Raw genomic sequence first — 237167 nt, forward strand, 5'->3', positions numbered from 1 at the left:
CTATTCCATGGGATACTTGTTAATTATTCTCTCCTTGGAGGTCTTTGGAAAAGTAATGATAACCAGTTCTGTGACCCATCTCTAAAGCTCATCATTTTTGATGCTTCTGTCAATTTATTATTTTATATGTCTGTCAACATGGAGATTAAATGTAGGAGAATGTGGACGTATATTGCTTTCAGAACTTTATGAGGATAAGGACATTTAGACAATGGAATGTGTTGTAAAGATTTTTTTTATTTTCCAAGAGGCTGAGCTGTCATTTGCCTGGAATGGTTTAGGACAGTTCTGCCTGGAGGCAGGACTATGGACTCATTAACCTCCTAGCCCTGCAACTCTGTCAATCTCAATTCTCACCACGCTTTCAATCAGATACAGCTGCCTCTAGTTTCATTCTGGTTGGTTTCAGTGTGGCTGTGTGCTCTTGCAATTTTCTGGGTTGCGGGAGAAAAAACATCTTCAATATGTGTTTATTGCGGTGCATGAGGCAGTGTGCATGGTTTCTTTACCAAAAGTCTCAACATAAAATGTATCCATAGACGAATGCACTGGTATATTGAAAAGTGTCCAAATACAGAGGATTCTTATTATTTCTCTTTGCATATAGATGAACACACAGCTGCGGTATTCTCAGGGGGCCTAGAAGTTGACTTCATCCAAAGGAATGACTGTGCTATTTTCGCACTTTCCCTCACATTATTTCTCAAGGCTTGAGGGAATTTAAATGTGACTTACTTGGCAATGACAAGTTTCTGTCCCCTCGGTGCCTCCCGAATGAGATCATTTACACAAGTCACTTCTTCATAGAGAGACAGTAGCACTTAAATGGAATCCAGATTTGGAGAAAGGGCAGGGTACCCCTCCTCCCAAATGGCTACTTAAAAAAAAAAAAGTCACTATTAAATTTACAGTCCTCATGTAATGATTCATTTAAATATGTTTTCTGAAAAAGATAAGGGTCTTTTAAAAGAATGTTAGTATTACAAATGAAGGACTTGAGGATCTGCAAAGTTAATGATTTGGATATAGTCTCCTGGCAAGTTGATGGCATTACCACAATTAGCACCCAGATCTCTGGTGTCTTAATCAAGAATGCAGCCCATCCCCCCTATACTATGTGTTAGGCCAGATCGTACACATTGCTGAAGGGATCAGATACTAGCCATAAAATATCTTAAATAAATACTACTGAATTTTTATCATGAAATATAATTTTGAAACAAGCAAACATATTTATAAAGTACTGGTAACTAATATCTGTTATTTCTTATGATCCATATAAGAGTTTTATTATTAATGAAATAGCAAAATTGGCCTGTTCCCTTGTGGAAATCTATTAGAATGGAAACAAGTAATAATCAAGCCAAGCTAAAAATACATAATGAATACAAATTCAGAGACTATTGGCAGAGTTATTTGCCCTCATAGAAATATCAATGAGGGCCTGAAAGAAAGGTCAGGATTGGTTGGAAGCCTACTACTTTACACAGTGAGCAACTAATGAATATTTTAAAAATTGATTAATAAACTCATAGTTAGGAATTTCTCATTTTGTAAGCTACTTTTACAAGTATTATAAAAGAGTTTATGCTTTTTAATCTATTTGTATGTATTTACGGAAGACTGACTATATTTTAAAGGAAATCTTGACAACTGTGGACAAATTAAATCTAAGTAACCCAAAATCCCTAACGTTTATTTAAAACTTAATGGAGTTCTACAATAATTATGTTAAGATTGAAGCTAGGCCATTGTCATACTATTATTCTATGAATACTAATTGGCTACCCCTATTTTCTTACAATATTCGCAGGAAGTTGGGTCAGTATTTCTAATGAGAATGCAGGAGAAAATTAAAATCTATTTCTCATTTAGCAAAATTATAATCTTACAAAAATTATAACCTCCTGTCTCACTCCTGTAATCTTTCAACAAACATTTATTGTGTGACTCCAATGGCAGGCAGAGCCAAAGTACCCAGATGTGTGTTCTGGTTTTCTGTTTCCTAATTAAGTGGTCTTGGGTCACGTGTTTCTGTTTCTTAATTGTAACATGGAAGTAATAATGAAACCTATTTTTATTATATATTAAATGATTAACTTCAATAAACCCCTTAGAAGAGCATATGGTAAGGGGAAAAAACCACTCGTTGTTATTATCACATATTATGGATACGAGGTGGAGGATAAATAAGACAGGTCTCTACCCCCCCTGGAAAATGAAGGTTATGGGAAAGTAGTCTTTAAATAAATACCTATATAAACAACTTTTAAACTAAAACTATGTTGAATGCTAAGTTAAGCACAGTATAAATAATACAGCTCAGATCTAACATCACTCTCAATGTTCACATGTAGTTTTCTTCTGCTATTGCAACCAAGGAAAGCTGCACTGCACTTCACTTCTCCACATCCTGGTGAGTCTTGAAATCTTCCATGTTTCTATAACAAATCACACACTTTCAAGTGAATAAAAATTGAAAATTTCTATCAGGAACATTATGTTGGGCAGACATTCTCTTGGAACAATTTCTTCTTCTGTTTCTCTTCTCATTTTCTGTGACCACTTAAAGTTTCAAGAAACAATCCTAATTTCATTTTGCTACATTCCTTAAGGCACAAATCTCTGGGATGCTCCAGGGACCTTTCTCTGGATAATGAGTACTTCTGGGAAGAAATGAAAAGACCAACTGCCAGTGTGTGTTGAAGATGGGTTCAGTTGTTCTTCACATTATGCAACAGATGGCATTGACAGACTGATGAGTAGGAAGGAGGAAACCTACATACCATCTACTCAGCCACTGTTACCTCACTCTACAACAGCACATCAGAACTCACACATTCATTCTTTTTCTAAACCTTCTTAGTCTTCTAGAACTGAGCTGATTTGGACTATCTGCAAAATACTAAGCAGACATAGGGAAAACTTGTATTGCACTTTGCTTTATTGTGCTCTGAAGATAATACTCTTTTTTTTTTTAAACCAAATTGACCAATTTGTGTAAACCTGTTTATTGGTGCCTTTTTCCCAACAGTTTATATGATAGTATTTTTTGTAATAAAGCATTTTTAATTAAGACATGCATTGTGTTTTAAAGACATAAAGTTATTGCATAGTTAACAGACCCAATATAAACATAACTTTTATATGCACTGGGAAACCAAACATTTCGTGACTTGCTTTATTACAACATTCGCTTTATTGCAGTCGTCTGGACTGAACCTGCTATATCTCTGAGGTTTGCCTGTACTCCTAAATACACTTGGTATTTTGGCCCCAACTCAGATATCAAAGATGTTGGAAGCACAGATTTTCAATTCATATTTAAATGAACGTAGGCTTGTTCTGCAGACAGCTCATCTAGACAAGGATATAAAAGAAAGCTGTCAAAGAATCTTCAAGAAGTCATTTCTCTTTTTTAAAAAAGAAAATAAAACAAAATGATTTTAAGATTCCTCAAATCAAAACTGGACAAAGAGGGAACCAAAAGTTCCAGGGTTACTAAAAATGATGTACTTTGCCTTTGGTACTTGTATTAAATGTCTTCTTATTTTTGGATAAGGTTTTGGAGGTCTCTTTAAATACAGAGTAATAAAAATATTGTGTTGCTTTTTTTTACTTCTTGCTTAATGTATGTCCTTTAGGATAGATGAATAGGAAACTTGGGAGTCCCTCCTGGAGTTGGAGGACACTACCTGCAGCCAGGCAAGGTGATATCCAGCACTCTTGTGGTTCTATAGTCAAGTATTAAAGCATTTCCACCATTTGGTACTTGAGTGCACTGAAAATAGGCAACCCTGAACTATATGCAGTTGAAGGACAAGATAAAAATAGGAAATAAACTTTAAAAATAATTGTATAAATAGAGTGCTGGGATTAACAACTCAACCCACAGGATTGGATTCACTAATAAGATTGGTTGTTTTTATTGAATGCAGGGAATAGGATACCATTTAAATATTCAAGAGAGAAATGTTGGCGATAGAAGTATATTCTGAAACGAAAAATGTTTATATTCAAGCAGTGATGGTTTATACTATAATTTAATTTAGAATAGAGTTTCTGCAATATTTTCAGCTGGGATGACCCTTTATTTTTATTTTTTTTTTATTTTTATTTTTTTTGTAGTGCTGGGGATCAAACCCATGGCCTCATGAACACTAGGCTAGGGCTCTACCATGAGCTACATCCCCATATCCCCTTTATATTGATTAATGGTACTCCTTCCACACATACACACACATATATATATATATATATATATATATATATATATATATATATATATATATATACACACACACACACACACACACACACACACACACACCAAAAAAACTTAAATAATAATGTTTATTAGCTATAACACATAAAATTTATTTTGTAGATGTAGCTAAAATCCATTATTTGGTTGTCACAGCTTTGGTCTTGTATTTAAGAACATGTCGTTAGCTCTATCCAGAGGCCAAGAAATGGAAGCATTCCATATTGTTTAACATAAATTTAGCCACTTTAGAGGTGGTATTGAATATTCAAAATCCTTCATATCTTCTTAATATACTATATTTACAATGCTGGTTTAAGAAATTCTGAGATGGAAATCTCTTCTTTATTAACTCTGGCCTTGTATTTTGGTCATCTCTTTGATTTTTACCTTCTGTTTTCATACCAAGAATACTATGAATTCTTAACTCTGCTACTCTTTCCTTCTCTTTCTCTTAAAATACCACTGTCATAACCTTAGGGCCAGAACCTCATCTATTCACACTTGGAGTCTGGCAAAAGCTGCTTCTGAATATCTACTTTTATCCAATTCTAGTGGATAATTTCAATACATCATTGTTACCTTTTTGCTCACAAACTTCAGAGGACTAGTGGGTGAATTTTAAATTCTTAGCCTGGAATTCTAGACTCTCTCAATCTGTTTCATTTTTAACTGTAATAGTTAATTATGCATTTGTTTTTATTTAATTTATATCATAATGAATATCCCTGAATCTACAAATTCATGTAACAGAATAATAACACATCACCAATAACTCACCTATGTCCTTGTGTATCTTAAATCAATTCCCCTTCTTCTCTCTCAGTGGTAACCACTCTTCTTGAAATGGGTTTTTACCATGCATCACATTTTAAAAATACTTAGCATGTTTTTGTACATGTAAATAGGCCATTTTACTTCACAAAAGTTTATTGTATTACACTTTGCCGGTTGTGGCTTGCTTTAAAATGTTTTCCTTGACATTTGATCACTAATACTCATCTGTTTTTGCATGTGGATATAGTTGATTAGTTTTCTTTTCATATAGTGTCACATTTAGCAAATATACCACAATATCCAAATATGCATTTACTTGACAATTGATACTTGATTTTTTTAATTTCTCCTGCATTATTACTACTATTATTTTGCTATTACCAAAGTGTCTGATGTCTTGTCTACTGCAAACTTTCATGAACATGACTCCTGGAGAACACTTGCTGTGGTTTCTCTTGAATATAGGCATTGTGTAAAACTGTTCAGTTTTAAGTTGTACCAACAATGATCCTGGTAGGAGCAAGATCAAGTTGTGGAATGGGTAAAAGTTTAATAAAAGAACTATTATGAGACAATTAAGCATGTGAGGAATAGCAAGAGCAAGGAAACAAAACTATTCCTAGCTCGAGGAAGCAAAGGGAAGGAGTCTATACAAGGAATCTCAAGTGAGTAGATGCAGCTATAGGAGAGGATTACTGAACAGAGATCTAGCTATCAGTAGAAGAGAGGTAACAACAGCTGGGTGAAAAAAAGGAGCTGATCTCACTAAGGACCCTGACCTGACTCTCTACCTTTCTGGTCTTTCCAAGGTCTCTCACTGGCTGAACCCAGCTGGAAGCCAGGACCCAGGTTACCCACTTTTGGAGCCTATAAAGCTCAGCTTCCAAGAACACAAAACAGGTTCAGACTACGATCAGAGAGGTAAATGGGTATGTGCAAAATTTATATATTATACAATTCTATCTTGTTTTCCAAAGTGTTTGTACCAATTTATACTTTCACCAGCAGTGTGCAAGAGATTAGACTGATCCACATCCACGTCCATATTTGGCATCATTAGACTTGTGAATTCTGACAATAGCTGCAAATGGTACCTCCTGTGGTCTTCCTTTGCATCTCTTCAATTAAAGGGTAAAGCTATTCGTCATGTTTACTAAACAGACACATTAACAAAGGTCCCAGTCACATATTATAGAACTTAAGTTTATTCTAAAACTTATATGGAAGAGCAAATAGCCAAGATATTTCTGAAGGAGAAGGAAAAGGAGTGACTTTCTTTTAAGATATAAAGGTTTATTATAAGGCTATAATAATATCTTGACCAAAGAACTAGAAAAAAATAGCCCCCCAAACAAACTTACACATGTAGGTATTTATATAAAAATTATGGAGATAATGGGCCAGGTCACTAAGGAAAGGCACAGATATCTACATAACAAGCTGAAAAGAATGACTATTCATCTATAAATAAAAAGGAAAGCATATGGCTATTTCACACCATACAAAAAAAAAAAAAAAACAAACAAACTCTTCAGATGATTTAAGACCTTGAATTTGAGAAACAAAATCTTAGAATGGTGAATAAAATATCCATGAATACCCATTCTGGCCTCAGGGTTTCTTAAATATGATACAAAAAATCTTAACCATGAAAGACTACACTGATGTGTTCAATGACTTTAATAAGACTTTTTCACTTAAAGAACAGGAAACAATTAACAAGGCCCTAAGCAACTTAGTGAAACCCTGTCTCAAAATAAAAACTAAAAAAGGGCTGGGGATGTGGCTCAGTGGTTAAGTGCCTCTGTCTTCAATGTAAGAAATAACAGGGTAGTATCAAGAAAATATGAAAATCTTTCAAAAAAAAAACCTAATGGGAAAATGGACAGCTTACATTTCTAGTATACTTTTATGACCTCATTTCATGAATTATCACCAGCTCATAATTCTTGGAGGACGAGAATTATGTCTTAGTCATCTTTGATTCCTTATCACCCAGCATACTGCCTGGTAGAAAAAAAAAAAAAAAACGTTCATTGTATGTTTTAGTAAACTTTTTCACTGCTGTGACCAAAAGACTTGACAAGAACAATTTTAGAGGAAGAAAAGTTTGTTTTAGAGCTCATGGTTTCAGAGATCTCAGTCTATAGATGGCTGATTCCATTGCTCTGGGCCCCATATGAGGCAGAATATCAGGGCGAAAGGGCATGGTAGAGGAAAGCAGTTCAGGACATTAGAGAGTAAACTAAACTCTCAAAATATAACCTCGAAGACACATCCCTAGTGACCAGCCATACCCTGTCTGCCTACATTCACCACCCAGTTAATCCCTATCAGGGATTAGGTAAAGGCTCTTCATAACCCAATTATTTTCTTTAGGCTTTCTTGCATTATCTCACACATGTGATGTAGAGGGACACCTCATATCTAAACCATAGCAGTTTATGTTTATCAAATCAACAAGCTAATTGCCATTCCAGAGTAATGTGTGCTCTGTTAACAGAACTCACTATATACATACCTCCCTCAGCGTCTCTTTGCTAATATTTCAACTTAAACACTTCACCTCTTATATTCATATTACTAACTTCTACCCACCCATCCTTGGAAGTCCTGCTTACTCTTTTCCCTTACACCTTAAAAGTCTTTGCAACCCCTCACATTTATCAGCTATTTCTTTGGAACAATCAAATTATATTACTCTATATTTCTACATCCTTTTCCTGATTCTTAGCTCTTTGAGAGCATGGCCATACTACTTTAAACTACCTGGTAAAACTTTATGAGATGCTGAACCAATATTGAGGATTTGGCTTAATATGTGGTATAAATTTCCAGTATTCATCATGTTTAAAAATTGCAGAATGATCTGAGAAATATTGGTGTCCTAGTCCATTTATAGCAGATAGCGCAGGCTGGTCAATTTATAAATAGAAGTTTTTATGGTTCATGGTTCTAGAGATTGAGAAGTTCAATAGCATGGCACTGGAATTTGAAGAGGGCCTTCATCCTGTGTCATTCCTTCGTGGAATGCAGAAGTCAAGCAAACATATGAGAAAGGAAGGGGGTCAAACTAACCCTTTTCGTGGGGACTCACTCTTGATAATGGCATTAAGCCATTCATGAGAGTGGAGCCCCATGATAGAATCACCAAAGTTCCCACCTTTTTTTTTTTTTTTTTTTAAAGAGAGGTGAGAGAGAAAGAGAATTTTTAATATTTATTTTTTAGTTTTCGGCGGACACAACATCTTTGTTGGTATGTGGTGCTGAGGATCGAACCCGGGCCGCACGCATGCGAGGCGAGTGCGCTACCGCTTGAGCCACATCCCCAGCCCTCCCACCTTTTAATACTGTTTCAATGGCAATTATATTTCAACATGAGCATTAGAGGGAACATTCAAACCATAGCAATTGGTCACTACATTATGATCTTTCCTAGGTTAGGCAACTGAGTTGAGGTTGAAAAGATTAGGAATGTACTCTGTAAGATATAGTCATTGCACAGAAGGAAAAATAGTTTTGAAGACTAACTGTTCAAGAACACACTCGATACCTGGAACAAGGCAGCAGACTTTGGGGCCATGGTATCAAATATGTCTTCAAACCCAGCACCACCCTGAGTGAGTTACTTAGCTACTCTAAGTCTCTTGCCTCAGATGGAAGATAAAACTTAACTAAATGGTCACATACAGAGTAAAGGGTGCATAGGTCGTACTTGAATTTTTTTTTTTTTTTTACTTCTCCACCCAGCTGAAAAATGATGCTATGATAGGTAGATCTAGGAGAGTGTGTTTTGAAGATGGAACCATAACACCCTTCAATAAACACCCTAAACTTTGAGATGCTTTTGCCAAATTGTTACTTGTTTCACATCATCCATACTGATTTGAATAACATTCTTAGTTGGTGGAAGAGAAACAAATGGACACAAATTAAATCTGCTACCATTCACTTGAATAGTGTAAAAAGTGGCTCGATAATTTATTGGCTTTATTATGAATAATATCAAACATGAAGAGTTAAAAATCATGTACCCACAACCTAGATTTAGCAACTTTTATAATTATCATGATAATACTGAGGTTAATGAGGACATCAATAGAATTTATGAATATAATTTTGTGAAGGCTTGAAGGTATACGAAAACCACCAAGGGAATTCACCAAGAGTTTCTTCTCTGAACTCTCAATGAACATTGTATTGGATTGCTCTGATGGTGAACTATCAGAGAGCACAAAGATTGAGCCACTCTTCTGCATAATGCCACCTCTCAGTTTGACACAGCTGGGCCTGGGCTTGCTCTCTTTTCTTATGTGACAGATGCTACTTCTTGCTTCCTTTTATTCTTTCCAGATTTTCAATGACATAGTAGTGTTGCCAGATTTAGCAAAGTAAAATATAGCATGTCCAGTTAAAATTGAATTTCAGATAAACAATTTTTAATATAAATGTATCCCAAGTATTGCACAGGGCATACTTATACTAATGAATAATTCACTGATTATCTGAAATTCAAATTAACTAGGCATCTTGTATTTTATCTGGCAACCTTATGAAATAGACAAGTCAAAAACTTCTGAGGAGGCTGTAGATAACTTTGGGGCTCTCAAGTTTCCAGGTCTGAAGGCAAAATGAAAAAGTAGGATAAAGAGAAAGAAAATATTTCTTTACCACAAATAAGAATATTTAGGATTACTTTTAACTTGTTGGAAGCTAGACATGAGTGTCTGTGATGTATTTGTGTTGGATTTAGTAAGTACTCTGGGGACTCTAGGGGAGACAGGGTATGTGAAGTTGAATAGGTTGAAGGCATTTTTTGATTAGGGTTGTGTGTTTAACAGGGAATACTGTACCTATTGCCACATTAATGCTCTATACCAACCAATGATGAAATCTCAGTGTTGTAGGAAGGTGTGGGCCTGTGGCTAAGTTGATCTTGGATGGTCTGGCTCCTAACTGGGGGTTTGGCTACTGAATGACCTAAGTTGGCTTCAGTTGCGAGTCCTGCTTCCTGTTGAACCACTCAACTACCCCAGAGATGTCTTTCTCAGTGCAACATTTCATGTATGTTGAAAACAAGCAGAAACATGCAAACCGTTGAGACCTAATCTCAGAACCTGTACAGTGTCATTTTCATCTTATTCTAAAACCGGCTTCTCTATGTGTGAAGAAATAAGAATTACCTCTTTTAAGAGAGAAATGCTAAGTCCCAGGGCAAAGTGTGTGGATGGATGAATAAGAAAGAATTTGGCATATCACTTAATCTATCACAAGGGGTATGCAGGAATGTAAGTATAAATTGGGGTGTAATTGCTTGTTTTGTAAATTTTTTTGCACATGGAATACCTTTTCTTCTCTATGTACTGGATTTTAAAAAGAATTTTTCTAGTTTGTGCAGTAGCAATACCAACATTCCTATAAAAATTAACACAATGTTCTACAATTCCTAAAATGCTATCAGAAAAGTTCCTTTGAGTGAGTGCATGGTGGCACTTTTTCTTGCATTAAGCAAAATATATCCAAATTAGATAATAAGATAACAAATAACCCAATCAACAAATGGGCCAAGGACTTGAACAGACACTTCTCAGAGGAGGACATACAATCAATCAACAAGTACATGAAAAAATGCTCAACATCGCTAGCAGTCAGAGAAATGCAAATCAAAACCACCCTAAGATACCATCTCACTCCAGTAAGATTGGCAGCCATTAAGAAGTCCAACAACAACAAGTGCTGGCGAGGATGCGGGGAAATGGGTACACTTGTTCATTGTTGGTGGGACTGCAAAATGGTGCAGCCAATTTGGAAAGCAGTATGGAGATTTCTTGGAAAGCTGGGAATGGAACCACCATTTGACCCAGCTATTCCCCTTCTCGGTCTATTCCCTAAAGACCTAATAAGAGCATGCTACAGGGACACTGCTACATCGATGTTCATAGCAGCACAATTCACGATAGCAAGATTGTGGAACCAACCTAGAAGCCCTTCAATAGATGAATGGATTAAAAAATGTGGCATTTATACACAATGGAGTATTACTCTGCATTAAGAAATGACAAAATCATAGAATTTGGAGGGAAATGGATGGCATTAGAGCAGATTATGCTAAGTGAAGCTAGCCAATCCTTAAAAAACAAATGCCAAATGTCTTCTTTGATATAAGGGGAGTAACCAAGGACAGGGTAGAGACGAAGAGCTGGAGAAGAAGATTAACATTTAACAGGGATGATAGGCGGGAGGGAAAGGGAGAGTTAAGGGAAATTGCATGGAATTGGAAGGTGAGCCTCAGGGTTATACACAATTACATATAAGAGGAAAGGAGGAGTAGGAGAGAAATTATATAAGTGTAAGAAATGATTTACAGTAGAGCGGGTGGAGAGAGAGAAGGGGAGGGGAGGGGAGGGGAGGGGAGGGGGGATAGTGGAGAATGGGATAGACAGCAGAATACATCAGTCACTAGAAAGGCAATTTGTAATCAATGGAAATGTAACTGATGTGACACAGCAATCTGTATACGGGGTAAAGGTGGGAGTTCATAACCCACTTGAATCATTCTGTGAAATATGGTATATTAAGAACTATGTAATGTTTTGAACAACCAACAATAAAATAATAAAAAAAAGCAAAATATATCCAAATGAAGAGTCTGTGATATTAAGGATGGAGATTTGCAGAAGAGCTGGTAGCACTGAGAGAAAAGGAAGATTGAAGATCCAGAACAAGCAGGTTACTGTTTTGGTGTCCTTTGAAATCTAGCACCATTTTCTTCACCAACATTTGCTAAGTTTAGTCATTAGAAAGAGCAAACTGGAAATCAGACGTGGGATTCTGAGACTTGCCTGGTTGTGTAGCCTTTTTAAACCCACATTATCTTTGGGCAATTTTTTTGTTCCAAATGTGGATTGAATAAAAATCCTGTGTAAACTCTAAAACGCTAAATAAATGAGTAACTTTTACACCAAAGATAATCTCGAAGAAACCATTTTAACTATGGATCATCATTGTGTCCTCTACTTGTAAGTTCCCTTTTATTGAAATTAATAGTAAAAAGATGGGTTTGGTTCTTAGGCCTATTTATCCTACCAATTGTGGGTAGAAAATGAACCGGCATTAGACAATTTTATGAGTTAGGACTCTTCGTTTCAGATACGATCAACTTTAAGACTCAGGAAAAAGACTGGTCTCATTTTGGGGACTTGGATTGAGGAGCAGAGTGAGGCTTCTCCTGCCAATGCCTGGTGGCCCAGTCCTGATCTGGCAGTACACCTTAGGTGAAATGGGAGGGAAGATCACTCCTCAGAACAATTCCTGTTCACTAATAGTATTAAAAACAAGTACATTTTAAAAGGGAATTGCATGTGAAACAATTTCTTGCAACCACCCCTATAACATAGGTATGTTAACTCAATTTTGCAGAGAAAATAATTTGCCCAAGAATCCCAGGATTTATAAGTGACAGACCAGAGATTTAAACTCAAGATCTTGACTTCAGCAAGTATTGTGTAGTGCTGTAAGAAAAATAACAGGAGGATTGCTAACTAAAATATGACAGATCTGTGGGTGCAAAATCTTTCAGAACCTTGTTGGAATAAAAGGCAAATTGCTAGAATATCAGTACATGACTCTATGTCAAGAAAACATACAAATGCAAATGTTTGTCCCAAACAAACCTGTGGACATATATTGGATGTAAATGCATCTAGGGATTCGTATCAAAATATTAACAGCCATAATCATCAGAGAGGGATGCGAGTTGCTGGGGACAAAAGGGGTGTTTCATACTTTACTACATATAAAATATAAACTGTAATTTTAAACTGTTCTAAATAATCTCATTGAGGGAAGGAAGGCAAAAAACAATGTCTAGATGCCAAAAATTAAATATGAAACTCAAAAGTTTGATTCTGGACCATTCCTGTTTCTCACTTTTACTGTGATGTGAGGAAATGATAGGTGAAAACTGTTCTCAAACTTCTCAAATGAGATGGTAACATCTTCTAAAATGGTGTAGACAGGGAAACTTTTTAGATCATGTGTGTATTAATGACTCATATCCTCCCAAGTCCCACGTGACCTTTAAAACATTAACTGCTTCTAGAATATATAGAACCTAGAGTTGAAACACTTGTTTTCACAGTTTATAAAATAAAATACAATTGATACCTCATGTAAGTCTCAATTTCATCTTCCTTTGTTGGTTCCTAAAGTAACCACTAGCAAGTAAATGTGTGCATATTTTATTTTTTTCTATCTACACAGCCACAATATATGCCATTTGGCGTATTTTATGCTTTATATAATTGGTATCATAAAACATACCTTTTCTCAGTTACTTTTAACTGTCTTTGCTGATCCATGGCTCTAGCTTGTTTGCTGTTGCACAGAAGCCTCTCATGTGAGTGTTCCCAGTGTTGAACACTCATTATGATCACCTTCCGTTGTATATAGGCTGCCATGAGTGTTTTTGCAGACGTGTCCTTACACACACACTCACAAGCACTTTTCTGAGGTGACAAGGGAACTTAGTTTACTAGATACTGTAAACTGATTATTGTGCCAGTGTCTCTCTCCACCAACAGTAAGAGTTCCCACTGCTTCATGTACTTAACACTTGATATTTTGAAACTTGCATTTTTTTTATTTTTGGTAATTTGATGTAGTAACTTGTGTTTTAGTTTCTATTTCTCCAACATCAATGAAGTATATTTTTTTGTATTGGTTTATCAGCCTTTTAGATTTTCTCTGCATTTTTGTTTCATAAAATAACCCTTTATTTTGAAAATATCTTTTGGCTTTTTGACTTTTTAGTACTTAGTGTACAATTTCACATTTTAATGGATTTAAATTTATCGTTTTTTAAAATATCTTTATTTTTATGTGGTGCTGAGAATCGAACCCAGTGCCTCACTCATGCCAGATGAGCGCGCTACCACTTCAGCCACATCCCCTGCCCCTTGGGTATTTCTTTAATGGCTATGCCTTTTCATTTTATCTCAACGTTTTTCTTCACATGCTCAGGTCGAGTGAATATGTTCTTTTTAAGTTTTAAAATATGACTTTTAAACGATAAATCTTTAACTCAAACATGATTATCTGAAGTAGGGATCCAAATTTTTTTCCCCAAGCAAATAACCAATTAAACACAATTTTTCAAAAATTAACTCATTTATCAGGAGTGATGCTTAAGCATTTTATGTGCTCAGTCCCCGGTTTTATAGTAAGAATGTCAGGGCTTAAATGTATACTCAGGAGCCCCAATAAATGGTAGACCATATAGTAATTGTTTGTTTATTGGCCAACAGAGATGTGTTTCATCAGGTGAGGCACACAAATATGCTGACTGGCACAAATTACATTTTTAACAAAAGGCACCCCCAATATATAACTTGCTTTTATTAAATAGGAAAAAAAAATCAATACATCTTAGAGTCACATATCCCAACAGCTTTTGTGAAAACCAACAAAATGTCAGCTTGTTTGAACAAAGCTTTTAGAATGAGCAATTCTTCAAGCAGGGAACAGACACCAATAGGCTCTAGTCCCCAGGCTCTGTTTTGCTTTACCATTTTAGTATTCATGTAAATATATATTATTATTTAGAATATTAGCATCTGAACTAAATAATGACCCATTTTAATTAAAACCAGGATGTTTGGAACTTCCAAATAGTCTGAAGTTTTCCAATATGGACATAAACTAGCTCCTATTCCTCTTTCTATATTAAATGTGTCACAATATAACATTTTCACAGGAAGATGTTTAAGGCTCTGGCACATAAAATATGTAATTTGTGTGATAAATTATATACAGAAAATATTTAAAATTCTCCTGTGCAACTTGAGCTCTAAACATTCAAAAACCAAAAGTGTTCCATGTTAATAAAATTTTAAAATATATTTCCTCTAAATTTGACACTGATTTGTAATTACATAAAATACATATGTCTTGCATAATGTGATTCCTCAAGTGAAAATAATTGAACAGAATATATTTGATACCACTAGTTTTCTAGATCATCCTTTCTGCACAAAATAGTCTTTCATATAACTTATAAATGTTTCCAATTCAACTAACACTGACACAGTAAATATCAGATCTGTTTTCCTATTCATGTGTCACACAAATATGTCTATAAATCTTAATTTATATTTGTCTCAGTAGACAAAAGCAATAAAGAATGTGTCAGTAAGAGATATCAATAAAGGGTGCTTATTTCTCATTTGAAAAAAAAATGAAAGTCATTTACACCTTGTTTGAAAGTTCTAAAGCAGCATATTTAGCTCTTAAGACAAAAAAAGAGAGACAGAAACAATAATTATAAATTATAAATTCTAATAATTCTTCTTTTGGCATGAAAAGCCAGAGCACAAATTCTTATACTTTAATAGGTAATATATTAGTGTACATCTGAATATACATTTGCCAACGTTCTCCGTTGGTAGGAAGCTGGTCTGTGAAGCGGAAGCAGTGAAGTTCACTGTGGCAGGGCCACACTTAATGGCCATCCTGGGCATCAGAGGACATGGAATGGCTGAGTCCTGACCTCCCATTCACAGATATCGTATTTGGTGAAACAGTAACCTAAGAGGAAGAAACACACTTTGCATGCATCAATTTAAAATGGGACAGCTGTCAAATTTTCAACAATTAGCACATTTTAACTTCTTTTTAACTGAAAGTGTTAACATTCAGCATTTATTATTTCAATAAATTACAAATAATCAAGGATAAATGTTGACTCTACCATGAAATGAAAAACCAGAGAGTTGTTATTTCCACAACAAACAAGTTAAATAATCCATTAACACATCTTTGGCTTTATAAAATCACCAAATCAACATAAAGGACAAGAGCACAAACAGACTGCAGGCCAAGCTGTTAAAGAGCATTTTTAGCTAGATTAATTCTGGCTCCCCAAGAGTGCTTTGGAAAATGCAACCAAGTAAAGTAAATTTCACAAAGGAATGATTTTACAATTTTTATATTGATAACATGTATTATCTTGATGTTTCATTCTCAGTGACCTCTTATTTATTAAAAACAACAATAAATGGCTTTAAAAAGAACTTTTTCATCTGTAGGGCTAAGAAAGGTCAAATCTATGACTCTTATGCCACAACAATTGTGGAGGTTTTGGGATTTCTTTTTAGTAAATAAACTCCTAAGTTTTGAAATACTTTTGAAAGTCTATTTGCAAACTGTTAGTGAATAAAAACACTAAAGAATTTTCTAAATAGCTCAAAATTACAACTTAAAAGAATGTAAGGAAAAAATCATGTGGATGCTGAATAGTGGAACTTGACTATTTTGAACATAAAATGAAAATGTTTTTAAAAACCAGTTTATGTAGACTATAATTTGGCTAATTTGGCTTCATAAACAAATGCTATCATTTCCTCATAAGACAAGAACTGAAGTAACAATGCCTGCAGATTCGACCAACAAAGTAAGCTGGTAAAAAGGAAAAGGAAATTTGTAAATTTAGTTTGGATTTGGTTTCCTTGTATTTCATTTCTTCCCTTTACTAAACAAAGATTTAGTAACTTTAAGTAATGAAATTTCTTGTCAACCTTGTAAATCTAAGATGGAGCCGAGTGGTTGATACTACCTGCCTGGGGTGGGGAGGAGTGGGGGGAGAAGAAGAAATGCTGCTGCCAGGGGAGGGAACTCATCTGCACCCTCTTCAGTGTTCATATGGGATTCCTCTCCAAGTACAGACAACAGACAGGTAATGACATTTTACTGTGTAACCTTGGCCCCAAAGTCTCCATGTGTAGAATTAGTTTTTGTAATTCATGCCAAAATTAGAGTCCTCATAGTTCTTTGTAAGGAAAAAAAAATTGTTTCATGTACTTAAAAAGACATACTGATGGAGCTAAATGCTTAGAAGTAAAACACGCTCACTGCAGCACCATGTATAAATCCAATTTAATTGTTATCAATAAGTATCAAATAGGTTATATTATATTCATAAAGGTTAATACTATGTAGGCTTGAAAAACAATAGGATAGATCTATATGTAATAAGATGGGAAGCTTCAAAAAGATCGTCTTATGAAATATTCCATTTTGGTAAGCTAAATATGTTTATATATTATAGAAGTGGCCTGGAAGGTTAGCAATCTATCAAGAGTAGTTACTGTGAAAGAAAAGAGCCATTTGCTTTGATATTTAAAATTTTGTTTACTAAACTTTTAAATATGAGAGAACATCCTTAAAGAACTATTCTATAAATTCTAGGAGGCAAAGGTCTTATCTATTTGGTTACCATATTATATCAATTTTTCAAGCGCCTGGCACAGTGTAGGACTTAGTAAGTATTTCTTACTGTAGACAGAGCTATCAACCTGAAATCTTTTGTTCAAATCAAACCAAGGAAACATAAACAACAGGCCAGTTAAATAAACAAAACATGCCAGTCAGATTCTGGATGACTTCCCCAGTTTTTTACCACCCCACCCCCACCCCAGGCCTCTACCTACCCAAAGTTAAAATTTTCAATCTGAGGAAATATTTATTATCAAGGGTAAAACATTATTCATCAGTTTATTTTCAGACTTTATTTTTACAAAGCTATATTCTCTTTGTATCAGTGTAACGACCTGCTTTTTAGTCAATTAGGCACCCTACAGTATAAAAAGCATCCAAAGAAGTTCTTGTGTCAATACAGGCCAACATTAATCTTATTCTCTGTAAATAACTTTATAGTTCATATATAAATCTCAACATGAAACCCAATTTGTGAAATACTGAACTAGATTAATGCTTTGTATGAAAACAGGACTGATCTCTGTGATTACATAGTTGAATGGAGGCAAGGTGTGGAAAAACCCTCCAAAATGTGAAAAAAACATGGCATGTTAACAACCCCATTTACACTACAGCAATCAACTAACTAATTGTTCTAATGTGAACCAACCATTCACAGGTTAATTATTCAGGTAAGAAAGAGAGCCATAAAGCAGGTTGATACCTGGAGTTAAATTGAACATTTGGGTGCCAAAATAGAGGCAAGCACAGAGCCAACTTTCTGATGAGCCATCTAAACCTACTGTCAAAAATCACTGGAGATTTTATTTGGCAATATCATTGTTGTTATAATTTTAAATGTCAGAATTTAAAAGAAACTAGGAGAAATCTTCATTACATGACAAAAACATGGAACTAAAGCAAGTATTACAAGAAATGAAGAGCCTGTGTCCATTTTCACTACCTTTTGCAATTTTTTGAAATATAAGTCAGAAAAGTGCAGTGAATGTAGACATACAGTCCAATGAAGGCATACGAGAACAACTTACCACACAGGTCAAAAGAAAGAACACTGCCAGCTCCCTACTGACCTGACTTTAAAAATAGGAAATCTTATCATGTATTTTTGCATTAATTTGCATTTCATATATATTGCATCAAGTAGTATTTATCTTGATAGTTTTTAGGTTCCCTATTATATTGAATGCCTATTTTATAAGCCCTCAACAACTCCTCCTCTTTTCCTCTTGAGGGAACCATAGCCATGATTTTTATAATTACTACCTTGCTTTAATTTTTTAAAATTACTTATTTATTTTTGGTGCTGCCGATTGAATGTAGGGTCTTGCTCATGGCAAGCATGTTCTCTACCACCGAGATACATCCCAAGCCCCACTTCATTTCTAAAGAGGACCACACCTATGCATGCATCACCAATTTACAAGTTTTGAATACTGCTAAATATCTCATGGATAAATTTGTGTGTGTGCTCCTCTTATAATGTCATGTTTGGCTCTGTTTCATTCATTGTATTGCTATATGATCATATATGCTTTGAATGCACTGTTATATTTTCTATTATCCTTGGATATTAGAGTTATAGTTATTTAGAGCTACTTCATATGACACTACATGAACACTCTTATATGTAAGTCCTGGCACACAAAAACACAATTTTCAGAAGTATATGACTAAAAATAAAAATGCTGGTCCTCAATTTTGGATATTGAAAACAGTATTAGATCTTATGACCATTTTTTTGTGAAATAAAATGGGTTAATGTATGAAATATTCACTAAAAAATATTTAGGAGATCCCACTCTACAGACAGAGCTATCAATAACCGCCTAGTCCAAGAGATGAAATTTTAAACTCAATAGAATCTGAAGTAATGAGTTTTAAATAGGATAAAATTATAGGATCATCATTTCAGCCTCCTTTCTGTGTTGATCCACATCCAGCTCATTCTGGAAGTAATGAGAGTTTTCTGTGCGAAAGCACTGCCAACTCAGGGCCAGTAACACACCAAATACACAGCTGCCTGCTGTACGATTCTGTTGGCTTAAAAGGCATTTCCAACTTAATGCACAGTATTTGCAATTAGTTCATTGGAATTGATTAATGTGTTCACCAACTAAGTGCAGTGGCACTGCAGTCAATTTCTGTGTGGTTACTGGTTCTCCTGGGGGCTGATATGACACTGTTTTTCAGGCCTAGGCTGTGAACGTGCAGAAGATAGAGGCTTCATTTTACTCATTTTTGCATTCCCAGTATCTAGTAAAATATTTGATATTTGGAACTTACATGCTTGAAATTTCTTGTCAGATTTATTGAATTGAGAAAACTATAGCTGCACAGTGACTGGTTTGAAACTCATCTTTAATTTACCAGATGAGAAATAGAAAATTTTTCAAAAATAAGACTGTACAGTTTATTAACATGAGCATATTTCCCCCTTTAAATGTAAATTTGTCATGATCTGTGAAATGCCAATTTCAATATTTAAAGCTATACCAAATTTTTATGCTGCTTGGCACCTAAATGTAGCTCCCCCAACCCCCGACCAAAAAAAAAAAAAAACACCTATAAAATTCAACACTAATCCCCCCGAATTATTTGTTTCCTTCACTCTTGAAAGCACTGTTTCCATGTTTGCCCAGATCTGAGCACCGTGTCTTCTGGGAGAAGAACATCTGTCAATCAAACACATGGAGAAAACTGGCTAGAGCAGCTGAGTATGGCAAGTGCTGAAGTCCCTGAGACACCCAAGTTGCCTTTCCTTTTTTTTTTTTTTCTATTTTTGCAGCATTCCTGCTCCTTTGCAGATTTAATTTCTGTTGAGCTCAATGTTTTGCTCAACAAGTCTCTTAACTCTTCTCTAAATAGTTTCTAAAATGTTTAGAAAAGGAATACACAAAATCAAATACCTAGGGAGTCAGTGGAATCCCAAAGACTTTCCTTCCATCTTCAGTGTTGAGGTATTTCTAATAGGATGACTACTGGGGAAACAAGCAGTAGGAATGCAGAGATGATTGACTCTGGGAAGTCTTAGTGCAGCTTCTGCTCAAAGTTCACCATGTACTCTTTCAGGACATGAAGGGTATAGAGTGAAGAAACTCATCCGCAAAAATTTCCTTGGGACACTCATTTAGCATTTGCCCTGAAGAAAGACACACCCTCCTTTCTCCTGATTTCTACACCTCCATGAAGAAGAGCTAGACAACTATGGTAGGACATTATGAAGACTGTGGTTTCTGTATTAGTTCTCATCTACATTCTCTAGATTTTTTTTTTTTTTTTTGGTGGTGGTGGTACTGGGGCGACCTACCACTGAATCACATCTCCAGGCCTTTTTTAAATTTTGAGACAGGGTCTCACTAAGTTGCCCAGACTCAAACTTGAATTGCTCCTGCCTCAGCCTCCCAAGTAGCTGGGATCATGGGTATGTGCCAGCACACCCCAATTCTCTTATTTATTTGGTGGGGGTAGGGGGAAACCAGGGATTGAACTCAAGGGCACTCAACCACTGAACTGCATCCCTAATCCTATTTTCTATTTTATTTAGAGACAGGGTCTCACTGAGTTGCTTAGCACCTCGCTATTGCTGAGGCTGGCTTTGAACTCACAATCCTCCCGCCTCAGCCTCCCAAAGCTATTGAGATTTCAGGCATGTGCCACCATGCCGGGCTCTCTATTCTTTTGATTAAAGCTATATAACTCTTCTAACTGCACCTAGGACAGTTATTTTGGAGAAGCTATGTCTGGAAACTTGGCGGATCCCATCACTGGAAGTCCACCTTTTCTGGAATAGAGAGCAATCTTCTAAAGAATCTTAATGTGCTAACATAATTTCTTAAATAAGACATCAGAGCACTGTCAACTATATATAATTATATATAATTATACAATAATGAACCAAAAGTCATGTTCTGCACCTGGCACATGTTGTGGAAAATAGACCCAACATTTTAAACTATTTATAAGACTCTGGACTCTTTCAGTTTATAATTCAAAAATGACCCCTAACATAAAAGAGTAAACTTCTGGCATCCTCTCAATTAGGATTTAAATGCTAGAAAAAAGTTTCCCTCAAGTATTAGTTTGACAATGTTGAAAATAAACCCACTGTCACCCATCTGATAAAGAAAACTTACCCTTTTCAATTTGGCAGCAGCCTCTCCAGAACGGATGGCAGTCAGTAAACTCTGTCGGATCTGTTCTGGGTCAGGGCTTTGGAATGTTAAAGAACTTTGTCTCTTAAGGGTGAATGATGGGCAGTCAACTGGAGTTGGTGTTGGAGAATTTTGTTCATTATGTGCAGAGTTATTTTGCTATAAAAATAAATGTACGATATTTATATGAATTCCAAGGGAAGAATAGTTCAATTTTGTAAAACATTTTCATCACCAATAGTTCTTTAAGAATCACCATTTGCCCAATGGGTGATTTAGATATGGCTGTTTCTTCACCCAATAAATTCTCTTTGCTGCCAGAGCTGAAGTAGAAGACAACGGCATTACTTTACCTTCCCTTCCCTTGAACAGAGGAGGATAAGGAAGAAAATGGTCTCTCTCTTTCATGGATACAGTTTACTGATATTTCCAATACATGGAGTTGACTAGAAGAGCCAAACTAGTAATCAAAAAATTCTACAAAATTAAAAATAATCCATGTTCATGGTTTCAATATACAGGTTGGAAAATGATTTTTTTTTGAAAGCACAGTCAAATATTGACAATTTTATAGTCGTTAAATCTAATGTATTTTTTAATGAAGGAATATTAATTACTACATGTAAATATTTATTTTGTGTTTCAGGAAGTCATGGGGACTTTGTGTTGGCTGTTTTATTTTTCCCATGAGGATAAAAATAAACATTAGTAACTTTCAAATTGAAGAATAAAAATCTTAAACTTCTTAGGAAGGAATATTCAGTATCAGAATTAACTGGCAAATCAAGTAATCTTAAAGATGTCTTTTTCCAAGTGCCATAAAAAAATGAGTTAAACATGGTTTGGACAATGACTCAAAAAATTCATTATATAAATCAAAGTTCCATTGTTTAGGAATGGTATTCCAGTTTAAGGAAAAAATGCAGGTTTTATTCCCAACTCAAGAATTAAAGTCTATATCATGCATCACTTCCTGATGCTTTAATAAAGTAATAAATGTAAATATTTTCCACTGTAAATATTGCTTTAAAATTACTGAAAAATATGCACTTGGCAGTATGGTTAATGTTCTCCTACTCTAAGAATGTTTGAAAAAGTAGTGTAAAATACTTCTGGAACTGTCACACAAATATGAAAGTATTCTTTAAACACCATCAGAGTAAATGTACACAAAACATTTCTTAAAACTCACGTGCAGATTATCATGAGTCACACTGTGAATTTCATACCCTCATTGCCTATACAGTCTGAACCTGGCAAAATACACCATTTAGTTGACTAAGCATCAACTCAATGACACACTTTTTGGTAAGTTGTTAAGGCTAGACAGTAGTTAGATGATGTTTTAGTCAACACATGTATAACTGGAAAAGGTGACCTTAACAAAATGGGGAATTAAGAAAGTTACACTTTAGAACTGATTTCAATTTGAATTAGTTACATGCAAAAATGTATGGTCAGCTGTGAGGTTGAATGTATATAATAGAAAAGGCACAGCCCAGGTGTTCGGTTACTTTATCTAGTCTTTGATACTGCTGTTTCATATAACCAACACTGTTTATATTGCATTATATAGTACTATAAAACCTGAAGAGAAAATGAAGTAAGCCAGGACATCCAGAAAAATTAAAAACGAATTAGCCAAGAAAATAGTTCAAACTCTAAACTAGTAAATTAACAAGGCCTATGAATGAAGAAAATTTAATATCAATACTAATAATACAATTATATAATGACAACCTTATAGTAATATCTAATCAAGTTATGTGAATTATACACAGTAAATAATGATATTATATGTATTACTTTCTTCCCTATAATAGCATGATATCCTATTAATAAGAATTCAGAGTTCAGTAATGCACAAACACACCAACATGCTTGTTATCCACTATTTTAACCAGGTTCCATAATAATCCTAATACTTATTTTTTAAAAGGTAACATTTACCTTATCCATCATATCAATTTGTGGGATGTCTGCACACCTGTGTACACAGCAAGTCTTCCCATCCTCTGTGTGAGCTGGAGGTTGGGTGGATGCACCCACACTGGGTGACTCTGGCCGTGCTTTACTGAAAGACTGTGACCTCTTCACAACAGCAAGGGCAAATGGCGAAGGAGCAGAACTTGAGTATGGTCTTGGGGCACCAAAAGTTTTCAAAGTCTTCAGGTTTACTGCTGCTACCTGACTAGTGGGAAGAGGCATAGGCTTGGGAGCTACAGGAGGAGGAGAGGTTTCAGCAGGTTTCTGGTTGATGATGTCATCCTCCATCTTTTTAATTTGGGGCTGTGCAGCTGGGTGAGTAGTTTTACTTAAGGGAGGAAGTGTCTGTTCTGAATGAGGCAGTGTGTCCCTTTCCATCTCTTTTTTCGTTAGTTCCTTGGGGGCAGTATTAGGGACAGTATGGACATTCTTGGCAGCTGCAGATGTCACATACTGACCCAATACTCTCTTCTGCATCTGCAAGAAAAAAGAACTTGGTTTGGCCTGGGGATTTGAAATCCGAGATTTAAATTTCGATTCCAAAATATTGTTTATTTCTTCCAAATTTGGCGCAAAAGGAGCTGTGCCAGTGTCTCTTGTCATTCTGGGAGGTTTCAGAGGATTAGTCACAGCACCATCGGGTGAGCTCACAGCCCTGTGCAACTGTTGCTCCGTTCTCAAGTTAGGCTTTGGTTTAGGGTCTAGCTGTAGCTTCCCTGGGCCTTCAGAAGTAACAAGGTCTTGTGTTTGCAGGGCAACCTCCTTCACATTCTCTGAAGCATGAATCTTTTGATCATCTTTATACCCTATGGTTTCTGATTCCCAGTCTTTCAGTATATCCAGGGATTTGGGAGGTACTATTTTATAAGTAGTCATTCCAATTTTGGGTATATACTCTCTTGTAATTTCATTGGAAGGTTTTGGCTTGGGATTATAGTCTTGTCTATAAAGTGGCAGATTCTTTAGGTAAGAAGCAGATGAATATTTATCAATTCCATCTACAGGAGACAAAAGATCATCATTGTCTTGTGCACAAGCTGGATCTTTTATGGCAAGTCTGTCTTCTGAATATATGACTGGGGTGCTCTGAATCCTCAATTCTCTTGAGGTAGTTACAGAATTTTGTAGATTTAAAGATAGGTGTTGAGTTGGTTTGTTATTTGAAGTTTGCACACTTTCATCAACTTTGAAAGCAGGCAAATTATGATCTTGGTGATTCCCCTCAGAACTGTTGCTGGAAGGGATTGTCTGAATTGCTGCATCTTGCATTTTCATCTTTTCTGCACCAAGCTGATTCAGTTTGTGGTCTGGTACTGATGCTGCTGCTAGATGATTTTCCTTGGAAGTTACAACATTAACAGTTTTATGTGCTTGATAGCTTGACTGTCTGTCAACTTCCGTGACTGCATCCTTATTTTTTGCTTCCCCTTCTACAATGATTTCTGTTCGCCTCACTCTATCTTTCATAGTATCTTCTGTATTTGTTGTAAGGACAATGATTTCATTCTGAACTATTGAGAGCAAAAAAACAGAAAAACTCAAGTTTACAATGTTTGCCTCATCCAACCTATAATCCGTTGGTTTGAATGCTACAGATAATCTTTATATCACTAATTATACAAATTCAGGCAATGGCATACAGAGAAAGCAGTAAGGGCTGTACACTCAAAAGAACCTGAGTTTGGAACCTCTTTAACGTGGCCACATGTTAAATTATAATAACATCTATTTTGCTGACACGTAAAGAGGTGAAAATATGTCAGTTTGTTTTACAGTACTGTGGACTGAACCCAAGGTCTCAAGCTTGCAGGTAAGTGCTCTACCACTGAGTCCATCCCCAGCCCTTTGTTAAATTTTTAAATTTTGAGAATGCCTTAGTAAATTGTTGAGGCTGCCCTCAAACTTGTGATCCTGAGTGGCTTGGATTATAGGTGTGAAAATAAGTATTCTAAATTATAGATATAATTGTATGTAAATTATACAGATACATATGCACACACATATCCATATATGTACACATTTATCACTTAGGTAATATTTTAAGATAGAATATTGTCTAGAATAGGCAATACAGAGAAGGCAGCTATGTTCTTTTTATAAGTAGAGACTTCATTTTTCCATCATTGTAAATGAAGAAAGAAATTGATAAATTCAAAAATTGTATTTTTTCCCTCCATTTAGAATCTTTTTTCCATAGTCCCTCATGTACACTTATATTTCATACCTAGTACTAAAATAATCTCAGTAAATATCATTTTTAATTAAGGCAAACAACAGAAAACATTACCTTTAAGAAAGTAAAGAATTGGAGTTATAGCTCAATGGTAGAGCACTTGCCAAGCATGTGCTAAGGCCTTGCTTGGGTTCAATCCCCAGCATCACCAAAAAAAAAAAAAAAAAAAGAAAGAAAATTGAAGTAAAAACAAAAAACAGTCTATGTTGATTGTCATGTTCATTGGGTGTCCTTACTAAAGTCTTTTGGAGGAATTTGTTTTTAGTCATAACATGGTTGATTTCAACCTTATAAAAACAAAAATGTTAGTTTTGATTTTTCTCTGTGGGGAAAAAAGTATCCTTATTCTTCTAGAGTTGTAGCCCAAGAGATCTGTGACAGTCTCCCTCTCAGATCCTGTTGACTTTTCCTCTAATTCTAGTTCATATGACCTGAAAATGCAAATTGCCTGCCAATCCCTGGGTTAGTAGCAACAGCTTCTACTCCACAGGATGGAAGAGAACTGGAACAGCATCTGGAAGTGTGTAGGCATTATGAACATGCATTCATACCTAGTAAGGTCCTGTTCCTCTCTATTCAAATGCTCTGAGGCATCGTTTCTCCTGCATGATGACCAGTAACCTCCCTTTTGAGATATGGGAATGGCTTGCATAGCACTAATAAGTGGCAGGCCTCAAAAGTCAACTCATGAAAGATGTCAAGTATTTCTCTAAAGTTTTATCATCACCCACTTTTACCTAAAAGAGGATGAGATTAAATACAAGCCCTAAAGTTGGAGGAGCTACAGTAAATAGTTTCTCTGAAAACAACAAACAAAACCATACAAGCTTTACCTAAACAAAATAAGTCATGACGTCAGGTAAAATTTTATGTAATTTTTTAAAAAATTCACATTTTTAAACATTGCTTAAATATACTATTATTTGGTCATGGCAGCTAATATTTGTGTTACCAGATTCCTATATGAAGTATGTCATTTTAAAATAGAATTTATTTTTATTTTTCCCAAATAAAATTCAACTGATTATCACATTATGTTCACTATTTGTGTGACTTCTTTTCTCAATGACCAAGAACTGAAAACTTTTGGGATTTAAAAATTAAGAATATGTAAGATAAGGAAGCAAAGAAGAGGCACATTTCTGCTTCTGCTCTTAATTAACTTGGTTAAGTATTTAATGTTTATATGGAAAGCACTATTCTGAACACTATTATGAGCACAAAAGAATGTAAGACATATTTTTGGCAACAGAAAATGAGCCTAAATGCAATTATCAAGAATACAAGTAACAATGATTGTTTGAGAGATTGTGGGGGAAAGTGTATACTCATACATTGTTCAAGGAACCACAAATTAGTACAACCACTCTAGAAAGCAGAATGGAGATTCCTCAGAAAACTTGGAAAGGAACCACTATTTGACCCAGCTGTCCCACTCCTTAGTATATACCCAAAAGATCTAAAATCAGCATACTACAACGACACAGCCGTATCAATGTTTATAGCAGCTCAATTCACAATAGCTAAGATACGGAACCAACCTAGATGTTCATCAACAATTGAATGGATAAAGAAATTATGGTGGGTAGGTGTAGGGGTGTGTGTGTGTGTATACAATGGATATATTATATATATGTGTGTGTGTGTGTGTGTGTGTGTGTGTGTGTGTGTATATATAATGGATATATTATGATATACACACACAAAATGGATTATCACTCAGCCATAGAGAATGGTTTTATGACATTTGCCAGTAAATAAATGAATCTGGAGACTATCAAGCTAAGTGAAATAAGCCAATCCCAAAAACCAAAGGTCAAATGTCCTCTCTTATATGTGGATGCTAACCCACAAAGAGGGGAGGGGAGGGGAGCAATAGAAGTTCATTGGATTAGATAAATGGGAATGAAGGGCAGGGAAGATAGTTAGGAATAGGAAAGACAGTAGAATGAATCTGACATAACTTTCCTATGTACATATATGAATACATCACAGTCAATCTCAACATTGTTTATGTCCATAAGACTGGGATACTAATTAGAATAAGGTATATTCCATGCTTATAAAAATATACAGAAATAGATTCTACTTCTATGTATAACTAAAAAGAATAAAAATTTTAAAAAAGTAAATGAGCCTAAAAATATTTTCTTCTTTCTTGCTTTTTCTTATTTTCCACTGAATATATTTTGAAACTGGATATTATCCAGTTTCAAAAATAGAAATATTTTCCAAGAGGAAGTAAAACAATGTAAAAATATAAATTAAATTAAATCCTCCTTAACAAACACTAATTTATTAGTTTTATATTCCAAATTTGTTTTTTATATTTTCAGTGGGTTAGACCTACTGAATCATTGAATTTAGCTCTAAATTTTTCATCAACATTTCACAATTATTCCCAGTGATTTTCAGACCTGGAAGCTTAGAATCACCACTGAATTTATTAGCTAATTCCTCCTCATACATATCTGACAAGAGTCTTACTTGGTCTGTGAATGGTCAAGTTATTTTCCAAGGGTGGCCAGTAGAAGGAGAACGTAGCTTCTGTAATGTCCTTTCTCTACTCAAAATTAATATAAACATCTACAATATGACCAAAGGATGGTTTAAATAAGTGTATACTGTAGGTGGAAAGAGAATAGAACCACTTTAGGGATAATAAATTATTTATTTTTAAAATCACCTAAAGTTGACAAAAGGTCATTGCAAAGTGTGTACAAATCAAAATAAATATTACGTAAATGTACTGTGACCCCAGCACTAACTTGATGTCAAAATCTTTGAAAATAATATACTAAATCATTTTTGCTAAGAAAGAAGTAGCTTTTAAATCATGATTTATCAATAGGAATGCTACTGCCATCACAGTATATGAAGGGAAAAAATAATCAAGATATAAAGAATAGGAAATGATTTACACATGGAGAAATGACATTCTCCATGTGTCTCAGAATGGGACTGAACATTTGAAGTAAAGTCAATCAGCAGCATACACATTCAGGTTTACATATACATACCATAATCTGCTTGAATCAAATGTATGAAATATGATATGTCAAGAGCTTTGTAATGTTTTGAACAACCAATAATAAAAAAGGAGAAAAAATGAAACTGACATAGATATATAGATATCATTGGGACTATGACTTCTTATTCAAATATGAATATTATAGTCTTATGTTTTTTATGAATCTTAACTGGGTTTTGTATGTTAATATGGGTTGGGCTATCAGCCTTCATAAATCACTTTCTTCTTATTCCCTTGAAATATATCATTGTGCAAGATCAATTTCTCTGATACAAGATGATCCAATTCAATTGAAGAGTCAGGAATACAGAACTGCATGGTTTCTAGGAATCATGTAACAAAATTAACAAAGTGGTAGGATTTAGATGGAAAATTGTTTTCTCTGCAAAAATGGGATGAGCATAGACCAAATGATAGAATGGGGGGAACTACATCATAGGAAAAAGAAGAAACTGTCTTGAGATGGGAATGAGAATTGGGCAAAATGTAAATATGATTACATAATTAGATGGTTTGAGCCTTGAAAATCAGGCAGATGAGTTTCATCCAAAATATAGCAACTTGAGTATGACGTAAAATAGGATTGTGCTACAGAATTAGGAGGAAAACAGAAAAACAGAACAGAAATAGATGCCTAGAGGACATTGCTTTTAAGATCTAAGGTTGAAGTTCAACAATCCCTAAGACTTAACATCATCATCAAATGTAACGCAATGGATAGCTAAGAGCACACTTTGGAGTAATATGGACTGAGTTAAATTCTAGGTCCATCACTTACTAGTTGTGGGAATTAATATCTTTGTGATTCAATCTTCAGTAAAATGGGACTAAAAATAATAGTACCCATAATAGCCTGTAAATGAGGTGGGTATTAAATGAGTCAATATATAAGATTAAATGAGTTGATATGTGTTAAGGATAGTCCTTGGCACATCATTGTCTACCAATGTGTAAGCTGTCAGTGTTTATAAAACTCACCATTCTCTTCGCTTGGGCCCAAATCGGACTTCAAATTTCTTACAGTGCGGGCTATCATATCTTCATTGCTTGTATCATACACAGTACTGTGTGACCCTCTGGAATATATGATATTGTATATGTGTATAGTATTCAAACTCATACAATAAGAAAACAGGCAATAATTTCCAAAGACAGATGGACTGAAATAATCATCTCTTTCTGCCAAATACTGAAAATTTAAAAGCAAAGAAAAAATTACAACTGAGAGGAAATGTTTCTGTGAAACCTAAGTTTTCTTTTTTTTTTTTTCATATAGTGGTCCTATTACACAGAAAGATATAAAAAGCTTGGGAAAATGGACTCATTACCAAAATAGTGTCTTTATTTTGATATTTTTGGTTATTTGTCTTTTAAAGAAAAAGGAAATTTAATGAAACATTTTTGTCTTGCATCTAGCAAAGTCAATTACAGAAATCGTACTTGAATTGACCTCACTGATTTTTTTTCTAGTGACAGAATGGTTTAATCTGGAAACAATCCCATGCAAATTATGTTGAACCTCTGATGAAGATGATTTATTTTACTTGGTTGATTTCATCTTTATTCATGGTGTTGCATCTCAAACATAATATATGTGAATTCACTATAGCTTTAGATACCTAGGATAATATGGAAAATGCCTTTCTGCATCATAAAGTTGACTGTAAAAATAATACTGGGGATTTGAACTTATACTCTATTACAGAGAATTGTTTTCATATGCCAGTGAGCATTTGATAAAAATTAAAAATTAAATGTTTCATTTAAGTCAAATAAGTAATAGGTAAAATACACAAAAACTTGAATTTTTGGGTCATGCAAATTATGTTATGGCTTATATGACACAGGGATATTGAACTAGTAAATTTGATAGACTTTGAACACAATTACATGCAAATATATATGCTACTAATAAACATTTTTATGATGATGATGGTAAGAGTGGTAGAATATAAATAAAAGGAACTGACTCTATTTGTATTTAAAATAATCCGATCTACATTTTAGAAGAATAGTACTAACTAAACAAATTGCCAGCAACACTCTGGCATTCAGACTACTTACGGTCCATCTGTGTTTCTAGTTTCTTGGTTTTCTTCCTTGGAGTTTTGAGAGGCCTCTCTGCTATTGATGCCAAGGGCTGAGTCAGAATCATTTTTCAGTGTATTTGTTATATCAGTAGATGCAAAAGGAATGTCTGGTGACTTCAGAGAAATATTTTCCACCTCATCTTTAGGCCCTTCACTCAGTTCTTCCTTTTCTTCTATTTCTTCCAGGCTATAATCAGAGCTTATTCCAGCTACAAAGAAATGCATATATAATCCTGAATATTAATTTGTTTCATTTACCCTATGTAATACTAGCAAGGAAGGAATATTTAATAATTAGCTGAAGTCTTTAAATCAGGTTCAAAATTAGTGAAATGTTTTTCTCATGTGAATAATCATGTTAATATATAACAAGATTGTCTCACATGCACATAATCCTAAATACAATTTGCTATCACTCTAGGTTTTATTCATAGAAGATTATTTAGTATCATAAATGTCAAGTTAAATATTTCATTTAAGAGTACATTTTTAAAAATGATTTTAAATCCATGCTGTAAATCAATGTAACTTAAATACAAGTTTATTTTAATGCAAATTAAACAAGCATGAGATTTTTGCACATAGAGTTTGACTCAGTAGTTATTAGCACTAACTACACCTGAAAATTATCAGAACCCCTTTTGAAAATACTCAAGCTCATACCCTACTCCTCAGCTATTAAATAAAAATCTCAAAAGGGTTGGGCCAAGAATGTTTAAGGTTCCTCCAGTGATTCTACTGTGCAACCAGGGTTAAATGATCTAAATGCTTACTATGTTTTTAACCTGGAAACAAGTATTAAGCACTAATAATTTTTACTACCACCCAGTTTGATTCTCAGAGGCAACTTCCTCCAACACATTTTTCCTGTATATTGTCAGAAAGCATAATATGCACACATAAGCAGATATCCATATTCACATTTCCTTTTTTGTTGGTTTATTTAATATAAGTATATTATACCCAATGTTTCAACCTAGCTTTGGATCTACTTATATCTTAAATATCATATACTAATATGTGTAGTTATCATTTTTCAACAGTTGTGGCTAATTTTTCATTGTATAAAAATGCGTTTTATCATTACTTCTTAGTATTGACAACCAGTGGTACTATGATAAAGTTGGAGACATCCTTAGCAGTTGATGTCCATAGTTAGTGGTCAAGATGAGCTGTGAAAATAAATTTAAACCAAACACTAAGGTCCTAGAATTTTCTTAAATAAAATTAAACATCCAAGTAAAGTTTTACTTCAAAAGGAGGGAAATATGTTATGGCATTGGATTATAGTGATCAGCACATTCACAAAATTTAATAAAAATTTTAAGATATTTGAAGCTTATACGTAAAAATATAATTTTATTTCTTAATGTGGAGACAGAAAAGTATGTTCATTGTGCTTCTTAAGGAACAGGCATTGAGCCTGGAGATACAGTTTAGTTAAAAGCTTGCCTAGCATGCTTGAGGCCCTGGGTTCCATCCCCAGCCTCAGGCAGTATTACATGACTGTAGTCCTAGCACCTCAGGAGGCTGAGGCAGGAGGACTGTACGAGTCTAGGACTTCAAGGTCAATCTGGGTGACACAGCAAGACCCTGTATCAAAAAGAAACAAATATGGGGTACTTTAAATTAATAAAAAATGCCCCCATTAAATTAGAGTACTAAGAAGTATTTAAAAATTTAAGTGAATTTTTATATGTACATATTTTGGCAAATGTTGCTTTATCATGACACGTGCAATAGCCATTATGATGCCTTGTGCAATATTATATGTCTATATCATCATACCATAGTAAGAGTATATTTATATAAGTTGAAAACTGTGTACTGAGAAAAATAAAAGCCCATGATGGTTCAGATGTAGAAGTGTTTTATACATGACTCTTCAGTATGTATTCAGCTCTTTTGAAAATTATATTAACTGATGTGATGTTTAGCAAATTACCCATCATTATCCCTGTATTTCTCATGCTGTCACAAGTATTTCAGATACATAACTTTTTTCCAAGTATGAGGTCCTCACTGAGAAACTGGTCTCAATTAAGGTATAAGGCATGAGTAAGATGTTTCAAAAATGTTTTCGAATTTTTCTGGGATGATTTGATGGTTGTAAACATCATACCAGCTTGCTTAAATATATATTTTTATCCACTTGAAAGCATTCCTATTATTAAAAGTCTTAGAAAAGGCAATAATTATTTTTAACCCGTGCATGATAATTATTCATAATGGTAGGATTCATTATGTCATGTTCCTACACATTATGCACATAATTTAATCAGTCTCATTCCCTACTACCTGCCCTTTCCCTCCACTCCTCCCTCTCCTTGATTGGCTTCTCTAATGATCTGCCTTCCATTACTATTATTTTAATTAGTACACTATAATTATATATAAAGGCAGGATTTATTGTGGTATGTTCATTCGTGGACATAGCATACTTTGATTGATTTCATCCACTAATACTTTCCATGCCCTCAGCTCCTCCCTCCCTTTCCATCCCCTTCTTCTACTCCCTTTCATTTGCATGAGATCCCTTTTCCCCTCTAACTTCCATATGTGAGAGAAAATATACAACCCTTGTCAGAATATCTGAGTCTGACCTATTTCATTTAGAATGATATTAAGAATTTCTAATCGCCCAAGAGAATTTTCAGTCTGTTTGATTAGCACAGGTAAGCTCACACTTTGAAAAAAAAATCAAGTTTATTTAGTATGTGCCAAATTCTAGCACTAAAATAAAAAAAGAAACAGGGAATGGGCTGTGAACAATGAATAAGTTTCACAAGTGTTCTATCAGAACTATTTTATTTCAGGTTTAAAAGTTTTAAAGGCAGCGTATTCACTTTCAAAGAACATGGTGTTCTAAATCTTAAAGTACTGTTAAGAATTCTCAGGAATAAACATGGAAAGAAATTATTTAAATTGTTTAAATATCATTTGAAAGTATAATGACTGAAGTTTCTTTTATTTTAGATAATTTGAATGTTTTTTTCAGTCCCTTTAAAAATAGCAAATACTGACTGAAAAGAATATTTTTTTAATTATTTAAGATTAAAAAATAATTAACATACGGAAAAGAAATGTAGTTAACTTCCAAAAGATATTTTTGTTAGTCTGTAGCATTTTACTTGTGAAGTTATTAAAGTTTAAAATTTAACTAGGACTTTTAAGATATCTAATATATTTTTCCTGGGGATCATCAAAATGGCAAAATAGCCTGTCAAATACTATTCCTTTGCAAAAATATAATTGTGTTAAATTAATCCTATTCAAATACAATCCCTTTTATATGTTATTCATTCATTCAAATATGCTGTGTCACAGCATTGTTTATGCTACTAGAATTGTTCGTCTTTCATCCTTGGAAAATAATTTCCATTCAGTAAAATTCACACGATTCTTTGGATTTTGATGGACTGATATAGTTGTATAAATACAATTACCACCACAATTAAGACATAGAAAATTCTGTTAGTTACCTAAACTTCTTCACACTTCCTAATCTCTGGCAACCATTATCCCTACAGTTTTGCCTTTGCAAAAGTGTCACATGAATAAGAATATAACATCTAGGCATTTACATCTGGGCTTCCTGACTTAACATAATGTTTTAGATTCAGCCATATTGTGAGGATTCATTGTTGTTCCTTTTTATGGTAAAGTAGAAGTACTGTATTCTAATACATGGATGAACTACAATTTGCCCATTCTTCAGAATGGGGACATTTGAATTCCTTCTCATTTTTGGCAATTCTGAATCTAAACTATATTATATATAGTGAATTTATTGAAAATAGTAAGGTTTAAAAGTTCCCTCAAAAAAAGCAGGAAGTCAAATAGAAGGTAAAATTCTACAGAATTCCTAAGTTTATTAATCTTACATTGCATCATATTCATTTATATAGTTTACTATTGTAAACTCTAACCATGGAAAAAATTTCAAGTGAAAAGAAATTCCAATTTCTTTATGAAACATTCTTACAGAAAGGCTTCACAAGTAATCAAGTCTATAATGGATGATGTCTTAATCTGCATAAAACAAAGCCACAATCAAGAAAGGCCTGACACCTACATGTCAATGATGCTATGGCTGCCTCAGGCGTTCCAGGACCCTCAGAGAGAGAGGCTTCATCTGTCAGTTTAGGAACCGTGCTCTGTTCATGACTGAGGAGCCCAGGGCCCAGGTAGGCTTCTGCCAAAGAAGCAGATTCTGTAGAAATGGCACTTAGACAACAAAGTTAAGGCAAGCAGAGACCAGAAAGCATTTTCGAAGAAATCAGATTTCTGAGCTCACAATTATCCATGCATTAAACAAGAGGACAAAAAGAGAACAAAGGGAGAGAAACAGATACCCAGCAGAGTTTGAATAGCATGCACATCTTTTTCCAGTACTTCAAAATCTTCTAATTTCACTATACATTTGTTAATGTTATTCATTACATTTCCTTTGTAGAATAAGATGATATCATTGATATTATTCTGAAAAAAATCATTATTAGTCATATAATAGTAATATTTTAAATCACAAACACAGGAGTAAAGAATTCTTATATATATTAATTTCCAAATTCCTATATCATAAAGATTAAAGATTCAGATTAAAATTTAGGTGCTCCTGGACTTTTCCAAATTTGTGAAAACAAACACTAAAAATTAGGTATTCATAATAAGTATTTTTCTTACTTACCAAATTATTCCCATGCTAAGGTTCTAGCATATAATATTCTGTTTCTGTATCACATTTCCAATCTGTTCTATTCATTTATGTCTAATAAACGCTAAAGGTGAGAAATTTTATTATACATCTTTTTATAAGGGCCACTAAGTAGCTATTACTGAAAATATTGGAAGTGGTATTAGATTGAATCATTCTATTTTTACTGGAATTTTACTTATTTGAGGAGAACTGATAATGCAAGTTATATAATAGAAAGTATTTTCAGGGTAACAAATTTTTACCATGACAGTAGGATACCTGGTCATTGAATTCATACCTAGAAGCATTGCTTAAAGAAACTATGCTTATATTTTAATGTAAATTTTTCTCCCAAACATACCAAACAAACATACCAAACGTTTCTAACTATGATGTTGTCAGTACTCTTGGGAAGAGGTTAACAAATGTCGACCTGACACTGAATAAGGAAAAACAAGAGATCAAAACAGGGAAAGTCCTCCAGGTATAATTCCAGAACTGAAATGTTGATTTTGTGCCAGTTTCAGACTCTAATCTCTACTCCTGGGGGGAGTAAAGGAAGGAGAATTCATTTCACGAAATAAAATTGGGAAATGAGGTCAAAGAATCTGATCTCTTTCATATAGAGCATTCTAATTAAATCCATTCCTCAATTGTCATGGAAATTCTTTTTTCAGTACTGACACAGAGTGGAGTCAAGGTGTCATACCTGGGCTGGATGGCCCCTCAGGGGAGCTTGTTTCCAAAGCACTGTCTGGAGGAATCCCATCTACTAACTGCAGGGCTGAAAGGAACAACACAACTTATAAACAAGCCTCATACATAAAACACCTTTACAGCTTCACTGTAGCTTTTTTTTTTATACAATCCAGAAAGAATTGAGCCCTGACCTTGCTAAAAGTTATTTTACTACCCAACTGTGAAATGACAAAATTCCACTTAGATTCATTCCTCTTACTATATAAGTCAATCCTGGAGTGGCAATGTTTTCTAAATAAGTTTACAAATTACAATCTGCTCATTTTAGGATAATGAAGCCATATAATTTTGTCATTTTATTTTGTGTTGCAGATTCATAGAAAGCAGTCAAGTGAGAATAATCAGGGACTATTTATAAATCCTAAATGTCATTATTTAATAAAAAGACAAACATATATCATTTCTGTTTGTGTTAAGCAGAACATAATACAAATGATAGTGTTATTGGGAAAAGTAACATTACCAGTCACTGGGCCATTTCCATCACTTGAACGCTGGGCTGCTTTGGAGGGTGGGGAAGGTGCTTTTCGCTTTGTTCTCCTCAAAGATGAAGTCCCGATAGAGGAGCTACTGAGCTGCAGTGAGCCTGTTCTCACCATGCCTGCTTCACAGGGACTCTGTAAAAAACAAAACCACCAAACACAATCTTATATTTAGAAATTAATTGCAAACCTTATGAAGACACAGATCTTTATAACAAATCCATCATCTACCAAAATGAAGCACAATAGTAATTTATTCAAAAAAATAGTTATGGAACAAAAGAAAATATGTGCAGAACTAAGGTAAAATGTAAGGAAAAATAAAATATGGCCCTCCTCAACTAACTTAGACTAGGACAGGGGACAAATATGAAAATAACAAGTTGAAATGTAGAAGGCTTTTGAGAAATACAGTTAAAAACTAACTTTTACAGAAGAATCAGAGAAATTATTGAATGTAAAGTAAGGGTTCAAAAGGGGAAGAGTACTGGTACACTAATAGCTGGCTTGGTTAATCTATCTCTTATTAGCACCAGTGTATCAGTGGAAAATGTTTCAAGAATTTATATTTACCCAAGATAAGGTCCTTGAGGTCATAGACTACAAATGGCTACTGCTCACATTCCTGGCAGGTGAATGTCTGCAGACCCTAGGACTATCCTGCCTCCTCAGGCAGATTGATGCCTCCTGGCCAACTGCCACGCCATCTTTGCTCTTTCACTTATAACAAAACTTAAAGTTGTTCATAGTTTATTTCCACAATTTCTCTTTTCCCATTTGAGTTTCCCAATTAAACTTTTACCAACCCTTGACCCATTAACACTTTTCCTATCAAAATCACCAATGACCTTGACCACAAATAAATCAGTGGTCATTTCTCAGAACTCATTTTTTTTTTTCTGGACCTGTTAGCAGCAATAAACACACATGACCTTCCTTCTGTAGTGCTTTTTCTTACCCAGAACACCACATTTCTCACTCTCAACAGATCCATACTCTGGCTGCTCTGCTTTCTTGGTTCATTACTTTTCATCTTCTGACCAACATTGGTGTCACCAGAACTCTGGCCATATTCTTGTTAATATCTATACTCACACTCTCTTGATGATTTGTTACCTTTAAGTTTTATATACATGCTGATGATTGTAAACCCATGTCTACTCCATCCGATGACCTGTTTTGGTCTCCACATCAAGGCCGCTTCAACTTAGCACATCTAAAACTGAAATTGGCAGTCATTCCTTCTCTTCCTTCTACCCCAATCTCTATACTTCTCATGGTCTTTATCTCAGCAAAAAACAAGTCATCCTTCTGTTTGCTGTCATCTCCTCTCTCATCATCCATAACAAGTCTACCCTGTTGGCTCCTCACTTAAAAGACACCCAGCATCAGCTCGATTTCTACCAGAGTCTGAATCATTGACAACACTCTAACAGGGCTCTAATTCTAAGTCCTTTTAATTGATGACCTGGTTCGTAGATGTCTCTGACCATCTGCAAGGACAGAACAGCTCACTCCAGTCACACTGGCCTTTTTGCTGCCTCTCATGTATGCCTGGAGAGTTCCTGGGGTGGCTACCCTGGCTGTTCCTGTACCTAGAATGTTCTTCCTTCTGATAGCTTAATGTCTTCCTCCCTCATTTCCTTCTGGTTATTTCTCACATGTCACCTTACAATGCCTTCCTCCCTGACTCCAAAAGTTTCTATCTCATTTCCAAACTTTATTTTCTACTATCAGCCTTTAACAGCTTTTGGCTTATTTATGATTTATTATCTGCTTCCACTGGAATTGGCTGTAAGGGCAGGAACTTCTTTTTCTATTTTGCTCATTGCTATAATTCTAGAACAATTGTTTGGCACACAGAAGTTTCTCAATAAATATTTAAGTGAGTGGAAAATGAATTCTATATTCTCTTCTTCATGGGTAAGAAGTTTTGATAAACTTGGACTAGATTTTTGTGTACATTTGGGTCATTCCAATCTTACAGGACCATGTAAGTACATCCAAGCAAAATAATCCAATACATAAGAAGTTTTCTGTCTTTGTGCTTTGCTACACATCCAGAAAAAATTGACAAATTTGCTATTTCATAACTTTCTAATACTTCTGCCAGAGGGGGGAAAAAAAAAACCTGTCCCAAAAGAAAAAAAAATGATTTAAAAGCCATCATCACTGCCAACTGTGTGAGATACTGAAGACAGCGATGGATCACTACAGGGATAGAAACACAAGCCCACATGGCAGATGCTATACTATACAAACCCCTCATTCATCATTCCTCTTAAGGAAGGAGAGACAAGGTGGCTGGTGATCTCACCATCCCACAAAATATTAAACTTCTACCATATTAGTTGGTATAGTTACAGCTAGCCCTTGCCATCATACTGTGCTGTTCCTTCTTCAGAACTCAGACCTTCAATAATCTAGCAAGAAAAGAAAATCTGCCACTCAAATTCAGATTTTGATTCTGAGTCACTAAAGTCAATTATGATTAACTATAGTGATCATTCCCCCCACCCCAGGAGGTCATGGGATGGATCCCCAACAGACCTCAGAAATAATTCAAGAGAAGGATGCTCAGTAATAAACAGCTGATAAAGAAACATAGTGAGGAATTAGCAGTAAATATTGATTTGAGTAGATTATAATGCCTCTGTGGTCTGAAACTTTTACTTGATCTCTCATAATATTAGCAAATTCAGAGAAACTCAAGGAGATGGTTAAATGCTAAAAGAACATTTTAAAATATTTGTCTAAAAATCAAAAGTTGTTATTTCTTGAGAAACTGACTTCAGTAATAGCCTTATTCAAGCATCACTCTCACTGCAGACCTGGTTTATTAGTAACAATGCGGTAAGAGCACAACCAAGTAATGACATCTTTGATTTTCCTCCTTAGTTTCATGTTTCTCATGTTTAAACTGATTGCTTTCATGAGGTATATAATAAAAATACTTCCATCTTAGTCCATATTCTCAATTACAGTCACTTATGGATCTCACCTATTACATGCTAAAAGCAGTCATGATATGAACTTCACAGACAATAGTGTGTAAGAGCTAAAGACTTTCATAATACAGTAAAGCAGACAGCATAGAAATTTTAAAAAGAGGAATTTTTATATTCACAAATTCATGTGAACCCATCCATAACTCAGAGACAGAATACCCACATATTCATATATTTATCAGTCTGGAGATCCTAAAATAAGCTAGCATTTTTGTACAGAATATGTATATTTCTATTAACAAGGAATTTAAAACTTGTCAAAATAAGTAAATGGCATTTATGAAGACAATTGAGGGAATGCAAAGCCCTGGATACCTTGGGAAGCATATATAATACAATCATTCTACAAAACACTGATGTAAATGGGTGTACATTTCTAGAGTTGCAGTTTGAACCACAGACCCTCAGAACAAGGATATTAGGAGATACATGATTCTTACTAATTGATATGAGGTAGAACTTGTGCCTGTCATAACTAGATTCCATCCTATAATTAATAGTGAAAACTTGCTAAGTAAAGAGACAATATATAAATGTAACAATTGGTATAAGATGATCCAAAAGCAGGAGTTCTGAATTAATAAGAATTGTGAGTTTAGATAATCAACACAAGATTAATAAGAGAAATGTAAATTTTGAGATGTAATACCAGTAATGGCATTTAAGAAATAGCTTTATATTTTCAGTCATCCTATGGGATACAAAAGAGGTTAGTTGTTTTTATAAAGAGACTCTCAGAAAAGAGCTTCAGTCAGCTAAGATAACAGCCAAAAAAAAGTTACTAAAAGTCAAATTTGAAGTTTTTTGGGATTGACTAAAATATCACTACTAAGACGACCTGGAGTAGTACTTGGTCTTTGAGGAAAAGATGTTCTGTATCTACTAAACATATCCTTCTCTTGGGTGAAAGTCTGCAGAAAAAGATGGAGTATTTACATTAGAACACTTAAGTATTTCTTGGTTAGACTGTAGCCAAGAAAGCTGGTGTGTACTCAGATATGTATACTGTATATATATCCTAATACAAAAGATTGGAAAGGCTCCAAACACAGGAATACTTACAGCTAGAAAGTAGACTTCCTAAATTACCACAGTTATTTAAGTAATACACAAGTTTCCATTTAGAATGTATTCTCCTGTGTCCTTCGGGATGTGCTCCCAATAGTCTCCGAGTAACCCTACTTTTGCACTGATCAGAATTCAATCACCTAGTGTGCTGAATGTGAATCTGTTTAAATCAGAGGGAGGTTCATAGAAGTTTTTCATGTTGGAAGATAGCCCACCATAATGGTGATGGCCAAAATGAGCTATGGGGTCAACACTAGGGGCAGAACCAGGAAACTTGCCATTTACTGTCTCTGTGACCTTCAGTCTCCTCATCTATAGAAAGTAACCATATCTATGTTAAAAGGTGCTGTGATCCTTAAATGATCCACAGCATATATAAAATGGTGCCTAGTACACAGTACATGTTCCATATATGTCAGCTGTTATTACATGACATCTCTCTGTTTTAAAGCATGTGAATGTATTCCATAAACAAAATAAAAACATGATAGTTATTAAGGTTAAAGTGAAAAGCATGGATATAAAAAAAAGGAGGTACTTAAGACTGGCTTTCTTTTTGGTGACAGTGGCAGTGGAAGTCCTATTGGAATCAATCTCAGTTATGATCAACCTTAAAACCCAACAGTGTTCAATGTTCAGGAACCTGTGCTTAGTCCACTGCATAAGCCAAATTCACTGTTCTAAAATTCGCCAACTTTAATCACTTCAAGTTATTTCATCATACCATGAAGGACTTTAATAAAAGTTAAATATTTAACACTAATTTGTTAAATGCTGGTGATGAGTACGTGAATATGCATTAGAGTATATAAATTTGAACAATCTAACAGGCGAAGTTTACATGAAGAATTAAATAAAGAATTGCTTATAAATGTTTACCTTTTACAACCACGATACATTTCCTTTGGTCAAATTATATATATATATATATATATATTTTAACAGTGGTTGAGATTTAATTATTTTAAGTCTAAAGGGTTTACAATATGAGAAAACGGGTTTCTATTTACCAGGAGAAACTGCTATGGTTAATCATTAGAGATATTCAATTATTTACTTTAGTTAAAGCTACTGATAAGTCTGTCTGCCATTAGTGACCACTGCACCTGTAATAGAAACACACATCACCAAACTTTGTGCTCTGTGAAAAGGGAAACATTACAAGGAAAAACAGCATCCTCTAGCAAAAAGGGCAACGTCAGGTTGAAAACCAGGCCAGATAGTTAGTGTCCCATAATTCTCATCCAAATCAAAATTCACTGGTTCACATGAAACTAAATAAAAGCTGAAAACAGAATTAAATAGTCTTCAAAAGACTGATGACTAGCTCTGAGGACTAGCTTTGCACTAGTTACTAGGTCACTTATTAATCATTAGGTGAATCATAAGATGTGGGTCACTGGAATCAATGCATTCTAGATAAGAGTTAAAGAACACAAAAAGAAAAAACTGAATTAAGGGATATAAACAGTAACCTAATTTTAATAATGTTATTTAATATATCTATTAGGAGTTTTTTTATTATCTGTTTACAATATTATTTTCACATGTGGGGAGGAGTGGGGTAAATAGAGAGAACCTAAGAAATCCTGTAAAATTATCATAAATTATATATATATATTTATTTATATATATATTTATTTATATATATATATATATTTATTTATATATATATTTATTTATATATATATATATATTTATTTATATATATATATTTATTTATATATTTATTTATTTATTTATTTATTTATATATGTATTTTAAGGGACAGATCAACATTATTCTTCTCCAGCTTATATATTCCTAGTAAATACTATGAGATAGTATGAAATATTTTAGCGAGTTAATGAACTTGAATATCTTAGCAACTTCATTAACTTGAACACATCTTCATGAAACTAAGTCTTTGAGCACTTTTTAGTGATACCCATGTGCTCCTTCAGGAGTCCAGGGAGAAAGATGTCCATTATTCAATGTCTTACGTTGCTTCTGTAGTTTAGGCTTCATAAATCCTCACAGAGTTGAAGTAGGCATCACCATCCCATTACCACTGATCAAAGCTTCCCACAACAAAGCCCTTTCGTCCAATTTTAAAAGACAATAAAATGATTAAAATAATTTTACAATACTAGAGCTCAAAGACACTTTGATGAACATAGTTACAAAACCTTATTCTACAGAGGAGAAAACCAAGCCACAGAGAAGTTCAATGAAGATGATGATGATGGAAAAAAATAATGACAAGGACAAAAAAAAAAAAATCATAGGCCCAAGAATAGAATGTAACCATTCTCTAAACCACGTCAATTCCTGTTCTGCCACAATATACTTCTTTTTCCAGCCCTTCTCTATGAAAACAAGAAAAAATTTACAAATTTTACAACTTGTGTTATGACCTGAAAATGTTTTTATACTTCTCTTGAAGCAACATGCATTTTCATTTCATAAGCCCTACAATTTTCTGAGATAGCATACAACCAATTCTTGTTATTGAGAATCCTTTGCTTATAACATTTTGTTAAAGCCCAAAGATGAGGGCCTCTCTCAATAGTATATCTTGTGGGGAAAAGACAGGATGAACCAGAAAAGCGCAGAGCCCATGATTAAGCTTAAAGATAGGGAATGATGGTAACTCTAGTCCTCTGTTATCATCTTAGCAGAAATGTTTCTAGGGGCAGGGCAGGGGAATGAAAAACCTACAGTTAAACAAACTGGGGCCAATTCAGTCGATTCCAAAAAATGCACCAAAGATGTATAGCTGGCTTCATTCCAGACGGTGCCCCACCTCTATAAGCTTATCACCATGGTTCTAGGAAAGACACCCGCTTCTCTCTGCCCTGGGTTCTGTTAACACAAACCGATTACCACTGAAAGGTGAATCTCTCCACGAGGTACAAAATACACCATGGCAGACAGGCTAAGCAAACTTCCAACCACAGGGACTGGTCAAGAAAGCCTCCTAACACTGATGATTTTCAATATGGTTTTATGAATATCTTGTGCAATTTTAGAGAGATACAACTTTTTTGCATATTAATAGATAAGGAAGAAAATCCACATTAATCCCACAACCCATTGTTCTTTGAATAATATTTTCATTTAAAATTTAACTTTATAATGAGCACAGTTTTTTACTTTTTGGTCAGAAGTAAAATGGGCAGAAAAAAAAAACGTAGTGATACAGAGGGTTATTGTGGAGATTAACTGGGTAATATTCTTTAAACTTGATCTGGAATATTAATAGTCAATATATAAGCATTCACCACTGCTTTTGTTATTGTGATCCTTGAAATGAACCTTGAAATGAACCTTATGAAAAGCACAATGACAAAATATGCTTTAAATTGTGCCAGTGCATTTCTCTACTGAAACCAGTCATATTTTTGGAAGTACAGACAGCTGTATTCCATGTATCAAACTACAAACACCATGGTAACCACTGTTCCTAGGCAATTGTAGAATGATGTGTGTGGTCCACTTACTGTATGACAAGAGGAGAGTGGAGGGGAAAATAAAATGTTACCCGATGATCTGGATTAAAAAAAAAACGGTATATTTCTTAAAGATTACAAATACAAACTTTACATATAGAAGAGTACAGCCTTAATTACTCTACTGAAAAGAAGTAGGATTAAAATCAACTAAGTAAAATTAAAACAAACATATACCTACTCACACAAGCAGATACATCATCTGCTTGTAAGCCATTGATATAAAAGTGAGTAAAAGATGAAGACAGCACATATTTAAAAAAATTAAGTCATGATTCCAACATGGTGGCGGGCGCGGAGAGATCAAGTCTCTGACCTCTTCAGCTGTGCGGGCATAGGGAGTTGTAAACAGTCTAAATGCTGTTTGCTCAGTATCACTAGGCAATGCTGAGCTGACGTGGATATGGGGCGAACAGTATGGGCCTCTCAGAACACACACTGAGCCCAGATCGGCTGAATTCAAGCTCCCGTTCACCTGCTTCCCGCAGACAAACAGCTGTGACTCAGCACTAATCCATCCGGCTGAAACATCTGGTCAGCCCTTCTGATCCTACAGAGGTAAATGCCAACTGAGCCTTCATAGGTAGTGGCCACAGGTTTGAAATGGGGCGTGGGAGAGACGGTAAGGACCCACCCGTTGCATTGGTCACCCGGAAAAGGGAAACGAACTGTCGCCATTTGCAAGAGATACCACCATGGCAGAGAACTGACGTCACCAGACTGCGGCGGAGGAGATAACTTCATTGAAACCTGCGGCTACAGGTGTGTAATCCCCTAGCCTTCCCTCGCCAAACATCGGGGAAAACTTAAGGGCCCCTCCCAGCTCTCCTGTGAGCGCGATAGCCAGACCGAGGGAATCAGAAGTGGCGCGGGACCCGCGGCGCAGAACACCCGGCTACTGCTCCCACCAGTGCTGACAACTGAGGTCTCTTGCACCAGCTACGGGGGGTGGGGGGGTGTGTGGCTACAGGAGGGCAAGTAAAATTTGCTGAGGATTCTCAGCCCCAAGCTCTACAAACTTAGGGTCTGAGGGAATGGCAAACAGGGAGAGTGTGCCAGGTCGTTCATGAAAACAGGGCTCCCGGGAACAGCAGACCTGGAGTGTAGCCAGTATTGTGGTGAGCGTCACCGGTGAGAGGGGCCTGGCTAGAGGAAAAGTGGGAAGTGACTAGACACAAGAGGAGGCCCTAGGCACTCAGGATTGGAGACTCGCCCAGTCTGGGAGGAGGAGCTGCTGCACAGTGATTGGTTCCCGCATATTGACAGGAGAAGCTTGGCCTGGTGGGCACAGCTTCACCTACTGGAAGAGTAGTTAATCAAACTCTAAGACTGCACTTATTAGTTTTTTTTTTTGTTTTGTTTTGTTTTTTCATTTTCATTTTTCTTTCTTGTTTTTTAAATTTTTTTTAATTTTTCTTTTTAATTTTTTTCTTCTAATTTTAATTTTTCTTTTTTTATTATTATTGTTTTTTTAAAAAAATTTTTTCCTTTTTTATTACCTATTTTTTTCTTCTTTTGTCTTTTCATTTCTTTTCAATTTTCTTATTTCCCCTTCCTTGAATTCTACCTGCTTACTCTCATTCTCTTTAGTGACTTCTTCCCTTCCCTTCTAATACCTTTCCTCCCAAGCATCAAATAAATTTATAGGAGTAAACAGTAACTCAGCAGTCAAACAGAACAAGAAGTAACATGAGAAGCTTCAAAAAGCAAGGAAGAAAAGGAGTACAAACAATGCAGGACAGCCTAAATATTCAGGAGGACCTAGAGTCATCAGAAAAATGGTCATATAAAGAACTCAAGGAACAACTTAGACAGATGGAGTGGAACCTTAAAGAGGATATGAGACAGCAAATTCAAGCAGTGAAAGAACACATTGAAAACGAATTACATAAACAGATAAAAGAAGAAGTTAAGCATCTTTATCAGGAGATAGAGATTATTTTAAAAAATCAAACAATAATTCTAGAAATGAAGGAAACTATAAACCAAATTAAAAACTCAATTGAGAGTATCACTAACAGAGTGGAGCAAGTAGGAGCCAGAACGTCAGATAATGAAGACAAAATATATATCATCTTGAAAAGAGTCTAGCCAACTTAGATAGGCAGGTAAAAAATCACGAGAAAAACATACAAGAGATATGGGATAACATAAAAAAACCAAACTTACGAGTCATCGAGATAGAGGAAGGTACGGAGATTCAAACCAAGGGAATAAGTAACCTGCTGAATGAAATAATTACAGAAAACTTTCCAGAAATAAAAAAGGAAATGGATATACAAATTGTAGATGCATACAGGACACCGAGCACACAAAATCACAATAGACCAACGCCAAGACACATTGTTATGAATATATCCAATATACAGAACAAAGAGAAAATATTAAAAGCTACAAGAGAAAGGAGACAGATTACATTCAGGGGCAAGACAAGAAGGTTAACAACGGAATTTCCATCACAGACGCTGAAAGCAAGAAGGTCCTGGAACAATGTATTTCAAACACTGAAAAACAATGGATGCCAACCAAGAATTCTGTATCCAGCAAAATTAAGCTTCAGGTATGACAACAAAATAAAAATCTTTCATGATAAACAAAAGTTAAAAGAATCTGCAGTCAGAAAACCAGCATTGCAAAGCATCTTGAGCAAAACACTACACGAGGAAGAAATGAAAAACAATAACCAAAACCATCAGTGGGAAGTGCCTCGGTAAAGAGAGAGGGCGGGGGAAAAGATAATCATGGAGAAACTAAATTAAAAAAAAAGGATAAATAATCAAACATGGCTGGAAGTACAAACCATATATCAATAGTAACTCTAAATGTTAATGGCTTAAACTCTCCAATAAAGCGACATAGACAGGTATCATGGATTAAAAAAACAAATCCAACAATATGCTGCCTCCCGGAGACACATCTGATTGGAAAAGACATACACAGACTGAAGGTGAAAGGATGGGAAAAAATATACCACGCACACGGTCCTCGTAAGCAAGCAGGGGTGGCCATCCTAATATTGAATAAAATCGACTTCAAGACTAAGTTAATCAAAAGGGATAAAGAAGGACATTATATACTGTTAAAAGGAACCATTCACCAACAAGACATAACAATTATCAATATTTATGCACTAAATAATGGTGCTGCGACATTCATAAAACAAATTCTCCTCAAGTTCAAGAATCAAATAGACCACAACACAATAATTATGGGTGACTTCAACACACCTCTCTCACCATTGGACAGATCCTCCAAACAAAAGTTGAATAAAGAAACTATAGAACTCAATACCACAATCAATAACCTAGACTTAACTGACATATATAGAATATATCAACCATCATCAAATGGATATACTTTTTTCTCAGCAGCACATGGATCCTTCTCAAAAATAGACCATATATTATGCCATAGGGAAACCCTCAGTAAATATAAAGGGGTGGAGATAATACCATGCATTTTATCTGATCATAATGGAATGAAACTGGAAATCAATGATAAAAGAAGGAAAAATCCTACATCACATGGAAAATGAACAATATGTTACTGAATGATCAATGGGTTACAGAAGACATAAAGGAGGAAATCAAAAAATTCTTAGAGATAAATGAAAATACAGACACAACATATCGGAATCTATGGGACACAATGAAAGCAGTTTTAAGAGGAAAATTCATCGCCTGGTGGTCATTCCTCAGAAAAAGAAAAAACCAACAAATAAATGAGCTCACACTTTATCTCAAAGCCCTAGAAAAGGAAGAGCAAAACAACAGCAAATGTAGCAGAAGGCAAGAAATAATTAAAATCAGAGCGGAAATCAATGAAATTGAAACAAAAGAAACTATTGAAAAAATTAACAAAACTAAAAGTTGGTTCTTCGAAAAAATAAATAAGATTGACAGACCTTTAGCCATGCTAACGAAGAGAAGAAGAGAGAGAACTCAAATTACTAACATACAGGATGAAAAAGGCAATATCACAACAGATGCTACAGAAATACAGAAGACAATTAGAAATTATTTTGAAAACCTATATTCCAATAAAATAGAAGATAGTGAAGACATCGATAAATTTCTTAAGTCATATAATTTGCCCAGACTGAGTCAGGAGGATACACACAATTTGAACAGACCAATATCAATGGATGAAATTGAAGAAGCCATCAAAAGACTACCAACCAAGAAAAGCCCAGGACCGGATGGGTATACAGCGGAGTTTTACAAAACCTTTAAAGAAGAATTAATACCAACACTTTTCAAGTTATTTCAGGAAATAGAAAAAGAGGGAGCTCTTCCAAATTCATTCTATGAGGCCAACATCACCCTGATTCCGAAACCAGACAAAGACACCTCAAAGAAAGAAAACTATAGACCAATATCTCTAATGAACCTAGATGCAAAAATCCTCAATAAAATTCTGGCGAATCAAATACAAAAACACATCAAAAAAATTGTGCACCATGATCAAGTAGGATTCATCCCTGGGATGCAAGGATGGTTCAATATACGGAAATCAATAAATGTTATTCACCACATCAATAGACTTAAAGAACCATATGATCATCTCAACAGACGCAGAGAAAGCATTCGACAAAGTACAGCATCCCTTTATGTTCAAAATATTAGAAAAACTAGGGATAACAGGAACTTACCTTGACATTGTAAAAGCTATCTATGCTAAGCCTCAGGCTAGCATCATTCTGAATGGAGAAAAATTGAAGGCATTCCCTCTAAAATCTGGAACAAGACAGGGATGCCCCCTATCACCACTTCTATTCAATATAGTTCTCGAAACACTGGCCAGAGCAATTAGACAGAGAAAAGAAATTAAAGGAATAAAAATAGGAAAAGAAGAACTTAAGTTATCACTATTTGCAGATGACATGATTCTATACCTAGAAGACCCAAAAGGGTCTACAAAGAAACTACTAGAACTAATAAATGAATTCAGCAAAGTGGCAGGATATAAAATCAACACGCATAAATCAAAGGCATTTCTGTATATCAGCATCAAAACTTCTGAAACGGAAATGAGGAAAAATACTCCATTCACAATATCCTCAAAAAAAAATAAAATACTTGGGAATCAACCTAACAAAAGAGGTGAAAGATTTATACAATGAAAACTACAGAACCCTAAAGAGAGAAGTAGAAGAAGATCTTAGAAGATGGAAAAATATACCCTGTTCATGGATAGGCAGAACTAACATCATCAAAATGGAGATATTACCAAAAGTTCTCTATAGGTTTAATGCAATGCCAATCAAAATCCCAATGGCATTTCTTGTAGAAATAGATAAAGCAATCATGAAATTCATATGGAAAAATAAAAGACCCAGAATAGCAAAAGCAATTCTAAGCAGGAAGTGTGAATCAGGCGGTATAGCGATACCAGATTTCAAACTATATTACAGAGCAATAGTGACAAAAACAGCATGGTACTGGTACCAAAACAGGCAGGTGGACCAATGGTATAGAATAGAGGACACAGAGACTGATCCACAAAGTTACAACTATCTTATATTTGATAAAGGGGCTAAAAGCTTGCAATGGAGGAAGGATAACATCTTCAACAAATGGTGTTGGGAAAACTGGAAATCCATGTGCAACAAAATGAAACGGAATCCCTTTCTCTCGCCATGCACAAAAGTTAACTCAAAATGGATCAAGGAGCTTGATATCAAACCAGAGACAAGGCATCTGATAGAAGAAAAAGTTGGCTCTGATCTACATATTGTGGGGTCGGGCTCCAAATTCCTTAATAGGACACCCATAGCACAAGAGTTAATAACAAGAATCAACAAATGGGACTTACTTAAACTAAAAAGTTTTTTCTCAGCAAGAGAAACAATAAGAGAGATAAATAGGGAGCCTACATCATGGGAACAAATTTTTACTCCTCACACTTCAGATAGAGCCCTAATATCCAGAGTATACAAAGAACTCAAAAAACTAGACAATAAGATAACAAATAACCCAATCAACAAATGGGCCAAGGACCTGAACAGACACTTCTCAGAGAAGGATATACAATCAATCAACAAGTACATGAAAAAATGCTCTCCATCTCTAGCAGTCAGAGAAATGCAAATCAAAACCACCCCAAGATACCATCTCACTCCAGTAAGATTGGCAGCCACTCTGAAGTCAAACAACAACAAGTGCTGGCAAGGATGTGGAGAAAAGGGTACACTTGTACATTGCTGGTGGGACTGCAAATTGGTGCGGCCAATTTGGAAAGCAATATGGAGATTTCTGGGAAAGCTGGGAATGGAACCACCATTTGACCCAGCTATTGCTCTTCTCGAACTATTTCCTGAAGACCTTAAAAGAGCATGCTACAGGGATACTGCCACATCAATGTTCATAGCAGCACAATTCACAATAGCTAGACTATGGAACCAACCCAGATGCCCTTCAATAGTTGAATGGATAAAAAAAAATGTGGCATTTATACACCATGGAATATTACGCAACACTAAAAAATTACAAAATCATGGAATTTGCAGGGAAATGGATGGCAGTAGAGCAGATTATGCTTAGTGAAGCTAACCAATCCCTAAAAAACAAATACCAAATGTCTTCTTTGATATAATGAGAGCAACTATGAACAGAGCAGGGAGGAAGAGCAGGAAGTAAAGATTAACATTAAACAGAGACATGAGATGGGAGGGAAAGGGAGAGAAAAGGGAAATTGCATGGAAATGAAGGGAGACCCTCATTGCTATACAAAATTACATATAAGAGGTTGTGAGGAGAATGGGAAAATAAACAAGGAGAGAAATGAATTACAGTAGATGGGGTAGAGAGAGAAGATGGGAGGGAAGGGGAGGGGGAATAGTAGGGGATAGGAAAGGTAGCAGAATACAACAGTTACTAATAGGGCATTATGTAAAATTGTGGATGTGTAACCAACGTGATTCTGCAATCTGCATTTGGGGTAATAATTGGGAGTTCATAACCCACTTCAATCTAATGTATGAAATATGATATGTCAAGAGCTTTGTAATGTTGTGAAGAACCAATAAAAAAAATAAAAAAAAATTAAGTCACTTATTAAAAATGAATACTCTAGGTATTAAATTTCACTTGCATAATACTAGATGGCAAAAAGTCTCAATTGCTCAATCTTTTGAGTGTTTGTGGCAGAATGCAAAAGGAGACAAAATGAAATATCCACTAGAGATTATTTCGACTGTGTTTTCAGCCACAGCTCAATATCCCAAGAAAATGGCATGTCATGTTAGTGGTCGGTGGAAAAGCTGGTGGCTGTTGTATACACATAGCTCCAAGCAGCAAAGACACACCAAATATGTCAAATGAAAATTCTCCAAAAGTTTCTATGAATTCTGCGTCAAGATTATCCACAAATTCAACTCTTTTACCTCTTCTTCTAATGTAATAAATCTAGTTTCTGCACATACTGTGCAGAAACTAGATTTCTGAACTTAGTTCCAGAATTATAAGTCACTTTAAATTTAAGTCAAGTCACTGTATTTCTGACTTCCTGTTTCACACATGTTGGTCTTACTATATATAACTGTATACATTTTCTATACTAATGCATTGGATATGGTTTGCATAAATAACAGAATGAGTCAAATATTTTATATTTTGTCACAGAAATGACATTTTGAATCATTAGAACCACAAAATGCTCCAAAAGTTCCATTAAAAACTGCCAGAAAAATTCTAATTGGAAAGTTTTTCTTTTCAAATGAACATTTTTGTAGATAGGAATATATCCACCTTTATAGGGAAAATGACATGAAGCCTGAAATAATGAGAGAAAAACTACAGAAAAATTTAAGAACATGAAATTGACAGTAAAATATGTATTCTATAAAATATATTCTTAAATGGGGAAAATTTTAGGTACAGAACTATTCCAAGAAAAATTTAGACTTGAATCCTCTTTGGAAACTGCACAATCATTTGTCAAAATCAGCTCAGAAAATCAACAGCCTGTAATGTGAATAATTTCAGTATAAGTTCCAAAAACACAATCCAAATATCCTAATTTGCCAATATTGAGAAATGTCTTAGAGGAATTAGGCAAATTATTAAATACGGGCAGCCAAAGAAAATATAAAAGAGATGTGTTTGACAATTTTTTTCAAGATACAGATGAACTAACTTATTGGTAAGCCTTGACTGTGGCAAACATAGTATTAGTGACTTTAAAAGAACACTAAAATGAACTCAAAGCTCAAAATGGATAAAACTACTAATTATAAATCACTGTCAGGCATTACTGATATTTATCTCTCTTACTCTATTTTCTGTCACTTTACTCATACAAAGTAAGCATTTGTATTTCTAATATAACGTAAATATTTCCAATATTTTCTTTCTGCTTTAGTATAGATTGGAAGAAAAAAAAATGGAAAAGATTACAACACTGTACTTCTGTTAAGCAGCGCACCCTTGTGGTTTATTTTGCATCACAGACATTGAAAATCATAGGATATAAGTGTATCTAAAATTCTTTGCATACTTAAGAACAGATTTGTACAAAAACTTTTTTCTTCCACTTACATTTTCCCCAACATGCCTATACTTTCAATCACATAAAATAGTGACTTGTTAAAATTCAAAGTTCAGCCAGGAGTGGTGGCATCTGTAATCCCAGTAACTCAGGAGGCTGAGGCAGGAGGATTGCAAATTCAAGACCAGCCTCAGCAAGTAATCAATAATCTAAGTAATTGATATGCTGCTGAATTTTCTGAATGTTTGTATATAAGTAATGTTTGTATACAAGTAATGTAATCCAATGGTTAATTATATTTGTATGCACAGTGTAATATATAATATGTTTTAGCTGTTCATTCTTGATTTTTAAATATAAGGTTGTCAAAATTCTGGATTTTCTATAAAAGCTTAAGAAAACATTGCTAAAAGCCATATGGTCCAATTACTATAAAACTAAATATAAGCAACCTATGTTATCCAAGTGTTTCAGAAAATTCACCAAATACAAAAATGAAAAATACTAAAATTTTGTGATATGACAAATTCTCATTGTATATAATATACTTGGATATGTGGAAGCTCTACTTATTAATGTTTATCAATTCTCTGTACTATACCACCAATTCTCTTGAATACCTACAGTGTTATAGGATTTTGCTGCACAATACAATTCCTGCCCTATAGCTGGGAGAGGACAAAAGGAAAATTTAACAGAGCTTTAAGCTTTAAACAATAACAATTTAACCCTAATATTTATCTCTAGATGACAGGGTAAGTAAATCCTGTTATATCCAATTCAATCTTTAAACAAGGGAAGCCCTTTATGTTCTAATAAGGATATCCAAAATGAATCATTAAGTACCAAAAGTGAGGAATAACATGGTATAGGTAGCACATGACCGTGGGAAAAGAACAATAGGTAGTATGAGTATTGACTTGAATGTGCATACATTATCTCTTGAAAGGGACTTGAACTGTCAATATTGGTTGCCCTTGGGCATAAGAATTTAGTTGAGGACAAAGCAGAAAAGGATGATTTTCACTGTATTCCCCTTTTTATCTTTAGCATTATGTAATATATGAATATACTACCTAAACATATACATAAAATATAAAAAGGCACAAGGGAGACATGTTAAGTAAAAAGTATTCTATACTAAAATCTGAAAAAAAAATTCTTCATTCAGTTAAAAAAAAAACAGGATCCACTGAATGGGATAGTAGGAATGAATGTAAGGAAAAGGCACTGAGATGCCTAGGCAACCAAGAATTCACGTACGTCCATACATGCACTTTTGTAAGTGCAATAGGGCCATTCAATTATGAAAGGAAAGGAAGCAGGATTTCACATGAGACAATAAGTCAAATCTTGTGGTCAGAGTTAAAAGCATCCTGGAAATGATGAGGATTAAAAGTTTAAAAGTTATGATCAGTCTGTAAAGAAACTTGAGACCCAGAAAATCAATCACAGCAAACTGAGGTTTCTGAACTGGGAAGTGATAATTAACAAATAGAAATGTGGCAGCGTGCTCCATAGAGCATCCCTGAGGACAAGTTCAATGCTATTTCTCACCTTAGTCTGCCTAGATTTTCCTAGGAATGACTTCAGCAAAGGAAATGGAAGGCATTATGAAGGGTGACTATGTGAAGAATTGGTTTCTAAGTAGATGTGAAAGAATAAGGAAAAAAGTCAAAGATGATCTTTAGCTTTTCAGTCGAGGAGGGAAAAAATGATTTTGGTTTTAAATATGCTGGTTTACAGGTATAATGAGTCACTAAGTAACAGTGAGTTCAAGGTACAACCAGAATACCAGGATTGGAGTTACAATTGGAGTTACTGATAGATTGGTTTCCTAGAACTGCTATAACAAATTACCATGACTGAGTAGCTTAGATCAACCCAAAGTTGTTCTTTCATGGTTTGGAAGGCCAGAAATCCGAAATCAAGGTGTTGGAAAGGCTATGATCCCGTGGCTTCTGCTGGCTGCTGGTGCTCCTTAGCTGCATGCAGCAGCATGACACCACCTCTACCTCGTCCTCACCTTAAGTGCCTTCTCTCTGGACTCATCATTGGCATACTCAAGTGGACTTGGGTCTAACTTAAAATCAAGATGCTCACATCCCTACACCCATAAGTACATCCACAAAACACTAGTTTTAAATATGACTTCATTTATTTAGGACCTGGACATAGGGGGACACTATTAAAATCACAGAGTGAAAATTATCAGCCCATGGATTTAACAAAAGAACAGATGTGCTGCCTCTTAAAAAGTAGAGTGAACATAGTGAACCATGAATTCAGGTATCTCCAATTCAGACAATGGGTGAAAGAGTGACAGCAAGGAAAATAAAAACAGAATGGGATTAAAGTATAAGAAGTTGGTTCCTAGCAGGGTACCATGGTATACACCTGTAATCCCAGGGACTCAGGCAGGAAGATTGCAAGCCCAAAGCCAGCCTCAACAACTTAGCGAGACTCTGTCTCAAAATTAAGAATAAAAGGGCTTTTGATGTTGCTCAGTGATAAAGCATCATTGGTTCAATCCCCATTTAAAAAACAAAACAAAACAAAACAAAACAAAAAACTAACTCCTCCTGGATCTGTGCAAGGTATTAAGGTACACAGTGAGATGCAGCAGAAGATAGAAAAATCAGGACCAAAGGGTGGCTATTCACATCAAATATGGCCAGGAATGTAAGGAAAAGGCACTAAGATGCCTAGGCAACCAAGAGTCATGTGTTTGCATACATGCACTTTTGTAATGAATAAATAAAAAATGGTTCTTCAACTTCTCTAGGGAAAAACAAATAATTCTGGGTTCTGCTGAACAATACATCAAAGAACTATCCAGATGTCCAGATCAAAAGAAAAAATAATTAGAAAATTATATAAAGATGTGTAGTTTGCCAAAGGCAACATACTAAAAAAAGATTACTTAACACAGGGCACCAAGTGGTCATAGAGCATAGGGCGAGAATCAAAAGAAATAACTTTCAGTGAGGTCACTGGTAGCACAGTCCAGAATTTTAAGAAACAACCTAGACCTCCTAGGGATCCAAGTACAAAGGAAGTTCACTGGAATGGATTGAATGAGGACATCCAGAAGAAAGATTTATAAGCAGGGGCTATGATGATTTCTATGTACAGAAAAAGATGCTTTGGTAACTACTTGAGAGTATAATAATTTACACACTTAGGATGTAATTTTAGGGTAAATACAAGTATAAAAAAATCCTCAAAATGCTTTTTGCTATGAAGAAATGCAAAGGAGATACAAGCACAAAATGAAGTCTTTGACCCTGACTTGGTTCTAGATTTCCTTGCTGGTTCAATCTGTTCCTTGCACACACCCAGGCAAGCCATTGTATTCAGGATACGAATCTCTGGACAGGGTCCTCAACCTGACTGATGGGCTCCCACACTCATTTTAAGACTAAACTCAACGATCACCTCTTTTGCAAAGCTTCACTCAACTACCAAGCTATAACCCTGGAAAACTTTGTCAGAAAAATGACTCCATCATAGGAAAAAAATCCTGATTTATGAGATTTTATGCCACAAACATTAAATTAGACAAGTCTTAATAGAAATAAGAGAGTTGATTTTCTAAGTAACAACTTCATTAAGCATTTCTTTAAAGATGTGTTTCTATTCAAATTCCTATGTTCTAAAGACACACATGATAGTTTATAAAAAACTATAACCAAGTTGCCGGGGTTTTTTTAATTAAGAAAGTACCCAAATGCATATTAGGTGCATGGGAAGAGTTCATTTCTTGAGGCTAGAATTTACTAAACTTCTGAGGAGGAAATAAAATCCTTCAACCAGATATGAGAAGACCACCTGTTGTCTTGAATACTTCAAAATAAAAATTGCTCTCAAAGTCATTTAAATCATTGTGTGATTACAAGCAACATAATACATCATCTTGTTCAATCACATTTACTTGAAAATTCGCCTACAGAATGTACAGATTGCTTAGTTATAAAATGTTATTTGCTAATAGATTCCCAAATTGAGGATTAAAGGGAACCAATAATAATAGGGGAATAAAAATAAGGCAATAAAAAGGAATAATAAAAAAAAAAGCTTAAAGGAAAAGGTATACACAGAACAATGCTTTGAACATAAGAACACATAAAGGTAATCACAATATGTTCTATTAAAAGGCTCATTTTGAAAAATAGAGTATTGATTTTAGGTAGACACCAGTATTTCCTCTGCAGAGTCTCAAAATTAGGTCAAGAAGATATACAAATTAGAAGCCCATGAATTAGCACAAAGACTGTTGTTTAAAAACATTTTCATTTGAAAATAAGCATTTTCATCTGTAATATACGCATTAAGACTTAATGTTTATAGACCAGCTATTTGCTTGAAAAAAAAAAAGCTCCTTAAAATAGCAACTTATTCTTCATTGCATCAAACTACATATAATCTTTTCCCAGTACCAATTTTAGTTAAGTACTTATTCATGTTATTACATATTAATAACTGTTACTAACTTTCTTGGGGATCTATGTGAAAAAAAGACAAGTTAGGTAACCTTGTCTCATCCTGTAAAAGAAAACAGACCTACTCACCTTATCAGTCTCCTCCACACTTGTGGATTTCACCACACAAGAAGCTGGCCTCTCCTGGATGTTTGTAAGGTCCTGAGGGGCACTCTGAGATGCTGGCATTGGAGGCAATGGAGCACGCCTCTTCTTGGGTGCATCCGATGGCAGGGTGTTTGAAACATATGGTTTGGAAATAGTATTGGACCTTGTAAAAGTTGGGCGGTGCTTATTTACTAGAGGGGTTGCAGGAGCACTTGCAGTCTAATAAGAAAAAGACAATGTCTATATGCAATTTCAAGATAAAACCACTTATTTTATACAAGATTTGAAGACTCTTCTAAGATATTGCATAAGAAAATACTTACTTGCTCCCGCTTTTTCTTACTACGTTGAAAAAAACTAAAAAATCCTTTATTTTCTTTTTCCTTCATATTGTCCAGGTTTTGTGATAATTGGCAGGACTCTAAAAAAGAAGAAAGTCATCTTACTTTGGTACAGAGAGTTGAATGCTCACTTCCAAGTTTTTCTTTTCTTACTTTTCCTCTAAAACCTTATCTAATATGCTAGGCATGGAGGTATATGCCTAGAATCCCAGCAACTCAGGAGGCTGAGATAAAAGGATCACAAGTTTAAGGCCACTTTCAGCAACTAAGCAAAATCATCTCAAAAATTAAAAAAAGGGGGGTGGTAATTGGGAAGGTAACTCAGTGGTAAAGCACTCCTAGGTTCAATCCCCAGTACCAAAAAACTTTAAAAATAAATAAAAACAAAAAGTTAAGTAGTAATAAAAGTTGTCATTATAATCTGAAATGAATCACTCAGGACTACTTTTATCAAATTCTCAAAGAACCAAATATTCCTGTTTCACAACATAGGAAACTTAAACTAAGATATACTCAGGATCAATAATCACAACTAAGACATACATTCAATTCTATATGACTCAGCCAGGATGGCATAATTACCAACATTTCAGAAGTATAATGAAAGCAGTACTAAGATGTAATTTTATAACTATGAGTACATACATTAAAAAAATCACCATAGCAACCACAAATAATCTAATGATATTTCTCAGGGCATTAGAAAAACAGGAGCAAACCAAATCCAAAATCAGTAGCAGGAAATAAATCATAAATATCATAACAGGAAATAAATGAATAAATATAATGAATAAATATATAAATAAATGAAATAGAGACTAAAAACAATAGAAAGGATCAATGAAACTAAAAGTTGGTTCTTTGAAAAGATAAACAAAACTGATAAAAACTTAGCTAAACCAAAAGAAAGAAAACCCAAACAAATAAATAGATGAAAAAAGGATAATATGACACATAGCACTGAAATTCATAGGATCATTAGGAATATTGAGTAAAACTACACACCAATACACTGGAAAATCTAGAAGAAATGAACAAATTTCTGGGCCCAGATGACCCACCACAATCAAACCAATAGGACATAAAAAATCTAAGTAGATCAATAATAAGCAATGAGATTGAAGCAGTAATAAAGAGTTTCCCAACAAAACAGTAAAAGAACCAGACAGATTCATTGATGAATTTTTACCAGATTTTTAAATCACTACCACCAATGCTCCTCAAACTATTCCATGAATTAAAAGGGAAAGAAACCCTTTCAAACTCATTCTACAATGTATCACCCTGTTTCCAAAACTTGATGAGAATACAACAAAAAAAGAAAACTATAGACCAATGTCCCTGATGAACATAGATGATATATATCCTCAATAAAATACTTTCCAATGGAATTCAACAGCACATTAAAAAGAGTATATATCATGATCAAGTTGGTTTCATTCCCAGGATGCAATGATGGCTCAACATATATGAATCAATAAATGTAATACAGCACATAAATAGAATCAAGAATATCACATGATCATCTCAATAGATGCAGAAAAAGTCCTTGGTAAAACTCAACAGTCCTTGATGATAAAGTTCTGAATAATTAGATATAGAAAGAAGATAACTTATTATAATAAAAGCTATATATGATAAACCTATATCCATCATCATTCTGAATGGGGAAAAACTAAAAGCATTTCCTCTAAAATCAGGAAAAAGAGTATCTATTCTCAACCCTTTCATTCAGTATATTGCTTGAAATTTTAGCCAGAGTAATTAGGTAAGAAAAATATATAAAGTGATATAAATATGAGAGGAGGATGTTGAATTATCCCTATTTGCATATAATACAATTCTATTCTGAGAAAATCCTAAAGATTCCACCAAAGGACTCAAACTAATAAATTCAGCAAAGTAGTAGGGATACAATATAAATATACAAAATCAATAGCTTTTCTATATATCAGTAATGAATGGACTGAGAAAGAAATCAGTGTTTCTTGTACAAGGAGGTGAAAGATTGCTACAGTGAAAATTGGAAAGTAGTGAAGAAAGAGATTAGAGAATAGAAGATGTAAAGATCTTCCATGTTCATGGATTGGAAGAATTAATATTGTTAAGACAGCCATAGTACTGAAAGTGATCTACAAATTTAATGCAATCACAATCAAAATACCAATGACATTCTTCAGAGTTTTTCACAGAAATAGAAAAAAAAAATCCTAAAATTCATCTGGAATGAACAAAGACCACAAGTAGTCAAAATCATTCTGAGCAAAAGGACCAAGGATGTAGGCATTGTAATCCTTTATTTTAAAATATACTATAAAGGCCCTCATCATTATACAAAATGCATGTATGAAGATGTGAATTTGGTGTCAACATACCTTATATACAATCAGAGATATGATAAGTTATGGTATAAAGGTGAATTAAGAATTGTAATGCAAAAATAAATCAATAAATGACTAAACAAATAAATAAATAAAGTATACTACAGAGCTATTTTAATTTAAAAAAAACCTGGTATAGGCATAAAAACAGATATATATGGATACAACAAAAAAGAATAGAAAGGGGCTGGAGTTATGGTTTAGTGGCAGAGCACTCGCCTAGCACATGTGAGGCCCTGGGTTCAACCCTCACTACCACATTAAAATAAATGTATTGTGTCCAACTACAACTAAAAAAGTAAATATTTAAAAAAGAGAACATATATAAGATATATCTCCCCATTTACATATAATACAATTATCAGTACAATTACAAGATAGATAGATAGATAGATAGATAGATAGATAGATAGATAGATCGGAATTGAGGACCCAGAAATAAACCCATGTATCTACAGTCAGCTGATCTCAATAAAAGTGCCAAAAATTATACACTGGAGAAAAGCCTTTTCAACAAATGGTACTAAGACAACCGGATATCCACATGCAAATGATTGAAACTAGATTTCTCTCACTCTGAAGAAAAATCAACTCAAAATAGATCAAAATCTTAATGTAAGACATGAAACTTTGAAACTACTGGAAGAAAACATACAGGAAACACTTCAAAATACTGGAACAGGCAATGATTTCCTGAATAGTACTCTATTATCTCAGGAAACGAAAGCAACAATTGACAAATAGGATTACCATAAATCAAAACTCTGCTGCACAGTAAAGGAAACCACACCGAGATTGAAGAGATAATCTATAGAATGGGAGAAAATCTTTGCCAGCTATTCATCTGACAGAGGATTAATCTTCAGAAAGAACAAATATTCCAATCAGTAATTGGACCAATGATCTGAACAGACATTTCTCAAAAGAATACAAGTAAAAGACAATAAATATATGTAAAAATAATATCTTTAGCCTTAATAAATCACAACAAACTACATGGAGATGCCTGTCAACATATTCAGAATGGCTCTTATCATATAAATAAACAAACAAAAACAAAAACAAAAAATAACAAATGCTAGTTGAAATGTGGAAAAAATATGAACCTGTATAAACTGTTGATGAAATGTAAATTAGTATAGCTGGTATGGAAAACAGTTTACAGATTCTTCAAAAAACTAAAAATGGATTTACCATAAAATCCAACTAGAGCTGGGCATAGTGGTGCATACCTGTAATCCCAGCAGTTTGGGAAGCTGAAGTAGGAGCATCAAAAGTTCAAGGCCAGCCTCAGCAACTAAGCAAGGCCCTAGCAACTTTGTGAGACCCTGTCTCAAAATAAAAATAAATAGACAAGGGATGTGGCTCAATAGTTAAGCACCCCTGGCTTCAATCCCTAGTTCCCTCCTCCCCACCACCACCACCAAAAAAAAAAAAAAAAAAAAAAAAAATCCAAATAGACCATTCCTTAGTGTTTATCCAAAGGGTAAAAAGTGGGAAGGCGATGAATTGAAGTGGAAAAGGAATTATTGGGAAGGGGGAAGGATACTGGGAGGTGGGCAAAGAGCAAGAGAAAGTAGAATGGAGGGTAGACATGATCAAAATATGATACATGTATATATGGAAATGTCACAGTAAAACCCATTACTTTGTATGATATATATTGATAATAATAATAGTAATAAAAAATGCACAAGATGATCTTGAAACAATTAAGAAAACTATGAAAAATCTATTGGAGTTCATGTTAGAGGGACTTAGGATGGTTTCTAACGGCAAAAATCAGAAAAAATTTGGTGTCATGATTCCATAAATTGAAACAAATCACATGTGTTTCATTCTGTGCTTTCATAATTACACTAAGAAAATAACTTTTCATCATGTTTATGCTAGAGAACAGGTCCATTATTTTAAAAAAATTCAGTGAAGAGAAAGAAATTATCACACTTTCATATGACCTTTTCTGACTGAATTTGATCTAGGGAGTCAAATTGCTGATATGAGAGAGTTTGTTTTGTAGAAATATCTCAACAGTTAAAAGTAATGTTTATATACACTATTGTCCTCTACCAATTACTGTTTAAGATGCAGACAATAATTGTTGTTGGCTAACATCAGAAAAGATGATAGCATGTTACTGTCTGTTAATGGTAACACAAAAATAATACCTACAAAGTTTTCTTTCTTTTTTCTCTATTTTTTGGAGGCAGGGTCTCCCTATGTTGTACAGGCTGACTCCTGGGCTCAACCAATCCTTGTCCCTCAGCCTCCAGCGTAGTTGAAACTACAGGCGAGTGCCACCATGTCTGGCTACTATATTCTTGCCAGAGATGTGTCACTAAAACCTGATTAAGGCTCTAGATTTAATAGTCAAATTTCAGGAAATAGAGGGGACAAAGAAACATGTGACAAGGATACATCACCAAAATTCCAAGTAAGACAAACTATAAAACAAATGACCTGGTTTTGTCAACAAACAAATTGCAAATAAAAAAAAAAATTAGGACAGGAATAAATTTCAAAAGCATTATTTTACAAAAAACAAGGGTTTGTAGAAAATCACAATAACATTGAAAACAAAGCACTGTGTGTCAAAATTTGATATAGCTAAAGCAGAGCATAGTAAATATACATTCTTAAATGTTTATTTAAAATAAATGTTCAATAAATAAAATAAATCATGATAATGTAGGGACTTCTCTAGGAAGGCAAAGATAGTACCAATAAATATTAATGTAATATGTCTGGATAACATTAAAGAAAAACTATATTCCACAAATTAAAACTCATATCTGATAATCCAAATATTAATTAAGTAGCATGCATTCTGCATGAAAAGCCTAACAATAGTAACAATTAATAATGATGAACAGGTGAATAGGACTTTATGTTTAAAGAATTTTTCATAGACCCATTTTACTTCTTAGAACATCTTTTTGAGGGCGTTATCATTAGTTATAATTCTGAGCCCTTCTTATTTGAGGAATGCCAGCATTTACCCTATAGATATAAAGAAATATAAGCAATGTTATCACTCGAATTCATATCTAAGGAGCCAGGTGATCAGAGATTTGAATAACTTGCACAAAGATACACAGGTTTTACATGGTAAAACTGAAACCAATATCTATTTAAAGATTTTGTAATACTTGTGGTTTTTCTTTTTTATGCCACTATTTCATTTTAAGATAGAATCCCCTACTAAATGAGTATATATACACACACAATTAAGATTAGTTAGAAGAACAGGTGGAAAATTCATATGGTGGCACAATACAATAAATATAACCAGAGTGCCAAGCATGGTGGCACATGCATGCAATCCTAACTATGGAGGAGACTGAGGCAGGAGGATCACAAGTTCAAGGCCAACCTGGGCAATGTAGCGAGACCATACCTCAAAATAAAGCAATTCTAACAAGGGCTGGGGATGTAGCTCAGTGAAGAGCACCCTTGAGTTCAATCCCCAATACTGGGAGAATATTTATTTATTTACCTCGAGGGTATTTCAAATGTTGATTTTTCCAGACATCTTGTCATCCTCTGCACTAGTTAACCCATCTTCCCTAAAGTTATAAGTAGGGATCACTACAAGTCAAAGTGAAACACTAAGACAAGGGAAAATTTTAGACTATTTTAAAAAACAACTGAAATACTATAGTTTGCAATGATACCAAACAACCTAAGAGCTGAGGACACTTACAGCACTTTGGATTAACCTGTAGACACTGTAAAAGAAGCTTTCTTAATCTTATTCAGAGCATTCAGTCATCTGTAAAATCACATACTTCCATTGCTGGAAGGGATAGTAGAAATCTATATATTCAACACTTTCAAAACGAGGTACAAAGGATTATGGAATTTGCTTAGGGTTAAATACATACAGAGTGGCAAAGTTAGAGCAGAAGCCAAGTGCAAGTAAAAGTGCCGTTTCTGGAAGGAACAGAAACCATTTTTTTTTCAATTTTTGTTTTATTAAATTATTATAGAAGTGGAAGGTAAGTCCAGATATGTAAGGCTGTTCCCATCAGCTTGCATAATTGGACTGATAGCCAATGTATGTCAGAATTAAAATGCCTGCTTTCTAATTCTTAGCATATAATTTAAGTCATAAGAATTTTCATCTCCTTTGATTAGGCTAGCCTTCATGATGGCCATTGATAATAAATATTTACTAATGTGGGCTTAATTCTTGGAATTGAAAGTAACAGTATTGGTGTGCTTTAAAGGAAATTTGGAAATAGTCAACAAAAATTATTCAAATAATACAATAAGAGAATGTGTAGCTATTAAGTTTTTTAAAAGTAGTTTGGTAATTATTAGAGTAATCAATTACCTGAGCCTATTCTTTTTAATGGGAGAAAACAACTTCCAGAGTCTATTATTAGACAATTCTTAATAAAGTTTTTTCTCTATGAAAATTACATGTTCATTATAAAATCCTATAGCATAAAGTACTATGAAAAGTCAACCACAGTCCAACTACCCAAAGGTAAACACTATTAAAAAATTTTATCTATTTCCTTTCAGAAATTTCATTTGTTTTTTTTTTCATATTATATTAAACACATTTATATGCTTAAAAGCTAATTTTAGCATAAGCACTTTCCATGTTATTATAAAATGTTCACAAATGATTTTAATGACTACAAAAAAGTCCTATTATGAATATACCATTATTTTTCTGAATAGCTGTTCAACAGAAAAAAATCTTAGATCCTTCTATAATATCATTGAAGTACTACCACTAGTACTCAATAAAGATCCAAACAAAATCACTTTTTCTTATATAAGAGTAAGAATTATGTTTTCTCCTACTTTTAGGATGATATAATTTTAAGTATTTGTTGAAATGAAATTATCATAATTAAATTCAGAGATCAAAACAGGGAACATATAACTTACTTTTTTAGGAAATAAAAGCAAAGTCCAAGTTAAAAATCTCTTACAGAATATGTGTTAGTAATGTTAAGAAAATGGGAAAAAATAGAAGTTTATTTTCAACATACCCAATTTCATGTTATAATTTATAGTTTCTACTGATTTTTGTGTCTTACCTTGTAGAGATGACTTATTGAAGGCAGTAACAGAAGTGGCTACAGGAGGGGGCAAAAGAGGGTAAATCGACTGTAAAGATGCTGATTATTCAAGTAAAAAACATTACTGAGTTGAGAAAGTAGTCTCTGAATTACATAATGCTAAAACACCAGCATGTTTGAAGGTCTCTGTGCAGAGTACGTAATTGTCTGCTTCACTAAAGTTTTATTTATCCTAGTAAGACATATTCATGTTTGATAAATACGTTTGCCTGGGTGTGTAAGATATCAGACAAACCAGCATCACCTAAGATCTCCAAAAATTTTAATACAAAACATTATTTCTATAGATTAAAACTGCAAGATGTTTGGAAAAATTTTGAAATTAAATTGATTCATTTTATAAGCCAGTTTATTGTGGATGTTGACCTTAGAGGGGGAAAAATAGGCAAGACATTTCCAAACTTGTATAATTAAAACCTTATACAAATTCTACAGTAACTCACACTTGATTAAAAAACAATGAGTTCTCAGGTAAATTTTTGTTTTCTGTTTAAATCTAAAACCACAAAGAATTAAGTTGAATTTTGAAAAAATAAATGTGGATAATAGCTACAAAGTTTTTATTCCTATTTTAGTAACTGAAATCAATTTGTTTTTTATTTAAATTGATTTGTTTTATTTCCAAGAGTTTGTTTTTATTTAGTGTTTTCTTCTTATTCCCAACATGAATTTACTTCCCTCTCATCATTATGAACCTGAGAACACCTGTACATAAACACAGCACACACATACATGTATGCACATTTTGTTCAATGAGTAAAACGAAAGGCCTAACTCACCTCTGCTGATATCCATGGCGTATAACTCCCGCAGTCCCAGGTCATTGAGAGATTTTGTCAAGTCGAGGGGCTCCTGGGACTGGTAGTCTTTCATCAGCAGTGTGTGCAGTGGGTCAAACTCACACTTGCTACATATGATAGGAGCCAGTTCCTGAAGGGGTGCATGTGGACTGACTCTCACTATGGCCTTCTGTGTTTTCTTGAAATTGATGACTACTCTCACAGTTTTCTGAAACATGGATTAAAGCTAGAGTTACACCATGATTTATTAAAATAAGCTTTCTATAAGGTCTAAAATAATGAGTTTATTTACAATTATATATTTATAAACAGTTCTTTCTTATTCTCTTTTTCATTAATGTTATTTCCTATATCTAAAGCAAATTGTAAGAAACAAATATTAGTTTGCATATCAAACAATCTAAATTGGCCAGGTTTGTGGTGCTCCCTTATAATCTCAGTTACTCAGGTGGGTGAGGCAAGAGGATCACAAGTTCAAGGCCAGCCTTGACAACTTGGTGAGATCCTGCCTCAAAATAAAAATAAAAAGAACTGGGGATGTAGCTCCATTGCAGAGAGTCCTGCATTCAGTCCCCAGTACTGCAAAAGAAATAAATGATTACATAATTCACATTAAATAATCCACAACCCTTGTATAATAAATTAAGCAGATTTAAACCAAAGAAGAGAAAACCTCATTGCAGTGTTGTTTTTACATTGTTTACTTTAAAATTAACAACATACATAATAATGAGACCACCCATGTTTTATACTATTCTTTAAGGAATATTTATATTTTGAATCATTTGTCAGTTAGTTGCCTCAACTAAAAGAGGAATCTTTTGAAAAACCACTAGAATATTTATGTCTCTCTATTCAAAACATAATAAATTAGAAAAATCATATAAGGAGTTTAGCACAGTGTGTGCCACAGAGGAAATTATGAAAGTATACTTTCTCTTGTGATTAGTTTTTGTTGTTACTATTATTATAGTTTGGTTATTTTTAATATAGTAAAGATTATTAAAGTATTCCTATTTATATATCTATGCTAATAATTCAAAATTATTGAAAATCTTTAACAATCTCCTAACTTTGATGTAACTAAATTAAATCCTATGTAAAAGGAACTTAGCAACTAAATATAATCTAGTTCGTAGATATCAAAGACATTTATTCATAAAGACACCACATATAATTGAGGGGCTCCTTTATATAATGTGCATGCTACAGCATAAATAAAACTACTTCCATAGTAGTTTAAACAGCAGGTTAACAGCTGAATAAACAGCAAGTAAATCCAGTAAACATACACCTAGACAGAAGAATTTTGTCCAATATTTTAATATTCAGTATTACATACAAAAGAAAATGTTTTGTTATAAAAAATCCTGTTGACTTTGTAAAAACTTCATAATATGAAGAAATGTGACAATTAATGTGTTCAAGTCACATGTAAATGAACTATCCACTTAAGACATAAAATTTTATATTTTATGAAGTAAAAGTTGTGAATATTCATAATAAAAGATTATTCATGAAAACCATAAACTTATAACCCCACTGTTTATACAAACAGAATAATTTTATAAAGTATAATTGATTAAGGACTAAGGATCTGCTCAGGGGCTGAGTTTGTCTAGCATGCAAAAGCCTCCTTGAGTTCCATCCCAATCAATCAATCTCTCTCTCTCTCTCTCTCTCACACACACACACACACACACACACACACACACCAAAAATCTAATAACTAATTATTTTAGAATCCTTATAGTTTAAACTTCTTTGTTAAAATTCATATATTAAGGAAAACTGAGTCACTGTGCAGCATAAATAACAATATTATTAAATGATAACTGCCACTTACTAAATAGAGAAACCAAAATATAATAAATTCTTAAATGAATTTTCATTAAAAGATTCTAAAATCTACCATTAAACAAAGAATTTTTTAAAAGCATAGTTTAAAATCCAGCATGTACATAATTGCCAGGCTCTGATACAGCCTATCAATCACTTTATAAACATTCAATATGTAAAGTATTCCTCCAATTCTAGTTGATATAGGATCAATAACCAACTGGAATCTAAACATTGTGGCCCAAGAAAACATAATAACCATTTTCAAGTTGACTAAAAAGCCAATTTCTATTTCCTTTGGAATGAGCTAATAACTGAAAGATTAACTTAATACATTGGCTATGAGACATCAAAATCAAAAATGCAATCCTTACCTCTGGTATTATTGGTGTAGGTTTTTTCTTGTCCAGAATTTTTGGCTTTAAAATTACCTTCTCTACCTCCAACATTCCTATTGGTGTGTTTGGCTTAAATTTAATGTGATTCTTTTCAGCAGACAGCAGATCAATGGTGTAGCTTGATGGATTTAAATGATACTGGGCACAGAGAAATATCAGCAAGTCCATCATTGGTTTGCTGTAAAACAAGAGTAATGCTGATCATAGGATCCACAAAACCACCTCATTAACTGTTAGCTATTGTTTTGAGAATTATTCACACACACAGGCAGGTGCCTTCAATAGATAAAGTAATGCTACAAAATAGTACTTGTAAAATCGGCTTAAAATTCTGTTTTATCAAATAAAATTATAATAGTTAAAATATTGTAGGTAGCATTTAAGAGAACTTAGATCCTAATGTTGCTTTAGCAATTGCCTATATGCTTTCGTCAAAATTTTTTGCATTATAAATTTCAGGAGGAGATGAATACTCATTAAGTCAATTAAGACTAGTCAATTTAGTAGGCACTTCTTTAGAAATTTATTTGGCTTTGCAAAACAGATAGTAAGTATCTACAAGGAAGCATGCAAAATCCTAAAGAGTACATATTTCTTAAATCATTCAAAAATATTTGTTTAACATTTCCTAGGATTTGCATCCCAATACAAATATTATGGTGCACCTGTCCTCATAGATCTAACTCTACTACTACGTGAACTAGACCAACTACAACATGCAGGTCAACTACACCCACAGTCTGTTTTTATAAAAGAAGTTTTACTGGAACATAGCCACACCTGTTTGTTTATATAATGACTCAACCTGCTTTTGTGTTACACTGTGCAGATTAAAGTAGGAGTCTAATATTTTTACTATCTGGCTCTTGACAGAAAAAAGTTTATGGTGTCTGTGTTAGAGAATAAAAAAGAAATCAAGTAAATGCATGAGATCATTTGAAATAGTGATTAAGTATAAAATACTAATGGTAATATAGGATCTATTTCTGTAGGCACTTTCATACCCAACTTGAGATCTAGGGACACTTCTCAATATTTGGCTTCCCTTTCAACAGATGTTACAGACTTGTGTTTTCACTAATACCATCCACAGAACAATGTGGTCTCTGGGCCTTTCTTAATTGTCAGCCCTAAGGAAAAAAACTAAAAAAAATCTTTTGTATCATGTGTTTTCCTCTAATGCCTGGCAATCTTTAACTGTTAGTTCACACTTAATAATAAGGCACTACAACACTGTGTAAAAGTCCTGTTTTTATGGAAGGAGTTATGGGTTCATGTGCTTCACACTTCAGAGTAATCTGGTTGCCATCCATTCCCCACCACTGGAAAACATAAATGTCAGCAAAACTAGAGATAAAAACCTAGCTACTGGTGTTCAGAAATTTGATAGGAAAATGAGGCTAGGAATCTCAGCATTCAGTATGCCATATAAAACTTAGTAAATCTGTTTTCACATAGCATCTCACCCCACTCCCCCAAGAGCAGTTCCCAATTTGTAGTCTCTAAAACTTAGTGTTTTCAAGAAAAGGAGTCTCCTGCAGAGGTGGGGAAGAGTCGGTTGTTTAGCCATGTGGGATCTTGAGGTCACACAACACTTTATATAAATTTTCAAACAGTCCCCTGTGTTCACTCCCTCATCACACCCCCCTTTCTGTGGTTGTCACAAGTTCCTAGGCCATGCCAGTCTCCGTGCCAGAAAGAGGTGCATTTCTTAATGGTGCCTCACTTTCCTCCTCCTCCCCCACATTCAGTACCATCCCACTGGTACACACACAAGAAGAATAAATAAAAGACTAATCTTAACACTCTTAACCCAAAGGATTCTCTGGAATGTTTCAGTCCTCAGAATATATCCGATATATCTTGATTTGATGCTTGTGCAGTAATACTTCGGAGTTTTGTGTCCTTCTCAGAGTTATACTATGGAATTTGTCTCTGACTACCCAGATTGTATTTTGGATAGTGTACTTTAAAATTCATCCAGAGAGAGACAAGTACACTGACCTTATAAAAATTTGTTTTTTTGGTAATACAATACTTTGAGATCAATTGATGCCACATACTGATTCTCAAAAAATGCAAAAAAAAAAAGAATGTAAAAAAATGTGCTTTCACTGATAATAAAGTTAAGATGGATTAGCTAATATCTAAGTAAACAACTATAAATAGTTATACTGAAGGAGAATTTTCATTGTGAATCAAATGTACAGTGGTCTGCTATCTGTAAATGGTGATGTATGCATATTATATTTGTTTTCTCTTTATACAAATGTGTCAAGTAATAAATGAAAAAACACTAAAGCTTGCAACTCAAATACCTTTCACTTTCTATATAGTTGTTTAGAATCTCTGCCAGAAATATAAACTAAGTTAACAGGGCAAAAATACTAATTACAATTTTTTAAATCCCTATTTTATAATGCTATTTTTCATCCTTTGGTAGCACATGCTGACATAAGACTTTATCATAATATTTGAACTCAACACTGCCGAAATAAAAATGCCTCTTTGAAAGACAAATGAAAACCACAGAATCTCTTTTTGAGTGTATTCTCTTATTCTGTAATTCCAGGTTCAATTCTTTTTGATAATTCCAGAAGCCAATTTTGTCCTGAAAATATTCCTATTCTCAAATAAATACAACATACCAGAAAATTCCACCATAGGTACAAATCCATATACGAATTTAATAATACACGATAGTGGTATTTTAGATTTCTGGAGACACTAACTAGTCATCTAAAATTTGTGTTTCTACCTTATTTCTTAAACCAAGTAAGTTCCAGGTTGACTTTATATATAAACATGAGGAATGTGCTCTAGGGGAAAGAGAAAAATAAAAGCAGAAAAGAAATCCACCTTTATGTAGTTTATATTCTACAGCAATGTGTCAAATAGAACTTTCTGCAGTTATGGAAATGTTCTAATATTTGCAATCCAATAAGTGACCATACAGCTGGTGGACTAACAAATTGAATTTCAAATTTCATTTAACTTAAATTCAATTTATAAGACACGTGTAGCGAGTGGCTACCATTTTGGACAGAGTAGTTCTACTACATTGGTTCTCAAAATGTGACCCATGGACCAGTGCATTTCTATGTGCTCAAAACGTGTAATTAATGTAGGTACTCAAGCCCCAGCCTGAATCAGAGCCTGTGGTGAGGCACAGCAGCCTGTGCTTTGACCAGCACCTCAGCCCCTTCTGAGGCAAGCTGCCATTTACAAAACACCAATCCAGACAGAAGAGAATAAAAATGTACAATCTATGGGACATCATATAGTGATTAACACCAAGATGAAAAGTAAAAGGTCAGGGAATGTCCAAACTGAAAAAAAAAAAATGGCTTTAGAATAGAGGCCTGGAGGGAGTGGGATATCTGGAAGAACTGCATTTCCCAACTCTGCCTGGATTACTGAGACCCTGAGGCAGGACTGTGCTGTATGGGATTAAAATAAAAAACAAAAACCAGTGGGCTAAGGTGAAAGCAGTAGGAATAAAATCAGGGTGCTAATTTTATGCTTAAAGGCCTTTCACAGAAAGATCTGAGATCTTATGATGTGAACTAAAAAGCCTGAGAGAGTTCTGAGGAGTGATGTGATCTGCTTTATGTTTAAAAAGATTATATTCTGAATGTTATATTCAGAATAGCCTGGAGAAGCAGTTACATACAACAGTATTGCCAAAATTTAGGTGGGAGATGGTAGTGGCTCAGACAAGTCAGAGTCCACATATATTTTGTAGTGAGCTAGTGGGATTAAAGCCAAAGTAGGAAGAGGACACCGAATTAGAAAGAGGACTGAGCCAGTGCAGAGGTCGGATTGCAGGGACATCAAAAAGTGGCAACGTTGCTGCAAGAGCCCAATAGGATCCCTGAAACACAAATGTGCAGAGCTTGCTATGTGATAATCTTACTAACCTTTCCTTTTGATGACCACACACCATCGCTAAGGTCATCATGACTTCAGGAGGGGTGAAGTCAAGAAGAGAAAGGAGACCAAAAGATAAGAATCTATGTAGGCATAATACAAAATAAGTCAGAGCCAGCGGTGACCCTAAACTTACAATAAGATCACAAAGGGGACTGGACTTTCCACGGCAAGTGGGATAAGGGTCCAGGCCAATCTTATCCAGACCTTCAGGACACAGTGAGCTCAAGATGCTATCTGGGGGCTGGGGATGTGGCTCAAGCGGTAGCGCGCTCGCCTGGCATGCGTGCGGCCCGGGTTCGATCCTCAGCACCACATACAAAGATGTTGTGTCCGCCGAGAACTAAAAAATAAATATTAAAAATTCTCTCTCTCTCTCTCCTCTCTCTCTTAAAAAAAAAAAAAAATGGATCCCAGATAGCATCTTTTGTACCTAGATAGGAATTCCTCTATAACAGGACCACATCTCAGCAAATCCTTACTCCCAGCACCTAATATGAGGCATTCAGTAGGTCCAGGCTGTTGTAGGAGGGGTTTACAGGCATCTGTGATTATTTTCTCATAACGTAAGTCTGTTTGAACCTCAGTGTTCAAGACACAGAGCAAACAATGTACAACTGGCGTCTCTACGGCACCTGACACATGAAAAAACACAGCAGTTGAAAGGAGATTCACAGGAACACATACAAAAACTAGAACACTTTGGTTTCTATTTATTAACAAATTTGAGTAACAGAAGCTATGCCCTCTTCGCACAAAGGTAGGACAGCAACATTGAGTAGGCCAAGACCTTTCTAAACATAGTCTCAAACCAATTTGAAAGCGAGATATTTTTATCTAGAGCTCCAGTATTGGGCACTAAAATGAAACAGTTGACCCTGACCAGAAGATTTTGAGGATGGAAATTTCTCACTGTCCAGCTCTACTATCAAAATACAACATTTTCTAAAGCAGGTCTGGCGTTCAATGGCTGTTGGAGTCAACTATTCACAAATTGCACCCACAGAAAATGAAATCATCTCTTGAATGGAGTTGTTCAGAATTTTCTACCTGTATGCCAAACTACTTCTGCCTAAGACAATATCTTAGATCATGATGATAAGTACCCGACAGCAGCTGGCTAAGAGATCTACCATGGATCACCACAGGGAAGATGCCTGTCCTCCTATTCCCTGAGATAGGAGTGCACCCCAGCATTCCAATTAGAAAGCTGAGGCAAATTATTAAAAGTGGGGTGTATGAACTTGATCATCACTTCCTCAACTATGTCTCAGTCTTTCCCTTGTTCTTATTACCATACTGCTTTGAATTGTAGTTCAATGTATTATTTAACAGGTTTGTGTGGTATTAACTTCTGTTTACCTCTTGCAAAATTATGATATTCTGGAAGGCTATTTATTTTCAGATTTCTTCTTTGAAATGAAGAAATCCCTATGAGATTTCCCACTCCCTTTAGAAATAAATAGCAGTCCTTTGTATTAGAGATTCATATCTATTATCTCATTTGAGCCCACAACCCCCATGAAAACTTCTCACTTTATGAATGGAGCAACTAAGATTTGAGAGGTTACATGACCAGCCTACATACAGAGTTCAGAGCACAGATAGGATTAGAATTTCCTTACTCCCCAATGCAGTATTCCTTCAGCTACATTTTAATCCTATGGTACCTAAAGTATTGCCCATCAGCACAGCATAGACGGTTTGGAATAGGATATCTGCTATAAATTTTACTTTACAGATTAATGACTTCACTGCATTACCCCTAATCCCTCTATGACCCTTTACGCATTCATGACACATGGTGGTGGAAATCTTGCCCTAGTTTTGTTACCTAAGGTTAGGATAAGTCTTCCATTTCTGTGTTTAAAAGATCTAACTCTGAATCAAAAAATACAGATCATGATTCAATAAAGAGCTTTGAGAACAACAAGGTACAGCAAAAAACTACTTCAGTGAATTTAAAAACACGGCAAGTACTTAAACAAGGTCATTTACCAGTAGGATAGCTCCGCAACTTATCCTCACTGGGACACCCGGGAGCAAAAGGGGGCACCATTGGTAATGCCCAGGGGATACCAGGTGCCAATGGGGACTATTCGAGGAACATGGGAATGCATAATGATAAGGACTTATTGCAAAGAGATGGATTCACGCATCTGATAATTATCTTTAAATAACAATTCTTTTTTACTATGATTCTTTAACTCTTTCCCAGTATCTAGCAATATATTTTACACATTTTCATTAAATCCTCAAAACCGAGTTGAGTCCAAATCCCTTATAAATGCAGACTAAAAACCCAATCAGACTTACAAACAATAGTTTGGACATTATTAAACGTTCCTGAGGTTGAGCCATGTCTTCTTATCCCTCCTAGTTCAGGATGAAGTAGTTGTCCCCGACTCTCCATGTGTACAAGAAATGAAGTGGAACCAACAAAAACACACACCTAATCCCAAAGTTGATAATGCTTATTTAAACTATGCTACAAGGAATATTTTAAAGAAAGTAACACAAAGAATTAAAATTTGAAGCTCACAAATAAGACCATAACTAAACTGATAAAAAATTCTTATATCTATTAGTAAACACAGAATATTACTAAAACTTGAAAAAAAATCTTCAAACATCACTCTACCTGGACTCTACCTGGTCATTTATCTTGAATTTGATATTTAGAAATAATTATAAATAGTTACCTTCATAAATACTTTAAGAACTTATCTGCATACACACCCTTATGAAAACAAAAATACTACAAATACATCTCATGGCAATAGGGGCAATTTGAATACAAAGGATGAAATGTTATTGACATGGAAGTTGTGAGTCATTAACTGAACAAAAGCAGGTCACAAAATAGATTGCACAATATAATGCCATATTGGCGTAAAAAAAATCTGCAGTGTATATACAGGTGTATGTACGTACATGTGTATGTGAATTAAAAAATAGAGTTAATAGTTGTAATCTGCCTAGTCAATAATTGCATCATATTTTTAATTTGGGGATTTACTTGTATTTCCCAACTTCCTAAAATGTCCAACTATCACATTTTTATCATAAAAAAATTGAAAGCTAAAATTAAGAAGACTCATTGTTACAAGGCGTTACAAGGCGTACATGCCAGGAAAGGGAAGAGGGTAGCCCTTCTGGGAAGAGCATTCCGAGGACATATGTGATCTGTCTGCCACCTCATTCTCAAGCCAGCAGAGCCCTCAACCAACAGAGGCTTGGGGGCTGTAGGGCATAGCAGGGCAGTAATAGAGACTAATTACAGCATTTTTCAGTCCCACCAATTAAAAATGCCAACAGTGCTCTTACACTTAAATACTTTAATAGTTAAAATTCCAAATTTTCTTTTCAGCAGCAATGACTGCATAAGACTCTAACCCCAGATTTAAGTATTCTTGTAGCTATGAACATGAATATAGATTTATATATATATTTTTAGTAGTGTTTTTAAAAATTAACCTGTTATAGACATGTATTTGCCACATATCTGTTATCACTTGGCACTTTTCAATAAATGATTGAACTTTTTCAATTCTTCTAAGTTCCTTGTATTACTGCTTTGTCCTGTTTTAACAAAAAGGCCCTTCAAATGATGCAGTAGTTATTATCTTGTCATTTTTAAGTCTACTTGTTGCCAATAGGTGGCGATGTACTCCATATAAAATGCTCCTGAGTTCCATAGCTGACCTACCCAGTGCCAGTCAAAACTGCTGGTGGTACTGAACCTGTAAATCAGGGTACCTACCAACCATGTACAATATGTCTCTGGGTCATTTTAAAGGAAGAGCTCAGAGAAGTGAGGTGACTTGTTTGAAATCACACAGAAAGTCATGAAGGAACCTGTAATTTCTAGTTGGAACTTGAAGCTTCAAGTTCTACATTTTCTTGTGTTTTCATATATGATATCCTCAATTTTGCTTAAACCAAAATAAATTTCTATTTATGAAAAAAGAGAAAAATATCCTTCTCTTTTATATACGGTGTTTTTTTTTCCTTTCCCCTATTGTATGCTAGTTTAGCCATGAATGTTCTCCCTATAGGCTAAAAAAGATTAAATGTCAAATTTTATCAAATTTTCCAAACTCAACATTTTGCTTCAAAAATACATCCCATAGGGAAAATGAACTAAGGCTTATTCAGTGAGTAATAATTACATACCAAGCAGAAACATAACCATGAGGATCTAGAATAATATAAACGTACCCACATATTCCCTTATTTTCTGTAGTGTTTATATTAGTTTAGGCTGTAAACTACATTTTTCTAAAAATTAACTTTTTCCAAGTACTAGCAGAAATTTCTGAGGGAGAAAGCCTCTAGGCAATTTGTCTATAACAGCCATATTTTTTAACATTCACTTTTAAATAAATTAAGAACTGCTTTGGTGAAAAAGGTAATTTACCAGTATGTAGACAGACACACACACACACACACACACACACACACACACACACACACACACACACCTTTCTATACTACAGTGAAGTTAAATATAAATAAAATTCTTTAATTCCTCCTTCCTTCAGTCATCCATGAGATCATCAGACAGCAATGTTCAAGCATTTGCAACCCAGCACTGCAGTGGACATCAATGTGAGAGCAGGATCACCAAAACAAGATGGCAGAGAGCATGACTTCTAGCCTCTTGTTGCAAATGTTGTTGAACTAGCAGAAGGCTACCAACCTAATTAGGGATAATATGCTTTTAGTTTCCCTTGAGCGTTATCTATTACTACCTCCAACCTTATTGTGTTCCCAAATCTGAGTAAACTTCTGGTGAAAATCAAGATAAAAGCAAGGGCATTCTTCTGAAGATAATGCTGTGTACTTGCATTTCCTTGAATGGAACGTTCTGGAGGGCCCTCTGTATGAAACACACAAGAAATCGTGGGAAAGTTCTAAAATTCTCCCTTAAGAATTAATTTTTGGAGAAAAAAATTCTGAAAAGTGATCAAAATATATATTTGAAGGATTCTAACTACATATTTCAATGTAATATTAATACTATTTTCACAGCAAGTACATAATCAATATCATCAAAATAAACATATAAGGAACATTTAGATAAATTCGGAAAAGTTGGTCTCAAAAATTTATATTAGAGGGCTGGGGATGTGGCTCAAGCAGTAGCGCGCTTGCCTGGCATGTGCAGGGCGCTGGATTCGATCCTCAGCACCACATAAAATGAAGATGATGTGTATACCGAAAACTAAAAGATAAATATTAAAAAATTCTCTCTCTCTCTTAGAAAAAATTATATTAGAGGCCCTTCAGAGTCTCTGATCTAAAAAGCTCTCATGCATTTAAACTTGTTTAAAATTAGCTTCCCCTAGTCGTCCACCAAATTCTTTTCTCATTCTGTAGATATTTTTCCTATTTCTTTTATAGTAAAAAGTCATAAGAAATTTATCTTTGTCATTATCAGTCTTCACATTAATTAGCTAATATTTTTCAGCAATAGAATATCTGTCTCTGTCTGAACATTTCTTCTTGTTCTTTTAAGCACTTCTTTAAACAACAGATCAGCAGTAGCTGTGACTTTCAAGGCAGCCTTAATCATGCTCTTAAAATCTCCCAAATCGCATCTCTAATCCAGCAAATTACACTCTTGGAATATCCCAAATTGTACTTTATAACATCTAGACTCACATTCCTAAAGATATCTCAGAATCATACTCCTGAGATAATCAGAATCACACATGAACACTTAATATAGAAAATTACTCATGGAATCTTCCTAGGTGATAAAACTATTAGAAACCAAGCTGCTAAGTCAAACCTTATGGTAAATACACTGATATCGACTGAATTCTAACCCCAGAAAAATTTCTCAGTCCTAAACAAAAATTTTAAAATGGAAAAAAAAAATCAGACATTCCAATTCCGGGCACGCCTACTTCATTCTCTACCTGGAGAATATATCTTTCCTTAAAAGATTTTGGAAAAGCAACTACATGTAAGGATTTATTTATTTATTTATTTATTTATTTATTTATTTATTCTAATGAATTTATTAAGTGCCTCATACATTGTAAGAAACTGTTAAGCATTTTGAAGAAAAGGAATGACATCCTCTCACGGCCCATATGGTTTACTCAAAAAGAAAATGCATACACAGGACAGTATATGAAAACCCCAGTATCAAGTCAGAAGATTCTGGAAGCCAGAGCTAACAAGTGATTCTGGAGACATCAGGGAGCCTTTATCTAAAAAGTGGCATTTGAGCTACATAAGCTGACTGGAGAAAATGAGGATGGTAAGTTCTATGGGGGTGGAGCAGATGTTCATAAAGGTATAGAGATGAAAACGGTAAAGCACCATAGAAGAACAAAGAATCATGTGGTGAAGCTTAAGCTACACAAAGGACAGTAGTGAAGCAAAAGCCTACATAATGTCAGAGGAGAAGAAAATCACATGAACCAATCTCCACACTTGGTAGATTGGACTTCCTTATTATGGTATCAAATTGCCGCCCCTTGCAGTCTTTTATCAAAGGTAGTCTCACAAACTGAGAGGTGCTTTGGTCAGATTAATCTGTGGGTTTAGGTAAATGGAATGATCCCAGTATGAAGAAAAGCAACTCCCAATAGAAAATGGAGGAAAAAGCAGGCTGATGATGTAGGTCAGTGGTAGAGCACATGTTTGCCTAGCATGCATGAGGCCCTGGGTTTGATCCCCAGCCATAGGCAAAACACACAAACACACAGGGAAATCAACATGTGCCAAGCACTGATAGTATTACATTTAATCCTATCAATATATGATGTCTTTTTTAATCCTAACAATTCAGGCATAATACATGTGTGCAGATAAGAAAACTGCAGCAATTCAACAATTGGTGGCCCAGAAATACAAAGCTGATTGATGGAAAATTACTCAAGTTTGAGGAGTTAGGACCATGTTGCAAGGGCAAGAAAAGGGTGAGAAGAGTCTAGGGTCCTGGTGAGTACAAATGCAGGACAAATGCCTGTTGCAGAACCTGTCTGTTAGACAAAGAAAATCTGGATATGAAGAAAAAGCAGCAACATTTAAAAAGGACATAAATTTGACTTGAAAGTGAGGCGCAAACAAGAAGCAGACAAGCTACATGTTAAAACATTGAGGAAGGAACCTAACATCTTAGTAATGGGACAGTTTTAAAAAGTGATACAATGCCACCATCCCCTGGTGCAGGGCAAGTCGACCATGGATGGAGGTTCCCAGAGTTAAAGGCAGTGTAAAGAAAGTCTAAGATAACTGTTATGGGCAGCAGGACCCAGGGGAAAACCATGATTGTGATATTGAAGTCACTAAGCTTAAGAATAAAATCTAAAGATCTCAGAAACTGATTGATAGACATTAGAAAAGACAGCAACATATAGAGATAACGGGTACACCCAAGGACAAATACGGAGGCTGTAAGTGGCAGTGAAGAACTAGAAAAAATGTTTTTCTTTCTTTCTTTTTTTTTTTTAACTTACTTTGAATTCATGGAAAAATAAGAGGAATTGTCTTTATTATGCTTAGTAATATCCATTCTTATTACTGCTTTAAAACTAGAGTAACAATAATATTTTAGATGATGGCCATTGTCTCCAATTTCCAAGATGCTTTCCTTACCAAGAAGCCAAAATGCAGGTGCAGGCAAGATCCCACCATGGATATTCACAGGTCTTGCAACCTTGCAAATAGGGTTTCATGTATGAGCTGTAGACCTACTTTCACTACATACAATGGTAAAAATGCAACTTACTCAGATTTAATTAATACTATGTTTAATTTGCTAAAGCTGAACTATTATATTTCATCTATTTTAAATAATTTGTAAAGTTATATATGACTTTAATAAATCTTAAGGTTATTTTGAATGAGTTTTCTGGACAAAACTGGAAATAAGAATGCAATACTCAAAAAAATACTCTTTTGTTTTCCATATATTTGTAGATTCCTAGATATATACACACTCACTTGTACTAAGGTGAATACAGTTTTCATTCTAAAAAGTACTCCTGAATACAATGGGCAGCTAAAGGTAAAAGGTTGGAACAAGATCAAGGATACAGTTCATTTATGTAAGTTTCCACTTCATAATGAAATGGAAAATTACACTTGGCTTTGTTCCATTTTTCCAACATTTATGCAGGTATTCAAAGCTACCAGCCTCATAAATCACCTTCTCACTTCTCGCTGGCTTAAAATTTGACTTTACATTTCTATTTAACTCATATTTTTTAGCTAATTAAATCAAATCAATGAAAATGTTTAAAAATCTTAATTTTACAGATAGATTGGCCTATTTCAATAAATAATTACATTTTAAAATAATGGAAACATCTGCAAAAATCAAAGCAGCAGCTTAAAGTGGGAAGAACAATATAGGGAAGGAGAAGACAGGTTTTCTTTCAGATCACTGGCTTTATCAGCTTAACTTACAAAATCAGTATAAGTGATTTCTCTAGGAAAGAATTATTTTTAAAAACTTATTGAATAACAAGTTAAAATTCCAAATTCTAAAAGTCACTCCACTGAGCTGGAATTCATAGCATTGATATTAAAATATTGGCAGAAAAATTTTATTACCCTGTTAGCATTTACTTTGTTAAAGAAAAATGCTCTAACATTTTTCCTTCATTCAGTTATGAAGGAAATGTTTAAAGACAAAAACATCAAGATACGTGTCACAACACGAGGTACGGTGGCATATGCCCATAATCCCAGCTACTAAAGAGGCTGAAGCAGGAGGATCGAAAGTTCAAGGGCAGTGTCAGCAATATATCAAGACCCTCAGAAACTTAGCAAGATTCAGAAACATATAATAATAATTAATAATAATAAGGGCTCAGGATGTGGCTCAGTGATAGAGGGCCCCTGGTTCAATCCCCAGAATCACAATTAAAAATAAATAAATAAAAAGGAAGTCCTAGTACTTTATTTTCTGCAGCATACCTGCCATGAACAGTAGTAGATTTGATAATATCCCCAGGTAGAACCACGGAGAGTTCAATGTCTTTATCTATCATGTTTTCTTTCTGCTCCATGATGAATGCAGCAGATTCCACTGAATTCTCAACTGAAGAGGCATCCATGTATTTGATCTCTGCTGGAGGAAGCGGTGCCTTGGCTTTTGGTTTCCTCCTAAAATATAAATAAAAATAGAAAATATGATCTTTATTAAAAAGTAACTTTCTAGCATGATTTGATTTTATAAAAAACAAAATGTATACAAAGATTTTTCACATAAAGAAACACACCAAAATGTTAACCATTAGTTTACTAGGGATTGGCAAAGGAAAAGAAATTGCTTTTCCCCAAAAACATATTTTATATTTGCCTCTATTCCATTCAATAAATATGTTCATCACCGCATACCAAGAATGTAATTTATTTCCTTGAAGAAGATTAAGTTATAAAGATCTTTGATGGATTGACAGACATATATAAAATTACCATTAAGTTTGGTGACTGATTTACAATAGGTATGCAGATGGACAACTGAAAGTCATGAGAAGAGATCTCGATTTTCCTAAGAATTCATAAATGTTTTACAGATGGGAAACAAACTGGATTTGGGGGAATGAATTGAAACACACAGTAAGATTAGAAATAATGGACATTTCAAGAAGAGGAAAGCAAGTGGAGCATAAGAAAAACAGTACTGGGCTGGGGTTGTGGCTCAGTGATAGAGTGCTCACCTAGCATGCATGAAGCACTGCGTTTGATCCTCAGCACCACATAAAAATGAAATAAAGATATTGTGTGTCCAGCTACAACTAAAAAATAAATATTAAAAAACTCCAGTACTTCTTTAGAATTCAAGAGTTGGATAAAATGCCACAGAGAAGTCAAAGGAGAATGAGAAATCAGTGAATTCCACTGGAATTCCGCTCAGAATCCCACTGGTACCCCACTACGGTTATTGGTCTTTTATCATTCCACAATTCATGTTGATTGTTATGTTTAAATTTGAACAATCAACCTAGATTTTTTATTTTCCCTATACCTTTGGCTTGGTATAGGGAAAATAAAATTCAATTTTGTTATTGTTTCGAAGCATCTAATCTAAACACTAGAAGGGAGGCATTTAAAATTTTTTCTGTACTCCATAATAAGTAATAGTCTTTTAAAAAGCATATTTATTTATTAGTTGTAGATGAATACACAATATCTTTAGTTCATTTTTATGTGGTGCCGAGGATCAAACCCAGTGCCTAACGCATGGTAGGTGAGCACTATACCACTGAGCCACAACCCCAACCCCTAAGTAATTGTCTTTCATGTCCATGTAGCCATAAGAAAAGCTAACCAGAAAGAATGATGAAAGAAAAATTCCTTTAATAATAGCAACAAAAATAAATTTTAAAAGACTTACCAAGTCTCCCCACCTAGTCAATCAAATTTCTTTCAGTTTCCTGGTATCCAATATCCCCTTTGTCACAAAATACATCCAATCCCTAAAAATTCTGTCATCTCTGTAATATAAACCCAAGATCCTCCACAACCATCTCCCCATTTTGCTCTTCCTGGTCTTCACTTGGAAAGTCCTCCTCATCCTCTTCACCTTTACATAATTATCAGGGATTGAGTCAAATTCCTGGAGCAGTCCGCCCCCTCTACTGCGCATGCAGTGAACTCTGACTCACAGTGCTGACGTTCTGTGTGTGTTGCTATCTCACGTCCTAAAGTACTTGGAGTGTGTGAAAAGAAAACCCATCTCTAATCACTAATGATAAGACTATTACAAAAAAAGGAGAACAAAGCACTGGTTGAAATATCATTTACATCAGACTTCTATTAAGAACACTAATTTTACCTATTATGACCTTAATTAATAAAGCATTTGTCACTCCTTTGGTACTGAAAAGTGGAAAGTACCTGAGAATGAGGTGGAGATCCTGTCATAATGAATTAGCAATCCAGTAGGAAACATGCAAAAGGAGCAAAGCAAAAGACAAAGGTTCTGAAAGGGATGGGTGACTGAAGATCCAGAGCAGAGAAAGTCAGCTCAAACTCTCCCTATAGTGTGGGAGGCAGGAGTCCAGGTGTGCTTTAAGGGAGAGACTCAGCTCTTAAAAGAAGAATTTGGATACGCAGAACCTATAGGATCAACCATAGACTCTCAATGGTGACTCATTCACATCAAAATTAGGAAAGAGTCTACCTCATTTGCTTCCTCCATAGTCTAATCTAATGAAAAGAATACAAGGCTGAGGCCAGGATTTGCCCTGAATCCTAAGAAGCGTTAAGCTTCTAACTAAAGTGGCCATTTATTCACCAGCAAAATCTTTTAAATACGTTTCTCATGTCTCCCAGTATTCCTAATGTTTTAGTTAGATGCTTTGATACAATAACAAAATTAAATTAAATGCCACTATTAGGATTGGGTAGCTAGTCACCTCATGAATGGGTGAGCTGGAAAAAGATGAGAAGGGAAGAAGGGCAATTGAAAACCATAGGAAATCTTATCTAACAGATAAGCACCTGAAAGATGGGGGCCTTGTATGTTAAAACCTCCCACTGGGTGGAGTGCCATGCACCCCTGTAATGCCAGCAATTTGGGAGATGGAGGCAGGAGGATGGAAAGTTTGAAGTCAGCCTCAACAACTTACGCAGTCCCTAAGCAATTTACCAAGACCCCACGACCCCACGCCAAATAAAAACCAGAAAGGACTGAGAATATAGCTTAGTGGTAAAGTACCCCTGGGTTTAATCCCCACTGCCAGAAAAACAAACAACTCGCCTCCTTACATCTCCTAAGATAAACTATTGTTTCAGGATCATGTCACATCCTACCAGGTGGGCTAGACTCTCCAGCATCCCAGGAAACCATCACTGGCAACTAAAATATCAAGACCCTGTTCATAGTAATGAACAGGTTAAGGAGGCAGGAAATTGAGGCAAAACCTGGAAGATTAAATTTCCTTAAGATCCCCAACTCTGGTTGAGCATGGTGGCACACCCCTGAAATCCTAGCAGTTTAGGAGGCTGTGACAGCCTCAGCAAAAGCGAGGTGCTGAGCAATTCAGTGAGACCCTGTCTGTAAATAAAATACAAAATAGGGCCGGGGATGTGGCTCAATGGTCCAATACCCCCGAGTTCAATCCCTGGTAACGAGAGAGAGAGAGAGAGAGAGAGAGAGAGAGAGGGGGGGGGGAGGGGGGGGGGAGGGAGGGAGAAGGAGGGAGGGGGGGAGGGAGGGAGAGGGAGGGAGGAGGGGGAGGGAGAGGGAGGGAGGAGGGGGAGGGAGGGAGGGAGGAGGGGGAGGGGGAGGGGGAGAGGGGGAGAGGGGGAGAGAGGAGAGGAGAGAAAGAATCTCCAACTCTGAGCACCACACCATCCTCTCTTGGTGGTAATTCATGCAATTCTCATGTGGTCAGCCAGAAGTCATGAGATGGACCTGGGCAGCACTCTCTGGAAACTGGAGGGCAGGAGGGGCTCCTTATCCCTCTTTCCCCTTTCTTATTCCTTCTAATAAACTTATGATTATTCTGCACAGCATGTCCGAAATCTTTCTGGCATAATTACAAGAATTGGGTTTGAAGAAGGGGTCTTCAGGGTTGTCTCAGTTTTTCTGCAGGTCCCTGCTCTCTAACATTCTATTTTAAATGTCCTAAAACATTTTAAAAATACCAAAACCTTATTTAACTCAGAATTCCACTGGTACCCCATTACTGTTATTGGTCTTTTATCATTTTGATTTACACAGTACTTCAAAATCCAGTGTACACTGAGATCATCACATCATTACAGATCCTTAAAATGGAGGAAACAAAAGAAGTTCAACAACACAGAATTATAATCAAATCTCTTCTGGGTTTAAAATGAAAACAAACAACAAAAAAGAATAAAACATTACCCGAGACACAGTATGTCAGTATGTCCTTAATTGGAAACTGGATGAGACTCAATTGTACCTCACTGTTCCTATATTTAACAGATTTTTATAGGATTCTTAAATTCACTTAGAAATAGTATACAAAATGCAGCTTCAGTATAAAAGACAAAAACATAAAAATCAAATTATGTCTTAAAATAGCTTTGTTTTCATCACCCGGGCAGAACCCAAGGGTGCTCTAAAACAGAGTTACATCCTGATCCTTTTCAGTTTTTCAGATAGGGTCTTGCGGAGTTGCTTAGGGCCTCACTAAGTTGCTGGGCTGGCCAGGAACTTTTGATCCTCCTGCCTCATCCTCCTGAGTTGCTGAGATTATAGGCATGCACTATCTTAGTCTGGGCTGCCAAAACAGTAACCTTTTAAGTATTATGGTCTCTGAACCAAAAAGAAAGTCAACAGCCACCCTCTATCAAACAAGATTCACTGTGGTCAGCATTGATAAGGCAGTCCTTCAAAGTAACTGGTAATGTTTCACAGGCCCTAAACTATATATTTCAACTGTCAGATGGAGACCAATTTCTCGAAATTTCTATGTCTCTATCTGGGTATAATGAAACGAGGGAAGATTTAGTTAAAGTTCGCTCCTAGGTGGGCCTAACACTATGCTCTTAAGGGAGTCCAATTAAGAACTACAAAGCTCCCTTTTCTTGGCGAGTCACTTTTCAAATCTGCGTCATGTTATGTGACTCAACCAATGTTTCTCTTGTTAAGGTCACTATGACCTAGGTGGCTCCAAAAATCACAAAACTGTCTTTGTCATCTCAGTCACATGGAACACCATTTCACAACTGCCCAAGCCCTCTACTGGGGATTCTTTCCTGGGCTCTTCATGTGACAGCACAATCTGTCTTCATTCCTCACTAGCATTCCTTGTCCTCCACACTACCTTGTCTCTCTGCATGGCTGCTCAAGGTTGGAGCACCCTGGGGTCCCTTTTGGGCTATTTTCTTTTTCCACACTCCTCCAGGTGATTTCATCAAGCCAGATGGCTTCAGATATCATCTATGTTTATGGATGGCTCTCTCTCCAGTTCCCACATCCAACTCTGACTTGTTTACTGAGCTCCGACACATTTGCCCAAAATTCTCATGGTCATCTCCATTTGGAGGTCCCACAGGTATCTCAAAATTTATATAACCAAAACCCTCAACTCTTCTCTCCACCTCCAAACCTCATTCTTACATACACATCCTTCATTAATTCCCTCTCTCTGCACCACCAATCACCCACATAGCTCAGGTAAAACTCCTGGGCATATATTGAATTCTTAGTTCCCCATTTCCTACTTGTAATCCATTACCAAATCTCTTGGGCTCTTACGTCTAAGACATATCCTGAACCTGTATTCTTTTCTTTGGATTTTCTGCGACCACCCTGGCAATTAAGCCACCATCTCTTGCCTGGACTGTTCCAATCATTTACTTCTGTCTCTTGAAATTCATTCCTCGGCCGTAGAGTGATTTTCTAATATGTAAATCAAATCACATCATCTCTCTTATTTTTCACCAGCCTTCCAATCCACTGATAATACATCCAAAATGTATGGGTTTAGGAGATCCCAAATGACCTGTCCATGTGGTTTCAGTGTACCAGTAACAGTTCCTGTAACCTTAGAAATGCAAATTCTCAGCCCTTACCCCAGACCCACACAATCAAAAGCACAGGGGCAGGGCCTCTGCCATATTTGACAACTCTCCAAATGATTTTAGATACATGCTAAAATCTGAGAACCACTGAGCTTCCTCTGCCAACCTCTGAACTTTCCACTCATTACTCCCAGTTTTAATTCCATGTGTTAATTCACATTGGCATTCTTTCCCCTGTCTGAAGCAGACCTGGTATCTTCACATTTGAGGGCCTTGCATAGCTCTTTCCAGTCCCCAATTTTTTTTTTTTTGTTGTTGTTGTTTTGTTTTGTTTTTGGTACCCAAATACTTTTAACCATAGAACTTCAAACTGTCTGCATCTTGAGCTCAAACTTTAGATAAACCATTTCCTCCTCAACCACACATTCCCACCCATCTTGGCCCACCCTTGGCACCATTTAGTTTCCTCCACATTTATCAGGATCTGAATTCATCTTATTCCTTCTTTCCTGTTAGAATGAAAATTCCATGAGGGCTGGGACCTGGCCTGTCTCATTCTCTGCTAGCACCAAAAAAATTTAACTGACACAAGATGGGATACCCCTTAAGTATTTGTTGATTTAAATGAGGGAAGATTGGGGGAAAAGGGTTACATTCCTTCCATGACTTTACTGGAGAATAACACTTGGTGGGTTGCTGAGAGTCAGCGTATTCTGTAATATACTGTGAGCAGCTAAGAAGTATAAGTAGTCATTCAAGTCCCAAACAGACACAGATAGGTAAAAGTTCTCAGTCCTCAAGAATATATCCTCTGCCTCTTTAAGGAAAAAAAGGATAGGGGATTAAATCAGGAATGACAGAATTCCAGAGTAGAAAGTAACTTTCCCTCATTCTGCCTAGGTTTTCAACAACTTATATGAGGTCACATAACCCACCTGTGGGTTAGGATACAAATGTTCTTGCTTTCACCTCCCATGACAAAAAAGGAGCACAACTGATAAAGAAAGAATAACCTAATTTTGTGTTAACCTTTCACGTTTGAAAACAGAACTCATCTTTCAGTTACCTATGGCATAATGTACCAAATAGTGTGTATTTCACATCAAAGCAAATGTTTATCCAGTGCCAGTGCCTTTAAGCCCCCAAAATAACTTCCTATAAGAATTGGGGGAAGAGTAGATTTAGCAAATATCATCAACAGTTAACCCTTGGATGTTGACTCTGTTAGAAACTGTACTAGCCAGGAATACTAGCATGTATCTGTAGTTCCAGCTGCTCAGGAGACTGAGGCAGGAGAATCAATAGAACCCACAAGTTTGGACCAACCTGGGCAGCAGAGTCAACTTCCTGAGAAGGAAGGAAGGAAAGTATTTTCACATGCACTAACTCATGCTTACATCAATAAAGGAGGTTAATACTATCATCTTCATGTTCCAAGTAAAGGATCTGGTGTATAGAGAAGCCAGATATTTGGCCTAATATCATATACCTAGTAAGTGACGGAGCTCAGACTTAAACCCAAGTTGTCTGCCTCTAAACCTGCTGCTGCTCTTAGCAATGATATCATATCATTCCTTTGGGAACTCAAACCTTCACATTATATATATATTATATATATATTATATATAAAAAGAGCAAAAACCAAGTTGTAGAAGAGAAAAAAAATGTAGTTATTGAATATCTATTGCTAAGACCTGTGCAGATGTTTTTTAATTGAATCTCATGAGGCAGTTGTCACTGCCCTGTAACTGTGGTTACAGACCTTAAAAAAAATGTCCAAATGAATACAGAATATGGCACAACCACAAATGCAAACCCACCAAATCCCTCCTCTGAATAATGTTAACAAGGGCAGTGTGAAGGAGCCGTGACACATATGTAGGAATGCAGGTGCCAGACGTGCACACACAGCAGTCACGCCAACACAGGCTGCTATTTTCCCAGGTGGAGTTAATGAAGCATTGTGTCTACTGTAGTGTATAGGGAAAGCCCTGGTAGTCTTCCACATGTGCTGCCATAAGTAAATCACTAATTTCTTTGATCCTACATTTTCTCCTTTCCAAAATATAGGTATTAGACTCCATGGTCCCTGGTCCCTTCACCTTTAATACACAGATTTGGGTATAGTTTTGTTTAGACATTGAAAATGGAAACAAGATTATTAGAACTGGGTGGATTATTAGGGCATGGTGGCTGAGCTGACTTACACACAGTTCATGGAAACAGCCACATGGACAGGATGCCCAGTCCCTCCAAGTCCTTCCTACCCAGAGACCTTTCTAGTATTGGTCAGGAAAGGATCTCCTCTGGGGCTCACAGGAAACGAAAGCCTTTAAAAAGGGTTCCATTTCCATGGGCCTCTCGCCCCCTTAGCATACACACTAGGAAAAAATGATGAACAGAATGACCAACTAAAAACAGAATGTTAGAAAAGCTCTGGTTAGTTTCCCATACTTGATTATTTTACATTTCAACACCAGGAATACCAAATTTCTGCCTCAACCATTCATCATCATTATTATTATTATTATTATTATTATTATTATTATTATTATTATTTTGCTGGTCACCCTTCCACTCAAGCCTGACCAATAATCGAAAGTCAGCAATTGTTACAGTGGTCCTTCATGATCCATGGGAATTGTGGATCCCCTAAAGATTTCTAAACCTACAGGTCTTCATGTCCCTTATATGAAATGGCATGTATTTGCACATAATCTATAGGTATCCTCCCTCATACCTAATATCTAGGTTATTATAATACCTACTATAATGTAAATGCTGTGCAATTATTATACTGCATTATTTAGGGGATAATAAGAAGTCTGTAGTGTTTTGTGCAAATGTAATTATTTTTGCTGAATGAACCTGTGGCTGAGGAGCCCATGGGTATGGAGGATACATTATACCCATGTTTCTTTCAATGTAAATCTTTTTCCCCAGAATGCACATTTGAAAATGCACAGATTTTTATTATCTTATTTTCTATTTCCCTGATTATTCCAAGTAATTTTTTCTTTTCTTCTTCTTTTTTTTTTTTTTTTTTTTTTTTTTTTTTTGGTACTGGAGAATGAACCCAGGGCACTTTACCCACTCTATATCCCCAGTCCTTTTGAGTTTTTATTTTGAGACAGGGTCTCACTGAGTTGCTGAGGCTAGCCTTTTACTTGTGATACTCCTGCCTCAGCCACCAGGCCAGCTCCCTCCTTCCTTTTGCATACAAATTTCTAGGATTTTGCTGTCCAATATGGTAGCCGTGTGGCTATTCAGCAATTAAAATGGAAGTACTGTAACTGAGGGACTACATTTTTGGCTTATTTTAATTTGTATTTAAAAACAAGTATTTTTCAATAACTAAAACTCTTAAGTATATTTGGCACTTAAGTATATGAATGTATTTTTCAACCATAAAATGTACGATTCTAGTCAAGTTCTTTCAGTGAAAATACAGCATCTGAATTTAGATTAGCTATAATACTATATTTCACAGACTTGGTATAATAATTAAATATCTATTAGTTCTTTTGTATATTACATATAAAATAATATTTTTGGTAAACTGAGTTAAATGAAATATTACTGTAGCGGGCCAACAGTCACTCCAGTGAGCTTGGAAGCAGATTCACCCCTATGGAGTCTTGAGTCCCATCCCAAGCCTCACCCTGCAAGCTAGAGAACCACCTTTCTGCAGTTTGACCTGAAGGTAATATGACATACTTACTATGCTCTAAAGCATCTACTGCTCCAGGCATGAGCTACTTATATAGGATAACTTCTCTTCAACAGTGAAAATCTTGCCTCTTCTTACACTTCAACCTTAAGAATCCTTGTTTTACACACAGAAATCCAAGTACTAGGTACAGTGGCACACACCTATAATCCCAGAGACCTAAGGAAGGAGAATTCAAGTTTGAGGCCAGCCTGGGCAATGTAGCAAGACCCTAAGCTACTTAGTGAGACCTTATCTCAAAATAAAAAAATAAAAAGGACTCGGGATATAAGTCAAAGGTAAAGTGCCCCTGGGTTCAATCCCTAGTACCAAAAGAAAGGACCAAAGAGGAAATGAATTCCACTACTTTAAATTCTCTTATTTTTTTTATATTTAAATAGTTAACTCTAACACTCATCAATGTGTAAATGAAGTTGGGCAAATCCACACACAGACACATTTATATTATGGTAGAAAAAGTAAAGAAGCAACCAAGTAACTAACGCAGAACACAAATGAAGCCCCTCAAGTAGCAAAGTTTCCAATATACATCATCTTCTCTGCCAGAAATTTTTTTAAACAAACCATGAAAAAAATTTTTTGCACTTTTAATTAGTACATTATCTTTATCAGAGTATGCTCAATTATTTCTTCAAAAACGATTCTCTAAAATACAGTTTTCATTAAGTTTATTCATTTTGTTATATTACATTCACCTCAAACTCTTCCCTCATACTACTTTCAGGAACATAGTAATTATGTAAAGTGGGGTACAGGAACACAATAGAATCTCTTCGTATCACCAGGCCTTCAAGGATAAGTTCTGCATGAGTAGTGGGAGTTTTTGTTGTAATTCAGTTGTCATATCCAGAAAGCATAACCTGCTCTGTATTCTAATTCATGCAGCAAAAGGGTCAAGTAGGTAATAACAGAATTCTTTTAACTTTATTTAGATTTCACCTGAAAAGCTGGTATTGCTTAATTCAAATTAGATAGTTTAGTGTCTCTAAAATGTCTTCTTAAACCATGTTAAACAAATGGACAATATTAATTATTTTGCTATACTTTTGATGTATACAAGAAAAATCACTATGTGGTGCAAAGGTAGTATAATTCCTAATATATCTTACAAGTTGTTCTAACTCATACTTAATTATAATTTCATATCCTAAATATACACAAGACTAGCTTCTGATCACCTTACCCTAAATATATGTATGCACATATCTGTGTATTTGAGTATATATACATTTATATACATGGAAACTAATAAACTAATGTACATGTACACACGTGCAGAATGAACTAGTGACAACACAACAAGCACCCAGATTTCTTTGGCTTTCACTGGTGGTATATTCCAAATTAACTTGCCATGTAACTTTTTACGAAGCAACTTTTATTCTTCTGTTTTTAAACACACATATTCCAGTAAAAGAAATAAAGACTTCCTAAAAATAATTCTGGTGAGTAAAAGCTTAATATTCCCTATGGTAGTATTCTGTTCAAGTGCTAAATAACACGATTTCTCCATTCTCTTGCCTCTCATCAACAAGTAATTTCTTTGGAAATTGCTTCAACATCCCAGTCACTTACTAATAACATTTCCAATACCTAAACCCTGGTTTTCATTCATCATTCTGCTTATATATTTGGAATAGCTTTTAAAAATTGCATAATATGTCATATTTATATAAGAAGAAAGGCTAATAGTTATCCCTCAGTATCTGCAAGGAGTGGTTCCAGGATGGATGATCAAATCCCTTATATAGGGACTTTGTCCACCCATCCTTCTACTTTATGTCAGCTCTAAATACCTAATGCAATGTAAATGCTATGTAAATATTTCTTATATTATTTAGGAAATAAGAATAGACATCTATACATGTTTTATACAGATTTTCCCTCAAATATTTCAATTTTAGGTTGACTGAATCCACAAATGTAGAGCCCATGGATATGGGAAGCATTTCTAATGTGGAAAACTATTATTCTAATATCTATTATCTTTGAATCCTTGCTTTAGATTATATTCATGTGTGTGTGTGTGTGTATATATATGTGTATGTGTGTGTATATATATGTATGTATAATTTCATGCTTTTTTGATGGGGATATGTGGGTGGTATGCCAGGGGAAAACAAAAGTACCGAGTTCACTAAATACATACATTATAATTTCCCAGTGACAGTCTTACAGCATTCCACAAAGGCATAGGAATAGGGTAACATAGATACACATCTTCAGTTAAAAAGAAAATATCTACATCAAGAGTTATTGACAGGACTCAAGATCCTGAGAGATCTTGGTTGATGCCTGGGTTGCATGATTTGGTAACCAAGTCATTTAATCTTGCCAGAACTTCAGTTGCAAAATTGGACAATACATCCCGAATCACCAGGTCACTAGGAATTCAATGGGTAAAGTAGCTCATTATCTATCACAGTGGTTCTTATACCTGGCTGCACATGGAATTGCCTGGGGAGTTTAAGAAACTAGATAACTAGGTCTATCCTATTCCCACAAATTGATTTGTCTTGTGGGGATTTTAAAAATCTATGCCAAGTGATTTTAAAATGCAGCTGAGATTGAGAACCATTGGTCTAGAATAGTGCTTTACCTATAGTATTCTATTAGAGTTAAAGATCTACCTTCTTGGGGACTTTGTGAGTTCGTATATACTTCCTGATAGTTGCTACTTAAGTGAATCAAATTCAGGTAAATTCAAGATCTCAGGACTAGTGGATGCAACAAACCTTGAAAAATCTCTAAAAGTTTAGCAATAACTTTTCTAAATTTATATACTTTTGCTTTCTTTTATCAAAGCAGGAATTTCCTTATGAAAGGGAAGAAAATGTGTTCTTCCTTATGCTTTTTTTTTTAACTGAGAAATGTACTTATTCAGAAAATGGACTACTATGTTTACACAAACCTCCTTCCTCTGCCCTTACCACTCCACAGAACCAACAACAGACCAAGACATGAATTGTTCCTGTAAATTAACAATTAATTTTTTTATATCTGTACCATATACAGATAAGGTCTCATATGTGTACCATCAGTTTGCCTTTGGGTTCTCCTAAATACCTTCATGGGGAATGTTTACTTTATGCACAGTTAAGAAAGTTAACTGTCAAGAAGAAGAAAGGAGAGTCTCTTTAAAAAGAATATACCAAGAGAAGTGACATAAAATTAACAAATGAGCAAATAAAAAAAATCAGCTTGAAAAGAATACATACAGTGAGGCACAAGAGTACATAGTGACTGGGCACCCAGTGAATGCTCAATACTCCATAAAGAAACACTGTGTAATGAAATACCAGATGAGGTTCTCAAGTGCCAAGAAAATTTTTTAAAAAAAGCATTCAGTTGATTTAGCCTTACCTAGGTAAGGAACTGCAATGATGTTTTATGTATGTCATCCCTAACAAATGCTATTCTTTTTGAATAAGACACCACAATAATGCATAAGTGTTTATAGAAATTACAAAATAATTTTTTCTAAATAACAAATCAAAACCCTGAAATCATATCCCAATGCTCATTTGACTCCATGCACTCTAGGCAAAACTTTCTGCCCCGTAAGTCACAAATCTCAGCAGCAACTACACTCAACATCTATTGAAAGCTTCTTTTATACATTATTTGTTGTCTTGTATCAAGATACATGGAAGGGCCATTGTAGTACAGGAAAATTAATCTTATAAGGTAATAAAAAGTGATGAGATTAACACATTTTTAAATTAAAACACACACACACACACACACACACACACACACACACACACGGGTGAGATAACCATAAACAACTTGGATCCTTTTCTTTTTGCAACACTACGGGTAGAATCCAGAGCCTCAAGCAACTGATCTACATCCCCATTTTCTTTTTAAATTGATTTTGAGACAGTGTCTTGCTAAGTTGCATGGGCTGGTCCAAAGTTTCTGATCCTCCTGCCTCAGCTTCCTGAGTAGCTGGAATGAATGTGTCACCATGCTCTGCTTGGATTTTTTTTTTTTTTTGTATATAAGTATTAAATAAAAATAAGCTTTATCATAAAGGCTTTTGTATATGACTACTTTTTCAAAAAGGTTAATAATTATTCCTAAAAATGCATGGAAAAAGTTACTAAATTAAGACAAAAAAATTATCCAATATTTTATTTTAGTACATTCTCTGATGCAATAATCTAATAAATATAAAGAAAGAAGCTTTCACCCTTAAGAGTTTAAAAGTTCTTAGTTGATTTTTTGATTTTGAAAAACATGGTTGGTAATGAAGTAAAAAAAAGCTAAACATGAGAATTGATTATTAAAATATATGTACACACACACATTAAGTCCTAGGAATGCAGCATCAGCCAAGCAAGCACACTTTTAGATCAGCAAACCACAGGATGAAAGCAAGAGCTGCTTCAAGTCACAATCTCAGTAACCAAATACAAAAGCTGTTAATCATTAAACATCATTAAGTCTTCACCCTGTTAAGTGTTAAATCTGTGCTGGGGAGTGGTGTGCATTGGGATAAGCTGCACTCAAGCATAATAGTCACAACATAATGAAAAAGAAAACTCCTTGAAATGAACTTTGTTAAATAATTTTCTTGTTGCAAGTTATGACAAACACAAGCTAGAAGAATGACTTGGACATGGTATTAGTTTAGAAATATTAAAATCTAAAAGAGCTCCTAAACTTATGACTTAAACAAATGTAAAAAGATTTAGATGAATAGAGGAGAAAAAAATCTTTGAGGCCAAGGGTGAGGCAACAAGTGACACCAAAAGCACAATTTATCAAAGAGGGAGAAAATACGTGTGTGTGGTGGGGGGGGGGGGGGCGCGCGCGCACGCGCTCTGTCTATGTGTGTGTATAGTATATGTATCTTGATAAATTGCTGTCATCAAAAATTCAGTTGAAGCCCCTGTTAAGAGGATGAAAAGACAAGCCACAGACAGGAAGAAAATATTTATAAGTCACAAGTCACATATCCAACAAAAAGGCATATCCAGAATAGACCAAGAACAGTTTAAAAAAAAAAAAAACATTGATTAAAGAAATGGGGAAAAGTTTTGAACACTTTCTCGAGGAGGATTTACAATTGGCTAACAAACATACAAAAAAGATGGTCAAAATCATTATGTTAGGAAAATGCAAATTAAAGCTGAGATTCTACTTCATGTCTGAATTAAACTGATCTCCCCAATAAAGGTTACTTCTGCCTTTCCATCTATAAAATGAGGGGCTATCAGAAGACCTCTGATGATCCTTCTATGCTAACATTTCTTATAAAGTGATATACGTAGGCCAAGATCATTTTTTATAATATGTTTTTTCCAAACCTAACCCATCCAGCCCCAGGCAACCACTAATATGCTTTCTCTATATATTTGTTTTGGACATTTCATATAAATAAGATCATACAATATATGTTTTTGTATCTATTTGGCTTCTTCCAGTGAACACAATGCTTTTAAGTTTCATCCATGTTGTAGTATATAGTCATACTTTGTTACTTTTTATTAATTAATAATATGCCATTGTATGAACCTGTTAGATTTTACTTTATTCATTTCCCAAATGAAGGACACTTGAATTATTTCCACTTTTTGACTACTGTGAATAATGCTGGTGGGAACATCATGTGCTAGCCTTTGCACACATCCTTTGCAACTTGAGTACAAATTCCTTGGTAGTTAAAATGTCCCTTAATTCTTCTAGTTGTCTCACATGAAATTCAATAGTACATTTTGGATTAGCTTATCAGAGATTATTTTTGATGCATTTAACTTTGTTTTTATACAACTCTCTCGTGAAGTTTTCAAATTGGATGTTTTAATATTGAGTAAAATCTATGTTATTAAAATAATTTACTGTAAACACGGGCCTTAACTGGTTAAGAAGTGGTCATGATAGCATTTTGATAAAATATGGCAGGCAAAAATAAGCAAACTAGAAAGTAGCCTATGGTCTTTGGGGGTTCACTGTGCAGAGGGTGTAATGAAGCATCTAGGACACTTATTGGAACAAAGAAGATGCTCAGTAAAATATTGTCGAATGAATGATCTTCCACATACAAGTACACTCTGAGGTGTTCAGATACTTGCTAAATAAAAATAATTTTAAAAAACTAATTACTTAAAAACATGCTAGGAAAGGATTTTTGGTGTATTTAATGTGAAATGAGTTTCCTCTCACCATTGGACCCTGATTATACAACAATCTGGTTGTCTTTAAGCAATACAGAAAATAGACAACAGGATTCCTAATATTTGTAGCACATTAAAACAGTTTTCACTTCTTCTCATTTACTGTAAAGTTATTTACCAATTACTAATACCTTAACACGGTTAGTTTGACCCCATTGCCGCAGAGAATATTTTGTACATATTTTCTCCAAATCATCAGCAATTAAGAATATATTTTATCTTGCTATTTGTGAAGGACAATTTATATATTAATTGAAATTACCTCATTTAGAAGTAACTATATGACCATACAGGTAACTGTACATGGGAAAGAACTCAAGGAGGCGAAGAAACTCAAGTTTTGCCACACATCCATAACACAAGCATTTATTAAGCACTTATACTAGCTTTAGAATGGATAAGCACACTTCCAGCATTCAAAGAAACACCAATTATTTTACAATGTCAATCAATTTTAAAAGTCCTGAAAGTTAGTCTGGTGTGATGGTGCATGCATATAATCCCAGTCACTTGGAAGACTGAAGCATGAGGATTGCAAATTAGAAGCCAGCCTTAACAACATACACAGACCCTGTCTCAAAATAATAAAGAAGGACTGGGGGATGTAACTCAGTGGGAGAAAAACCCTGGGTTCAATATCCTGTACCACACACATACACACACACACACCAAAAATATCCCCAAAGTTACTTTGTTCCTCCCTTTTCTTTATGTGTCTTTAGTTTGGTCAATAAGTACTACTGAAATACTCAAAAGATATAAATAGTTAATTATTAATCTAAAATGGGCAGGAGATTATGCATGTATTGAAATGATTATGGCAACAACTCTGAGGAGTTGCTGTTTCTATTTCACAGAAGGAACGAATACTGAAGAGCAAAGCTTTGTCCTCAGTCATAGTGAAGTGCATTTCTGGATTTTAAACCAAGGTAATTTATTTTCAAAGGTCCATTTGTTGTCTCCTGTGACATTCTGTATATGTAACCCCTAATGTGCATACCCAGCACTAGCAAAAACACCAACCCAAGATCATGAAATTGTGGAGTGGCAGACTGAAAACAAAAACACCACATTATGTGAACCTAAGATGTACCATTAATTGTTTTCTCTGAAAAGACATCTAAAAGAAGCACTAGACAGAAGAAGACCATTAGACAGGCACACAGTAAAGACTATTCATTAGAACCAAGCTTTCATGACCTGTGAAACTGTGATGAATATTCAGAAACAATGGAAAATACTTCATTGTAAAAGTAAAAAATACTTCATTGTAAAAGTTTTTATCTTCCCAGTTTAAACACGCTAAACTATTAGCCCAGGCCCTCCCAACTACCATTATATTTCAGTTCCCTAGAAAGGTAGCTATTATAAATATTGTAAAAAAAATCCATTGCAATAATTCTTTCCTGAAAACCAGAAAAGGAAGTGACAAAGAAGTATTTAGTAGTCTCATTTATACAAAACTTCCCTGAAGAAATTGGCAGATCTAGGAACAAAGACATATGCTTGCCAAGTAGCTGTGGTGGTCAATACAGCTCCAAGTCTTATAAAAGATTTTGTCCAAAAACTGATCTTCTATATTGAGGAGAAACTTAGAAGCACAAAAAAATGCTAACACATTGATTTTTTTATCCTAAAATAAAAAATCAGAATTATTATAATTTTTGAGGTACTGGAAGTTGGACCCAGGGTCTTGCACATGGTAAGCAAATACTCTATTCCTGAGCTACATCCCCTGCCAATTATAATAATCTGATGAAAAGATCACAACTTTCTTTTAGCTCAAAATTTCTTAAGTACCATTCACATGTTACTCCTACTATATTTTAAAATTCTACCACTTTTCTTATAGAAAAAAAAACTATAATTAAAAACTTATCTCTGAAGTAAAAACTAATCCTTTATTCTATTTCTAATTGCTTATTTTCATGAATTTGGTCAGATACCATAATTTACATCCACTTCAAGAAAATACAGCTCATTGACAACTTCTTTAAAACTCAGTATGAAAACTGGAAATTCACCTTTAGTAATTCTAAAAACAAGACTCAATAAACAAATGCAATGGGTCATCATTTTGTATTTAATCAAATTATTTTTCTTTAAAGAACAGGGTAGAGGCACATGCCTGTAATCCCAGGAACTTGGGAGGATGAGGCAGGAGGATCAGAAGTTCAATGACAGCCTCAGCAACTTAGCGAGGCCCTAAGCAAATCAGTGAGACCCTGTCTCTAAATAAAATACAAAAAAGGGTTGAGGATATGGCTCATTGGTTAAGTATCCCTGAGTTCAATCCCCAGTACCCCCCCGCCCCACAAAAAAAGAAAGATACAGTAATGCTGTTTTCTATAGTTTCTCCTTAGCAGGAAAACTCTACTTTGTTTCAATTCAGGCACCTACAGAAGTACATGATTACAGTATTCCTAAGAGTCAAAGTATAAGTTTGAATCTAAGTACATTTTTGCAAAAGGTGAAAACCCTTAACAAGTTGCCAGTGATGAGGATGGTAGTTCAGTGTCAACGCATCTGCCTAGAATGCATGAGGATCTAGGATCTGCCGCAAAAACAAGCTATTTTAACACACAGGATATCACAATCCACATGGTTGAGATTCTATGACATAACTGACAATAGACTGAAGCAAAAAACCAAAAATGAGTATCAGGCACAGGGTTGTGTCAAAACTGACACAGTTTAGGAAAAATGAGTTTCCAATTGTACATCTCTGTATGTATGATTGACAGACCAACCATCCATTGTATCTTTGAATTACAATCCACTTTACTTTGAAAGAGTTAAATGGTGATAAGACAGCATCTAAATATTTCATTGAAAGTTACATAGCCATATAACTTTTTCTACTATAAAGTCACCCAAATTTAATTCTGATGATTAATGTGCAATTGTTTCAAACATGAAATGAAATATAATTATACTCTTTAATATTGAATATATAATGTATTGGTGTTAAACAATTCTATTGATCACCTTTATTCCATATGGTTTAGTAATTTGATTTTTAAAGAACATATGCTTAGTGGGAATAAACAAGATACCAAGAGGTACATTCTCCTCTTCCTTACTAGTGACATCATTAAATCTATTTATATAATTCATTGTCTAACCTCATGGCCTACATGAAAAAATGGATCTGTTTAGTTGCTAATCTGTTATTTCTCAGTGTATTCTTAGCCGAAATTAACCAGCAACAGCTAGTAATTTGGTATTATTTTTATCTCTATTATTTTTAAATTTTATCTGTATTATTTTTAAAAAATATTTATTTTTTAGTTGGACACAATATCTTTATTTATTTTTATGTGGTGCTGAGGATCAAACCCAGGGCCTCGCATGTGCTAGGCAAGCACTCTACCATTGAGCCACAACCACAGCCCCAATCTGTATTATTTTTAAAATAAGGTGAATTTTTTGATGTTGTTGTATTGACTTACATGAGCCTTAAATGTGATGTTTTCTTTATGAGTAAAATTTTAAAAGTATAAATTTCATGTATTCATTTTTATCAGATATTTCAATTGCATAAATCATATTTCTATAAGGTATTTAGAAATACAACCCTTGTTTACAAAATAAAACAACCATTTTGACTCTATTGCCTAATTCTTTTCCAGATTTTACGTATACTTTATTTATAGTGATTTTACAATTGAAGATTTAGGCTCTCTCCTAAGTATAAACAAATACTTCCTCCCTTCTCCCTCATTATATAAGGATTTCATAAACTTCCTTTTTCCAGTTCTGGGGACTAAACTCAAGGTTTTCCACCCATGAACTACATCCCTAGCCCTTTTTTATTTTTTTGAAAAAAGTACTAGTTAACTTGCTGAGGTGGGCCTTGGATTTGTAATCCTTTTGCCTCAGCCTTAAACTTAATCACTTCTTAGTAAGAGTTTTTAAAATAATAACCAGCTATGTTTTAAGATATAAGAACACAAGACAATATTAGCTCACTTTTTCTTTATCTTATTTAAGTACTCAGCACTTTATCAAAAACCATTTGCAATTTCAATTAAAGGGAGCATTTTGAATATTCATAGATATTTTATACCAAAAATTTACGCACAAAAAATACATTTTCACATTCACCTACTATTACATAATACCACACATCTATTTTGAGGAATGACTAGTTCTAGTGTTTAATAAGAGAATTAAGTTTTAGCATACAAGAGGCTGGGGATGTTACTCAGAGATAGAGCACTTGCTTAGCATATGCAAGACCCTTGGGTTTGATCCTCAGCACTACCAAAAGGTTTTTGCACATACATTAGTGCAGAAGTATAGTTCTATAAGCAAAGAGATGAATCAAGTTGCATTTTTTAGTGAGTTTAGCAAATTTGTATATAAATTATGCATCAGACCAGAGAAAATTTCCACAGGCAACCAACCCTCTCATACAAAGCACAGGCTAGTAGTTAATATTCCATTCAAGGTCTGCTTTAGCAGTTATGTATTCAGGCCATCTTAAAAAAAAAAAAAAAAAAAAAAAAAAAACTAGCCAGACACAGTGGAGCACACCTATAATCCCAGGGCCTCCGGAGGCTTAGGAGGATCTCTAGTTCAAAGCCAGCCTCCTCAAAAGCAAGGCGCTAAGCAACTCAGTGAGACCCTTTCTCTAAGTAAAATAAAAAATAGGGATTGGGATGTGGCTCAGTTATTGAGTACCCCTGAGTTCAACCCCCAGTAACCTCCCCCGCCCCAAATTAATACAGGTAAATTTAACTAAATGCAATTTTATGCATTATCTAGAGGACTGTTATAGACAGTCCCATGTCAAGATATTACAGGGCAAAAAATGTCCATGTAGGAATCAAAAGGCTTAATTCTAGTTTGAATTTGTTTTGTAACAATATCTCTGAATCTCCCTTTAGCTATTTACTGATGTTATTTAAATGAAGAAAATATTCAAAGTCTGTATAGGGGTTTTGTATTTTAAAAGACTGATTATACTTCATAAAAGTTAAAACTCTAGATAAATGTAATTTATCATATTGTTTTTTGAAATGCTCACCATAATTTGAACTTTATCACGTCTTAAAGCTTAAAAGTGTTTCAAGTAACAGCATAAAGAACAGCAATAATTCTAAATACACAGAATTTAATGGATTAAATGTAACAATTTTTCTCCAACAAGCATAAATTACATCATTATATACATATACGTATGTTTAATGTGTCAAGAAAAATAAATTATGTGATATCAATTCACAAAACTATAACCACTTCAGCTTTTTCTACAAAACACAGAAAAAAAGGAGTTCTTACACATACTAAAATGTTTAAAAGAATTAATACTTCAAAGGAAAATATCAGACATTTTAAAAAGCATCTGATTAGAAGATGTTAAAGTATTTTAAAACTGTTTTAATTCATATCTACTTACAACTCCTCCAGAAGGTCTCTGTGAAACAGCACTATTCTGGCTGCTGACTTTTAGAGAATGCTAAACCAACAGTCCTGTTACCAACTTTACTGTTTATCATGTGTGTAAGCACCAGGCACTTCTTACCTCTGGCAAGTAAATAAAAGAAGGAATTTATGAGTCTTACAAAATCCGGGAATGATCACGTAATATTTTCACAAGCCCTTTTTCTGAAGAAAAATGTGTTTCACAAGGTAATTTTCAAAAGTAGGTCATTTTCAAACAATTTGAAAATTGGAAAATTCAATATTTTTGTTTGTTTTACAAAGTTATAAATGCTTGCAAATTCTTGACATACACAAAATATTTAATTTAAAAAAATCTCATTAAATCATCTAAATTAATCATTGATTTTAGTATTAAAAAGCACATCTATATAATATTAAAGAAAACACCCAAAATTATTTGTAGGGTGATATGTATGAAGAGAGCTGGGTATAAGAATTCGGAGAAAGGATCACAGGCATTTAATATTATAAGGAGAAGGAAAGAGGTAGAGTTCCTGGCAGCCACACTAGGATGTCTCCCCATTGGTTCAAGATGATTTTCTCGTTCAAGCATCATTTTCTACCATGTAAACCTCAATGCAGTCAATGGAAGTTGATACTCGAGTTTCATGACTTCACCTGCACTTATAGGTAATGAATGAAGTGAAATCAGCAAGACTAGATTTCAGTCAGTCCTACTATAAACAAAATACATCTTTTCAACACTTCATATTTTTTCCAGGATATTTAAAATCTGACTATTCAAATATGAGTAACAGAAACTCTGATGTTTAAAATTACATGTCTCATTACTTCCACTAAGGAAAGTATTATTTCTTCTTCTACATGTGTAATACTGACTGATAGAGCTATAGCCTAAAGTAAAATAGAAACTCCCACTGGGACTTCCTTTCCAGCCTTGATGAAATTGAAGGATTCTCTTATACAGCCCTATTTTGTATCTGTAGTTTTCTCCACAAATAAATAAACCCTCTTTTAAAAGGTGTGCATACAAATAATGCAAGGCATTAAGACTACTGTAATACTGTACTGTACACTGAAAATTATTGTGAATATATTTCAGGTGCTCCTATCATAAAAGAGAAAAAAGGATAACTATGCAATGAGATAGATGTGTTAATTTCTTGGCTGAAGTAATCAATTCACTATGTATATTTTATAACATGTTGTATGCCTTAAGTATATGAAATACATTTTAAAAACAGATCCTATTTCTACTTTTCTACCTCCTTACTTTATATCCTTTCATCAGCCCACTTCATTTGGCTGCTACCTCTAACTCCATGGAGACTGTCCTATATCTTCTTTATCATCAGTGATTCTCATGTTGCTGTGGATATTGAAGAACAGGACTCTGTTCTTATCTTACTTCTTAGCAGCACTCTAAATATTTTGATGTTGCCAATCTTGAAATCTCTGTCTGGAACTAGACTTATGTGTGTCCTACATTCCACTTTGCCAGAAATAGTCCCAATTTGCTTCTGTTGTCCCTTTAGTAGTATTTACAGCCTTAGCATCCCTGTTCCCCTTTACTTTCATGGGTATCTCAGGTTGAATAATCAATTACAGGGATCACCCTACTGGACTATTACTAATTTTTTAATATCTCCTCTTGGCTATCCAATTAGGCATCTCAATCTTGAATACCAATACTTCTTCTCTCCTTACTCTTATCATCTACTTTTATGGACAGTGAGTGGATAAGAGTTGCCAATAATAGTCACACAAATATAATTCTGAGGCTTCTGATAGGATATCTCCAATAGGAATATCCTGATATATGGAGAAAGTCGACAGACCAATCATGGTAAAGTTATTAAGCATTGAGCCCTTACCAAGTGGGAGATTGTTAGACCCTGAAGGAACAAAATGGCAGCTCAGAGGATGAGGAAACTGATCCATTTCCTTCCTGGATGTGTCCTAAAAAGGATGTTGTTGCTAATGCAAGAGGAGGAAGGAAAAAAAAATACTAAAAAAGTCTTAGGACTGTAAAGAAAGGGACTTTCCAAGGAAACTTGTATAGGCCACGATGAGGAATTTCAACTATCTTATAGGTTATTTATAGTCAATAAAATAGGGTAATAATATAACATTTGCACACAAAATATCATTATAATGAAAAAGGAAGGTCCTGAATGAAGAGGCAATATCAGAGACAAGCAGACCAATTAAACTGTCAACTATCCTGGACCTGATTACTGATATGGCCATTAGCTGTATGTGTGCTTAGGTTAAGTTATTTACCCTCTTAGATCCTCATCTACAAAATGAAGTAGTAATAATACTTCAAGGGATTGTCATTAAAATGTAATTGAATTCCTCAATCTGGTGCCTGCACCATACACATAGCTAACACTGAAAGTTTTGATGCCCCAAAAGAGAACATAGGATTTTGTAACAGACATTTTTAAAAATAAAATTATTTCCATGAAATTCTCCCTTAAAAAAAGTTCAAATCTACAAAATTAACTGATCGACTTAATATGTGTTCATTTTTTTAAAGCTTCTGAGTCAATCACATGAAAAACTTTTGAGATTTTTCATGAATGCTTTTTTTATTTTTTTGTTCCTTGCTTCAGTTCTATAAATTTATTTTAAAACTTACAGATTTGCATCATTATTATAGAGTTCCCATATATCCACAGACAGTTTTTCCTATTATGAACATTTTATGTTAGTCCCTACTATATTTTTACATGCTTTCCTTCTGGCTGATATGTCTTTTTAATAAAAAGAAAAAAGAAATATGTTAATTTATTTATATATGGCAGCGGAATGCATTACAATTCTTATTACACATATAGAGCACAATTTTTCATATCTCTGGATGTACACAAAGTATATTATGAATGCTTTTTTCTATATCACCTTGTATTTTTCCCCTTCAAAAATAATGAATAATTAAACATTAACTGAAGACCTAATTATTATTTTCCTTGGTTCTCAGGTTACTGGACTATGAGTTCTACAAAGACTTAGACATTATCATTACCACAAAGTATAGACAAGAGCTGTAGCACTCCTATTTATTCAGTAACCACTCCAGTTCTGTGCCTTATTTAGAAACCAAATGATGTTTGCCCTGGGTGGTACTTCCACCAATGTATTTGACAGGCAAAGTGAAAATCCAAAAGGCAAAGAAAGAAACAGGCAGAGTGGAGATGCTGTGTTTTCTGGGAGACAAGCTGTCACCCTGTGAGGTCTCTGAGCAAGGAGTAAATATTATCCTCAGTTGGTAATTTGCTCTTGCACTTAGTCAAACCTTAGAACAGACACCCTCTAATACCTTGCCTGTGTGGTGCATATTTTCCCTTGGGCGTGTCCTTACTCTTTGGAGAATTTTAAATACACACACATCCCTCCAGAATTTCGCCAGCAATGAGTAATGTGTTTTCCCTAATATTCTAAATTTTAAAATGTTACATCTTAACTATAAAAGTGTTTTTCAATACTTTAAAATGAAAAGAACAAAAATAGTGCTATTTACATCACAACAAACCCCCAGAGAAAACAAGCATTATCTATATTGATATGTTATTAGACCTTTGTAAAACTATATATAATAAAAAGGCTTTTATTTTATTTTATTTTTTTTAGGTACCTTGTATTTGTCTGATAAAAGCAGCACAAAATGGCCCAGGCTCAAAGAAAAATGCACTTATGGAAAGAAGTTGGAACAGTTCTGTGAAGGGTTGCTAAAAATAAAATTGCTACTAACAAGTTGTAGAAGTGTTGGACAAACACTGAATTTTTAGATAAAAGATTGCTTAGGTGTCATTGCTGTGGTAGCAGCAGCTGATGTTATTGCATGCGTGCTCTAGACCAGGCACCCTGTACAGCACTTCTCAAGGCTTCAGGTTTCCCACCACAGGCTCTCTGAGAACTTACTTCCAGTGAGCTAAGCCTGAGAACTCTGGAGCTGAGTGGCAGGATTTGAACCCAAGCAGCGTGCCTGTCAAGCCTACACTCTTTTTCACTAAAAAAAACAATTTCATTCCAAATATGCTCCAAATTACAACATCCGCCCTGATTGTTTCCAAGGCCTTATCTGTGAAAGTGCTCAAAACAAAACACAAGGAAACCATGTAAGAAAACAATAAAGTAGATTTATGTTCAACAACCTCAGAGGCACAGGCAGGTATATAAACTGTACTACTGCTTTAGAGAAACTGTAAACATGCTTCCCTAAATAAAATTATCAACATTTAATCTTGAAGACTGATCAAAGATGTGGACTGTCTCTTAATGGTTTTGTTTTTTTGTTTGACCTTAGATTATACAGTAGTGAAATAAAAAGGGAACTTTCATCCTGGTAACTTAGGATAGTTTTTATTTGGACAACACCTTTAATTCTCAGTTATTTTGAATTGCCTTTTATACTTTGCAATTTTATATTTCCATAGATTACAAAAGTGTAAAATCTTGACAGCTAGCTTGATTCTTACAGTTAATTCTCAATGTTAGGAAAGTTTAAGAAAATGCCTTTTAGTTATTACTACTTACAGTTTTATGAGTTTCATTAATTCCATTAATTACCAATGTTTTGCTAGGCAAGGAGGCATACATCTGTAATCCCAGCAGCTGGGGAGGCTAAGACAGGAGTATCCTGAATTCAAAGCCAGCCTCAGCAACTTAGGGAGTCCCTAAGTAACTTAGTGAAACCCTGTCTCAAACAATAAACAAAAAGGGGCTGGGGATGTAGCTCAGTGGTAAAGTGTCCCTGGGTTATATCCCTGTTAACCGAAATAAATAAATAAAAATTTGAAATGTTTTAATATTAAGTAAGATTTTCTGGAATTATCCACTCCTAAAATAAACTCTATAATGTTTTTTTAAAAAAGAAAAAAAAATCTCCTTACTAGAAAACTAGTAACAAATTGAATAGAAGAACATTATAAATAAATGAATAAAGTTTAATTTTATAGATAAGAATATACCAGGTTATTGCCACTATTTTGCAAGCTATGACATCAAAGAATTCACACACAAAAAACAAAAAACAGCAGATTAGTAGTTACCATGGTTTGGGGCAGGATGGAACAGGGAGAGGCTGCTTCATGAACACAGGTTTCCTTTTGGGTTGGTGAAAACCTTCTGGAATTGCGTCATGGTGGAGTTGTGCAACACTGCACATGCACTAAATGCTACTGTACTGCACATATTAAAGAGGCTAAAATGGTAAAATTATGTTACATATATTTTACCAGAATTTAAAAATTTAGATATTTATGACAGATATTTAAGACCGCTCTTAATAAAACAAGTAGATTTCTAGTCAAAAACTTATTCTTTGGGGCTGGGATATAGCTCAGTTGATAGAGTGCTTGCCTCGCATGCATAAGGCCCTTGGTTCAATCCCCAACACCACAAAAAAAAAAAAAAAAAAAAAAAAAAAAAAAAAAAAAACCTTATACTTCATCATAGTGAATAGTATAAAAAATCCTATTAAATTATCATGCATTAGATATTTGAGACAAGCTTATTTGAAACATTAAAATACTCATTACAAGTACTATTTTATCTCCTAAAAAAACTAGAGCATCTCCAAGATATATTAAAATGGCTATATTTAAAATGTCACAAAACTTTGGAAATATTAGAAAGTATACATAATTTTCATACATACACGTTTGTATATGTACATGCATACATTGGAACATATGCATAACTTTCATGTATACGTATACACACACACACACACACACACACACACACACACACTTGTTTTCTGGTACTGAGTATTGAACCCAATGGCACTTTACCACTGAGCCATGTCACCAGCCCATTTAATTTTTTTGAGAAGGGCCTGACTCAGTTGCCCAGGCTGGCCCTTTACTCACAATCCTTCTGCCTTAGCCTCCTAAATTGCTGGATTACAGTCGTGTGCCCCTGTCCTCTGCTCCAATATTTTGTCATAAATTTCAAAGAGATCATGCTTTCACTAAGTGATTATGATGACTACACATTTTTTTTTAATTCCACAGTCATAATTTAGGAATTACTGCCCAAATTCCACTGGTCTTTCAGAAAGGCAGGACATATGCCCCTCAAGTCAGTCTATGGCACTGTCAAAAACAATCCAGGGAATCAGTGTTGTCAGTAGCGCATGTCCTGGCTGGGTTTTCCAGAACCAAACATTAAAAACTCACCTTCCATTCCAGATATTCAATCCTCTAGATTTAGTGGTAATTATGTCAGACATTTTAATGTTTGCAAACAAGAAACAAAAATGAAGTTTAAACTACCAGACACTACTGATAGGAGTGGGTACTGTCATATTCTTTCAGAAGTTATTAATTCAAGCCACAAAGAGGTAATGGCATGACTTAAATCCAGCCAAAGAAGCAACAGGTCCAAGTGGACCAAAATCTTAGACTTCCTTTCTCTATTCACCTCATGATAATTTCTCTCATATCGGGGTATTTACAACACTTAGATGTAATTTCACTCCCATTAATTTTATAAACTACCTAAAATGCTAAGTTTCCTTTTATACATATTTTATATTCTCAGAATTTTATAAGGTCCTTGATGAGAGTCCAACCATCACAGTGTGCAGCACACATTCAATAAGCCCTTGCTATGTATGTAATTCTAATATCACTTCTGGAACAGCCTTTCTAAGGCTAATTCCTCTGAGAAGATATCCCTAGCTCCCCTCCCATTTACATGCTGTCCTCTGCTCTGATTACTAAGTGCTTAGAGGAAGCCATTCACAGGGAGTTGGAGTGTGAAGAAAATGTGCTGTTCTCACTTTTTTATTCCATTGGTATTTGAATGACTGATTTTAAAAATGATGAATCTGGACATAAAATGAAAGTGCTATGGCTCAAGTGTATCCTCCCAAAATTCATATGCTAGAAACTTACTCTTCAATGCAACAGTGTTCGGAGGTAGGCTTAATGGGAGGTGTTTATGGTAATGTCACTATAAAAAGAGCTTGAGATCACAGATGCATGCTCTTGACTCCACCTTCCACCATTTGAGGATGAAGCAAGAAACCCTCACCAGATGCTGGCACCTTGATCTTGGACTTCCCAGCCTCCTGAACTGTGAGAAAATAAATTTCTGTTATTTATAAATTACCAGTCTGTGTTATTCTGTTATAGCACCAAAAACAAACTAAGAAAGGTACTCTAGACATTCATAAGAACCTTCTAGAGAACTCTAAGAATGAATAGAAGTAGTCAAATATCTAAAGAGTTGGATTTGGTTCTCTCTCCTTTTAAAGAAAAACAATAGACAAAGCCCTTCATGAGGAAGCAGGACCATAACTTTCAGCAGGGGGTTAATACAGGAAGTGAGACTAAACAATTTCATATGAGCGAGGAGGTCCAAAAGTGAGAGACAATGTACCTACTGATAGTCACTATGGTAACGCAAATAAACCTTAAACAGATATTCTAGTCACCATTTAACTGTTCTAATTGCTGGGGGTTTTGGAGGTGGTTGAGACCGTAAAAGGAAAAAAAGAAAAAGAAAATTTTTTAAAAACTGAGGCTTTCCCAGGAAGAGAATAGGAAATGGACTTAGGGACATGGGCTACAGCTGATGTCTCCTTTGATATGAAATAAAAAGCTAAAGGAAATTTCTTCCCCCAAAAAAAGAGGATTTTTATAGCAGATAGATATAAAACAGGTAGCTGAAGGTGGTAAAGGAATTGAAATGAAGCAGTAACCGTAAAAAAAAAAAAGGGGGGGGGAATAAATCTACTTCTTAAGATAAGTATGTCTTAAGCTCAATTTACAATTTTAACTATAGAATATTTCCACTAACAAAGTAGAAGTGCCACACAGAGAAATTAACCAAGAATATTTCAGTGCATGGATCAAAACTCCTCAAATCTAAGGGGCTCTTCCTATGCTATGTTTGAAGCCATTTTTGACTGCCTATACTGTACAAGGTATCTTTATTCACATAAAATGCAAGGGACCTTACTAGATAGCCCAGGCACTGTACTGTATTATGCAGTCCTGTCACAAATAAAAAATAACAGATACAAAGCATCTTAAAAGTTATGTCAAATAAAAGAAAGGGATGAAGACCTATACCCCTGGAGATGAAGGGTGGCATGGGCTTAAAGAATATGAACTTCAGATGTTGAGAGGAATGGGACATTTCTTGAAGACTGGATATATGGATAAAGGCAGGCAAAATAGGGCATGATTGGAGAAGCAGCAGCAGCTCAGTTTTGGGGTGGTCCAAGACAGAAGTAGTTCACATGAGGTTTAGTGATAACACTAAACAAAAATAAACCTTGAATCACACCATAACAAACCTAGATATAGGAGTCTTCCTATTAACTCCATCTTGCTCAGGTTTAAGACTCCATCTCTGCCCAGAGTGGCTTCAGTGTCACTTTCCCAGGTTCCTTTTTACACCCCTTTCTAAAGATTTCCATTGTACTTCTTGGACCATTATCAAGTTCCCAGAAGACTACGTACACCATTCTTCACATCCTCCATAGGCTCCTCTCCCTGCTTTCTTGCCTTATTGCATCTGACCTTTCTTCTGTCATGCACCTCCAGCATACACTTCTCAGAGTATGCTTAGTCTCCCCGAGCAGCTCTGGGAACACAGCCTGCATTTTCCTCAACCCATGCTGCTACTTCCACATCATGTATGATGCTAGTTCATTAATCAGCATTCCTCCTCCTCTGAGGGTCTCACCATCCAGATATTCTGCCTCTTTATCCACTAAATTCCTAGTTGGCTTCTACAAATATTAAGGAATTTGACATGTATCACATATCAAATTTATCCATCCTTATTGCTGCCATTACTCTGTGCCACAGTATGAAAATGAGGTTGCTTAGCACCTTGCTAAATTGCTGAGGCTGGCTTTGAACTCATGATCCTCCTGCCTCAGACTTCCCAGCTGCTGGGATTACAGGCATGTGCTACTGCACCTGGCTGGGGATTCCATTTTATTCTTGATTCTTCACATGCACATACTCGCTCTCCAATTTCTGGCTGCCATGAACTAAGCAGCTTTTCTCTCTCACACCCTTCCATGATAGTCTGCCTTCCCTCATGCCCAGAGCAATGAACTCAATTTTGAGTGAAACCTCTGAAAACCTGAGCTCAAAATAAATTTTCCTCCTCTCAATTGTTCTTGTCGGGTATTTTGGCCAGTGTTGAAAAGCTGACTAATACACTCTGTAAATGCTAGTGCACATATTGATGGTTCATTGAACATCATAACTATCTCCTGCACTAGCTTCTTCATTACCACAAGGATAGTATCATTGCCTGAAACATCTGCACATCAGAAATACCAAAATTATAAAATATAATGGTGTGAGCTGGGTGTGATGGTGCATGCCTGTAACCCCAGCAACTTGGGAATCTGAGACAGGAGAATCACAAGTTCAAAACCGCTTCAGCAACTTAGCAAGGTCCTGTTTCAATAAAAAAAAAAAAAAAAGAAAGAAAGAAAAAGAAAACCAAAAAGGGCTGGGGATGTGGCTGATTGGCTAATTAAGCACCTTCAATCCAATACCCACTACACAAAATATATACGTTATAAAATGGTATGACTTGCCAAATATAAGTTCTGGAGAACTAATGTATAGATGATGATTACAATTAATATTGTGCTGAATACACAATATTTGCTAGGGGAGTACATGTTAAATGTTCTCATCACATACATACAAATGGTAACTATACAAGATAATAGATGTTAGACTTAACTTGATAGTGGGAATATAGGTTCTCTATCAGTCAAAATGCTTAGGATCAGAAGAGTTTCACATTTTGGAACTTTTTAGATTTTGGAATATTTACATAGACCTTACAACTTAAGATATCTAATCCAAATATCTGAAATCTAAAATGCTCAAAAATTGGAAACTTTTTAAATGTCTTATAAGGCACTCAGAAAGGTTTTGTATCATTTCAGATAATGGATTTTCAGATTAAGGATCATCAAACTATAATTTCACAATGTAAACATATGTCAAAACATCATGTTCCAGGCACGGTGCACCCTTGTATACTCAGCAGGAGGATCACAAGTTTGAGGCCAAATTCCCTCAGCAATTTAGTGAGATACTCAGCATCTTAGCTGAGATCTTTTGTCAAAAAACTGGGGCTGTAGCTCATGGTAAAGAACCCTTTGGTTCAATCCCAAGTACCTCCAAAGAAGTGATATACTTTTAATACATACAATTGCATCTTAGTTAAGTTAGACTCAGTGTTACAGTTGGTGACATGTTGGACAAAATTTTGCTTGGGGGAAAGAAAAGCCTGAAATTGCTCAAGTGATCAAACTTACTCATCTTCTGAATATAACTATATATGCATTTTCTACACCTGCATCCCCTGTTCTGGGATGTTTGGTCACCACATTCCATGTATCACAGACTATTTGATGAATCACCAGAGTTACCCTATCACCTCCAACCTCAATTACCGTGTTACTCAGCTTTCCTGTCAGTGTGACAAAATGCTGAGAAAATCAGCTTATGGGGGAGGAAAGGTTTATTCTGGCTATGCTTTCAGTTGTTTGGGGCCTACAGGGACAGAGTAAATCATGGTGGGAGCCTGTGGTGTAGGCCTGTTCAACTTGTGGTAATCAGGAAGTAGAGAAAGAGAGAGCAATGGAAAAGGTCTGTGGTCCCAATATCCCCTTCAAGGGTATGCCCCCAATGACCTAAGGACCTCCACTAGACCCCATGTCCTAAAGGTTCTACCACCTCCCAGTAGCATCACAGGAGACCAAATCTTCAATACATGGCCTAAACCTTCAAATGGTAGCACTGGGCATCCTCCATATGCAGCTTATCTGGCTACTAAAACCCCAGCTTGGAATTATTATAACAATCTCTCTTCCATTTCCACGAGGCTTCTGAGTATTGCAAAATTTTTCCATTATTGATTTCATACTGTCTTCTGACTTGAATTCATACTGAATTTCTATAACCGAACCTGGAATAAACTACTAGAATTTGAAAATATGAGGCAGGTTTTTTTATTGCACAAAAATTGCTTCCATAACATCAATTTCATACTTCTTGCACAGGCTGGCAGACCTGGTGATTGATTCAAAGAAGCTACGCATATAAGCAAGTTCTGATAGGCCTAAACCCACTAGCAAGACCTTATGATCTTACTACCATGATTGGCTGCAACACAATCCAAAACCAAATAGAGTTTGGCATTAATGTGGCCGTTTATCGCAATTACTTTGGGGACTAGATTAAAACTGGTCCATAGTAAGCCAAGAACTCCTGCTTGATAATCAGGGGAGTAAAGACTTTGATGTGCAGATGTGAAATTTGGAACTGTTACATCCATTGTATACTATGCATCAGGAAACAGTTTCAAAACCTACTTTTTACATTTTTTATTTGAGGGAGTAGAAGTATGCTAGGAACCAAGCCCAAGACCTTGCACATGCTGGTAAGTGTTCTATCCTGGTGCTACAACTTTTTTTTTGTTTGTTTGTTTGTTTTTGTTTTTGTTTAATCTAGATAGTGGTGATTTAAAAAAAAGACTCCTTTCATGGAAGCTGTGCAAATATTACATGAGGTAGATGCAGGTCTGCCTCTACATTGTCCAGATCCACTTTCTTCCTCCAATAACCCCAATCAGCAGGAAAACAGAAATAGGACATATTATAATTTAGGCTGACTCAGTGTTATAGTTGGTGACATGTTGGGCAAAATTTTGCTTAGGGGGAAAGAAAAGCCTGAAATTGAGCTAGATAGTAAAATGACTGATGCTGGTATTTAATCAGAACAGAGGGAAAACATGCATAAAAAGACAGACAACAATTTGTTTAAATGTTCAAGAGATACACAGGGGAACAGGAAAAATTTAGCAGAAAAGGTAGGAAAATAAGAACTTTTAAAGCTATTAAACTTACTGAGTTTATTGTTTCACAGGTATGACAATTCTAGTTAGTAGCAAAAGAGATGATTTAGGGGAGTTTAAGAGTTTAGAAATTTAAAATGAGCACATGCACATTAGGATAGGGCATTAGTTTAGTCCTATATCCCATTTTAACAAAGATCCTGAGGATAGAATATTATAGGGGGCCAAGAAAACAGTGGGAAAAGATGATCAGGTTAGTAACTGCTACATAGGAGCGTGGCCGAGGGTGTTTGCTCAGAATTAATTAATTAATTAATTAATTAATTAATCTAGTCAGAATTTTGGGTTGGGTCTAGCCTGTCTTAAAACAATGATGGGCTATAAAGCAAAGATGGAACACGGAGGAAGCCAGTATTTCCTCTGTGCTAAGGAGATGAGTATCTTCCAAAGGAAATGCAATCGCACGAGACAGCAGAAGTATCTGTCAGAGGGTTCAGAGGGTTAGCTAAACTAATGGTTTTTGAAAGTCCATAGTTTTAGCATTTGTATTATTTCTATTCAGATTTTCAAATAGGTGAGAATAAAGACTTAATTATTACTTAACTATCTGAAAACCTGCAATCAGCAAACATTTCTCAAATCAAAACCTACATTGTAATTGCATATATCCTTCCTACAATTACCCCTTCTGTAAGACACTCTTCAAAAATAATAATTAGGTGCAACTGGGTAATTCTCAATTAAGGCTACTACTTATTTTTCTGCCCTTAAATTGATAGAAGTTTTACACATATTGCTCTGATTACATATCTGTGAATGCTTCCAAAACAGCCAGCTGTTTTTTCAGCTTACCATTTTTTTCCTTCCTACATTCAGATGCACTGAAAGGAAACAGATGAAGGAGATAAAAATATAAATTAAGAAAATAATTGAAATACAATTACTCTTTGTAATTAAACAGGAACAAAAAGCCTTGTTCAATTGTTTCCCTTAAGTTATGCACTGGTATCTGATATGTGCCCAACATACAAAAAGTTTTTAACAAGGAAGGAAAAAAAATGGAAAGACTACACAAGGAACTCCAATAATAAAAACTTGGTTTATACAAGACATCGTCAATCACAAAGGGAAAATGCCTTGGAGGACTACCTCCACATGAGCCAATTAAACCTTTGATAGTTTTAGTCACTTGACCTAAAAACAGTGCCAAAGGATACAACCCTGCCTTAGAAATAACTTCCTTCCTTTTGCACACTTCTGCATACCTTGAAATATCAGATTGTAATGTGCTCCTCAAAGGATAACACCTATCAGAAATCTCCAGCCAAAGGACATCTAATTTTTTTTTCCATTCAGATAAATTACGTAAATACATACACATGACTATGTATTCTACACACAGACTTCATTCTGTGCAGTCTATTGTTAAAGTATTCCACCAGATATTCTCCCAGAAATACAATGCACTCAGAACACTCTCCTAGAGTTACATATCTGCTTTTTTTCCCTGGCATTATCTGTGGTATACTTTGCTCTACTTGCTGTAATAGCCAACTCCTCCAGCACACACATACAAAACTTAACTCCATATATTCTAATTAGTCATTTAATAAATTATTTAGTTTAATAATTTAAACCGAGTATGAGAAAGTAATAACGTGAATAAAAAGGAAAAAAAAAAACAACTCGTCACATATCTAACATACTTAGATCACTGAAAATCAAAAGTTGAAAATCTTCCCCATGACAGGACAAGACCAAGGGTGACATTTAATGAGGGCTGGAGTGAGGTAGGTCAGGAAATGTAGGAAATGTAACCATGGAAACAAAGCAAGGTCTTGCCTCATTGCTCTGATTTTTTTTTTTTTAAGTGGTATGTTTAACCTCCATACCAGTTTCCTTCCTGTGTGCCTTCCTGAATGGCAGAGGCCAAAACCCTAAACACTCATCTTCCCAAGCTGCCTGGTACCTGGGGGGGGGGGGGTCTGTTAATGAGATATGCAGGCACAAGATCAGAAAGGAAGAAGTGAACTCCCCAGGGCCTTTGCTGCAGCAGTACTCCATTGTATAGACACTAATCTCAAGGTTATAAACAAGCAAAGCATGGGATACGTTTTTTTTGGGGGGGAGGGGTACCAAGATGCAACCAACATGCATAGAGTGGCTTCCAAGACACCATTTGTGACTCCTGGATCACAGCTATGTTCTAGGCGTGATTTCTCTACCTTACTGATGGTAGCAGAGGCAGCAGGTCTCCAGTTGGCCAGACAAAAAATGGCATCACAGACCTGAAGGTCCTGTTGCCTCCAATTACCAGTCTCTTATATTATTTTGTTTAAAACAGCTAACTTTCTCTCTCATTTTCTGAAACTAAAAATGGATGATTCACACTTAATGATATCAAAACATAAGTACTCAATTTCCCACATGTGTATGGTACGGTGGGGTCAAACTCGGGGATTCAAGCATGCTAACCTCTCTACCACTAAGCTATATTCCCATCCTCCTTATTTTGTAGCAAATATTTTTTTATTATGTAATTTTGAAGCCTAGAATATGGCTTATACCAAAGGCCCAACAAATTAGTTCAACTCCAAAGTAAAAAGATTTTCTTTGCAATTTGAATGAACCCAAGGAACAGACTTTATCTGGTAAGGAAAGTCTATTCAGGTGTGGTTGCATTCTTCAGTCTTCTCTGGAGATAGTGAGATTCCAGGGAGGGGATGGAAGGCAGTTCTGTTCTCTTAAGCAGGTCTGGTTTCAATGCAGATAAGAATACAACAGAGTAAATCCGCCCGCACCATCTTTCATGGGCTTTTAATTCAGAATAGTGAGCATATCATGGTACCCATATTTAGGGGTAAAATTTCCTGGGCTCCTTCACTATGTTGGGCTCTGCAGTTAGACCTCTGGGATTCAATAATCCACAGCCTCTTGATGAACACACAACAAATGCTGCTGTAAATAAGGAGTAGATAGATGTGCTACCAGAACCAATCCCTACTGGCTCCCAAAGGAACCAAGCTGGGGCTTTGGCTACTACATAATTAGAAATCACTAGCTTTTCATAATAGGGTCATGACTAAGAAACCATCAAAGTTGAAAAGACTCCAGTACCATGTTACCTTGAACAAACTACTTAATTTCCAAGCCTCAATTTCTCAACTTTCAAATTGAGCAGTACCAATCACCTAGAATTTTTGAGATAACTTATAAAAAGCGCCTGAAGCATTTGAAGTCATAAAGGAAAGAAAAAATGATTTTCCTTTTTCAAGTCACCTAAAGGTTTGTTCGTTCAATAAAATTTCTAGCGTTAAATATTTATAACATCAATTTTACTTACTCTTTGCATTTAGAGAACACCCTGAGCACGTGTTCTCCCCCTACAGACACTGGTCCTCCAACAGGCCTGACTTAAAATAAATATTTGAGAAGATTAAGTGACCCACTCTGCTCCACCCAGGATTAATTCCCCTTCTCTGGCCCACTACATCCTGGAACCTCTCCTTGGAATGAACATTCCATTGGAATACACACCCCACAGTTCCCTCTCATCAACATTCCTACCCCAAAATTCCATTCTACTTCCAGAGATTACTACCCAACTGGAGAAAAAAGAAAAAACCGTATCCTGCTTTCTACTTTCAAAAGCTATCTTGAGGTAATCAATTCCTAGAATCCTACCAAGAGACAGAAACTCTTAAATTTATTCTATGGACCAGACTCCCACCAAAATATGATTCAGACCTTTGAGATATCCAATCTACTCCTACTGGGGTGATTTTTAGATTGTTTAAGTTGTACAAATAAATGGAACTTTTTTTTAAGCTGGAACAAAACTCTACTACATAGTAGTGGTTTATAAACCATTTTAAAGGAAAGTTTTCAGACTTTTAAGAAATTATTTATTTATTTAATTGGTACCAGAGATTGAACCCAGGGGCATAGAGCCACATCCCCAGCCCTTGTTTTATTTTCACTTTTTGAGAGGGGGTCTTGCTAAATTGCTTAGGGCCTAAATTGAGAGGCTGGATTTGAACTTGCGATCCTCCTGCCTCAGCCTCCAAAGCTGCTGGGATTACAGGTGTGTGCCACCATACCTGCCTTAAGAATTTTTTTTTTTTTTAAAGAACCGAGTACCATCTATATTTCCAGTATTATCAAAACTGAACTTTTGGGCTCAGTGGTAGAGAGTTTGCCTATGGCATGTGAGGTACCAAGTTTAATCCTTAGCACCTCTTACAAATACATAAAGGTATTGTGTCCATTTACAACTAAAAAAAAAAATTACAAAAAAACCTTGAACCTTTTACAAATCTGGTGATTTTAGTTTAATAAAACTTCAAATGTTACCTTGACCTACATTTTATTTTGTAAGAAGCGAGACTTTTATGATATTGTTTTACAATAATTCACCTATTATATTGCCATCTTCAAAAAGCTAAATGTTTAAAATTGCTAGTGATCTGAAATCATGTTATATTTTGAGAGACTTTTGTTATAATTTCCATGTTAAGTTCTCTGTGAAATTCCTTTCAAATATTAACAAGTCTAACATGGGATAAGGAATGAAATACCTTCTATTTTTTTTTTAAGAAAAGTAAATCTCAATGACCCATGAAGGATGGCAGGGATGATGGTGTTCTAAAATCTAGACTATGAAGTTTTGCCTGGTGGTTAAAACTGCTTTTACATAAATTATTTAATCCTGATTGGGATTCACTCCCACCAATCATGGTTTTCTGTTTATAAGCACAAGGCCATACACACTTAGAAAAGGCAGATGAATTTAAATGAAGTCACAGCAGAGCTTTCTTTATCAAGCAAAAGAATCATCTGACTTTTAATGTACCAATCCCTTTGAAAGGAAAATTCAAAATTTCAAAACTGAAAGCCTAGAAGGTGAGCATGGCCTTTTCTTCTGTACGCTGGTTACAGTAGTACCTATTCTTACATTATTATTATTAATAATTACATTATTATTAAATTATGTGTACCATAAATCACTCCATAGATATAAGGAAAAAAAAATCTACCTCTAGAAGCTCTGTATGAAGTGTAAAAACAATGTCTTAGAGAGTTTTCTTAAACCTATAAAAGGTCCTGAAGTTCAGAAACATATAAGTAAAAGTTCATTTCATATTATTGCAATAGCATGGGACTGTGGGATGGTATGAGGCTAGGGAAGAAGAAAATAAAATCAGGTGAGAGAAAATGTGGACAGCGCCCCTGAAGAATTACTGTTTAATCCTCTATTTAAAATTCTGACATTTCAGTGAACCTTTTTTAGGCACAGCGATGCCCAGGAAACTTCACACCATTTGACACATTCCACTGTTCAGTCAGGTGCATGCTCCTGAGCTATGCATAAAGAGGAGAGGAAGGAGGCATAAACTGGGGTCTGTTCAATTCCTCCAGTTCTTCCCTCACTGGACCTCTAGATGCCCTGGTGTTTCCCTACTGAATCAACACCCTTTATACCTAAGAGAAAAGACATTGTTAAACTCACAAATCCTTTCCCCACCCAACAAACACAGTGTTCAAGATTTAGTATTGTTAAGAAAAGAATATGAATTTTAAAACCCTTTAAATCATTGCCAACAGCAGGAGCCAATGAAAACAAAAGCGAAGTGTGAGAAACACTTATCACAGTTACCAGTCTTCAGTAAGCCCACTTCCTCCTAGAGCTCTTCTCATCTTGTCTCTAGGGAAAGTTAGTTCCACATATCAAGTAATCAAATATGTTTATTTTGAAAAGGAAACTACCCTAAAAGTCTCTTTTAAAGTTACTCCTTTATAATAACATTCTAAAAGGGGAGGGCTTTAAAATTATATTTAAAAAACAAACAAACATAGTATTTTGAAGCACTCAAAACGTTAAACTGAACAAAATTCAACAGAAGAAAATTTGTATAAGCAGAGATATCTTACATGGCAAAATAATTTTTAATCTTTGATAAAAATATTCAATCTCCCTAAAGTTTGGTAAATTAAAATCAATTAAATGTCATTTAAAATTTTCCATAGCATTACTATCCATTTCCATTTGTTCATTATATTTCATTAAACTGATTGTAAATATCTTCCAATCGCTTTTTACCCCTGGAGTAGCTAAACTGACCAATGACCAACCCTACCTAATTAAATGAATTATCTCCAGAATTTTAAGCAATACCTTCATCTCAGCCTCATACAGACTTTAAATGTCCTTTAATAAAAATAAAAAAATAAATTTAAAAAACCACACAGAGAACATACAACTTCAGTATCTAAAGTATTTTACTATTTTCTTGAGATCAAAGAACCCATATTAATAAGTTAAAAATAACATATCTAGACTTAGAGAAAGCACAGAAAAGCAAAGAGTGAAAGGACAACTTTAAATTGTAGATTTTCCTTTAAAATTCAGTTATTTCAAAGTTACTTGTAAAACCAGCTTTTACAGAAAATGTGTAAGCTTTTTGTCAGGCTGAAAAAAATCACATTTTTTTAATATGTAGTGATGTAAAATACAATAAATGCAAGTTTGGATGACTTGGAAAGAAGCACTAATTGCTCTTGTGAGTATGCCACATGATGGTGGCCCTTCTGGACACTGTGCCTCCTAATGGGTCATACTGTGCTGTGACATGGATAACACCATCTACATGTTCCAGTCAAGTCCTATTTAAATTAAACCTTGTTTATCCATCTTTTCCGAACTCAAGGATTTAACAACATGCTATCATCATCACAAGGAAGCAAATGGAAAAATCCAGAAGGTCCAAAATTTTGTAGGAGAATTAATTGATCTGGTCTATTCAAAGAGTCAGAGCTGGAATTCATCAACAGAAGCAGAAGCTATTGACAGAGAAGCAGCAGTCCAAGACTTAGTCTCCTGTGAGACTAAGAACCAAAGAAGGAAAATGGCCTCTCAAAAGTCACAGAATAATTGGAAGGGTTGGACAAGAATCCAAGCCTATAACCTCAGAGACCAGGGATCTTCCTTTTACACTCTTGGGAAGCGGATCCTTGGATCTTTGCCAATTATCTTGTGGGAAGAAAATGCCTAACATCAAGAGAGGCCAGAAAGCTCCCCTAGATGGCTGGGAGTTGACCGAGCCAACACTGCAGGAATTAGGTCAAAAGAGGAGAAAAACTAAAATAGAACTTCACTAGGCAAAGAGGAAAGTGAAATATCCATGGCCCATCTTCAGGATCCACACCAGAAAACCCATTGTATCTTTTTATAAACTGAAAGCCACAAGCGGAGAACTCTGTGAATATTAAAGAAAGCTACGCAGAGAAAAGCCTGATCATAAAAGGGAAAAGTGGGGTTATGAGAACATATGCTACATGCAGTATATTCAGACTGGGGACACAAATGGAGGTGAATTGCATCATCACTGAGTATACACACTGCAGCAACAGAGGCTGCTCGGGCTGAGGCCCTTGGGCCCAGAGTGAGTCCCTCCTCCAGCCGAGCTTTGGCCTTCACAGATACTGTGCACCCCTTTTCCTGGGAGCAGCTATTTCACAGAGCAGAACTAGACCGGCGTAGGATCATGGACTTTGCAGGTCCAGGCTTTGTTGTTCATCAGCTGTGATTTGTAAAAGAAGTTTAAAATTAAAATTAAAAAAAAAAAAAAGTCATGATGGAGACTACTTGGAGTTTGTAGGACATGACCAGATGAAAAGAAATGTCCCCAATTAGATCCTAATGAGGATGAAGTACCTATATATGTTTTGGGATCAATTAATTCAACGTGTGAATGAACTGCATATGTAAGCATGGACTTACATAAGATGAAAATAAGTTGACATAGAAAAGTGAAGAGCATTTTTTTTTTTTTTTTTTTTTTTTTTTTTTTTTTTAGTACAGAGGATTTATCCTTGGGTGCTTAACCACTGAGGAACATCCCTATCTCTTTTTATTTTGAGACAGGGTCTAAGTTAGGTCTAAGTTGCTAATTGTTGAAACTGGCCTCTAACTTGCAATCCTTCTGCCTGGCCTCCCCAGGAGCTAGGATTACAGGCACCCAGCAACAATTCATTTTTAAAAACACAAATTACACAGAAATAAATCAGTCTAGAATTCTACAGATTGAGATGCAAGTAGAAATAATCTCTGGATAGAAAAATGTTACTTTTATCTAGATAATATCTTCTTAATATCTTTCCACAATATATGTACTATTTATGATAAATTATAATAAATTTGTATTAATACTTTATTTTAAAAACCTTTCAAGGCAACCAATATATTACAAAATTTGACAAATGGAGATAGAGTTGCAAGCCCCAAAACTGCAGAAAAGGGTTTGGCAAATAAAACTGTCTAGTATTGCCTAAAACTTCTAAGTCAGTGCTATTTATAAAGCTAGAAGAAAATGAAGCATTCCAGGAAACTTGCTGAGGTCATCAGTCATGGGTAAAATGTCAGTGTAATTGAAAGTTCCCTGATGGGCAGGCAATACCATAGTAGACAAGGTTGGGCTTCCCTGCTGGCTCAAATATGCCATGCAAGGTGAGAGAGGAGGTGGTAAGTTAGAGAGGTAAGCTTGCAGAGTCTCCTCTAAGTCACAACCCCAAACACCATCTGTCACCAAGACAACCATCAATAACTTGGAACCAGCTGCTGCAAACCCAAAGTGCTTCTAGCATATTTAAGGGATATTATGATCAAAGTTTAGCAAGCCTTTGTGTATCATCAGCATCATTTAAATTCCCTTAAGTTTTATGAATCACTCTTTCAGAAGACAGAGCTGCATGCAATGCAAAATGAGAATCAAGTTCACATCTTGTATAGTTTCTAGATTCAATATACTGGCATAACTATTTTTTTTCAAAAAGGAATATGCTATGTGTATTATTAATTCACTACCTCTCAGCTCCAAATAGACCCTTCAATGTATATACTATGTGATAAAACAACTGATTTCCTATAAACATTGCTCCTTCAAAGGAGGAATGATGTTAAGCTTTCCCTACAGAGGGAACTAGAAAGAACTATAGAGGAAGGGACTTTCTGGAATTTCTAACCTGGCCTGAGGTAGGGGTGGGGAGTAGAGATGTAGGTGTAAAGACATCCAGCAGAGCCTGCCCTAGCAGTGGACACAGAAGGCAGTCCCCTATGATCTTCCAGCATCTATCTGGAAATAGCCTTTCTGCCTTACCCTTGACACAGATACAAGAGCCCTCACACAGACAGAATGCTCTGAAGGCCTTCTGCCTATGGAATTTGGACTCCCTTGTTAGGGCCCTTTAAGACCTGCACACAGCTGCCTTGGCTCAAGAAGGCTGTACAGAGCAGTGAGTGTTTCCTTCTACCCCCTCCTCCTCTGGTCTCTGCCACCCATACGGCCCTATCCCCACCATCCAGCAACGGAAAGGATTTCTGCCCGCTTCTGGTGCTAATAGTTCCAACACATATCCATGCTACTGGTTACTGATTGCCTGCTCCCTACCTGCATTCTGGAGGGTGGCCTATTTGCCCAACTCCAAAACAACTTCCACACTGGCTATACAAGCAAGTTCCCAGAGGGCTGGTACCACAGTATCTTTTTTTTTTTCTCTACTTTTTTTTTATTGGTGCATTATAGTTGTACATAATGGTGGAATTTTTGTTACATATTATATTAGTACATGCACACAATATACATTGTGTATGCAATTGCATACAAATTGGCCAATATCCCTTCCCAACAAAGTCTGAACCCTTTGCAAGTTTATCCTTCTTGGCAACTTGGCCTCAGGCCCAGTTACCAAGAGCCATATAATGCCTCTTTATGTATTATACTCTTTTATCATAGTTAATTCTTTGTGGCATTTTTTTAATTATTATTTTTGTATTAATTAGTTACACATGACAGTACAATGATCTTGACATATACATTTGAATCAGATAGAAAAATGAGAAATTTTATCCCAAGTGTACAGGTTGCAGAATTACATTGGTCATGCAGCTACGTATATACCCATAGCAATAATAATGTCTATTTTATTCTGCTGTCCTTCCATTCCCCCCTTCCCCTCCCCCACAGTTAATAATTCTTATATAAACTTTCTATTTAGCCTACTGTGTGGTTTCTCTTTTTTGCATCCATACTGCTACGGATGCCAAATAATATGGTCTGTTTTCTCAGGCATGAACACTGAGAAATTCTTGTAATCACCACATAGCTTATTACTATTTATTCTTCTTTTTTGGAGTAGGGATTACTAGTGATTGAACCCAGAAGCATATTTTCATTCAGCCACATTTCAAGCCCTTTTTATTTTTTTTATTTGAGTCAGGGTACAAGTTGCTGAGGCTGGCTTTGAACTTGTGATCCTCCTGCTTCAGTCTCACGGGTGTGCCACCATGCCCAGCTTCTTCCACTTCTCTTATCAATCCAATACCTTCACATGCTTACCCTAGACACTAGAATATCCAAATAAATACACTATGAGTCTCTAATGACACTCATGATGGGTCCTAAAACATTTGTATCATTCTGAGATGGCATTCACATAAAGAGGAGAAGTTAAAGTAAAATTTTAAACAGAACCTGCTAAACCATAGATGCAAAAATACTGCTCTGAAAAAAAAAATTACCCTAAACCCATTACTACTTGTTATCTCAGCTTTAAGAACAGGAAAGCAAACTTGGGTCCTCTGGCCCAAAACATTGTACCATATTAATTAAGCTAATCATTTTTCTTGTTACCCATCACAGCTGAACATCAGCAAGTGATCTTTCATAAAACCGAGCTATTAAACTAATCTTTCACTCTCACTAGTGTACAATGAAAGCACTATTTCTTAATGATTATGTAACTATGTGGCAAGCATAGTTTTGGGACCCTTTACAAACATTATAGTTGAAGTCAATCAAATAAGCCCCTGAATTAAATAAATCAACCATACCTAGAAATCAGAATAGAGTTATTGAGCAATGAAACCATCATGTTAGTGACAGAGCTTAGACTCAAAACCACATTTTTCTGAATTCAAGATTTGTGTTCTTTCATTTCATTGTGACTGTGCACCTCCTTCCTAGCCTTCAAAGTGAAGTATAACTAAAAAAAAAAAAATTAGTAGCTAGTCTTTTGAAGAAGTTCTGGTTATATATCTTGGGGCTATGGTATACTTTCCTTCCAAGAAGAGAATATAGAGCACTTCCTATCTTTATCACAAACACAAAATTAATCTTTTCTTTGCTTTCTTCTCCCCCACATAAGAACATGGAATACCAAATACAGAGGTATCTAAATATTCTCAGATTGGAACTGAAATTATGTAACTCCTACATTTTATGTTGGGCTACAACATAGTTAAAACTTACATTGAAAGGATCGATTATTATGGGATAGTCAACCAGAAATCCATGGTTATACTAGCATCTGCTTGGCCTACCCAAAATAAACCTGAAACACAAAAGTGGCTAATGAATCAGAAAGAAAATATGTTTGTTCCAATTTCAACACAAAAGCTTTCAATGCTCTCACTACAGAATTTCTAGATAAATTAGCCAGGCATGGTGGCACACACCTGTAATCCCATTGGCTAAGAAATCTGAGGCAGGAGGATTGCAAGTTCAAAGCCAGCCTCAGCAAATTAGTGAGACCCTGAGCAATTTAGTGAAACCCTGTCTCAAAAAAAAAAAAAAAAAAGAAAGAAAGAAAGAAAGAAAGAAAAGAAAGAAAGAAAGAAAAAGAAAAAATAAAACGGACTCGGAGTGTGGCTCAGTGGTTAAGCATCCCTGAATTCAATTTCCGGTACAAAAAATAAATTAATAAAAACAAAAGAAACATTTTTTAAAGCAGTGAATAACATATACACACATATGCATATATGCACACATGTGCATGTACACATATATTTAAGTTAGGCAATTTACTACTTCTTTAAAATATCTGCCTTTAGCAGGGGGAGGTGGCAACTTCAGGGAATAGAGAGGCTAAAGCAAGAGAATCAGTTTCAAGGCCATCCTCAAACTTATCAAGACCCTTCTGTAAGGAAAATGTAAAAAAGGTCTGTAGATGTAGCTCAGAGGTTCAATCCTCAGTACTTCACTCTCCACAACCCAACAAAAATACCTTCCTTTAAACATATTTAAAAGTTATACAAAATTCTTTAATTGTATAATAAATTTCTTACACACATTAAAAAAAATGTTTAAATGTCAATTTTCCTCTTCTCTCTAAAGACTGCCACAGCTCCAGAAGAATCAGTCTTAAATAACTCAAACCTAGTTGTTCAAATATAATACCACTACATCTCCTCCATAAGAGAAATTATCACAAAAGTATGACTCTGACATTACATATTCAATTAAACTACTCAAGTACTCAAGGCCAAAATGTTATTTTTTTCCTTATAAAGGCTTTAATAAGACTGTAAATAAGAACTGGGTAATCAGAACTGGGCAAATGTTGCATTGTAATTTTCCTGACAGGAAGTAGACAAGAGAAGGTGCTACACACCTGGATGAATAGATAGACTGACTGCTCACAGCCAATAAGATTGTAGATGTTTTTAAAATTAAAGTGATGCAAAAAAGACCAGTTTTGGTTCCAATTTCAGGTAAGATAAGGTAAGCAACTCTATGCTGTTGCTCCAACAGAATGCAGCTATTAAAATCCAGACCAAATATAGGAAGCAACAATTTGTGACATCTGAAAAACAAATTGGAGTAACTGAATTAGAGAAGCTGAGTTAATCATTTTTTTTTCTTTCCACTTATCCCACTCTTCAAAATTGCCTGAAACCAGAAGCAATAAAGAATTAAAATATGAGTACAAGGGGGAAGCGCTATAGCTCAAGGTCAAGGATCAGGGAAGGGGTCTAATGGACAGAAAGAAGATGTCCTCTTGTTTTCTTGAGCAAAATTCAAAGGTATGTCTACATAATAACAGAGAACGACTTCATAATAGCATGAAAATGAAGTCTTTGATTATTACTCCATCAAAAATCTATATAAGATCTGCATTCTGAAAACAAGAATTAAAGACATCAAAGATAACTAAAAAGAGGTACACCATATTTGTGGATTAGAAAACTCACAGTAAAGATATCAATGTTGATCTAAACACTTAACAGAAATCCTGCCAAATCCTCATAAAATTTTTTAGATATAAACAAGCTGGTTCTAAAATACATAGTAAAGCAAAGGAATTAGAATTTTTTTAAAAAGTTCTGAAAAAGAAGAACAAACTGTAGCAGTTTTACTATTCAATTTCAAGATTCACTATTAAGTTATGGTCATCAAGACAGTATAGTATTGACAAATAAACATATACCTAGATCAATGGAACAAAACAGTCTAGAAAGAGAGCCACACTAATATTTTATTTTTTAATAAAATTTCAAAGGTAATTCAATAGAGAAAGAACAGTCATTTCAATGAGTGATCTTGAAATAACTGAGCATCTGTAAAAGGAAGGTAGACTGTAAGCTTATGTCTTAAAATTAAGTCTAAATCAATAATGGATTAAAAACAAAATGAAAAACTAAAACTATCTTAAAAGTAGAAGAATATCTTTATGGTCTGAGTTTAAACAGTGAGTTCTTAGGACACTAAAGTATAAATAATCATAAAAAAACCTCAGCAAACAATTTTATCAAAGTTAAAAACTTTTGCCTTATATAATATAGTATTAAGAGAATAAAAACACAAGCCTCAGTTTAGCAGAAAATATTTGCAAATCATGTCTCAAAGAACTAGAATATGTATAAAACTCTGAATATTCTGATGTGAGAAAACAACCAACCCAGTTTAAAAATCAGCAAATAAATTCTCTAAAGGGGATATGCAAATGGCAAATAAGCACATGAAAAATATCAAGTACCATTAGGGAAAATGTAGGTTAAGAACAAAATGAGATATCATATTAGAATGGCTAAAACAAGCATGAAAAATACCAAGTTTTGATGGTGAGAAAAAACTTTCACGTACTGTTGGAGAAATGTAAAATGGCTAAACCACACTGAAAAAATGACCTGCAGGTTTCCTATAAAATTAGACATTCACTTGTCATGATTCAGCAATCCCTCTCCTAGAAAGTTATACAAGATAAATGAAAATATAGCATTCACTCAAAAACCTGGACATAGCTGTTCTACTCACAATGACCCCCCACAATGGCAAACAATCCAAAGAGCATCCATGGAGTAAATGGAGAGCTATGGAATACTACACTAAGCAACAGAAAGAAACAACTGATACAAAAGTTGAATGAATCTCAACATCATCATGCAGAGTGCAAAAAAAAAGGGTCTTCCAAGGCTGCATGTTTATGATTATGTTTCTAAGACAGTCTAAAGTTAAACTATAGTGACAAAATAGATCTCCAGTCACCAGGTTTAATTGCTGGGTAAGGGTCCAACTACAAAGAAACAGCAAGATTTCTGGAGAGATGGAACTCTTCTGCATCCTAATAGTGGTGGAGTTTTCATGAACCTGTGCATGGGTTAAAATTCCCAGAACTGTGTATCAAATGAAAGTCCACTTCACTGTGTTAACTTAATTTTTAAAACTGTAATAGCCTTTATTGATATCCAGATTATCACATAATTTCTTACTTCTTCCTGTCCCATTCTATTTTAAAGTAAAAATACCCATAAAGAGAAGGAAATTGCATGATAACATTTATCTGTATTATCTGCATATGCTGTATATTTCTAGCAAAAGGGTGGCTCGATCTAGTACCAACTCCCACAGACTGTCATTGGAATCACATGTCTTATTTCTTAGGCATTCTAAAGAAAGGAAGAAATTACATAATACTGTATTTTTCTGCCTCTTTGTAGCTACACTTGAAGTAAATATAAAATGCCATTTTAGCTTTTTATTTCAGAATCTAGAAATAGAGTTTAGCAACTAAACCAAAGTTTATGCAAAAAAAAAAAAGTTGTAAAACACTTAATGTCACTTGTATTTGTTAAGTAAAATCAATTCTCAATGCTATCATAGACAGGAAATTGATTCTATAAATGAATGCTAGTAACAAGGAAAGTATATTTCTGGGGAAATTAAAATTAAGAAACCTCAAAAAAAATAGATGACTTTCAGTTTTGTAAATGTCACAAAATTTGGCATAGTACCTTGCCTATGGTTAAGTATAATTTATAAGGTATCATCTAATAACAGCTTTTAATAGAAACATCTAACATAAGCCACATCTAAACACATACCTCTATAATGTAGGTGTAGATTTCAAAACTCATACACATGAATGTGTGCACACACCTGACAGTAATAAATCTGGGGAGAAGGATAGATGGAATGTGGAAATGCTGACTTCTCTTGGGCCAGTGCAGCAGGAAAAAACGCAAGGACTATGGAGTGGGCTCACAGCTTTCTCTTGACTCAGAGAAAGTCTCGACTCTGAGTCAAGAGAAAGCTGTGAGCCTACTCCGTAGTCCACCACATCATTCACAGAGGCTGTGGATCTCCCCAAGTGAGGCCCATTGTGATATGGTGACAGAAGTCAAGAAAAATATGCTCAGGGATGTAGATAATAGGAAGCCTACAGCAGTGTTGAATTCTGGGACAGTTTAACACCGAGAGATTTTAGTATTTGAAGTACCAGTATTTTGGTACAAAACTATTTTTTTTAAAAAAGAGTATACATTCCCTGAGAAACATTCATTTGAAGGTTGATAAGATTTTTCTTAAAAAAAAAAAAAAAACCTTATCTAAAATCTGCACAATCTCCTGGATGGTATACTGTGTCAAAAGAGCAAGCAATAAAATGTTTGGAGCAAGTTAGAAAGCAACTTTTACATTAGCTTCGTTAAGTAAGTTTATGCGTATATTTTTCACTTTCATTAAGTGTACTAACAACAATTTAAGATGCTTTAAAGTTTTTAAGAAACAAAGTTTGGCAGACAAACCTAGCACCCCTTTTAATCATCATCTAATACAATAGGCTAGTAATATATCTTTTGTCCACTAATACCATACAGGTTCTTTGCCCATATCATTTTCCTTCTAAAATAAGGTTTCAAAGAATTTTTCTAATCATATATAATACACAAGGACAGTCAAGGTGTGCTAGATATACTTGAACTCTGTCTCAATGAACACAAGTAAACCCTGATAGTGGGCTGTATAACTGCACCCATGTTAGGGGCCAAAAAAATCTTCTGCAAGGAAGTGACAATTTAATATACCCAAATAATGAGAAAGACATAACCTAATGAAGGGAGGAAGAAAGTTTTCCAAATACCAGTGAGAAAGATCCTCTAGGGTAATAGGTGATAAGGCTAGAAGAAGGCAGGACCCCTATCAGGGTGTCTCACAGTGCTAAGATTCATCAAAGCAGGTGACAGGAAGGCTTCTGGAACTGGCAAGGACCAAGTCTGCACAGAAAGCTCAGAAGCCCCTAAATGAATATTACCCCTAATACTTGCACCCCAGTCTTAATCAGTGGTGGAAGAATGGTCTCAGAACTGTTTATCACAACTGGCTGTTTAATAGTAAAACACTGGTTAATGATAACAATGCATCGTAAAAACCTTCAGAAGGAAAGGAGAATGTTTTGCGGACCATTTGTTTTCCTTGTGTGGCAGTTTTAAGTTATTCATTTTTAAAATCAGTACTTTTTAATGGAAAAAAAAAACTTGACCAAAAATCTGTCACAGAATTTTGAGACCCATTAAAACAAATGTGTAATGAGCAAAAAATGAACATTAAAAAAATAAGAAAGTTACAATCAGAGATGCATTTTAGAGTGCTCTCCTTGGCTGCAATATGAAAAATGGTCTGGAGGAAACCAAGAGCAGAGGCAGGAAAATCAATCTGGAAAACTTTTAGAACAATTCAGATCAGCAACCTATAAACATATTATTGATTATACAACTCTATAAGAAAGAAGCTGACTCAGCAACTCATTATCCATACATGTTCTGCTGTATTCATAAGCACATTAAAAATGAGATTAAAAAATAAAAGTTAAATGTTTAATGTTTTATTAATGATATATTAGAAGGGAATATAAATATTTCAAGTGGTCTAACTTTGTTTTCTAGGGTTCAATTCTTGTCAGATCTGATTGTTTCTTACAATGCGGCTGGCAAAAGTTTACACATGCATTAACTGTTGATTCTGCTTTTTTCTTATTGTTCACTTGCACTTGTGTTTTCATTATATTCAATGGGTGATGATTTTGCAGACACGTACAACTTCCCACTACAAAGATTAGTTTACATGCAATGTGATATATTTAAAAACTGGATATATGTAATATGCAATATGCTGAACAACGATGAGCTGGTGACGCTGGCAAGGTGGCTGGCTGCCTCACAGGTCAATCACCTTGGCCTCTCACTGCCAGACTCCAGCACCACTCATGGACTCCACTGCATACAACGAGCGACTTCTGAGGGCTTACCTACACTTTAAATGCACAACTTGGCTTCTACTTTTAATATTACATAGAATTTCTGATACTTTCTTTCTCTTGTCACTCAGTCATCTTATATTGCATTCCCCTCCTTTGTAGACCTGATTGCTCTGAAAGACAGATGAGGACCTAATGTGGCTAAGGGGAAAAAAGGCAGATTTTTCCACATTAATTTTTTCAACTGGTAGACTATTTTGGAGCACTTTTAGATTTACAGAAAAACTGATCAGAATGTATAGAATTCCCACAAACTCCTTGCCTCCATCCCCAACACATAGTGTACCTACTATATACATGTGGTGTTAGTGGTATACTTTTTATAATCAATGAACCAAAATTGATACATTAACTGAAGTCCATAGTTTGCATTAGGGATCACTCTATAATGTACATTTTTACAGCTTTTGAAAACTGTGCCTGTGTCATAACTGTATCATACATAAGTTTCACTGCCCTAAAGATCCATGACTCACTTATTTGTATCCTTCCTCACCCAAAACCCCTAGCAATTGATCTTTTTGTTATCTCCCAAGTTTTTTCTTTTCAAGAATGTTATTAGTTGGAATCATACAGTATGGAACCTTTTTAGACTGGCTTCTTTGACTTAATAATATGCATTTAAGGTTCCTTCATGCCCATTGCTCAAAGATGAGCTTAGCCCGGTGTGGTGATGCATACCTATAATCCCAGGGGCTTGGGAAGCTGAAGCAGGAGGATCACAAATTCTCAGCCAGCCTCAGCAACTCAGCAAGACCTAAGCAACTTAGTGAGATCCTGTCTCAAAATATAAAATGGCTGGGGATGTGGCTCAGTAGTTAAGCACTCCTGGGTTGAATCCCCTAGTACAGAATAAGGAAGAGGAGGAGAGGAGGAGGAGGAGGAAGAGCCGCAGTAGCAGCAGCCAGGAAAAGAAGGGGAGAGAGAAAGCAAACTCAACAGGTCACTTTCTCTTTCCATAAATAATTCATTGCATGGGAATCTCACATTTTGTGTATCCACCTATTAAGGAACATCTTGGTTGCTTCCAAGTTTTGGCAACTGAAGTGCTATAAACATCTCTGTGTAGACATAAATTTTTAAATTCATTTGTGTCAATACAATATGATCCAGAATCCATGCTCTGCAAGAGTATGGTTAGTTTTGAAAGACACTGAAATTGTCTTCCACAGTGGATTCCCACCAGCACTGAGTAAGAGTATTGCTATCGCTCCTATTGCTCCATGTCCTCCCTGGCATTTATTGTTTTTGTTATTCCAACCATTATGTACTTTTTAATTTTACACCCAAACAACTTCCTAAACTGTTTCATTTGTCTTAAAAGTTTTTAAAATGATTTCCCTCGATTCTCTATTTATTTATTAAATAGATATACAACAACTAAGAATAGAGGAAGAGAAAGAGGAAAAAAGGGGATTAATGAAAAACTAATGGCCCTAACTTTCAGGGAAAAGGCAAAATAGTAATGATAGGCATTTTTGACACAAACCTAATTTCAATGATAATGATGAAATATTAAATATTAGCACCTTTAAGTATTATGTTTGCTGTTGGCTATGTGTGTGTGTATATATATATATTTTTTCCAATCATTTATTCAATATCCTTCTGCTACTATGTTTTTTTTTAGAGAGAATTTTTTTAATTTTTTTTTTTTTTTTTTTTTTTTTTTTTTTTTTTTTTTTTTTAGTTATCAGCGGACACAGTATCATTGTTTGTACGTGGTGCTGAGGATCGAACCTGGGCCGCATGCATGCCAGGCGATCGCGCTACCACTTGAGCCACATCCCCAGCCCTGTCTTTGTTTTTAATTTTCCATCATCTTCTGAGAAGAGTCATTCAGTGACTGAAGAACCAGACTTCACTTTGTCTCATTGGAGGAGAAAATTTATATAACTATAAAACTCATAACTACATACAGAAGAGAAGTTTTGACAACACACACTTCAGCTCTGTGAAGAATGTCATTATTTGAGCTGTTCTAAGTACACCATATGCTCTTTCCCAGTTTTTATTTCCTTTCATGGGTTTCACCATATTAATGTTCTATTATTTTCTTATGTTTTAATCACTTTCTTTGTTGCAGTAACAAACTGATGAATTGATCAATATTATTTTTAATGTATTAGAATAAAAATGGTCATTAATAGGGAAATATATGTGTGTTTGTGTATATATATATGTGTGTGTGTATATATTTTAATTGCAGTTGATTACAGTTTTAAGGAATACTAAAAAAAACAGGAAATGTTACAGACAAGAACCCTCTCTTTTTTTTTGAGAGAGAGAGAATTTTTTAATATTTATTTTTTAGTTCTCGGCGGACACAACATCTTTATTGGTATGTGGTGCTGAGGATCGAACCCGGGCTGCACGCATGCGAGGCGAGCGCGCTACCGCTTGAGCCACATCCCCAGCCCCCCAAGAACCCTCTCTTATTGACTCTTTCCTTCCCAGACACTAGTATTGGATTGATCCTGAGCAGTTACTTAGTACTAATGGACAATCCCATAGTCATGTTCCTGGATTGTCTCGTCCACCGTGCGGCCTGCGCAATGGTTTCATTAATGAGGTTCTAGGCATAAAGTTAGTTAGATGAGATCGAAATAAAACACACAGACTCAGTTACCTTATTTATATTGCCAGGTCCGAGAGGGCTCGCCTCTCTGGTTCCCTCCTCTAACCACCCAGCAGGGCAGCAAGGATTACTCAGGGCTAGCAGGAGAGAGAGAGAGTGAACATGCCTGGGAGTAGCCTTTTATTGGGGAACAAGAGATTCAGGGGAGAATTCCATCCAATGAAGGTTGAGGGGGGACCGCACTCCAAGGTCAGGGTCAGTGATTGGGTCCCCGGGGTCAGTGGTCAGGCACACCCCCACACGGATGGGCTCTCTCATCAGGAAAGGGCCGGGAAAGCTCCCACACAGCCAGAGCGCCTCAGACCCTTAACGGGAGCCACCCAATCACATGTCAGAAATGGCTTCCCACAGTCTCGGAAGTTTTCATGCCCCTTACCTTGGAGTCATTTCAGTATGTGAGATGAACAGTCAATGTAACTAAGAGAAACAGCAAGGCAGGTAAATTTCAGTGACTTCTAGGATAAGTGTTTTAATATGAATTGGGAATCACCACTTTCCATAGATGACTAGGGACTGACTGTACCACAAAATTTGAGTTTAAAATGCCATAACTATGGAAAACCCTGAGTATGATGTTCCTTTTATTAATATATGTGAATACTTTTCAACTTACTAAACAATTCTTGAAAACCTGCAGTAATCTTACTTATTGTTATTTAGGATTTTGACAGCTATAGTCATAGAATGGTTTCTTTTTCACTTTTGTGCAAAATTATTTTAAATGCTAGTAGAAATGTGTTCACCATATAAAATAAACTCAAACTTTCTAGCTTCTTCTATGTGCCATAAGGCTGTAAGAATATGCAGGCAGGTGTGGTAATGTACATCTGTAATCCCAGCAACACAGGAGGTTGAAGCAGAAGGATCACTAAGTTCAAGGCCAGCCTGGGCAACTTTACAAGGCTTTCTCAAAAAATAAAAAGGACTGGGGATGTAGCTCAATGATAAAGCACCCCTAGGTTTAATACCTAGTTCCCCTGGTTCAAAAAAGAATGTGTAGGGGCTGGAGTTGTGGCTCAGCGGTAGAGCGCTGGCCCAGCACGTGTGAGGCCCTGGGTTCCATCCACAGCACCACATAAAAAATAAAGATATTTTAAAAAGAATGTATTACTTAGAAGACTGAATAATGCACTGTGCTGATCCCAGAGTCATTTTCTAAAGAAAGGAGTTTGATAGCTTCACAATTTTCTATGACTGATTCAATGTTTCTAATATTTTGATCCAATTTTTAATTTAGATTCTTTCTTGAAAGTCATCCATTTAATCTATAATTTATAATATAATACCATAAGTTACATCTGGAATTTTTGTAACCACCAGCACAGTGGAACATGTCCCAATCCTAGCGACTTGAGAGACTGAGGCAGGAAGATTTCAAGTTGGAGACCAGCCTCAGCAACTCAGTAAGACGGTGTCTTAAAATGAAAAATAATAAAGGCTGGGGATGTTTTTCTGATGAAGTGACCCCGAGTTCAATTCCAATCAACCCCCCCCCCAAAAAAAAAAAAATAGAATTCTTATAACTTAAGAAGTCTTGGAATCCATTATAATATCTTTGTTCCCTTTTCATTAAATTTTCAAAAGGCCTATCAACTTTCCTCCCCCCCCATGAAGTTTTTCAATTCTATTTTTGTTAATAATTAATTCCTACTTATATTTGTATTATTTCCTTCCCTTCAGTTCCTTATATTTTATATTAGTATTGTAAGTTGAGATATCTCATTTTTCATTTTAAAAATCAAAATCATACATGTTTAATTGCTTCTAAAGTATAGTCTATTACTAATATTAGAAATATCATAAAATTTCTATTTTAATGTGTTCTTTGTTATTCTAAGCATGTAGGAGAATTTATTATTTCCAAGTAATTGAGTTTATTTTTGTTTGAATTTTATTTTAAATAATACCTTTGGATCAAAGAATGTCTATGTATTATTCATATTTGTGGAAATGACCTAGGTTTTCCTTCTAACCCAGTCTATAATTAGTTTTTACAAGCTTGTGAAGTACGCTAAGCACATTTTACTTTAATTTGATACGTTATGATCTCTCATAACCTGGTGAATATCATTTTTCATGTTGTGCTCTTGCAGGAATACACAGCTATTTAGAGAAGTACTGGTAAGTACAGGTCCTCGTGGCTGGGTTTGTGCAGTTTTTGAGTCCAGTTCTAGCATTTTCTCTGCCTTCTTTCTTTTAGTCATCACTGCCTGCTGTCAGCAGTCCACCTCCACTATTCCAAATCACTACTCCTAGCATATGCCTTTGGTTTTGAAACCAAACAGCTACATTTTAGGATTAAATGTTAAATAAAATTAATAAGGTTTAAGCAAGAAATGTGTTAGTGCCCTCAGGGGGGGGAAAAATGCTTGAACTTTGTGATACCTCCTTTAACTGCTCTGAACTTATTTATTTACATTCTTGTTTTCCATTCAATTTTCAAGGAAAGTGTAATTTCAACTACATTTTAAAAGTACTTACATACACTGACAAAAAAAGAACTATCATTTTTCAAAAAGAAAAAAAAATGCTTAAAAAAATTGTCTCCGTAACACAGAAGTCCACAGTGTTTATAAAACTTTTATAAATCACTACATTTGAAAGAAAGATCATCATGAAGTAAAATTGTTTAAACCAGAAATATCTGGTTTTGTGCCCCACTCACATAGTCTTAAAAAGAAGGAACAATGTTTCTTTTTATAGACAAACAATGTGGTACTTTCTACTACATTCACTAAATAGTTTCAATGTACGTTAGAAAGCAGCTAGACTAACACTTGAAAATTTTAAATCATAATCCTCAAAAAAAATAACAATATATGAAGTAGCTGAAATATTGCTGTTCTTGTCTACAATTGCATTTTGTTGACTTGGGAATAAAGTCTTTCATTTATATAAGGTATGAATAATATTTATAATTGAATTTTAAGAAAATTAAACTCCAACTATCTGTTTCTCCACATTTCTGTAAAAATCAGAGTTGAAAGATACATGCAGTTTATATATTTTAATGTTCTAGTGGGCACTGTTAGGTAGTAGCTAGCAATGAGCAGTGAAATATATGGTAAGGTCATAAAGTATTCTTTAAATTACTTCAGGGTCCTTCTTTATGATAAGGTCATAAAGTGTTCTTTAAATTGGGGCTCTTCTTTAAACTTGAGTTTGAATGCCATAACTATGGAAAAACCCGAGTATGATGTTCCTTTTATTAATTAATATATGTTAAGAAGCCAAATGGTGGCAGTTAATCTACAGAAAACAAAAGCAAGGGAGCTATTTGTAAAACATATCAAGAGAAAAAGATTAATGAGATTCAAGAGAAAAAGATTAATGAGACTAACTCTTGACAGGATCCACTGAGGTTGATGTAAAGCTAGGAATTATGGCTATAGTGTCTATTCGCCTATAGGGAAGAAAGAGTCCTTTAGTAGCACAGGCCTGCTAACTTTGGCCAGTTATTGACATGGGATTGACTTACAGATGAAGTCCCCCCTACATAGGATGGCCACCATGACAATCCTGGAGAGGACCAACTAGGGTCAAAACTCCTTCACTGCATTATCTCCTTTGTTGTTCTCTGCTTGGAGACAGCCCACTCAGAGAGAAAGTGCTTTCCACTTAAGCCTCACTTTGCTTTTATTTTACTTTCACCTATAATAAAGTTCTCTTGCATGACTTCTGGTGTCCGACTTTAAATTTTCTTTCATCAGAACACAAGAACCAAGGTTTGGAGTTTCAGCTCCCTGCTTTCCTTTGACAGGTATGTTTAAATTTAAGCCATTTAAAAAATATGCAACTACAAAGGAAATAAATATTCATTAAGTATCAAAAAGAATGACTTATTACTGCATTATGTAATAAAAAATATCCCAAATAGTGAGACCCCTGTTTCTAATGTCATTTTGGGAGTCACTGTTTCATCTGTAAAATCAGGAGATTAAAACAAAATCTGTGGTCTAAAATTTTATAGGATTAGTTACTTAAACTACATAAAAACTCAAATACAGAAGTGATTTTCAAAGAATTGTCAAGTTTCACAGGATTAAGACAATCCAAACACAAAAATTACAGGAAGGTATTATCTGCTAAGTAGCTGACAAATCATTTAGTGTATGTTAGATTTTGGTTTTAAAGAATATAGATTGTTCCAGGCATGGTGGTACATGCCAGTAATTCTAGAGGCTCAGGAGGCTGAGGCAGAAAGATGTCAAATTCCAAGCCAGCCAGGATAACTAATTAAACTCTGTCTCAAAACAAAACATTAAAAAAAATGCTAAAGATGTAGATCAGTTCAATCCCCAGCACCAGTACCACAAAAATAAATTAAGTTGTGACAAAATAAACTTGTAGTTCTTTAACACAGAATTCTATTGATGCACCTGCTATAGGAGAAGACACAGCATATTCTTGGACCACTATATAATCGTACTTTGTTATATTTTTGAAAATTTAAATATATAAATAAATCATCACATTTAAGGGACTATAATAATCAGTTTCATTAGACATGCCACAAAATCTGTGATTCTCCAAATCATCAAAGATCTAAATTCTTAATGCTTAATTTTATTCAAATTCCCTACAGGAAATCCAGCTATCAAATTTGGTTTACAGTGGGAATTTTACAAAGAAAATTCCATTTGAACAAAAGTGATTTAGAAGAAACATAAAGGAATGAGGAACTATGAAAAGCAAGTGCCTTGCTTCAACCAGTTTGTCAGAAAGTTCTCCTGACTCTAAATAGAGACTGCTAAACTTGCTGTGACATGTCCCTGAGTGACATGTCTACTCCTTGAGGAGTAGACAAAATCTAGAATTAGTCAAATCATAAAATGGCAACCCAAACTTGAATAGACATAGTCTACCTGAACAAAAATCCCCAGGGGCAACCATAGAGCACTGCTGATTCCAGAAGTATTGGATCTCACCGTGCATTTATTTGTACATTCCTTTTTAATGCTTGCACAAGAATGATATGATAATGACAAATTAAAACTCCTTTCGTTTTCAGTAAATGTAACATCAAACCTAAGTGGTAGTGTACTGGAATCTATATCTCAGCTGTGATGATAATATTATTACTGCATGTATTTGTGAAAACTTGGCTGAACTACATGTTAACTGAGGTGTTTACCTAATTTACATTATGCATTTATGAGATTTTTTAAATACTGTATTAGTTCAATTGGCACTGCTTTTTTAAATTTCCTTTTTGTAGTTTATAAAATGGTTCCTCTGAACATTTGATTGCCTTGGCCTAGACTTGATGAAATATATCTTGTCTAAAGATTGACATTAGAGGGCTGAAATTCTTTTGTGTCTGACCAGTATTCTATGTTGGATTTATTTCCCATAACTAAACATAAACATACTCACCGATTTTTCACAATTTTCTTGGTTCTAAAACTACTGACTTACAAAAACGTATTCTGACTCCCAGAAAACATCAGTTATATGTTTTAAAATTTTCTACCTGAAAGATATTAAGGATGGAATCAACAAGAGATAAATGAAAAAATGGCACACCCAAAAAGTACATCCAGGTTACTGTCATCAAGTTAAGACCAGGAATAAATCAAGAACCTGAGCAACCATCGGCAAAAGTTCAGAGGGAGAAAATGTTTTCATTTATATTCTCTAAGTTAAACTCTAAAGCATCTAGATAGATCAATCTAAATTCATAACTTTTTTCCTGAGGTTCAGTAGTTCTTATAGACCTGAGAATATAAAACACATTTGGTTTCATTCTACAATGAATATACCTGCAGCATGCTCTTGATTTCTCACAGCCCCTCCCTTTCTTGGTCAGATGCAAATTTGTGATTGCCATGATAACCCATTTCAAACTGAGGCTTTGAAATTTTCCTCTGACATCACAAGTAGCTAAAGGTATTTTGAGACATATCTCACCAACAGCAAGCACCAGATATAAGAGAACTAAATCATTTTATTTCTGACACATGTTTTACTTAAGAAAGTAGGTCAGCCAAGAATATTTGAATGCCTTTCAATTTCAAATGCCTGCTTTACAGAAAAACTGAAATTGTTAACATATATGATTTTTTTCAGTGTCACCGTTCTATAAAGATTTGAGTCAACTTACAAAAATGAATTAACTGCCTAAGTGGTACTAGATATTTTGATTTATGTATTGATGTAGGTAAGGCATATATTTTCAGAAGATTTTGTCATCTATTTAATTTACATCTGTTATTTACCAATTCATATCCTGGAATAAGACATTAAAGATAACTTGTGGCTGGGTGTGTACCTCAATGGTAGGCATCTGCCTAGCATGCTTGAGGCACTGAGTTTAATTCTCAGCACCATTAAAATGAGGGGGTTGGGAAAAGATTCAGATTTTATTTATACAGAAAATTTTTTCCATTAAAAGGTAAACAAATAATACCTGGCACTATAGAGACAATGAGGCTAGAGGTTAAGTGAATCACAATGGTTTCAGACTGGTTTCCCACTACCTTACATACCTATATAACTCTGGCAAGATCTCACTTTTCTCTACCTCGATGTTGCCAGTTGTAATGCAAGCATTTTGGCACCAGTCTCTGAGCTGTAGGGTCTGGCAGTACACTGCTATAATCCCACCTACTCAGGAGGCTGAGACAATCGGATTGCAAACTCAAGGCCAGCCTCAACAATTTAGCAAGACTCTGTCTTCAAAATAAAAAGGGTGGAAAATGCATCTCAGTGGTAAAGCACCCCTGGATTCAATCCCCAGTACCAAAATAAATACATAAAATTAAGAACATGTTAAGCTCTTGGTAAATGCCTGGAAAACAGTAAGCTCTTGATAATAGTTGGCTAACTTTTATCATAAAATAATTAGAGCCCCAATCACTTTTCATATGGAATGGACCTTGTTTTTTGCATTGCTATGCAGTTGTACCCACTGTACAGCAGAAAAATTTAACTTTTTATATCCCTATTAGTATGGCATAGACAATTAAAGTTCATTTAAGCATACTCAAATATATTAGGCTTAATTATTAGGCTTAATTATTTACTTCAAAGATTTCACTTATTCCTTTAATGTCTTTTGGTATATGAGATTTAAAAAATGAAATTTCCAATTTGAAAAAACCTGAATTTTAAACTTTTCTAAAATTTGACTTTAAAAGGTTATATATACTTCTAATCATAATTCTAATAGGCAGATTGTGAAACATTGATATCTGTGGAAATGTTGAAGCTGCCACGTTGTTACAAGTCTTTAGTGTATTCAATTGTTACTTTAAAATGATTTTTTTTAGAAGCACAGCTAAACAGAATATGCTTTAAAAAAAAACCCCACACTGTCATAAAAGACCTTTGTTTAATCAACAATGAAGATTTCATAATGATGTGCTGACCAACTATTAGAGAAACAACAATGTACGGTACAAAAGACCTCATGGGAATAACCAAAAGGTACAAAGTTATAAAGTGAAACTTATGGGTGAGAAAGGATTTTATCTCAAGTCACGGTTACTTAAGAGTTAGAACCAACATTATTCTCTTATGTAACCAGCTCCCATCATCTAAATAGAACATCAAGGGTGTTGGTTATTTCTCTTTGCCTCACTGCAGAGCTAGGAGCCCTTTTAGGCACCAAGGGTTGTGGCTCAGAGGTAGAGTGCTCACCTAGCACATGTGAGGCGCTGGATTTGAGCCTCAGCACCACATAAAAATGAAATAAAGATATTGTGTGTCCACCTACAACTAAAAAAATATTTTAAAAAAAACTGATGAGCCAATTATTAAGTGAAAGCCTCTTCATCTCTCTTAAGAAATGGACCACAAAGTAACAAAGAAACATGTCTTCGAATGTAAATTGTTTACTACTCAACATTACAAATGAATTTATTGGGCTGCTGGAACTCCTCCTACAGTTTCAAAAAAAAAAAAAATCCGAAAATCTAAGTAATTTTCTTTTATTGATCACATGATTGAGTCATTTTATAAAAGAGGAAAAGGAATGGGAAAATCAGATTTTAGGATTCTATGCCCTTTTTACACAGTTTTTTTTTTTGTTGTTGTTGTTGTTGTATTTTTTTTTTTGAGAGATTTTTTTTAATATTTATTTTTTAGTTTTCGGTGGATGCAACATCTTTATTTTTATGTAGTGCCGAGGATTGAACCCAGCGTCCTGCACATGTGTTACTGCTTGAGCCACATCCCCAGCCCCCCACACAGTGTTTTAACCCTCATTTTACAGGCAAGGGAACAGAGTTTCTGAGAATTTAAGTAACTTGTCCAAGGTCATTGAGTAAGAAAACAGCATATCCTTGCTTCAGACTTTCATCTGTGTGACAGTCTAAACAAGTAGGTGGAACACTGCTTCATAATCTCTAAAGGATGCCTTCCACATGGTACACACTAAAATAATATATAATTTGAAGAGGTGGATGAAGTAGTAAGGTACCAAGTAGGAATTACCATGAAGAAGTTGCTTCATTTCTCATTGTCTCAGAATGTATTTTTCATCTGATAAGTAGGGACAAATAGAGTAGCAGCACTCATAAAAGGTTGTCATAGGACAAAAGCTATAATATATTAACATAATTAACATTAAGACTTAGCATCTAGGGCTGGGGATGTGGCTCAAGCGGTAGTGCGCTCGCCTGACATGCGTGTGGCCTGGGTTCGATCCCCAGCACCACATACAAACAAAGATGTTGTGTCCACCAAAAACTGAAAAATAAATATTAAAAAAAATTCTCTTTCTTAAAAAAAAAAAAAGACTTAGCATCTAAGAAGGTCTTAATAAATATTGGTCATTTTTTGTATTATTACTTTTGCCATATATAAAATCAAACTCTTTACTCTGGAATGGATCATCAATTGAGCATTGTGTGTCTCTTACCTGCTGTCCTGACAGAGTCTGGTACATAACAAATGTTCAACAAATATTCATCAAATAAATAAATCGTATAATAATTCCCCATTCTCACTTATCTCAATGTATACATATCAATGGAGAGTAAAAAAAAATGAGGCATAATAAAGATTATGATATGTTTTCAAGCAATTTTCAAACAGAGCATTACTACTATTCTAACTGGTTAAAGATCCAAGGATCTTTAACCAATTAGAATAGTTTCTCACCAAACCATTCCTTTTCACACAGCCTCAAATATATACCTATATTCCTCTATCCAACATGTGCAAAAGGGAGAAAAGAGAAAAGGGGGTTAGAAAAAACAGGTAACTATTTGAGAAACAAAATTTTCCACTGTACCTTTGTAAACCATCAAAATTAAAGGCAAAGCAATTATCAAAAAGCCATCAAAAAACAATGAGAAAGTGCTATTGTACAACCCCCCCCCCAAAAAAAAAAGAAAAGAAAATCAAAAAAATCAAAAATCTTGCTCTTAAGAACTCCACAATTTCACGGAGGGGAAAACATAGCTTATAAACAATAGACAAATAGAAGACAGAGCTAATACAAGCTCCAAGAGTTAGAAGCAAAGTACTGTGAAAGCAAAAGTTTAGAAGAATTCAACTCATAGTTCCGCCAAAAGAAAAAAAAGCAAAAAGTTAGAAGAAATATATCTAGCTTAAGGATCTGGGAGAGCTTCAAGAAGGTGGAATTTGGAACTGGGCCTTGAAAAATGTGCGATTCCTTCAAGCAGTGAGTTGGGCCAGTAGAATTCCACACTGAGGAAGCACTGGGCAAAGGCAAGGAGGAGTGAAACTCTGGAATCCCCAGCAGCTGCACTTAGCTTCCCATCTCTGAGAAGAGGGTGGGTAGAGACAGTGGGAAATGAAGCCAGGAAGGAAAGGTGGGACCAAGCATCCATGTGCTCTTGATGCTTACTACAGAATCACGCCTTCATTGTATAGGCTGCAAAGACACTTTGGGGGAAGGGCAGAAAAGCTGGTAATGAATTTACCCATGGTTTATAAAATATCCTTGTACTGGATTAACTATTAAAAATTAAGTAAATAAAAACCAGGAGCAAGAAGAGGTCATCAAATAGCCTAGTCCTAACCTAGAACATTAAGAAATAAATATTGAAAAGAATATCATATTGTAAGAAACTACAGAACTTAGCAATTTAGCAATATAGGGTAAAAGAGCAAAAATCAAAGCAGATTAAGTGAGGTTAGGACAAGAGTTTCACCAACATGTGTGACCAACAGTCAACCTGAGTTGCTAAATGCAGGTTCAATATGATAAGGGGTAATTATATTAAAATAAGAGAGGTATCTGGTAACAGCAGCCATTGTCTCAAGATCCTTGCCATGTGTGGAAGTCAGGTTGGGGACCCAAAGTTCTGGGGTCTCTGATTCACACATGGGTCATGGTCAGTTATGGAAACCACAGAAATAAAGATCCAGGTTAAAAGGGAACAGTTAGTGAAAGTTAGGGACACTTGACAGTGCTCAGCTCAATGGACTGTGGTTCAGGGCAGAATGCCAGTGAGGCCTGAGTAAGACTCCAGGGACTCTGAGGGAAGGCCATAGCCTCATGATGCTTAGAACAGTCAATGACAGAGCTTCAGTGGCCAGAACAACCCCAGTCCCCACCCCACCCCCACCCTACTGGTGGAAGAGGATATGTCTAGATTAATTCATCAACTTGCCATGCCATAGCTAAACATCTTCAACACTGAGAACAGCTGAATAGAACCCATACTAAAATTATGATGTATAAATGTGTGAATATGTAACCACAAATGCTGTTCGAATCCATAACCTAAATCCCTTTATATGAGTGTAATGGTATGTGTCACAAAACAAACAAGGACAGCACACAGATGAAAATGCTGTTTCTCCAAAAACAAGACAAATGTTAAACAAAACAAAGTCTTTCTGTCCATCATCATCTTTGGAGAGCTTATGTAACTGAGTCCAGTTTCACCTACCCCGGCCCAGTCCATGGGTTCTATTCACATTAAACACTCCACATTCCCTACCACTTAGGACACTATAGTGTGTTAATGCCTCCATCTGGAATCTGTTCCTTTTTTGGCTTGACAATTTCCATATATCCTTCACCTTCATGGTAAGACCCGTGGTGCCCTCAGGCAGAACTAACCACTGAAAGGGTTCCTATGGAATCTTCTACAATACTTCTCTATTGTCCCTCAAGATCAGCTCAAGACTTAACTCTTCTAGGATGACTCGGGCCCCCAAAGCCACCATTGTCTGCTTTTTTACTGGCCTTGCTATAGATAGTATCATATCATTTGGTTATCTCTACTCCCCATTTTTGAACTTCTCATGAGTTACATTTAAATCTGTCATGTTATGCCCACTACTTAGCTTAGATTCCAGCATAAAATAATTTATCAAAATACTGAATAATTAGCATTTTATCAATTGATATGTTGTCATATGTATACTTTCATGTATTTTTAACCATTTGAATGGGGGCATTAATCCTTATTTCATGTGCATGGTCTAGTTATGTACAATGGTAGATTCTTTTACAACTATAAAAATATAGCAGAAGTATTTTATTTCCTTCAATGTAAAGGTGGAATTCTAATGAGCTAATCCTCCACATATGCTTAAGATGGAAATCAGGGGTTTCAATTATATTACACTATTTGTGCTTACCTGCTTAAAAGATACCAATTCTGAACAAGACTGAAGTGTTTATCCTCAGCACCCAATATGAAGAATTTTTATGACCTTCTTGACATCAACAATTATGTAGACTATCAAAACCTACAACACCCTTTGTGTTCCAGAACTTTCCCTCCATTCCCAAGCACCATCACTTTAATGCTCATTGTTCATTACTTCATCTCTGACTTATGAAAAAACACTCTGATAATAGTAGCTACTAAGTATCTGCTTATGATACAGATAATTCTTTCAATAGCCCACATTACAGATGTAGATTATTTCTAACCCCAAGCTCTATCCACTTCACCAGTGGCTTTCAATGTCTCCCATGATCAGACTCACCTAGAGGGCTTATTAGAATGGATGACTGGGATCCATCCTCAGACTTTGTGATTAAGTAGATTTGGAGTGGGCCAGAAAAACTACATTTTTATTTAGTTCACAGTTGATACTAACACTGTGATATACCAAAAAAAAAAAAAAGCTTCAATTTGCTTCTGGCAAATATTTAATCATAATTTTAAGATAATGGAATTTTTAAGCCTATAGTATAAGCATTTCTAAGCAAGGCAAAGGAAAATAAATGGGGTTAGCTCTAATATAATGAAACCAGAATGCTAAAACTGTTTCCAAAGTGCTTTGAGAACTACTTCACAAGCCCATACTAATAGAGCTACATTGTTGAAGAGGCAATTCAGTAGCCATCAAGATGATTTGCTCTTAACAAAGGGCACCCATGAAGGGATACCCATCTCACAGTAAAACCTGGTGAGCTGTGACAGAGAATGAGACAGCAAAGGAAGAATGTGGGGTTAGGACATGCTCTGGAGTGAGAAATTCCAGTACAGTAGGAATAACAACTCCCTAAAAATTTATATGGAACCTGAATTCAACTAATCAATTCTCATTTATAATTCTAAATTTACTTGAAAAAGCAAGTGCCTGAAAACAGCCAAGAGAATTTAAAAATGAAATTTTAAAAGAATATTGATCAGTATGACTTACCTTACCAGACAGACCTTTAAAACATACTGTAAGACACCTCAAGTGAAATATTTTGGACTGAGAGAAAAGATCAATCAGTAGAGCTAAATTAAAAGCCTAATATATGAATAAAATGAAGTTTAAGGGTGTGTTTTGAATCAGTGCAAAAATATCAATTGTTTATGAGATAATACTAAGGCAGTTGTTTTTTGGTTTTTTGTTTTTTTTGTTTTTTTTTTTTTTTAATTTAGACCCTATCTCATACCAAGAAAAAGAATGTTTCAGTTTATTTCTGGAAAGTACTTAATCTATCATAATTTTAATATAAGGTAATATTTTAAGCCTTATGAAGGACAAGCATTTCTAGCCAGGCATGTTGGCACACACCTATAATCCCAGTGGTTCAGGAGGTTGAGGCAGAAGGATGCAATTTGAAGGCCAGCTTCCTCAACTTAGCAAGTCTCTAAAGCAACTTATCGAGACCTTGTCTCAAAAAATATAAAAAGTATAAGCATTTCTAGGAAGATAAAATAAATGGAATTACTTCTAAATGAAACCAGATGTTAAAACTGCTTCCATAAACAAACCTACATGATAAATGTTAAAACTGGGAAAATTTTTAGAACACAAGAAAAAGTACCAATAATTTTTATATACTAAGCTTTTGTAACATCAACAAGAGAAAGATGACTACATGAATGTAAAAGAGACTGTGTAAAATTTGTACATGAAAAAACAAATTAATGTTAAACATTTTAAGAATTTCTCAAACATAAATAGTCTAATATAAATTTAAATAAAAACATATTAAATTAGAAACCATCGAGGTTTGACATGTAGAGAGTGCCTTTTTTCTTCCCCTCAAACAAAAAAAAAAAATGGAAAAATGCAATTTTAGCTCCACCACATCAGGAAGCGTGCCCAAGTGTCAAAGTGAATGTGAAGTAGAAAAGGAAATAATTGTTCAGAAAGTGGATGTTTCTAGTGTTCATAATCCTTAGACCAGAATTTTACTAACTTTGATTTAAAGGGCATCCTGGACTTAAAAGCCAGGGAGATTTTTAAAGGTTTTCATTTAGTTATGTCAGGGGAAGGGGGGGGGGGAAGGAACACATTGCCAGGTATGTTGGCACATGCCTGTAATCCCAGCAGTTTGGGAGGCTGAGACAGAAGAATTGTGAGTTCGAATCCAGCCTCAGCAACTGTGAGACACTAAGTAACTCAGTGAGACCCTGTCTCTAAATAAAATACAAAATAAGACTAGGGATGTGGCTCAGTGGTCAAGTACCCCTGAGTCCAATTCTCAGTACCAAAAAAAAAAAAAAAAAAAAAAAAAAGGAAACATCTACTTTTCCCCTTGAATTTTTTAAATCTCAAAAACAAACAAACAAACAAAAAAAACCTCTTTCTATTCAGAACTGTTTGGTACAAAGAGCAAAGGGCTATTGTTTTAAAACACATACCATCAGAAAACTGGGTGTTCGGCAAACCTTTAAAATTACACAGTTCTCCAAAATCACAAAAACGGTGTGACATGCTTTTAGATTATTTAAATAACAGTAAGTTTCACTGGATATGCCTGCATTTAGTAGAAAACACACCTGTTAAAAGGTGACCACACTCCAGTGGGCTGTCCCCTTGCCTAATCATGGTTTCTTTCTTCATGGCTTTGAGAGATTTCCCCTAGTTTTCAGTTTATGACCAGTAATACCCCAGCTGGATGCCTTAAATAAGAAAAAGTACAGCCATCTGCTCTATGATCAAAATCATCGCCTATCTTCCTTCAGAAACAGCACTGACAAGTTTTAATTAAACAACTCATGTGGAAATGAATCTGGACTGACTTGAAGACAGCACCAGGGAGCTCAAGGAGAAGGAGCACCTTCATGAAGATGTCATCCCCCTCTACACCCAAGAGAACTGGCACTGTCAAGAAAGCGAAACTCATCAAGAATTTAGAAAGGAAATGCATAACCCATTCAAACAGGATCACCTTCATTTCAAGACACGCATTACTAACAGTACAGGTTCTACAGTGTTTGTAGTCTAGAGGGATTATTTCTAGTTTACAGATGTAAAAATTGTGTGACAAATGGAAGACTATCCAATGATTATTTCCAGCATGTACAAAGAATGGAACCTGAATCAGGGATATAAAGGCATAAAATGAAATCTATCTTTTTATATAACAGGGGAGGACTTAGAAATAAAGGTCTTTTCATTAGGAACCATTGCTAATAATAAAGTCAAGTGAAGAACATATTTGGTTAGTTGTTTATTTTCTTTCCCAGAGGAAAAGGTAATATAGTTTTATAATATACTCATTCTGTGCTTACTATTTCCACATCTTACCTAGTACAGCCTTTTCTAATGATTGCTATGGGCTGGAATACCTGCTCTATAGAGAATCACATTCCAGGAATTAATGAGTTACAAAACAGCCTTATTTGTATTTGGAAAACAATGATCCTCAGCCAAGTATCAACTACTAACTTACTGAATAGAAACTAAGAATGGGCAGCTCAAAACAATCTTGAGAACTTTTCATGTGGCTGATGTTCAAAAACATGAATAACTTAGCTACAGACATTTAATTGTTAAACAAAAATCTTGTTCAATAAGTTATTACTTTGTCAGTATTTCAAGACTTTATATAGAAATAATTTCAATTAGTCCCAAACATGAGCCTAGGAAATAGATAACTCGTCCTCATTTTCAGATGGAAAAACATAAAAACTATAACACAGACACAAAGCGGTTCGGTAATTTGCCCAGTATTGTAACTATTCCTCAGGCCACTCTTGATTGTCACAAGTTTGAGGCACCAACAGGGTGTTGTTGCTAGGGTCTGGTCAGATGAAGAAAACGCTCCACTGTCGTCTTATGTCAGACTGACACTGAGCCAGAGGCCCTGAGGGCTGCAGGCATGGAAGGAATGGGCCAAAGCTAACAACCTGTGACTGCCTCAGCCACAGCGGTGTTCCTCAAGCCTCCTGTGTTACAGAATATTCCCCTTCCGGAATTTTCCCTTCCGCACCTCAAGGGCCCTTGCAGTCCACTCCTGCTGGTAAGGAAGCACTCTTCAGACTTGACATAAAAATCTCAGGCTGTGAAAGGCAGTTTTGATACTTATTTCTAGTCAACAGAAATCAATATAACTTCCCAGAGTCTGATTTCAAGGACAACTAATTTCAAGGACAATTTTGATGGGGGTAGGAGGAGGCATATACACATTCACATGTTCTCTTATCATGTAAACTTTCTGCAAAGATTAAGACATCCTAGGAATCAGACATAATATCTATCATCCAAGATGCAGAAAAAAAAAAGTATTTGAAACTGCATAGTAATTGGCATTTCAGAGATCTGGACTTTCCTTATTTAAAACAGAGAGTATTGTTTATACTCCCTTGGAGGTTATTCAAAGATGTGTATTTTTAATAAGATTGAATGTTTTCATTCCAGCCAAGTGATTTTATTCCATGAATATAATTTCCATGTACTGTACAGTAATATTTTCAATACAATTAGCAGCTAATGCCCAGACCGATGTCTAGAATACAGTTGGCTTTCAATAAGTATTTGTTAATTAAAAAAAATCAGTGAACTATTGATTGGAACAGGAAGATTTCTTGTTCTTACAATGGATTACTCATTAAATAGCTTCAAACCTATTCCTCTCCAACTAATCCAAGTTTATGCCTCCCTCTCAAATCCATCCCTGTCCACTGGCCCAGATTCTTCACCCTTTAAGGGAGCCTGAAAACTCCCAAACTTTCTACCAAGACCACAGCAAAAATAAATTGGAACACATGGAGTGTCCAAGCTTTCCCAGACCCCAAGTCTGGCCTGAGCATAAAGAAAGGCACACCTCTGCCCCAAGAAGGCAGATACACCCAGACACCTCACTTGAGCTCATTCCAACAGTTGACCACTCCTATTTCCCTAAGACTGTCCTTTCTTTGGTATTTTATCACCGATGACAAGTCACAGGATGAACACCCAGATTTCTCTGAAACTTATAATGGCATTCACAGTTTCTACCTGTGAGATAAACTCTTGGGTTGGTTTCCTCATTCCTGGCAGGTTCTAGAATGACTTTCTATCTGACCTATAATTCATGTCCTTTCAGTATTTAGTTGAAAACAGCCCAAATGCTCAGTTGATGAAAGGTTAAAAAGAGTAGCATAAACACAGAGATATACATATGGTTTGATGTGTAACCATTTAAAAAACATTTTTTAAAAACTTCAAATAATCGAAACGAACTCCAATATAAACCTCAATAATAATAAATATGGTTAAAAATCTATATGCTCACTAAAAAGTCAAGATGAATGCATATTATCTATAGAATTACCTATGCTATATCTTAAAAAACAAGTATTGCAATATATAAACCAGTCTTATTTTGGTAAATAAATTTGAGAAATGTTATATATGTTGTTTCAATTTTTGAAACATGTTATGCATATTAAAACCTCTCCAAAACCCTTTAGAGAAGAAAGCAGTTTAACTCAAACTTTCCCCAAATTATTCAAGCATTGCATTTTTTTAAACATAAAATGTGCCAACTAGGATCTTAATCAGAATACACTTTGGAAAACAGTAAAATGTGAGTCATTTGCATAATTATCTCTAGCTGGCATGGATAATGATTAACATTATTTCTTTCAAATATTCTAAAATAAGGATATTGATTTTATAATCAAAAAAGAGAAAAAGGGGGGGGAGTAGTTAGTCTCATCAACGTCCACTCTTGCTATTGTTTATCATATTTCCAGGTGGAATGCAAAGTGATCAAGATGCAAATGGTTTTCAAATAACATCTACATTGCAGTCTCAGGAGTGTACACTGGACAAGTTACACTTTAAGCTTCAGTTTCCTCGTTTGTACAATCTGGATAACTAACTATATTTATTGAATAAATGGAGTGGTACATGTCATCCATTTGTCATAGTGCCTGGTGTCCTTCAATAAATTCTCATTGCTTTTATGACCAGCATAACATAAGTTACCACCACTGTCTTTAAGTTCTGTTTCCTTAATTCTTTTAATTACTGGCAATCTGAGTGAATTTACAAATATTCATTCAATCTCTAAGCAATTAAGATTCTGAACTGTTCTACATACCACCTTATGAAATACATTAATTTAAAAATAGATTTATCAGGAGTGCCCTAATGCTTTAAAACTTTCCAAGTGCTGCCCTTAGAAAGACTAAATTATGTCCATGCCTATGTCCATTATATTTACCAAGAAAAAGTAGATTTTAATTATGTCAAGAAATCTTAACTGAGAATTTGTTTGATATCACATTTTACTTAGAGGAAATGCAAAATATTTATTACAATAATGATAGATCCAGAAAAATCCAAATCAATGAACCTCTTCAACTGTGCTTGCTCTAATAAAAGCTCTTAGTCACAGGCATGTAGGGTTAATTTTCAGGCTACATAATCATGCTGCCACCAGAGCTGAGAGTCATCACTTAAACAACCTGAGGCAAAAAGGCCTCCCACTCTTCCCTCTGGTACCAAAGGACATGGTCACTGTTATCCTGAAAGAAAAAGAGAGCTACAGATTCTTCTTGTTCTCATCAATAACTGAAGTCAACATCTAGATTGTCAATTATACAGTATTATGGTATAGTACAAATGCCTCAATTTCTTGTTTATAGGAGGAAGATGATCAAATTTTAAAAAGAAAATTCTCTTCCAATAATGATAACCTATGATTAGAATGGTGTTAAGTTCCCACTTTTTTTGATTAATCAAATTTTTTATTGTTCTAATTAGTTATACATGACAGTAGACTGCATTTTGACATACCATACATATTTGGAGGATAACTTCTTTTGGTTGTACATAATGGAGAGTTACACAGGTTGTGTAATCATATAATAAGTACATAGGGTAATAATATCCGATTCATTCTACTTTCCTTATCCACACAACACCTCCCCTCCCCTCCCTTCACTTCCCTCTGTCTAATCCAAAGTACCTCTATTCTTCCCTAGCACCCCCTTATTGTGAATTAACGTCTGCATATCAGAGAAAACATTTGGCCTTTAGTTCTTTGGGATTGACTTATTTTGCTTAGCATGATATTATCCAGTTTCATCCATTTACTGGCAAATGCCATAATTTCATTCTTCTTTAAGGCTCAATAATATTTCTTTATCCATTCATGTGTTGAAGGGCACTTAGGCTGGTTCCATAGTTTAGCTACTGTGAATTGAGCTGCCATAAATATTGATGTGGCTGTGTCACTGTAGTGTGATTTTAAGTACTCTGGGTATAAAACTAGGAGTGCAACAACTGGATCAAATGGTGGTTCCATTCCAGGTTTGGGGAGGAATCTCCATGCTCCTTTCCATAGTGGTTGTGCCAATTTTTCAATCCCACCAGTAATGTATGAGTGTACCTTTTCCCCTACATCCTCCCCAATGTTTATTGTTGCTTGTATTCTTGATAATTGCCATTATAACAGGAGTGAGATGGAATCTCAGTGTTTTGATTTGCCTTTGTCTAATTGCTAGTGGTGAAGATTTTTTCATATATTTTTTGATTGATTTGTATTTCTTCTGTGAAGTATCTGTTTAGTTCCTTAGCCCATTTATTGATTGGGTTATTTGCTTTGGGGTGTTAATTTTTTGGCCCACTCGTTTTTTAATAATGAAGCTCTTATGTATGACTTTAAAATAGAAAATTTTCCTAGGAGGCTGAAGCAGAAGGATCACAGGTTTGAAGCCAGTCTAAGCAACTTACAAAGGCTGTAAGCAACCTAGTGAGAACCTGTCTCAAAAAACAAAACAAAAAACCAAAAAACATGTTTTTTAAAGAGCTGGGGATGTTGCTTAGTGATTAACCACCCTCTACTTTAATCCCTATTATAAAAAATGAATATTTTCAGTCACTGCCTATCAGTCTTACCAAAATTAAAGAGATGCAGTTAGAGACACTCTCATCCTACATAGTAGAAAAAGTGTAATTGTAAAAGGAAAGGCAATTCCCACAATAGTGAAGTGAGGAGACAAATGGAATTATATTTCCCTTGATAACATGTTCCTAATCTAAGAAACCTTCTTCTCCCTGTCAAAATGAAGGTGATTTTCCTTAAGATTAGTACATATTTTGGATTCAGTGGACCCAATATAAGTTCCCTGCACCTGGTAGGGGGACTTTCATAGTAGACTTAGGAACCTTTTAGCCTACATCATCCTCTACTTTTAGGGAGAAGCAAATCAAACAGGGCATTCCTGTTCCTCCTTGGTGTTGAATGAGTGCAATGACTATAGCATTCCAATGGGCTGCTTTCTAACAATGTGGATAATATGATGTAAAACTTAACACCAAATGCCTCATATCGGCTGCTATTGGTGCCACATTTTCATTCTGTATTAGTATCCTCTTCCATCATGGAGGAAATTAAGTCTCAGGGGAAAAAAAGAATAGAAATTGAGTCTCAGGAAAGGGGAAACAAAGTGCATGAGCCAGTGAGTGTCAGAGCAGAGATTCAGGTCCAGATCTTTCTCCAAGCTCACTATGCAACAGCTGCCTGCCAAGCACTATCTGCCTTCCGGCTGCACCAGTTTTATTCAAAACCAAAGCAAGGCTGTGAAATGCCAGAGAGCCAGTGCACTAGTCTGCTGCATCAGAAGATCATGATGTAGGCTGCAAAGTTAAAGGAAAAGCAAGCAGTAAGCTCAAAATGCTTTGTGGAAAATTATCACCTATCCATGTTATCATTTCTTGACATTTTTCTTATTTATTTTAAAGATGAATTCTAGCTTAGAATTTCTTATTTCAGGACAACATAAAAATATCAATTTATTCCAAAAGTATTCTTTGGGGAAAAAAAATGGACAAACCTGTTTTATTCTGTACATGTTTTGTACCAATTTTGAAAAAACTAGGAAGTAAGAGACTCACACAGTTTGAAAACTCTAGGGAGACAGAAAATTCATACCAGCTTTTCTTTTCTAGGTGCCTATTTGGCAATTTATCTTCCTACATTCATGATATGTCTAAATTCTCAGTCTTTCTTTATTGAGTTGGAACACCTTTTATTATTTGATTTTATTCTTTGACTTATTATTGTTCACCTCAATAATCTAATTTCCTTCACTAACAGAAGTCCTGAATCTTCGTAACAAGGCTGTTTATTTAGACTTCAGGGTGTTGACCCAAATGAGTGAAAATTCTTATGTCCTAATTAATAACATAATTAATGACTAATTACTTCATTTTCAAAATCTATATACCTATTTAAAAAATCAAAAGTTGCTCTGCTACATTATTCAAAATAGTAATATTTAGGATCAAAATAAGAAAATAGTCCATATATCCCACTAAATTACACTGCCTGCGAAGGTCGAACGTTTGTTTTCTCTAAGATAGAAACATTACTCAGAATTTTACTTATAATACTAAGGAAATGCTTATTTTTCATAAATCACACTGCAGGGAATGTTAAAAGAATATCAAACCATGAATATTAAAATAGAGTGCTTAGATAAACAAAACTATTTTAACACTGCAACATTTAATGTTATTTTGGCAATAATCCATTGGTTATAGGCTACAAAAATGAGTATTCTATACTTAGCTCAATGCTTAGCATAACTGAGCTTCTACTATTTCAATGGACACATAATTCTCTTCCTTCCATCTCCCAACACTGACTTTAGTTCATATAAGTTCCAATAATACTATCCAGTAACTGACCTTTGTGTGTCTAGGTATGTTATAACTATACCTGTTTTTAATAATAACTAAGCCTTGTTATTTACCCAAAAGAAGCAGTCAAGAATACCACAGACTACTCCACATTTTATGATTTTACAATTGTAAACTGCCTAAGGGGTGGGGTTGTGTGCTGGGGATAAGGACTATTTATACAAATCACAGTTCATTCCTACAAAAATATAGTATACAGTAAGAAAAAAATAAAGTCCTTTATGTAAAGAAATAACTGCTGAGCTGTTGAAAGCAAAGTACAAAGCAGTATTAGTATTAGAAAACAATATAGACCCATTTGCTCACTATGAGGAGATGCAACTTTCCCACAAACTTTTCTGTATAGTTTATTATTTAAATTGTTTCTAATGTGCATATTAGTAATTTTTAAACAGCTATTAGAGCATATATTGTCAGGATTCCAAAGAAATGGCAACCCTGATTATCTCTGGGTAAAAAACTGTGTGAAAAAGCTGAAGGGCTGGAAGGAGCTTCTTCCTCATCTTCCTCACTGCTTCCTCATCTTTCTTTTGAATTCTGTGCTATTTGAATATACTCCCTACTAGAACAACAACTGATGTGGTCTGTCAACATCACTGAACAATTACTGTCATTGCCACAATCCTCAATTTAATTTTGGATGAAATCTCTTCCCCCAATTTCATATATGGTACTTCTGAAAGGGTTATATGTGGTCGTGGGCAGAAATCATCCCCTAAGATCACAGATCTGTTTCATGATCAGTTTCAGAGTTACAAAAAGAACATAAAAGATCGAAGCCTTCAAACTCAAACTGCTTTTTTAGTGGCAGCAATCTAGCATTAGCTAAGTGGCTTCTCCTTTCGCCTCCCGTAACCATCTTCATTTTTCCATTAACTGAACATATTTCCCATGCTACTTTGTTCCTTTATCTATATCCCCAAGTACGAATGTTATTATCCTTACATTTCAAATGAGCAAAATAAATACCTACTTAGCTAACTAAAGAAGGAAAAAGAAAATTCTCCCCTTGGTGATCCCATGAAGTAGTGTAAAAGTATAAGTAGACCACAAAGAGCTCAGAGAAAGGGAGGAAATGAGAACTATGCATAACTCAAATATACTCGATGTATTAGATATAAAATAAAAAGAATCGAATTTATATGAATGGGGTTATTATCCAAAACTCCAATTTTTTTCCACTTTATTTTGAAAATACATTTTTCCCCCTTTGGAGAGCCAATTTTAGAACTTTAAATGCACATGTAAGTGAAGACAATTTCTCATTAGCAATTTTAAACATAAACAGCTACTTGATTCTCTAAGATTAAGGGAGAGGGAAAGAGCCTCTATCATCAACTCCCTAGTACTCCCTTTCCTCCCTCTCTGTGCACGTCCATGAGGATATCTGGCATAGATCCATATTGCTGTTTATCATTCTGAGGAAAGAATCTTAGGGCCACAGAATCCACGATGGCTCAGCACCTGAGGGGTGACTGAATTGGAACAGGTTCTTCACATATTGCCCAAATTGTGCTACAGAATGAACAATAGTTCTATGAAGAGAAGGCTTTGCCTGATGCAAAAGAACAACATTTCTCAGATACCCTTTAACTATGGAAGAGAAATGGCTAAGTGCCTGAAATTGTTTAAAATTGCTTCTTTATAGGAAATCATTCAAAATACCCAGTGAAGACTGAGAGATAGTAAAAGATGTCAAGGAAGAAATACTTTTCACTGCACTTTTTACTTCTTGCCTCCTGATCTATGTACACCTTCAAAGCAGTACATCATCTCTTAATGCCCCAAAGCTATTCCTTTGATGCCTTTTCATATTGTATTCAATTAAAAAAAATTTCAGTATTGGGAATTGAACCCAGGGACAGTTTACTACTAAGCTATAGCCTCAGTTCTTTTTACTCTGAAGACAGTGTTTTACTAAGCTGCCTTGAACTTGCAGTCCTCCTGCCAAAATCTCCCAAATTGCTGGGATTATAGATGTGCTCCATGATACCTAGCAATGCCACCAATATTTGTGGTACCTTCATGTCCAAACCATTCAAAATATCTGTGGGATTCCAGAAAATTGGTCTCTACCTTGGGTTTTATGTAATAAAAGAAAACTATGAATACTCAAAATCTTACTTTCAAATCCCCTACTGCTGCCAATTTTAACTTTTGATGTGCTCAATATCTGGAGGAATAATTTTTAAAAAGGATTTGAGTTACAAAAAATTACTACAAATATTCAATGTTTCTTAATAACTTTTAGCATTGCCATAAAGTCAAGTTTACATAGTCTGTTTAGTGCTTAAAAGTGACATGCAAAAAATATAAATCCAAAAATATCGCACCTTAAATATGTACATAAAATTTTGAATGTGATGAACAAGTTCTAAAAGTTCCCTTAACTTAAAGGTATATTATTAATAACCAAAAACTGCTAGAAACATGTTCCTAGATTTGCAGACAAGCAACAGACTACAGGACTGTATTTTTTTTTTTTTTTTGCATCACCTAAAGGTCAGTTTCCTATATATGGATACATAAGATCATAAATAGAAAATGGCAATTATTATTGAAAATTACCCCTTTTAGAACAGACCATTTCTAAGATGACCTGTGGTAAATTAGAATAGACTAGAAGTGGAAATGGGTTCTAGATATAAAATTTGTCCCAATTAAAATGTTGGGAATGAGAGGAAGAATACATTTCACTTTTTAGACCACTACTGTTAAGTATTTTTCATTCAAATGAAGGCACTTTTCACTCTTAAATGGGAAAATTAAAAGTTCATAGATAATAAATTCTCACAATAAACCTATTCTAAGAAAAAATTGAAGATAAAGAACTGATAAGATCAAAACAAAATTTTTTAAAAATAGTTCTTTTTCACCTGCTGACATTCTTCTCTGCCAATTTCAGTTTTGTTCTCTTGAAGCCTGGCAAAAATGAAAACATCTAGCTGCTCTTGGGAACAGAGAACAACATATCTTCTGTAGAAGCAAGAGACAGGAAGAATCCACAAGCAAAGTCTGATAAGACAGTAGTTTCCGCAGCCAATAACTAGATCACTGTCACTTTAGAATGAGAGCAGCTACAGACCAAGAAACACAGATGCTATCCTGTCAGACAGCAGCCCCCTCTTTCCTAATTCTGTGAAAGCAGTGATATAGCAAATGACAATCAGGTGTAAAAGAACAAAAGAAAAAACGGGTCACCCCTATCTCTGATGTTCCACTTTATTATAATTCACATCCACTTTAGCACAAATGAGAAAGGAAATTCAAAGGCTCCTATAATTATCTCGACTACTGACGACTCCATTGGTCTAGAAATATGGCACGTCCATCAGGCCTGGAAATGGTAAGGGGGTAGTCATGTTCACATTTAGCAGCTCAGTTTCCTGTTTTTCCAGCACATCTGAACTGACACACAACTGTAACAGCTATAAAACTTTGGCTCCTACCACCACTGTTCCCCTTGGGCTCTTTTTTGCTACTTCTGTTTCTCCAGAAATAATACAATTGTGTGCACGTGCACAAAGACAGATTAGAAATGGAAATTCTCAAAGATTAGCAATAAATGTCTCACATAGAAGTATCTTAAGTCCACTACCTTAGAAATGTATCATTATAAGTGGTGAGAGGCACTGAGTGGGGGCGGAATGCTGGGGAGTGATATTGACCAAATTATACTGTTATTTCATGCGCACTTATGAATATGTAACAACAAATCCCAACTATATGTACAACTACAATGCACCAATAAAAATGTGAGAAAGGGCTGGGGTTGTGGCTCAGTGGTAGAGCACTTTCCTGGCATGTGTGGGGCACTGGGTTTGATTCTCAGCACCACATACAAATAAATAAAAATAAAGGTTCATTGACAACTTAAAAAAAATGTGTGTGTGTGGGGGGGGAATTTATCATTGTTAATACAGAAGCTGTGATGTTAGGCCATGAAGTGAAATGGTATATTTAAATTTAATAAATGCACCAGAAGACATAGAAAATTATTTTGTATTAATCGCTCAAATCAGTATGAATGTACTTTTTCCATTGATGGTATCAATATATTACATATTCTGATGCCTTTGGCTTTTAATCCTACAACCTACCTACGTATTATACAAAAATTATAAAAATCATTATTTTATAGGTACAACTAATTCTGAACCCAAGTTGTTATAACTCAGATTCTTATTCATTTCAGAGGCTCACGTTTGGCTATTTTCCAAAAATCAAATCCCACCCCAAATGGCATTCTTACTCTTTTAAATACATCAATAATTTTTTTTTACAATTCTGAGGGAATTGCAAAGAAAGATCAGGCCTATTCACTCATACTTAAAAAAAAAAAAACTATTTACATTATCCCCCTACCTCTGGTTTTGATTAGGGAATTCAATAGAAAGCAGAGGTAATTAGAGGAAATTAAAGTGAGGGATCCAGAAGATCATTCTTATTCTTCTCTGTAACCACTTCCCTTTTTTTTTTTTTTTTTTTTTTTTTTTTTTGGTACCAGAGATTGAACCCAGGGGGTATATAACCACTGAACTACACCTCCAGTCCTTTTTAATAATTTATTTAGAGACAGAGTCGGCTGAGTTACTTAGTCCTCATATAAATGAAGGCTGGCTTTGAACTTTCAATACTCTTGCCTCAGCCACAGGTGCCACTGGGCTTATGAAGTGAGTGCCACCATGCCCGACTCCATTCTTATTGCCTCATAGCCACAAACATGAAAGCCTTCATGGGGCTTCATCTTTTTTCCAGATAGTAGGCAAAGCTGACCCAATTCTGTAGTATGCTATATTTTTCCTCAACTTTCTGATAGTCTGCCTGAGGAACATGTGTCAACATGGAAAGGCAGAGAAGAGATCAAGATATTGCCTAACACAGGGCACCACAATAAGGACCCAAAAAGCTTAGTTTATTTATTGCCTATGAAATTGGGTAATTTTGACTTTTGTAAAAAGCTACATAACAACTATTAAACATATATTAAAAGCTACAAATAGAACTAAGTTTTCCACTTCCTAAGGGTTGGGCTGTTTCTCCTGCCTTTACATTCTTTTCTTACTACTGAAATAACCACCCCAATTACTTTGGTAAAATACTCTAAAATTTAGTTCCACAGCTTTTTTATGTTTCAGGTGTACAAAGAGTTCAAAAATATTTAAATTTATAAATAGCATTGTGAACTCAAAATCTAGGAAAAAAATAAAGCTAATAACCCAAGCTTACTGACATTTCTCAAAGACAAGCCAGTCCTTCAGAGCCTTTTCCAACGGATTCATTCCTTAGACATGAATGCAAAACTGAAGACATTTGGCCCTTTATAAATAGTCATGGGAAACTTCATTCTCCCATACTTTTAGTTTGTTTTTACTATAACAGATGGGGAAAACATTTAGCAAAGTCATAAAAAATTCTCATAGCTATCATACTAATATTAGAACACTAAAAGCTTAAGAATATGAAATATCCTAATAACCACCACCAAAACACAACCAGAAATTATAAGGACATCTTGACATAACTCATAAAATAGGTACAGACTCAAAACTCTGGATAGGAACTCCTTCCACCTCTGGCCCATTTCTTCCTAGGCCCATTTGTGTCTATACAACCATATCAGTAATTTTTTTAATGGAAATTTCTCCAGCACAGAGATCCTGACATCTTTTCAAAATATATTCCAATGTCTTATAAGTGTTAAAATTCTGAAATTTTAACAACAACAACAAAAAAGATGGGGAGTGGGTGGGTACCAGGGATTGAACTCAGGGGCACTGGACCACTGAGCCACATCCCCAGCCCCATTTTATATTTTCTTTAGAGAGTCTCACCAAGTTGCTTAGCACTTTGTTTTTGTAAGGGTGGCTTTGAACTCAAGATCCTCTTGCCTCAGACTCCAGAGCCAGTGAGATTACAGGCTTGCACCATGGCGCCCAGCTTAACAAAATTTTAACAAATTTTGCTAAGGGGCCAAACCTTGTCTTAACTTAAGAAATCAATCACCAACATTCTGCAAAATTCCGTATTATGAGATACATTTTATTTCATGCAAAGAGAATATAAATCATCTTGTTCCAAATGACATTAAAGTTTAATACTTAGAAGTCTCCTGTAGTAAATGAAATTTTAATTTGATAATCATTTCTTCATTTTTTTTTATAAGTTAGTACTGATGGTCAGCAAACTTTTTCCAGATAGAATCAGAGGGAAAATATTTTTATTTTTTAAGGCCACATGGTTTTTTCCTAGACTACTTAATTATAATGGGAAAACAGGTAGACAGTAGGCAATTATATAGGTGTGACTATTTACCTCTTAAACTCCTTACAAACACAGATGTTAAAAAAGTATCTGGAAAGGCTAAAACTTAATTTAAAAGATACACATTTTTCCAAAGAAGATATGTAAATGGCCAAATGAAGACATATGAATAAAAATGTGCATAAATTCACCAATCATTAAGGAAATACAAATCAAACTCAGGGTGAGATACCACTTCACACCCATTAGGATGATTACCATACTGGGAGGAGGTGGTGCCTAAAAACTAACAGTTGGTGAGGATGTGGAGAAAGTAGAAGTCTTATCACCATTGACTGTGGAAAACGCTATGGCAGTTCCTCAGTAAATTAAAAATAGATTGACTTTACTAAATGATCTACCAATTCACTTCTAACACTGTACCAAAAAAATTGAAAGCAGGGTCTCCAAAAGATACTGGTAATCACATTCATAGTTAAACTACTCACAACAACTAAAATGTGGAGGTAAGCCAAGTATCCACTGATGAATGGATAAACAAAATGTGGCCTTTATATACAATGTAATATTATTCTGCTCAAACAGGAATAAAGTACTGATACATGCTACAACATGGAGGGATACTGATGACATTGTGCTATGTGAAATAAGCCACTCAAGGAAGACTTCATTACTACAGTGATACAGCCACATCAACATTTATAGCAGTGCAACTCACAATAGCCAAGTTATAGAACCAACCCAGGAGCCCTTAAATAGATGAACAACTCAAGAAAATGTGGTATATATATACACAATGGAGTTTTACTCAGTCATAAAAAAAGAAATTACTACATTTGCTGGTAAATATATGGAACCAGAGAATATCATGCTAAGTGAAATAAGCCAGATTCAGAAAATCAAGAGTTGAATGTTTTCTCTCATATGTGGAAGTTAGAGCAAAATAAGGAGGAAAAAAGTGGCAGGAGTTATATATCATAAAGAGGGAAAATCAATGGAGCAAGAGGAAGAGATTGAAGGGAAGGCAGGCAGGGGCAGGAAAAGGGAGATAATGCAGAATGAATGACAAAATTACACTATGTGTATGTATAAAACACCATAATGAATTCCACCTTTATGTATATCTATAAAGCACCAATTAAAACTAAATAAATAAGTGGAAAGACCTACCAGTAGAGGAAGGGAAATAGAAGGGGTAGGGAAGGAAAGGGGACACTGGAGACTGAAATGGAGTAAATTAAACTGTGCATGTATGATTATGTCAAAATGAACTCAACTTATAATGCTCTAATAAAAGCATTAAAAATTGAAGTGGTTGTAAATGTAAAAAAAAAAAAAATTACATGGGGTGAGGGGAGACTGCATGCTTCCTCTTATAACCCAGGGTGGTCAGAATCAGAAAAGTAGAATGATGGTTGCTGGAGGGGGTTTGGGAGATGGAAAGTTCCTGTCTCATGGCATGGAGCTTCAGCTTTGTCATATGAAAAGAAGTTTTAGGTTTCACATAAAAGAAGAGTTCATGAGTTTTTGACTATTAAATGAAGTTTTAGTAACATGAAGCATGACATTACTATATAAATATGCCTAGCATATCAATAAGATAAGGTCATAAAACTGTTACTTAGAGGGCACTAAGTCCTTCAGAGGAAATTGAGACTTTGAAAGAGAGGTCTAACATTGCTCTGCTAAAAATTTCATTTTTCTTATTTTAAAATTTTGCTGTAAATTTTATAGCTACCTAATAGCAAAAATAAAAACACTTTGCTACATGCCAAAAGAAGGCTGCTACTTTACATGAGTTAAAGTAAATCACCAAATACATAAAAATGTTAAATATGACTTTGAAGACAAGATATAACATAGATTTTTAAAAATTTATTTGAATTGGTATTTTTAAAAATTTAAGGTAGAAATAGTTTTAAAAGGAAGTATAATACACATATAAGACCATTTTAATTTTTTTTTTTATTTTTAGACATTTAGTATAATCTGTCATAGCAAACACTGGGTGACTATAGGACTACTGATGAAGCATAGGGGTTGGGGGCCGGAATTTTTCTAACACTCCTCCATCATTCAGAGTTGTAACCTTGAATATGTTAATTAAGCCCTCTGAGACTCAGTTGTAGCAGCTGTAAAATAGTTAACATACCTTCTCAAAAAGCAGTGACAATTTAAAAATCGTAATAATGTAAGAAACATAACTGAAATCTTTAAAAAGGCAAAATAAAGCCGAGTTCCATAAAAATCATTAATAGCCTTCATCCCATTTAAGGTGCATTCCTTTTTCAGTTGAGAGCTAGTTAGTCAGTGATTCTCAGAATCACCTGAGAGGTGTTATAATTCTAGCCCTGTCCCAACCCCAAATTAAAACTGGAATGGGCCAGGAGTGCATACCTGTAATCCCAATGGCTGGCCCGGGGAGATGGGGGAAGTTGAGGCAGAAGGATCACAAGTTCAAAGCCAGCCTCAGCAACTTATTGAGCCCATATCTCAAAGAATTTTAAAAAAGGGCTGGAGATATAGCTCCTTGGTTAAGTGCCCCTGCCCTCAATTCCTGGTACCCCACCCCTGCCCCAAAGAAAATCAGAATGGGTAGGGTTAAGAGCACGGATATTTCAGAGTTCCCCAGGTGATTCCCATGTTGATATTAATGCATTCAAAAAACAGCTGCTAACAAGGACTCAGTGAATTAGATGAGTAAAACTTTAGAACCAATAATGCACCCAAATAACAGCTTAAGAAAGCAGCTACTAAATCATTTAATAACTTCAACTAAACAGATCCAAAGTTATAGAATTGCAAGAGAGTGTGTTTATCCCCACTATTCATTCCAGATTTTAGAATCAAAACATTTCATCCTCACAGCAATGTCAACTAAGCCTTTGACATTTAAATTTCAAAAAGCCAAAACAAAACAAAAAAGCATACGTAGAAGTAGATACTAGTGTTCTTACCTATGTGCCCAATTCAGCAATTGTGTTGCTTTTCCTAAGTGGGTGATGTCACATTACTAAGTATGTTATTTACATAAAATTTGGGCAACTCCATGTTTTAGTCAGCCTTTTCACTGCTGTGACTAAGAGGACCCAACCAAAACAATTGTAGAGAAGGAAAAGTTTATTTGAAGGCTCACAGTTTCAGAGGTCTTAGTCCATAGAAGGCCAGCTCCATTCCTTGGGGCTGGAGGTGAGGCAGATCATCATGGCAGAAGAGTGTGGCAGAGGCAAGCAGCTTACATGATAATCAAGAAGCACAGAGGTCCCCACTTGCTAGATACAAATATATACCCCAAAGCCACGCCCCCAATTCCCCCCTCCTCCAGCCACAACCTACCACTTCAGTTACCACTCAGTTAATTCCTATCAGGAGATTAATTCACTGATTGGGTTAAGACTCTCACAACCCAATCATTTCTCCTCTGAAGCTGCTGGCATTGTCTCACACGGGAGATTTTGGGGGACACCTCACATCCAAACAATAACATTCCACTACAGTAGGGAATTACTACCAGTGGATGCCTGGAATCTCAGACAGTACTGAACTCTATACATGTTTTTCTATGCATACCACAAATTGTTCAATTACAAGTTAGGCACAGTAACAGATTAGCAATAACTAATAAAACAGAATATTACTGTAACAAAAGTTAATGTAGTCTTCCTAAAAATGTCAGTGTACTTTGGGTTCAAGGAAGAAGCACTTTATAGTTTATTTGCTGCCTGAATTGCCAGCATCACCACTCTTCCACTTTGAGGCCATCGTTAAATAAGGTTTACTTGAACTCAGAGTACTGCAATACCAAGTCAGCCAATCTGATATCAAAGAGAGCTAGCAGGTGACTAATGAGTAGGTATTATATACAGCATGGATATGTTGAACAAAGAGACAATTCACATCCTGGGATGGATAGGACACTATGGAGCAAGAACACATGAGATTTCATCATGCTGCTCATAATGGTGTACAAGTTAACACTTAATGATTATTTCTGGAATGTTCCATGTAATATTTTCAGACAATGGTTAGCTACAAGTAACTGAACGAGCAAAAAGCAAAATTGTTGTCCTGTCATTGGATATCCATGGTAGAAAGAAAATCACTTTGGGCTGCCACCTTTAACTTCAAAACATTTTAACTTTTCAACCAGTCTCTCCAATGGAGTTGCCCTCTCAAAAGTAAAAACAAAACCACCAACAACAACCAACCTAGTATTTTCCACTTAGTAAGAAACAAATAATGCCAGGTGTGGTGGCACAGGCCTATAATCCCAGCAGCTTGGGAGACTGAGGCAGGAGGATAGCCAATTCAAAGCCAGCCTCAGCAATTTAGTGAGATCCTGTCTCAAAATGAAAAATTAAAAAAAAAAAGGGCTCAGTACTTGAGTACCTCTGAGTTCAATACCTGCCCCCCCAAAAAAGAAACAAAATACAATTTATAACCATTTTTATCTAGCTTACTATGCAAATTAATCCAAATTTAATATATGTGAAGACGTAATTATATGTAATATATAGTCATGTATGTCTAAACTCAGGGGCACTTTACCACTGAGTTACATCTCTAGACCTTTTTTCTTTCTTTCTTTCTTTTCTTTTTGAGACAGGGTTTGCTAAATTGCTAAGGCTGGCCTCCAACTTGAAATCCTCCTGGGATTATACATATGTGCCACCACACCAGGCTGGAAAATTCTTTAGACAATTATGTGAATATTTTATTCAAGCAAATCAAAAGAAAAATGATTTGAGAATCAGACATCTCCTAGAACAAAAGCAGGTTCCAAGAACTCTAACCAGCAATATGATCTAACAACATTTATAGAAAAGCACAAGTGAGGCATAGAAACAACTAACTGGCTACAATCTCTTCAATCAACCAGTTAAACTTGTTATATCTTAACTAGTTAATGGTTTACAGCTTAATCAGTTAATTGGCTACAAAGCCTTCTGCAACCAAAGCTATTACTCTGATTACATTACTATATTGGTTTGGACTGATGGGCCCAGTACAGTAGCCTACTCAAAATCAATGACCTCTTACCAATATATTTAACAATACATGTATATAAAGTTTCATACAAATTTTAACCTCAAAGAAAAACTAAAGCTGTTATGATTTGATGTTGTTTGATGTTAAAACTCAGCCCATTTCAAATGTCCATAACCAGGCCTGTGAGATATAAATATACGTTGAATACCTTTGCAAGCTATTAAGAAAAAACTAATCAAGAATGCTGAAGGATTAAGGCAGTGCACTAGAGGCCAAGGTAAGAATCCAGAGGATCACAAACTGTGATGAAGGCCAGGCATTTGCCAGCACACAATCCTAAGGCGAAAAACTTCTGTATACCAATACTTTCACTAAAATTAAGAACATGCCATCTATCCCAAGTAACTGATAATGTTTGAAGGATGCTACATGTGAATTAAATGTGTGAAACCACTATTCCTTGCAATGCAAGAATTAGAATGTTCCAAAGAAAAAGCAGCTGAGGGGCCATAAAAAATTAATTTTCCTAAAATAATTAGTCATGCCCTGAACATGCTAACTTACAGAAATTATGCAAGTGGGGAGAGGGCTATCAAATAATATCACCTGAAATGTATAAAAACAGAACTTCACTATTTTAGTCCATTTTCTTTTGCTATGACAATGCCTGTAACTGGTCACTTTTTTTTTTTTTAAGAGGTTTATTTAGCTCACAGGTTTAGAGTCTGAAAGTCCAAGATCAGTCTCTGGCCTTGGTGAAGACTTTCTGCCTGAGTCATATTATGGTGGACAACATCACAGCAGGATGTGTGCAAAATGTGAAATGAGCAAGGAGAGGGGCAAGCTCACTTTATAGAAACCCACTCCCACTTAGAAGCATTTACCCCTCTTTAAAGACCTAATTACCTCTTAAAGGAACCACCTCCCAATGCCTTTACATTGGGGGCCAAGATTTCTGCAAATGAGTGTGTAGAAGATAACCATATTGAAACCATAGTACTGAGTTAGTGATTCAACATAGAAAAATCTACATATTAACAAATTACCTATCATTTTATGGTCAAGAGAACACGGAAAGTAATTAACACAATGATCTAAGCAACTAAAGCCATAGGTTTTCCTTCAGGTTCTGCTACTAATTTTCTCTGAGACAGTAGCCAAGTGTATCTGGTCTTTAATTCTCATTTGTAAAATATGCAGTTGCATTCATTTCTTTAAAATGATGTGTATAAAGATGTAAACCTCGGAAAACCACAAAGAACTTTTGAGCAGGAATACCCAAGGATAAGAACTAAACCTAGGCCTTACAGGTTATTAGAATTGTGAGTCATGATATAATGTTTTATGTAAGTATTTAGCTCTAAAACCTTACAATTATAACACATTAAGCTTGTTCCTTGTCAGTTCAAAAATACTCTTATCGATGATAAAATTTTCCACAACTTAAATCTTTTTTAATGTTCTAGGATTTATATAACAAAAGCAATACTGAATACTCAACAAATATATAATAGGCCCTTGAAATATGCCAAGAGACAAGATAGACAAGTAGAAGAGAGATTAAGTAGAAAAATGACTTTTTTATGTTTCCAGTAGTGATGATTTCTCTAACGTGAGTATAAAGTAAAAGGATAGAATTCGGGGTATTATCTTAGGTTGAATGCTGAAGCATTTTTTTCCAGGTGTCTTTCCTTTAGTCTGGAGAGGAGGTAAGAACTACATGTACATTCTTTTAAAGCAAAGAACTTGGTTGAAACTTTAAAGTCTGAAAAGCCAAACTGGAATTATTTTACTATACCTGTCGCTTTCCCTTCATCACAGACCCATCTGAACCCATGCAAAATGTCACTGATTTATGAACATATGAGGGTATTTTGTGTACATTAAAAAAACAGTAGCTTAACCTAATCCATTTCCACATTCAACAACGCAATTCTGTCTCATTTCGTGGTACCCAAATTCAGTATTCTGAAACCTGATGCAAAAATCTGCCCATTTATTTAGAGATCTTGCTTTCATGCTAAGTTTATGATTATATCTCTTTTCTCATATATCCTAATGTGAGGATAAATAAATATCTGTCATATATTCCATTCTAATCAATGGAAAAGCTAGGGAAAAGAGAGAAATGGAAGTCAACAGCAATTTGTATGGGGAGAAGGTAGCAATTTGGAGGAAAATGAAATAATTCATACACTACATGTTTCCTCTACGTAAGCATTACACTAAATATCTTTTATATTAGTCATGTTGCTTTGAGACTTTTCCATGTTTCCTGCAGACAACATGCTGTGACTTGCTTCTAAGGAAACGTCTGTCATGTTCCAGGGAAAAATGACTTCTTCCCTCTTAAATGGGGGGGGGGGGGACAAGGCACAATTCTCATTCATTAGTAACGAAGTTGATTTTCCCCTCAACTTTTCTATTTCTGTCATGTTTGTTCCTCTGTAGGGCATTCCTGCATTCAGATAAACCAAGAAAGAAAAGAAACTGAGACACTTGTAGGAAAAAGTTACACTTTAGCAATGGGGATTCCCACTTCAGAAGCTCAACCAGAACACATGTTTCTCCTTAACTATTTACCAAGACCAAGGTTATTTTTCAGGTTCTCATCTCTTGCAGAACTACCTGTTCTCATTACTGTTTACCCAAAAGCTTAGCAGGGTGATTATTAGCATATTTGGCAGGAAGACATGCTTCATTTAATATTAACTCACCATGTGACAGCCCCTTCCCCTCCAATCTCTCCTCAAACACGTGAGGATAAAAAGAAAAGTGTAGTTGTTTGCAATCTGACTTTGCGCTTGGCTTTGGCATCAGCAATTGGCCACAGGCACACACACCCCCAATCAGAGGCAAGCACCCCGCCCGCTCCCGGAACTGTCATGCTGGCTGACAGCTGGCACATCTTCCAGTTGCCCTCCACTCGCTTTCAGAAAGACCCTTCCTTACAGTCACCTTGACATGCTCGCCTGCCTCTGCCTCGGTCTGAGTCCTTGGCCAAGGAAACTTCTTTTTTTTCCTTCCCAGGGCTCACTTACAGGTATCGTCCACTGCTGCTCCAAAACCCCAACAAGGGGCCCTTTGTTACAATATTTTCTCCCGGACTCCTCACCCAATTCCTGGCATTTAGCTGGCCTTCCGCAACCCAAGACAACCCCAGTAAGAAGTAATCAAAAACTACCCAAACCACCACCTCGGGCGGCCTCCGAAAAGGCAGGGAGGAAGCAGCCTCCCCGGCCGCGTGTAGAACGGCCAGTGAGTCAGGCCAGCGAGTTGCCAGCCAGGTAAACCGGTGAGGCCTCGCTGCCCTGGTCCTCGCCCTCCAGGGTGAGCGGTGGCGCGACGTTCGGGGCTTACCCAGCCGGGGCGGCGAGCGGCGTGGGCGCCGCGGGGGCGTCCGGAGCACAGGGGGGTTGGCTGTCCATCGCCTTGCGGGGTGCTGCGCGGGCTCCAGCTCTGAGGCGGCGCGTCACTGCTGGGGTGGGAGAGGCCGGCCGGTCAGGGCGGGACGCGCGCCTTCCCAGGCCGGAGCGGGGCTGGCCAAATGTCAAGAGCCCGCCCGACCCACTTCAGCCCGGGGCGGGCCCGCCTCCCCAGTACGCTTCCACCTGCGGGACCAGGCTCCCAGCCCGCAGGCGCCACCGCAATCCCCACCGATTCTAGCGGCCGCCGAAGCAGGAGGCCAAGACGGCAGGAGGCGGCGCTGCAGCCCCCGCCCCGTGGGGTTTACTGGGTAGCCATTTGGCGCCTGTCGTGGAGGAAGAGGAGCTGCCCAGGCTGGAAAAGAAGCAGGGCCAGGCGCATAGGCACCGCCGCCACGCCGGCCACGGAGCCCGGGCTGCTCCGGCAGAGTTTGCACAAACAAAACGCCCCGGGAAAACTTTTCCCGAAGAAAAGTTGGGAGGACTAATCTTTCTTTTCCCACCCAGGGCTCCTACTTTCTTTTCAAAGGAGACAGTGGCTCGCCTGTTCTCTCTAGCAGCTTCCTCTCCTACTCTTCCTCCCCCGGCCCGCGCGCTTGCAGCTTGGCTCTCAAGCCAGGACTTGAATGGAGGGGAAAGCTGCAGCGTCTCCGAGGCTCAGCCCAGCACGGGCCGGGCCGGGCCGCGTCCCGCCTCCCACTGCACCGAGGGCGGGAAGCCAGGCGTTCGTGGAGCGCTACGGAGCCTCACCCCAGTTCGACTCACTCACCCTGCCCCATGTCCCTGCCCTGAGTCCGGGAACTCGCAACCTTCTCCGCCGCACCGCCGCCCAGAAGTGAGGAACAGGTCGGCGGCATCGGAGCGAGGGAGGCAGCGAGCCGGAGAGAGGAACGGGGCGGGCGGGTGCACCGAGCGAATTGGAATTTCCTTCCCTCAGGGCTTCAGGGTTTTGGGGGTACAGCTGGGGAAGCCAAACGGAAAGGAAGCTCCGATGCGGAGCGTTCCCATTCCCACCGCTAGGGCGTCGCTTCAGAGCGCCTGACGCGTCCAAGCTTAACAGGTGGGGAGAAAGGGAAGGTACCTGCACTTGGAGAACCCCAGAGCGATCGCTGCGGAAGTACAGAAAGCAACTCGCAGAACAGGGCTGGCAGCTTAACCTCCCTGCAGTCTGACCTTCGACATCCAGTATTTGGGGGTGGGGGTGTTACCTCTGTGTTACTATTGTGTTAAAACACCTGTGAACTGTGATCTTTCTAATCCTGGTAGGTTTAACTTTGCCTAGTCTTCCTCTGGAGCATATTTTTGTTTTGATTTAAACCTGTAACAGCTGTGACGTGAGGACTGAACATTATTTGGTGACAATCTATAAACTAAGAATCAGATGATAGATTTCATTCCTCTCTTGTTAAGTTTCACAGGAGTAAAGGAATCATGTAGACACAGCTGTGTGCCCACATTGCATGCTCTTTGGATGATTCTTTGCACCTGACAAAACAGGTATATTTGCATATCATTTATATACTCTCAGTGCCAGTTGTTTTAAGGTGTAAGTCATTTTGATGGGTCCAAAAGCTTGCTTTCAGAAAATAATGTGAAACTAAGAAATTAACTGGAAGCTACGACTTTAAAAATAAAAATATTTGGAATTAAGTGTTGGAGAAACCCTCCACGAAGGAACATCCAGAAGGGGACCTCTGCTGAAATAGTAACATCAACTAACAAATCTATTCGCCACTTCACCCTGATAGGATACAGGTACAGTTATGAAAATTTAAATTGATAGGTGTTAAACTGATATTTAGAACCCATGCTTGATGAAGTGCCTCTTTAGCATTTTATCATTGTAGCAACCAAAAACGTTGCTGAAATTAAAATTGTAAGTGCTACCTAGCAATATGTAGTATGTCTATAATAAGCAAACCTTAGTATGTTTCCAGTGCATAATATAGTTCAGTTCACACTTGCTTATGAAATGAAAATAAAGTGACATTTAAACTACAATATTGGAATCTTATCACCAAAAGTTGCTTTTAAATATTGTGACTAGTATCAAAGAAATTCATTTAAATGCCTCTGGATTTTAGACTTAAACAATAGCTCAGGTTAAACCGTTTCATGAATCATTTCTGGCTCTAAATGACTAGCTTTTACAATTGCTTGCACAGACAATGATACACATATTGAGTAATAGTGAAACTAATTAATGTGTATCACTCTCAATCATGAGATCAAGATTAGAACATTAATTACTCTCAATCATAATTTATGACCTACTAGTAATATTATGGACCCCATTAGGCTAATCTTAAACATAAAATATTTCTGTAACATTTCATAACTGCTAAAAGTATTTTCCATGACATTTTCCTGTCCTCCTTCTGGTCCTAGGCTTAGGGAAGGATTATACCTTCTACCCCACTGAAGTTAGAGATGACTGTGTGACTTTCTTTGGTTTCCTGGTGAAGTCACTGAAGAATCAGTTCTCATGTCTTGATACTCTGTCCCCTGCTGCTGCAATTGTGGAAGTATATTTTAAGATGGAGGTTGGACAAGACTGAAGGATACTGGAATGCTAAAACTACTGCCCCGAATACAACTGCCAGAAGAGTTCTAGAACATACAACAGGATCTGCATAAGCAATACTAAATTTACACATGGTTAAGTCACTGAAATTTTGACAATTTTCAGAACAAAGACTAGACTTGATGCTTTCATTTGGTACTAATCTAACTCATAGTCTGATGGTTGCACAGTTTATTAGCAAAACCATAATCAACGTTGTGAGCTTTTATACATAGTGGTGGAAAACTTCCCCTTCCCAATTATTACTTCTAGTTATATAGAACTGTTTCAAAATTCTACAAGTTGTGAGGATTTTTTTTTTATCTATCTCCCTGACTGGAAATCTCCCCTTCCCCTCTCCATCCACTCATTTTTAGTGCTTACGCTCAAGTATTGTCACCTCAGGAAGACTTTCCTGATTGCACTTCCCTTTTTCTTTTTTTTTTTTTAAAGAGAGAGAGAGACAGAGAGAGAGAGAATTTTAATATTTATTTTTTAGTTCTTGGCGGACACAACATCTTTGTTTGTATGTGGTGCTGAGGATCGAACCCAGGCCGCACGCATGCCAGGCGAGCGCGCTACCGCTTGAGCCACATCCCCAGCCCAGCACTTCCCTTTTTCTTGAACCCCCCATTAGAATATTAGGTATAGCAAAGCCCCATGACACTTTGTTTCAGGTACTTTTCCACACCGTAGCAGAATTAAAAGGGTTTGAACTTAAAGGGCCATGTCTTATCCCTGTCTTCTGATAGCCCAGCCCAGAACATAGGAGGCACTTAAAATGAATGAAGAAATGAAGGAATTCTTTAGGATTTCACTCAGCTGACTCCTAAGATGTACTTATATCAGGGAAACACTTTTCAGCACAAAGGGGCTGTCAATCATTTAAAATGGAACAGATGGAAGGTGAGTTTGCCTACTAGGGAGAGAAGACTTACTCTCCATAAGATTAGTTGATGGAGTTAATCCAAAATCATGAAATAGAAATAAATTCCATTTATGTGTGTGTGTGTGTGTGTGTGTGTGTGTGTGTGTGTATGATAATCTAGGTTGAAGAGTCTAGCTCTATAGAAATAAAATAAGTTCGCATCCATAATAAAGAAGTGGACAGACTCTAGTTAAAGTGGGCAATGCAAAAATTCTTGGAAAAACAAAATTAGGATTTGAATAAATATTTTTGTAAATTACTAGAAGAAAATTTTAATGTTCATTTTAAGTCTTTTTTTATTCAGCTATAAGTGCTGCTGGAAAAATGTATTTAAAATTGAAAAACTGTACTTCAGAGGTGATTAATATCTTCCTATGTAATTCACCTTTGCCTCTGAAGAGCCTAAAGGAAGTGACTGTTTTATGTATTTCTGTGTTGTGTGCATGTGTATGATTTTATATTGCAAAATCAGAGAGGTTGAGTGACAGTGTCAGTGGATTTGGGTTTTTCTTTTTTTTGCAGTACTCAGGATTGAACCCCAGGGTACTTTACCACTGAGCTGCATCCCCAGCCCTTTTTACATTTTATTTTGAGACAGGATCTCTCTAAATTGCTAAAGGTCTCATTAAGTTGCTGAGCAGGCCTTGAACTTTTGATCCTCCTGCCTCAGACTCTCAAGTTTGTTGGAATTACAGATGGGTCCCACCATGCCCAGCATCAGTAGTGTTCAGTTTTAATGAAGATTTTACTTCAGGCTTTGTATCTCATAGATACTACTTAATCTCAGGCTAGCATGTATTAAAGGATGGTCTTTATAAGTTAAATTGATGAAAATGGAGTGAACATGGAGTTCAGGAATATACACACAATAGTTTATTATAATATCATCTTTGTATAGTGTTTTTATAATTTACGGAGTACTCTGTATCGATTAAAACATAGAAAGTGTTGTTACAATTCAGTGTCACCTATACAAATGCTCTATGAAAGACCTTTTTAATCCAAGTGCCAAAAGTCATTTTCTTTGGCTTCCAGGAATCCTGGGCCAGATCACTTAATTACTACTCTGGGCTCATCTTCTTTCCCTTCCCTTCTTATTCCTATTTATATTCTCATTTTAATGCCTTTCCCCCAAAACAGTACAATTATTTAATAAGTGAGGACAAATAAGTTCAACAAATATAATTGTTGAAATACTATAGTTTTTTAAATACAAAAATAGCTATTAAGAAAGATTATCATTAGTTTCATTGAAAACATTTTTCCTTTTTTACATTGAAGACAGAAATATACAAAGAGAAATAGGAAATAGCATTGATAGTTTTAAAATGACCATATATCTAGTGTAATGTCCAGTGCACATAATTATAATACAGACTTATACACTGAAATTATTTCAAGAACAACTGTTAATTATAATTTTAGAGGCAAATAAAATAACTGAAGACTATGTTGTTTATGTAATTTTTAATAACTATAATTATAGTCATTTTTACCCTCAAGACAGCTATCAAAATATGTAATAAATGACATACTCAGGTGAAGTGGTAATGATGCAGCTATTTACATTATCAAGTTTTTAGTGTATGACTGCTTCATAGTATTTTCAGCCACAAGTATGGTTTTGGATAGTAATTGAGAATAGAGAATATTTTTATGTAATGATTTTTATATTGTTTTACAGAAGAAAAAGAAGTCATTTGGCTACTATATTCTTAAAATATAAGCAAATCTCTTATTCTTCTATGAAGTTTATTATTTTCTTATATCAAAGTTTGAAGAGAATACTAATATTTTTAATAAAAATGTAAATTAGACTGTTTATGATCCTATGTTTGAAATTATAAATGTATTATGCATTTTCTCTTTGGGAGGTCATTTACAAGCAAACATTTTAGAAATTAAAAGTACCAAAATATATATGCTTTAGTCAATTTTAATGATATTTTTTAACTTGTCAGATTTTATATTTGAAAACACACAAAATCATTTACATTTTCCTAAAAGAGAATTTCCAAGCAGTGTATATATTCATGAATTAAAATTTTATTTCAATAAAAGAAGTATTGAAGTGTAACACCTGCTACATCTAACATCGGGCTAGGAGAAAAAAAGGTGGTAAAGATATTGCCTCTGCTGTGTCTCTACATATTGCTATGGAACAATAGGGCTAATCAGTACTATTTTTGTAGCTCTCCATTAATATCTAAAGAAAATTGGTCAACAGTCACTTTAAGGTCCTCTACCTCTCTTCAAAAAGATAAATTTAAACGTTTACAAAAACCCTAATTATCAAAAGAATAAATGCCTGATTTTAGTATGCTGTTAATAAATACCACTGTATTTCTATATTATCATATATAATTCTAGGCAAAGACTTTGAACATGCACACATTCCAGGACAGAGATGAAGCCTGTAGAAACATGCTTAGACCTGCAGACATGCAAAGCATGTAGTACTATAAACCAGCAAGGAGGACAGAGTTTTCAAAGCAATTCAGATTTCCAACTCAGATCCTGATGTACAACACCAAGTTGTCTAAAACCTACATTCTTATTCCCTCTTTAGGTTATCTTTTTGCCTAAATGAATTTCTTTTCTGAATTCTATAGTTGTTGCTGAGTAGCAATAATTTTCTTATGCATCAAAAGTAAATAAACCTTTTTATTACATTAGTGTATCAGTTTTGTTAAAAGTACCCTGATAATTTAAAATTTATATATCATTCAAATATGGGTAGTTTTGTGTTTTTTGTTTTGTTTTGGTTTTGTCGTCATTGTTGTTGTTATTGGGAATCTAACCCAGAAGCAATTTACCTCTGTGCTATATTCTTAGCCCTTTTAATTTGGACCTGGCTAAATTGCTGAGGCTGGCCTTGAACTTGCAATCCTCCTGTCTCAGCCTCCAGAGTTGCAGGGATTAGAGGTGTGTACCACCGTACCAGGTTCTTTTTTCTTAAAAAAATAAATAAATAAATAAATAAAACTAAGGGGAAAATGTCAAATTTTGTCTATTTCATTTGATACAGTTAACAAAAATTGGGCCTTGTATTTTGATATTACCTATTCTTACTATAACTGGTAGTCCCATTTCTCTCTTTATGAGTCTTTTTTCCCCTAAATATGGACTTTTAACAAGCACAGAATATGATAAACCCCCATCCATCACCTAGCTTTGGGAACATAAAACAATACTGTATCTAGTATTTCTATTTTGTCCCTAGGTAAAATCCTTTGGTAAAAACCTTGCTTGTCAGTGTCTCTGTGTCTTAAAATGTACAACTGTGAACTAGGCTGCCACTGATCAGGATTTCCAGGCATGAAAAGTAACAAGTCTCAGCACATTTTATCCTAGCAAGGCTCCCTACCCCCTCCTAATTATCCAGCCTCCTGGGAGACTGAGCGTGCCTGTGGTTAACTAGGCACCACACTGGTTATAAGCTCAGGCACTGGAGCTACATAGATCTGGGTTAACATCTCTGGCTTTGCCACTCACTTTCTGGGTGATATAGGAAAGTTTGTTCTTGGCAAAGAAAAGTGCCCAGTGAGGATAGAATAGGGGTTCAGTAAGGGTACTGAAGGCACTTTTTTTTTTTTTTTAAGGAATTTTACCAAAGACATCATGTTGTGCCTTGGTTAAGATTGAGTCTGTAGAACAGAAAACTGCACCCAGCTGAATGCTAGTTTCTTTCTCTATGATGACTCAACTGTGGAATATTCAATTTTCTTATCACTATAATGAGCTTAGAAATAATTTATGATCTCTCAGTTCTTTATTTTTTTCTTCATCTATGTTGAGTAATCAAGCTCATGGAGTTAAAATGTATTAAATTCATATATAGAGAGAGAGCCTAATAATAACAAGACGTCATGTTACATAGTGCTTTCACAGACTGAGTCTAATTTGAGACTTTTAAAAGCCTGCAAAGATATTCCTATATTTATCGTACCATTCTGAAAACTGAACTAAGTGACATGCCCAAAATGCTGTTACTACAGTTGAAGTTTCTTAAGGTTTTTACTTTTTATTTTGCAACAACATTATAGTTACCTTGCTGTAAACATGGCACCTTAAAGAAGTTAACTCATACCAAACAAAAATTATTATGTAAATGGCATGCTGAATATCTTTTCTGATCTCTGAATTTTATGACACCTTCAAAGGTACTAGCTACCTGAATCTGCCTTGTCCCAAAGGACTCACTTCAGTCTGGGGGAAACTTCAGGGATATGATTGTATTAAGTTTCACCAAATGAATGTGAAAATCAGGCACAGTAGCCTTTGCCTGTTATCCCATGGACACCGAAGGCTGAGGTAGGAGTATCACAAGTTTGAGGCTAGCCTCAGCAACTTAGACCCTTTCTCAAAACTAAAAAAAAAAAAAAAAAAAAAAAAAAAGAAAACAGCTGGGATTCTCACTCTGTGCCCCCCAACTCCCACTACCCAAAAGAAAATGGAATATGAAGAGCAGGGAAGTAAAACAGAGGGAAAAAATTCAGGGTTGATCAGAAATTCAAATGCATTCTGGAGTGGAACTCAGGGCCCTAACTATATCATAAAACAAAGGTGCCCTACAATGTAAAGTTTCCTTATTAATTGTTTATGTTCTATTGTGGGGCCACAGAACCACCAATTACATTCTAAAAACTATAGAATATTACAGGCTAGATTTAAATCAGATTCCTCTGTATTTATATTAAGGTCCATTCCGTGAGGGATTTGCAGTTGAAATAACTATATATTTCTCTCCACTAACAAGATAAAAGGAATCTACTTGGAAACATCAAAGGCAGCCAGACAAGGAAAGTAGCTCATAAAATATTTTTGGAAATTTAATAGTATAAAAGAACATACGGCCACGGCCAGAAGTCAACCTAGCATGTAGCAATTATTGATTTTTAATATACATGCGATATATATATTTTTTTAATGTAGCATTAGTTTTTAGCTATTTTGCCATGGTGACTGCGGAAGAAGAGGAAAGATGTGTTCGAAAAGCAGAAAAGATGGCATTATAAACTTACTGGAATTCAGGTCTTTCTTTTTCAGTTAAACTCATCCAGTAATTGGGAAAAGTCATACCTATTTAAAAGGTTGTGAGAAATTAAATGAGATAATAGAGTTAACAGACATGGCAGAATGTCTAGCACATGAGGACACCCAGTGCTCTGGAAAAGGTCTAAGTCTTCAGATAATGAGGTACTAGAAAAACTATGCATATCACTGTTGACCTGATTATTTTCTTTGGGTTTATAGTGTTTATCAGTTATCACAAGATAAGTAGCAAGAAAAAATTTACTTAGAGGAAAGGGAGCAGGGGAAGGGAAGTGGGGAGGAAGGGGAAATACTGAGGAATAATATTGGCTAAATTTTATGTTATATTGTATGCGGTACAAATATGTAACAATGAATCCCACCAGTATGTAAAACTATTACGCATCAATTAAAAAGAAAAAGAAAGCAAAACAAACTAAAAATAAATGAAGTTACTTGAGTTAGGTGATTTTACTGTTTCATCATTTTTATATGATTGAATATTTTCAGGAGATACTGTGTATGCTTTAGGAATAGTAATATATATATTTTTGATCTTTATAATTTTCTGTGGTCTTAATTGAAGTGGATAATTTTGGTCAGCAAGAAATAAATATGTTCATACAAAGTTCTGAGAATGTACTAAGTAAATATATTTCTACAGTGAAAATGGGATTAAGATGTTCCTTCTGTGATAAACAAAAAATATAAAATCATGTCAACTTTCACCTCTGAATTCCTTGACTTTACAAGGATTATCTGTGATAATCATTGACCTTTTATTTGGAATGCTACTAAAATAGAGTTTACATCTGGCAGATATAAGACCACTTTTCTCTCTCTGTATTTGATTTGGAGTAAGTATTGCCTTCTCACTTCAGGCGTGATTCTTAGGCATGTTATAAATTTTGCAATCTGTCAGGGCCATAGAACACATTGAGCTGTAGCTAACGCTATTTCAACACCCAAGAGCTGCCTTCCAATTCTTTCTGAAATATCTCACTTTTTTTTTTTTTTTGTAACAATGTCAGAGGAAGTTGAGGAATTTAAGAAGTTGGTGGAACATACTCCTGGTGGTTTTGGAATACAACCCTTTCATTTGTGAGTTGACATTGGTTATAGATGTCTAGCAAAAAAACAATAAATTACCTAAGTCATTTCAGCATTAGGACATCTTTTAAATTTCAGTGTCAAGTCAATCCAGTGAACCTAAGCATTCTGCAGTGATCATATTTGATTTGTGGAAATGTATAATTTTATATCTGATAGAAAATAAAATTTCAAGTTCTGGTTTTTTCATCAATAAGATGGTGATACTATAGTATGATAATCTGTTTTTCAAGGTTTGAATGACAAGTATAGCAAATTATCATGCTCTACAAAAATAGTCTAACAGAAGTCATGCTACATTAAATCTAAGACTTTACAAATCACGAGATTAAACCATCCATTATATTTATCAGAAAACTGAGGCTTATAATGGTATTGTGAGATTTAATAAATAAAAATACAGGATGCCCAGTTCATTTGAATTTCAGACAAAAGATAGATAATGATTTGGTATAAGTAAATATTGCAAGGGAAATGCCTCTGTCAAAAATTTACCCATTGTTGACCCCAGCAGACCAGTGTATGCCTAGAATCCCAGCTACTTGGGAGACTGAGGCAAGGAAGGTGGCAAGTTCAAGGCCAGCCTGGGTAACTTAACAAGACCCTCTCTCAAAATAAAAAATAAATAAATAAAAAGATTTAGAGAGATAGCTCAGAGTTAGAGCACCTCTGGGTTCAAGCTCTAGTACCAAAAATAAAAAAAAAATTAAAATTACTCACCATTTATCTGAAGTTCAAATTTAAGTGGGTATCTTGTATTTTGTCTATGAAGCCAACCTGTACAAGTATCATAATTTGTTTCATCTGCTTATTTGTTTTTAATCCTCTTGTTGTACACTAGATATATAGACTGACTTGTCCTACATAACTGTACCTTTATACACATTGACCCAACCCCCAGCCCTACCATGTGTCCTTGGTAATCTACATGCTATTTTTTCCCTATGTATTTGCTAATTTTTTAAAATAGGAAAAATAATAGGAAATATTTATTTTACACCTAAGCCATGTGGGTATTAGACTTCATGTTTTGTATTTAAGATTCCACATGTGAGAGCATGCAATATTTTTCTTTCTATATCTGACTTTTGCACTTAGCATAACATCTTCTAGGTTCACAATTTTTGCAATTGGTAGGAAATCTTTGAGGCTGAATTAATATTCCTTTGTGGAATTATTATATCCATTAATCCATTGACTAATACTTAGGTTGTTCCTGCTTCTTGGCAATTGTAAACAGTGCTGCAATGATGTCGGACTGCAGATATATTTACCAGGTGGTGATTTCATCTCTTTCAGATGTATTCCCTAAAGACAGATCACTGGGTCATCTGGTATTTCTATTTGTAATTTTTTTAGGAGCCTCCATACTGTTTTCCACATTAGCTATACCAGTCTTCACTTCCATCAGCAGTGAGCAAGGGTTCTTTTTCTCTGTACCCAGACCACTGCTTGCTATTTCTTGAAGGAAGCTATCCTAACAATTGTACAACAGTGTCTTGTGGTTTTGATTTGTATTGTTTTCTTGATGATTAGTGATGTTGAGTACATTTTCATATACCTGTTGACCATTTACATATCTTCTCTGGGGAAATATCTATTCAGGTCCTTTGCATATTTTAAAATCAGTTTATTTGGCTTTCTTTCTTCTTTTTTATTTTTCCCTATATTTTTTTATATGACCTCCTTATATATTTAGGCTTTTAACTCTATATATGGTTTGCAAATATTTTTCCCCAAATGTAGGCTATCTTTTGTTGCTTCCTATGCTGTGCGGAAGCTTTTTAGTTTAGTGTAGTCACATTTGTTTATTTTATTTTATTTATTTTTTGGCTTGTGCTTTTGATGTTCCATCCAAAAAATACCATTGCCAAGACCAAAGTGAAAGAGGCTTGCCCCCAGGTTTTCTTCTGGGAATTTTACAGTTTCAGGTCTTTAGGGGTATGATCATTCTTTTCAAAGGGCATAAGCCTAATTATGTACCAGTGAGCAAACAAAAACTGAAAATTGCATCATTTACAGGTCACTTATACAATATATTATGTTACATAATAAAAAAAGAGGGACTTTTTCTATACAGTAGAAAAATAAACATATTTCATAATCACACTTCAGTAAGAAACTAAAAGTAATCTAACTAATTAAATGGAAAATTTTGAATTTATTGCCTCTAGTTACCATTCTCTAAATTACTTTTTTTCTCCATATGAAAGATACTCTAATGTACTCAATTGGTAATTATTGTTATTCAAGGCCTCTATTCCTCAAGACATGTTTTTTGAATACTTCTTCTCAATAATTAAAGTTGTTTTAAGTGTAGTAAAGGGCTAGGACTGTAACTCAGTGGCAGAGCACATATTCAGTACATGTGAAGTCTTGCATTCAATCTCTGACAGGACACATGTGCACATATACATATACATAGTAAAATCTCAACTAAGAAAAAAATTAGGATCAAAATCAATCACATTATAGCGCCTGGGGATATAATGCAGTGGTGGAGAGCTTGCTTACGAAATGCAAGGCCTTGGGTTCCACTGCCAGCAATGCAGCAAGTGAGATATTTTTAAAAAATCAAATTTAGAACCATATCCTAACTTTTATTCTGATTTATACTTGAAGTTTTAGATTGCACCTTATAATGTCCTTTTAGTCACCATAAGCTACCTGTTTGTTTGATGTACTAGGGATTGAACCTAGGGCCTTGCACATGCTAGGCAAACACTACCACTGAGCTACATCCCCAGTTCTTTTTATTTTGCTTTGAGACAGGGTCTTTCTAAATTTCCTAGGCTGATCTCCAACTTATGCATCCTCCTTCCTCAGCCATCTGAATAGCTGGGATTGTAGGTGTGTGCCAGCTTGTATTCATTTTTGTGCGTTACCTAAAAGCAAATCTAAGACTTTAGCACTGAAGCGTGAGTATATTAGCCACCCTCAGTCACAGAGATGGAAACAGAGATTTCCCTTTAAGGGGTTTTCTGGAAACCAAGAAGGGAGATGGGGGACTTTGAGTTAGCCTGACCTAATGAGGTCACCTTGACCCAAAGTTCTTAGCTTCTCCATTTCTCTTTAAGTATACTTATCTTTTCATTCTAATTTAATAGAAGTTTCTGAAATCAGCCCCATAAGGTCCATAATAATATACTCTTTTTTTTTTATAAGACATCTGTAATCATCTCACTTTTTTTCATTCCAAATCCATTGTCTTCTTTTATTCTTATTAATCTTGCTAGAAGTGTGCTGATTTTTAAGACATTTTTTAATAATAAACTTTTCATTTTGTTAGTCTTCATTGCATGGTTTATTTGGAAATTTTGAAATGGAAAGCTTTGCTTTTCCCAGTTCTCTAAGAGAAAGTCAAATAGGATTTAGATGACTGTTTTTCAAGCAGGATATAGATGATGCCTGCCCTGAATGGGAAGTCGGACCAATAGATACCCTACAAATCAAAAAATCTTTGGTTTTAAGAGTTGTGTTATTTAACAAGATTAGTAGAGGTAGCACTCCAATTATAATTTCCTCTTAAAAAGTACTCCTTAGAAATATGAAACAAGGGGCTGGGGATGTGGCTCAAGTGGTAGCGCGCTCGCCTGGCGTGCGTGTGACCCGGGTTCGATCCTCAGCACCACATACCAACAAAGATGTTGTGTCTGCTGAGAACTAAAAAATAAAATAAATATTAAAAATTCTCTCTCTCTCTCTCTCCCCCCCCTCACTCTCTCTTTTAAAAAAAAAGAAATATGAAACAAGAAAATATACTCAAATATAAAAAACTTAAAATTCTATAAAAGTGACTTATTAAATATATAATGTACAGGTATCATCCAACAATCCATAAAGAAAAAAATCTCCTACCAATGTTATAGTAATAATAATACATTGGGTATTTCTTATATTTATTTATAAGGTGCTAAAGAGCTAGATATATTTTAAGGATGTAATTAATTCTTGCAATCTACTTATAGGGTTACAAGGAGGCATAAATATTCTTCTCTTGAAGATGAACAGAATATAGCTCAAAATTATTACATAATTACCACAAGCACACACAAATTGGTGGAAGTGCAATACTTAACTCCTCACACTTTTGTAGAAAACACAATTAGCTTCTGTTAATACCAAGTACTATTTTTAAATTACTTAAGAAATATAACTATTTTCTAGTTATTTTATATTAATGTTATTAATAACAATAATATTAGAATCACTATAAAACAATAAACTAGAACTACATTGGAACATTCTTTAAATATCTCTTTTAAACAATCAATCATCTTGCCAGGGATGGTGGAGACAAAAGTGCTCCTGGGTTCAATCCCCAGAACCATAATAAAACCTGGGAATGTAGATCAGTGGTGAAATTTTACCTAGAATTCCCAAAGCCCTGAGTTTAATCCTAGAAAAACAAAAACAAAAAAAGAAAGGAAGAAGCCCTGTCAGAATAACCTCACTACTATTTTTGAAGGTTGTTAGACTTTGAAATGGGTCTCAAGATCAACAATATATTTTTTAAATTCTTTAAGAAAGGTTAAATGGATAAATCACTTTTTAAAACTGTTCAAACTTCCAGAGCCAATAGGTTAATATAAATTCAAAGGTTCAATCTATCTTTAGTCACTAGTTATATATTTAAAAATTTTGCTTAAAGGAGTAGTTCAAAGATGAATATAGCCAGATGTGCTTGCACACACTTGTAATCCCAGGAGCTTGGGAGGCTGAGGCAGGAGGATGGCAAGTTCAAAGCAGCCTTAGCAACTTAGTGAGATCCATCTAAAAATGAAAAAAGGACTAGAAATGTGGTTCAGGGGTTAAGTGCCCCTGTATTCAATTTCTAGTACCAAACAAACAAAAAAAAAAAAAAAAAAGAAAGAAAGAAAGAAAGAAAGAAAAAAGGAAAAAGAATATAGATAAAATCATGAATTAATCATGATTAATAATGAATAATCATGATTAATAATCCCTTTCCAATTTTTTTTTGTACCTGGCTGAGCAACAAAACAACTGGGTATACATGTTAAAAATATTGATTCATAAGCTTCACATACTCTCTAGCCCTGCTCTCCATCTCAAAATATGAGAACCTCTGAGCTAAGCCTTAGTTTAAAAACAACAACAAAAAATATTGCCACTGATTTGTCTCTACTGAGACAGAAATTAGGGAATACACTAGGTGATTATGAGCCTCCTGACTGTAGAGAGAATTTCTTAAGGACGTCAGTGTGCCTGGGGCCAAACAGGGTGATTAGGTCCCTCACATGATTACTGAATTGACAATGTAAAAACTAGGGTAAAGGGCTGCCTTCAAGCAGCCTGCTGCCTTTCACCAGTGTGGTGAGACATACTCAGGAGAGCAGTAGCAAACAAATCCTTAAGTGCAGTGAGTGGCTCAGAAAACAAACCCTCAACAAGCTCTGAGAAAAGAAGTCCAGGGAATGCTCTGTTAAGGAGCGAGGTCAGCATAGATGTGAATTTGCATAGATAAAAGCTGTCTAGGCATTCTTTTGTTTGTTTCTTTTGACTCCATTCTTTAAAAAAAAAAAATTATTTGTTCTAATTTATTATATATGACAGCAGAATGCAATTTGATTCATATCACACATATAGAGCACAATTTTTCATGTCTCCAGTTGTACATTTTTGACATTTTTGAAACAGCATGAGATAAAATGTAGTGGTTGAAATATCTTTCAGTTTGAGAGGCAACATAGAGCCTGGTCTAAAGGAGTATTTGTTGTTAGAAAATAGAATGCAATGATGTCAAACTCAAAGGAGTATCCTGAATTAAAGGATAAAATATGTATATTATACAAAAGACTTGGTTCATTTTATAGGGGATAATTTTTTAAAATGTGTAGTAAATGAACAAATATTCAGGAAGACAGCCTTCAGAGTTTCATATAGACCAAAGAAAAGTCAAAAGAGATTGCTGTCTTCCCAAAGCAGGCTTTTTGGGGGGGAAAGTTAAATGAGGCTTTTTTTTTTTTTTTAAGCTCATGTACATTAATGTTTCATAGTGATTAAAGTTCAGAATTATGTAACTTATAGTGAATTTACATTGCTATTATTTCTTGGTTAAAGTGAAAAGAAAGCACTCTTTAAATTGCCTGATATTAGAAATTAATGTGCTCTATAACATTTTTGCATCTCATCTCTTTGTCTTCATCTCAATGTCTCTTCTGGTTTTGTTGTTTTACCTCTTTTCTCTGGATCACCATTGCTTGTTCTCTAGGCAAAGTTCTCCAAAATTGATCCTCAGAGGATACAAAGGATATTAAAAACTAGCCATGTAAACCATGAATATTTTCTCTCTAGAATATGTAATGAGCTTGAGGCAAAGACAGGTAGAATCATGCATATGTTAGTTTCAAACTCAAGTTATTCAGACATTTATGATTCCTAGGGGAGAAAATCCTCCAGGGAAAAAAGCAAATAAATTTTCATAAAATCTTTAAGATTCCTTCAATATTACTGCCTTGCCATATTTGAAAACGTAGAAAAACAATGGAGAATTTCCATTTAAGAAATTTCCATGTTCAACTAATTTTGCAAGCTGTGACTCCTTAGTAGAATTCAGACTTGTCCTTGTTGGCCAGCTCTGTGCTGACACATTGGGGCTGCACTCAGAGAACTGTGATCTAAGGAAAACTCAGATTCAGCACTTGAAAGAGCTGCATGTAGGAACAGAAAGCTCTGATGCAACTGTATACAGTACAAACACAAAAAGAACATTAAATCTTCTAAGTTGGCTGCTTTGCACTTCACTCTTCAAGCAATCTTCAGGATTCTTTCAATCAGTCTCAAGTTATCTCTGTCTTCTGCAAAGAAATCAAGAAAATAAAAACTTGGTAATAAGAAATAAAAATTTGGTAACTACTATTGCTAGATTCCAGGAACTCTATTGAGTACTTTATAGGTAATATTTCATTTAAAAATTATAAAACAAAGTCTTGTTAACATTAGTAGCTTGATTTTACTGATGAGAAAATTTATATTCACTATTGTTATATTATATATTTGGTATGTACACCAGTAAATAACAAGTGTACGCCACCAGTATCTTTTTCTTTTGCAAATACAAGACAAAGAAGAACATTATAGTAGGCTCTTACTAGAAGAGATTGAGAGTTTTTTTTTGTATAAATCATAGAAGCTGACTCATAGCATTTTACATCAAAGCAAAGAAGGCCATGGCCTACAGTAGACAAAGAAAAGATCCTTCACCAAACCTTTCCATTTCTGTAACAAACTCATTCTGGTGTGTTTTCATCAAATGTTCACGATTGCATTTACATTAGACATTTAAATAGAGGAAGCATTGGCCAAATAAAATAGAAATGACATTTATTCTTTTCCAACTTCTGATTAAGTTAAATATACAATTTAACATATTGCATAATTCTGGGCTAAGTGCCACCAAATAAGTTCCGTAGCTGTCCATTTTTTACTGAACATACCCATATTTTTACTATAGTGTAACTTCAAAGGTTGTGCAGTGAAATGTTCCACAGTGGCCATTGCATTAATTTATAACCCAAATCACTGATCTGTATTAGAAAAAATCCTAATCTTTCTCAAGAAGTTCATTGAACTTCTGTTACCAAGATTTGTCTCAAATCCACCAGTCTTGATACTAAACTCACATAATTAAAAGGAATTGTTTTTTTTAACTTGAACCTCTACTTAAGGTTTTCTTTGTAATACAATAAAAAAACTTTGGGGTACCTTCTTGTCCTTTTGATGTTTTTCCCATTAACAAAATATGTAAAACTAATTTTTCATCTCATAAGTAAAAAGGAACTTCTACTAAAAATATCTAACTCAATAAATATGTACAAATGTTTTTATGTATCAGTTGAAAAATAAATTTAAATTTAAAAATATATTTGATGGTTGCTTAACAGTGCTATACACTTAGAGACACTTCTTTAAGAGAGATTATAACTTTTCTTTATGTGGTACTGTAGCACATAAGGCATTATCTATTTGAGAAAGCAAAGTTGTTTAAATATTACTTTGTATTTACTGTACAGTTAATAAGTAAGCAAACCTATCTAGCTCCAAGGATTCAGGATAAAAATAAAAATAAAGTTAAGTCAGTGATAAACTCAGGCAGATATTTCTGACCCTCAAGCTTAATACCCTATTTCTTCCAACTTGAACATTTCCCTCCACTAAAAGTTTCTTGCTGTGTGCAGGATACATGTGAAAATGAGTCATAGTCACACCAACCCTGATTCGTACCTGCCAATTTATGATTACTGGTATTTAACATAATTATGAAAAATCATGATTCAGAACTAGAAAATTACACAAGGAAAACAGGCCAATTCTGATATATATCTTGGGTAACCAAGAGAACCAGTCTTTTGTTTGCCTATAAGTTATGTAAATATTTACACCATAAATGGCTCTAACACAACTGAAGGTTAACCCTGGTATAACTTTATCTGTAGTTTGGGATAATAATCTCCCCCATAATAATTATCCACGTTGTTTAGTTATTAACTTCTTGCAGGAACAAACTAGAATTCTATTAAGACAAAACAAGGTGTCTACCTCATAGCTAATATATTTTTATTAGCTATATATGTTGTACATGCATACCTGCAACTTCTAGATCCTTTACCTGGCTTAAGGTCAACTTATTTTTCTATTTTATAGCCACAAAGACAGCAAGATGAGGTGCCTTCCAGTTTAGCTATGTCTCTCCTACCTCATGACCATGTAATTATACCATGGTGCATCAAGATGAAATAACTGGCACATCAATGACACAGAAATAGCCAGTGGCACTGGGAACATTTCTCTTAGAGCAGTTGGCTAAATGCTCCTTATGTGTTTCAGTATTTAAAAAAAAAAAAAAAGTTATTTTATAATTTTATAAAAATACATATAAAATAAGCTTGCTAGCAATGAAGATTAATCCTTCTCACAAATTTAAGCCCCCTTAATGTCGCTGTGCATTGCCTGTAATTCCACACTAGGGCCTTGAGGCAGAAGTATTTACATTGTAGGACACAGAAGGATAAGTCAATTCTGTTCCCTCCAAGAAGCACTACTTCCCATCCTTTTCTCTCTTTGCTTCCCTCCCTCAGTTCAATCTCCTATGGCCGTGAGTTGGGTTGGTGGAAAGTAGAGGCCTAGAATTTTTTTCTCTATTAGTCTACAAGGGAGTCCATAGGTGTTCAGTACAATTTCTGAAATTCTTTAATGCAAAGATTCCATTAGTGTGCTTCCTTTCTTCATGGCATGATGCAAGTGTCTTTGGTGCATTTTTTTCTCTGCTTCTTTCCTCTCATTTTCATCCTCTTACAATTATAGGTTAGATCTGAAGGATTTACAGTTCTCAAGTGGGCAAAACACAAAGGAGTTGCTGGTCAAAGTTTACCTGATTTTGAAATAGCAAATATTCACTTAAATAGCCTGGTGGAATTTAGAACATGTTACTTCTTTTTATGTTTGTGCCTTTAGTTGTGACATGTTTCCAAATTACAAAGGACAAGTATAGTTGCGATAAAAAATTTCTGTTTTGTAGTCTCAATATTATTGTGAAAAAAAAAAAAAGACTGATCCACTGTAAGGGCAGGTAGGTCAGAAGAAGCAGATTCCTCTCTACAACTTAAATATTATCAAAATATTAACACCCATAATTTTTGGTATTTGAGTTTTTCCTCTTACTTTTCTCGAGTGATGGCATTCTTCTCTTGTATCCTGTGCACAGGCTGCACCACACCATTGCTGTCTGCACATATACTTATCTAGACACCATACTTGTCTAAAGGCATTGTGTCTTAATTCAATTTGTGTTACTGACGGGAATTGCAGAGGGAAAAAGACACATTTCTTTTAATTTTTATGAACCAAATTGGATCTCTTTCAACCTTTCTATCCCACATGGAGGAGAATCCATTATGAGTCAACTCTTGGCTTATCCCTGCACCAGCTCCCACTAGTTGGAGCAGAACACATGGTCTCAGGCAACAAGAAAATCAGGGAAGGGCTTTTCCTTGGCTTGCTTTCATCAGTAGTGTTACTGCAGATTCTTTCTGCCCAGGCTCCTGCTGCTATGAAGGACTGTGGGTCCTCAGCATGGGCCAGGAGACAAACTCACAAGTTGTTTCTGTGTATTATCTGATCTCAAAGACTATTCTTCCTCTGGCCTTCCATTCTTGAGTAACTAACACATACCCTCTACCCCCAGGTTCCTGCCACCTAAATAAATTTTACAATTCAAGTTCTTCTCTCAGTTTAGGGGCCACAGGGCTTAGACCACTTTCCCACTCCAGCTCAAAGCACCAACATCAGTGCACTTCCCTTTCTTGAATAATTTTATTTAATTTTCTTATGGGCATAACCTTCGAGAGCAAAACAATAGTGTCTCCCCACCTACCTCCAGAAAATCAGAACTGAAAACCAAGGAACCTAGGAGTCTTCCTTAAAAGAAAGGAAAAGTAAATATGTTCATTTTATTCATGAGCCTTTGTCAGATAAATATATAAATTATTTTATTAATAGGGCTAGGGATGTAGCTCAATGGCAGAGCACTTGCATAGCACACATGAAGCCCTGGATTCAATCCCCAGCACTGCAAACTAATATCCTGCCCTATTTTATTTTTAGCACTCCACTAGTGTTTGGCAGATAGTTAAAAACTTATTTTCAAATTAATGAAAATGTTTTTGCTGACTAAGTTTTTTTTCTCATTTGTGGGTCCATTCATAACACTTCTGTATTTTTCAGTTTTAATCTGCAGTTTAAAGAAGCTTATTTATTTTCATTACTTTGCCCAGCAGCTGTTTTTGATAACTTCCAAAGCTATCAAATTTTTTCCCATTTTCATATCTCTAAGACATATCTTAAATTTTAAATTATGAAAAAATTATGAAGCTTCACAAGTTAAAGTATGTGTTCATGGCTATTTTCCTATAACCCATTACCAAGAAGTCATTGTCTTTTGATTAATTAAAGACCTTCAGCTTTTGAAACCAATGTCTTTATTTATCCTTCCCATTATTGACCTTAAATCTGTTAAATGTTTGGTTTATATGACCTTGCATGTGATGGCATTGAACAAATAATTACAGCTAAAATTGAGCAAGCATGTATTATTGTAGTAGGGCATACCTCAACAAAACTTAAAAAAAAATTAATTTTAGCAAAGCATATTACCAGCCTCTTTACCTTAGAAGTAGAAATGACTGATCATTGCAGTGGTCACAAAAGATATTTTAGTGTCTTCATTTCCCCAAACCAGGAGATGAAAATATGTTTCCATAGCAACTTAATTCTACTGAAAGAATCTCTTTGTCTCAAATAAGGCCATTTAATAATGTTATCTTGGAAAAAATACTCTTACTTGACTTCTGTGGTAGCATAATGAAGCTCTAAGCATATGTATTTTATGACTACATACTCCTATAGTGTACATCTTCCTGCCTCACATCAAGATTCTGTAAGTGCAGAGGCCCTGATTGCTTTTTATGTTGTTCTATCTCTATCACTATGAGTTCGTTAAATGAATGAATTACTGTGAGCGAATGTGATTTTCTAATGCATACAATTTAAGCATTTGAGGCACACTGAAACTTATTTACTCAAAGAATTCTCATTTTCATGCAACCCATAACCTCATTCACATTTTTAGAGGAACAAAAAATAATCTACTGTATGATCTTCCCCCCCCCAAATATTCTTACTGTACTTTAAAAAGCAACAATTAAATGTCTGTAACAGAAATACTATATTTGACATTATGGCAATGTGTCCCCCTGCTTAGTCATCTCCAGACCCTGGTAACAGAGCAGCTTGCATTTTGAGCACATGCTTGAGATCCCTAGATCTCAGTGTTTCTTCTAACTCGTAGAGAAACACATCACCTACCCTCAAGGCTAAGCCAACTACTAGCCAAGTGTTTCTTTAAAATAAAGAGGCTGTGGCTGGGTCTGGGTTCTTGCCAGAGAGGAAATGGAAGGAGAAAGCTCACCTCTTTCAGACTGGGGAAGTGCCTGGGGGAGACTGTCAAGAGGCAGAAGGAAGTGTTCGCCAGTATGTCTTCTCTTAACAATTGGAAATTCCAGAAAGGTAAATGTAAGAAAAGTAAGAGTCTGAGAACACTGAGGGGAAAGAGCCTGTGTCCTTAGGCCTCCAGTAGGAGGCATTCCAATGTAATGCAGTGGGGTGACCTTGGAGAGTGAATGAGTCCAACTTGATGTCCCTGCCTTCATGTAATTTCTTGGCCAGAAGTTTCCAGAGGATGCTGAGAGAGTCTGGCCTAGGGTCAGGATAAAGAGCTGAGCCTATGAGCTGCACTAAGCATCCTGCTGTGTTTCAGTGGTAACAGGGAACAGAGATCAGCCCAACCCAGCAGGATCCATAGACAGCTCCCATGTGGATCTCTGGTGCCATTTACCCTTTGTTCTCTGAGTTCACACAAGCCCCAACATGCCCAGAAGCCATACTGAAGAGACAGAAATGAGAAAAACTGAACATGAACCTGAAAAGGATTGACTCATTTAAAAGTGATACATGGATTAGCAGGATTGCTTCACTGCCCTCCTGCCGCATCACTCACAGGGAGGGAGTTCATGAGGATTAGAATGATTCAGCCAGGCTTCCATTAAGCTCACAGAAGCATCAAACAGAATGTTGTTATTCTTGATAGGGCAGAGAAAGGGATGATCACCCCTATTTCTTTCAGTTTGGGAAGAAAAAAGAAAAAGTACCAGATTCTCTTGATTCTGTGCAGATGTTTCCATCCTCACCCTCCTTGTTTATCTGTCCCCTTCCAGCTCTCTTGGCAGTGAACTTGACAGGGTTTTGCTGTAAATTGTGATAGGTTTTTCTGAGAATGCAAGGGTAGATTTTTTGATGCCTTAATTTTTTTTTTTTTTTCCTGGAGAGGGAGTGGTGTTATTATTAAAAACAACACTCCAGTGGGGATTATGAACTGAAGTAGATTTCTATACATGTATAAGTATGTCAGGATAAATCCAACTACTACAAAGCTCTAAAACAAAACAAAACAATTAACAGCAAACAAATAAACCAAAAAACACTCAAACTGGGCATGGTACAACTGTACTACCAGCAACTCCGGAGGCTGAGGCAAGAGGAGTGAAAGTTCCAAGCCAACCTCAGCAATTTAGAGAGACCCTTACCAACTTAGTGACAGCTTGTCTTAAAATAAAAAGTGCTGGGGATATGGCTCAGTGTTAAATTCTCCCTGTGTTTCATTCCAAATACCAGAAGAAGAAGAAGAAGAGGAGGAGAAGGAGAAGGAGGAGGAAGAGGAGGAGGAGCAGAAGGAAGAGGAGGAGAAGGAAGAGGAGGAGAAGGAGGAAGTAGAGGAGGAGGAGGAGGAGGAGGAGGAGGAGGAGGAGGAGGAGACACTTTAGCAGTTGCCTGTATCTTACCAGAAAACCAAACCACAAAACCAAAATGCCGTTTTTTTTTTTTTAAGTGTATGAATCATTTCTTTTTCCTTTTTATTGTAAATGCCTTCTAAAGTTATTTTGGTTCTCTTGTATTGATTTCTCTCTCCCTTCAAAAACAAAAGCTATGACATCTATAGGAACTTTACTGAAACAAAAAGAGAAAGGTGTATCATTACATTTAGTTCTAATTAACTAGAGAAGAAAAAAGTCAATGAAGAAATGGGTGATTTGGCCCAGCACAGTGGCAAATGCCTATAATCCCAGTGACTCAGGGGGCTGAGACAGGAGAAACACAAGTTCAAAACCAGCCTCAGCAACTTAGCAAGACCCTTAACAAGGCCCAAGCCCTTAGCAACTTAGTGAGAACCTGTCTCAAAATTAAAAAAGAAAAAGGGATGGGGATGTGGCTTGGTTGTCAAGCACTTCTGGGTTCAATCCCTGGTACTAAAAACAAAAAAGAAGAAAAAGGGGATGGGGAAAGGGAAGAAGAAAAGTATGAAAATGTAATGAATTTTCTGTAGTGTTTACAGGAAATTAATGTTGATAGCCAAGTGTTCCACAATTTAAGGTGACTGATTTTAATCACATTGTCAAAGGTTAGCTACCTTCTCTAATTTAAAGAAAAAAATCAGTGCAAAAATAATTGGATCTTGAGAATGTGTGCAATATTGGTACAAAAAGTGGTCTTTTATATAAATTCTAGGATTAAGCATATTGTAATAGTACTTTGGGATACGTTTTGTTGAGCCTTTAAGCATCTCTGATATGTTATACAATGAAGAAGTCCAATGTCACATGTTCTTTTCCTAGGACATACATTACACTGGGCATGGGTCACTTTGTATAATCTCTAACTTGACAGTGAATTATGGACAACAGGATATGGAATAAAAATATAGGATATAAAGTAATGTAATTTCATCAGCTCTATTTGAATCACAATTTATTGTTAATAGGCTACTGAGAACAATTAAGAACATCATCTTTGCCACTGAGAAGCAAACAAGAGTGGAGAGGGGCTAGAATCTCAATATTCTCTTTAAGGGCATACCCCCAGTGACCTAAATGACCTAACTTCCCTCTCTGAGCCTACCTATCAAAGTCCTCAACATTTCTCAATAGTATCACAGGCTGAAGAGCAAGTCTTTAACACATACATCTTTGAATGTGTTACATCCAAACCAGAGCAGTTTCAAAATACACAGCTATTTTCAACTACTTGAGAGAGTATCTTCTGTATCTGCAAATCTGATTCATGCACAGTCAATAATTTATTGCCTATTAGTAGCTGTAATAGATGAGAATATGGTTATGGTCTTGAGACAGTCAGGGACTATTATGGGGGGTACAAAAGCCTGGGACAACAAAATAACCTCTGGGTGCAATAAACTATTGGTCCTGTAGTATGGCATGCTGCCTCTTTACCTTTGTGCTTTTTTCAACAGACTCATCATGGGACCTTGATAGAGCGACACAAGCAGGATGTTTGCACAAGATGAAATGGCTACCTGGGAAAAAACGAAATAAACTTAGTGTCACTTAATTTCAGACAATTTAAATATCACTGATTTTGGAGGTCACAGAGCTAGGCAATGCCTTATTAATTTCCACTAGCTTTGCTGTGGATAACACCTCTGATGTGTGGATTAGGATGATAAGAGTTGCTTAAGGTACTTTTTGGGAACTCGAAAGTCATGTTTGCTGAAAACACTGACTCTTTTTGTTGTTGTTCACAACAAAATTTTAAAGTTTATTTGAGAAAACAATGATTCATGAAAAAGGCAACTCTAAATCAGAGGTAGTTTGGGGATTCCACCGAGTGAAAGCAAGGAGACAGCTTTTATAGTGCAAATAGGGAAGGAAAGGAAAGAAAATGTTTGATTGGTTGTGGTTATGCAGTTGCCCTATTTAGCTTATCCTGTTGGAGAGTCCCTTGTTATAAATAACTGTAAGTTAGTTGATAGATTCTGATTGGATAGCCTTAAGTTTCAGTTTTCTTTAATAAAGGCACTTATAAGAAATAGCTCAAGCTAAGTTTTTAACATAGTCTCTTTCTTTGGACCTGCAAATGTCTAATGAGTGACTGGAATGTGACTTGTGTCTTCACATTATCTCTATACCTTTCCTGCCTTAACTTTTGGGTGAAGTTCTACTCAGCTCTGCATGTAGACATGGTGACAGCCTGTTCAAGTGGTATGTGTTTTCTTCTATCCTGCCCTTTTTCAGCAGTTATATTAGCCCGAGCACCTAAAGTCTTTCAATCCTACTGGAAGGCCCAGATGGAGCCACATGGCGAGGGTATTTGTACAGGATGATAGCACCAGAGTACAAGTTGACCATGAATTCCCAAGATCCATTCTCGTACACAAGAAGAAACATCTTTTGGATGTTTGAAAGTCATGTGCCCCTGGCTGCTGGAAATTAACAGACCCTAGCCTACCCAAGCAATTCATTAAGAGTTTGCTTTGTTCAGGTAGCAGCCTACTCCCTTAGTCAATGCTATCTCCCTTCAGCTCCCCAATAATCCCCTTTGGCTGAAGCCCCAATCTCTGTTGAGTAGATAAGGGTGTTTTAGGTAAGAGATGATAGAGAATGTATTGTGCCTATTTAAAGGCTTTTTGTTTGTTTGTTTGTTTTTCAGACTGTCTATTTGTAAACTCAAATCAATCACAAAAATATTTCATTCCCTCTGGGAAAGAGTTCTTTGAGGTCATATAGCAGTGGTCCACTTTATGCTTTGAATATGTAACCCTGGCTGCTCTGCAACTTATTTTTAAAGTGGAGATGTTTCTATCTCTTCCTCTGTCCCTGCTCCTACCGAATATCTCCCCCTCCCTCATCTCAGGGGAAACAGGATTACATTTCTTCCCCATCCTAGGCAGAGTTATCTGTCCTTGTGTACACACCCACTATAGGAAGGAAGTAATCCAGACTTTGGGGATGCTTATCAGAAGATCTCAGAAATGACTGTCTCCCAAATTAACTAGCGAATTAGGACTCGAGACAGAAAACACATGGAATGTAGCCTTTGAGTCACCTCTTTAAAAGCCCCCTGTTCCTGCTGATGAGCAGAATCACAACCTTTGGGACAGTAGTCCCATGTGTTTTTCCTTTGCTAGCAAAACAATGAACCTTCTTTTTCCTTTTTCTCAGAACCACGTCATCATTATTGGTTGGCATCAGGGACAAGGACCAAGCTTTTGGCAACAGTAAAAACTCATGAGTTTGGTGTGTTTCTGTGTTTACTTTAACCTATAGCAGAAACTGCAGAGCTGGAGCTATGAGTGTCCAGCCTGTCTGTAATGGTGAAAAAACTTGGTGCTCATTGACTGAGGATGGAATATTTTTATAGCTCTGGAAGGTATTAACATATTTGGTATAAAGTCTGTTATAATAATAGAGTTCAGTTTTTATTTCTTATTAAGGACAAACACTGAGATGAATCTAAAGTTATGATAATTCCCAGAAAAAAAAAAACGAAAGTTCTAAAATTTTAAGAAATTTAGATTCTGAAGAAAAAAAAGCCCTTTTCACAGAACTGGCAAGAAAGAAGCCTTTCTATACGAAAAGCAAGTTTACATAATCAAGGTGACTCTACGAACACATGAAACTAGTTTAAACATTTCAGTATTTAAAAATAGCAGTATATCTATATCATTTCTCTGTGGAAGTATAATATAAGCATGCCATTTATTTGTTGGTTTATTTATTTATTTAAGATTTGAGTTTGTTTTCTAGTGAAGAGACTAAACCTAGATTTCCTTAACTCCTTTTCCTGTTTATTGATTAGATAAGCTAATATTATTCCCATGTATTATTTACATTTTTTTTAGGACCTGGAATTGAACTCAGGGGCACCACTAAGCTACATCCCCAGCCCTATTTTGTATTTTACTTAGGGATGGTCTCACTGAGTCACTTAGCACCTCACTATTTCTGAGGCTGGCTTTGAACTGGAGATCTCCTGCCTCAGCCTCCTGAGCTGCTGCTATTACAGGAGTGAGCCACTGTGCCAGGCTAGTGTTTACAATTTAAGAAAAAAAAATTAAAACAATTATGTATTCAAGTTAATTGTATTATAACTCTAACAAACTTAAAAATTATCTTTTGTAGCAGTTTAAACATAATTTCATATTCCTAACTTCAATACTTAGAACTAATATTAAAACTAAGTATTATTTAGTATTATTATTTAGTATTATTTGGATTTTTTTTTTTCTGGCAATACTGGGGAGATTTAGTCCAGGGATGCTCTACCACTGAGCAACATTCTGGATCCTTTTTATTTTTATTTTGTAACAGAGTCTCACTAAGTTGCTCAGGCTGGCCTGGAATTTGTGGTCTTCTTGCCTCAGTCTCTCAAGTCACTGGGATTACAGGTGTGTGCCACCAAGCCCATTTGGATAATTTTTAAGTAATATAGAATACTGAAACACTGGCCAACAATTTTTATTTGTTAAAGAGTAGCTACATTTCTGGATCAAACTAGTATGCATGCTGATTTCTCTTACTTAAAAGGAAGCCAGATTGTATTTGTGATTTTCTAAAATGCTTGGGAATGAAATTTCTCAATTACTTACCCCTCCATTATTTCTATGTAATGGCAGTTAGTTATTTTCCTTAGAGTGTAATTAATATTGGTGATGGAACCTGTACTAGGAGTAACAGTGGTAGAGCACTATGATTGTGAATCAAGATAATGGAGACTCTTCTAGCTGACAGAAGGAGAGGAAGAGTAACATCATCCTAATGTAAAATGCCTGTTCCAAAGTGTAAGAAGATAGTGAAAAATAAACTCAAATAGATATAGACCATTGTAGGAGGTTTGTAGAGAGTAAATTTTAGTTGCTTTGGTTTGTAATTTTCTATAAATGATAACTGTGAAAACAAGCATTGTAATATGTTAAATCTTCTCAAATTTGCTCAGGTCTGATGAGTTTGTTCATAATTTTTTTTTTAAGTTAGAAGCTAGTGAATAAGTCTCCGCCAAATATTAAAATTATGAAAAGCTAGAATTTGGTTTATTCTTTCTTAAAATTGCAAGTAAGTCTTAGAAAATTCTGTCTGCTTTTAACAGGAGGTGATAAAAAGTTATTTTTTTGTGAATTTGCTTAGGGGACAGGAATCTGTATGTCACCTTGATAGTTTTTGAAAACTTATGCTGCTGTTCTTTATTTTTAAATATCCTTTGTCATTTACAAACAAAACAAATCATAATTCTTATTTTAATTTTTTTATTTCCTCTTTTATTCATAGGTAGCCAAACAAAACTATTTGCTCTTCTCAGGCATCTATAATTCTTTTTTAAGTGACCAAATGTCTACAACTAGTTTTTTTTTTTTTACCTTCCTAAGATCACATTGTAAAATGTAAATAATAATATTTTCAATATGTACTTTAAATTATTTTGCTGTTTTGGAGATTTCCCAGGGCCATGGACAATTCTATTTTTTTCTTTTACTTCATAAAAATTGGATGCTATTATTAGTTTTTGCTTGTTTTACTGTGTGTGTGTGTTGTGTGTGTGTGTGTGTGTGTGTGTGTGTTACTACAGATCAAACCTAGAGCCTCACACATGCTAGGCAATTGCTCATCATTAAGCTAAACCTCAGCTCCTCCATATTTTTTAAGGAGCTGCACACTATTAGAAAATCTGCATGGCAATAAGTAGCACGCTAAGGACAATTTCTGCCTTCTCTAAATACTAGGAATATAATTATGCTATATTTTTAATGTTATCAATAAGAATACTTTATTTATTACACCTTATAAGAAGGCTTGGAGAATTGTCAATGCCCACATTGTCATAATATGTTCTTTCTCTTAAGGGAAACATTGAACAAATCTGTGTAAAGTAGTTATGAGTGACACCCCAACAGAGGTTTTCTTCTTTTCCAGTTCTGATATTGTCAGTTATAATAAGTTAACTGAAAAATTTAGTCATATCATCCACATGTAGTTTCTTCCTTTCTCTCTTCCTGGTTTAAAGGCTTTGCTGTAAACTACAAACTTAAAAGAACATCTCAGAACCTTGTGAAAAAGGACCGTGTGGTGGGCAGAATCTTACAAATGCTACTTTTTATTACAAAAATTCTCTTATGATCCTCAGGACTGTGAAATGATACAATAACAGGCCTGTAAATATATTGTATTATATGAGGAAGGGGAATTTGCAGGTGTAATTAAAGTTACTAATCACTTAAGAATAGTCGGATGTCTCTAACCTAATCACAGAAACCCTTTAATGGCAGAGAGTTGGACTGGGGATATAGTTTAGTGCTAGACCATTTACCGGGAGTGCAAAAGACCCTGAATTCAATCCCCAGCACTACCTATACAAAAAAAAAAAAAAAATACAATTTCTCCTGCTGGAAGCAGAAGGGAAAGTTAGGGAATAGTTAAAGTTTTAGAAGGATTTGCCTCACTGCTGATGCTTAGAAGATGGCAGTGGGATGTGGCATGTGACAAAGGTACAGACTTCCTCCAGGAGCAGAGAACAGGCCCAAGAGTGATAGCCAGCAAAGAATCCTTTGATCCACAGTCTTGTGGAACTTCATTCTGTCAATGATCCAAAGGTGCTTGTAAATGACAGTCTTTCCCAGATAGGAGCCCATGCTAGTCACCATCTTCATTTCAGCATTATGAGATATGAGCATTGTACCTTGCTGAGTCCACTAGGACTCTTGGCAGACAAATCTGTAGGTAATAGGTGGAGGTTATGGGGCAGGGGGAGGGTTGATATTTTTGTTTGTTTGTTTGTTTTGGTACCGGGGCATCCCCAGCCCTATTTTGTATTTTATTTAGAGACAGGGTCTCACAGAGTTACTTAGTACCTTGCTTTTGCTGAGGGCTTTGAACTCAAATTCTCCTGACTCAGTCTCCAGAGCAGCTGGGATTACAGGTATGTGCCATCTCACCCAGCGAGGTGGAGGTCACTGTAAGATGCTAAAACCATGGCAATGCAGCAATAGAAAACTACTATGGCAAACTCAACCATTTACTCTTAATTATTGGTACTTCAAGATAAAGGCTATGGGTTTAGGATATGGATCTTATAGTGTCACCCTTAGATAATAGTCAGATGGTTCCAGAAGCCTGACTCAGGACTTTAAATAATTTTTCAGTCTAAAAAGAACAATCTACAAAAACAGACTATTGACCTAATATCCAAGGTTTTGCCTGGTGCGGTGGTGCACACCTGTAATCCCAGTGGTTGGGAGGCTGAGACAGGAGAATCACAAGTTCAAAGCCAGCATCACGAATGGCAATGTGCTAAGCAATACAGTGAGATCCTGTCTCTAAATAAAAAGTACAAAACAGTGTAGAGAATGTGACTCAATGGTTTAGTGCCCCTGTGTTCAGGTCCTGGTACCCCTCCACCCCCCAAAAAACCCCCAAAATTTTAAAAGGAGGGAAATGTAACTATTGATATTAATTTTAATGTTTTTTTTTCTAATAATATCTAAGAATTTCCTTTTTTATAGATCTCTCTCTACCCCTCAGTTTACTAGAATGTACTTTTACAAACTGAAATGAAACATGTTTTAAATGGTAAGTGAGTCTTCCCAAGGCCTCAGAATTGAAGAGCAAATACTTTCACGAGTCTTTTTTGCTCTTTTTTTTTTAAAAAATGACAATATAGTTAATCATACAGACACAATAATATGTCCCCCTTTTTACCATGGTACAATTAGATCAATTGATGGTGCACCCAAGACCATTCCTGGAAATGTCATATATGAGAAGTCTCATTTTATCAGTCTGACAAGCCTACCCTGAAGGACTAATGGTTGTACATCATTATTGAACTCTGTGTCCATAAAACAATCTCTGAAAATTGGTCTGATATGTGTTTAAGAACTTGTAGACTATAAATAACCTTACTTTCTGTTTGGCAAGCCAGAAAACTCATTATTTTTTAGAGATCTTGAGGAAAGTTTAATTTATAGACACTACAGAGTTGTATTGAGATGAATTTCTTGGGTTTTGTTCCTTAGCCTCAGACTAAAGTAGCCCAAAATCTGGAATAATAGAAGCTATCTTGAATTCTGTATGAATTGTTTGTGGAAGTTAATTTGTGGCCTGGTGGTTGTTCAACACTATTTGGCTCTCAGTGTGCTGACCTAAGTGGAGGTTGATATGGTTAATTAACACCTTGTGCTACCTTCACAGGTCAAGATAAAATGAGACAAGCCTCCCTTTGTTTCCAACAATAATATTTGAGGATTTTGTTGTCATCATTGTAGGTATATTTTTAAGCTTAAGTGAATTGGAAAATGCTTTATTACTATTGAAAAGAACGAGTTTTTGAGATCTGGACTGGTGGCTGATTTTTGCAATTTCTGCAATTTTGGAACTAGGTTTTGCATCTTCTGTTTCCTTTATTAATGAGCTAAATCAATGTACAACACACATTTATATTATTCATTTTTTCAACTTTTTAAAGATGATATACTATCAGAAATATAATGAGATCCAGGCTCGGATTCATATTTAACTTTCTATAATTTTATTGTGCTTGATAATATTTAACTTTGGGGTGTTATTTCAATAGAACAATTATATAATTTTTCTAAGTCATTAGTTTTTAAAATCTTAAGGGAAATAGTCTGTTAGAATTTTATGATTATCTTGTTCTTGGTCTTGGAAAATTCTCTAATGTTAAATTAGAGGAAAAGATTATATTTCTCTAAATCAAGTGGTTAATTATTACTGTGGGGACATAAAACTTACTAGATTTATTGTTTGATTATTTGTTATTTTCTTACTTGTCTTAAACTTACAACAGTATTTTCAAATCAGTGAATTCACTACTAAGTCTGATACCTGCGTTTACTTATAATCATTTTTACTTTTAAAAAAATCCCCAAAAATGCCTGCATTGCAGCTCAGCTTAGCACAAGACACTGGGTTCAAACCCCAGCACCAAAAGAAAAGAGGATCTCCAAAGAAAATGGTTTTTGAGTGTGATATACTACCATTTAGAAACAATTACCGTTGAGTGCAAACTGGAGTCAGAGAAAGGAGAGAAAGTACCAATGATTGAGTATAGAATGTGGTTAGCAGGAGCATCATGTAGAGAACAGTACTAGTAGTGAGATTATATTTATATCTATATCTATATATATATTAGATATATAATTTAAAATATGCAGATATGTGTGTGTGTGTGTATATATATATATACACACACACACATATATATACATACATCTTTTTTTTTGAAACTAGGGTGTTGCTATATTGCCTGGGCTTGACTTAAAATTTCTATTCTTCTGCCTTTTTCTTTCAAATAGCCAGCATTATAGGTGTACAGTGCCAGTGAAAAGACTTGTTTTTTGTTTCATGTTATTTTTTCCATTTTTTTTTGTTGGTGCATTACAGTTGTACATATTGGTGGAATTTGTTTTTACATATTGTACATGCACACAATATTACACTATAATTTGGCCAAAGTTATTGTACAATATTTCCCCTTTCCCTTCCTTCCCCCTCCCCTCCTCGTCCTTTCCTCTAGTCTACTGATCTCCTTTTGATTTTCATGAGATCTTCCCAACCTTTCTTTTCCTTTTTCCTCTTATATGAGAGAAAACCTGACCCTTGACCAAGAAGACATTTAAAAATAAGTTGTTTTTCATATGGCAGATTACCTAACCATTTGATATAAACTGCATATGGAAAGAGCAATGAAATATGTACATATCTCATTTTACCTTTGAATATCTTACAGAATGCTTTTAATTTTAGAGGATATATTGAAATCAATAATAGTATTTTAAGTGGCTGGAACACCTACATGAAATTATATTTTGTGAAATGATATTTTAATTAATTCTTCCTTTCTTATTTTGGAAATAGCTTTTACAAGGTAGAATAGTTGGTCTTGATTAGTCAATAAGCTTTCAAGAACATTGATTTTCCCAAGTGAGACTTAGATTTCAATCTATAATTTAACTAATTGCTGAAGCATTAGCCTAATTGCTTAGCCAAGAATCTCTCTTAATTAGCTACTTACAAACAAAACAACACCAGGATATAACTCTTTATTTTTCTTTCAAAAATAGCAGTTAGATTCAGCAAAGTACAGGTTAAGTTCCTTCATCGTATGACCAATGCAAGAACTGAGATTCTCTTTTATAGATTGTGTTGAACTAATCTCTTCCTAATAAACACAGTTAAAGAATCTTCCACTAAATTAAAGCAAAGATATTTTACATTGTTTTTAAGGAAACAATTTTTGTTTAGAAGCATGATATTTATTAATGGATATCCTGATTCATTCGTTTAACCTCAAATCACATGATGATATTATATGATATATGATAAATATATCATATTTCCATTAGGAAATATTTTAAGATGTCAGTTCCTGTTTTGGAAGTTGGTTGACTGGATGATTAATATGAAGGAAGTTCATCCTGAATTTCCTTGGAATCATGGAAAAAGAAGAAAGTCAACTGAACTGTGTTTATTTTTTCCACATACACATTTTTATATTTAATAGCCTCATGGTTATGTTGAGAACCAATATTTCCATCATTCTAAAAGCTTATTTTTCTTGTCCATATATCTTTTGTCAGAATGGTAAACTTTAAGACTCTGAAAAGAGTTGAAGTTCTATTCCTATTATGATCAGAGTGCAGTAGCATCTGAGGAATTGATTGGGTATGTTGGTTTTGAATGAGTCATAATATTTTAAATTCAGAACTGTTTAGGGAGGTGAGGGATGATGTCTCTGCTATTGCTGTCAAGTAGAAAATCTATTATTAAGCTGATATGCAAAGAATATTGGGATTTTATCCATCTATAATGAAGTTTTCCTGAGCCCTCTTTTACCTCAGTGAATTGAATGATTGGGATAATCAAAACTTCAATTTTCCAATTCCAGGGGCTGGGGATGTGGCTCAAGCGGTAGCGCGCTCGCCTGGCATGCGTGCGGCCCGGGTTCGATCCTCAGCACCACATACCAACAAAGATGTTGTGTCCGCCGAGAACTAAAAAATAAATATTAAAAAATTCTCTCTCTCTCTCTCTCTCTCTCTCTCTCTCTTTAAAAAAAAATTTCCAATTCCAGGTATAGCTTAAGTTTATTCAGCTTCTTTATAGTGAAAACAATTTAAGGAAGTATTTAGTCAATTCAGAGGTCAACTCTTTATTAGGACTATCTGTTCTGTGCCTGCCTCCTTCATAAGAAACATTAAGATGGACTGTTTAAGATGCTCATTGAAGGAGCAAATGCCTCTTAGTCTTTGTGCTGGTCTTGGATTTGCAACTATTGATAACCTTAACTTGTCTATTCTATTGATATCCTTAACTGTTGGTATCCTTCACTTTTCAAGTTTCTTGCTGTGATAATGAATGAAATCTATGGCTAGGAAATGGTGGTCTGTTTGTCTTAACTAAGTCAGAACCTAATTATTTTTCCTTTCACTACATCCTGTCTTTGGTCTTGGTTGGCACTGTAGATCCTGCATTTGCTCTGGGCATGTCTCCCTTTTGCTCCCAGGTGCTCACCTGGAAATATTTGGCTGTAGGAGGACTTTAATCTCTGCATTGTAACCACCTTAGGTGAGCACCCAGCTAATCTCTGAAATGTCAGTAGTTCCTCCTTCAAATAGGTGAGAACTTTTGGAAGCTTTTGTGCCATGCACAGGCTTTGTGGAACCTCAAATACTACCCACAGAGTAACTGTAAAACCTCTTCCCTCCACTTCCCCAACACTGTTATAACCCTCCTCCTCTTGCCCCAATGTCATTGAGAGGCTGGTTCATGGTAACCTACTTCCAGAGTATCAAGTAGGAGATGGAACCAAAGCTTTTCCAGTTATTGGTTTTCCTCTCAACTTGATTAATATTTCACTCTCAGGGGTGTAGGCAGAACATCATCTACGTCTAAAGGGCTTTTTTCTCTTTTTTTTCCCCCCACCATCACCTGTTCTGGAAGGGAAAAACCTTTCTTCTTCCTCTATGAAAGAACTTATAGATTGCATATCAAGGATTTCATCTTCTTTATTTATCTTTATCTATCATAAAACCCTGCTATTTAATCAACCTGAAATTGTTCTTAATACCCTTAATGGTGCCAAAAAAAAAAAAAATTGAAACTTGTGTGTGTGGGGTCCTCAGTATTCAACCTGAGTACCTTGCATGCTAGGCTAGGGTGTTAACCTGAGTTACATATCCAGCCCTGGAAACATTTTTTTTATTATTATTATTGTTGTTGTTTCAAAACAAATTTTGATATTGAAACCTACTGACTACCTGTATATTGAAAAGTTATATTTGGTTTCAAATGTTATTTTCTTTTTTCTTTTCTCCTCCCTCCCTCCATCTCTTCCTTCTTTCCTCGTTCCCTCTCTTCTCTCTCTCTCTTTGCTGTAATCATAGGTATCTAGGAAGCAAATGGATGCCTCTGAGAACGCCTATTCTTTCATTTAGCAAAATTCTATTGAGTGTATCTTATATGCTTGGCAGTTTCAGGTGCTTATGTGCTGGTGGTAAAGGCAAACAATAAATGAGAGAGAAAAATAAAGTATAATAAAATAATAAATGCCAAGGAGAAGAATGCAGCAAAAAAAGGGCGATTGGAAATGTTGGAGGGGGTTCTGATATATATATTGTGAGGGAGGCCTCACTAGCACATGACTTTTAAGAAAAATCTTAGGGAACTAAGGGAATTAGTCATCCAATATATGGGGAACAATCATTTCAGGTAAAGAAAATTAGCAAGGACAAAGGCTTAAGAGCAGAAAATGTGTTTGCTTGGACAAGAAAGGAGTAAGAGATGCACTTGGGCAGGTAGCAAGGAATGCTGTGCAGTGTCAGCCAGAGTGGAGGCCAACTTATTGTTTCTTCCAGAGTACCACTCCTCCATTCCTAGCTTCAATCCATTGAGACTGTACTCCTAAATTAACCACTTTACTTAATTGAGGCTTTATCAGAGGCTCTGCTTTATGCAGAATCCATAACAACAATTTTTTTTTGTATTTTCTACTATTTCAGAGGCACAAAATTAGCTTATATATCCTAAGCATCCAGAAAATTTGCCGATGACAGACTCTCCATAAATATGTATTGAAGTGGATGTAATTTGTTCACCAATAAATAGTTAAAGATTAGAAATTTGGAATTTCAACAGAAAAATCCAACTATCAAAATATAGATTATCTCATAGGTCACTGAACTAGGCTATTGGAAGTTCAAACTGAGTAGCAATAGAGAATGGTGTCAAAGGGCCTGTATTCAGGGGGCAGACTGCTTACATTGTATGTCACTTGCTAGCTGTGTAAATTTGGAAATGTCCTTAAGCTCTCTGTGTCTCAATTTCCTTGTCTCTAAAATGGGAATAGTAATAATAATAATCTGAAACTTAAAGGATTGTGAGGATTAAATCAGTTCATAGGACATTCACATTTATAGGACATACATGGATATAAGTTCAACATACATGTTTTCTATACTTATTTTTATTTTTAACTTCTACCTTAGCATGGTGGAGACCCAGCATCAAATTAAAATGAGTAGGCATTGACAGAGTTTAAAGAAATCTATTTTTGTATATTTTAATTGAAATAATATTTAATAAACAAACAATATAGAAATATATAAAGTCCTATTATCACAGCCCAAAGTTTCATTTTATGTCACTTGAATAAAATTTGTTTGCTAAAAATATTAGCCTTTATAAATGCATGAATAAATCTATGATGAATATTAAAATGTCATCATATACTAGCTTATCCTTGGGCCCCAATGAAAGATGTAGACACACCAATTTATCTTGCTATTGTTACACTTATGGACAAAGCATCAAAATAAGTCTCAAAATTCTGAAATGTCATCATTTGTGAAGTTGAGATTGCCGTGCTTAAGCCACCATGTTTGGGAGAAAATTAAACATGTTTGTGGAGGGGGCTAGCACAGGCCCTGGCACGTAGCTGAAGATCAATAGCACTAATGGAAATCAGTGTTAATAGGAAGAGCACTGACATAATCCTATGAACATCCCACACACCCCTGAGTTTGGTGCTATGATTTTCTTTAAGAGAATCCAAACACAGTTGCAGACTTACAAATATTTCATTACTACTTGGTAAGTGGAACTCACTTTCATGAAAATAAATGTCCCAGAGATAGATGTTAGAAATGGAAAGCTTTTCATTAGCCACAACAGCACTAATTACAGGATTATTTCAGCATTTTAATTTGTAATTTAATTTCTTAGGTTGTAATGAGAACTACCAAAAGCAACCTAATCCAGGTTCTTTGAATTCTTTTCCTTGGCATTATGTTCTGAGCAAATGGTTTAATATGCAAGCTTTTAGAAAGTATGATACCTTGGTCCAGACACTACCTGTGTTTCACAATTTTTAAACTTATACCACAGGCTAAGTGTGACTTACAAGCTAATAAAGATAAGGTGACGAAGAGAACACTAGACTTAATGTTAAAAATTAATCTCTAACTGAGTGACCTTGACTTACCCCTTACCTTTTAACTCCATAGAACACATGGTAATGGGAATTGGGCAGGAAATTATAACAGAGATCTCCTATTTCCTTCGTTGGTATTTATGCCAATGAACTGTACAAGAAAGGTCCCATATACATGCAAGTCATTATTTAGTCAACAGTTGGGGGCCTCAGAATTAGAGTCAAAGACTAGCATAGTACTTCCATTATTTGAAGGAGGAAGGAGAACTGGTGAATTTTATTCTAGATAACTGCCAACTTGAGGATGCACCACAAAGAAACCTTTGCTATTATAAGGCTATTTTTTGGATATCATTACATAACCAACTATTACTTTTACTGCTTCTAGAATTAGTGCCATAAGCTCATGAGACCTTGTAACTATAACAGGTAATAAAATTCAAAAATATGAACAAAACAAAACTAATAGCCCTCTAATAGGAGTTAATTTACAGCCACTTTGACTCCTGGAACTATTTAGTCCTAATCACATACTGCATGCGGGATACTGCAGCAGAATAAAATTGTGCATTTTTGCATTGATATGAATTAAGTGCCTTAGGCACAGAGAGTATCAAATTGAAGGCTTTCACAAATTTTTGTGACTTCATTTAGGGGAAAATTGATTGCCTATAAAGTAAACTGAAATACTGGAGGAAAATACATGAAACCTCTTTAAAAGGGTCTCTAAGCCTTAAAGTGAACTTACATTTTACATGAAATAATACTGAATAATTACTGAAAGCAATTGTATCTTCAAATAACTTTTGCTAAAATAATTTCAGGAGTAATTCTTCAGAAGGAATACTTCTAGATTCTAACTTTTCTGTCCTGCCACCTTGAGAATAGATTTACACAATTTGAAGTTATATAAAATACCAAAACCTAAATGACCAAAAATCTGAGAAAAGAAATGAAAGCACCAAGTTAATTCTAGACTGTTTGAGATTATCATTTTTCAAAGGTGTTTCCTGCCCAGTTTCAAATGTCTGGTGCTAAAAATGATAAGCAACCAACTTTGTCAATAGGCCATTTATGTCCCTTACTCTGTTCTTCTCAAAGTAACAGTGTCTTGATTCCAGCAGTGATTCCCCAGCTTGCCTAGTGTTGGATTTCCATTGTGACTGTTAGCAGCTGAAACTGAGCCCAGAGCCTCTGAGGTCAGTTAACTCATCTCTCTGCCTCTAGAAAGGGTAAACTGTATCCAAACATTTCCTGATGAATAATTTTGCTTTCTAATCAGAGCAGAAAAAGTAAGGAGTGCGAATTTCTTCCAGAAACTCATTTGCATACTTTCAGACTATTTCTAAGCTAATGCATTGCAACAGCAAATACAAGTTCTGAAATAGATGTGGGCGGGACCTCCCACACAGAGTAGGACACACCTGACATTAGGTATGTGACAAGATAGATTTGCTAACTGCCCTGAGAAAATTCTTTTTATGAATTAAACAACCCCAAAGAATATAAGAAATTGCTAAATCTATTTTATGTTAATCAACATTTCTACTCTCAGTGTTTTTCCATATCTCCTCACTTTCAACTTCCCTCTCCATTCTTTCACTTTTTTTTCCCCCTTTGAGGTTCTTTTTCTCCCTAGCCTGTTCCTACCCTCCATGATGGGTAATGACCTATTCAAAGTTTAGCTCACTAGCTTGGCATCACCTTTGCCCTGACCTTTTATAATTTATGAAATATCAAATTCTGTAATTGATGCTTCAGTAATGACTCCTGAACCAGCCACACTTTTCCCTTCTATTCTAACATTGTATTTCAGCTTTTTATGGCTTACTTGGATGTCAGTCAGACCCTACGACTCTTCTGGCTTTATTTCTCTCTAGCACCCAAGGATGTCTCAAGTACTGCTGCCAGAGTGGTCTTGAAATAAAGCACAGTTCAGATTTCATCCTGCACCAAAAGCTTTGATGTTTCCACTCTATCTGAAGAACAGCTTCCAAAATCCTCCATGTGGTTCTTATACCTCTCTCTTCCATCACTGCCACTGGCCAATTGTGACCTATCACCTAACATGCTTGCTAAACTATACAGAATTCCTTAACATCCAGTAAATTTCCTGGGGTAATGTTTTCTTAATTTCATATCTTTGCAATGTTATGTCCTTCATATGAAATTTTATTTTCCCAATACTTACCTATTAAAATCTAATTCCTTCCTCCCTAATAAATCAGCTAATTCATCAACCAACCAAGCAACAATAGCAGCAGTTCCACTTCACTGTGCATTCCTGACGTGTCAGGACCACACTGAACGTCCAAGTACATAGTCTCTAATCCCCACCAAACACCCACCAGGAAGTTGTTATCATCACTGTTTCACAGGTGAAGAAGCTGATATTTGGGGATGTCAGTAACTTTTATCTTAGGTTGTACAGATAAGTGAGATGTACGTACAGTTAAGCATATCTTGGTAGTTACCAATCTAATTATCTTCCTCCTTTTTTTTTCTTTAACAGAAATCTGATTTTTTTCTTGCAATAAGTATGTAACAGTTTGATCAAATAAAACATTCCCCAAACAAAATTAAAAATCCCCTATGTGTCCCAGCCTCCTTTAGAGCAGGGAATACGTGGCCTTGTGACAGCTTTAGACAAGGGGATGAACATAGCAGTTTGTTGGAGATATGTGGTGCAACTTTTATTGTCTCGTTCTTGGTGCTCCCTGCCTCCTTTCCACCCTTTTTTATGTTCTATAGGAAGCAGTGCTGAAGCAGAAACCATCTTGAGACTATGATCAGAGAAACAAACATTAAGGAAAGTAGAGCAAAACCCATCATTTGGGTGATGGGACTAAAATTCAACGTGGTTGACCTGTACACTGAGTTTTCTGTTGCTCTTCCCGGTAAACAGTCCCTTGTTGGTACATGACAGTTACTTCTGCCATATCTTGATGTTTCTTTTGACTACCTTGCATTACTGCTTCCTTCCTTAAAAAAAAAAAAAAAATAACCCTCACCTGAATCCCTACCCCAGCAACACATTCTTTTTCCTCTGTGCTTTCATAAAATTCTGTGTTACTATTATGGCCCTTATGACCTCTTCTTTTAATTTGGAATTAAAATTTTTTTTTGTAGCTGTAGATGGACAGATGCCTTTGTTTATTTTTATGTGGTGCTAAGGATTGAACACAGTGCCTTACACATGCTAGGCAAGTGCTCTGCCACTGAACTATAACCTGAGTCCTAATTTGGAATTTTAAATGCAGATTGAGAATTCCTTAAGGATACAGTTTATGACTTCCTTCCTTCTATATTCATAAACCTGTAAATGAATGTTTACTGCACCTAGCACAAGTTTTTCCCCTTCTGCTCGGACTCATTTTCCCTTTGTTTTTCTACATGCCACCATTGAAGCTCTTGAGACTGCCACTCTGCAGGCAGCTGTGGCTGTGTCCTCTGTCCCAGACATGAGACAGCTTCAGTTTCCTCATTTCCTGTGATTGATGGTTGAAATGTGAATTTCCTTTAGGGAAAGCCCAAGTCTTTACTAGTGAAGCCCTTACCAGTCTATCACAAGATAGCTCAAATCATATTTGAGTTATTCTGATAATAACAGAAACTTTGTTTTATGAATGCAGTCATGATTATTGGCTAGTATAGTGGGTAGAGTATATTTTGGATATTTTACATTGAGTTCCAATAGCTGGTGAATTTTCTTAACAATTCTGTAACATTGCTATTGCCAATTTTGTCAAATGCTGGTGACACTGAGATGTCATGAGTTATCACAAGTAAATGAAAATTTAAAATATAGTGATTCAAGTAGGTTGTTAAATTGATAAACTGTTTAGGTATTTTGTTGAGAAGGAAGGGAGTGGGTATCAGAACTAACTTTGGAAGTTGATGGAATGTCAGAAATCAGGTTTATACTAAATCACTATACATGAAGGGGAAAAAAAGTGAAATGGGAGAGAAATAAGAGCAAAAGGATAAATTAATAAAGAAAGAGGAGATAAGAAGAGAAAGATCTTTCCAGCATAGAATACGAATTGGTATAAGTGATTTCTGTCAATATTTAATTGAAGTCATTTGAGTGACATCCTTGTATTTTCATACAGTATATAAACTGTGCTCTGTGCTCATGGGTAGAAAGAAAGATCAAGAAGTATGTTTTGAGGAGAAGTTGTTTAGTGATTAAGTGGGAAGTAGTAAAAATCAAATATTTTTTCATACATAGGAGCAACTTAAGTAAACCAGGTTCTTTTAAACATTGCTTATGTTCTATACCATATGAATTTTTCTCAGCTTCTTGTGTATTAGTTGGTTTAAAATATTATAACATTTTTCATAAATTATTATTAACCTCAAACTAGGATGGGCTTTTATAATATAGTTTAATTTTAAGCATCTGTAGTAGAAATTTATGCAATATTTATCAATTTTCATCTCTTCAGAATGGTACTTTGTGCATGAGCTCCATGGTATGAAGAGGACACAACTTGAAACTGCACAGCTATTTGTCCTTGGAATTCGGACACCAAGAGCTGCCAACTCTCCCTGACAGAGGAGTTTGCTCCACTCTTTTTTGGCTTCCAGTACAGAAGACAGGGCTGTATCTTGTCTCTTTAACACTTAAGCCAGTTCTGGTTCTTTCCTTTGAGGACAGGACAGTCATTTGATCTTTTCCTGGAATCTTAACATGATAGAATAGATACTAACAAGAAAGCAACTAGTGAAAAGAAATTGAGGAATGCAATTTGTTTGTTTATTCATTTATATTCTCCCTGTGTGGCCCGGGCTGGCCTCAAACTTCTAGGCTTACTCAATCCTTCTGCCTCAGCCTCCTTTTTAGTTGGGACTGCAGGTGCATACACTGTGTCCAACTAGGAATGTATTTTAATGATGACATTAATACATAAATGTATAAAAATAAACAAATAAAGGTATTCTGTCCATCATAATGACTGTTGATTGACATTTAAACTTTTCTGACTGGCTACATGTAGATGTGATAAACTCTTTACATTCTTTTCAATCCCAGCATATTTTTGAGGCCAGTTATTGAAAATTAGAATATTTACTTTGTATTTTTTGATGTCTTTGGAATGTACCAATTACCATAAAAAGAATAACTGATTTTGTTAAGATTTAATTAGTGATGTGACATCTTATGTTGTCGTAGGCAGTTTATGATCAATTCTCTGTGCTCTTGGGTATGAAGAAAAAGCTCAAGGTATGTCTTTGAAGTTACATTTTCTAGTAGTTAAGGTAGAATGAGAAGTTGGATGCATCTGTGTGTTTCAGAAGGATGTATTCATTCTCTCCCTCTCTCTCCATGCCTTTTCTTGTTCCATGCTAGCAGAGAGTCCCAGATTACACAGCTTGCTCTTTCCTCCTTAGTAAGTGTCCTTGGCAGTTCTCATTGCCTCCTTCCTACCTCTCTCAAGCTCTACTATTGTAGAATTGATGTTAAATGTTTACTTGATCTTGTATGGTTCCAGTCAAACAAAGTGAGACGTATCTCGTTTACAAGTAAATACCGAATCCTCTCCTAGCCCCGACACTACTATGAAGTGCACAAGAATGATATAGGGCAGATATATTTATAGCAATTAATATAAACTATCTTATTTTTGACACTTCTCTGTTATTTTTCCAGAAAAAAATACTGTTAATTTTATAACAGAATTTTAGCATTATTTAAAATTATCTTGAAAGCTCATGGTAGATAAAGCACCCAAGAGAGTTTTTCTTCCCTTTCAATATCTATGTAATACTGCAAATAGTGGACCCTGGTCTTTGCCAGTGTGTTCCACTTTCTGCACTTTACAAATATTACCAATATATGAATACAACTATGAATATTATTCAGTGTTTAGCCAGGGAAATGGAACTCACTCTCAATCTTTCAAGTAGTAGGAATAATTAAATACTGGAAAATTATCACTGAGGTGATAGTAAGTAGAGGAGCTAGATGAAAGGGTTAGGCAGCCTGGGAACCATACATCACAAAGCTAGAATTCCTCTTGGACTGGAGGGACATCAGATAAATATGTGGTTTCTATAAACCAGAAACTGGACTTAGGTGGAGCTGGAACTATAATGATGGGGTCTGAAGTTGCTGGGGAAAGTCGGGGGGTGGGGGATGCTGCCTAGAAGGATCTGGAACTGTGGAGGATCCATGGGGACCACCAGAGATTCCCTAAGGCACAAGGAGAGAAAGGAAGAAGTACTCAAACTTCTCCCTATAAGGAAAAATCTGTTAGGAAAAAAAAACTACTTGTATCTTTTAAAGACTCTGTGTTTCGACTCTGTGGGCAGGAATCAGCTATGAACTAAACTGAATTTTGCTGAATGAAGACATTCATAGTGTGGCAAGACCAGAGTCAGTAAGCAGAAAGAATCTGAACACAGATCTTATTGACCAAGGCTGATTCTTCCAATTCTTCTTTTTACTTTATACCTTAATGCTTTGTGCAGATTTTGAAGAGCTACAATAAGTGTTCTTCTATTTACTCTATAACAGAGACTATAGTTGATAATAATATTTCATATTTATTCATATTTTTATGTGAAAAACTTTCTTCTAAAAGCTTTATACATATTATTTTAATTCTCAAAACAACCTCATGTGCTACTATTAGCCCACTTTCTAGAAGAGAGATTATCTAATAGGCATTCTGTTATATACAAATGACACAGCTATATTTTGGGGTACAAGAAGTGACCTTAATAACTGGCTCTGCTATGTGACTATTGCCCTAAAGACGGTTTTCAGGATAAACACTTGAAAAATAAAACCCTATTTTCCCATGGATATAATCCATATGCCATCCCTGAAAACTAAGCATCCATCATTTTTTTTTCCCCTTACACCAGTACACTCTGAACTTGTCTCCTCATTCCCATTCTTGTCCTCTTTATCAGGAGAACCAGATAGATATCCTTTCAAAAATAGAGCTCCTCTTCTCAAAGTCCTCTGATAGCTTCCCATTGTTACTAAAATACCATATCATTTAAAAATACCGGTACTATGTGGTTTTAGTAGTTGGGCATAGGCGAGTGTGTTTGAAGTGCTGGATAGCCCTGTATGTACCTATCTATCTCCTTTTGGAGAGGCACTGTTACTGCCTCTCTTATTCTCAGAGGCCGTGGGCAAGCCATGTACAAAGCCATGGGAAAGCCAGATAAATCATCCTGAAATGATCTGACACCTTATGCTTATGAGAAGAGTGTTGATTCTTGGCAGCAGAGAGCTCCAGAGAGTCTAGAGGCTTATATGTTGACTCAGCTCACTCATGGAGACCCCCAGAGGGCTTACATGTCTGCTGCATCTCCTTGCAAAGCAGCACTCATTTTGTAATATCTGTCAATGGTGCTATTTGTTTTGGCCTTTCCTGGGTAAATTTGGTGGGCAGCCAGGGCAACAAAGGGCATTCAGATTGGAGTTGGAAGAAGCAGCTGGGGTGAATCTCTTAAGTGGTAGAGAGGAAGTAGGGCAAAGGAAACTGGCAACCACACATATGAGCTAAACTTACCAACTTACTTGCTTTTATTTGAAGAAACAGAAAAGCTCAAAGAATGCTCCGACAGGCCTTAACATGCTGCAAGAAATGCTTCATCCCTGGGGTGATCCACCTTTCATCCCAGTGGTGAGGAATCATGCCAGGATTTCAACCTAATTACTGCTCTTGACTTTTTTTTTTTTTTTTTTTTTTTTTTTTTTGCTCTTGGCAAAAATTATCTGAAGAATTTCAGATGTGTGATCAACAAACGAAGGACAGAGTAAAAATTCCGGCTCTGTGTTTGGTCCATCTAGGATGCTCATATATCTGAGAAATAAAAAAGAAAGAGTAATTGGCATGAAAACACCAGGAACATGTATCAGCTGATAAATAAAGAGCGCAACAAAATAACCTCGGAAAAAATCTTTATGTCTCATGGACTAGGTATGCCCAATCAAAATTGCTAGAATAACTCAAGAAAAAGTTTTTTGGTTTTTAACTGTTTCACAAAGTTAGCAAAGGTGGGCTTGCATGAGGACCACAATATTAGAAGTTTTCATATTTTAATCTAAATAACTTGCCATAATTCTCAAGACTATTAGAGTCCTATGGGCTCTTTAAAAGAATGTTGAAACCTCTTTCATTGCTTTGGATTTTATGCAGCCACATCATTACTGAAGACATTTAACCTGATTTTTTTTAAATTCAAAGGTTATTCACTATGACCCTTCTTGCTTTGATTTCATGCAAGACATCATTAATTATGTGTGCTATTAGAATGTCAACACCTCTTTCAAATTTGCATTATGTACATCTGCATTTAACTACGTATTTTTATCTGAATCAATTAAAATGCTTCATAGGTGAAGAAAAAAAATCATTTGTTTTATTGCTCCTTGGAGTATAAGACATCACAATCTAGTACCTCATAAATATTTTTCCTTCTTAAGTCATTGCCTGGAAAACACATTTGTCTAATTTTTTTTCTATAAAGCTAAAATTATAGAGACTAAATTTTGTAAATGTTACTGAAGTCTTTTCTCCATGAATAATCACATGCTCACGCAATTGGAAAGTCTTCAAGCAATGTCAGTGTAGCCTGAATCTAGTTGAGTCTTTACTGACTTACAGTTATTTTATTGCTTAGACTACCTAATGCAGACTATCCACTTTCTTTTTTTTTTCTCTATTTTTTTTAAATTGGTTGTTCACAACATTACAAAGCTCTTGACATATCATATTTCATACATTAGATTGAAGTGGGTTATGAACTCCCAATTTTACCCCAAATGCAGATTGCAGAATCACGTCGGTTACACATCCACAATTTTACATAATGCCCTATTAGTAATTGTTGTATTCTGCTACCTTTCCGATCCCCTACTATCCCCCCTCCCCTCCCCTCCCAACTTCTCTCTCTACCCCATCTACTGTAATTCATTTCTCTCCTTATTTATTTTCCCATTCCCCTCACAACCTCTTATATGTAATTTTGTATAGCAATGAGGGTCTCCCTTCATTTCCATGCATTTTCCCTTTTCTCTCCCTTTTCCTCCCATCTCATGTCTCGGTTTAATGTTAATCTTATCTTCCTACTCTTCCTCCCTGCTCTGTTCATAGTTGCTCTCATTATATCAAAGAAGACATTTGGTATTTGTTTTTTAGGGATTGGCTAGCTTCACTAAGCATAATCTGCTCTAGTGCCATCCATTTCCCTGTAAATTCTATGATTTTGTCATTTTTTATTGCTGCATAGTACTCCATTGTGTATAAATGCCACATTTTTTTATCCATTCATCTATTGAAGGGCATCTGGGTTGGTTCCACAGTCTAGCTATTGTGAATTGTGCTGCTATGAACATCAATGTGGCAGTATCCCTGTAGCATGCTCTTTTAAGGTCTTCAGGGAATAGTCCGAGAAGGGCAATAGCAGGGTCAAATGGTGGTTCCATTCCCAGCTTTCCCAGGAATCTCCAAACTGCTTTCCAAATTGGCTGCACCAATTTGCAGTCCCACCAGCAATGTACAAGTGTACGCTTTTCTCCACATCCTCGCCAGCACTTGTTGTTGTTTGACTTCATAGTGGCTGCCAATCTTACTGGAGTGAGATGGTATCTTAGGGTGGTTTTGATTTGCATTTCTCTGACTGCTAGAGATGGAGAGCATTTTTTCATGTACTTGTTGATTGATTGTATATCCTCCTCTGAGAAGTGTCTGTTCAGGTCCTTGGCCCATTTGTTGATTGGGTTATTTGTTATCTTATTGTTTAATTTTTTGAGTTCTTTGTATACTCTGGATATTAGGGCTCTATCTGAAGTGTGAGGAGTAAAAATTTGTTCCCAGGATGTAGGCTCCCTATTTACTTCTCTTATTGTTTCTTTTGCTGAGAAAAAACTTTTAAGTTTAATTAAGTCCCATTTGTTGATTCTTGTTGTTAACTCTTGTGCTATGGGTGTCCTATTAAGGAATTTGGAGCCCGACCCCACAATCTGTAGATCGGAGCCAACTTTTTCTTCTATCAGACGCAGAGTTTCTGATTTGATATCAAGCTCCTTGATCCATTTTGAGTTAACTTTTATGCATGGCGAGAGAGAGGGATTCAGTTTCATTTTGTTGCATATGGATTTCCAGTTTTCCCAACACCATTTGTTGAAGATGCTATCCTTCCTCCATTGCATGCTTTTAGCCCCTTTATCAAATATAAGATAGTTGTAACTTTGTGGATCAGTCTCTGTGTCCTCTATTCTATACCATTGGTCCACCCGCCTGTTTTGGTACCAGTACCATGCTGTTTTTGTCACTATTGCTCTGTAATATCATTTGAAATCTGGTATCGCTATACCGCCTGATTCACACTTCCTGCTTAGAATTGCTTTTGCTATTCTGGGTCTTTTATTTTTCCATATGAATTTCATGATTGCTTTATCTATTTCTACGAGAAATGCCGTTGGGATTTTGATTGGCATTGCATTAAATCTATAGAGAACTTTTGGTAATATTGCCATTTTGATGATGTTAGTTCTGCCTATCCATGAACAGGGTATATTTTTCCATCTTCTAAGACCTTCTTCTACTTCTCTCTTTAGGGTTCTGTAGTTTTCATTGTATAAATCTTTCACCTCTTTTGTTAGGTTGATTCCCAAGTATTTTATTTTTTTTGAGGATATTGTGAATGGAGTGTTTTTCCTCATTTCCATTTCAGAAGTTTTGTCACTGATATACAGAAATGCCTTTGACTTATGCGTGTTGATTTTATATCTTGCCACTTCGCTGAATTCATTTATTAGTTCTAGTAGTTTCTTTGTAGACCCTTTTGGGTCTTCTAGGTATAGAATCATGTCATCTGCAAATAGTGATAATTTAAGTTCTTCTTTTCCAATTTTTATGCCTTTAAATTCTTTCGTCTGTCTAATTGCTCTGGCCAGTGTTTCGAGAATTATATTGAATAGAAGTGGAGATAGAGGGCATCCCTGTCTTGTTCCGGATTTTAGAGGGAATGCCTTCAACTTTTGTCCATTCAGAATGATGTTAGCCTGAGGCTTAGCATAGATAGCTTTTACAATGTCAAGGTAAGTTCCTGTTATCCCTAGTTTTTCTAATGTTTTGAACATAAAGGGATGCTGTACTTTGTCGAATGCTTTCTCAGCATCTATCGAGATGATCATATGGTTCTTATCTTTAAGTCTATTGATGTGGTGAATAACATTTATTGATTTCTGTATGTTGAACCATCCTTGCATCCCAGGGATGAATCCTACATGATCATGGTGCACAATTTTTTTGATGTGTTTTTGTATTCGATTCGCCAGAATTTTATTGAGGATTTTTGCATCTAGGTTCATTAGAGATATTGGTCTGTAGTTTTCTTTCTTTGAGGTGTCTTTGTCTGGTTTCGGAATCAGGGTGATGTTGGCCTCATAGAATGAGTTTGGAAGAGCTCCCTCTTTTTCTATTTCCTGAAATAACTTGAAAAGTATTGGTATTAATTCTTCTTTAAAGGTTTTGTAAAACTCCGCTGTATACCCATCCGGTCCTGGGCTTTTCTTGGTTGGTAGTCTTTTGATGGCTTCTTCAATTTCATCCATTGATATTGGTCTGTTCAGATTGTGTGTATCCTCCTGACTCAGTCTGGGCAAATCATATGACTTAAGAAATTTATCGATGTCTTCACTATCCTCTATTTTATTGGAATATAGGTTTTCAAAATAATTTCTAATTGTCTTCTGTATTTCTGTAGCATCTGTTGTGATATTGCCTTTTTCATCCCGTATGTTAGTAATTTGAGTTCTCTCTCTTCTCTTCGTTAGCATGGCTAAAGGTCTGTCGATCTTATTTATTTTTTCGAAGAACCAACTTTTAGTTTTGTTAATTTTTTCAATAGTTTCTTTTGTTTCAATTTCATTGATTTCCGCTCTGATTTTAATTATTTCTTGCCTTCTGCTACATTTGCTGTTGTTTTGCTCTTCCTTTTCTAGGGCTTTGAGTTGGAGTGTGAGCTCATTTATTTGTTGGTTTTTTCTTTTTTTGAGGAATGACCAGCAGGTGATGAATTTTCCTCTTAAAACTGCTTTCATTGTGTCCCATAGATTCCGATATGTTGTGTCTGTATTTTCGTTTATCTCTAAGAATTTTTTGATTTCCTCCTTTATGTCTTCTGTAACCCATTGATCATTCAGTAACATATTGCTCATTTTCCATGTGATGTAGGATTTTTCCTTCCTTCTTTTATCATTGATTTCCAGTTTCATTCCATTATGATCAGATAAAATGAATGGTATTATCTCCACCCCTTTATATTTACTGAGGGTTGCCCTATGGCATAATATATGGTCTATTTTTGAGAAGGATCCATGTGCTGCTGAGAAAAAAGTATAACCATTTGATGATGGTTGATATATTCTATATAACTCAGTTAAGTCTAGGTTATTGATTGTGGTATTGAGTTCTATAGTTTCTTTATTCAACTTTTGTTTGGAGGATCTGTCCAATGGTGAGACAGGTGTGTTGAAGTCTCCCATAATTACTGTGTTGTGGTCTATTTGATTCTTGAACTTGAGGAGAATTTGTTTTATGAATGTCGTAGCACCATTATTTGGTACGTAAATATTGATAATTGTTATGTCTTGTTGGTGAATGGTTCCTTTTAACAGTATATAATGACCTTCTTTATCCCTTTTGATTAACTTAGTCTTAAAGTCGATTTTATTCGATATGAGGATGGCCACCCCTGCTTGCTTACGAGGACCGTGTGCGTGGTATATTTTTTCCCATCCTTTCACCTTCAGTCTGTGTATGTCTTTTCCAATCAGATGTGTCTCCTGGAGGCAGCATATTGTTGGATTTGTTTTTTTAATCCATGATACCAGCCTATGTCGCTTTATTGGAGAGTTTAAGCCATTACAATTCAGAGTTACTATTGATATATGGTTTGAACTTCCATCCATGTTTGATTGTTTATCCTTTTTTTAAAAAAATTTAGTTTGTTTCTCCATGATTGTCTTTCCCCTCGCCCTCTGTCTTTACTGAGGCACTTCCCACTGATGGTTTTGGTTATTGTTTTTCATTTCTTCCTCGTGTAGTGTTTTGCTCAAAATGCTTTGCAATGCTTGTTTTCTGGCTGCAAATTCTTTTAACTTTTGTTTGTCATGAAAGATTTTTATTTCGTTGTCATACCTGAAGCTTAATTTTGCTGGATACAGAATTCTTGGTTGGCATCCATTGTCTTTCAATGTTTGAAATACATTGTTCCAGGACCTTCTTGCTTTCAGTGTCTGTGATGAAAAATCCGTTGTTAACCTTATTGGTTTACCCCTGAATGTAATCTGTCTCCTTTCTCTTGTAGCTTTTAATATTTTCTCTTTGTTCTGTATATTGGATATCTTCATAACAATGTGTCTTGGCGTTGGTCTACTGTGATTTTGTGTGCTCGGTGTCCTGTATGCATCTTCAATTTGTATATCTGTTTCCTTTTTTATTTCTGGAAAGTTTTCTGTAATTATTTCATTCAGCAGGTTACTCATTCCCTTGGTTTGAATCTCTGTACCTTCTTCTATCCCGATGACTCGTAAGTTTGGTTTTTTTATGTTATCCCATAACTCTTGGATGTTTTTCTCATGATTTTTTACCAGCCTTTCTGAGTTGGCTAGACTCTTTTCAAGATGATATATTTTGTCTTCATTATCTGACGTTCTGGCTTCTACTTGCTCCACTCTGTTAGTGATACTCTCAATTGAGTTTTTAATTTGGTTTATCATTTCCTTCATTTCTAGAATTATTGTTTGATTATTTTTTATAATCTCTATCTCCTGATAAACATGCTTAACTTCTTCTTTTATCTGTTTATGAAATTCATTCTCAATGTGTTCTTTTGCTGCTTGAACTTGCTGTCTTGTATCCTCTTTAAGGTTCCATTCCATCTGTCTAAGGTGTTCCTTGAGTTCTTTATATGACCATTCTTCTGATGACTCTAGGTCCTCTTGAATATTTAGGCTGTCCTGCATTGTTTGTACTCCTTTTCTTCCTTCTTTTTTGAAGATGCTCATGTTACTTCTTGTTCTGTTTGACTGCTGAGATACTGTTTACTCCTATAAATTAATTTGATGCTTGGGAGGAAAGGTATTTGAAGGGAAGGGAAGAAGTCACTAAAGAGAATGAGAGTAGGCAGGTAGAATTCAAGGAAAGGGGGATAAGAAAAATGAAAAGACTAAAGAAGAAAAAAATAGAAACTAAAAAAAGAAAAAAATTTTAAAAAATAATAATATAATTCAAAAAATTAAAATTAAAATTAGTAGAAAAAAAATTTAAAAAAATAAAAAAAATATTTTGTAAAAAAAAAAGAAAAAAAATTAATAAAACAACAAGAAAGAAAAATGAAAATGAAAGAAAAACCCAAATCAAAAAAAAAGAGAAAAGAAAAAAAGAAAAAGAAAAAAGAAAAGAAAAAAAAAGAAAACAAAAAGAAAACAAAAACCTAATAAATGCCTTAGAGTTTAATTAACTTCTCTTCCAGTAGGTGGCGCTGTGCCCACCAGGTCAAGTTTCTCCTGTCAATACGCTGGAACCAATCACTGTGCAGTAGCTCCTCCCAGACTGGGCGAGTCTCCAATCCTGAGTGTCTAGGGCCTCCTCTTGTGTCTAGTCACTTCCCACTTTTTCTCTAGCCAGGCCCCTCTCACCACAATACTGGCTACACGCCAGGTCTGCTGCTCCCGGGAGCCCTGTTTTCATGAACGACTGGGCACACTCTTCCAGTTTGCCATTCCCTCAGACCCTAAGTTTGTAGAGCTTGGGGCTGAGAATCCTCAGCGGATTTTACTTGCCCTCCGGTATCCACTTCCCCGTAGCTGGTGCAAGAGACCTCAGCAGTCAGCCCTGGTGGGAGCGGTAGTTCCGCGCCGAGGGTCCCACACCACCTCTGATTCCCTCGGGCTGGCTGTAGCACTCACGGGAGAGCTGGGAGGGGCCCTTAAGGTTTCCCCGATGTGTGGAGAGGGAAGGCTAGGGGATCACACACCTGTAGCTGCAGGTTTCAATGAAGTTATCTCCTCTGCAGCAGTCTGATGACGTCAGTTCTCTGCCATAGTGGTGTCTCTTGCAAATGGCGACAGACAGTTCGTTTCCCTTTGCCGGGTGACCAATGCAACGGGTGGGTCCTTACTGTCTCTCCCAAGCCCTGTTTCAAACCTGTGGCCACTACTTATGAAGGCTCGGTAGGCATTTACCTTCGTAGGATGAGAAGGGCTGACCAGTTGTTTCAGCCGGATGGATTAATGCTGAGTCATAGCTGTTTGTCTGCGGGAAGCAGGTGAACGGGAGTTTGAATTCAGCCGATCAGGGCTCAGTGCGTGTTTTCGGATCACTTGGATTTTAAATTGTCACTCATCAGCTGTTTCATTTAACTGGGCAGCTCACTCGCGCGGTGAAGAGTCTGCTCTATGTTGCTCCGCGGGAGGCGGTGGCGGCGGCAGCGGCCTTCGGGACCCCCGGGGAGGGGGTGCGGGTTGGGGGAGGGGAGGCGGTGCCTTGGGGCCGCGCGGGCTGGGTACCGGACACGCGGGAGAGTGGGCGGGGTGGGGGAAAGAAATTGAGATCTAGATTTAGAGACTGAGCTTGGGAGGAGAGACAGCTGGGGAGAAGCAAAGCGGAGAGGCGGAGAGGTGAAGGAGAAGGGGCCGATAGAGCCGTGCAGCTGGGGCTGCAGCCTTACTGCTCGCACTGAAGTCATGATGGACTCCCTCCACCTTGGCTGGATTCGTGGCGGATTCACTCCACCTAGGCCCCTTTCTTGACACGGTGCTGGGTTTTTGTCGACAGATCTCCTTTAATGATCTTTACCTCATCTTTTCAGATGCGGCGGCGCGGAGCACGGAGCGGCTTACTCACTTCCTGCCGCCATCTTTTGGAATCCATCGACTATCCACTTTCTTGCGATGGTAGCCTGTCTCTTGTCTCAAGCTAAATTATTTTTTCCTATAAAGTTTTATTTGATTTCTAATATCCATTGGTGAAAATCATGCCTATTCTTTTATTTATTTATTTTTGTTGCCTATTCTTGATATGGGTTTTTTTTTTTTAAAGAGAGAGTGAGAGAGGGGAGAGAGAGAGAGAGAGAGAGAGAGAGAGAGAGAGAGAGAGAGAGAGAATGAATTTTTTAATATTTATTTTTTTAGTTCTCGGCGGACACAACATCTTTGTTGGTATGTGGTGCTGAGGATCGAACCCGGGCCGCACGCATGCCAGGCGAGCGCGCTACCGCTTGAGCCACATCCCCAGCCCTTGATATGGGTTTTGATCATAGAAGACAGAAAAGAGCTGGTCAAACGAAATTATATGATAGTTATTACCAAATAAAATGTGTGTGGGAGCAAAAGTATGGTGACATTTTGCCATTTTAGTTCTTTTACTGATTGTTGAAAGTTGACATAAAGAGGTCACATATTTAATTTATTTGAAGAAAATTTTTAGAAATGAATAAATGTGTAGTAGTTTTCTATAAGTGACTGAAATTCTTACATGGTAGCATAGCCGATTTTTAAAAATCCAGTGTTGATATGAGAACACAACTATTTTCTCAGTAGAAGTGTCTCATTTTTAAATTAGCTCCATAAATCTTATGTTCTTTCCAATGAATTAAAACAGGTTCATATTTGAAATATGAAGAGTCTGAAATTGAAGTCAAATGCACTCAACAGTGTATAAAGCACTTATCTGCTAAATGCTCTCATATTCAAAAAAAGTGACCAAATATTTAAGAAGATTGCCAGGTTATGACAATAAATATAAATCTCAAGCACAAATCACTAATGTGCCCATGTTGCATTTAGGGAAACCAAGTCTGTTTAATATTTGTTCTGCTTATCTATGCTTCCTTTCTCTTACAGTTCTTTACATGTAAATATAAAATTTAAATTTTGATATGTAATAAAAGCACCCAAACCTAGCATCATATTCTAATAAAACATATCACGAGACATTTTTCCTACCTGATCAACATACAGCTAAATAAAACCTATTTATTTTTATAATTTTTTTACCATAAAACATTATTTATTAAGCAAATATGATTGGTGCTTCAGTATTAGCTCTTTTGCTAAGGAGAAAAAGCAAAGCTTGGGTTGCTCCAGTACAAACAACCAGAATTCAGACTTTTTTCTTTATGAGCTAATGTAGATGATATCTTGAAAAATCTTTCCAAGTTATTTCCAAGGATTGACTGTAACTAAATGTTGGCATTTTCACAGCATGGACTCTTAGGTTGAATTCCCCAGAAGCTGCCACTGAGATAGGGATCCATGTATTAGTATCTGTGATTTGTCAAGGAAGACCTCTTGGGAGAAGCAGATTAGAGGGTAGAGGAGGTAGGACAGGGAAGGGGAAAGAAGACAAGCAAGAGACATTTCAGGTGAATTAGGAGGTTCACGCTGATTCCTCGGGGAACCTAAATTACATTTTAGGTTTGGCCCACTATGAGGCAAAGGCTAGACTGTCAAACTCCAATACAAGTCCGTACTTGGTATGGGTTTTCCCAGGAATGTGGCTCTCCTCAGACAATTCTGTTCTTCTGTTCCTGGAGCATGGGCAGAAAGGGTTCCCACAGCTCAAGGTCAGTCCTCAATGGGAGGCAGAAATCACTAGTCCAAGGGTATATTCAGAGCTTAGGCATTTTCAAAGAAAATGTGCTTGCAGTTTGGAGTGGAGGGGGTGGTCGGGAATCACCAGGTACATATGATAAGAAGTATAAAGAGCAGAGCACTGTAAAGATTTGAAGATAAGGAAATAGAAAAAAAAAATGAGATAACTACTAGAAACCCAGAACATATTCATTATGGGAAGATTCTTAGCTCAGGTAAACTGTGTTGTTGTGTGAGCTCCAGAGGAAGGTTGGTCTTAAAACTCTCAGCTCAGATTTGAAATTACCAGAACAGTCTCCATTTGAGTTCAGTGAACTTGATTTGGGCCCCAGGCTGGAAAGGAGCCTGGATCTCTAAGGGCCTAGGAAATCTGTGGAAGCAAAACTCAGAGGAGGCCTGGAAAGATGGTAGGCCTAGCAAGAAAGGACAATGACCCTGGGTTAAGGCCAAAGGAGGGGCCAGCTGCTTCCAAGGGAAATAAAAGTGAAGTTGTCCAAGAACAGACTGTTTAAAGCTTTAAACCTGTGCCAAGTTTATTGAGGAATGTGAGACTGTGTTCGTACAAATTACCTCAACACTATAAAATCTGTATTCTGAAAATTTCTCACGCTGTAACAGAGATTCAGAGCCTTTTCAAATTTTCAATCTATAATTTTGTGGTCCTACATTACTTGTATATGTTAATGTATCCTGAGAATAATGTGTTGTAGTGAACAGCATCAGGTTTGGGTGTTGCTAGGGAAAAAAAAAAAAAAAAGACAAGGCTCTTCCCTGTGTGGCCTTGGTGGGAACCATCTTGCCCTTGTGATTATAAAGAAATTTGTCCAAAATAAGAATGAGAAGGAACTCATTATGGAGAGACTGCTATTCATACCTTGTATTAGATGTACTATTTGGACACTATATGTCTTTTAGATGCATTTTCATGTTTTCAAATTATATTTACAAAAATATTCATAGCAGATAATAAGTATAGATATTAAGCATTGTTAGATGGTAAGCTTGCTTTGTCCATATTCTAGAAGACTCAATTCTTTATGTTAAAAAAAAAGAAATAATAGAAAGCTAAGAAAGGAGAACACTTGATAGTATTTTTACTTTCATTTGTTTTTTTTTTAAGACGTTTTAAAAGGAGTTATAGAGTCATAAAAAAAATCAAGAGGAAGGTACAGAGATTCCCATATATGCCTATGTTAATCAGCTTTTTAGCACTGTGACAAATACCTTAGGAAAAAAACTTCAAGAAGGAAAGATTTATTCTGGCTCATAATTCAGAGGTTTCAGTTCATGGTCATCTGGCTTCATTTCTCTGGGCCTGAGGTGAGGCAGAATATCATGGCAGAAGGTTATGGTGAATTAAGCTTCTCAGCTCATGACAGCCATGAGCAGAGAGGGAGAAAAGAGCTAGGGACAAGATACAGTCTTCAAGGGTCCACTTCTTGTAATGAGGCCCCACCTCTATAGATTTAACCACCTCCCAATAATCTAGTTAGCTATAAATCCATCAATGAATTAATACACTGATGAGGTTAGAGTCTTTATGATCTAATCACTTCTTCCTTTGCCTTTTTAAACCAGTTTTAAACCACATAAAATATTGGCTTCCTCTAATCCTCCAAAGAAAATGAATGAGTTTTGTTTTTTTAAACACATACAGGGTGTATTTTTAAACCACAGCTATTATTATTCTGATTGGTGTTCATATTGTCCCAATTTGATTCACTAAAGCAAATCAATTCAAGTTTACCTCCAGATTCTTTTGGAAGATCGGTTTCTGTTTTCTATTATCAAATGATAATCCATTCTTATCTTGCAACTTTTCTGCCTACTTTTGCAGTGAGCCATCTCTTCAAAGGGTCCTGATTTCTTTTAGAGGAAAGATATTTGGAAACCATAGTCTTGGCAGTTGTGTTTAGTGTGTTGTACACTGGCCATTGTTCCCAGACCACTGATGTGAACAGAAGGAAAACATGCTTTCAATTCTTTAGAGATAAATGTTTTTTAATTTATACAGATATTTCATAGACAATATTATGGCTGCAAGAATTTTACAAAATTTATTGATGTTATATCTGTATCTCCTTTGTCCCATGTCCACACTCTAATTTGTAAGGATACCACCTAATTACTCATTTGCTTTGAGCTGCATTACCCACAGATTAGCTTTGGACTAACCATGACTATACCACCACAATGATCAGCAATAAGATTATGAGAAAATTGTGATTTTTAAAAAGTATGTTCTTTTTGTTTTCAAAGCATATCTCTTTGGGGAGGTATAGTCAAAATCTTTATTTTTTAAAATCATTTAGAACAGATCCAATTTGTTGGTTAATATTTTTTCAATGGTATTATATAATATTAATGTGTGTCAAAACAGACTTTTATGTATACTTGTGCAATTTTAATAACTATAGTTTAAGTAGATTTCAATTTTGCAGCAGCAAAAAATCAGGAAATTTAAAACTTTTAAAATTCTTTAAGTAATTCTATGTCTGGGGCTTTGTCTTAATAAAATAAAATATGGTATACAGCTCTATATGAAAATGTGTTCATTAAGGTTTTTTTATAAAAAGCATGAGGAATATCCTAAAAACAGAGGATAGAATGATTACGAAATATATGAGACATGGAATGTTATGCAGTTATTAAAAAAATCAAGTTTCCTAAGGAAACTTTTACTGACAAGAAAAAACACTCATAATATGACATTTAACATACTAGACCCAAAACTTTACATGTACTATTACCTCAATTTGGAGATAATATACATAGAAAAATGATTGGATGATCACAAATCAAAATATTAACAATGTGGTAATACTTTTCTTATTATGCCACGTTATTCCATTTTATATGTAATGTACATTTTATAATTTTATGATAGAATTCTAATAAAGACAAGTCAAATTATGGTTATTTTAAAACTAGAAGAAAAGGCATGTAAAGTATTACTTTTGAATTGAAGAATGATATAAAACTATTGAAATATTAAACCAATATATTTGTCTATGTAAATGAAAAACAAGATGAAGTAAAATAATCATTAATAAACTTTAAAATAAATACCAAAATAATTCTTTGAAGTTATTATATACATCTTTATAGAGGTGTGATATCAATAATTTATCAAGAAAAAAAGCCCAAAACCTCAGTGAAAGAAAATAAGAAATACAGTACATAGAATTCATTCAAATGACCAATAAACAGGAAAAACTATTACATAAATCTAGTATTTAATCTTTTTTTTTTTTTCATTTTACGGTGAGGAAAGTGAGGATCAAAAAAGTTAAGTCACTTTCATGTATAATGACAAAGCTGAAATTCACCCTCGATATGGGCTCAGAACTCCTGCCCTGTTACACAGAACTGAGGATGCAAGGTGTGCCTCAGCTAGATCTGTTTTCTTATGGCTCACCATTCTTTCCCCCAGCTTTATTGACATATAATTGACAAAATCTGTATATATTTAAGGTGGAAAGCAGGTATTTGATATCCATATACCTTTGAAATGATTATCAGAATCAAGCTAATTAAAATACACATCACTTCATACAATTATTCTTTTGTTTGTGGAGGGGGCATGAGGACACTCAAGAATTACTTTCTTGACAAATATAAAGGATAGTCTAAAGTATTATTAACTACATTCACAAATGGTATCTACTGGATCTCCAGAATTTATTCATCCTGTGTGCCTGAAATGTTGTACCCTTTGGCCAATTATCCCTCCATTCCCTTCACATCCAGCCACTCAGCCCCCGACAACTCTCAACTTTTATGAGCTTTTAGATTTCACATGTACTTAATATTACACAGTATTGTCTTTCCTCATCTGGCTCACTTCACTTAACTGTAATGTCCTCCAGTTCATCCATGTTTGCAAAACACAGGATTTTCTTCTCCTCCTTCTCCTTTTTTTAAAATAAAAAAGAAAACAAAACATTTTTGTTGTTGTTGTTTTATCTTTATAATTAAGTTCTCGAGGTTAGAATGAGGACTAGTCTCTCTACTATGAATACTAGACACTCACCAAGTTTAAATTGTATGACTCAGTCATTTGGGTTCTATGTAGAATGTACATTTTTATTAAGCCTTTAATGTTAACAAAGTAATTACATAACCACCATTATTACAGTCAAATGCATTTTAAGCTATTCTTCAGTCTAACTAGTAAAGCATTTCTTTTTTTTTAATTGGTTGTTCAAAACATTACAATGCTCTTGACATATCATATTTCATACATTTGATTCAAGTGGGTTATGAACTCCCATTTTTATCACGTGTACAGATTGCAGAATCACATTGGTTACACATCCACGTTTATACATACTGCCATACGAGTGTCTGTTGTTTTTTGCTGCCTTTCCTATCCCCTACTATGCCCCCTTCCACCCCTCCCCTCCCATCTCTATCTACCTCATCTACTGTAATTCATTTCTCTCTCTTGGTTTTTTTTTTGTAAAGCATTTCTTATGATATTAAATAATTTATATTTAGCTGACAATCTACAACTATTTTGAAGAAAAATTTTTAAGGACTTTCATACCCTTATCTATTAAGTTGTTTCTGTTAGTTCAAACATAAATACTATGATTAGGTTTTCGATATTTATTGCAGTGATATTTCTCTTCACTATCCACTCCCACCCCCTTATTTGGTGACAGATATGACCATAAATTCAAAGTACATTCCCTGATTAAAAAAAAATTCTATCTGATCTATTCATTAGGGATTTTTACATGCAACCAGAAATCAATAGGATGTTTTAAAAATATATATATACATATATATATATATATATATATATATATATATATATATTTAGTTTTAGGTGGACACAATATCTTTATTTTATTTTTATGTGATGCTGAGGATCAAACCCAGTGCTTCACACACGCTAGGCAAGCACTCTGCCACTAAGCCACAACCTCAGCTCCAATAGGCTGTATTTTTATTTGTAGTATTGTGTTAATCATAGTTAAAAAGAAATTGCTAGTGTGACCTAAGGGAGAGTTATGACTAGTGTCTTTATTCTGAGGCAATGATGGGAAAAAAAGTTTGTTTTTTTTTTTGTTTTTTTGTTTTTTTTTTTTTAGTCACATAATTATAAGTAGAACAAACTAAATAGGCTTCAGTCTTACAGCTGGTCATCGATGATTATTGCACATTCTCATCAATAATAGAATCTTTGGTGTAGACACAATATCCTCTCTAGGAAGTAATTCTGTATTGAACCAAGTTTCCTAGCTGATTCTGATAAGCTCCCCTACCAAAGAACAAGGCGCCATTATCCCAGGGCTCAAACTTGTGATCCTCCTGCCTCAGCCTTCCAAATAACTGGGATTACAGTCTTGTGCCACACTATCCAATATATATATATATATAATTTGTGAGTTTAAAGTAGTAGAAGCACTTCCCAGCTCTTAATCACCAATGTATGCAGCACATCTGTGAACATATTGTGGGTTTGATGCATTTGTCTTCATCTTTTTCTTGGCTATATTCTGTTCTGGTTTGAGAGAATCTCCTTCTATTGAAGGATCACTTTCTACAATTATTAAACACTTTGTGCAGTGTTTCTTGCAAGTGATCCTACCTTTAGTAGAGAAGTAGAAATGAAGACAAGAAGGAAGAGAATAAGAGTCTTGCACACTGGTTAGCAGTGGCCCGTAACTCCTTTGCCTGAGCCCAATGGCAGAATAAATGAACCCCCATCGTTCCTCAGGGCCTCAAAACTAGAAACTTGGTAGTTTATGGTGCTGTTCATGTCTGCTTATTGTCTCCAGTGTTAGGTAGTAGCTAGAATGAGCAGTGAAATGCAGGCAAGGTAACAAGTATTCTTTAAATTACTTTAGGGTCTTCTTTAAACAAGTTCCAAAGTAGACAAGAAAGCAAAGGGTGATAGTTAATTTGTAGAAAATAAACAGAAGCAAGGGAGCTAGTTCTAAATCACTTCAAGAAAAAAGGATTAATTAGACAAATTCTTGGCAGGGTCCATTAATGTTGATGTAAAGCTAGGAATTATAGCTATAAGTGTCTCCGTTTGTCTGGGAAGGAAGTGTCCTTTAGTAGCTCAGGCACACTAAGGTAAATTTTGACCACACATTGATCCCATTGCCCACATTAATATGGGACTGACTTGTAGATGAAGTCCCCCTAAATAGGATGGCCGCCATGACCATTCCAGAGAGGAACAACTAAGGTCCCAAACTCCACCACCCTAGGCAAGGAGGAGTTGAACACCTGATTGGCAAAAAGTAAAAAAGGTGGTCCCCAGATCTCCTGGTAAACATCAAATAGTAATAAATTTGGAGATAACCTTGTCTCCTTAGTGGTTCTGTTCTTGGAGACAGCCATTTCTCTCTTGAGTGCGCTTTCTGCTTAAGCCTGACTTTGCTTTTACTTTAATTTCATCTATAATAAAGTTCTCTTGCATGGATTTTAGTGTGTGACTTTAAATTTTTTTTTGTCAGAACACAAGAACAGAGGTTTGGAGTTTTAGCTCCCTGGTCTCTTATGACATCTAGGTTGTGCTCCCTTCCCTTTCACACCCCCACCCCATGCTTAAAATCATCTCCCGTGGGCCAATCATAAATTTTTGAACACTTATTTTGTACAAGGTAGTTTAAGCTCTAAAAGGAACAAATGGTCACTGCTAAATGTAGTTTAACAAATGAACAAATGGTCACTGTTAAATGTAGTTTAACATCTACATATTTTCAAAAGATATGCAACAATAAATAACAAAGGAGTTCCAAAACAGCTGTATTTTATCTCAACAGTAAGTACAAGGCATAACCTAAAAGCTTAGGCATTAGAGTAGACCTTGAAGATTATTAAATTTAGTTCTTACATAGCACATGAACTAACTACCATACTGTAGGCAATTATCAAACCTCTGTTTAAATTATTCCAGGCACAGAAGGTTCACTAAATTCTAGAGCAGCTCACGTGGTTAGAAAGTCTTTATTCACACAGATTGTTCCTTCTATTTCAAATGTGGAAATAGTACCCACAGGTTGCAGAGGGAGAGAAGTTACTGTCTACTAGAAAAGGCTGGAGAGATCTCTTAGAAGAGTGAAGTATTTGGTTGTAATCTTGCATTCTGCTGGAATTTATGGAGGTAGAGAGAGGTGGGAGGACAAAGTTCTATTCTCTTAGAATCACACTTCCTAATTACTAATCTAGATCCTCTAATTTATGCTCCAGTATTAATGGATGTCTCTCCTTTAAACACAGAAGAGGAATCAGCAGCAGGTTAGATTCTGTCATTTCGTAGGTAATATTTGAGAAAACTAGTAGATTGAGAGATTTCCCTCACTCATGAAACAAATGACGATCCACCCACTACAGCTGGGCCTGCTCTAATCTGATTCTGAAAGGCTAGATTTATCCAGAGGGCAAACAAAGCATTCAGACACACAGCTGTTGTTTGGAGAACAGTATAGTTTTGGGGTGAAAAATTAAATGACAGACCATAAGCTATTGATGCCTGGGGCGCCTCAACTGTGTGGCTCCCCTGCATGCTGAAACCAGGGGGAGCTAGTCCATCCCTTCCAAGCCCATCTAGATGGGATGGTTCCTATTTTAAAGTCATGAACCGAAGTTTGGGTTTTATATAAAGCAGAAGTCTTCTGGGTTTCTCTTTTGATGGAGAACAGAGTCACCAGAAATCTGAGAATGTAAATCACAAAGTACATATTGCTAAGAAGATAGAAAGACAGGCATATTAACACCTTCTCTCTGAAGTTTTCCTAGGTAAGCACTTTTGTTGGGGGAAAAAATGACAAGATGTGGGGTACACACACACACACACACACACACACACACACACACAGAGAGAGAGAGAGGGGGGGGGAGGGAATGTTGGAGACCATGCAAGAGATATCTCTCAGGGCCTATAAGTACTGGGACCTTCCTGAGGAAGGTAGAGGGAACTATTTTCTAGTTAACTTTAGGAAATGGATGGTGAAGCCCCAAACTGGTTGAAAGCCATGTTCCTGGAAGACCTTTTGTTGCAGCAACTCTACATGTTCAGAGGCAACAATAATGAAAAAGAAAATGTACACATTGCATGAAGTAAGTGGCTTTTATGGAAAGTAATGAAGAGGTTATGTTCTGCATCCAGAGTCTTATAGAGGCTTCTAGATATGGCAGCATAGAGAAGTGTGAGAAAGACAGCCAGATTTGCAGAAATTATGGCGTAGGCCCTCAAAACTGTGGAATGGGGTTAAGGAACAAGTTTAACCAGACCATTTGAGGACAAAGTGTCCTCAACTGATATTTATATGAAATTATTTGCTTCTAGGAAACTTTTCACCTGAATCTAACATTTTTTAATTGCTTTGCTTTCTTTTTTAAAATCTACTTTAAAAGGTCAGACAGTCTTCTAGAACAGAGAATATCTCCCACTGTGTTTTTACAGTTGAATAGTCCCTTCTACAAAGCCCTAGGGTTCTTTAAGTCCTGTTTTTCTTAATGTTTAAACATATTTTCCTTCTCTTGTCTATTCTTACAGCCTTTTAAAATATGAACTCATTTAGAAATATTTTAAGATGTAGAACACATGAAACCCCAAGCCATATTCTTCATCTTTGTTTCCATCTTTTACAAAGGGGAATAGTATTTAAAGGTATAGCTTAGCAAATTCTTAGGACTTCATCCACATGCAAAAATTATGCAAGAAAATTCCAAAGTTATCCAGAGTTTGCCTTTCTTGGGTAAAATTATTTTTAATTTTACTTAGAAGATACTTTAGTGTTTTCTTCCCACAACCTAAAAAATTTAAGAACAGTGTTGTTATGTGATGGTGGTTGACTCCAAGAAGCCTGGGCTGAATTCCTTTTTCTGGAACTGGCCTTACTATGCTCTGGCAAAACAAAACTAAGGAAAAAAGAAAAAGTAAAAGAAAGAAAAAAAATGATAGTGCATAGCTGCCCCTGTGCCTTGGAAATAAAAGTTTCCAAAATCTTTCAAATTTAAACTAGAGACTGAGTTGTTGCCTGAGGTGATTTTCCTAAACTGTTCCCTTTTTGTTCCTAAACCACCTCCTCTTTTGTCTGCTGAGAACTGTACCTAAACCATGAACACAATTTGGTTTTAAGATTTGATTCTTTCTTTATAAGTAATATTAAATAAAGGAATTAATGTACAATGTACCTTTCTCTGGTGGAATATAAATTTAAATATGCATTAAAAATGTCTAAAATAGATAACTTCAAGACTTAAAGTCATTAAGTGTTTATTGAGCATCTTGAATGAATAAGTATATGACCATATGATGTCAAAAATAAAACTAAATATGACATGACTTTAGGTCTCAAGGAGTTTATGATTAAGAAAGATACAAATAATGTTCATTTAGTAATTAAACAAGTGAAAAGGTAAGGGCTGATTTGTATGTACTTTTTGAGAATATTCCACATGCCCAGTGTGGGGGTGCACAACTGTAATCCTAGCAACTCTGGAGGCTGAGGCAGGAGGATCACAAGTTCATAGCCAGCCTCAGCAACTTAGTGAGGCCCTAAACAACTTAGCAAAACCCTGTTTCAAAATTAAAAAAAAAAAAAAAAAAAGGATAGGAATGTAGGAATGTGGCTCAGTGGTAAAGTGCCCCTGGGTTCAATCCCCACTACCAAAAAAAAAAAAAAAAAAAAAAAGCCACAAAATTTCTCTGAAGGTTCTATGCATAGTAAAGCAAAACAGGAAACCCAATTATATAAATCAGCTTGTTAGAATCAATACAGCTGGAAAAATCCAATGAAGTGTTTTGCATTGTTCTTGGTACAAATATCCAGTTTCTCTTTTGCACCATAAATCTCATGTTAAATATTTTAGTGTTTACTATATTCCAAGGCATCATGCCATGGGCTATAAAGAATGAAAAGAGGCTTTAAAACACATTCTCTGTTCTCAAGGAATTTTTAGTATGGATTGCCCCACAAGGTTCCTACATGTAACAACCTCAAGAATTACAAAATTTCAAAGGAGGGAATTTTGTAAATTGCAATTAGGTTGTCAAGGATGTTGCATGGAGAAGACAGAAGGGTTGATAGAATTTCTGTGAGAGTTTTGGGCATTAAAGATGAGAGAAAGACAAGAATTCAAGGGCAAAGCAAAGGGCATGCAAAACATTTTCAGTGTAAAGACACGCTTTAGTTATGCTCCAGTAACTGTTCCTTCTTGCAGTGATGGCTGATAAGGCCAGACCAGCATGTTGAGGCCACATTATGAAAGCTTTGAAGATAGGCTACCAAGTTTGTTCCTCATCCCACAGGTTTCATGGAAAGCTTTTGAGTAAGCAAGTGATCTTATGCAAAGCATGCTTTAAGAAGGTAATTCTGGAAGTAATACAAAAGTCATTTTGGAAGAGGAAGAGCCTGAAAGCATAATGCTCATTTTAGAAGTCACCATTATCCTGGGTGCTAGCTGGTGAGGACAGGAATCACATGGGAGTTAAGAATGAGGAACAGACTGTCTAGTGTGTGTTTGTTTTTGTTTTAGTGGACATCCACTTACACAATGCTACAAATGAATAATATAATGAAAATGCCAAAGCTAAATGTACTGATAATTTTCCTTGTTAAGTAGCAAACATCAGTGGAGTGATCAAGTGTCTTGTAAGAGTGTATCAATTCTTCACCTGCCTGATGTTATCAAGAACATTGTTCAAGCTGGGCGAGGTGGTACATGCCCGAAATCCGAGCCTCCTCAATTTAGCAAGACCCTGTCTCAAAATAAAAAATAAATAGGGCTGGAAATGTACTCACTGGTAAAGTGCCCCTGGGTTTAATCCCCAGTAGTGGGGGGAAAAAAAAGAACATTGTTCATAACCCAGTTTTACTCATGTTCCCTGAGTAATATTCCAAGTGAGACATCCTGTTGAGTTTATCCTCAGAAAACTTGGTGTACTCTTGAGGAACTGGTATATGGTCTCCCTTCTCTCAGTAATGGCTATAAAGCTCAGTCCCTGAATGCTGGCAGGCTAGGAACCAGGCTTTCAGTTTAACCACCACAGCTGTGTTGACTTTAGGCTGTAATTTCTATGTTCTCCTTTGTTCTCAATTTTCCTCCCCCTTCCTTCCTACATCTTGCTCGTGTTTTGCCCCAGACTCTAAACAGATGTCCCTACCTAGCACCTTCTTATGTCCAACTTCCAAACTTATTAAAATGTGGTCCGTTGAACCAACAACATTTTCAGAAATGCAGTTCTCAGGCCCCACTCTAGAGTACTGTACCAGAAACTCTGTGGGGAGGCCCAGAAATGTGTGTTTTCTCAAGTCCTCCAGGTGATTCTGACATGTGCTGAAGTTGAAAAACCATTGTTCTGGAGAATCATTGCTTTCTCTCCTGGTCTATGTGTTCTCTAGCTCATGGTGTCTCCAGTTCACTTGGAATATTTGCTCTGTTATTCTGGTAAATACTTTATGCACTTTTAAGAGTAAGTGTAAATTTCTAAAAGAGCTTATCTGATTGGGAAAGTTAATTTTCTGGGCACAGTCCATGAAGCATTTATGGGAACCATGCCTCTTGCAGGCCTCCCCTCCTTAAGAAACAGACTAGCACTGCTTTCTTGAGCGGGGATGGGGGGAGGGGCAGCAGAAAATGAGATAGAAGTCATTAATTAAGAAAAAGTATACAGCATGACTCCAGTGGAGGACTTCTTGGGATTTTCTTAGTTGGATAATCTGGATCTGGACTTCTTCTGGGAATGACAAGACGGAACAAATATTTCTTGACACCACTAGAAAGAGTTCAGAGGCAAGACCTGTTCTGATTTTTGAAGATGATTCAGGTAAGGTTGAAATTAAAATTCTAAGTGAAATGGACAGGGACCCAATTCCTAAACACAAATGCCATCCAACTAATATGGCAAAATGCTTGCATTAACACATACTATTGCTTTCTGCCACCACCTTTTTATTCTTTTTTTCAGTACTGGGGATTGAACCCATGGGCGCTTAACCACTGAGCAATATTCCCAGCTCTTTTTATATTTGATTTAGAGACAGACTCCTGCTGAGTTGCTTATGGCCTCGATAATTTGCTAAATTGCTGCCTTTGAATTCGCTATCCTCTTGCCTCTGCCTCTTGATTGGGAGGCCTCAGGTGTACATCACAATGCCTGGCTGCCACCACCTTTTTAAAACTGAGAAATGCTTGGTAAATTTTAAAGTAATAACAGCTTCTAAGAGGTTTACTTCCTTCAGGTTA

The 237167-nt window shown here is 35.6% G+C and overlaps 1 protein-coding gene and 2 long non-coding RNA genes across 9 annotated transcripts; 2 read left to right on the plus strand and 1 right to left on the minus strand.

Annotated features, from left to right (window-relative positions):
- Positions 1-14419: 14419 nt before the first annotated feature.
- On the minus strand, positions 14420-171211 carry COBLL1 (cordon-bleu WH2 repeat protein like 1). 7 transcript variants are annotated; one of them, XR_014018009.1, is made up of 17 exons: positions 170590-171205; positions 169756-169873; positions 81120-81308; positions 68223-68424; positions 65989-66217; positions 65168-65206; positions 57712-57809; positions 57371-57607; positions 36727-36880; positions 36214-36288; positions 34881-35000; positions 30780-31014; positions 29694-29791; positions 23416-24962; positions 21448-21624; positions 20221-20292; positions 14420-15625 (listed from the first exon to the last, which is right to left on the minus strand). XR_014018009.1 is itself a non-coding variant. In XM_081261252.1 (16 exons), the coding sequence occupies exons 1-16, from the start codon at positions 170675-170677 to the stop codon at positions 15539-15541; spliced, it is 3693 nt and encodes a 1230-aa protein (XP_081117378.1). In that variant the 5' UTR covers positions 170678-171203; the 3' UTR covers positions 14420-15538. The 7 variants fall into 7 exon arrangements, 6 of the variants coding, with proteins under 6 accessions (XP_081117378.1, XP_081117382.1, XP_081117380.1 ...); XM_081261252.1 differs by lacking the exon at positions 20221-20292 and having other exon boundaries at positions 170590-171203; XM_081261256.1 differs by lacking the exons at positions 20221-20292; positions 21448-21624 and having other exon boundaries at positions 170590-171208.
- Positions 135930-140344, plus strand: LOC308630731. Its single transcript, XR_014018010.1, has 3 exons — positions 135930-135960; positions 137550-137599; positions 138425-140344. It is a non-coding gene; the product is annotated as an uncharacterized lncRNA (long non-coding RNA).
- Positions 169310-172725, plus strand: LOC308630732. The gene is made up of 3 exons (XR_014018011.1): positions 169310-169682; positions 171231-171317; positions 172209-172725. It is a non-coding gene; the product is annotated as an uncharacterized lncRNA (long non-coding RNA).
- Positions 172726-237167: the final 64442 nt, after the last annotated feature.

This window comes from Spermophilus citellus (assembly GCF_964194105.1).
Source record: "Spermophilus citellus genome assembly, chromosome: 11".
In the NCBI taxonomy this organism is placed as follows: Eukaryota; Metazoa; Chordata; class Mammalia; order Rodentia; family Sciuridae; genus Spermophilus; species Spermophilus citellus.

Excerpts from the sequence above, each read along its gene's own strand:
- COBLL1 (XM_081261251.1), bottom strand. The coding sequence starts at position 170,677 with ATGCCGCCGACCTGTTCCTCACTTCTGGGCGGCGGTGCGGCGGAGAAG. Across the intron at positions 68,425-81,119 it reads TCTACTACTGTTCATGGCAG|CAAACCAATGATGGACTTGC; the intron begins GTATGCTGCAGA and ends CTTGTTTTACAG. Across the intron at positions 21,625-23,415 it reads AAATTGATATGATGGATAAG|CAAAATAACTCTGCACATAA; the intron begins GTAAATGTTACC and ends TTATTTTTATAG.